General features: G+C 44.9%; 5 protein-coding genes across 13 annotated transcripts; 3 read left to right on the top strand and 2 right to left on the bottom strand.

Moving 5' to 3' along the window:
• Positions 1-15693: 15693 nt before the first annotated feature.
• On the bottom strand, positions 15694-37284 carry LOC140726255 (MOB kinase activator 1B). Of its 2 annotated transcripts, none has more exons than XM_073042378.1 (6): positions 37115-37284; positions 32991-33157; positions 31632-31725; positions 24885-25018; positions 22292-22455; positions 15694-19120 (listed from the first exon to the last, which is right to left on the bottom strand). In XM_073042378.1, exons 1-6 carry the CDS (start codon positions 37126-37128, stop codon positions 19043-19045), a joined length of 651 nt encoding a protein of 216 aa, XP_072898479.1. In that variant the 5' UTR covers positions 37129-37284; the 3' UTR covers positions 15694-19042. The 2 variants fall into 2 exon arrangements, with proteins under 2 accessions (XP_072898479.1, XP_072898478.1); XM_073042377.1 differs by lacking the exon at positions 37115-37284 and adding an exon at positions 34734-34876.
• A 1886-nt stretch (positions 37285-39170) lies between these two features.
• grsf1 (G-rich RNA sequence binding factor 1) lies at positions 39171-77498 on the top strand. Of its 2 annotated transcripts, XM_073042375.1 has the most exons (10): positions 39171-39554; positions 51148-51298; positions 56722-56877; positions 61620-61763; positions 63806-63944; positions 65174-65352; positions 66014-66126; positions 68358-68493; positions 70980-71063; positions 77203-77498. In XM_073042375.1, the coding sequence occupies exons 1-10, from the start codon at positions 39186-39188 to the stop codon at positions 77217-77219; spliced, it is 1488 nt and encodes a 495-aa protein (XP_072898476.1). In that variant the 5' UTR covers positions 39171-39185; the 3' UTR covers positions 77220-77498. The 2 variants fall into 2 exon arrangements, with proteins under 2 accessions (XP_072898476.1, XP_072898477.1); XM_073042376.1 differs by lacking the exon at positions 77203-77498 and having other exon boundaries at positions 70951-71069.
• A 759-nt stretch (positions 77499-78257) lies between these two features.
• rufy3 (RUN and FYVE domain containing 3) lies at positions 78258-149354 on the bottom strand. Of its 7 annotated transcripts, XM_073042370.1 has the most exons (20): positions 149055-149151; positions 127507-127697; positions 121672-121731; positions 109269-109442; positions 106251-106368; positions 105978-106079; positions 102563-102686; positions 101967-102031; positions 100615-100680; positions 98805-98874; positions 96547-96648; positions 96036-96152; positions 94002-94169; positions 93446-93543; positions 87767-87886; positions 86726-86846; positions 85356-85441; positions 81752-81779; positions 81582-81665; positions 78258-79569 (listed from the first exon to the last, which is right to left on the bottom strand). In XM_073042370.1, exons 2-20 carry the CDS (start codon positions 127682-127684, stop codon positions 79429-79431), a joined length of 2022 nt encoding a protein of 673 aa, XP_072898471.1. In that variant the 5' UTR covers positions 127685-127697; positions 149055-149151; the 3' UTR covers positions 78258-79428. The 7 variants fall into 7 exon arrangements, with proteins under 7 accessions (XP_072898471.1, XP_072898468.1, XP_072898469.1 ...); XM_073042367.1 differs by lacking the exon at positions 127507-127697 and having other exon boundaries at positions 149055-149354; XM_073042368.1 differs by lacking the exons at positions 121672-121731; positions 127507-127697 and having other exon boundaries at positions 149055-149353.
• Positions 149355-183032: 33678 nt separating this feature from the next.
• On the top strand, positions 183033-229356 carry LOC140726252 (bifunctional methylenetetrahydrofolate dehydrogenase/cyclohydrolase, mitochondrial-like). The gene is made up of 8 exons (XM_073042366.1): positions 183033-183143; positions 184563-184747; positions 188679-188801; positions 201638-201790; positions 205561-205668; positions 210566-210658; positions 217431-217556; positions 226873-229356. The coding sequence occupies exons 1-8, from the start codon at positions 183034-183036 to the stop codon at positions 226986-226988; spliced, it is 1014 nt and encodes a 337-aa protein (XP_072898467.1). The 5' UTR covers position 183033; the 3' UTR covers positions 226989-229356.
• A 10448-nt stretch (positions 229357-239804) lies between these two features.
• On the top strand, positions 239805-252506 carry LOC140726251 (epigen-like). The gene is made up of 5 exons (XM_073042365.1): positions 239805-239929; positions 242325-242423; positions 247432-247561; positions 248789-248947; positions 251134-252506. The coding sequence occupies exons 1-5, from the start codon at positions 239875-239877 to the stop codon at positions 251186-251188; spliced, it is 498 nt and encodes a 165-aa protein (XP_072898466.1). The 5' UTR covers positions 239805-239874; the 3' UTR covers positions 251189-252506.
• The last annotated feature ends 5473 nt before the right edge of the window (positions 252507-257979 follow it).

The following is a 257979-nucleotide window of genomic DNA, read 5'->3' as shown; positions in this document are numbered from 1 at the left end:
CCACGTCTTTTGCTAACCACCTTGCCTGTCTATACTTATCCCACTTACCTGCCAGTTTGGCGTCACCTGCAAACTAAGCAATCATGCCACCTATACTTTCATCTAAATCATTAATACATTTGCTCATATTGGTTTGTTTTTGTAATACAGGTGTAGTGAAAAGCTTGTCCTGCACACAGATCAAATCATTACACAGTGCATTGAGGTACAACCAGGTAAAACAATAATGAAAGCTACAGAGAAAGTGCAGTGCAGATAACAATAAGATGCACGATCGTAACGAGGTCATGTATACTGTGAGGTCAAGGGGATACAAGAGGGCCATTCATGAGTCAGTGTGTGACATAGAAGCTGACCTTTAGCCTGGTGGTATGTAATTTCAGGCTTTTGCCATCTTCTGCCCAATGGGAGAGGGGAAGAGAGAAAATGTCCAGGGTGGGTGGGCTCTTTGACTGTTCTGGCTGCTTTACTGAGGCAGTGAGACGCATAGACAGAATCCATGGAGGGGAGACTGGCTTCTGTGATGTGCTGAGCTGTGTCCACAACTCTCTGCAGGTCTTTGGGGTCACAGGCAGAGCCATTGCCCAAACCAAGCTCTTATGCATCCAGGTAGAATGCTTTCTCTGGTGTCCCAATAAAAACTGGAAACAGTAGAAGGGGGTGTGCCAAATTTCTTTAGCCTCTTGAGAAAGGAGAAGCATTGATGAGTTTTTTTTTGTCTGTAGCAAACAACAGTAGAGCCAGCAGCAACCCTTGCAGGAAATCACCAAATGGAAAAACAGGCCCCCACTACCACACTGCCTCCTTCCAATGAGTCAATTCTGTATCACCCTGGATCCCATGTGATCTCACCTTCATCCAGGTGGGACCTTGTCAAAGGAAAGAGGTGTCACAGGTAGATGGGGTCATAAAGACATATGAAGGCATATTAGCCTTCATAAATCAAAGTACAGGAGATGGGATTTTTTGTTGAAGTTGTATAAGATGTTGGTGAGGCCTAATTTGGGGTACTGTGTGCAGTTTTGGTCACCTACCTACAGGAAAGATGTAAGTAAGTTGAAAGAGTGCAGAGAAAATTTGCAAGGATGTTGCTGGTACTGGAGGATCTGATTTATAAGGAAAGCTTGAATAGGCTAGGACTGTATTCCTTGGAATGTAGAAGATAGAGGAAAGATTTGAAGGAGGTTTACAAAATTATGAGGGGTATAGATAGGGGAAACTTCTTCACTCAGAGGCTGGTGAGAGTGTGGAATGAGCTGCCAGCACAAGTGGTGCATGCGAGCTCGATTTCAATGTTTAAGAGAAGTTTGGATAGGTACATGGATAGTTGGGGTATGGAGGGCTGTGGTCCCACTGCAGATCAACGGGAGTAGGCAGTTTAAATGGTTTCAGCATGGACTAGATGGGCTGAAGGACCTGTTTCTGTGCTGTACTTTTCTATGACTCTATGACTTCCAAAATCCATGTAGAAAATATCTACCACCATGTCCTCACTGTTTCTTCAAAAGAAAACCTGACACGTTGTTTAATGGTGGTCTAAGTGCTGAGGGAGAGACACTGCAGTGGAACAAACAGTTCACTGAGCTTTAATAAAAACTGTGCAGGACAAAGGGGAATATAATAACAGCTATGCCAACAGGGCCACTGACTAAAACTCTCAAACTAAAATCTAACTGTCACTGTGGTTCAGAAGCAGTAACGTAGTACTAAACTAATACTTCACCTTTGCAGTATCAATCTAAGTTGTGATCTTTCCCAGAACGTGTACTGAAGTAAACAGGGAGCATCACCATCACTGTGCTTCGGACAAGGCACAACAAGAGAAAGAGGGGAGTTAAATAAAACCACAAAGAAACCCTAATTGTCTGGAACAAGCATACTCATGAGCAGGATTTCCGACCCCTTTCAAATGCCTGCCTGTGAAGGTGCCCAGAGTCGTGGTTGTGACAGTGTCCTCCTCTCTAGACGCAGCTCCAGAGGCGCCAGAGACCCGTGTCTGCTGGAAGTTCTTGATGGGAGACTTGTCCAGGATGTCATGAGCTGGAACCTAAGGACGTTCCTCAGAGCCATACCCCTCCCGATCCACGAGATACTGGACCCTGCCCCGCACGCAGTGCCATAAAGAATAGAGCAGGAACCCATCCACTAAGTGGGAAGGAGGGGGAGGAAGTCACCAGCTTGAGAGGGGAAATACAGAGCCCTGGGAGGATCTTCATCAATGATGGTAGACACAGTCTACAGGAAGCACTGTTGATAGTGTTCTCCACTAAGAATGGTCCCATGTAGTGTGGGGCCAACTTGTAGCTCCCAACTTCCAAAGGAACGTTTCTAGACACCAGCCAGACTCTCTCCCTTGGTTTGAGTGGCTTGACCTGTTAGCAGAGCTGATCAGCCTGCTGGGCATATTGTTTCTGACTGTGAGGTGGAGAAGCCCTGGCTCGTCTTTACATGTGCTTGTAGTGTTGGGCCAACTGTTCAGCAGCTTGAACTCCCGTGTCAATTTCCTGGTCAGGGAATTTTGGTGGCTGGACTCCCTTTTGGTATATAAAGAGAGGGACACCAATGGAGGATGACTGGGGGTTTTTGTGAGCAATATCTGCCCAAACCATTTGGGAGCTCCAGTTCATAGGACTGGAAGAGACCAGGCAGCGCAGATTCACTCTCTGTCTGGCCATTAGATTGGGGTGGGAACCAGATGAGAGGCTGGTTGAGGTTCCCAAAAGAGAACAGAAAGCCTTCCAAAAAACTGGACATGAAATATATGTCCTGAGGGAAGTCGCATAGCCTGAACGTGTACTGAACCATAAAGATGGTATTATGAGCTGGCAGGAGCTTGGGGAGAGCAATGGAGTGGACAGAATTGGAAAACCAGTAGTGCTTCCGTCTGACGGAGGCAGGACAGTGATGAAATCCACTGAGAGGGGCAGGAGGCTCAGGCAGCGGGCAGAGCAGACCAAAATCATCTCTCTATAAATTCCAGGGTCAACTGAATCCCCAGAAGGCCAATCAGATGGAAAGAGTGAACCCATTCCAACACTCTGAAGTGCACGGTGGTAGGGACAGACAGCCTGTTGAGAGATCTGACTGCAGGGCAGCCCTCACCTCTGCTTCTCTTCTCCAAATCACCGGGGCAGCAAAGCATGAGAAAGGAAGGATGGGCTTTGGATTGGCATTGTACTCAGATGTGACTAAACACATTGATGGAGGTAGAGCAGTAGATGTAGTGTATATGGATTTCAGCAAGGCATTTGATAAGGTACCTCATGCAAGGCTTATGGAGAAAGTAAAGAGGCATGAGATCCAAGGGGACATTGCTTTGTGGATTGAGAACTGGCTTGCCCACAGAAGGCAAAGAGTGGTTGTAGACGGGTCATATTCTGCATGGAGGTCGGTCACCAGTGGTGTGCCTCAGGGATCTGTTCTGGGATCCTTTCTCTTCGTGATTTTTATAAATGACCTGGATGAGGAAGTGGAGGGATGGGTTAGTAAGTTTGCTGATGACACAAAGGTTGGAGGTGTTGTGCATAGTGTGGAGGGCTGTCAGAGGTTACAGCGGGATGTCGATAGGATAAAAAACTGGGCTGAGAAGTGGCAGATGGAGTTCAACCCAGATAAGTGTGAGATGGTTCATTTTGGTAGGTCAAATATGATGGCAGAATATAGTATTAATGGTAAGACTCTTGACAGCGTGGAGGATCAGAAGGATCTTGGGGTCCGAATCCTTAGGACGCTCAAAGCAGCTGCGCAGGTTGACTCTGTGGTTAAGAAGGCATACGGTGTATTGGCCTTCATTAATCGTGGAATTGAATTTAGGAGCCGAGAGGTAATGTTGCAGCTATATAGGACCCTGGTCAGACCCCACTTGGAGTACTGTGCTCAGTTCTGGTCATCTCACTACAGGAAGGATGTGGAAGCCATAGAAAGGGTGCAGAGGAGATTTACAAGGATGCTGTCTGGATTGGGGAGCATGCCTTATGAAAACAGGTTAAGTGAACTCGGCCTTTCCTTCTTGGAGTGACAAAGGATGAGAGGTGACCTGATAGAGGTGTATAAGATGATGAGAGGGATTGATCATGTGGATAATCTGAGGCTTTTTCCCAGGGCTGAAGGCACTGGGGAGTAGGTGCAGAGGAGATGTCAGTGGTAAGTTTTTTACACAGAGTGGTGAGTGTGTGGAATGGGCTGCCGGCAACAGTGGTGGAGGCGGATACGATAGGGTCTTTTAAGAGTCTTTTGTATAGGTACATGGAGCTTAGAAAAATAGAGGGCTATGGGTAAGCCTAGTAATTTCTAAGTTAGGGACAAGTTCGGCACAACTTTGTGGGCCAAAGGGCCTGTATTGTGCTGTAGATTTTCTGTGTTTCTTTGACATGTCAAAGTGGTGTGGGAGAACAATGGCTTTGGTATTCTTGCTGCCAGGATGATAGGTGAGGGTGAAGTTAAACTGGTTAATAAGAGAGCCCAATGGTCTTGAGGGGAGGTGAGTCTCTTGGTGTCCTGAATATAGGAAAGGCTTTTGTGATCTGTCGGCACTCTTCCTCCTCTAGCCAGTGCGGCCATGCCTCCAGGGCCTCCTCGACAGGCAGAAGTTCTCAGTTCTCAGCCTCATAGTTACACTCTGCAGGAGTCAGGACACAGGAAAGAAAAGCACAGGGCTGCAGCCGATTATCTACAGAAGAGTACTGGGAGAGTACAACCCTAATGCCAACATCAGCTGCATCAACCTTGACCATGATTGGACAGGATGATGGATCTGAATGTTGTGGGACTGGGGCAGTGATGAAGCATTACTTCAGTTCAGAGAATGCTTGGTCTATATGAATCACTTGCCCATAGGAATCCTGCAGAGGTCAGTTTGGGAGCCACGATGGAACAGAAGTTTCTGATGAAGTGGTGATAGAAGTTGGCAAACCCCATGAAGTGTCTCACCTGTTTGATGGTAGATGTTTTGGGCCGCTCTGAACTTTACATGGGTCGATTTGAACACTGGAAGTGGGTGAGGATATAGCCCAAGAACAATACCTACTCTTTATGGAAGTCACACTTAACTGACTTAGCATAAAGGTTATTCTGAAGGAAAAGTCTGAGAGTCATCTGAACATACCGGACGTGCTCCTGGCAAGATAAGAATGCTGTCCAAGTACACAAAAAACAAACTGCTTCAACACATTCTGGATCATATTATTGTGACCAGAGCAAGAAAAATAGCCGGCTCATCGGCCAGACCAAATGGCATCATGAGGTACTCATAGTGGCCAGTGGAGTAGTCATCACCTCATCCCCTTCTCAGATGGGAACCAGTTTGTAAGCATTGCACAAATCTATCTTGGAGAATATGGTTGCTTATTGGAGATTTTCACATGCAGAGGTGAGCAGGGGAAGAGGGTAGCCATTGTTCATCATGATGTTGTTGAAGGGCCTATAATCAATGCAGGGACGGAGTATGCCGTCCTTCTTACCCACCAAAATGAAGCCTGACCCTTGCTGGCGAAGTTGATGGATGGATAATTCCCGAGGCCAATGCCTCCTTGATGTATTCCGCCATGGCCACCGTTTTGGATCGAGGCACGGTAAAGAGCTGCCCTCAGGGAGGTCGAGTACCAGGTAAGCGGTCAATGGCCCGGTCGTATGGCCAGTGTGGAGGCAGGAAGGTGGCTGTCTTCTTACTGAAGACCTCAAGAATTTCAACTATTCACTGCAACTCTGGACAGGTCCACACTAGCAGTTGGCACAGGAGGAGATAGGTTGACAGGGGCTTGAGTTGGACCCAGACAGGCATGCCAGTACCCACATCCAGACTGCTTTCAGGCACCAATCGATCTGTGAGTTGTGCTGAGATAGCCAGGGATGACCAAGCACCGGCAGTTCAGTCCAATCAACAAGATAGGAACAGTCAACATGGATTTGTGTGTGGAAGGTAATGTTTGACAAATCTTATTGAATTTTTTGAAGAAGTTACTAGGAAAATTGACAAGGGTAAAGCAGTGAATGGTGTCTATATGGACTTCAGTAAGGCCTTTGACAAGGTTCCACACGGAAGGTTAGTTAGGAAGGTTCAATCATTAGGTATCAATATTGAAGTAGTAAAATGGATTCAACAGTGGCTGGATGGGAGATGCCAGAGAATAGTGGTGGATAACTGTTTGTCAGGTTGGAGGCCGGTGACTAGTGGTGTGCCTCAGGGATCTGTACTGGATCCAGTGTTGTTTGTCGTATATATTAATGATCTGGATGATGGGGTGGTAAATTGGATTAGTAAGTATGCAGATGATACTAAGATAGGTGGCTTTGTGGATAATGAAGTAGGTTTTCAAAGCTTGCAGAGAGATTTAGGCCAGTCAGAAGAGTGGGCTGAAAGATGGCAGATGGAGTTTAATGCTGATAAGTGTGAGGTGCTACATTTTAGTAGGACTAATCAAAATAGGACATACATGGTAAATAGTAGGGCATTGAGGAATGCAGTAGAACAGAGTGATCTAGGAATAATGGTGCATAGTTCCTTGAAGATTGAATCTCATGTGGATAGGGTGGTGAAAAAAGCTTTTGGTATGCTGGCCTTTATAAATCAGAGGATTGAGTATAGGAGTTGGGATGTAATGTTAAAATTGTACAAGGCATTGGTGAGGCCAAATTTGGAGTATTGTGTACAGTTCTGATCACCAAATTATAGGAAAGATGTCAACAAAATAGAGGGAGTACAGAGGAGATTTACTAGAATGTTGCCTGGGTTTCAGCACCTGAGTTACAGGGAAAGGTTGAACAAATTAGGTCTTTATTCTTTGGAGCGTAGAAGGTTGAGGGGGGACTTGATAGAGGTATTTAAAATTATGAGGGGGATAGACAGAGTTGACGTGGATAGGCTTTTTCCATTGAGAGTAGGGGAGATTCAAACAAGAGGACATGAGTTGAGAGTTAAGGGGCAAAAGTTTAGGGGTAACACGAGGGGGAACTTCTTTACTCAGAGAGTGGTAGCTGTGTGGAACGAGCTTCCAGTAGAAGTGGTAGAGGCAGGTTTGATATTGTCATTTTTAAAAAATTGTATAGGTATATGGACAGGAAAAGAATGGAGGGATATGGGCTGAGTGCAGGTAGGTGGGACTAGGTGAGAGTAAGCGTTTGGCACGGACTAGAAGGGCCAAGATGGCCTGTTTCTGTGCTGTAATTGTTATATGGTTAAGATAGAAGGAGAGCTGGTTGTCTTCCTGCACAAATTGGAGGGGTATGGTGGAAAGGTAGATCTTGCCAGCGCCCAGAGGCCGATCATCCTGAGCTTTTATATCAAACTTTTCTCTCAACTCCCCATCTTTGAGCCAGAAAGATATCCATGAGGTTCATGGAGTCCATAAATGCCTGAAGCTCAAGGCTCTGAGAACCCAAGGACAAGGAAGCTGAGAGAATTACATGACTAGAGAAAGAGGCTTGCAGGGAGGATCAACCCGTCAGAATTCCCCTTCCTGCTGATGGGTATCGTCTTTAACTGGATGCTTGGGACATGATGCCCAAAAACATCCTGGAGCACCACAGTGGAGGCAGTAACTTGTTCTCTTGAACTGATCTCGTTCTTGAAATAGGTGCATGCCTCACCTGTATAGGCTCCTTGATGGACAGCATACTAGGTAATGAGAGAGAGAGAATGAAGACAGAACGTGATCTAACTGTAGGAGGGTCAGGGCATTCTCTTCCTGCACCACTCAGTTGCCCGGTTTTCTATTCAAATGCCAGAAATATCAGGTCATCCAGGTTGTCCTGATCATCACTCACTGCTATCTTATGCCAGACCTTGTGCTCAGTTTACACTGAAAAGCAGTGATGAAGGATTTCTTGTTCCACCTCATCTCACCCACAAGTGTGTGGAACTTTACTACATAGACCCTTGCTGTCCCTTTCCCTTGATGCAGGTTCAGGAGTTGCTGGGCAGCCTCCTGACCCCGTACTGGAAGATCAAACACTCTCTGGAACTCAGCTACAAATTGCTTGAAAGACTGGGCTGCAGGGCATCTTGTTCTCAAGGAGCTTTGAACAGGCTAAGCGGGGGTCCATCTAAGCCAGGTGCTCCCAATGAGGGGTCTACTGACTTCTTGGTTGATCGTAGGGGTCTATGGCATAAAAATAGTTGGGAACCCCTGGTCTAAGAGAATCACCATGTATGCCAGTTTACACACATTATCACTGGAGGGACCTGGCTGGGCTTGGAAAGTCAGCTCACATTGGGTAATAAAGTTGCTGCAGCCATTGGGGTCACCGGAGCATCTGCCTGGTGGAGAAATACTTTGTTCTGATCTGGAAGATGCCAAGGGAATTGGGGCATTACTGGCTGAGGCTTATGAGACTGTTATTGAGGAGGATGCGGGAGATGTTGGGAGTGGGACTGTCCTGGCAGAAGGCTGCTGAACAGCAGCAGTGAGAGCAGTAATGGCTGCCACCTGATTCTGGTTGCCTGCGGCGAGTTGCTGAACTGTTGGTGTGAGCACTGACACCCGCTCTTCCTGCTTGGACTGGGCTTGTGGCTCTGAAGGTAGTTGTTGCACTGCGCGAGCCATTTCTACCAACCTAGCCTCCACTGACTTTAACTTCTCCTCTACCTGACCAACAAACTTCAGTTTGTCCTGGGCTCACCATTTTGCAAATAGCTGTCGCACTGCATGAGCCACTTCTGCCAACCAAGCCTCCGCCGACTTTAATTTCTCTCCTACCTGCCCAAAGAAATACGGGGCTGAGATCAGCTGTTCTCTGTCCACTGGGTCCATTTTAATGCTTGAGTCTTGCTAGCACACTGTTCAGTGATGGCCCAAGTGCTGAGGGAGAGACACTGCAACAGAGTGAACAGTTCACTGAGTTTTAATTAGACCTGTACAGAAAGAAGGAAAAATAATAATTGCTAAGCCAACAGGACCACTAACTAAAACACTAAAATTTAACACTGTTACTGTGGCTAAGAAGCAGTAGTTTAGTACTAAACTAACACTGTCCTTTAGAGTAGCAATCTAAATTGTAATTTTCTTTCCTAGATCAAGGACTAAACAGGGAGCGTTGCTATGGCTAAGCTTCAGTTAAGACTCGATAAGACTGAAACGTAAGGTTAAATATGACCTCAAAGGAAACCGAATTGGCTGGAAAGTGCATACTCGTGAGTGTGATAGTTCCCCACCTGCATGGGTGCCCAGATCCCCTGGCAGAATCTGTGGTTGTAACAAAAACTCAGCTGTCCAACTGGTTTTCTATTCCCTTTTATCATCCCTCCCCTCACCTTCTTCTAATTACCCATCATCCCTTCCTCAAATACTGAAACCTATCATCCAGCAGCCTCAATCCCACCATTTTCAAGCCACAAATATTGGCAATTATTTCCCCTTCCCTTTCAGTCTTGACTTGAAACATTGACTTGGACATTTCGCCTCTACAGATGCTGCTTGTGGTGTGGTGTTCTGGACTCCAGCTTCTGCAGTTTCCTTTCCCTTCATCACTGAAGTGTTAACTGTATTGGCACAGGACTATAATCACAGCTACAGTATCATGACCTCAGGGAGTAGGTGGGATTTAAAGCAACAATCTGTTGTTTCACTGCTACCAAATCTTTAATTTCAGGTTTATTTTGGTCAGCCCGCTCTAAGGAGGATGTGGAGGCTTTGTTGAGCTTGTCCTGGATGCTGCTCAGATTAGAAGGTACCGTGTGAGCTATAATCAGAATCACATTTAACAGCACCGGCACATGCTGTGAAATTTGTTGACTCTGCAGTACAATGCAATACACAATAATAGAGAAAATTAGCTGTGAATTACAGCAAGTATATTAAATAGTTAAATAAGTGGTGCAAAAATAGAAATAAAAAAAGTAGTGAGGCAGTGTTCATGGGTTCAAGGTCCATTCAGAAAGCAGATGGCAGAGGGGAAGAAGCTGTTCCTGAATCGTTGAGTGTGCCTTCTGGCTTCTGTACCTGCTTCCTGATGGCAGCAATGAGAGCAGAGCATGGGCTGGGTGATGAGGGTCTTGAACGATGGCTGCCACCTTTCTTGAGGCATCACTGCTTGAGGATGTCCTGGACAGTACAGAGGCTGGTGCTCATGATGGAGCTGACAACTCTCTGCAGCTTACTTCGACCCTGTGCAGTTGCCCCTCTCCCCCCATACCAGTCAGTGTTGCAGCCAGTTAGAAAGCTCCCCACAATTCATCTGTAGAAATTTTCGAGTGTTTTTGGAAACATACTAAATCTTCTCGAACTCCTAAGGAGATGTAGCCATTATCAGTTATATGAGAGGTGGACAGACGTGGGCTGTTTTCTCCGGAGTATCAGTGGCTGAGGGGAGACCCAATAGAAGTTAAGATTATGGGGGGCATAGAAGGACAGTCAAAATCTCTTCCCCAAGGTAGAGATATCAAGTACTACAGGATATGGACTTAAGATGAGAGGGGAAAGTTGAAAGGAGATGTGTGCAAGTTTTTTCACATGAAGGGTGGTGAATACCTGGAACATGTTGCTCGGGGCAGTGATGGAAACAGACATAATAGGGGCATCTCAGAAGTTTTTATATTATTATGGTGAGATATGGATCATGTACAGGTGAAGAACTAATAATAATAAATACATAGGCAGTAAATACTGAGAACATGAGATGAAGATTTCTTGAAAGTAAGTCTATAGTTTGTGGGAATAGTTAGGTGATGTATCAAGTGAAGTTATCCTCTCTGGTTCAAGAAACTGATGGTTGAGGTTAAATGACTATTCCTGAACCTTGTGATGTGAGTCTTGAAGCTCCTGACGGCAGCAGTGAGAAGAGAGCATGTCTGATGATGGATGCTGCTTTCCTGTGACAATGCTTCATGTAGATGTGCTCAATGGTGAGCAGGACTTTACCCGTGATGGACAAGACCGTATCCATTACTTTCAGTAAGATTTTTCATTCACGAGCATTGGTGTTTCCATACCAGGCTATGATGCAGCCAGTCAATACACTCTTCACTACACATCTATAGAAGTTTGTCAGAGTTTTAGATGTCACGCTGAATCTTCACAAACTGCTAAGGAAGTAGAGGTGCTGCTGTGCTTTCTTCATAATTACACTTACGCTCTGGGCCCAGGACAGGTCCTCTGAAATGATAACACTGAGAAATCTAATGTTGCTGACCCTCTCCACATCTGATCCCCCAGTGAGGACTGGCTCGTCAACCTCCAGTTTCTCCTCATGAGGTCATTAATCAGCTCCCTGGTCTTGCTGACGTTGAGTAAGCGGCTGCTGTCATGGCACCGCTTATCCAGATTTTCAATCTTCCTCTTATACACTGATTTGTCACCACTTTTGATTTAGCCAATGACAGTAAACTTAAATATTCCACCCTCCCCCCACCTTCTTTATGGGGCCCCTGCCCCCTCCTTCTTTAGTCCTGACGAAGGGTCTCGGCCTGAAACGTTGACTGCTTCTTTCAATGGATGCTGCCCGACCTGCTGAGTTCATCCAGCTTTTTTGTATGTCTAAACTTAAATATGGCATTGAAGCTATGCTTAGCCACACAGTCATGAGGTCACCTCTTTGACCTTTAGTCACCTGTGCTAATCTCTGAACTTTGCTATGAAACAGACTTTGATAATAAGACCATAAGATATAGGAACAGAAGTAGGCCATTCAGCCCATCGAGTCTGCTCCGCCAATCATGGGCTGATCCAATTCTTCTGGTCATCCTCAGACCCCTGCCTTCTCTCCATACCCTTTGATAACCTGCCTAACCAAGAACCAATCTATCTCTGCCTCAAATGTACCCAATGATTTGGCCTTCACAGCCACTCGTGGCAACAAATTCCACAGATTTACCACCCCTGACTAAAGTAATTTCTCCACATCTCTGTTCTAAATGGACGTCCTTCAGTCTTGGTCATGCCCTCTTGTCCTAGACTCCCCTACCATGGGAAATAACTTTGTCATATCTAATCTGTTCAGGCCTTTTAACGTTTAGAATGTTTCTATGAGATCCCCTCTCATTTTCCTGAACTCCTGGGAATATAGTCCAAGAGCTGCCAGACGTTCCTCATACGGTGACCCTTTCATTCCTGGAATCACTCTCGTGAATCTTCTCTGAACCCTCTCTAATGTCAGTATATCCTTTTCTAAAATAAGAAGCCCAAAACTACACACAATACTCCAAGTACGATCTCACGAGTGCCTTATAGAGCCTTAACATCACATCCCTGCTCTTGTATTCTATACCTCTAGAAATGAATGCCAACATTACATTCGCCTTCTTCACCAATGACTCAACTTGGAGGGTAACCTTTAGGTTATCCTGCACAAAGATTCCCAAGTCCCTTTGTACCTCTGCATTTTGAATTCTCTCCCCATCTAAATAATAGTCTGCCTGTTTATTTCTTCCACCATTGTACTTTGTATTTCATTTACCACTTCTTTGCCCATTGCCTAAAATATCAAAGATTCTCTGCAGGCTCTCTGTTTCCTCAGCACTACCCGCTCCTCCACCTATCTTTGTATCATCAGCAAATTTAGCTACAAATCCATTAATCCCATAGTCCAAATCATTGACATACATCGTAAAAAGCAGCAATCCAAACACCGACCCCTGTGGAACTCCACTGGTAACCGGCAGCCAGCCAGAATAAGATCCCTTTACTCCCACTGTCTGTTTTCCGCCGATCAGCCAATGCTCCACCCACACTAGTAACTTCCCTGTAATTCCATGGGCTCTTATCTTGCTAAGCAGCCTCATGTGCAGCATCTTGTCAAAGGCCTTCTGAAAATCCAAGTACACCACATCTACTGCATCTCCTTTGTCTACCCTGCTTGTAATTTCCTCAAAAAACTGCAATAAGTTTGTCAGGCAGGATTTTCCTTTCAGGAAACCATGCTGGCTTTGGCCTATCTTGTCATGTGTCTCCAGGTACTCCATGATCTCATCCTTAACAATCAATTCCAACAACTTTCCAACCACTGATGTCAGGCTAACAGGTCTATAGTTTCCTTTCTGCTGTCTCCCACCCTTCTTAAATAGTGGAGTAACATTTGCAATTTTCCAGTCATCTGGCAAAAAGATCATTGTTAATGTCTCCACAATTTCTCCAGCTATTTCCTTCAGAACCCGAGGGTGCATTCCATCAGGTCCAAGAGCTATATCCATCCTCAGACCATTAAGCTTCCTGAGCATCTTCTCAGGCGTAATTTTCACTGCACAAACTTCACTCCCTGACACTCTCGAATGTCCAGTAATGCAAAATATGCATTCAGTTCCTGTCATCTCTGCTTCTCTCATTACAATATCTCCAGTGTTACTTTCTATTGGTCCTATATCTACCCTCAACTCTTTTACCCTTTATATACTTAAGAAAATCTTTCAGTATCTTCTTTGATACTAGCCACCAGCTTCCTTTCATAAGTCATCTTTTCCTTCCTAATGACCTTCTTAGTTTCCTTCTGAAAATTTGTAAAAGCTTCCAAATCCTCTATCTTTCCACTAGCTTTGGCTTCCTTGTATGCCCTCTCTTTTGCTTTTACTTTGGCTCTGACTTCACTTATCAGCCATAGTAGTGTCTTATTTGGAATATATCTGTATTGTACTTTCCTCATTTTTCACAGTAATTCCAGCCATTGCTGGCTCTGCTGTCCTTCCTGCTAGTGTCCCTTTCCAGTCAACTTTGACCAGTTCCCCTGTCATGTCATTGTAATTTCCTTTATTCCACTGAAATACCAACACATTGGAATTGTTTCTCCTCCTCAAATTTCAAAGTGAACTCGATCATATTGTGATCACTGTTTCCTAGGGGTTCCTTAACCTTAAGCTCTCTGATCACCTCTGGATCATTACACAACTCCCAATACAGCACAACTGATCCTCTAGTGGGCTCAAAAATAAGCTGTTCTAAAAAGCCATCCCTTAGACATTCTACAAATTCTCTCCTGAGGTCCAGTACTGGACCATGACCCTGTGTTAAATAAGTGGAAGCTGTTTCTGAAATCATTTAGAGGTCCATTCAGATAAAATATGGAGAGTTTCAACTGTAAAAAAAAAAGCATAAACAGAATCACAACATTGATTTTATATCCTCAAACCCATCACATAACAACAGGCTCGGGTTTTATTGACATATGGTAAACAAGCATTGAAAGCAGTTCAGGAAAAGCTCAGCTATATAGGAATATATTTATAGTTTGTATAGCTCCAAAATACTGTCCCAACAGTGTTCAATGACAACTGCCATCCTGCTGTTATAAGACTATCGAACAGTCCCCTAGTATAAGATGGACTCTTGACCTCATAATCTACCTTGCACCTTATTGTCTGTCTGCAATACATGTTGTTTGAAACACCTTATTATGAATTTTATTATCTTACCTTGTACTACTTTGATGTACTGTTGTAATGAAATAATCTGTATGAATGGTATGCAAGGTAAGTTTTTTCACTGTAACTCAATATGTGCCAATAATAAGCCAATTTATCAGTTTACGGATTTTATTAATTTGATGGCCAGAGGAATGTTATTACAAGTGCAGACACATGACACAGTCTTGTGATCCTTCAAAGTCCAGTTGTGAACCTTGCTGCCTGAGCGAGTTCATCACCTCATTAGACTCCGGCCGTGTGGCAGAGAGAACGGCAGCTGCTTAAAGGTCACTCTGGCCTTGGATCATTTCCCAAACAGGCTGGCCATGGATTCTAACATCATATCCCATATCCCATATGATTTGACAAAGCATAGATGGAAATAAAAATCGATGATGGTATTTATCTTGTAGAATCAGAATCAGAATATCACTGACATATATAATGTGATGTGTTGTTTTGTGGCAGAGTAATGATAAAAAAAATACTGTAAGTTATAAAAAATAAATCAATAGACAGGAAATAAAGGAATAGCGAAATTGTGTTCATGAGAACATTCAGAGATTTGATGGTGGAGGGGAAGAAGCTGTTTGAGTCATTGAGTGGGCTTCCTCTGTTCCTCCTCCCCAATGGTAGTAATAAGAAGAGGGCACGTCCTGGATGTTACTGGCCTTTCGTGGTGGATGCAAGCTTCTTGAAGTTTCACATCTTGAAGTTAATTTCAGTGGTGGGGAGGGTTGTGCCCATGATGGATTTGACTGAATCTACAGCCCTCTGCAGTCTCTTGATCCACGGACTAATTTATTTATTCCCAGGTAAAAGTAGTCCATATTTCCACTGTATGGGCCAATTGAAAGTTGCTGGTTCTGACGAAGGAGCATCAAGCTAATATATTAATTCTGGCTCTGTCTCGATACAGGCACTGCCTGGCCTGTTAAGTGTTTCCAACATTTTCAAATTAACTGTACACTTCCAACACCTGCAGTGTTTCTGACTTTCGAAAGTCCTTTTCATCTTCAAACTTAACATGACAATTACATAATTTCTTGGAAAAAAACCTAAAATTCAGTAAATCAATTCAGAAAAAAAAAATCCCATATACAGGATAATCCCTTTTGTAGTTTAAGATTGTGCCAAAAATGTTTTAAAATGAAATTCTTTGGAAATGGGAAGGCATTTAAAATTTTTTTTATGTTTGTTCACCTTCCTGTTTTGTTGGAACTGAAATACTACAACAGAAATCTGTGGTCTTCTGGCTGCTTGTACATTTAACCATCTAAGTTTATTTTGAAGTAAACATTCTTGTAACTGCCTTGTGGATTGGAACTTTAGTATCTGCTGAACAACACTGACCACATCAAATTAAAATCTTACAGCAGCAAATGTGGTTTATTTTCCTGAGTGGAAGTGACTTTGAGGTTAAACATCAACATTTCAGTTAGGTGCTGTTAATTATGCAGAAATTTAAGATAATTAAGCAAGCACGTAAAGTTTAACAAATGATGCCCAACATCCAAAAAGCAGTCTGAGTCTGCAGTGCTGACGGACTAAAGAACCGCTGGAGGAACTTAGCGGGTCACACAGCATCTGTGGAGAAAGAATTGTCCACGTTTCGCGCAGAAACCCCGTGTCAGTACTGAGAGTGGAGGGGCAAGGTGGCCAGTATAAAGAGGAGAATGGGAGGGGTGAGAAAGGATTCTGAGGTGATAGGTGAACTGAGGAGAGATGTAAGATGACAGGCAGGAAGTGCCAGATAAGGGAGGGGAGCAGAGCTGGAGTTGGGATACAAGAGAGAAATGAATGATAGTTGGAGGCAGACAGAGAGAGAGAGAGAGGGGATAGAGGAAGTGAAAATGAATAAAGGGATTGCTGCATTGTCAAGGAGGAATTGTTATTTGGATCCAACATTAAACTGAGGCCTCATTGTCCCTCTCATATTAAGCAACAGATGAGCACCCTCTAGCATCCTGGGACCAGTTTATTCTACAACCAGCTGGTCATTTGGTTGTTTACCACATTACTATTTGTGGGATCTCACTGTGTGTTAGTAGGCAGCTGTGTTTCCTGCATTATCACACCGCCCACATTTCCATAGGTATTTCATTGGCTATAAAGTGCTTTTGGCAGTCCTGAGGTCAGAAAAGATGGTGCATAGATCATAGAACAGTACTGCACAGAACAGTCCCTTCAGCTCAGCATGTTCTGCCAGGCTAATTAACTGGTTATTAAATGCCTAACTCAACCAATCTCATCTGCCTCCACCATCTGAGATCTTCTTAAATGCCCCTGTTGTACTGTACTTGCCTCAACTATGAGCCTTCCAGCCACCCACCTCGAACCCTGTAGAAAACTTGCTCTGCACCTCCTTTCAACTTGCTCGTCACATTAATTGTAAGCCCTCTCATATTGGACATTTCAATTCCAAATGTCTAATCTATCCATGCCCCTCATAATTTTATAAACTTCTCAGTGCTCCCCTCACCCTCCAGGCAAAGCAACCCACATTTGTCCAGCCTCTGCTTTCAGAACATGCCCTCTAATCTGGACAGCGTTGCGGTAAAACTCTTCTGCTCCCTCTCCAAAGTCTCCATATGCTTCCTATAAGGGGGCAACCAGAATTGAATGCAATATGCCAGATGCAGCCGAATTAGAGTTGCGCAAAGCTTTCATTTGTTTTGAATTATTCGCACATATACAGTACTCATTAGTGAGTTGTCAGTTGCATAGTTTGTCATTTTTTCAGATGCAGGGAGAATCATGTTTTGGTTTTTTGTTGTTTATTTCTGAGCTGCGGGTATCACTGACAGGGCCAGTATCTATTGCACATCCCTCGCGGCCCTGGGAAGGTGGGAGTGAACCACCTTCTTACCTGGTGAGGGTGCTGTTAGGGAGGGAGTTAGAGTTTAGATCCTGTGAAAGTGAAGGAGCAGCAAGATATTTCCGAGACAGGTTGATGTGTGACTTGAAGAGGAACCTACAGGTGGTGGCGTTCCACCGTGCCTGCTGACCTCGCCACTCGGGATGACGGAGCTCAGGGGTTGGGAGGTCTCAGAGTAGCCTGTGTGAGTAACGTTTTGTCCTTTACACCGTTGCTTCTGGGTGCACGTGTGAGGAGAGTAAACTCTTTGGGCAGTGGATTGGATAATAATGAAGCAGGCTGCTTTTTCCTATAGAGTGTTGTTGGAGATGCACTCGTTCAGGCAGGGTTCTATACAAGACCCAAGGGACTTGTGTGAATATTGCCAGGACTTGAGGGCCTGATGTACAGGGAGAGGTTGGGCAGGCTACAACTTTATTCATTTAAACACTGAAGTCTAGAAGGGCAAAGTCTCGAAGAAGCACAGACACGGTAAATGCACTCAGTCTTTTATCCAAGTCCGGGCATAGGCTTAAGGTGAGAGGGGAAAAGGAAGCTGAGGGGCAACTTCTTCACACAGTACTTCCTCAGTATATGGGACAAGCTGCAGAGAAGGTAATCTGGCAGATTACCATAACAACTTTTAAAAGATATTTGGATAGGTACATGGATAGGAAATATAGCAATATGGGCCAAATGAGACCATCTTAAGTGGGCATTGACAAATTGGGCTGAAAGGCCTGTTTCCATATTGTATGACTCTATTATACTATTCATGTGGTGGGTCTAGTTAAGTTTCCAGTGGGAATTCAATAATTGTGATACCATTGAACGTCAAGGATAAGTCAATGGATTCCCTGTTAGGAGACAGTCATTGTCTGACACCTTATTGTGTAAATGGTATTTGTGGAGGCTGAACTATTGCACGTACTACTGAGCTACATGGCAGTTCAGATACAAGAATTGCAGATCCCTAGCAAACCTCAGATCTTGTTTATATTAATACCACAAGATACAGGAACCAACACTAACACCACAAGATATAGAATCAGGATTTGGTCATCAGACCCCTCCACAATTCAGTCATGGCTGACTTCTTTTTCTCACCTCATTCTCCCTTTAGCTCCTTCAATCTCTGCCTTAAATACACCCGGTGTCGAGTAGTGGATGTCAGAAGAGGTTGCCCAAGCACCGCCCTCTAGCTTCCCTGATCTCTCCACAAAGCTGAAGTCTCTTCCACAGACCCCCTCCCAGTGGCTGGGCCCTGTGTTAAAGTGTGGCCCTCGGAGATGGGCACAGTGCTCCAGCTGAGGTCTAACCTATAAAGGTCTGCAAAACAACTTCTTTGTGTGATGTGCCTATTTACAAGTTGGAGCCAGACTGCCCCTCTATCTCGACTCCACATGGATCTGTAGGAAGGGGCAGTGCTCATCACCGAGCGGTGATGACCTTGAATTGGAACAGTAGAAACCGTTAGCAATCATAAAGCACAAACCACGGCCAATCTGTGCTGTGCATATTGGTCTGCGACAGCCTATTTTTAAGAGGAGCTTGAGCCAGTTAAGCTTCCTTTCCCAGTTAGACTTCAGCCCAGGGTACATGAGCGAAAGGTTGGTAAGAGCATTCAGATTATAAACCAATGCAACACACGGGTAAAGCTATTCATCCTCCAACAGATCCAATGGATTACATCGCAGAACGTAATGAGGGGTTTATGTCCTTTGTTATGCGACAAATAGCAAAGGCTTAAATCAAATCTGGTAGCGTGCATAATTGTCCTGTCTCCATCGATGCCTGCCCAGGGTGCACTCTGCAGGACTCCGACCAGCGGTGTGCAAGGTGCTAACGACAAAGAGGGGCTTCTATCTGTCCTTGGTGGTCAGCTTCTCGATCAGTTCCTGCAATGGAGCCAGCTCCCGTCGATCGATGAGATTAAATTCCTGCATGGTGGGAGAGATGCTGGTTTAGTGATTTGGTGGAGATGGTCAGGACGGACGACATGGGCTGTGTGGTGTCAGTTGTGCCAATACTCGGCACGTCGAGCGTATGTAGAAACTGGACATTTGATCTAGCTGCTATGAGTTAGTGTTCCTCCTCCATGTGTCTCCTTCCGTCTCCAGCTACACCCCCTATTGCATTCCCCTCATCCTTCTGCTTCTCCACATGCCCTTAATGCCGCTCCGCTCTTCCCCTCAACCAGTAGTGGAGAGTTACACTTTCTCCCCACTCCCTGGCTATCCCAAACCTACTCAGATTTATCTGCAATCTCTATCGGACACAGTTCTGGATTCTTTCACGTCAAGACACCTCTACTTCCTCAAACGGCTGAGGAAAGATGGCATGTCCTCAATGACCCCCACCATTTTTTACTGCCACTCCACAGAAAGCATCCTTTGCAGATGCATCAGAGATTGATGAGGCAATTGCTCTGCACGAGACCACAAGAAATTGCAAAGAGTTGTGGATACAGCTCAGCACATTACTGAAACCAGCCTCCTCTCTTCCATTGACTCTGTTTACACTTCCCACAGCCAATATAATCAAGGATCCCTCCCACCCCAGTTATTGTACCTGCCTCAGCCATTTCCCCTGACAGCTCATTCCGGTACTCACTCCCCTCATCTAAAAAAGTTACCTCTCGGGTCTCCTTTAAATCTCCTCCTCACCCGCCTCTTATCTTGTATCTGTGCCCTCTAGTTTTAGACCCCCCAACCCTGACTTTCTACTTATCCATACCCTCATGATTTTATAAATCTCTATGTGGTTACCCTAATTTTCCTATGCTTCAGGGAATAAATATCCACTGTGGGCAACTACCTATAAGTCAGACTCTCTAGTGCAGGCAGCATCCTTTTAAATCTCTTGTGCACCCTGTGCAACTTGACAATGTCTTTCCTATAACAGGAACTGTACACAATACTCCCCATGAAGCCTCACCAATGACTTATGTAACAGCTATATGTCCCTAATCCTAAACTCACTGCCTTAACTGACAAAGGCTAAACGCTTTCGTCGCCACTCTGCCACTTTCAGCGAACTGTACACTTGTATTCCAGGTCCCTCCATTCCACAGCACTCATCTGTACCCTCCATTCACTTTAACAGTCCTTTCCTGGTTTGAATGTCCGAAGTACGTCACCTCACACTTAGAATATCTAAGTTGAAATCCGTTTTACTTTTCCTCAGCCCATCTCCCTAAGTGACCAAGTTCCTTTTGCAATTACTGCTTCCCTATCAAATTCCATTAGCAGACTTGCTAATTATGTCATGTACATTTATATTCAAATCATATATATAAACAATGGATAACAACACTGACTCTGGGTCACTTCACCCGTCACAGGCCTCCAGCTGGAGATTTGACCTTCAACCAACACACTCTGCTTTCAATCATCAAGCCAATTTTGACTCAGCCTTGAAGCTACTCTTGATTCCCATGCATCTTAATCTTTCCTATCAGCCTGCAATGCGGGACCCTGCCAAAGGCCTTACTAAACATCCACTGGCTTACCTTCATCTATCCTCTTTGGAAAAACTCCAAAAGATTTATCATACACAACCTCCCACACACAAAGCCATACTGACTATTCTTGATCAGGCCTTGCCTATCCAAGTGATGGTAGATCTTGTCTCTCAGAATTCCCTCCAGTACTTCTCTACAAATTAAATCAGTTGCACTAGCCTGTAGTTCCCTGGTCTGTCTTTGCTACCCTTCTCGAACAATGGAACAACATTAGCCACCCTCCAGGCTTCAGGAATTTTGTCAGTGGCTAATGGTGAAGTGAATATCTCTGCAAGGGCCTCTGCAGTTTCTTCCCTGCTTTCCCATAAGGTCCGGGGAAAGACCTGGTCAGGCACTACAGATCAGCCCACCTTAATGTGCTTCAAGGCTGCAAATACATCCTTCCTTGCAAGATGTAAATGATCTAAGGCCTCAGTATTTACTACCTTCATTACTTCATTACCTATGATATTCTTTTTAGTAAACATTGAGAAGAAATAGACATTAAAAATCTCAACCATCTCCACATATTAGAGGTCCTGATGGTCTTTAAAAGGACCTATGCTCTCCCTAGTCACTCTTTTACTATAAATATAACTGCAGATCCTCTTGGGATTATCTTTAACCCTGCCTGCCAAGTCCATCTCCTTCTTTTTGCCCTCCTGACTTACCCCTTAAACTTGTTATATTCATCGAGGGATTCACTCATACCCAGCTGCCTAAACTCAATGCATGCTTCTTTCTTTTTCCTTAACAGAGCCTGGACATCTCTTAACAGCCAGGTTTCCAAGAAGCTTGTATGCCTACCCTTCACCCCAGTAGGAACCTGCAGCCCTGCTCTCTGGATGGTACCTATTTAAAAGCCTCCCACTTGCCAACTATCCCTTTGCCTTGTCAACCCCCACTAGATCCTAATGCCCTCAAAGTTGGCCCTGCTCCATTGCAGGGCTTTAACCTGTGGACCTGTGTTGGGATATACTTCTGTGTGTGATGTGGGAAGTGTGAAAGGTGCAGGGTGTAGATGTGGTGCGTTGGTGTGGCACGTGGTTGTGGAGTGTGTATGTGGGAGGCGTGGGGTGTAATCTGGGGGTGTTGGGGGAGAATGTGAGATGTGAGGGCTGGGATTTGAGAGGTGTGGGATGTGGGAAGTGTGAGAGGTGTGGGATGTAGATGTGGTGTGTTGGTGTGGCACGTGGTTGTGAAGTGTGTATGTGGGAGGCGTGGGGTGTAATCTGGGGGTGTTGGGGGAGAATGTGAGATGTGAGGGCTGGGATTTGAGAGGTGTGGGATGTGAGCAGAGAGGGTGACGGGGTAACGTGAAGCCGGCAGCGTGGTATGTGAAGCGTGCAAAAGGGGTTGGGGTGTGAGGGAGGGGTGTGGGAGTCATGGATAGGGGGTTTGAGGGAAGTGATATGGAGTGTGGGGAAGGTGGTGTGAGGTGTGGTGTTGGAGACTTAGGGGATGAGGGGTATGAGGAGAATGAGTGGGGTGTGGAGGAAGGAGTGCAAGAACCCACAGCTGAGTCAGGGCTGACAGAGAGGTGAGTGGACCCAGTAACAACTGGGCAGTGATCGATGTGATGAACCTGGGAGAGAGCTGGAGGGCCTACCTGAACGAAGAAGATGAAGTGTTTGAAGGAAGTATTGAGGTGGGCTTCCTCCTGGAGCTGGATGACAGACTCAAAGTGCTGATGGTAAATGTGGGCATAGACCCGGAACAGGCGCTTCAGGATGGCTTTTGCAACAGATATGAAATTCCTGGGAAAAGGAACACCTGGAGAGAGGGAGAGACAGGGAGAGAAAGGCCAAGAGAGGGGCAGGGAGAGGCAGGGGTGAGAGAGAGGGAGAGAAAGGCCAAGAGAGGGGGAGGGAGAGGCAGGGGTGAGAGAGAGGGAGAGGCAGGGGTGAGAGACAGGGAGAGAAAGGCCAAGAGAGGGGGAGGGAGAGGGAGTCAGAGAGGAACAGAGATTTAAAGAGAAACATTGATCCAGAAAGAGGATGCAAACAGGTCAGAGAGAAATAGTGAGTGATACAATGAAAGAGAGAGATAAATTGAAAGGTAGATAGAAACAGAGTGAGACAGTGAGACAGAGTAGGAAGCAGGAGAGGGGGAGAGAGAGAGGGGGGAAAGATTTTTAATTCAACTGCAGTGATATTAAAAATACATGCACTCCCACAAGACCTTCATGTTCCCTGTGATTCCCCACAGTAACTTAATGCTGATGAAATCCTAGTTTGTAGCTAGTGTTGTCACACAGGTGTTGCAGCATTCAATGTCTACACAGCAAGCTCCCAGGTACAGCGATGTGACATTTACAAGATCATGGTGTGATGATTTTGGTGAATAAACATTGGCCAGGCACTCTATTTTTTATTGAATGTTGCCTTGGGATAATTTACAGACTGAAGGTGCCCCAGATAACTCTCTTCTCTGCAGGACATCTCAGCCCACAGTATGGTTCTCCTTCAGATTTTATGCTCAGATATTCAGTGAGGGAGTCAAAGCTACAAACTTCCATCTGAAGGCCAGGTGGGCCACGCTGAACAACCCCTGACCAGCAGTGAACAGCACAATACTCGGGTACACCAAGGAGCCACCAAATCATTCCTCAATCATTATTGTCCAAAACTCCTGCCTTGGAATGAAGATAATAAATGGGAGAGGCTGAATGATCTCTCCTGCTGCTAGATTCTGACATTGCTGCTTCATCCCACCATGCTTGCACTACTGTTTAGATCTCCAGAAATGTTTGCTGGCTAAGTTCTTGGACAGAGAATCAGGTACCATGCACCTCAGTGGAACTGGTTGGATGTGGGTGATGAGAAACATCCCCAATGCGAGCTACTAGGCATCAGATAAGAGCATCAAGCATCACTAGAGTTGCAAGCATCAGGTTGACAAGGGTCTATAGTTTTGTCTGAGAGATGAATGCTTCTGCCCTCAGAAACTTTTTACATGTATTACATGGAATACTGGAACACAAGGACCTTGGACAAAGTTCTTGGAATACTGCTCTCTGGACTCCTGTAATACTGGATTTATGGATCTCTGGAACACTAGATTCCTGGTATGGGAGGGCTGACCCATAAAGAGGACTTGAGTAATGGGCCTGGAGGTTAGAAGAGGTGAGGTTAATAATGGTTCTGTGAAGGTTTGACAGAGTGGCACAATGCCTGAGGATAAGGCCAAGATGAGAAGTATTTTATGAAGATAGTGCAAACCCTTTGAATTCCCTCATCCAGAGTGCTGTGGTCACTTAGGCACTGAGTATGCACAAGCGAGATGTTCACAGATCAATGGAAAATCTTAGTAATTAGCTTTCCAGACTAGAAGCCCAGAGACTTGGAGCAACAATCCAGAGAGCTGAGTACAAATCACACAGTGGCAACTGCAGTTTAATCTCAATTATCAAATGGTATTTGCTCAAGAACTACAGAATTGGTATAAAACCCATCTGGTCCACGATGTCCTTCAGTAGGTAGAAGAAACCTGCTGGTTTTTCCCTGTCTGAGCCCATATGTGACTCCAGACCTAAAGCATGTAGTTACTCTTACATACTCTCTGAAATGGCCCAACAAGTCAGTCAATCCAAAACCAAAGAGGGGTGTGCAATAAATCCTGGCCTAATCAGTGACATCCTGATCTTAGGAGAAGGAACAACAGGAATCACAGGCATGGCACAAAGGTCAGATATGATTCACTGATAGGGTCACCTAGAGGGCCAGGAAGGCCTTTCAGGTTCTCACATTATTACCAATATAACTTGGTCAGCTTGAGAACAAATGTCATGTGACCTTTCAACATGAATCTGGGGGAAAAAATTACAGAGATACATAAAATCATGAGAGGCATAGATTGGGTAAATGCACACAACGTTTTCTCTAGGGAAATGGAACCTAAACTAGAGGGCACAGCTTTAGGGCAAGAGCAGAAAGATTTAAAGGCGATCTGAGGGGCAGTTTTTTCACACAGAGGGTGGTTAGTATAAATTGAGTTGCCAGAGGAAGTGGTTGATGTATACACTCTACATTAACAACATTTAATAGACAGTTGGATAAGTATATGGAGAGGAAAGGTTCAGAGGGAGATGGGCCAAAGGCAGGTAAATCTGACTAGCACTTTGGTTGGCATGGATACTGTGCTATATATTACTCTATGACTTTAATTCATTGCAACAATATTTGGCATGGTCAAATATTTACCTATTTTTGACGGGAAAAGGGTCTCATCATCCAGCTGCTCTTGAACCCAGGTCATCAGGTAATCGATGTACTTTGGGGCTGAACATTTAATTGGCTTCTTAACATTGGTTCCATCAGCCCAGTGATATTCATATCTGTAGATTATCCAGGGTAAACAGGAGAAACTACAATTATATAAGGAATGGAAAGCACAGCAAGAATCTAGTTAACACTTAAGCGCCAGTTAGGCCTCAATTCACTAGTGTGAGTCTCTGTTCCTTGTGTATTTACACAGCTTCTCCTTGTTCCTTGCTGTTCATGTCATTCACTCCCTGTGGGACAGGATTCCATTTCTCCTGTGTTCTAGATAAAGAAGAAGAAAAAGAAGAATTGCCCTTAACTCGGCAGTGGAGTTATCGGGGCATCGCCATGATGTCTGTAGCAAGCTATTCTTGTTTTCACAAGGCTGAGTTGCTAGCTCGACGCTCAACCCAACTTGGATTCGAACTCGGGAACATTTGCTCCAGAGTCCGGCGCTGATATTATTGCGCCACCAAGCAGGACTCTAGATAAAGAGCTTTCTTCTAAATTCCTTATGCGTCTGTCTGACATTAATGGCCCCCAGGTCTTATCTCACCTGCAAACAGGAACATCTCTGCACCAGGCTGCCCTAGATTGCTACATTGTTCAAGTTCCCATCCTCATTTTTCCATTGGAATGAAGCCAGCCTGGCCAATGTCCGCTGAGGGTTGAACACTGACGTTGCTCCCATGGAGAGTGGCGGGGGATAGTACAGGTCAGCTTTCTATAGAGCAAAGTGTTATCACCAGATGAAAATGGCTGGAACACAAATAAATGACACCAAGATTGGTAGGGATGTGCAAGGACATTCTTAGACTACAGAGTGATTCTGAAGGTTACATGGTCGGCACAACACTGTGGGCTGAAGGGCCTGTAATGTGCTGTAGATTTCTATATTCCATGTTTGCTGAAATGGGCTGAGAGATGGCAGAGAGATATGAAATAATGCATTTTGGGAATCGTAATGAGGCAAGGACATTGACCATGAATGGTAGGGACTTGGGGACTATTGAGGAACATCAGAGAGTGGAATTAAGGACTGCAGTGTGTTCTCTTCAGGTTATTGTGCTCAGTTGCCTAGAGTGGGACTTGATTCAACCTTCAAAATCAGAGAATATTTCCAATTTAACCACAGCCAAATGCAAGCGTAAAATATCTCCCAGCTCACATCAACAGCCAAATACATGTCAGCATTGGAAGAGATATATACCAGTACTGACATGGCATATTTATAATATCTATTTTTAAAATGAATAAGTATCTGAGTGCACCCTCAGGAGGACAGTCAATTACATTGTTTCTGGTGCAATTACTGATCAACCACAGGTTTACACATCATGTGTGCTTACAAAAAGAGGTTGCTGCAGATGCTGGAAACATGAAATAAAACAGCAAGTGCTAGAAACATGCATCTGCTCAGGGATCGTCAACAGAGAGAGAAATTATAGTGTTGGATTAGGGTGTAGAACTCTTCTTTTCCTTTTAATTTCCTTGTAGTTTAACTTTCCTATGCTCACTTCTATTTTTATACAATTATCTATATACATGAATTTTCCAGCAATTATGGTTGCTGCTGCCAATTTTTGTTTTGGCAGCAGTTTTGGCAAAAAAGTTTTGCCAATCACCTTTCCAGCTCTTAGCTTCACCCCACCCCCCTCCGGTCTTCTCCTATCATTTTGCATTTCCCCCTCCCCCTCCTACTTTCAAATCTCTTACTATCTTTCCTTTCAGTTAGTCCTGACGAAGGGTCTCGGCCCGAAATGTCGGCGGTACTTCTCCCTATAGATGCTGCCTGGCCTGCTGCGTTCCACCAGCATTTTGTGTGTGTTGATCGAAAGCAGCAAGCTGGCTGCTGGCTGTGTGCCCAGAGATCTGAATTCTTTGGGCATGAATTAATCAGTCTGATGGCCTGGTGGAAGAAGCTGTCCCGAAGCCTGTTGGTCCTGGCTTTTATACCGCGGTACCCTTTTTTCAGATGGTAGCAGCTGGAACAGTTTGTGGTTGGGGTGACTCAGGTACCCAATGATCCTTCGGGCCCTTTTTACACACCTGTCTCTGTAAATGTCCTGAATATGGGAAGTTCACATCTACAGATGCGCTGGGCTGTCCGCACCACTCTCTGCAGAGTCCTGCAATTGAGGGAAGTACAGTTCCCATACCAGGCAGAGTAATGCAGCCAGTCAGGATGCTCTCAATTGTGCCCCTGTAGAAAGTTCTCAGGATTTGGGGGCCTATACCAAACTTCTTCAACTGCCTGAAGTGAACGAGGCACTGTTGTGCTTTTTTCACTACACAGCCGATATGTACAGACCACGTGAGATCCTCGGTGATGTGGATGCTGAGGAACTTAAAGTTGTTCACACTCTCAACCCCAGATCCATTGATGTCAATAGGGGTGTGCCTGTCTCCATTCTCTGTAGTGTCCCAATTGAACAGCTGTCCCTCAATCAGCATCAGGAAAAACATGCATCCTGCCTGGTCTATCCCATTCACTTTGGATGTTCCTGGCTCACATCCAAACTGAGAAAGCTAACCCAAAGACTTGGATTTCCAGAGCACCTTTGATATCTGTAGCTGTACTTTACAGGCAGCAGAGTACTGTGGCTGTGTGGCCACTGCTGTATTTGAGGCAAACATGGGAATTAGTTGGTGCACTCCACAGTAGTAAGAGGGGAGATGAAGGGTGCTGTTTCCTGAGAGACACAGGAGTCTGCACCTGGAAATCATGAACTGAGAAGTCAGCATATGGAAAGTGCTACTAAAGAAAGAGTTGAGGCAGGAACATTAACATATAAAAGATAACTGGACAGGTACATGGATAGGAAAGATATGGGTCAAATGCGGAAAAATGCACCTAGCTCTGCTGGGAATTTTTCCGCAGGGACGAGTTGGGCTGAAGGTTCGGTTTCTGCGCTGTACGACTCGGTGATTCTGACCGCAGAGGCTGGGATCTGGGCTATAAAGCAAACTGCTGGAGGAACTCAGTGGTTCGGACAGCGTCTGGACTGCTGCTTCAGGCGAGGAACAGACCCCGGATAAGGAATCCCTCCAGCTGCACAATATCAGAACGCCTGCCTCGCTATGGTGCTGGATGGGAGGTGGACCTTAGGACCCAGGGCCGAGCCTGCTTCAAGCTCCATTAATCGCGACAATTGAATCAGATAACGCAGCACAGAATGTCTGAAGGCCCAGCTCCTCAACCCATCCTCCATGAAACGGCACAGTCTGCTGAAGCAACAGGTAAACAGCTGGACAAACTCAGTGGGTCGGGCAGCATCTGTGACAAAGGGATAGTTGACACTTCACGTCAAGTCTGCTGACTGTACTCGAAATTTGACTTTGAACAAAATGTACGTGCAAATCTTTGGCCCTGCTGGTGACCATGCGACTTGGGTCTGTGTAGTCAGCTGAGATCTACGGACTGGGGAAATCAGCTGCATTATTAGCAAAGTCTGAAGTAACTCTGGGCACTCTCGTGACACTCCTGATCACAATGCTGCCTGCTAACGGACTGCAAATGTGCTGACAGCTGCTTGCAGTTGTCTGAAACACAGAGGACACACTTCTGCTTTTCCACCACAAGAACAAAAATTAGCTGGAAACACTCAGAGGGTCAGTCTGTATCTGTGAAAAGAGGAATAGAGCCAACAGTTCAGATCTCAGCTGAAATACAGACTGCCCATATCCCTCTGTAGATGCTGCCTGACCCACTGAGTTCTTCCATGCTTTGTGTGTTGTTCCTGATTCCAGCATCTGCAGTCTCTTGTGCCTCGACCCTTCATTAGAACTGGGAAGGAGATAAGGGAACCTCACTGAGCTGCAGGACCCCCACCTCCTCTGACAGGACAACACCCCCTTCCTCCACGTACCATCAGCCTGGATTTCTGCTGTCGGTCTTTAGTGTGGGATTGGACACGCAGCCTCCCTGCAAGATCTCTGCTTCCCCAAATGACTCAATACTTTTCAGGATGTGAAAGCTGAGACTTGAACTCAAGTTCCCAACTGCGTGCATTGAGGCTCAATCTGCTGAGAGAAAAACCTCACCCCCCCCCACCCCCACAGTCTTGCCAGTGGACGAATAGTGGCATTGACCTCCAGAAATAGCATCTGGCTTTAGTACGGAAGCTTTCATTTTACTGGATGAGCTGAGGGTGCCTGAATTGTGCACAGATTCACTGGTTGAAATCTGATCTCACAGTGCATGGAGCAACCTGCAACGAGATGTACAGGGAGCCACTGTAGGGCGTGAGGGCTACGGACAGTCACAATGAGAGTGGAGGGGTGTCGGGGAGAGTGCCTGTGAGAGTGGAGAGGGAAGCAGCTGGGGTGGATTTAGGGAATTGAGGCAATCGGGGGAAGGGATGGTGTCAAAGCAGGATTGTGTCCCGAAGTTTTGGTGGGGTAACTGGGGTAAGGTCAGGGCGGGGAGGATGGATTCAGAGCTCAGTTTGCCTCAAGTCAGTGATCGGGAAAGGGACGATCTGGGATTCAGAACCTCAGCCAGTGAAAACAAATAGACACGGGCTGGGCTCATCACTGCTTTCCGGCTGAGGCAGTCCAACACTCTCCCAGTCCACTCCCTTTTTGATATTTGTAATCTGACTTTGCACTTTCCTGCTGCCAGAAAACATCAAATTTCAAGTCATATAACTGATTCTGGACTCTCGCTCTACCATCTTCAACACAGCTCATGCAAAGCCCCTGGCCCACTCCAGACCCTCCTACCACACAACCCCGACAGCTCAGAGAGCGCAGGCGTCTGCTCGCTGCGGCAATCTCACCCGACCCCCCCAGTGACTGGGTCATGACCCACCTGACAACAGTACATCAGCCCACACTTTCCCAGTCTAAGACCCACATTGTCTGATCACTAAACGTTGGTCCCAATTGTCCACTGCCGTTCAGGAAGTGGAGGTTGCCGAGTTTTGTCAGCAATGTCCACTCCCTCCTCTCCCCCTCCCATCGGGGAGAAGATACAGAAGCTTGAAAACAAGCAACAGCAGATTCCAGGACAGGTTCTATCCCACAGTTACAAGAATTGTTTACAGACCTCTTATTTCCTAAACAAGAAGAAAATTCAAAAGTCAGAGGTGCAAAGGGATTTGGGAGTCCTTGTGCAGGATTCCCTAAAGGTTAACGTGCAGGATGAGTCAGTGGTAAGGAAGCCAAATTCAATGATAGCATTCATTTCAAGAGGACTAGAAAATAACAGCAAGGATGTAATAAGGCATTGGTTAGACCATACTTGGGAGTATTATGTGCCGATTTGGGCCTCTTATCTAAGAAACAATGTGCTGATATTGGAGAGTGTCCAGAGGAGATTCATAAGAATGATTTCAGCAAGGAAAGGTTATGAACGAGGAGCGTTTGATGGCTCTGGGCCTGTACTCACTGGAGTTTAGAAGAATGAGGAGGAGGAAGATCACAATGAAACTTAACAAATCTTCAAAGGCCTACTAGATACAGTGGATGTGGAGAGGATGTTTCATATATCCAGGGAGTCCGAGACAAGAGGGCGTCGCTTCAGAATAAAGGAACGTCCATTTAGTACAGAGATAAGGAGGAATTTCTTTAGCCACAGGGTGGTTAATCTTTGGAATTCATTGCCACAGATGGCTGTGGAGACCAGGTCATTGGGTATATTTGAAGAGAAGGTTGATAGCTTCTTGATTAGTTAGGGTGTCAGAGGTTATGGGGAGAAGGAAGGTGAATGAGGCTGAGGGAATAACAAATCAGCCGTGATGGAATAGCAGAGTAGACCAGATGGACAGAATGGCCTAATTTTGCTCTTATGTCTAATGGTCTTCCAATTCCAATTCCTTCCTCTCAAAATAAAGCGAGTTTGACCAGACTTTGGAAACTAGTTTTTCGCAGCACAGTAGAATAGATGATGTCTGAATCCCACAGAGACTCCGGCACCTCTCTCTTTTTAGAAGTTTGTGAAAATTCAGCATGTCATTTAAAATTCTGACTCACTTCTAATGATATGTGGAGGAGAATATATTGACTGGCTGCATCGCAGCCTGGTATGGAAACACCAATGCCCTTGAACAGAAAAGCCTTCAATAAGTAGTGGATGTAGCCAAGTCCATCATGGATAGAGCCTTCTCCACCAGTGAGCACATCTACATGGAGTGCTGTCGCAGGAGTGCAGCATCCATCATCAGAGACCCCCACTGTCGAGGCCATGCTCTCTTCTCACTGGAAGAAGGCACTGGAGTCTCAGGACCTACACCACCAGGTTCAGGAAGAGTTATTACCCCTTAACCCTCAGGCTCTTGAACCAAAGGGGGATAATTTTACTCAACTTCACTTGCCTCATCACTGAACTGTTCCCACAATCTATAGACTCACTTTCAATAAATCTTCATCTCACGTTCTCGATATTTATTGCTTATTTGTTTACTTACTATTACGATTTTTTTATCTATTTGTATTTGTACACTGATTGCCTGTACTGTTGGGGGGTGGTCTTTAATTGATTATATTGTGTTTCTTGTACTTACTGATAATGCCCGCTAGAGAATGAATCATGTGTATGGTGACAAATATGTACTTTGATAATAAATTCACTTTTACCATTGAAATATGAACTATCTGCTCAAGACAGCTGCCTAATTAAACCCCAGAAAAAGTGACGTGCTGGAAGAGTACACGAAGTATCAGGGCTTTAAAGCGGTAACATACTTGGGACCAGCCGACATAACCGGACAGCTCTCCTCACTGCAGAAGTCTGTTATTGTGCCGTACAGCATGTTGATCTGGTTGAAGAAGTCCACCGCTGGGTTTTCATTGGTTGGATAAAAGACAAAGATTACTTCAGTTAATACTTGTCAGTTTAGCTAGCTTCCACATGCTTTAAGCAGGCTCTGATGAAGGGCCCTTGACCTGAAACATTACCAGCTTTATTTTTTCTCCATGGATGCTGCCTGACCTCTGAAACATTCAATAATCAGAGCCAAATGTCAGATTGCCCTTAGTCTTTGAGCCTGTGTTAGTCTTCTTCTTGTCTCATGCTTAGAATGTTGTATATATTCCTTCTCCGTGTATTAATCCTGTTTCCTTTGAAAGATATCACATAATCTGCTCTGGCCACCATGAATAAATCAGCAAACCCTGTCTTGCACCTTTATAAAGCTTTTGTTGTCCACAGATGCCCTTCCCTCAGGCAAGACTATCAAGAGATAACAAACAACTGCCCGCTTCTTTGACGCCTACATTTAGGATCTTGGTGTGTCTCAAATGTGGACATAGATTGCCCACGTTTCAAAATAAACTCCAGGAGATACTAAGAAACTTTCATCTCATTTTAAAAGCTTGCAAGGTGAGAAGGAGAACGGTGACTACAAGCTTCTGAACGTGGACGGGAGGAAGGTGGGGAGGAAATGAAGAGGAGTAGAGAAAGAGGGATGGATGCAACAACTTTTACAACCTGAGGGTGTCATTAACATGTTTTCCACCCAAAGCAACATTTGTGGATGTGTAGACCCAATTGCAATTCAGGAATCACAGCCACCATCCGTTGTTCCTTTTTGCACTTTGGGTGCATTGGGTGGCATTTTTGCTGTTTCCATGGCATTAGTCTGTTATTTTTACAAGGCCTAGTTGCTAGCTTGGTGCTCAACCCAGCATGGATGGAAAGCGTGCAAGGAGCCAGCGGGATTCGAACTTGTGACCATTTGTTTAGAAGTATGGTGCTGATGCCACTACCCCACGAGCTGGCTAACACAGCCACCATTTGGCACACAACAAGCTCCCATCAACACCAATGTATTATGATTTTTCTTTTAATGATGTCACTTGAGAAATAATTATACTACCGGAAACCGTACAGAAACAACTAGCCACATCAAGCTGAGGCCAAGCTCAGCACCCATCCCCTCCGCCCACCCTTCTCCCGCTGCATACCAGTGTGCACCCACCCAAAGCTAAGCTGCTACAGCCTCCAGTACGGCCCTCACTTCCAGCTAGAGGACCCCTCCCCTTGCCACCCAACCCCGGCCTCTCCCCAGCCTTGCTGAGCTCTGGTGTGGCAGCATCACTCACTGTTGACGGCGATCCACTCATTCAGATCTTCACCGTCCGGTAACATAACAGCCAATCGCAGATTGCCACTGCCCAGTGTGGCCTCAGCATGCTTCAGCAATTTATACTGGTGAGACCCTTCTGGAATGTTCTTCTTTGGTTTGAACGTCCGGGAGGAACGACTCCCGCTGAAAAACAAGAACCACAGATGCTAACGTGAACTGACAATGCCTCAATTTAACTTTCTCACTTCACATCATTCCTCTCTCTTGTGCTTTGCAGAGATTCCACCAGTCCCCAATCTTAACCGCCCTCCACTGGGAGGGTTAGTCATTGTTCAAAGCAAGGCATCCAGCGGAGAAGGTAACGCTAATTACTTGCAGTATAGTTGTAGCACTGGCATTGCTGATTTAAACCTTTTACAATGATTGTTCCAGCCGCCTACCCACCATACACCATGTGCCACTTCCACCCCCAAATCCACAAGCGGGGAGGAAAATCTGCCAGAATATATCCACCTACATGAAACCCAGCCTTCCTTCCACTGACTCCGTCTAGACTGGGCCAACTCCAACACTGACTCTGTCTAGACTGGGCCAGCTCTCGATCCCCGACGTGCCCTCTTCTCATTACTACCAAGGAAGAGGTACAGAAGCCCGAGCAGCCAAACTCAGCAATTTAGGAACACCTACTTCCTCTCTGCCATTTGATTTCTAAACTCTCCATTAAATCTACCTCACTATTCTTTTGCATTAATTAATTAATTATTCATTCATTTACAGAAACGTAGAAACTCTACAGCACAATACAAACCCTTCAGCCCACAAAGCTGTGACGAACATGTCCCTACCTTAGAAATTACTAGGCTCACCCATAGCCCTCTACTTTTCTAAGCTCCATGTATCTATCCAGAAGCCTCTTCAAAGACCCTATCGTATCTGTCTCCATCACCGTCACCAGCAGCCCATTCCACTCACTCACCATTCTCTGAGTAAAGAACTTACCCCTGACATCTCCTCTGTACCTACTTCCAAGCACCTTAAAACTATGCCCTCTCATACTAGTCATTTCAGCCCTGGGAAAAAGCCTCTGACCATCCACACGATCAATGCCTCTCATCATCTTATACACCTCTGTCAGGTCACCTGTCACCCTCTGTCACTCCAAAGAGAAAAGGCCAAGTTCATTTAACCTATTCTCATAAGGCATGCTCCCCAATCCAGGCAACATCCTTGTAAATCTTCTCTGCATCCTTTCTATGGTTTCCACATTCTTCCTGTAGTGAGGCAACCAGAATTAAGCACAGTTCTCCAAGTGGGGTCTGACCAGGGTCCTATATAGCTGCAACATTACCTCTTGGCTCATAAACTCAATCCTACGATTGACAAAGGCCAATACACCGTATGCCTTCTTAACCACAGAGTCAACCTGCGTAGCAGCTTTGAGCGTCCTACGGACTCAGACCCCAAGATCCCTCTGATCCTCCACACTACCAAGAGTCTTACCATTAATACTGTATTCTGCCATCAAATTTGACCTAGCAAAATGAGCCACCTCTGTATTTAACTAACTTACAATATTTTTATGCCTTGCACTGTACTGATGTTACAAAACAACAAATTTCATAATGTGTCAGTGATAATAAACCTGACTCTGATTTTGATTCTGACTGACTTCAGCCTGCTTTGAGAAAGCAGCCAACATCAGTCCGGATGAAGCGTCTCCATCTGAAATATTGATTGTCTATCCATTTTCCTCATTTACCTCCACAGAGGCTGCCAGATCCACTGAGCTTCTCCAGCATTTTGTGAATTACTCCAGATTACAGCATCTGCAGTCCTTTGGCATGTGTCTCTCCATGTCAGTATAATCAAAAAACCCACTCCAGTCATCCCCCTTCCACTGGGCTGAAGACACACAAGCCCGACAGCGCATACTCTACCGCCAGGCTCAAGGTCAGCCTGCATAGGACCAACACTGAACGACTCAGGATCTGTTTGTCCCCCTCTGCCATCAAATTTCTGAACAACACAAATTCTTTTTAATTGCACTATTTATTTATTTGGTAATTTATAGTAATTTTTATACCTTTGCATTGTACTATTCTCAGACCATATAAATCAATGATAATAAACTTGATTCTAATTCAATCTCCCCCAAGCTCTTTGCAATTTATACTTGTTTTCTCATTTTTCACACAAGATGCTGGAGGAACTCAGTAGGCCAGGCAGCGTCCGTGGAGGGAAATACACTGTGAACGTTTCAGAGCAAGCGGTTTCTGAGATACTGCCTGACTTTCAGAATTCCTCCACATCTTGCTTACTGCTCCAGATACCAATCCTGTGTTTCTCACTTTCCCGGCTCTGAGAAAAGAGCCCCCAACCTGAAATATTATTACTTCCAACTGACGTCACAAAGCTGCCGAGTGCTTCCAGAATTCCATCAGACTGTGGAAGCTGGGAATTGTAAACTGGGGGGGATGTGATGGAACGCAGTCCTCTGTAACTCAGAGGTAAGCCTCACTCTACATGTTCTCAGAGATCGAGTCAGGCATTCACATGCAATAAACCTCACTCTGCACCACACTGACAGAAATAGAATGAGGCATTTCTTAAATTTGCTTATTCATGTTTGGGAACCTGGGGACCATTGACGAGGCCAGCCCCAGAGCCCATGAGAAAGTCCGTGGAAGCATCTATAACCAGTTGGAACACTTCAGGGGGCTACTTAACGGTCACCCACATGGGGCGAGTCTCATCTCACACAGAGATCAGACTCCCTCCCTGAAGGCCATCAGTGAACACCCTGGGCCTTTCTGACATTCCTGAGTTCTCTAGTCCACATTTCTACATCTAGTTGTTCCCCAAATCCCAAATTATTGACTGAATTCTACAGCATATTCCAAGATGAGAAATTATGCAAAAATTATATATGATACAACTGTGACTGTATGCGAAGATGTCAAATAATGCCACAGATTCGAACCTAACACACTGCAATTGATCCAATCCATTCTAATTCTACTCTACTTCAACCCGCCAATTTCATCCTGACAATCCAATCTGATACATTCTAATCTGTCACATTCTATACTGACACGTTCCAATCCAAATCATTCCAGTCGGACACATAACTGAAAGACACATTCTGTTGGGTGGGGGGAGCTGTAGAGGGCTGCAAACTCAGCCAGTTCCATCGTGGGCACTAGTCTCCCCACCACTGAGGACGCCTTCAATAGGCAATGCCTCAAAAAGGCAACATCCATCATCATCAGGGATATGCCCTCTCTTATTGCTACCATCAGGGAGGAGGTACAGGAGGCTGAAGACACTCACTCAGTGTTGTAAGACCAGCTTCCTCCCCTCTGCCATCAAATCGTTGAGCAGACCGTGAACACCTGGACACTACCCCACGTTTCGCTCTTAATTATTTTCTATATATTTTACAGTTAATTTTGCACTTCCCTTTATCAAACTCCTCGACATGTCACTGATAACCCGATTTTGATTCTGATTCTAATCAGATATATTCCAGTCCAAGATATTCCAAACCGATATATTATGAATGGATAGATTTCCAGATACATTCTAATCTCACACATTTCAATCCATTTGAATTTATTCCAATAGGATACCTTCCAATCGATTAGATACATTTATATCTAATGCATTCCAATCTGACACCAAACATTCCATACTGACATCTTCGAATTCAATTCATTCCAACTGGATACATCCTAATCAATTAAATATTCAATTACGATGCATTCAATCCAATCCTAGTCCTACCCTGTACCTCCCACCACATTCCAGTCAGATACATGTTGCATGCCGGCCTCAAACATCGCAGCGTGCCATATTGTAGATCTGACACTGTTGGACGCCGACTCGTTCCAACCTGATGCATTTCTAACTCGAAATCTGACACATTCCCTTCGGACACACATTCCAGTCTGAAACAGCCCAGCCTGCCAATCTCGCTCACACAGTTCCTAAATCCTCCACCGTCCTGGCAGTCTCCGGTGCGGACACACACCAGTGCTTTTCCAGCTCGCTCCGCTGCACTCGAAACCAGCGTCTCGCAACGTGGTGGGCAGTGAGGAGACTCGCTCGGGGTGGAACCTGCAGTCCAGTCACCGTACTCACAATAAAAAGCTCATTCTCCCCGCCTGGACTCCCTCGCAGCCGGCAGTAACGGGTGGAACGGAGCCCGGCGCTGTTGCAGCGGGTTCCTCTCCGACACTCGCGAGATTGCACCCCGCTCCTCGGCTGCCGCCTGACCTCCCCTGCCCGAGTCAGATGACTTGCTCTCTCGTTGGAAGCCGGCCCTGCCTGCAACATGTGGATGACAGCGCGCAATACGGCCGGATGGACCTCCCCACAGTCGTCTACAGCCCCCGAAGTCTGCTAACCACCCGCGCCCCTCTGCAAGCTTTTCCACCTCCACCTTCACAGATGTTGACCTGCCCGTTGCATTCTGCAGAGTGCATTTTGAAACGAGAAAGAGAAAAAATAAATCTGCAGAAGCTTAAAATCCGAGCAACACACACGAAATGCTGGGGAACTCAGCAGCCCAGGCAGCATCAATGGGCAAGAGTAAACAGTCGACATTCGGGCCAAGACCCTTCATCAGAACCCTCACCTCGGATGCTGCCTGGCCTACTGAGTTCCCCCAGCATTTGGTAAGTGTATTTTGAGATTTTTTTTCTCGTTCTGCGTTCAAACTTTTAATTCTGCATCAGGGAATACATTTCTAAAGCAACCCACTGGGGGTTGACTAGTTTGAAATGCGCAGAGGCTGTGATTAACGGTTTTGAAAATGCAAACAACAATAAACTACAGGGCAACACGCACAGTCCCAATGCAGGGTCCCGACCCGAAACGTCCACTCATTATTCATTTCCATAAATGCTGCCTGATCTGCCGAGTTCCTCCGGCGTTTTGTGCGCCAGAATCTCGTGTTCGTAAGCGAAGTGCATCGGGGAGGGACATGGCAGAGGACTTCTCTTGACATTTCTCCGGATTCCGGCGGCTGCAGTTTCTCGTGTCAAAAAGTTTAACTGTCGGCATGTTTCTCATTCGCTCCACAAAGTCTGCATTCCCAAACGGAAGCACAAGTAGGGTGTGCAAGGCGCTGGATGCTGGAGCAAATGAAAACAGATTGTTGCAGGAACGCAGCGGGGTCGATCAACAATCAAACAGGGTCTCGACCCGAAACATGGTCCTTCTCCCGACGCAAAGTGCTGTCTGGCCCGCTGAGTTTGATGTTCTGTTGCATTTATTTTTACAAAGCTGTTAACAATGAACTCTTGGCATTTCAAACTATTTCATACACAAGTGGTTGCTTTAGAAATGCAATCGCTGATGCTGCGCCAATTGAAATAACGATAATTTACGGGGGGGGGGAACACAAATGATGCAAAATGTTTCACCAACAGGTTTAAATTTTGAGACCTCAAGGATAAAGGGGGCACTTGGAAAAATAATTGTCATATGATCTGTCAGATTCACCATTGCAGGCACAGTTAAATTGGCAAACAGATTTATTATTGTCTCAGAAAACTTTCCTTGTATACCGTTCACACGGTTTAGTACAAATGTGCATTAAAGTACTATAAAGGAAAACAAAAAACAGCATGACGAGTTACAGAGAAAGTGCAGTAAAGTCAGAGAATAAGAGCCGAAGTTTAGAGCAATCCGGTAGGATTCAGTATTAGCATTGCGCAGATTTCAGGGGAGACTGTGGACTCAGCGGCTCCCTCTGACACAGGAGCGGAAGCGAATAGCTTATAGTGTATTGACTGCCTCCAAGCTTTGTCACCGGAAGCTGAGATTTTGCAGGAATACGTGAACAATGGAACATGCAACCACCACCACCACTTGCTATCAGATGGCGCAGTCTATCCGCATCTGAATGTGGGCGCCCTTACGGGGGAGTACAAAAGGAGGTGCCGTCCGTGGCGATCCGCCGTACCTCTACCTCCACCACTGCAGGCGACGCTGTGCTTGGAGGTCCACCCTCTCTCTGCTTGTGTGTTGAGGTCCGCCGTCTCTCGACTGCCACTGTAGGTGGCGCTGTTTATGCAGGTTACTATCGCAGAACTCCGAATGGAGGCGGAGCTGTGGTTGTGCATCAGTAATCAACGTACATGGATGGCATGCAAATCTTTTTCAAGTTAACCAAGTAGATTTCACTATAATAAAGCCATGCCAATGCATGTGTGCGACGCTGCCTTGTCGTTGGACACCCATACTACAGGAGGCGCTGTGTCCGGAGGTCCGCACAGGGAGCGCTGTCGCTGGAGGTCTGCTGCCGCAGTGCCGGGCCGGTCGACGTGAGGGAGGAGCAGGACTGCTGGCGGCGAGAGATCCGGCTACGAGGTGTGACCCGGTCTCCATGGCCGTCAGCTGCAGACTCGGCGCCTTTCTCAACCTTCGTGCCGTGTCGCGAGCTTACGGTCACTCGGTGGCCGGACGCCTCAGGCCCTGCTTCCCTCTGCCGTCGCTGAGGGAGCCGCAGGCCCGAGGCTGGGCCGCGGGCTGGAGTAGAGCGAGTGTCGGGCCGCAGCGTTCATACACGCAGCAGGTGAGGAGGGGCTGCGAACAAGACGGAGCGCTTACTTGCCGGGAGAGCGGAGGGAAGGGCAAGCGGGACGGTCGGCCCCAGTGCCCACCCGGGGGTTGTTCGCTGTTAATGGAGCTCACAGGCCTGAAGAAGGACTGAAGGCCAAGGGTTTGGGGGCGGGGGCGACCCCAGAGATTGGGACCATGGGGTGGGGCGAGGGAGACTGGGAGGGTCTGAGACGGAATGGGAGCGGATCTAGTGTGAAGCTGGAGAAGATGCAGAAAGGTTCACCGGGGTGTTGGAGTCCCAAGAGACTGCAGATACTGGGATCTGGAGCAACAATCTGCTGGAAGAACTCAGCGGGTCGAGTAGCACTCGAGGGGGCAAAGGTATTATCATTGGTAAATAGATTTAATATTCTGACATGTACGGTCACTCGGTGGCCGGGCGCCTCAGGCCCTGCCTCCTATGTTTAATATGCTATCCATATAAATCATTTCATCCCATCAGAGCATTGTGGTAGTACAAAGGAAACGCAATAACAGAATGCACAATACAGTGTTACAGTTGCAGAGAAAGTGCAGTGACAGCAAACAATAAGGCGGAACGGCCATGACCAGATGGAGAGACCGAATTCTTTATCATAAAAGAGGACCGTTCAGGAGTCTAATGACAGCGGGGTAGACGCTGTCCTTAGTCTAGTAGTGTTCTCACGATTTTTTTAAAATCTACTGCTCCATGGTAGGATGGAAGTTAGAATGACTGGGGGGGAGGGGTCTTTGATTTTGACTGCTTTACTGAGGTAGCGGGATTTGTGGATGGGTCATGAAGATGAGGCAGATTTTTGAAATGAACTGACAGGTGTCCACAACTCTGCAATTTCCTGCAGAACATTTGTATCCAAATCATCCAACATTTCAGGTCGAACCCTGCATCTGGACTGAGAGTAGGAGGGGATAATATAAAGAGTTGAGATGGGCTGATAGGTGGATGAAGTCTTAATGACAACATTGGTTGAACAGTAGAACAAAAATACAAGCAAATAGACTGGTGTAGAGGGGCACCATGATCAGTATTGATGAATAAAATGGAAAAAGGAATTTAAAATACTTTAATGTAGAGCAAAGAACAGTCTTGTGGACAAAGTCAACAGGTTGAGGGGCATCTGTGGAGATTGATACTGGGTTTTGACCAGCAAAGTTGACAATTCCTCTCACCTCCACCTCCCCCCTCCATCCCTGCATGTTCAACCTGTCCCTATTATTTGGATCCTAAAATTCCGGCAGTATCCTCGTAAATTTTCTCTATACTCTTTCACTTCCATAGTTTTCCTGTCAGTTAGTGACCAGATCTGCACACAAAACTTCATATTTGGCCTCACCGATGTCTTCTACAATTTCTACATAACACCCCAACTCCTGTACTCAAAACTTTGACTTATGCAAGCCATTGTGCCAAAAGCTCTCTTTGTCTACTTTTGCTGCCACTGTGAAAGCACTATGGATTTGTATTTCCAGATCCCTTTGTTCTACTGTACTCCTTAGTGCCCTACCATTCTCTGCGTAAGCCCTTCCTTGGTTTGTTCTCCCAAAGTGCAACATTGACTGCATTGAATTCCTTCTGCCATTTTCAGCCTAGTTTTCCAGCTGGTCCACATTCTACTGAAAGCTTTGATAGCCTTCAACGCTGTCCAATACAGCAAAAAGAAATATATAGCTTTAGAGTGGGTGCAGATTAGATCTGCCAGGATGCTGCCTGGATTAGAGAGCATGTCTTATTCTGCTAGGTTGCAAGCTAGGGCTTTTCTCTTTGGAGCTAAAGAGAATGAAAGATGACTTGTTAGAGGTGTACATGATAATAAGAGGCATAAACCAAGTGGATAGCCAGAGACTTTTTCCCAAGGTGGAAATGACAATTATCAGTGGGCATAATTTTAAGGGAATTGGAGGGAAATATAGGGGTGGGAGATTGGTCTTTTTTTTTACACAGATGGTATTTTTAGGTGCATAGGTTGCTCTACCAAGCGTAAAGGATTCTATAGTTAGGGGGTCAGACAGGCGATTCTGTGGACGCAGGAAAGAAACTCAGATGGTTGTTTGCCTCCCAGGTGCCAGAGTCCGGGATGTTTCAGATTGCATCCAAGATATCCTGCAGTGGGAGGGAGAACAGCCAGATGTCGTGGCACATATTGGTACCAATGACATACGTAGGAAAAGGGAAGAGGTCCTGAAAAAAAGACTACAGGGAGTTAGGAAGGAAGTTGAGAAGCAGGACTGCAAAGGTAGTAATCTCGGGATTACTGCCTGTGCCTTGCGACAGTGAGTATAGGAATAGAATGAGGTGGAGGATAAATGCATGGCTGAGGGATTGGAGCGGGGACAGTGATTCAGATCTCTGGATCATTGGGACCTCTTTTGGAGCAGGAGTGACCTATACAAAAAGGACAGGGTGCACTTGAATCCTAGAGGGACCAATTTTGCTAAGACTACTGGGGAGAGTTTAAACTGGAATTGTTGGGGGGGGTGGGAACCAAACTGAAGAGACTGGGGAAGAGGAGGTTAGCTCACAAATAGAGAAAGCTTGGAGACAGTGTGGGAGGGAGGATAGACAGGTGATAGAGAAGGGACGCTCTCAGATGGACGGTTTGAGATGTGTCTATTTTAACGCAAAGAATATTGCGAACAAAGCGGATGAGCTTAGAGCATGGATCAGTACTTGGAGCTATGATGTGGTGGCCATTACAGAGACTTGGATGGCTCAGGGACAGGAATGGTTACTTCAAGTGCTGGGTTTTAGATGTTTCAGAAAGAACAGGGAGGGAGGCAAAAGAGGTGGGGGCATGGGTCTCTTGATCAGAGATAGTGTCACGGCTGCAGAAAAGGTGGACGTTATGGAGGGATTGTCTGCGGAGTCTCTGTGGGTGGAGGTTAGGAACAGGAAGGGGTCAGTAACTTTACTGGGGTGTTTTCTGTAGGCCGCCCAATAGTAACAGGGATATCGAGGAGCAGATAGGAAACCAGACCATGGAAAAGTGTAATGATAACACAGTTGTCATGATGAGAGATTTTAATTTCCCAAATATCGATAGGCACCTCCCTAGAGCAAGGGGTTTAGATGGGGTGGAGTTTGTTAGGTGTGTTCAGGAGGGTTTCTTATCACAATATGTAGATAAGCCTGCAAGAGGAGGGGCTGTACTTGATCTGGTATTGGGAAATGAACTTGGTCAGGTGTCATATCTCTCAGTGGGAGAGCATTTTGAGATAATCATCATAATTCTATCTCCTTTACAGTAGCATTGGAGAGGGATAGGAACAGACAAGTTAGAAAAGCGTTTAATTGGAGTAAGGGGAATTATCAGGCAGGAAATTGGAAGCTTAAATTGGGATCAGATGTTCTCGGAAAAGAACGGAAGAAATGTGGCAAATGTTCAGGGGATATTTGTGTGGAGTTCTGCATAGGTACGTTCCAATGGGACAGGGAAGTTATGGTAGGGTACAGGAACCGTGGTGTACAAAAGCTGTAATCCAGTCAAGAAGAAAAGAAAAGCTTACAAAAGGTTCAGAGAGTTAAGTAATATTAGGCATCTAGATTATAAGGCTAACAGGAAGGAGCTTAAAAAGGAAATTAGGAGAGCCAGAAGGGGCCATGAGAAGGCCTTGGCGGGCAGGATTAAGGAAAACCCCAAGGCATTCTACAAGTATATCAAGAGCACGAGTATAAGACGTGAAAGAATAGGACCTATCAAGTGTGACAGTGGGAAAGTGTGTATGGAACCGGAGGAAATAGCAGGGGTACTTAATGTATTGTTTACTTCAGTATTCATTATGGAAAAGGATCTCAGTGATTGTAGTGATGACTTGCAGCAGACTGCAAAGCTTGAGCATGTAGATATTAAGAAAGAGGATGTGTTGGAGCTTTTGGAAAGCATCAAGTTGGATAAGTCGCCGGGACTGGATGAGATGTACCCCAGGCTACTGTGGGAGGCGAGGGAGGAGATTGCTGAGCCTCTGGCGATGATCTTTGAATCATCAATGAAGACAGGAGAGGTTCCAGAGGGTTGGAGGGTTGTGGATATTGTTCCTTTATTCAAGAAAGAATGGAACACGCTAAGACGGTAGTGCGATATTAATACGCAGCAGCCTCTCCGGACTCTGGATTGGGGATTGCCAAATGTTATGTGGATTTTCTGGTGTAGTCTGTTTTGTCATATGCTTTTGTGATATTCTGGAGGAACGTTGTCTCATTTTTTAACTGCATTGCATTTGTGGTTTCTAAATGACAATAAACTGAATCTGAATCTGAAAGGGAGTGGAGATAGCCCAGGAAATTATAGACCAGTGAGTCTGACTTCAGTGGTTCGTAAGTTGATGGAGAAGATCCTGAGAGGCAGGATTTATGAACATTAGGAGAGGTATAATATGATTAGGAGTAGTCAGCATGACTTTGTCAAGGGCAAGTCAAGCCTTATGATCCTGATAGAATTTTTTGAGAATGTGACTAAACACATTGATGAAGAAAAAGCAGTAAATGTAGTGTATATGGATTTCAGCAAGGCACTTGATAGGGTACCCCATGCAAGACTCATTGAGAAAATAAGGAGGCATGGGATCCAAGGGGACATTGCTTTGTGAGTCCAGAACTGTTTGCCCGCAGAAGGCAAAGAGTGGTTGTAGACAGGTCATATTCTGCATGGAGGTCGGTTACCAGTGGAGTGCCTCAGGGATCTGTTCTGGGACCCTTACTCTTAGTAATTTTTATAAATGACCTGGATGAGGAAGTGGAGGGATGGGTTAGTAAGTTTCCTGATGACACAAAGGTTGGAGGTGTTGTGGATAGTGTGGAGGGCTGTAATAGGTTACAGCGGAACATTGATAGGATGCAAAACTGGGCTGAGAAGTGGCAGATGGAGTTCAACATGGCTAAGTGTGAAGTGATTCATTTTGGTAGGACAAATATGATGGCAGAATATAGTATTAATGGTAAGACTCTTGGCAGTGTGGAGGATCAGAGGGATCTTGGGGTCCGAGTCCATAGGACGCTCAAAGCAGCTGCACAGGTTGACTCTGTGGTTAAGAAGGCATACGGTGTATTGGACTTCATCAATCGTGGTATTGAATTTAGGAGCCGAGAGGTAATGTTGCCACTATATAGGACCCTGGTCAGACCCCACTTGGGGTACTGTGCTCAGTTCTGGTTGCTTCACTACAGGAAGGATGTGGAAGCCATTAGATAGGGTGCAGAGGAGATTTACAAGGATGTTGCCTGGATTGGGGAGCATGCCTTATGAGAATAGGTTGAGTGAACTCAGCCTTTTCTCCTTGGAGTGACAGCGGATGAGAGGTGACCTGAGTAGAGGTGTATAAGATGATGAGAGGCATTGATTGTGTGGATAGTCAGAGGCTTTTTCCCAGGGCTGAAATGGTTGCCACAAGAGGACACAGGTTTAAGGTGCTGGGGAGTAGGTACAGAGGTGATGTCGGCTAAGTTTTTTACATAGAAAGCGGTGAATGTTTGGAATGGGCTGCCGGCAATGGTGGTGGAGGCGGACACGATAGGGTCTTTTAAGAGACTTTTGGATAGGTACTTAGAATAATAGAGGGCTATGAGGAAGTCTAGTAATTTATAAGGTCGGGTCATGTTCGGCACAACTTTGCAGGCTAAAGGGCCTGTATTGTGCTGTAGGTTTTCTATGTTTCTAAGTAGATGCATTGGAGATATTTTAGAAATTTTTAAGAAAAGAGATGGATATTAGAAATATGGAAGGCTATGTAGGAAGGAAGGGTTTGATTGATCTTCTAGTAGGTAGAAGGCTGGCACGACATTGTGGGCCGAAAGGCTTGTACTGTTCTGTGTAACTCGCTCTACCACCTATCATCCTGATGCACTTGTGTGTGTGTTTCCACTGCTACCAGGGCAGTGATCATTTGTCACATAATCAGCTGATCGTTCTGTATTCTGCTACCACATCTAACTAGCTTATTGTGGAATATAATGGCAGATCAAACAGTGTTTTGAAAAAGGGTCTCAAGCCAAAATATTGACTGAATTATAGATTCTTCTGACCTGAGTTCCTTCAGATTTTTGTGTATTGCTCTATTTCATGTACTGTTTGATTGCAGTTTTTTGTTTTGGTCTTGAGATGAAATCTTTTTCTTACAACATTACTTTAGAAATTTCCTAATTTCTTTGATCACGAAACAAGCTTCACAGCCAAAATGTACAGCATCTCCATCACTCCTACCTGATTTCTGTTGCTATCTTCTGCTTTGCCTTATCCCTAATACTTCCTAAGTGTGTAATGTCCATCATGAAACAGATTATCTGCCCTGACTATCCCTTTGCTGTCCAGACTTCCCAATATTTGCTCCCTACAACTTACTCTGCAATAGATTTAATGGCCTTCAGTATTTTACTCTGTTTCCCACCAGTTTGACTTTTAAATGCAAGAAATTCTACATCTGCCGGAAATCCAGAGTAACACACACAATACTGGAGGAACTCAGCATCTATGGAAAGTAAATAAAGAGTCAGTGTTTTGGGCTGAGACCCTTGATCGGGACTGGAAAGAAAGGGAGAAGAAGCCGGAATAAGAAGTTGGGGAGAGGGGTAGGCATACAAGCTGAAAGGTAATGGGTGAAATCAGGTGAGGGGAAGATGGGTCAGTTGGGGAGAGGGGTTGAAGTGAGAAGCTTCCCATTGTCCACTCTCCTATCAGATTCCTCTTTCAGCCCTTTACCTTTTACATCTCACTTCCTGGCTCCAGTTCACCCCGTCCTCTCACTTGCCAGCTTGTACTCCTTCCCTTCTCTTCACCACCTTATTCTGGCTTCTTTCCCCCTTCCTTTCCAGTCCAGATGAAGGGTCTTGGCATGAAACATCGACTCTTTTTTGCCTCACCATAGATGCTGCCTGAACTATTGTGTTCATTAAGCACTTTGAGTTAGTTTGAATTTAATACCCTCTGCCTCATCTGCAAATCTCTGTTCCACTTCCCAAACCTGTCCACTATTCCCAGCCATTACCCTCTGCGATTTTTATATGAATGAAATATATGAATTACAGAGTTCGTTGCAAATTCAGTTCTGCTTTACTTTTAGTGTTAAAACACGATTGCTGTGCCACGTGCATTTGAGAACTAAATGAAATGTTGAATTGAAGGAAGCTGCACAGCAAATAGACAGACCTGATGCAGTAGGGGGCAGCATTCTGTTAAAATCTGCTACCGCTCACAGCTTTTCACACCCTCTGACTGTGTGAACAGTCAAACAGTTGAAGGATCAGGCATGTGAAGGAGTGGTGGAAACGGGTAGCGTGTTTGTGAAGCAGTCTGTGCCCCTGCAGCAATATACAGTCAACAGCAACGAACAACACATAGCGGAAAAGCAGGTGATGGGTGTGAATGTAGAAGGTATGATCTGTAACTTTGTGGGTGATGTAAACTTTGGCATTGGGATTGTAATAAAGGTTGTCTGAAGATACGGTGGGATATGGATCATTTGGAAAGTTGGGCAGAGCATTGACAAATGGAATTTCATCCCTTCAAGGTTGTGCATTTTGAGAAGTTCAGTAGGAGTGGGACATACACAGTAAATGGTAGGATGTTGATGAATGGGGACACCTTGGGGTTCAAGTTCATAGTTCCAGGAAAGTGGCAAAGCAGGTGTATAGGGTGGTGAAGAGACAAATGGCATGCTTGCCTTCATAGTTGGAGCATTGAATATAAAAATTGGGATTTTATGTTACAACAAAATGAAGTAGTAAATGAGATTACACACTGGCTTTGCAGGAGAAGCCAGAGTGGTAGTAAATGGTTGCCTCTGAGTGGAGGCCTGTGACTCGTGGAATACCTCAGTGATCTGTGCTGGGTTCGTTGTTTATTATCTATATCAATGATCTAGATGATAATGTGGTTAACTGGATCAGCAGATTCGCTGTTGGCACCAAGATTGGAGGTGTAGTGGACAGCGGGGATGCCTATCATGACTTGCAGAGGGATCTGCTCCAGCTGGAAAAATGGGCTGAAAAATGGCAGATGGAATTTAGAAACATATAAAACCTACAGCACAATACAGGTCCTTCGGTCCACAAGGTTGTGCTGAACATGTCCCTACCCTAGAAATTACTAGGCTTACCTTCTCTGCACTCTCTCCCATACAATCCTTCCTGTATTACAGCAACTAGAACTGCACACAGAACTCATAAGTTATAGAGTCATAGAAAAATACAGCACAGAAACAGGCCTTTTTGCCCATCTAGTCCATGCCAACAACATCAACCTGCACCAACACCATAGCCCTCCATACCTTGACCATCAATGCACCTATCCAAACTTCGTTTGAACTTTGAAATCGAGCTCACATGCACCACTTGTGCTGGCAGCTCGTTCCACATTCTCATGACATCTTAGTGAAGAATTTTCCTCCATTTCCCCTTAAATGTTTCACCTTTCACCCTTAACCCATGACCTCTGGTTGTAGTCCCACCCAATCTCTGTGGGGAAAAGTCTGTTTGTATTTACCCCAATAATACCCCCTCATAATTTTGGATACCTTTATCAAATCACCGTTCAATCTTCTGTGTTTCAAGGAATAAAGTCCTAACCTATTTAATCTTTCCTAACAACTCAGGTCCTCCAGACCCGGCAACATCCTTGTAAATGTTGTCTGTATTCTCTCAAACTTAATTACATCTTTTCTGTAAGTATTTGATAATGTACCCCATGCAAGGTTTATTGAGAAAGTAAGGAGCATTGGGGTCTAAGAGGACATTGCTTTGTGGATCCAGAACTGGCTTGACCACAGAAGGCAAAGAGTGGCTGTAGGCAAGTCATATTCTGCATGGAGGTTAGTGATCATTGGTGTGCCTCGGATCTGTTCTGGGACCCCTTCTCCGCGATTTTTATAAATGACCTGGATGAAAAAGTGGAGGGATGGGTTAGTAAATTTGCTGACGACACAAAGGTTGGGGGTGTTGTGGATAGTGTGGAGGGCTGTCAGAGGTTACAGCGGGACATCAATAGGATGCAAAACTGGGCTGAGAAGTGGCAGATGGAGTTCAACACGGCTAAGTGTGAAGTGGTTCATTTTGGTAGGTCAAATATAATGGCCTAATATAGTATTAATGGTAAGACTCTTGGCAGTGTGGAGGATCAGAGGAAGCCTGGGGTCTGAGTCCATAGGACGCTCAAAGCAGCTGTGCAGGTTGACTCTGTGGTTAAGAAGGCATACGGTGTATTGGCCTTCATCAATCGTGGAATTGAATTTAGGAGCTGAGAGGTAATGTTGCAGCTATATAGGACCCTGGTCAGGCCCCACTCGGAGTACTGTGCTCAGTTCTGGTCATCTCACTACAGGAAGGATGTGGAAGTCATAGTAAGGGTGCAGAGGAGATTTACAAGGATATTGCCTGGATTGGGGAGCATGCCTTATGAAAACAGATTGAGTGAACTCGGCATACAGTACAATGGCCTTTGTCAATCGTAGGATTGAGTTTAAGAGGTAACGTTGCAGCTGTATAGGGCCGTGGTCAGACCCCACTTGGAGAACTGTGCTTAATTCTGGTTGCCTCACTACAGGAAGAATGTGGAAACCATAGAAAGGGTGCAGAGAAGATTTACAAGGATGTTGTCTGGATTGGGGAGCATGCCTTATGAAAACAGGTTGAGTGAACTTGGCCTTCTCTCCTTGGAGTGACTGAGGATGAGAGGTGACCTGATAGAGGTGTACAAGATGATGAGATGCATTGATCATGTGGATAGTCAGAGTTTTTTTCCCAGGGCTGAAATGGTTGCCACAAGAGGACACAGGTTTAAGGTGCTAGGAAGTAAGTACAGAGGAGATGTTGGGGTAATTTTTTTACGCAGAGAGTGGTCAGTGCGTGGAATGGGCTGCCAGCAATGGTGGTGCAGGCAGATACGATAGGGTCTTTTAAGAGGCTTTTAGATAGGTATATGGAGCTTACTAAAATAGAGGGCTATAGGCAAGCCTAGTAATTTCTGAAGTAGGGACATGTTCGGCAGAGCTTTGTGGGCCGAAGGGCCTGTATTGTGCTGTAGGTTTTCTATGTTTCTATCTCCTGGCACCCAAAAGCCTGTCCTGCAGCCACAGGGCACGAGTCAGTAGTGTGATGGAGCACTCTCTGCTTGCCTGGATGAATGTACCTTGACGACAAGTTCAGCATGAATCAGGACAAAACAGCCCAATTGACTGGTACCATTTTACCATGATAAATGTTCACTCTCTCTAACACTATCCTAGAGCGGGTGCACAATAAAATATACTACAGTGCATTGCTCGTCAGTCTTACGGGCTTCTTCTCGGCAGCCTTTCTCACAGATAGTAGGGCAACACGTGTATGGGAACACCATCACCCACAGATTTCTCTGTAGATTGTACATCATCCTGGCTTAGAAATATGTCACTTGTCATCATCACTGGATCTAACCCCCAGAGCTTCCTCCCCAACAGCATGTTGGGAGCACTTTGATTAGAGGGACTGCAACGGCTTGAGAAGATTGTTCACTACCACCTCTGACCCAGTGAGGGATGTACAATACTGGGAGCCTAGTGTTACGGCATCAGGATAACAACTTCTCCCTCAATGACAGCAAAACAAAAGAGCTGGTCATTGACTTTGAGTAGAATGTTGATGCACATGCTCCTATTTGCATTGATGGTTCTGAATCTGAGCCTCAAGTTCCTAACGATAGCCTGTCCTGGTCCAATCAAGTAGACATCATGCCCGAGGATCTGCACCAGCATAATCAAAAAAATCCACCCACTTTTGGCAATTTCTCTTCAATCCCCCCCGCCCCCCCGGGGAAAAAAATTATACAGCACAACAACATGTGCCACAAGGTGCAAGGACAGCTGTTGTACTGTTATAACACTATTGAGCATCTCCCCAGTATAGTAGAATGGACTCTGACCGTGCAATGTTCCTCATGGCCTTGCACCTTATTGCCTGCTTATGCTTTACTTTCTCTCAAACTACAATATTTTATTCTGCATTCTACTGTTGTTTTCTCTTGTACTAACTCAATTCAAAACATTTTTTCCACTGAACTCTGGTACATGTGACAATAATAAAACCAACTTGCTGTACATTGTATATGTTGACATTGTCAGCAGTGCCTATATACTGAAAAGTTTTAAAAAGATCCTGATGGAAGGAATCTGGCAGTGTGGCAATACATTCCCACTTCAGTAAAGGTCAAGTGTGTTGTCACATGCACAAGTTCTTGTATGCCCAGGTGCAATGAAAAACTTGTAGCAGTATTTCAGGCACATGATATTATATAAGCAGCATTCATAACAAAAACTTCATACACATTTTATTTTACAAAGAAACACAGAACCAAAAGTCCATTTTAATGCAAAGTGGTCATAGTTTTGTAAACTGTAGTGATTGATTTAGGTTTTTGCCGATTGCTTCAAGAACCAAATGGTTGAAAGGAAGTAGCTGTTCTTGAACCTTTTGGTGTGGGACTTAGGGCTTCTGTACATCTTGCTTGATGGTAGCTATGAAAAAATGGCATGGCCTGGATGGTGGCCTTTTACTGTGTTGATGGTAGTTGTTTGAAATGTCTTGGTCATTAATTCTTAATGCCTCACAGGAGTCGCAGCAGCCTTTCCAAGACGAGGAGTATCCCCCACTTCCTGACTATGAGCCCTCTCTATTAGAAATGGATCAAAATGTGTTTGTTGTGAAGGCTCGTGGTTTGCCCTGGTCTTGCTCTGCGGAGGATGTGCTGGACTTTTTCTCAGGTAAGGGATTTACTGAAATCTAGATGTGGTTTTGATTCACCTTTATCTCTCCTACAGCTAGTTTATAAAGGGATGTGTTCCTGTTATGTGGTCAGCAATGTGTTTGATGTTAGAGTATTTGGCTGAGAAGTGTATGTGCAGGTACCTGTGTGTGCAAACTGACTTGGAGCCAGTGTTTACACACAATTAATATCAGTCTGCTTCCTGTGTACACATTGGCTGCAATGATTTCTGTGTTAATGGTGATACCACACAGCGATAGCTGCCCTGTCTTCCCTGAAATAGCATGAACCTCTACATCCATTGAAAGTCACAGAAACAAGCCTTTTGATCTAACATGTCCATATGGACCACTACTTTCCTATACTAATCCAGTTTACTTTCTTTTGATCTGTACCTTGGTGATTTTTGTATTTGTATGCTTCTTAGTAATGGAGAGCAGTACCTGCCTCCATGATCACATGGTGTAAATGATTCCAAATAATGCATGGGATAAAAACTGCCCTTTCCTACTTCATGATTCCTTTCAATCTTTCCTAATAATTATCTTTTGAGGTTCGTTGTCAAGTTTTGATGATACTGTTTCCATGAGATACTAGGTTATACCTTGCATAGAAATACTGAGGCCAACATGAGAGCATCCTTTAGGAGAGTGAAAGCATTCAGCCGAGATGGGGTACCTCACTGAGTACTGAAGACCTGTGCCGATCAATTGGCTGATGTGACCATTGAAATATTTAACCTCTCACTTCGGCAGTCTGAGGTGCCCACCCCAGCCACGTAGGCGTCAATTATAGTAGTGCCTAAGAAGAATGTGGTAACCTGTCTCAGTGACTATCATCCAGTAGAAGTTACATCTACTGTGTTGAAATACTTTGAGATGTTGGTGATGGAACACATCAACTCCTGTCTGAGAAGTGTAAAGTGACTTGGGTCCACTCTGATTTGCTTACTGTCACAATAGGTCGACAGCAGATGCCATTTCATTGGCTCTGCGCTCAATCCTGGAACATGTGGACAATGAAAGTGCATACATCAAGATGCTCTTTATTGACTACAGCTCAGCATTCACTACTATCATCCCCTTAAAACTATTCAATAAGCTCCAAGACCTAGGCCTCAATACTTATCCAACTGGATCCTCTATTTCCTCACAACACACTGGAGGAACTCAAGGTCGGGCAGCATCCGTGGCAATGAACAAAGTTGATCGTTTGTTTCCATGGATGCTGCCCGACCTGCTGAGTTCCTCCAGCGTGTTGTGTGTGTTGCTTTTACCCCAGCATCTGCAGAGTATTTTGTGTTTACAGTCCTCTATTTCCTCATTTGCAGACCCTAGACCCTAGTCAGTTCGGATTGGCAACAACATCTCCTCCCTGATCTCCATCAGCACAGGTGCACCACAAGGCTGTGTGCTTAGCCCCCTGCCCTACTCACTTTATGACTGAGGCTAAGCACGACTCCACTGCTATATTTACATTTGCTGATGACACTACTGTTGTTGACTCAATGAAAGTTAGTGACAAATCAGCATTTAGGAGGGAGATTGAAAATCTGGCTGAGTAGTGGCACAACAACAACCTTTCACTCAATGTGAGCAAGACCAAGGAGATGATATTGATTTCAGGAGGAGGAAACCAGAGATCCATGAGCCAGTCCTGATAAAGTATGTAAAGGGTTAACATGGACAGTTAAACATAGCAGGTTGTTTTTCTGAAAGAAATCGCTGATGATCAACAGATGTGCTAAGCCATGCTGAGCCATATTTCTTCTCGGAGTTAGACAGTGTTTCAAGATCCTTGTTTCTTTGTGCACTCATGCACAGAGATAGGACCATTCTGGCCTGTTTGTGTATGGGGCCATTATACCTATTCTGTAATTTGTCTCTCAGTACTGTCAAGCAATAGATAAGTCTGACACCAGCTTGGTACGTGTGGGGGGTAGCTGAACAACTATATCCATTTTGTAAGGGGAATTATGAGTTAGTTGGTGGACTGGGCAGGAACAGTCAGAGAGTGTTCCTATTTAAGCAACTAACTGAGTAAGTCCTGAGTCCTTTGAATAAAGAGTTTGTACTTATACAGTCTCTGAGTGATTTTATCTGGATTCGACTTCTACAGTCCAGGTGGAGAGGGTCAGCAACTTTAAATTCCTTAGTGTTAGCATTTCAGAGGATCTAACCTGGGTCCAGTACATAAGTGCTATTATAGAAGAAAGCACTGAAGCGCCTCTACTTTCTTCAAAGCTTTTGAAGATTCAGCATGTCACCTGAAAGCTTTGATAGACTTCTGTAGACATGTGGTGGAGAGTCTGTTGACTGGTTGCATCACAGCTTGGTATGAAAACACAAATGCTCTTTGACAGAAAATCCTGCAAAAAGTAGTAGATACAGCCCAATCCATCATGGATAAAGCCCTCCCCATTATTGAGCACATCTACATGGAGTGGTGTTGCAGGAAAGAGGCATCCATTATCACTGTCCCCACTATCCGGGTCATGCTCTCTTCTTGCTGCTGCCATGAGGAAGGAGTTACAGGAGTCTCAGGACTTGCACCAACATGGCAGGAGTAGTTATTACCAGGGGGATAACTTCACTCACATGCCTGAGCATTGAACTGTTCCCACAAGCTGTGGATTCACTTTCAAGGACTCTTCATCTCATGTTCTCAATGTTTGTTTATTTATTATTAATATTTTTGTTTTGTTTCTTGTACATGCTGTGAATGCCTGCAAGAAAATGAATCTTAAGGTTGTATGTGGTAATATATATGTTCTTTGACAATAAATTTACCGTGACTTTGAAATACTGATTGGTAAAACAGTAATTTAGTGATACTGCATCCAGTTTTGTGTGCTATACTTGCTGCTCACTCTGCCCTACTATGAGGAGTCTAAATACACATTGGACAACTTTGCAACTCACCTTCAGCTCCGTGAGGATCACCCTGAGTTTTCAGTTGCCTGTTACTTTAATTCTTCATCTCATTCCCACTCTGAACCTTCTGTATTTGGCTCCTGAATGTATTCAACAAAGCTCCAGGAATAACATCAGTTTCCATCTTGGCATGTTACAACCTTTGGAACTAGGTTCAGAAATTTCAAATCAGCGTTTTTGTTATTTTCTCTTTTAATTTTGGTTTTCACTCTGCTTACACTTCCTCCAGACAGGTCCTTCGGCCCCAAATTTCCTGTCTGGACTCCGGCTGCACATCACTCACCAAGTCCAGGTGTACCTTGTGTGGATTCCCCAGCGCTAGTTTCCTCACTAAAGCCATCCCATTACCTGGTATGGTCACAACAAACTCGCTGTACTTCTGCTGAATAAGATTTAATAGCAGACTAAAACAATTAAAAACTTAAGTAAATTCACCTCATTAGAATAAAATTTCTCTAGTGTTTGCCTAGGTTTCTCCTTCATAGATGTTCTTCTTGGGTGTAATGAAAGACATTGCTGCATCTGCACAAGGTTACAGCTGATGTAGTTTCAGCAGGCAGAAGCCTGGCTGCTGAGAAGGCACAGGAAACTTGTTCTTCACCACTGGTCAGGGTGATGAGTGCAATGACAACGCTCAGCTCCACTATAACCCCAGAAAGCAATTTACCTGGTGTTCACACTGGTTTCAAAGTGCGCACTCCTCATGAAAATGCTGTTTATTTTTACCTTTGTTTTATGTGTAATTTGTTTTCCTTGTGTCTCTTAACACTATGTGTCTGTGATGCTGTTGCAGGTAAGTTTTTCATCGCACCTGTGCATATATGTACTTGGGTAGATGACAGTAAACTCGATTTCTTTGCCTTACCCAATTCTCCTTTCTGCCGATCTCTTGCCATCCCATCATAGACCTCACCTTTTGTTTCCTCTTGCCAGAATTGTAAAACTTGTTTCTGTAACTTTTCCCAGTCCCGATGGAAAGGTGTTGACCAGAAATGATAACTTTGTTTCTTTCCCCACAGATACTACCTGACCTGCTGAATATTTGAGCTTTTGCTGTTTCTGTTTTTAATAAATGTAAGTTGTTGTAATGGAGGCAGAAGGTGGAGTCTGGTATTTGGTTCTGTAGGGCACTCAAACTACAGGGATTTTATCCCCTGTACATATCCCCATATTAGCTTGCAGGGAGACCAGTAACCTCAGCATTCTTGTTGGCTGTATACTGCCTTTTCATAGCAGAATATTTTCTGCACTTGCGATATGTTCACAGCCCAGTTTTGAAGGTCTCCTTTGTTATTTGCCAACAGTAAGACTGTGTCTCAAGGAAGTGAACATTGGGCTCCTCACTGAGAACTGGGGCTGGCACCTCTCTAGCCAGTGAGATCCAAAAGTGGAAAAAGGAGGGGTAAATCTGGTACTGGTAGAATTGTTGTCTGGAGGTGATTAGACATCAGGCCAAGGGAGAACCATGGAGATATTTAAAATCAAGGCATTGTCCAAACTTAGTAGAGTAAGAGATGTGTTATTGATGAATTCCGGTTCCCAGAGGGTGAAGAGTGGGTTAAATGAGTTAGAGGAATGGTCAGATTTGATGGTTACTTGAGCTAATGGAGAGCTGAGCTGAGGCACAGATATTATTGGAGGTTGAAGTTGACTGCCATAGTAATGGGAAGGATATGTGGTCTGAAGCCCAACATGGAGTTAAGCAGGACATTGAGATAGTGAATGGTTTAATCAAACCTTTGACATTAGTCTGGGACAGGAAGCTGGGATACTTTCGTCGGGTTGGATCAGAGGGACACTTACCACCATACAGACCAGAGAGCTTGTTTAACACTCCAGCTAAAACACATGCAACCAGTGTGAATTGAGGCGATATTATCTGCACTAAATCTGTCTCAGCTGCAGCTGAAGTAAATTACAGAGATCTAGGATGGGAGGTGGAAAAGCTTTTCAAGGTCTTTCTCAAAGGCTGCACTGAGCTTCTTGTATTGTTTCATTTTTTTTGTGAAACATACCAAACGAGCAAGCATGAAAAAGACTGAGAAGATTGTGGAACCAGTCTGGTAATTTTTAAAAGGTTCATCAGAGATTCAAGGGCAGAATGGGATCACCAGAACGGAAACAAGCTGTTCAACCAACTGATCCATGCTGCAATTATTGCTGCAGCTGGACTTCGTATTACCTCATCAGCCCATCGGCATTAGATCCCTTCAGCCGACCATAATCTTCTAGTGAATGCTCATTGATCTGATGAATGGACACCCTGTTCCTCCACTGACAATTCCTGGCCAACTTTGTATTTCCAGATTCTGTCATTAATGCATTTTGCATATCTGTGAGGGAGGGAGGTGGTTTTCTGTGCATGTTTGTATGTGACTAAATTCCATTCTGTTCATGAAAGGCATTTGTAGATCTCCGGACTTGTGCGGAATCTAATGTTGGTAGAGAATGTGAACGTGGTTTTTACACTGCCTGTTTCTTGTCTCAGATTGCGGTGTGGTGAATGGCGTTGGAGGTGTGCACTTCCTGTGTAACAGAGCTGGCAAGCCAAGTGGAGAAGCAATTATTGAACTCCAGTCTGCCGAAGATGTTCGGAAGGCTTTGGAGAAGCACAGAAAGTACCTGGGACAACGTTACATTGAAGGCAAGTTGAATCAACTCCAGAACTCTGCATCTGAGGACCTGTGTAGAATGATTCATTGTGCAGAGAGGCCATTCTATACATTGCTGTATAAGCTTTGTATAAAATTTTTCCAAAGCTCGCTCCCACTTTCTTTAGAATCACTGAAGTTTTAATGATGCTTCAAGTATTTATTCTGTTCCTTGTTGAAAGTTTCTGTTGCGCCTTCTAGTATTTATAATAGTGTTCCAGATCATAGCAGTGTTCCCCTCATGTCGTCTCTTGTCCTTTGATGTTCACCTTGTGTCTCCAAGGAGTGACATAGTCCTGATTGGGTGACTATAATATCCCACTATGTGGTGCAGTCTAAGCCCTTGTATAGTTTGGAGAGTTTCCTCCCTATGACAGTCAGATGTCATAGCGTGAGGTTGTAGAATAATGACAATCTATAGGAAGATTTTGTCAGCATTTATTATACCAATGCCGGGGAACTGGGTGCCTGGGATTTGAGAGGGCGCTGCTGGATCTTTAAAGCAGTGTGTGGTTGCTGTTGAAAAAAGAGGGAATTGGAAGATGTGTGCTTGCGGGTTCTGACTTGTCTGTTTATAATAAGTAACAGTCTTGAAGATGTGTCTGTATCATATTAGGTTCTGCATTTACAGGCGTGGTCAAGCTCTAAGAACTGCATGCAAATATTTTGAAGCATTTGTTATATAGTGAGGGTGATAGTTACAGGAAGACTTGATTTATGTTCTTCTATTCCCCAGTGGCTTCTTAACTCTTCCCTCCTGCCTATCACCTCCCTCTAGTACCCCTCTTCCTTCCCTTTCTTCTATGGTCTACTCTCCTCTCCTCTCCTAATAGATTCCTCCTTCAGCCCTTTATCTTTTCCACCTATCACCTCACAGCTTCTTGCTTCATCCCCCTCCCTCCCCATCCACATGGCTCTACCTATCACTTGCCAGTTTGTACTCCTCCTTCTGGCATCATCCCCCTTTTCCAGGCCTGTTGAAGGGTCTCTGCCTGAAAAGTCGACAGTTAATTCATTTTCATGGATGCTCTCTAACTTGCTGAGTTCCTCCAGCATTTTCTGTATGTTGCTCTGTAGTTCCAGCATCTGCAGAAGCTCTTGTGTTTTGCATTTCTGTGGTTCTGGCCTAAGTGCTTCAGATTTCATAGAAAGTCATTTTTATTTTAAACGATAAAGGTTCAGGGATAACTATTGCAAGGTAAACAATAGCAAACTCCCTGATTGGTTTTGATGTTGAATCTTTTCTTCCACAAACGGCCAGTGAGTGAGTGGGCCAGTGAAGGATTGGAGCTTTGAGGCTTTGACTCAAGAGATTCTGGCAGTTTTGGCAGTTGGACTGTGCAGTCAAGTCAATCAAGATTTGAATAGCTCAGACTCAGCAGAAAGCAGCTGATTGGGCAATCGAGGTCAGGTGACCAAGCAGTTTGAAAAGCTCGGACAAATAAATAGAGGGGTAGCTCAAGTGGAGCAGCCAGTGAGTGAGTGGGCCAGTGAAAGAGTGGAGCTTTGACGAGAAGAGGCGGAGGACGAGCTTGTTCCCAGTTTGTCTTTACAGTGCCTCCTGAGACGGTGATGTGCCTCTCCTGTGAGATGTGGCAGTCTTGGGGGAACTCCCCTCTCCCGCAGAGTCACATCTGCCAGAATTGCATGCGGCTGGGCAATCTGGAAGACCGTGTGAGGAATCTGGAGCAGCAGCTGGTTGACCTTCAACTCATGAGGGAGAATGAGGCAGTCATTGATGAGAGCTACAGGGAGGTAGTCACACCTAGGCTGCCGGAAGCAGGTCGTTGCGTGACAGTCAGAGGGGGAAAGCGAAGGGAGAGTAGACAGGCAGTGCAGAGCACCCCTGTAGCCATTCCCCTGAATAATAAGTTTACCGTCCTGGATGCTGTTGGCGAGGACAACTGACCAGGTGTGAGCCTCGGTGGCAGGGCCTCTGGCACTGAGTCTGACCCTGTGGTGCAGAAGGATGGGACAGAGAAGAGGAGAGCTGTCGTCATTGGAAACTCTATAGTCAGGGGAGCAGACTGGAGATCTTGTGGATGTGAGAAGAACATCAGCGTGGTTTGTTGCCTCCCGGGTGCCAGGGTCCGGGATGTCTGACCGGGTGCACAACATCCTGGTACAAGAGGGAAAGTAACCAGAAGTTGTGATACACGTTGGTACCAACGACATAGGCAGGAAGAGGGATGAGGCCCTGAAGTGTGAGCCTGATAGAGTTCTTTGAGGAGTTGACCAGGCATATAGATGAGGGTAGTGCAGTGGATGTGATCTACATTGATTTTAGTAAGGCATTTGACAAGGTTCCACATGGTAGGCTTATTCAGAAAGTCAGAAGGCATGGGATCCAGGGAAGTTTGGCCAGATAGGTTCAGAATTGGCTTGCCTGAAGAAGGCAGAGGGTTGTGGTGGAAGGAGTACATTCAGATTGGAGGGTTGTGACTAGTGGTGTCCCACGAGGATCTGTTCTGGGACCTCTACTTTTCATGATTTTTATTAACAACCTGGATGCGGGGGTAGAAGGGTGGGTTGGCAAGTTTGCAGACGACACAAAGGTTGGTGGTGTTGTAGATAGTGTAGATGATTGTCGAAGATTGCAGAGAGACATTGATAGGATGCAGAAGTGGGCTGAGAAGTGGCAGATGGAGTTCAACCCGGAGAAGTGTGAGGTGGTAAACTTTGGAAGGACAAACTCCAAGGTAGAGTACAAAGTAAATGGCAGGATACTTGGTAGTGTGGAGGAGCAGAGGGATCTGGGTGGTACATGTCTGTAACAGATCCCTGTAAGTTGCCTCACAGTTAGATAGGGTAGTTAAGAAAGCTTATGGGGTGTTCGCTTTCATAAGTCGAGGGATAGAGTTTAAGAGTCGCGATGTAATGATGCAGCTCTATAAAACTCTGGTTAGGCCACACTTAGAGTACTGTGTCCAGTTTGGTCGCCTCATTATAGGAAGGATGTGGAAGTATTGGAAAGGGTACAGAGGAGATTTACCAGGATGCTGCCTGGTTTAGAGAGTATGGATTATGATCAGAGATTAAGAGAGCTAGGGCTTTACTCTTTGGAGAGAAGGAGGATGAGAGGAGACATAATAAAGGTGTACAAGATATTCAGAGGAATAGACAGAGTGGACAGCCAGCACCTCTTCCCCAGGGCACCACTGCTCAGTACAAGAGGACATGGCTTTAAGGTAAGGGGAGGGAAGTTCAAGGGGGATATTAGAGGAAGGCTTTTCACTCAGAGAGTGGTTGGTGCATGGAATGCACTGCCTGAGTCAGTGGTGGAGGCAGATACACTAGTGAAGTTTAAGAGACTACTAGACAGGTATATGGAGGAATTTAAGGTGGGGGGGCGTTATATGGGAGGCAGGGTTTGAGGGTCGGCACAACATTGTGGGCCGAAGGGCCTGTAATGTGCTGTACTGTTCTATGTTCTACCCCAAAGGGCAGTCCAGACTATGTAATGCCCTTGTACACTGCAGTTCTGAACAGCTAGTCCAGAGGTAGTGTTGGCATCTAATGTGAAGTCACTAATTTCTAATATAAATATTGTTCTCCTCTCCCTTGAATTGGGGTTGGGTAAAGGAATCTTGCCAAGTGTGACCATACCCGAGGCCCTACACAGAGGAAAGATCTCATGGACTTGTTCTTACTGGCTGCATTGCAATAAATTGGAAGTAGAAGTGTGGAAATGAACAGCGAAGGAGAAAGTGTTCCCTTTTGCAAAGGATGAGGAGTCCTGTGTAAACCAGAATTCAGCAATCCCACGACAAGGGAAGTTAAATAGTTGCTTGATAACACAGTATTGACGAGGTTCGAAGGCTAGTGATATGGTAATCGGAGAGCTGATGGGATGAATAACCTGGATGTTGTGTATGTTATTCAATGAACCTGAATATGGTTGTAATTCTGTCAAACACCAAACCGTTTGCTTCAGACATATAAAGGCAATGATAATTGCAATGTTACAGTATTACATTGTCTCGAGTGAGCCCAGTGCATTGTCTGTATTTAAGCAGTTCATTGTTAACTTGCTGACAGCAATGGTGGTTTTATATAATTACCCAGTCCAGTGCTCACAAATGGCCACAAACAGGGCAGCAGCATTGAAAGATTACAGTTCATGGGAAGGGATGTGCAGGTTGTGGTATTATCTCTACAGTAGAGAAAGGTAAGAGATGGTTATATATGATGCCCCATTTAAAATTAAGATCAGTGCTGAATTAACTAGGCAATGCAAATTTATCCATGTAAGGTGACAATGGAAGCTCAAAAGAGATGTGTGACGCATAGTTTTATTTTACACAGTGGTGGGTGTTTGAGATGCACTACCAGGGGTAATAGTGGAAGCACATATATTAGTAGTGTTTAAGAGACTCTTAGATAATGCCAAGAATGGAGCAATATGGTTAATGTGTAGACAAAAGGGATTTAGATATCATTAGCTTAGTTTTGTCATATCATGGGCATGTTCCTGCGCTGAACTGTTCAATGTTTGTAGGGTAATCTGGAACTAACACCAAATTGAAAAGTAGACTCTAATAAATATAGTAACAAATTTGGGAGAAAGTTTGATACAGAGAGATTAGTGAGATTATGGAGAATTCTCCCAATGGTGAAAGCCTTTTTAGCATTTGGGCTTGAGAAAGGAACAGAAGGATTTACTGAGAAGAGGGTGGGAGAAGGTTGTGTGGAAGGAATTGGATAATGACTTAACTTTTTTTCTTAATTGCCTTAGTGTTTGAACTAACCAACAGTGATGTGGACTTCCTTCTGAAGCGACTGCACTCCAGTGGTAAAGAGCTGATCGATGGTAGTACCGTGCGCCTGAGAGGCCTTCCATATAGTTGCACAATGGAGGATATCACTCGCTTCTTTGCTGGTTTGTTGATACCTTCTACGCATTATCGTTCCTTTGGTTCAGAAACATTGACAAGTGTCCATATTACGATGCAGCTCCTTCCAATTTCTTCCCTTACTCCCTTAAATGTTTCCACTTATTTCTATATCACTGAAAAATATCAGAATTTTTGTTGAACTCTTCCAGATGGTTTGTTCAACATCAGAGGGGCAGACATTGACATTTTTCAGTGTTAGAATAACTGTGGCTGCTGCTGCTTGGTCAGTACAAAGCAATGCTCTAAAGACATCAAAGCCATCTTTCTCCACAGTAAATCTTAGTTCTTTTAATGTCATAGAGTTATATAGCACATGAACAAGCCTTTTGGCACATCTCTTCCATGTTGACCAAAACTCTCAGAACTAGTCTCATTTGTCTGTTTGGTCTACATTCCTCTAAACTTTTCATGTCCGTGAACCTGTCATTGTAATTGCCTTTACAATCTGCCTTTACAACTTCATTTGGCAGCTTGTTTCATATGCCAACCACTTTCTGTATGGAAAAAATTGCCCTTAGGTGCCCTTTAAATCTTTTCCCTCACTTTAATCCTATGCCTCTACACAGCAAAAAAAAAGGAATATCCATTTTATTTATGCCTCTCATGAGCTCATAAATCTTAACAAGGTCACCTCTCAGCCTCCATCAGTCCAGTGAAAAGAGTCTTGGATATTCAATTTCTCTTTATCACTGAAACCCTGCACTCATAGGAATATACTTGTCAATTTTTTTTCTGCACCCAGTTTGGCTTAATCACATCTTCCTATAATACATGAAATAATCCAAGTGTAGTCTCTTGAACTGTTGTGTTTTTTTTTAAACTACCTGTAATAGTATGTTTTCACAAGTTAAAAACTGAAAACACTGCAGACATCAAGAAGGTCACACAGCACCTGAGGAGGAAAATAGATGACATTTCAAATCAGTGACCTTCAACAGTACTGGTTGTCACCTGTGAGGAGACTTTGATCTAACCTAACGTGTGATTCTCTGATTCTTTGTTCTTATTTAAAGTACCAAACTGTTTATATTGCATTTGTTTGTTATGTGCCGTGTCACATGACGTGGGCAATTATGGTTTTTCCATGACCATGATTGCTCTTGGCAAATTTTTCTACGGAAGTGGTTTGTCATTGCCGTCTTCTGGGCAGTGTCTTTACGGGACGGGTGACCCCAGCCATTATCTATTCAGAGATTGCCTGGCATCGGTGGTTGCATACTCAGGACTTGTGATATGCTCTAGCTGCTCACATGGCTTCACATGACACTGATCAGGGGCTAAGTAGGTACTACACATTGTCCAAGGGTGACCTGCAGGCTGGCAGAGAGATGGAGCACCTTACATTTCCTTTTGTAGAGGCACATCTCCATCCTACCATCCAAGAATTTTTAAATCAATATATATCTACACAGTTTTATTTATCTTGTCTGGGAAAAGAGTTTGGGGACAGTGGGTGCAGAGGAAAAATGGTTGGAGCTTCAAAAAAAGCATTTGTAAATTTGTGTATTTTCCCTGTGAGAGGGAATGGAAAACATAGAAGGAAGTCCCAAGTTGCTATAGTAATTAATTATGGTTTTATTAAACAGTTTCACCAGTAAAGACATTCTAATTGTCCCTCTGTACTTTCAACTGAATTGATCTTGGAAAATGGTTGTCTTGTTTTGACATTGTTCTGCTGACAACCAGTTTCTCATTGCACTTTGATTATAGTGTTTAGCGCTTCCCCTCTCCCCCCAAGACTCCCTTCAACAAGCTCTTACACATCTAGGTTTAGCTTCAGCAGTACACCTGCAAGAATTGTTAAGGTCTGTGAGCATGCATCTCAGTATACATTGCCAACTGAGCTGAATTGGGTTCTGGGTTGTGATTTCATCAGGAATTGAAGTTCAGATTAACTCCTTTTGCAGCCAGCAGAGAAGAGAGATCTTCAAATTCTGGGCCACCCAAGGAAGGGAGAATGTTGTGAGCACTTTGACAACAGCTGTTGTTGAAACTTGTTTTCTTTCCTGAACATCATTAACTGCAGGTTTGGAGATCGTAGAAGATGGTGTGACTCTAACCAGGGATCACCGTGGCAGAAACACTGGGGATGCTTTTGTTCAGTTTGCATCTCAGGAAATGGCGGAGAGAGCCCTGGCAAAAGACCGAGAAATGATAGGATCCAGGTATGTACTTAATTAACAATTTAAGTGCTGCAGTTGGTTTAGGAAATGGCTGGTGGGAGTAACTATTCTGATTAAATTGCTGAGACAAAACATCGGTCAATGTATGCAGAATGAGATAGGAAAAGATCATAGATGTTGCCTGACTTGCTGAGTTCCTCCAGTACTTTGTTTCTCAAGCAAAATTCTTGCAGTCTGATTGGTCACCCTTGGGTATAAAGGTTAAATGGAGGATAAGACATTTAGGACAGAGATGCAAAGAAACTTCTTCACTTAGAAGATGGTGAATTGAACTTTTGAATATGAAAAATAGTGAAGACTGAGATGCTGCAAGTTTGAGGAGAATTTCTAGATACAAAAATAAATCATAGGATGTGGAGAGAGTAGAATGTGGTATTGAATTGAATGGCAGAACAAGCTTAAATGGCCAAGTGACCTGTGTTTCTGCACATAGATGTTGGAAATAGAAAATAAAATCAGAAAATGCTGGAAATGCTCAGTACCTCAGATTGGTAGCGAGGGGACAGGTTGAATATCTCTTACCCTGACAGAGAAGTTAGGGATGCAAGAAATTTTAATTACCATTCAAAGAAAGTACAGAGGTGGGGAAAATGAGCAGGGAAGAAAAGATGAAGCTAATTTGAGGTGAAAAACGGGAAGATTGAAGGACAAAGAGAAGACAGGAAAGGGGGTGTCAATGAATTCAGTAAAGGAACCAATTGATGCATTTGTGTAAGTACAGTATGAGTATAATTTAAAAGGGTGGGTAAGGCTTGTGTGGACCATATTTATTAGCACCAATTTGTGTAAGCAATCATTCTGTGAGTTCTAGTAAATTACTGGTAATCTGAATTGTTTTTTTCTTATATTCCTTCATATTTCAAACCAGACAGCTGAACTACCTCATTATTTTTTCCTGAGCCACTACTGAGCTCATTATACTAATCAAGACCTTAAGTCTGCATAGTTGCAACATTAGCTGTTGAGTCTTAATATTCTTGGAATAAAACCTACATTTGAATTAGTTATTCTAATAGTGTGATGTTCTGTAAATTCTGTCCAAATTTTCCAATAGCCTGTTTCACTAGTTCTATAGTACCAAGCTATTTTCACTCAATCTGTGGAAAGCTTGTCAAGGGCATGCAGTCAACAATTTCTACTTGGGATGATGTCAAACCAGAAAATAACCATCCAGCAAAGAGCACTGACAATCAGTTTTGTTTTTTGGCTAGGTACATTGAAATATTTCGAAGCACCAAGAGTGATCTTCGTTTATACATCCGTCCCTCGAAGAAAATGCCTCGCTGTCCTACTGCACAGGAAATTGCAACTGACAATGAGAGCTGTACTGTGGTAAACAGTAACAGTGATAATGGAGATATGATGGAGAGAGATGGTAGAGTCCAGAATGGTAAGGCACCTTGTTGCCTAACTGGAATGAAGGACACATGTTGTGAAAGCTGTTGATTCAGTAAGGATACCACTCACAAGCAGAGCCTCCTGCTATCTGCAAGGTTGATTGAATTGCAGTTCCGGCAAGACTTTTTTAAAATCGTGTGTGTAATTTGATTAGTTAGTAAAGACTTTATTGTAATTGTGGAATTAATGTTGGTGAATTAATTAACACTGAAATGTTTTAAGTTTTAAAAAGTCCATATTCTATTACCTGTTTCTATTATTAGGCAAGAATATTAAGGGATATGAAATCGAAGCAAGTAATTAAAATTAAGACAGATTTGCTCAGGTTTCATAAAATGTTGACAGTTTATAGGTGCTGAATAGGCCACTATTTCTGCATTTGTTCTGACTTGTTATAAATATGAGCCTGACTTTCACTTCTTGATATGCTTTATAAAGTGTGCCTCAAAGCAGTTCTACAGCTGTGAAATTTTGCATAAGATTCAAATGTGTGCAATTTTAAGACTGCACAAAGACTTGACTATATTGGTACACTGCCATGTAAACTGATGTGCATAGTTCGTAGTGCATGACCAAAATATTTGATATTTTAATGTAAAGGAACAACTTGTACTCTTTTCTCAAATTGTGATTTCTTTTTTTTTGGTTAATAGTGCAGCTGCCAAAAAATGATTTGGAATCTAATCACTGTATTCAAAGATCTGATGTACATAATGTGCATATGAGGGGCCTACCATTTCGGGTTAATGGACAGGATGTTGTTAAAGTAAGTGTTTGCCTTGTTCATATTTTCAAACAAATTATCTGTAACACGTGCCCCATCGTAAGTTTTCAAATTGACAAGGAGCAATTTAGAGTAGACGGTCAGTATCCTTTCCCCATTGAAATGTCTAGTATTAGAGGGCATGTGTTTAAGGTGAGAGGGGATAAGTTCAGAGATGTCAGTCAAGTTTTTTTTGCAGTGTGGTGGATGGCTGGAATGTGCTGGTGGAGACAAGTATGATAGAGCTATTCCAAAGGCTCTTAGATAAGCTTATGAATGTGCAGGAGTAGAAGTGTATGCACATGGTAGGTAGAAGGAATTACCGTAGATTCCGGACTACAGAGCGCACCTGATTAAAAGCCGCTGGCTCTAATTTTAGAAATAAAATCAATTTTTTAATTGTAAAGGCCGCACCGGATTTTAGGCCGCACCGCTACTTTTAAATATACATACGTATCGGTAACACAAATTACGTTGCATATACTTTTTTACTGAACAGCACGAACAACATTCCAATATCTCCTAGCGACTGGTAAAAATATATAGACTGCAGCCTACCAGGAAAAGTTATTGATCGCCTTTAACTTAAAAGCAGCGTTTTCGCTCGGGTCTGACGCGCTTGCGTAACGCGATCGGGTCTAATCGGGTCTGACGCGCTTGCGTAACGTGATCGGGTCTAATCGGGTCTGATGCGCTCGGGTCTGACGCGCTTGCGTAACGCGATCGGGTCTAATCGGGTCTGACGCGCTTGCGTAACGCAATCGGGTCTAATCGGGTCTGATGCGCTCGGGTCTTGCTTTTCTTCGAGTATTTTCCATGTTGATGAGGGTGAGTACAAATGACTGATTTACAATAATTTAATTGTGAAAGTGCGCTTGATTTATCGTACAATTTCATTGGACCTCTGTGAACTACTCATCAATTTTATTGGTCTACTGTTATGAGGCAAAATGTTTACGAGGCGGCATGAAAAAAAACCATGTATTAGCCGCTCTGGATTAAAGGCCGCAGAGTTCAAAGCTGTTCAAAATGTGGGAAAAAAGTAGCGGCTTATAATCCGGAATCTACGGTAGTCCGGTTGGACATTTGATTTCTAACTTCAGCACAATTGAGCTAAGCGCCTGTTCCTTTGCTGTACTCAGTATTTTCACTGTGTACGTCAGGTGCAGATCTGCCAGTGTTATCTCAGATTAATTTCGAAAAACTACTGGTACAGCCCAGCACCTATATTATACACTTAAACTCTTAACAGTCTGCTGCCTGTGAGTACTGCCAGCAGTTAGTCATCACAAGTATCAATAATAGACACCGCTGCAACTATTCCACACTTATCAACTGTTTCTTGAACTCTGTGACGATTACATTTTGTGGCTTTAACTCCTAACCATCCCTCAACCCTCTGCCACAGCTGCATCCTTTGGTTACTAGATGTGGATCTGGTCATCTTTAGCTACACATTAACTGGAGTTGTTCTGCATTCTTACACCTGCTATTTCATCACTGGTCATCCACTACTGCAGTGCTAGTAACACATTGATGTGTGTGGGCTTCAAGCCAACAACTTGACTTAGTGGCATGTGTGCTACTCATTGAAAAGGAGCTTATTTGTTTGAAAAGGCTGATCTGTTGTGAAAGTTAAATGAGCACTGCACTAGATGCCATTCTTTATTAAAATGTTTTGAATGATAACACAGGTCAAGGATCAACTTTATTCATTATTTACATGTATTAGGAAATTGTTGAGGTGTGTTGCGTCGCATACAAGAGACAGCATTCAAAAGAATAAAGAATTATATAAAAATATGTACAGATTGGAATAAAGTGTGCAGAAATACTTAAATTCCAGCACACATTTACAGTGTAAAGCATATACAATAGTGATTGGGGTAATAGAGGGGTATGGGGGCAGCGGGCTAACTAGAATGGTTGATCAGATTAACTGCCTGGGGGAAGAAACTTTTAACTGGCATGAAGTTTTGTTTTAATAGCCCTATAGCACTTTAACAGTGTAATGGTAAGAAGGTAGTGTACAGTGTAGTGAAGTAAGTAAGACTGCAAATACTGGAAAAATCTGCAGAGTCCTGCTCAGGGGTAATGAATTGCAGGGAGGCTACAGGATTATTAGTTTCGTGTTCTGTTATATTTTTAATGCAAGAAACAGAAAGCCATATTTTCAATCTTGTGCCACCAAGTCCCTTGTGAGGTGTTGCTGTGAAACATCTTTTGTCTTCTAGTTCTTCCAGCCCTTGAAGCCAGTGCGGATTATTGTGGAGTACGGACCTGACGGAAAAGCCACTGGAGAAGCAGATGTACATTTTGCCACACATGAAGATGCTGTTGCTGCCATGACAAAAGATAAATCGCACATGCGTAAGAACTTTACTGCATCTCAAGTCTGAAATGGACTGTCTTGTGCAGACCATTTATTTCACATGATCATTCACAGCAGTATTCAGCCCATTGTCCCAGCTGCTTTGAAAGTGTTCATCCGATCATCCCCCTCCTCTGATCTGTCTCTGCAGCATGCTAGGTTTTCAACTGCAATAACTTCAGCAGTTCTCTTTTGAAAGTTCCTTTTGAATCTCCTTTCACTGGTCTTTCAGGCAACGTGTTCCAGATTACAACAGCTCACTGCATTTCAAAAAAATAAGTGCTCTTCCTCTGCCAATTGCTCATTTTGCTAATCTGTTTCCCTCCTGTGTTCTCTATCAGAGCCCTTAATACATCAAAATAGTTCTAAATTTTTTTTCTGACAAACTAAAAGACAGAAATTTATTAACCAGTATATCAGCACTGTGCCAAGGTGCCCAGACCATTGTGATTAGACAATACCTTGTATACTGGGGCTCATGAGAAATATAGGGTAGCAGGAAGGAGCTTAAGAAAGGACTTAGGAGAGCTCGAAGGGGGCATGAGAAGGCCTCAGCATGTAGGATTAAGGAGAATCCCAAGTTCTATGTGTATGTGAAGAACAGAAGGATGACAAGAAGGAAGGTGGGGCCGCTAAAGAATAAAGGCAACGTATATCTGGAGGTGGAGGAGGTTGGGGAGGTCCTAAATGAATACTTTGCTTCAGTATTCACAAGTGAAAAGGACCTTGATCAGGGTGAGGTTGAAATAGAATAGGCCTGTGGAGATTAAGGAAGAAGTGTCATGAGGTTGGAGGCTACCCAAACGGAATATGAGGTGTTGCCTCTTCACCCTGAGAATGTCCTCTATTTAGCAAAAGAGGAGGCTATGGACTGATGTGTCAGAATGGGGATGGGAATTTAAAATGGTTGGCCACAAAGAAATTCTGCTGTTGATGGATGGAACAGAGGTGCTCAATAAAGTGGTCCGCCAATTTGTTAGTTCTCACCAATGTAGAGGTGGCTGCCAAGATCACCAGATAGAATAGTCGACCTCAACAGTTTCACAGGTGAAGTGTTGCCTCACCTGGAAAGACTGTTTGGGGCCCTGAATGGAGGTGATGTAGGAAGTGAATGGGTAGGTGGAAGTGGCAAAGGGCTGAAGAAGATAGAATCTGATAGGAGAGGATGATGGAACATGGAATAAAAGGAAGGAGGTCGAGGGGGTAACAGGTGGGGAGGAGTGTGAGTGTCTTGGGCAGTCGGAAAGATTATGGAAGGGGAAAGAGTGAAAAATTGGGGGAAATGGAGCTTGTTCATGCCACCAGGTTTGACACATGTGAATTATGAGGTGGTCCTCTACCTTTGAGAGCCAGGAGAAGAGGAATCTTCACAGGCATGTCGGTGTGGGAATGTGGTGGACCTGAAATGGCTGGTGGAAAGTTTGGGTTGAGAGGATCTGATAAAGCATTTAAAATCATGTAGGTAAAATGATAATTGAAACTGATCCCCATTGGTACAGGAACAAAGATTCAAGAGATGGGGAATAAAAATGATTGGCAAGAAAACCAAAATGGGAATGAGGAAAATAATTCTGCGTAATGAGGGTTAATGGGTTCAGTTGTAGCATTCTGATTGGAGAGAATTTGTAGGACAGGATAGTTGGATGGACCTAGCTGGAATGCTGTGACCTAAAACAGCTGTTGAATGACCATCATCCACACTGTAACCCTTCTGAACCTCCACATTGTTTAGATTCCCAACAAACTCTTGATCTCAGCCTTATCTATACTCAATGACTGTGTCCATTGCCCTTGAGTAAAGAATTCAGAAAATTCGAGCCTCCAAGTGAAGAAATTTCTTCTTATCTCAATCCTACATGAGCTCCCCATGATCAACTTCTAGATATACTCTCTTCTCAGCACCTAATCCTGCCAAGGATCATTTCTCGTTTATGTGAAACTAGAAAATCTGTACATGCTACACTCAGTCTGGTAAGAAAAAACTCATCACAGGAAAGATGTGACAGTGTGGCAGGGAATTTGTGCCCAGAGTCCATAGAGTGGAACTGATCAGTATCCCAATTCTTTCTAGCTGCCTTCTCTCTCCATCCTGGGGAAAAGAATTGTCCCATTTCACACAAATGAGATGATTCCTGCTGTGTTACAGGGGCTTCTGCACTCTCCTCAAAATGGATAGGTTTTGATTGTCCCTATATTCCCTGGAGGGGTTTTAGTAATATACACAAAACCATGTAATTATTATTTTCTATATTTGGTGCTATGATCACTGAAACTGGCCATAGCTTTCCCCCACCCCCATCTTTTGGTTTCATTTTTGATGATGGAGTAGGGATTGTTAAGAGGGAGTGTTATGTCATCAGTAAGGTGTTGAGTCTTAACAGCATGCTTACTGTACTTGGTCATGCTGGATGTTGCTCAGGCATTAACTTAATAACTACTGGGTTCATTTACTGCAGCTGTTGGCTTCTGATTCTCTTTGATGCAGAACATCGCTACATAGAACTCTACCTGAACTCGTTTTGCTCGGGGATTCCTGTCAGACATAATGATCAAGGAAATCAAGAGAAAGGTAATGTCTTTAGAGCTACAATCTCTATGCCAAGATTTTGGTACAAAAAGAGACTGCAAGGAGTTGTTGCTGGATTAGTTTGATTCAGCGTGTGGCTTTCCTTTTTAGACAAGTGGTTTTGTCTGTGAATTGTTTGATTAATTTCTTCCCAACCCTGATGTACCAAGAGCAGGTTTGGACAAACACTGGGAACTCTCCAAATTCAACTTTATTGTCAAATGAACATACACGTATGCAGAAGTGCAAAAAAAAGCTTGCAGCAGCAATGTCACAGACACACGGTATTAGAGATACAACACACAACAAAAATGTCAATTATATACATTTTTTAATTAAAACATTCCATTCTATGCAACATGGTCAATGTGTCAGTACTGAGATGATAATTAGGGTTTTGCCAGTTGGTTCAAGAACTAAATTCTTGTAGCTGTTCGTGAACCTAGTGGTGTGGGACTTTAGGCTTCTGTGCTTCCTGCCCAGTGGTAGCTGTGGATGGCATAGTGGGGATCTTAGATGATAGCTGTTGCCACCTCAAATAGATAGCAATAATGGTGGACGGAGGTGTTCTCCCATGATCTGGGCTGAGTCCACTACTGTGCAGCATTTTGCATTCCTGTGGGTAGGGGCTCATGGGGCTCTGTTGCTGTTTAACAATGCAGTTTTCTTGGGTGGGCTAACTGTTAATCCTTCATACCTGATTGGTACCTGCAGCCAATCGAGTTGATGTCAAGCATTCATTATGTGCAGCATTTCATCTGTACAAGTGTGCATGCCGGTAGAACAGAAGGTTGACACTGCAGTGTGTTTTGTATTCATGCAGAAAGCTACAATGGTGTCCACACAAGCTATCCACTAGTTTATACTGGAGCAATTGAATGGGCTTTGTCTTCCTAAAGTAGACTGAGGAATAACTTGATAGAGTTTTTAAATCTCACCTTGTGGTGAGTAACTCTTCACTACTCTGTACAGCTGTAATCTTAGGGAAGGGACAATGTAAATATCAGAGGTCTTCAAAAGAGGAAGATCTGCAAGAATTAGAGAGGAGGGAGAGGGAGAAATAGAAGGATTTGCTGGTGGAGTACTTGTGCTGGTATTATGGGCATGGACCTGTTGGGCTAAATGGGCTGTTCTTTGTGGTGAGCACAGCAGTATGGGGTGTGGGGCCCATTGAGTGCAATGTCTACCAAGTGTTTTGAATGAGCTTATTGTATTGTACATACGATAATTGCAGTTGGCAAGTGAGGACAGGTAATATGATGCCAATGCAGTGTGCTCAAGTTGATGGAGACCACTGCAATCCATGGCATTTTAAATATTTACAACTTGAACTGTGTTTAATTCATTACTGGGGACCAAGATTTAAATATTGCATCAAGATCTGGGCGTGGGGTTAAGATCTGGGTGTGTTGTTCCGGAGGCAATCATAACCTTATTGATAAGGAACTGGAGAATCGCTCAGCAAGAGGGTGTGATTACAAGTTTGGCAGATATATGCTACAGGTACTGGATATTGCAGGCTGTGTTAATAAGAGCAGGGACTGTAGTGCTAGTGAGCCAGCTAACTGACCCCAAGTTGGGAGTGTAGTAGTAGGATGCAGTTTAGTTAGAAGCTATTGTTGCAAAGTAACCACATTGAGTTAGGTATTCCAGGTTACTTTCAGATAGAGGGAAAATTGAGGAGGGAGCACCAACACAGAAAGAAATGTGGCTTTGAAAGTCGAGGAATGAAATCATTCTGGTAGAGTTGAGAGCCAGTGGGGAGGAAAGCACTGGTTGGTGTTGTCTGTTTCTTCCCAACAGTGGTACCACAGCTGGTTGCAACCCCTAAGTGTATAAAGGGAACCAATGGATGTAGTGTATTTTGGGATTTTAGGACCTTTTTTTGCAAGGTAACATATAGCAAGTTACTAATGAAAATTAGAATATAGTGTGTATTGAGTTTTGCATGGTAATGGGGCTTAGTTAAAGGCGGAAACAAATTAGGGAGTCATTTTGGGTTGGGAGGCTATGTTTAGGGGTGCCACAGGGACAGTGCTAACTTCTGGAGCCCCAGGAATCTATCAATGAGAGATTAATGAAAAACTAGTTGTAATTTGTTGAAGGTGATAGTTTCAGGGTTATATTAAGCATGGCGACCCCTTGCAAGTACCGGTACTTTATGCAGATCTACTCATTACTTTTATAAGGGTTCTACTCTCAAATCTAAACTCTTGATCAACCAGGAATCAATAATAATGTTCTTTTACCTTACTGCACTTTCTCTGTCACACTTTATTCAGCATTTTTTTTTACTCTACTGCCTCAATATACTGCTCTAATGAGATTATGGATAGCAGGCAAAACTAAGGGTTTTCACTGCACTTCAGTACAAATCACAACAGTAAACCAGTTTACTAAGGAATGGGTAAGGATTGAATGCATTGTGGGGAAAAATGTGAGGTTCTATACTAGTAGGAAAAATAGAAAAGTTGTTTTTAATGTTGAAGAGATTGGGAAATATTTGCATTCAGAGACACCTGGGTATCTGATGAAGTGCACTTGCAGAAGGACGGAGGGAGGTAAAAGAGGAAACAGTTGATCAGAGATAGTGTCACAGCTGCAGAAAAGGAGGAAGTCATGGAGGGATTGTCTACGGAGTCTCTGTGGGTGGAAGTTAAGGACAGGAAGGGGTCAATAACTACTGGGTGTTTTTTATAGACCACCCACTAGTAACAGGGCCATCGAGGAGCAGATAGGGAGACAGATCCTGGATAGGTATAATAATAACAGGGTTGTTGTGGTGGGAGATTTTAGTTTCCCAAATATTGATTGGTATGTCCTTAGGGTGAGGGGTTTAGATGGGGTGGAGTTTATTAGGTGTGTTCAGGAAGGTTTCCTGACACAATGTGTAGATAAGACTACAGGAGGAGAGGCTGTACTTGATCTGGTATTGGGAAATGAACCTGGTCAGGTGCCAGATCTCTCAGTGGGAGAGCATTTGGAGATAGTGTCACAATTCTATGTCCTTTACCATAGCATTGGAGAGGGATAGGAACAGACAAGTTAGGAAAGTGTTTAATTGGAGTAAGGGAAAATGAGGATATTCAGCAGGAACTTGGAAGCATAAATTGGAAACATGTTCTCAGGGAAATGTATAGAAGAAATGTGGCAAATGTTCAGGTGATATTTGCATGGAGTTCTGCATAGGTATACGTTCCAATGAGACAGGGAAAGGATGGTAGGGTAGAGGAACTGTGGTGTACAAAGGCTGTTGTAAATCTAGTCAAGAAGAAAACAAAACCTTACAAAAGGTTCAAAAAACTAGATGATAGATTATCTATCATTATGCAGTTAGCAGGAAGGAGCTTAAGAAAGAAATTAGGAGAGCCAGAAGGGGCCATAAGAAGGCCTTGGCAAGCAGGATTAAGGAAAACCCCAAGGCATTCTATAAGTATGTGAAGAGCAAGAGAATAAGACATGAGAGAATAGGACTTATCAAATGTGACAGTGGAACCGGAGGAAGTAGCAGAGGTACTTAATGAATACTTTGCTTCAGATTCACTATGGAAAAGGACCTTGGCAATTGTAGGGATGACTTGCAGTGGACTGAAAAGCTTGAGCATGTAGATATTAAGGAAGAGGATGTGCTGGAGCTTTTGGAAAGCATCAAGTTGGTTATGTCACTGGGACCATACGAGATGTACCCCAGGCTCCTGTGGGAGGCGAAGGAGGAGATTGCTGAGCCTCTGGCAATGATCTTTGCATCATCAATGGGGACAAGAGAGATTCCAGCAGATTAGAGGGTTGTGGATATTCTTCCCTTATTCAAGAAAGGGAGTAGAGATAGCCCAGGAAATTATAGACTAGTGAGTCTTACTTCAGTGATTGGTAAGTTGATGGAGAAGATCCTGAGAGTCAGGTTTTATGAACATTTGGAGAGGCAGGAAGAGCCAGCATGGCTTTGTCAAAGGCAGGTTGTGCCTTATGAGCCTGAATGAATTTTGAGGATGTGACTAGACACATTGAAGTTAGAGCTGTAGATGTAGTGTATATGGATTCAGCAAGGCATTTGATAGGTACCTCATGCAAGGCTTATTGAGAAAGTAAGGAGGCATGGGATCCAAGGGGACATTGCTTTGTGGATCGAGAACTGGCTTGCCCACAGAAGGGAAAGAGTGGTTATAGATGGGTCATATTCTGTATTGAGGTTGTAACCAGTGGAGTGCCTCAGGGATCTGTTCTGGGACCCTTACTCTTAGCAATTTTTATAAATGACCTGGATGAGGTTGTGCAAGGATGGGTTAGTAAATTTGCTGATGACACAAAGGTTGGGGGGTGTTGTGTATAGTGTGGAGGGCTGTCAGAGGTTACAGCAGGATGTCGATAGGATACAAACCTGGGCTGAGAAGTGGCAGATGGAGTTCAACGCAGTTAAGTGATTGTGGTTCATTTTGGTAGGTCAAATATGATGGCAGAATATAGTATTAATGGTAAGACTCTTGGCAGTGTGGAGGATCAGAGGGATCTTGGGGTCCGAGTCCACAGGACACTTAAAGCTGCTGTGCAGGTTGACTCTGGTTAAGAAGGCATACAGTGCATTGGCCTTCATCAATCGTGGGATTGAGTTTTAAGAGCTGAGAGGTAATGTTGCAGCTATATAGGACCCTGGTCAGACCCCATTTGGAGTAACCATAGGAAGGGTGCAGAGGAGATTTACAAGGATGTTGCCTGGATTGGGGAGCATGCCTTATAAGAATAGGTTTAGTGAACTCGTCCTTTTATCCTCGGAGTGACGGAGGATAAGAGGTGACCTGATAGAGGTGTATAAGATGAGAGGCATTGATTGTGTGGATGGTCAGAGGCATTTTCCCAGGGCTGAGATGGCCAGCACGAGAGGGCACAGTTTTATGACGCTTGGAAATGAGTACAAAGGAGATGTCTGGTAAGTTTTTCAACTCAGAATGGTGAGTGAGTGCAATGGGCTGCTGGCAACAGTGGTGGAGACGGATACGATAGGGTCTTCTAAGAGACTCCTGGACAGGTACATGGAGCTCAGAAAAATAGAGGGGCTATGGGTAACCCTAGGTAATTTCTAAGGACATGTTTGGCACAGCTTTGTGGGCCGAAGGGCCTGTATTGTGCTGTAGGTTTTCTATCTAAAGCAGTTAGTACAATGATTTTGTTGCAACAAGATATCAAAATCAAGTTTAATTATCATTCAAACCGTACATAGATACAGCTGAACAAGACAGTGTTCCTGTGGGCCGAAGATGCAAAACATTCAAAAATAGGGAGCAAAGAAGCATGTTCTCTCAAAGAAAATATATACTGTATAGGCCAGGACTCTGCGATAATGTCCAGCAGATACTGCAATTCAGCCTGTCACGTACCAAATATATACAGAAATAGAGATCTTGCTGTAAAGAGCAGACTGCACCAGGAATATTAGTGACTACCTATGGAAGGACTGCCTTTAAATAGAGGCAGCGCAACAAGGACTGACCAGATTGATTGCTGGGATGAGTGGCTTGCTGATGAGCAGTTAAGCAGGTGGAGTTTGGAAAAATTACATTGTTGTAATCCAAAAAGGGCACAACACAGGATATTGAGGGGCAGTGAATCTAGCATCAGAATTTCAAGTGTTGGCCATGCAGATGGGGAATAATTTTTTTTACTCAGTGAATCTTCAGAATTCACTACCCCAGTGTGCTATGGAGACTGAGCAACAATAAAACTCCAATAAAGCAGCAGACTTGAGTTTTCTAGTGCCTGACGAACAGATTTTTAAAAACTTTTAATTCACTAACTTAGTCTTTATGATAAAATACAAAGGAGTACAGCAAATCTTACTTGAGCCACCAGAATTTCCAAATGGTTGGATAGCAGATTAGTGGAGTTTTGATTTCCTTCAAAACCATGAATATACCTTTGCATGATGGGTTAGTGGAGGAACATGGTGCTGAGATGAATTATCAGCTGCAATCCTACTGGATGGGATTGACTTTGCATTGTTTCATGTCCACAAAACCCAGAGATACTCCATGCTGTAGTCTCCGCTGTTACCGCTTATCACCTGTTGTCTGAGATCTGTTGATCTCATTTGCAGATCTGTGACCCTAAAGTGAGATAATTCACTAACTGATCATTTATTTTGTTTCAGGTACTGAAGAGAGGTAAACGATCACTGATTTGGAAATGGCTCTGCCTTTGGTAGTGAAGCTTTCCACTTGAGCGGATACCTAAACACTAGGCAAAACTAACAAACCTGGTTTTGGAGCTTGAAGTTGTATCGAAACCAGTTGAAGCAACTGTGACCTACTCATTGATATCATTAACAGAGGAAATTGATTTTTGTTTTGGTATTCCAAGTAGCCTGTATTACAAATTATGCCTCTTGTAACACGTTTTAATGTTACATTACTTGATAAAATAAATCCAGGCATTTTAACAAGTTTACATTGCTTTACAACAGTTTGTATTGTTTAGTAGCATTGATTTAAAAATGTAAGTTTGCAGTAACCTGCAGAGGATATCCTTTGCTATATACATGGAGTTTTTCCTCACAGTATAATTAAATGGGTTGAACATATGTGCAGTGCAGCCACAATAAAAATCATCTTAGACAATCAATGTTAACAAAAATAGTTCCCTTTTTTAAAAAAAAATAAAGGGAACTGGAAAGTTATAAGCTGGTCACTGGGTTGTGTTCTGTTTGTTTAGAATACCCACACAATCTGTAACCCAGGAGATTGCATTTCTGACCAAATCCTGGAGTATGTAGATCAGACTTGTCTCACATTTATATCTAAACTACATTGTAGTATGAGGTAGTGTATACCATACAGCTTTGAACTTCACCTTGATCATCACAGAAGTCATCTCTGGTCAGTGCTTTGACCGAAAAGATAGCTAAACATTACAGATTAGACTTGTGCAAGTGTCGCCAACATAGCATTCCCACGACTTCCTAACCCTGTACATCTTTGCAATGTGGGTGGAGAATGTACAAACTCCTTACAGGTAACAGCAATTAGTGATCATTGTGGTAGCCGCTAGGTCAGCATGCCTCCCGAGGAGATACCAGGCTAAAAATACCAAATTAGTTTGTATTTAACAGACAGGTGGTTTTACTGTGCCCTTAATATCAAAGTGTGGCAGTATTGGGAATGGAATACCTGACACTTCAACTTTGGAGGGAAATCAATCACAGGTGCATACGTACAAAGCAAATGTTTATTCATACAACAAACAGGCTATCCAGTTGTACCCAGGCAATGGGAGAACAGGCAGCAAACAAGTACTCCTTCAGAGATATTCTAGTCCCTGCTCCCTCCCCAATGCAGTGCAAAATTTCTTACAACAATTGTCCAGTTTTGTATAAAGGAGTTTACAAATGCTACTATTGTTGAATCAAATAAGAAAAATAGCTGGCTATAAAATTCATTTGGTCACTAAATACCTTTGTACATTCATTTTTTAAGTCCTGTGAAATGAGGAACTTGTCAAGAAAACTTCTTTGCTTATCTAAACTACACTGTAGTATGAGGTAGTGTATACCATACAGCTTTGAACCTCACTTTGATCACCATCACAGAAGTCATCTTTGATCAGTGCTTTGACTGAAAAGATAGCTAAATATTACAGATGCTGAAATTCAAAAACAAAAAAGCTGACAATACTCAGGTCAGACAGAAAACACATCTGACTTTTAACTGTTTCTCTCCAGCAGTGTTCTGTTCTCAGTGGGTCACATGTTTATTCTGGTTTACAAAGTGAACTGTCCACTGACACAAGGACAAGATCCAGATTCTTTTAACAACAGACAATTCCAGCTCAGTCCAGCCTATGGAGAGGTGGTTCAAATACATAATGGCGCACAACTGAAATTCACATTTGGTCAAAGAATGAAAAGTCAAAATAACAATACCCTCAGTGAGAGGGATGGATGTAGGAAACTAGAGAACATCCAAGGTTGGCATGGTCATCTTGACTACATCCCCATGTGTCTGCCACATTGGATAGGAAATCTGGCCTCATCTGGTAGGGATTAGAATTGTTAAATAGCATTACCAGAATTCAAAGATGATTTTTAAAACATGTCTCAGAGTTTTACCACACTGATTTAATCTGTTTTTCAGCCCCCTCAGCTGATACGTTTTTTGGTTACACCATTCATGGCCCAGAAAACAACCATTTGATGTGGCAGGAGTCCAGGTGGATGTCTTCCTGAAAGTTACAAACAATATTACCAAGGTTCCCAAAGACGTATCAAAACAGTAGTTCCTTTTTCAAGGGGAAGTGTGCATAGTAGGAATGGCACGCTGATTTATCCAACACTTCACATTGAGGACAGAGTGGTTCTCTGCGCACTCCACGTGGTAGTCTGTCAGGGTGGTGTTGAGTACTGTTGTAACAGCATCACGTGGCAGGGATTACACACACACACGGGCTCCAGGGAGGACGGGAGAGGCAGCTCATTTACAGCACACGCACTGCAGAAGGTTCCTTGACAGCTTTTGCATTGCTTCTGAAAGAGAGGGAAAGCCACTGTTTATACCAGCAGTAAAGAGTGGTGTAGAGACTGCTTAGGAGTCAAGCTTGGATGTCACATTTCCCCCACTCCTATAACCAAGCATATTAAAGGTGTGATGGTAAAGAGATGACGGTGGGCTTGAAGGAGACGGAGCATAGAACAGTACAGTATATCATACCATGTCTGCAAAAAAAAAATTCCAAATTAAACTGAGTATCTTCTTCCTGTACATGATCCATATAATTATGGAGCAACATATCCACTTTAGCCTCTCAATTGCTCCTATTGTATCTGCTTCTATCACTACCACCTCAGGCACCTACTATACGCCAAAAAAAGAATCCTTCATTTACAGCATAATAAAATGTGCCAAATCAAAAACACCCACTCACTAATCCCTCCTACCTGCATCATGTCCATGTCCCTCCATCTTCCTTACATCCGTGTGCTTAGACAAACATATCAAAAACTTCCAATATATTTGTTTCTACCACCATACCAGACAACACATTCCAGACATCTATGACTCTGAGTGAAGAACTTAACCCTCACATCACCTTCAATGCATGTTCACTGGTATTAGACATTTTAATCCTGGGAAACCGATATTCTCTGTCCACTTTATCTATGCCTCAATCTTCTAAAGCTCTATTAAATCTCCCTTTAGCACCCGGTGCTCCAGAGAAAACAATGCAAGTTTAGCCAGCCTTTTGTGATAGCATATGCCTTCTTAGACCAGGCAGCATCTTGGTAAACCTCTTCTGCACCCTCTCCAAAGTCTCAACACCCTTCCTCTAGTGGAGCAACTGGAACTGAATGCATTACTCTAAATGTGGCCTAACCAGAGCTTTATAAAGTTGCAATATAACCTCTTGACTTTTGAACTCAAGTGCCTCAAATAATAAAAGCAAGCATTACGTAAGCCTTCTTAACCACCTTATTGACCTGTGTAGCCACTTTCAAGGCTCTATGAACTTGAATCCCAAGATCTCACTGCTCAGCAACATTTAAGGATCTTGCCGTTAACAGTGTACTGTCTCTGTACGTGCCCTACTGAGGTGCAACACCTCACTTTTATCTGGGTTAAACTCCATCTGCCATTTCTTAGCCCTTATCTGCAACTGGTCTACATTGTGCTGTATTCTTTGCCAATCTTCTACACTATCCACAATTCCACCAATCTTGGCATCATCCACAAACTTACTAACCTACCTATCTACATTTTCATCCAGGTCATTTATATACAACACAAATAGCACAAGTCCCAGCACAGATCCCTGTGGAACACCACTAATTACAGACCATCAGCTTAAGTCCCTCCAACCACTACCCTCTGTCTTCTATACGCAAGCCAGTTCTGAATCTAAACAGCCAATTTGCCATGGATCCCATGCATCCTAATCTTCTGGATTAGCCTCCCATGAGGGACTTTGTCGAACGTCTTACTAAAATCATGTGGACAACATCCACTGCCCTATCCCCATCAATCTCTCTCATCATCTTGTCAAAACACTCAATCGAGTCAGCAAAGCACAACCTGCCACACACAAAGCCGTGCTGACTGTCCCCAGTTAGTTCATGGGTTTCCAAAGGCTCGTATATCCTATCCCTAAGAATTTTCTTCAGCAATTTCCCTACAACTGACATGAGACTCATGGTCTATAGTTCCCAGAATTTTCCCTTGTTCATTTCTTAAATAGAGATAAACATTCGACACTCGCCAGTCTTCCAACTTATCCACCTTAATACTCATGAGGAGGCCCAACTCTTCCTCCTCCTTGTCCTCTAAACACCCAAACGTATTTATACACTCAGCACTGATCTGCTGGTCCTCCATTATTTTTCTCTTGGTAAGTAGTGAAGAAAAGTAATCATTAAATACTCCTTTAAGCTTTTCCCCTCTTATTGTAAATGCATATCCTGCATGTGGATAGTAACGATAGAGGTTATGATCAGAACTTAACAGACTGGCAGAGTTGCGGATGGATTGCAAATCAGTTTTGTACCTTGGGCCTGTTCAGTGAAGCTTCCTCTTGACAGAGTTTGCAAATCACATTCTCTTCACATTCCAGTCTGGAGCCACTGGGTCCCTGTGACAAGAAACACAAAAGTTAAAAACTGTAGCTTTGTGTTTATAACAATGTTAAATTATTTAAAAGAAACAATATGTACTTACAGTTTCTACTTGTGTTTCTGAATTTGACCTAAAAATTTCAAAAGAAAATATTTCAGTTTTGTTTTTGACAAATGAACTTCTGTGAAATAGTTGATGTATGCTGAACTATTGAAAGTGTAGTGAGGAAGGGAAAGAAGCAGGAAGGGGAGGAGAAAAAGAGACAGCAGGGTAGAGGGTCGGGCAGAGAAAGAGGAGGTACAATTGGCTGTGCTTGGGAGGTACCTCTTGTCAGTTGTGAAGCAGGACAGCTTTATTCTACACAGGGTCCTTAGTACAAAGACAAAACCATGCACCAACCAGCCAGGAAGAACATTCCAGAGACACAAGAAACCGCAGGTGCTGGAATCTGCTGAAGAAACTCTGAGTCAGGTAGCAACTATGGAAGGAAAGTGAACCCTCGCAAGGCAGAAGGTCCTGATGGGATACGGTAAGGCTCTGAAAACCTGTGCCAACCACCTCGCAGGAGTATTCAAGGACGTTTTCAACCTCTCACTGCTACGGGCAGAAGTTTCCACTTGCTTCAAAAAGGCAACAATTATATACCAGTGCCAAAGAAGAATAATGCGGGCTGCCTTAATGACTATCGCCCGGTAGCACTCACATCGACAGTGATGAAATGCTTTAAGAGGTTGGTTATGACGAGACTGAACTCCTGCCTCAGCAAGGACCTGGACCCATTGCAATTTGCCTATTGCCACAATAGGTCAACGGCAGATGCAATTTCAATGGCTCTTCACACGGCTTTAGACCACCTGGACAACACAAACACTGTCAGGATGCTGTTCACCGACTTTAGCTCAGCATTTAATACCATCACTCCCACAATCCTGATTGAGAAGTTGCAGAACCTGGGCCTCTGTTCCTCCCTCTGCAATTGGATCCTTGACTTCCTAACCGGAAGACCACAGTCTGTGTGGATTGGTGATAACATATCCTCTTCGCTGACGAACAACACTGCACTCCTCAGGGGTAGGTGCTTAGCCCACTGCTCTACTCTCTGTATACACATGACTGTGACTAGGCATAGCTCAAATACCATCTATGCATTTGCTGACGATACAACCATTGTTGGTAGAATCGCAGGTGGTGACAAGAGGGCGTACAGGAGTGAGATATGCCAACTAGTGGAATGGTGCCACATCAACAACCTGGCACTCAACATCAGTAAGACGAAAGAGCTGATTGTGGACTTCAGGAAGGGTAAGACGAAGGAACACATACCAATCCTCATAGAGGGATCAGAAGTGGAGAGAGTGAGCAGCTTCAAGTTCCTGGGTGTCAAGATCTCTGAGGATCTAACCTGGTCCCAACACATTGATTTAGTCATAAAGAAGGCAAGATAGTGGCTATACTTTATTAGAAGTTTGAAGCAATTTGGCATATCAAAAACTTCCATAGTTGTACTGTGGAGAGCATTCTGTCAGGCTGCATCACTGTCTGGTACGGAGAGGCTACTGCACAGGACCGAAAGAAGCTGCAGAAGGTTGTAAATCTAGTCAGCTCCATCTTGAGCACTAGTCTACAAAGTACCCAGGACATCTTTAGGGAGCGGTGTTTCAGGAAGGCAGGGTCCATTATTAAGGAACTCCAACACCCAGGGCAAACCCTTTTCTCACTGTTACCATCAGGTAGGAGGTACAGAGGCCTGAAGGCACACACTCAGTGATTCAGGAACAGCTTCTTCCCCTCTGCCATCCGATTCCTGAATGGACTTTGAAGCTTTGGACACTACCTCACTTTAAAAAAAAATATACAGTATTTCTGTTTTTTCCACGTTTTAATAATCTAATCAATACATGTAATTGATTTACTTGAATTGAATTTCAGTTTATTGTCATTTAGAAACCACAAATGCAATGCAGTTAAAAAATGAGACAAAGTTCCTCCAGAATGATATCACAAAAGCACACGACAAAACAGACTACACCAGAAAATCCACATAACATTTGGCAATCCCCAAATCCAGAGTCCAGAGAGGCTGCTGCGTATTGATATCGCGCTACCATCTTATCATGTTCCCCGGAAAGGAGCTCCATATCCACCAGACAAAACAAGACTACCCAGACACAACAAGTCAGGAGACCAACTCTACCACCCAACAGACCAAAAACTAAAGCTACAAGACCTACACAAAACCACATAGTTACATATAGTTATAGTTACAAAAGTGCAGACAATACCATATTTGATTAAAAAAAACAGACCATGGGCATAGTAAAAATAGTCCAAAGATGTTAAAAGACTCTAAGTTCGAAAGAAACCACCACACGGTTTCCACAAGTCCTCAGGGTCCCGACAGACTCGTCATCCCACACAGGCGGCAGAAGGGAATACCCCCGCTATGGATTTCCAAGGCGCTGCCGGACTTGTTCATTTATTATGTTTTATTCATCTATATTCTCTCTCTCTCTCTCTCTCTCTCTCTCTCCCTCCCTCCCTCCCTCCCTCTCTCCCTCTCTCCCTCTCTCCCTCTCTCCCTCCCTCCCTCCCTCCCTCCCTCCCTCCCTCCCTCCCTCCCTCTCCCTCTCTCCTCGATTATGTATTGCATTGAACTGCTGTTGCTAAGTTAACAAATTTCATGTCACATGCCGGTGATAATAACCCTGATTCTGAAATGGACAGTCGAAGTTTTGGGTCGAGACCCTTTAACATTCCACCCAGAACTTCCAGCCTCCACTCCACCAATAGATTCCATTTCTAGGCTTTTGTGTGCGTGCACAGAAAAGCTCCGTAATAATTTAGCAAAATACTTTCTTTCGCCATCTTTGGATTTTGGTAAATACATTAATTTTAACTGGCAGCTCACATGGCACTTATAGGAGAGAACATATTCATTTAACAAGTTATCTATACTCCCTCTGTACTCATTGCTCAGTAATTCCACCCCCCCCCCCCCCTCCCAACAGTTCCAAAAGATGACCTGCACTGAAAATAATAGGTTCAGGCATTGAATTGTAATGGCAGACACGATTCTGCCCGCATTGGAGAGAACGAGCTACAAGGAGCGGTTGGATTGATTTTCCTGGAGCAGTGGAGACTGAGGGAAGAGCAGATAGAAGTTTAAAATTATGTGAGATAGATGATAAGAGTCTTTCCCACCCCCAAATGGATTTGTCAAATGCTGTAGGATGTGCATTTAAGGTGAGAAGAGGAAAGCTTAAAGGAGATGTGTGGGGTAAGTTGTGTTGGTGGGTGCCTGGAACAGAGCTGGAAGCAGTAGTAACACTTGAGAGGCATTTAGACACGATCATGCATCAAACCGAGGGATAAGGACATTGTGCAGGCATCGGGGTTGAATTTACTTTGTCTTAATTACTAGTTTAATTAGTTCAGCACTCGTGCGCCAAAAATGTTCCGTTCTATGAGATGTATGAGAAAAGCTTCTTTACACACAGTGGCTGGAACGAGCTGCCAGGTAGGTGGAGGAAGCAGATGCATTTACACAGACACATGAACAGGCAGAGAATGTTGGGATGAGTTTAGTTAAGCACCATGGTCAGCACGGACATGGTAGGTCGAAGAGCCTGTTCTTGAGCTGTGCTGTTCTATGTTCTACCTGCTACACAGAATTAATCCCAAACATTTGACACGAATATAAAAATACCTGTCTGATTTGTGGGATCCATTAGGAGTTCTCCCTTCTTCTGCTTGATGGAGTCGAAGGTTTTCTTCTCGAAGCCTCTCCAGCTCCTGTAATGTTACCACAGAGACCCCACTTCATACAAAAAATTAATAGTAAACCGAATTGCACTACAAACTAGAGTACCAGGTGCACTGACTCCTGGTGAAGGTACAGCTCTGGGCCTGTACCACTGGAGTTTAGAAGAATGAGTGATGATCTCATTGAACCCTACTGAATATTGAAAGGGCTAGATAGAGTGGACGTGAAGAATGCCTCCTATAGTAGGGGAGTCTAGGAGCAGAGGGCACAACCACAAGAACAGAGTAGAGGAGGAATATCTGTAGCCAGACGGTAGTGAATCTGTGGAATTCTGTGCCTCAGACGGCTGTGGAGACCAAGTCATTGGGTATATTTAAAGCAGAAGTTGAAAGGTTCTTGATTTGTAAGTGTGTCAAAGGTTACGGGGAGAAGGTAGGAGAATGGAATTGAGGGGGAAAATAAGTTAGCCGTGATGGAATGCTGGAGCAGATATGTTGGGCTGGATGGCCTAATTCAGCTCCTATATCTTATGGTTTTATGGAATGCAACAAGGCTATGCATGATTAGCCTGTAATTGTGAGAGTGCACACGGAGAGACAACTTCAGCTGTGTCTCCGCTAGTTGTGCTCTTTCCTCAAGAGTTCAATGTTTATGGGTTTAAATTCCACTGCGACTAAATTAAAACCTTCATTCTGTGCGGTACAAGAAAGAGCAGCACTCTGAGGTTTGGTCTTTACACTGAGGTCCTGGACATGGCCCTGCATTTAGCAATGCTTTAAAACAGAATAAAAAGGCACAATCTTGCTGCAGCTAGACCCTTCTCTGTGGTGTCCCAGGTACCGAGAAACTGTTTCTACATCTCACATGTTTCTGGTGAAGCCAGTGAGGAGGGACTGGGGAGGCGTAGGAAGTTCTCCCTTTCTTTGCACAAGTTGAGAAGATTGAACACAGAGTTATCGTATTTATGCCTCTATTGTTTACTGTCAGAATTAAAGATTTTTGGAGAAAGGCAGGGACGTGGACTTGTGGAATCAGATGATATCTGATTGGTGGAGCAGGCTTGAGGGGGTGTTTGGTCTTCTGGTTGTCCTTCCACCTATGATGGACCTATAATGCAAGTCCCTCTCACCTTAAATCTTGCCCTGTTGTTTTTGGTCCCCACTACCACGGATTCGACCTACCCTATCTACAAAAATTCCTTCCACCTCCACACCAAGAGAAAACGTGGAACAACTCTCGTTAATCTCTACACCAGGAGGAGTGGAGCCTCTGCCCGCGGCCCAGTGGACCAATGATCAAGCTTGTTCACTCACCCTCCTGATATCCGCCATTTCTTGCTGGCTGTTCTTTACTTGTGCCTCCAAGCTGTGATCTCGGCTGTAGTCAACGGGTGAGCTTAGCTTGCGCTCCTTTAAGCTCATCTGTAACTGGGCACTGAGGAGAGAACGACAGGATCAGACGGGGTCATAAAGGCCATCGGCACTGGTTACCCATCACTTGTCCAAAGCAAAGGAGCGTTGGTCTTTGCATCTGGTGACTAGAAGGGTTAAAGTGATGAAGCACTGCCCAGACGTGGGTGTCTGACCGCGCCATCGAGTCTGACTCGTACACCTGTAGGATCTTCAGCTCACCATTTTTGCCCATCTACACTAATCCCATTCACCTACGTTTCGACACCTTGCCTGTTTATCAGTGATTGTATCCCATTCCCCCACCTCCTTTGGCAGTGAGTTCTAAATATGAACCACTCCGTGTAGTACTCATACCTCTCCTTCCTCTCACCTTAAATCTTGGCTCCCTCGTTCTGGATCCGCAGTGGGGAGAAAGGTTTTACCTACCCTATCTGTGCCTCTCTAGCTTGTATATTCATCACAAGCCATCCCTCTGCTCCATGGAAAACAAGCCCAGTCTCTCTGATCTCTCCCCATAACTAAAGTCCTTTAATGCAGGCAACATGCCAGTGCCTCTGCTACCACACTGGCAGCAACTTCCAGCCACTCACCATTCTCTGTCACGGTATGATGCGAATTCTTGTATTCTGATCATCGAGCCTCAGAAACTGGGCTTCACTCTAATAACTAGCCATTTAGTGGAAACCATCACTATCCAAACTTTTCTTAATAAATCTCCCTGGAGCCACCTGCACGTCTTTGGGATGTGCGAGGGCACATGGAGAACATGTACACTTCACCTAGACAGTACCAAAGGTCAAGATCGAGAGGAGATGACTGGCAGAAAGGAGATTTAATTTGATTTGTGCTTTATTGCCATTCGGTCCATGTAACAAACCCATCCACTTGCACTAAGCTAAGAACCCAGTGACCCTCGAGACGCCCATTCCCAAGGGCACCCACCGTTGTCTTTTCAGGGTGTCCACCTCTTGCTGCAAGCTGGCAATCTTCTCCCCGAACTCCTGCTTGAAGAGTCGGTTTGCTTCCTCCGCCGAGTGACAGCTCTCCTGTGCCCGTCGCAATCTGGGTGTGAGCCAGACGAGTTTGTGATAGCAACAAAAAGCCACGGTGGAGGGGAACAGAGGGTAGGGCTGGGCAAGGATGGAGGAAGATCAACTAAAGCAAACACACAACTCAATGATGGCCCAAATCAAACACAAAATAAAACCAGTGATAGACATGCTGAGAAATGGGGAATCGAGGCAGAGAGATGGCTTTCTTTCCAAGTGTTTTATTTTGATTTATTACTACACATTTCACAATATTGATGGTTAATTAACAAAATTTATCTTCAACATCTTCTCCCCAACCCCACCAAAAACATATCATTGCACTGGAATTAACTCTAAGATCTTCCCATTAAAACATTCAATCTAAATAAAATATAACTGCGAACAGCATAGTGCAAAAGCATACATTGGCTGCACAATGTATTCCTAGTTAGCAGACAATTGGTTTTCCTCAAAAGCCAATATCTTTCAATCCCCTATGCCCTTCACAATTCATTCCACTAATGCTACTTACTTCTGGATCCTTGCTAAAAATCGGGGTTACATTTTTGCATCAGGCCACCATGAGCTCTCGTTGAGCAGCTGACGATGGCGGAGCACCCAGGAGCTGGGGGCCAGATTTCACACTGCTGTTTGGGCACCTTTTCCCACTGAATTAACCAGGAGAAGCTCTGGGGCAGTGGGCCACTTCCCCAGAGAGCCAAGTTCAAACAGCTTTTCATTTGCAGTATTCAGCACATGTGAGATCTGCTTATCATCACACCACTTCCAGACAAACAAGGGATGCTGGAGTGGGAAACCATTCAATGCAAATCACCCCTAGCTCCAGGTATTAAACTCCTCCACAGCCCTGTACTTAGAGTAAACCACCAAGGTCCACCGGTATCCTGATCTTCATTCCCCTTACCTTGCCTACAACATTCTTAAAACTGATTTAGCTGAATTTTCTCACTCCTACAACACTCAACTCCCTCTTCATGTTTTTACACTTTCTGAATGCTATCCTATCCACACCAGTAGCATCTAATATTGCAGCCCTGCTTAAGTGCAGAGCACACACACACGAACAGGAATATCAGTCATCTCTGCAATTTGCCATACAACTTGTCCAGACTCTGCCAACCCCCTGCAATCAACTCCAACCTGCCCAACCTCTTACCCAAAGCCAACAGCTTTGCACCCATTGTACTTATGGCCATAAGCCGTCAAGTTTCCAACACAAACTCAAAGCAGAAGAGATTGTTTTAAACTCTAAGTGGGTGAATCTCTTTCAAGAACAAACAGGTATATGAAGGTAAGAAGATTCCACTATGTACATCCTTCTCAAATATCTTGGGTTAATTCTAGAATCTTTGTGTCTGTAATATTTTTAAATGTATTAAATTGCCTAAGGTGACCCAATCAGAATCAATCTTCAAACTGGCTCACTTTAAACCAACCAAAGTGACAAGGACATTAAAAGGAAGCTTCCTATTTAAAGGTCACAAGGAATTCTTGAGGAATGCACACTGCTCATTCCAGTAGAGACAAACCAGCCCGTGGAAATAGTGGCTGAAAGCGCCACAAGTGAAACATGAATTATTCAAATATTATAATAAAAAAATCAACTTCTGTAGCTGACTTTTAATTGGGAAAAAAGCTACATGCTTCACTGCAAACTGTAACCACAACTTTTAAAGGTTTTCCGATGGTAAAAACCAAGGCCAAACTTGAGGTTTTCTTCACTCGATGCCTATTGTCTCTGGACAAGTTTCCCAGCTGCAATGTTTAGACACTTAGCTTGTTTTACCAAATCATTTTCACTTTTTATTAGAAGTACGTGTCAGGGTCAGTCAGAAGAAGAAAGCAGGCGGGGTGAAGACGTTGGACAAGTTCAAAAAGGGGGAGACAATGATGAAAGAAAAGGAAAAAGGGATGGAAAAAGGGGGGAAAAAGTGAACAGCAGTTCTATTAGTTCATTACAATTGGCAAGCCAAAATATTCTTTCCATTATTTTTAAAGCATAGAAATCCATGAACACCTGTACATATACTGCATGTGTACATACAATCCCACACAGAAGCACTTGCCTACAGGAGCTCTGAAAGTCTGTCAATTAAAACCAATGTGCTTCTGTCCCCACCATCTTCAGAAGCTCCCGAGTCACCTGTCCCTTTCTCCCAGAACCAAGGCATCAGGAATAGGAAAGAACCATTAGAGTTGGGAAATACTCAACCTCCTCTGCATCCCAGGAATGAAACAGACAGAGCACCACCTGCACTGAGGCCGTGACTCGGTCAGAATGAAGGCAACTGGGAAGCCTCCCCCTCACTCATCCAACTGTACGTTGCCATGCTACAGCACCAGTGATTACACACATCATCTCAGAGAAATTCAGCACAGGGTTCCAACAAAGCCAGCCTGTTTGTCAAGAAATGCTGTAGCGCTGTCCTGATGATGTGCATCTTGAACAAACACTTAAGCTTGTTTGCTTTTTAAACAAAGTGCAAGTGATCATCTGGACACCAATGCCAGCAAAGCTCCCAGCAGGATTAAAATTAACAATCCGACTGCACTCTAGCAGCGGACTGATTACTGGAGACAGCGGGGGAGGCCAGGGCAGTGGCAGAGCTAGTGAATCCACCCCTTCACCGTGGCAGAGACCTGGGTTCAATCCCAACCCCTGGTGTTGTCTGTGTGGAGTTTGCACGTCGTCCTTGTGACTACATGGGTTTCCTTGGGTGCTCCTGTTTCCTCCCACAAGGATGCTGATCGTCTCCTGACATCGGCTGAGAGTCAAACAAACTGCTGGGGCGGTGAGATAAGTCACGGGACCACAGGGAAACAGCGGGAGGGGGAGGGGGGACTGAGACGGTCAGCAACTTTAAATTCCTCAGTGTTATCATTTCAGAGGACCTGTCCTGGGCCCAGCATGTAAGTGCAATTACGAAGAAAGCACGGCAGCACCTCTACTTCCTTAGGAGTTTGCAAAGATCTGGCATGACATCTAAAACTTTGACAAACTTCTACAGATGTGCGGTGGAGAGTATATTGACTGGCTGCATCACAGCCTGGTATGGAAACACCAATGCCCTTGAATAGAAAATCCTGCAAAAAGGAGTGGATATGACCCATTCCACCACAGGTAAAGCCCTCCCCACAACTGAGAGGACCTACACAGAGCACAGTCGCAGCAAAGCAGCATCTATCATCATGGGCCCCACCACGCAGGACATGCTCTCTTCTCACTGCTACCATCAGGAAAGTGGTACAGGAGCCTCAGGACCCACACCACCAGGTTCAGGAAGTTATTATCCTTCAACTATCAGGTTCTTGAACCAGAGGGGATAACTTCACTCAACTTCACTTGCACTATCATCGTAATGTCCCCACAACCTATGGACTCACTTTCGCAGACTCCTCATCTCACATTTTCAATATTTATTCCTTATTTTATTATTATTTCTTTCTTCTTGTACTTGCATAGTTTGTTGTCATTTTCACACTGGTTGTACACCCAGCTGGTGTGGTTTTTCATTGATTCTGTTATGGTTATTGGATTTATTCCGTATGCCCTCAAGAAAAGGAATCTCAGGGTTGTATGTGGTGACATATATGTACTTTGATAATAAATTTATTTTGAACTTTGAAACGGCTGGCAGGAGGCTGATGAACCAAGTGCCCTGCTTCTGTACTGTTGTAGGTATAAAATATAAGAATTAAGGGACAACTTATCATTTATCAAATGCAGCTAACTTTATCATAGCAACATTTTATAAGGGTTTTGCCAGGACTGGAGAGACTGGGATATAGGGAGAGGTTGGCCAGACTAGGTCGTTATTCCTTGGAGCACAGAATGAGGCTAATCCATAAACCTTACGGAAGTTTAAAAAATCATTAGTGGCACAGACAAGGTGAATGGTAGCAGTCTCTTCCCAAGGGTTGGGAAGTATGAAAGCAAGGGCATAGATTTACTGTGAGAGGCAAAATAGTTAAAAGGTGTCTGAGGGACAACTGTTCCGTGCAGAGTGTGGTGAGCACATTAAACGAGTTACCAGTGAAAATGGTTGAGACAAGTATATTAGCGTTACTTAGGAAGCTGTTGGATAGGCACAGGGAGCAGTGGGGCTTGCAGGGATAAGGGCAGAAAGCAGGAAATTGGGAGTAGCTGGGTCGGCATGGACTTGCTGGGCTGAAAGGCCTGTGTTGGTGCTGTATTGCTCTATAACTCTATGATACTCTGCCCTCGCTCGCTGACAGCTTCTTGCTTCATCCTTTTAAGTAAATTCTCTTCGGCACCATCTCACGTGGGCGATGCTCCACGGGGGAAGAAGGGATTTATGATACAGCACTCTGGGACACAGAAAGGTTTCTTTGGAAAGTCTGGTTCATATTGAACCTGTGCTGCAGCTGAAAGCACCCGTGCCTCCAAATGCTCTTCACTGTTCTATAGAGAGTAATGAGGGGCGAAGGGAGGGGGGAGGTTTACTAAGACAAGAGGCAAGGGAACAGACCAAGTGTGGATGAAACTGCTGTCACTCAAATATATCAGGAAGAGACCATGAGTTTCCCAAAGACAGTCCTCACCCCCTTCAGAAGAGCATAAGGTTTGGCTAACTTTAAAACTGTTGAGAAGCTAAACTGAAGCAAAAGTAGACGGTGATATACCTATCTCGAGAAATACTTATTATAATGTAGATTTTATATTACTTAGTTGTTATTCTTTATTCGCTCACTTACTCCTTTTTCCCCACCAAAATGAGTATATATATGTAGTGTATGTGTGTGTGTGTATTATATATATATAAAAAAGGAGTACACAGGGCAATCTTTTCTGTGTAATGGATTTGGTCACTGACTTTTATGAGTACTGCAATAGGGGCCCTCAACTCACAAGTAGGAGGGGTTATCCCCCACAGCTAGACATTTCCTCTAGCTCAACGCAGGGTCATCTACTAGTGACCTCAGCCTTGGAATCACACTTTCGTTGCCATTTTTGTTATTATTTGCGTTTCTTGGTTCCTATTTGTTCAGGGAGTAGATCGATTAAGTTTTATTCTAATTTCAATGATACATTGACAGATAAATACAGATGGCTAAGGACAAGGTAAAATTCATTTCTTTTAATGCCAATGGGCTATTAAATCCAATCAAATGTAAGTGAATTTTATCCAATTTGGGACAATTTGATTCATACTGGGAAAAATGGTTTAACTATATAATGCCTCATAGGCCTGATTTTATTCTCACAAATCAATGAATCTGTTGTAAAAAAAAATCACTCCCTACTTGTACATAGTTCTTTCCTTTTGCTTGTTTTTTCTTTCCACTCTTTTCTATAAGTGTGTACCTCAGATAAATACTTTGTGGAGATTTGTGATATATATGATTATATGATATATATGTACACTGTCTGAAATACGTCTTATGGAAATGTTTGTTTGATGATGAAATTCAATAAAAAATAAATTACAAAAAAAGAAACTGCTGTCACTCTGGCTACACATGGAACATAGGGACTACTCACTCAATTAGCCAGTGCTGAAGCCCCATCTACCTCCCCCCTCCACCAAAGGCACGGCTGCCCGTTTACCTCAGTTCCAACTGTTTGATGGTGGAGTTCATCTGATTAGTTTTCTCCTCCAGGCGGGCAATGATTTCATTCTTCTGTCGGATCACGTTGTCAGAGCCCTGTGTGAATAAACCGTGGTTTGCAAAAGGGCGAGGAATGAGCTTTTCCGCCGGGGAGGGAAGTCTAAAGCCAGGCAGCACAACTGATGGTGAGAGGGGGCGAGCCTGAAAGGGGACTCGAAAGGTAATCTTTTCCACAGTGGTTATATATGGAAGGAGCTGCTGCTGGTAGAGGCAGGTGATTTTATACTATCTGAAATGGGAAAGGGATAACAGGGGCAAGAGGAAGGGGGAGTCAGAACATACCAGAGTTATTTAAAATAGGAGCAATCACATTCACGCCATTAGGCTGTAGACTACCCAGGTAGATTACAAGGTGTCGTTCCTCTAGACCAGGGATTCCCCTGTTAACGGTAGGGGTCCACAGCCCCTGCTCTAGACACTGGGATTCAGTGTGGATGGTTGGACTGATTCCTCATCGCTTGGCACCCACCCTCCTGCCTCATTCCCCTCCTCACCTGAACCTTCTGGCAGAGCTCCTGGTTAAGAGCCTGCACCTCATCCAGCTGCTGTCGGAACGTCACCAGCACGTCCTGCTTGTCACAGATGTCCTTCTCCAGCATCTTCATGGCCAGTTCCATCTCCTGCTTCATCCCAATCTGCACCTCCAACTCCTTCTCAACGTCCTGGACCACACAACAGCCACAATGAGACCATTCACCGTGACACGCACACTTTCCAAACCAGAGTCCGAGAAAAGAGCACAGCTACCAGAACTGCACTGGAATTGTGGTCTCCAGCACTTCCATTCCATTCAGCCTATCGAGCCATGCTAGCCCTCTGAGAGGTCCCAATCATTCCCACTTTCCCTGCATCCCCTGAGCCTATTTAGTTATCAAATTTCCTTCTAAATCTGCTTCTATCTTCTTTTTGGCCAACACACTCCAGATTACAACTCAATGTGAATGCACAATTCTTAAGCTTGCTTACCAACTGCCAACCAATCTCTGCAGTGGAGACAGCGTCTCTGCAACGTCCAAGTCAAAAACCTGCCACCTTGTAATTATCAGGGAACACTGTGGTAATTATATTCCTGAAATAACTCCTGAATATTAACCAGATTGTGGGTCTCAGACTACGTACGAGACCATGGCAGAAATACTTTTCACATTCTAACCTGCATGACAAAACGCAAATCGTTAAAGAAAACAGAAATCGTTCACCCGGATGAATGCTGAGGGAGGTGTAGGGGGTGCTTGCAGCTGTCTTTGCCCCCTGGCCTGGAGCTCCTTGGGTTCTGATGAAGCTGCCCTCACCCAAGCAAGGGGACAGCACTCCAGTGGTGGACAGACCGTGGGGTGTCAGCTGCTGAGTCACTTGCTGTAAGCTAGCTAGCCTCTGACCTGCTTTGACGGGTGTTTCTATTGAACCTTTTGATTGGCGACCCCAGTTACTGCAGGCGAGGGACTGCGCAATAGTAAAGCTGCAGAATTCAGGGGTATTTGCCACTAGTCTGCTCACTGCTACTAAGGATCCCACCAGGTTGGCAGGAAATTGATACCGAGTTGAATGGGTACAAGAGAAACCAGGTTAGAAACTGGAGGGATTGAGGGGAAGGTAAATGTCATGACTAGCTAAGTCTGCAAGAAAGAACAGGCAGGGGCAAAACAACAGACACAACAGGATGGAAGGGATGAAAAGTGTTTATTTTAATGTAAGGAGTATGAAGGGTAAGGGAGGTGAACTTGGAGCATGTATTAATACATTGAACTATGATGCACTGGGCAACTATTAGGCATAGAAAGGATGAATGCACGATCCTTCTCCCTGCGTTGGGGAATCAAGAACAAGGGGGCACATGTATACAAGGTGAGAGGGGAGAAAATTAATAGGAACTTAAGGGTCAACATTGTTTTTTTTTTTAAATCAAGTGGAACGAACTGCCAGACAAAATGGTTTGTGCAGGCACAGTAACAACAACTCAAAGGAACAAGGATTGAAAAGATTTAGATGGATTATGGGCCAAATTCTGGCAAATGGGACTGATGTGGTTGAGCATCTTGGTCAGCACGGAGCAGATGGACCAAAGGGCCTGATTCCATGCTGTATGACTCTGTAATTCAACTTTATTAGATCACTATCTAATAATCTGCTGTTTAACCATGTGGAAATCCCAGTGATTCAACACCAGACTCGCTTTCCACTTCCCTCTGACTGGGCTCCAGTTCCTGCACTCCTGGTCTGCCCCCATTTCCCGCACTCCCTTTAAACTCACCGATATACTACCGTGCACCACCTCTATAAATGCCGTTTAAAAGTGTTAGACTATTAACAAGCTAATATTGGATGGTTCGCAAAATCTGCTCGTTGAGGGTGCAGGATTAATGGGAGTTTTACTGTAATTTTGAAGGATAGGTTTCTGCAGATGAAGCCAGCACTCCTATACCACTGGCATGTCAGCTTCTGAAACCAATCACACTCCACAACGTGGTGAACAAAGCGGCTGTGCTTCAAGAAAAGAGTTGGGAGAGCGGGTTTCCACCAGGACCTACCAGCCTGAGCTGTGTCTCCTCTTTGAGCTGCTTCCTGGTCTCAGTATCCACGTCCTCCATAACCTGCCGGCCCTGTCTCTGTCCCAGTCCCTCGGCGTTTCCATCCGCCTTCGACACCTGCGAAGAGGGACATCACAAAGTTACAGCTGATAGGGCCACTGCCTCACATCTCCAGAGGCCCAGGCTTGATCCCGAACTGCACCACTGTCTGAGTTAAGCTTGCAGCATCCGCTATCCTCCAACATCCCAAAGACATGCAGAATTAGCGGGTTAACAGGCCGACGTGAAGTGACCCCAGTGTGTGGGGAGCCCCTAGAGTCTGTAGGGAATTAAAGGGAACATGAGGGAGAATAAATTGGGAGAGAGTGGGATTACACAGCAGGCCAAGCAGCATCTATGAGGGGAGATGGACAGCCAATGTTTCAGTCACTGGATAGGACTGGTTTTTGTTCTGCATCTACCACTCATGCCTTTTAGTCTCTGAAGCTCAGCAGTTCCACACTCGACCCACCTCCATCTTCTTCCAGGTAGATTCCAGCTGGAGTACACTCTCCTGCTTTATCCGTTCCGTCTCTTCCTGGAGGGTGATGATACGGTTGTTGGCCACTGCCAGCTGGGAGGGTAGAGAGAGAAAACAATTAAACAACAGGTTTTTTTTTAATGATGGATAGAGGTAGGAAAGTTGTTTCCACTGGCACACGAGACTAGAACTAGGGGAGTAGATTTAGGACGGAGATGAGGAGGAACTGCAAAGGGTGGTGAATCTGTGCAATTCTCTGCCCAAAGAAGCAGTGGAGGCTACCTCAGTAAATATATTTAAGACAAAGTTGGATAGATTTTTACATAGTAGGGGAACTAAGGGTTATGGGGACAAGGCAGGAAGGTGGAGATGAGTCCATGGCCAGACAGCTACGTTTCCACAGCTCTAACAAAGGGATCTGGGAGAAGCTACAAGAGGAAACTTGGCCACTGAATTGGGCAGGATCATGATGATGGGCTAGGCACATCCACACACACCCTCTCCCCTCCTAAGTGAAGCTCAGAATTTGGCCTCATCACTCATGATGGTCAGTTGGGGACACACTTCTGGAGACTGCCCACATCAGTGGAGAGAGGCTCCTACCCCCAAATCTAAACCTACCCTAGCCTTGACCTTGCACCAAATCAAACAGACAACACGTTATCTCTCAACACTGTAAAGGGACAGTGGGGCCTTGAAAGCCACTGAAATGTTTCTCTCTCTTAACCCCAAAGATCAATAACAAATTCATGGCCAAAGACCAACCTCCTGGGCTGTTCTTGCCCAGCAAGGAGTTTGAGAAGCGCATGGGGTTGAAGACACCAATTAGGCTTTCCAGAGGAGTTAAAGACTTGTGGGGAATTAGTGAAGAAAGTGGAATTTTTACACAGATCGGCATTTCCTCAGAGTTTTGTTTCAAAACATTTTACTTTGAAACTTTTCTATTTTAGTTTCTGATTTATTTGCACACTATTCAAACTTTATTTCTAAGTGGGATTGCAAATGGTGGTGAGGGAGTTGATGACGCCAGCTACTGGGCAAAAAGCAGTGTTGAGAATATGTGGTGATACATTTCAAATGTGAAAAATCAAAATGCAACATATTCTTCACTCGGAGATGAATTTGGAATGTTACCTCAAATATAACCTGGACCACTGAAAGCAAATGTATAGTAGATGTAGTGAGTAATTAGGGGACCCTTGTTATAAGATGATATGAGAGCAAGAATAGGTCTGTCCTATAACAACTATACATAGCCCTGGTGGAACCACACCAGCAGGACTGTGCACAGTTTTGATCCCCCAAACCAAAGAATATACTTGGGATCAAAGAAGCGCAGCGAATATTTGCCAGACCAGCTCCTGTGATGGTGGGTCTGTTATACGAGGAGAGATGGAATCAATTAGGTTTCTTTTCTCAAAATTTTAGAAGAGTGACCTCACTGAGACGTACAATTAAAGAGCTCAACAGGAGGAGGACAATTCATATAGCCCAGGAGCACAAGACCATAGCTCACTTATAGAGCAAGCAGGGAAGAAAAATAAGGGCAGAAATAAGGAGACATTTCTTCACCAAGGTGGTGAATCTTTGGAATTCTTGACTCTGGGGAGCTGAATGTGTTCAGAACTGAGATTGGTAGATTTTTGGAAATTACAAAATCAAAGAACATGGAGATCGGGCCACAAAAATGTGTTTGAAGATTTTGCACCTTATTTAACCAGCTGCCCTACACTTTCTCTGAATTTTGTCATCACCTTCCCTTTGTACCACGTCAACATAGAAACTGGAATTACCTCGAGGCAAGTGTACAGAATGATCTGTGTGGATGGAAAATCAACAAAGCTTTTCATGCTATCTAGGGTCATGTGACAAGAATAAAACAATCACCATGAACGGCTTATAAATTCAATAAAAAGGTTGAAATATTAAAGACAATGCCACCTTCTTCCTGGTTTGCTGCCTGACAGGACTGTCCCGTGTGACTTGCTACTACGCCAGGCCAATGACACTTGTCAGACGCAGGGGTTCCATAGAAACGGGGAGCTCGGTGTCCCAGGACAAGTTGGATCTCGAGGATGGTGTTACTTGCTGACTGACAAATGCCAGCTGCTCTCAAAATCACCATTGCAGTCCCCGATTCACGATCCACCCATCCACCCGCCCGCCAGAACTGTCAGTTCCTCGAGAGTCACCTCAGGGACAGTCTGTGATTCATCATTGGTGGAGGGTCAAGGACTGAGAGCACTAACCTCTTCAGTAAGCTTTGTGTTTGATTTTTCCAGTGCATCCACTTTTGCTTGGAGATTATTTACAGTGGAACTACAAAAACAAGAGGAATAAAATTATAGAATGATTACAGTACAGGCCATTCAGCCCATGGGGTGTGTGATAGCCCCTAGGACAGTAATTCCCTTGCTCTAGCCCCAGATCCAAGCAAGTTACTCCTCCTTTGCCAACCTAATTCCTTATCTAAGTCCTGAGTGAACCAACTCCAGGCTTAAGAATCAAATTTGAATCAAAATCAAAAATATACTGTAAAGTTGGAACGGAGCTCGCAACACGGCCCCTGTATGCAGTGCCATCAATTCCACCATGCCTCAGTGTTAACAACATTTTTCCCTCACACCTCCACGTAGCGTTACCCAGAACGGGGAAACCATGTTCCCCAGTGCTCCAACTATTAGTCTTTGTCTACCGTCTACTCAACACAAAGCTGCCTTCATGTCTTTACGGAGCTGTTGGACAGGATAGAGTGTTGGGGACTGAGAGATGATCGTACAGAGATGTACAAAATTATCAGGGGCACAGACAGGGTGAATGCACCCAGTCTATTTCCCATGGCTGGGATTATCAAGAGGGTACAGGTGTAAAGGGAGAGAGTAAAGATTTAATAGGAACCTGGGTGGCACATTACTTTTACATTAACGGTGGTACCTATGTGAAGTCAGCTGCAGGAGAAAGTGGTTGAGGCAGGTACAATAACAAGTTCTAAAAGAACAGCAGGACAGGTACATGGATTGGAAAGGTTTAAGAGCTTATGGACTAAACACTTACAAATGGGACATGTTGGTCAGCATAGGCCAGCTGGGCCGAGAGAGAGGTCTGGTCCTATGGTTGTGAAGCCCGAAGCTATTTTGCTTTGTGGAGAACAATGGTAGGACTGGTGCAGTTGGAGGTGCTCACAGCTTCCGTGAACCTGTTCAGTTCCAACCTCCACTGGTGTCCGTGTGGAGTTTACAATGTTCTGTCCTATGACACAATGGGTGCTCTGGTTTCTGCCCACATCCCAAAGAGGTACGGGCTAGTGAATTAACTGGCTGCCGTAAACTGCTCCAGTGGTGGTCTTGACAGATGTGTAAGAGAGAGAGAAAACAAGTGACAGGGAAGTCAGTCAGGGTCTGAGAACAAGCAGAGACTTGATGGGCCAAACAGCCTGCTTATATCCAATGAAAACACAAGATACAACACTTTCCCTGAAAACCCTCATCCATGGAACTGTTCTAATCTTTCCTGTCCCTCCTGCGATAAACACTCTCCATGTAAACATCATTCAATATGTATAAAGACTATTTCACCCTTCTCCATAATGGCTCCACCCCAGACCCCTCCCACAGTCTCCTCTTTCCCCCATCTGCTTGCCTCTGCTGTTCCCCACAACTCTCCCACTGGAAGGGGGTCACAACCCTTCCCCTGTCCACAACTTCCTTAACAAAGATCCTTCTCCTGTATTTGCTGTGGAATTTAACTCTATCTGACGTGCATTTTCTCCTCTACAGACGTCAAATTCTAATAAAACTCCTCCACAAACAAAGAATTCTGAGGCTGCTCCCCAAATCTCTTTTCTAAACCATGTCACCTCTTGTCCCCAGAGTCTGCACACTCCCCAGTCCTCCCACACCCTCTCCGGCAGCTCGGTTAAACTGGGAAGACGGGGTCTATCACCACCTGCCATCTTCACAGACACACTGAAGGATTATTATTTTTAAACCACTCAAGTCCGTGCAGAGAAAAGGAACTCAACAAGCTTCAGCTTTGTCCTCTCATCCCTCAGCTTCCTACCTCAGGTGCCTGTTCAACTCTTCCACGTAATTCTTTTGGTCCAAAATGGCAGTAATCTGCCCGTCCCTGTTGCAGAAACAAGAGCACTTGCTGTTTTAACAGGTAGAAAGCTAATCAGTTTAAGACAGAAATACGTGGCAAGTTCATCGGCAACTGGGCGACCTGCAGTGAGTGACTCACCAATGCTCAGGATCTTTCCACCACCTATGAGGCACAAGTTTGGGACTGTGATGGTATACTCTCCACTGGCGTGGATAAGTGCAGGGATGATTCACACAGATGACTGACCGGCATCCTATCCGCCACCGTAAGCATTAATTCCCTCCACCACTGCCACACAGTGGCTTCACTGTACACCTACTGGTGGAGTGGGATAGGGTGGGGTAGAAAGTCTGCCTGCAGTCCTACAATAAACTGATGTCACAGATCTTTGGGAGCTTGTAATGATCGTCCACACTACCCATCAAAAGTGGCTCATTCTGGTAAAGCAATTTCACATCCCAGCGGGATGAGAGGTGCTCTCACAGGGCAAGTCCTTTCCACACCGGGTACAAAGGTTTACAGATATCAACAACTTCTAGCTCTAAGAATTCATGAAACAATCCAAAGAGTATTGAAAAGGAACTAATGCAAGCACTAGCGTTCGGCATGATCAGAATTTTCATCGCTTTTGGCCACTTTGTCTCTTTCAGTGAGCATCACCACACAGTTACTGTTGTTCTGGGATCGCCCTGTGCATCTGCCTGCATTGCAACGGTACAGGCACAGCCCAGCGGTTACGGTGGGGAGTCTGATAGTCTCCCGGACCCCAGATCAGAGCGAAGGTTCTGACACTAACGGCACGGAAAGGTACTCACCCTTCCGAGCTTTTACTGCTGTGGTGGGGAGTCTGATAGTCTCCCGGACCCAGGATCAGAGCAAGGGTTCTGACACTAACGGCACGGAAAGGTACTCACCCTTCCGAGCTTTTACTGCTGTGGTGGGGAGTCTGATAGTCTCCCGGACCCCAGATCAGAGCGAAGGTTCTGACACTAACGGCACGGAAAGGTACTCACCCTTCCGAGCTTTTACTGCTGTGGTGGGGAGTCTGATAGTCTCCCGGACCCAGGATCAGAGCAAGGGTTCTGACACTAACGGCACGGAAAGGTACTCACCCCTCCGAGCTTTTACTGCTGTGGTGGGGAGTCTGATAGTCTCCCGGACCCCGGATCAGAGCGAGGGTTCTGACACTAACGGCACGGAAAGGTACTCACCCCTCCGAGCTTTTACTGCTGTGGTGGGGAGTCTGATAGTCTCCCGGACCCAGGATCAGAGCGAGGGTTCTGACACTAACGGCACGGAAAGGTACTCACCCTTCCGAGCTTTTACTGCTGTGCCCACCGTCTTTCAAGTAGAGAGAGAAGTCGATCACACCAACCTGAAATGCAAACAGAACACGAATTAAGTCAGCCGGATCACCAGTGAATTATAAAGATTTTTTTAAAAAGATTAACTTTGTCACATGTACATCAAAACATAGACTGAAATGCGTCATTCTGCATCACAGTCTACAGACGAGTTGGGGACAGCTGACAGGGAATACCATGCTTCTGGCACCAGCACAGCATGCCCACAACCTATCTGTACGTCTTTAGAACATGGGAGGGAGCTGGAGCACGTGAAGGAAACCACGCAGTCACGGGGATAACAGCACCAGTGAACACTAACTGAAGTTTGATTCCTGCCGCTATCAAGTGTCTGTGCTAACCACTTGAATGAGCGTGCCCTTGTGTACTGCAGAACAGATAGTCCCTGGGTCAAGGTACACAGTTCCCAAACTCATTGAATTGCTTTTATATTGTTTACAAAAGGTCTGCTTTGAAGAGGGATTAAGACAGGACTTTGGAGTACAGATAAGAAGCAATCGCAGCCATTGGGACAGAGGTAAGTGGGTGTCCCTCTCTCCTACCTGGGTATCCAAGTCCTCTCCCTTCATACACAGGTTGACGTCAATCACATTGAGTCCAACCAGGAGCCCAGCGATCACCGCCCCTTCCTCTTCCATCATCAGAGCATTTGGCTCATAGAACTCACTGAAAGGTCAAAGAGTTGACACGTTAGGTTCACCCTCTCCAACCTACCCTTAATTCACATCAATCCCCACATCCTTGCCCTTCGCTCACTGACCAATAGGCTAACGATCTCAGACTCAGCAACTGAAAGCCCACTCAGGGCTCAAAGCTTCTCCACCTCGAATAAAGGGATTATACGCCTTCACCCCACTTGACCTGCATCCAGGAACATGGCCTTGCTTTAGAGGTAACTCGAGCCTCTCACCAGTATCATATTGTCGCTCATTCCTTTGAATCCCCGTAAGCTTTGGGGGACAAATCTTCGAAGTTGAAGTACCCTCTTGCTCCAGGGAACAGTCTCTGTACTGCTCCTCGTACACGTCACAGTAACTCAGACTATGGCCCTTAAGTTCTCATAAAAGGGTTACCATAGTCATAAATATTACAGAACCCTACCACACAGAAACAGGCCCTTCGGCCCATCTGCTCCGTGCTGAACTATTAATCGGCCTAGTCCCATCGACCTGCAGACTACAGACCTCTGTATCCCTGACATCCAAGCACCTATCCAACATATCGCCATGGGGATTCCTGACCTGCCGAACATTTCCAGAACTTCTATGCTCCTTGGACACTTACTGAAGCTTCACGTTGGAAACTCCGCGTGGGCGTGCAGAATAAAAGCGAGGATAGATGTAGAGTTACAGTAAATGGGTGGGAGACGGTTAGCAGCACCCGGTGGGTCGAAGGGCCTGTTTTCATGCTGTATCGCTGACAGTCTGTGACACGCTTTACAACTGCAAGCTTGCACTAATTTAAGGGCAATTAAGGATATCAGGCCACAATGAAACGTGTCACAAATAACAATGAGGGTGACACTCCTTCCACTCCCTCCATGCACAGACAGCACATAGGAGCCGCATGCAAACCCCTGGGGTAAGCTGCTTCACTCTGGCCCGAACCTCCCTGTGCACTCCCACAGCAGTAGTGGCAGCGGAACTCTTCCCCAGAAATCCAGCTCCCACCAGTCCCAGGGAGTGGGGGGAATGGGCTTGTTCCAATAAAGACCCATTGGCCACATCCTCGAAATACCTCAAGAGCAGGTGAAGACCCTCTTCCCCGTCCACCTGTCAAAAGAGTGATCACAAGGAGCAGGAGGAGGAGGAGGCTGTTCAGCTCATTGAGTCTGTTCCGCCATTCAACCAGATATGGCCTAATCGTCCATCTGAACATCAGTTTCCCCACAGCAGCCCCACAGGCTTTGGTAACCAGTGATCTCTTCCCCACTTGCTCACTGAAAGGGAACATGTAGGAACAGCAAGCAGTTCAGGCAGCGAATAGCACCATGGTCTTCATGTCAGAGTATTACAGCCCAGAAACAGGTCCTTCAGCCAACTCACCCATAGTGACCAAGTTGCCCACCTGAGCTGGATCCACTTGCCTGGGTCTGGCCTACATCCCTCTAGTTTTAAGTGTTGTAAGTGTACTCACCTCCACCTCTGGCAGCTCATTCCTTGTGCCCACCACCTCTGTGAAAAATCCTGACCCTAGGTTCCCTTTCACCTGAAACCCATGCCCTCTAGGTTAAGACCCCTAACACAAGGAACAAGGATGACTTGCTGCACTTCGAGGGCCTTGGTGAGAACACACGAGACTCCTTACCTAAGAAAGTGATCTGCCAGTCAGAAAAATGAGTGCCGCAAAGGTTCACCAGGACAACTTCCCCTCAGGATGGCGCTGAACTGTGTTCTCAGCCGAGACCATGGCTCAAACTCTTTTTTGTTCAATAGTTTTGGAGTCAGAGAAGGGAGTTAAGGGGTCAGGTTAAGGTTCAGGGACAGGGATGTGGGATGTGGAGGAGTTAGAGGTCAGGTCTCAGCTCCACACTCGAAGTCCAGCAACACAGACAGGAGATGAAAGACATCCGTAGATGTCAAGCTGTCCCGGGATCAGATGCCCACGCGGGTAGGAGGCATGCAAGACGGTCAGTTGGCAAGCCCAGAGTTCGATCCTGAAGTCTGGGGTCCTGTCAGCAGCTAATCTAGAGTCCAATACCAAAGTTGAAAGCCCAGAGGTCAATCGGAAATCCGGAAGTCAAAGCCCAGTGGCTAAAGTCAGGACGCAGGAGGCCTGGAGTTGGAGGACTGTCCGTGTGTGGTGGGTGGGAGGGAGGAAAGGGGCTTACTTTGCTGATGTTGTTTCGTTGCTGGCGTTCAGTTTTGCTGCGCTGCGTGTTGTGCTGCTGAGTATTGCAGCCGTGTTACGTTGGTGCAAGGCTGTGTAGCAACACGTGCAGGCTGCCCCAGCACATCCTCAGTTAGGTGTTAACATTAAACCAGGCATTTCACCAAATCCTTCCTCACACACGTGATAAATAAACCTGAATCTAAAATTTATGCACTGGGAAGACATCCGTAAGAGGAGAAATGGAGTCAGCTAGATCTGCGTTCACCAGAGTGCTGAGGAACGAGACAAATCTCACCGACGCATATCAAATCCTTACAGACTCAATGCCTGTCTGCAGGAGTGGCGTTCAGCCTGGCTGAGAGGTCTAGAGCACAGGGTCACAGGCTCAGGATATGGGCCAAAATGTTTAGAGCTGAGACGAGGAGAAAGTTCTTCACCCAGGAGTGGTGAACCTGTGGAATTCTCCCCCCCAGAAGGAAGCAGGTCAATGTTCTTTTATAATTCAAAGGGATGTGGGCTTCACAGGCAGAGACAGCTGTTTATTACCCGATCCTGGTTGCCCCTGAGAAGCTGGTGGTAAGCTGTCGTGTTGGACCACTGCACTCCTTGAGGTGTTAGGGAGGGAGTTCAACCCAGCGCCAGTGAAGGAACGGGGTGGTGTGGGGCTTGAAGGGCAGTGTCCAGCTGGTGGTCTCCCTGTGCTTTTTACTGCCCTTGCCCCTGGTTTTGGAAGGTGCTGTCTAAAGAGTCTCAGTGAGCTGCTGCAGTGCATCCTGTGGATGGTACACACTGCTGGTACTGTGCATCAGTGCTGAAGTGAGTGAATAACTAAATCTGATGAACATGTTTAAAGAGACGGAGATTTCTCCATGAGGAACCATTGAGTGGGGGGAGAGGAGATGAGCCATGGTTGTACTGAACAGCACAACACACTCAAAGGGCAAATGGCCCCATCCCATCCCCATGTTTTGATGAATAGGAAGATCGCAAAGTTCGTTCCCGTTTAGTAAATCCGAAGGGGACCAGCTTGCTAGACTGGCAAAGGCCGAGATTCTGAAAGGTCAGCGGGAAGCCCCTTACCCAGTGCGTGCATCTCTGAGACTCGCAGCGCAATTAGTCACTTACCTCAGCAAATCCTTCCGATTAATCAGTGCCTTCATGTAATCGGAGAGCTTCTTCTGCATCAGAGCCAGGCGGAGCCACGCCCTCCCTCTCCCAACCGCTGTCCTACAACGACAGAGAGTCAGTCACCACACAAAAAAAACACACACCAGGCATTTTGGGAGACTACAGCATCAGCCGCGTTAGATAAATGCACAAGTTGCAGTGAGGGTCACAAAACATACGGCTCTCTGTACCAGTACATCCAACAGCCACTTGGAGCCGTTAGTTACTCACTTGAGTCCCGGGAGGTCCTTGACGCTGACGGTGATCTCTCCGGCTTCTGGACACAGCTTCTCTACCAGCTCCAGCGCCCCCCAGAACGACTTGTTTTGCCCAAGGAACGTTTTCTTAACTAGTTTATAAAAAGGAAAGTCGTTAGAGGAAACACCAGCCAGTTAAGCTTGTTGAACAGGATGCTGCCTGGATTAGCAGGTACGAGCTAGGGGAAATTGGACAGACTTCTTTTGTTTTCACTGGAATGTTGGAGGCGGAGAGGAAACCCTATTGAAGTTTATTACATTATGAAGGATATAGGTAGGGTAAAATGTCAAATATTAGGGAACCTTTATTTTAGGTGAGAGGGGAAAAGTTTTAAAATGGGTTTAAAATGGGGCAGCATTTTCTTTGGACAGGAAGTGGTAGATGCCTGGAATACGCTGTCAGTGGTAGAGGTAGCACACACAATAGTGATTTTTAAGAAGTTTTTACACATGAATATGCAGGTAGTGGGTATGGATCACATGCAGAGTGAAGAGAACTGATTTAAATGCCTAGTGTTCAGTGCAGAAATAGTGAGATAAATAGCCAGTCCTTTGCTATACCACTGGATTGAATCTTTTAAAAAATATATATTAATTCATGAGACGGGTACATCAGCGGTAAGGGAGAGTCGGGAACAATGGCACATTACAGGAGAAGGCTCCAGTCATTTTAAACCGAGGTGCAGAGGGAAGTGAATCTCTGCCCCGGAGGATGGTGGAGGCTGGATGGATTGTTGGATATATTTAAGGGTGGTGACAAATAAAGGGAAGAGGAGGAAATTGAGGGGAACGGGTACAGAGAAGGATTTGCAGCCTGTGTAGAACTGCTGTGATTACACTGAACGGTGGGGTGGAATTGCAGGGCCAAGAGGCCTACTCCTGTGTTCATCTCTCACCCTCCATCCTGCCTCTCTGTATCAGAGAGTGGATAAGGCAGTGAGTCTGGAGTCAGACACGGGCCAAGAAAGAGCAGATTTCCTCCCTGAGATTCCTCAGTGAACTGAGAATACAAAGTATCTTCGTCACTATAACCAACACCAGCTTTATCACTTGGCTTTACTTAATAAGTTTAATTTCTTCACCTGCTGACCTGTCTCTGAATCCATTGCTGATTCTGTACCCCCTAAGCATTAACAAATCCACTCTGCCACTGGAAGATACTGTGCATCACTTTGATTTAAAGCATCCTGTTTAACATGAAATCAAGCTGCAGTGGGCAACTTGATGGGCTGTTTCTCTGGTGTATGGGTCCATGGCACTCCAGAGGGTTCTTAACGGAAGACCTTTAATCTCTGAAACATGGACTCTATTCCCCTCCCCATAGATGCTGCCTGACTTACAGAATGTTGTTGGCTTTCTGTTTTATTTCAGATTCCCAGCATCTGCAGCTTCACAGGACAGAGCGAGGCAGATCATGGAGGAAGTTAACCCCTCCATGGAGGAAGTTAATCATGGAGGAAGTTGTGGACACGCATCAAATCTCATCCCTGTGAGCAGTAAAATGGGTGAGGAGGCAATCACAGAGGCAGAGATTTAGCTCTCATCAGGAGCTGACATGACAATCCCATCCCAAACAGAACACAGTGGATGGTTTACAAGGATGTTGCCTGGATTGGAGAGCGTGTTTTATGATAATAGGTCGAGTGAACTTGGCCTTTTCTCCTTGGAGCAATGGAGGATGAGAGGTGACCTGATAGAGGTGTACAAGATGATGAGAGGCATTGATCGTGTGGATAGTCAGAGGCTTTCTCCCAGGGCTGAAATGGCTAACATGAGGGGGCATAGTTTTAAAGTGCTTGGAAGTAGGTACAGAGGAGATGTCCGGGGTAAGTCTTTCCACACAGCAAGTTGTGGGTGTGTGGAAATGCACTGCCTGCGATGGTGGTCGAGACAGATACAATAAGGTCTTAAAAGATTCTTAGATAGGTACATGGAGCTTAAAAAAAAAGAGGGCTATGTGGTAGGAAAATTCTAGGCAGTTTCTAGACCAGGTTACATGGTCAGTATGTGGGCTGAAGGGCCTGTAATGTGCTGTAGATATGTTCTACGTTCTAATGGTCTTCTCCACCACAATGAACTGTAGGCCATCAGCCCATCATGCTTATGACCTCCCCCTGAAAGGAAGAACCAGCATATCCCACTCCTCTGATTCACAGATACCCCACCTTATCCAACTCTTTTCTCCAAAGTTCCCGCCGAATCTGCTCCCACTGACAGTACATTCCAAGTCCCCAGTAGTTCCTTGTGGAAACATTCCCACCTCTCCCCTTTGGCTCTTCTGCCAATCCCTTGGCTGTGTCCTCTGGTAACCCACCCACCCCTGAAAAAGGCTTCCTTTGACCTCTCTAACAGTGCAGACCTCACACAATGCTTGAGGATAACGCCAGAATCACCATCTTCTCTCATTCACCTCGGGGGAGCAGCTGACATTCCCCACTTCCAGTAACCCGGTTACTCAGGTTTACTGGACTTCCTCTTTAAATATATTTAAGACATAATTAGTTAGGCTTTTACATACCAGGGAAATTAAGGGTTATGGGGAAAAGGCAGGCAGGTGAAGGTGAGTCATGATTGGTCATGATCTTATTGAATGGCAGAGCAGGCTCGACAGGCCAGATGGCCGACTCCTGCTCCTATTCCTTATGAAAGGTTATGGGCAAATGGAACCAGATTAGTTGGGGCTTCTTGGACAGTATGGGCCAGCTGGGCCATACAGCCCGATTCTATGCAGTGTAATTCTGACTCTGTTGCTGAAAAAACTAATTTTCATGGCATTTACACCCTGTATATATACACACCTATAATGTGAAACTTGAACTCTGCAGTAACCTCAAGCACCAACCATCCCAACCTGTGCTTCCATTCCATCGCTTGCTCCCTCCCACTCATACCTCCACCCAGGCAAAGTGAGATTAACTGATCTGTCTATCCCCTTTCCATGACGAATATACAAACATCGCCCTCGACAAGCAGCCGATACAGAGGACCTCACCTTTAAGGCCGTGCTTGAGGCAATGCTCCATCACCACAAAGAACTGCTGGAGAGGGGCATAGTCCGAGTCCAGGGACCTGCCCAAGTTCAAGGCCGATTCAATCAGACCCTTTATGCTCAGCTTTGCCATGTTCATCAAGTTGAGCCGTTCGATTGCAATGGGGTCCTTGGGGTCTGAAAAAATTGGATAAGTTATGAAAAGTTTACATCGTGAGCACAGGGCAGCAGATACTGAGAGAACTCGATCAGAATATCAGAGAGCTCAGTAACACTCTCTGTTACTGAACAGCGTCAGTACATTAATGCAGTGACCAGTCCTGGTGGTGACATCACATAACCCATGGCCTATCACATGATCAGAAGTTACACCTCCCATTGGTTACTGAGCACTCCTATTCATATGTACTCTTAGTTTCTACAGCCAATTGCAAACAGACTGTTCACATACAAATGATTCTTAACCATGTCCATAACTTCACTATTGAAAAGAAAACGATGAGTAAATGCCACGGTTTCTCCCTGAGTTTTGTGCATAACCTGCCCTAAAATTAATCTCTCATTGGGATACTCCAGAGTAGCCTGACCAGAGTTTCAAGTGTGTTTTGGTTCCCAAGGTCCATAAACCTGCTCCCTCAACATAAGCGGACAAACGTCACACAGAAGCTTAAACCTCAAGAACAGGAACAGCTCTACTTTGTCCAGGGTTGGGGCTGTCTGGGATGTGGCAGTGACTGGTGTGTGTAAGGTCTCAGTTCTCCTCTCTCAGGGGCTGTTGGATCACAACTGGTTTTGGGAAACCCCTGGCACTGTCTGAGGGGGTCAGAGTAAAAAAAATCCCAGTGTTCTTCCCCTTCACAGTCCCAGTACTTCCTCCATCTGTCTGCCTCCAGCAGCAGATCACACAGATAAAATGCAAATAATCTCGCCAGTTTCAGACACAGTAATCACACAGACAAATCAAAACAGAATCAGGATTGAAGCACTGGAAGATATTCAGCAGGTACAACTAACTAACTCAGAACTCCTGGAGTTAGCAATATTTATTATCAGAAACTTCTAAAGGTTTCTAAGAAACCGGTGCAGTTCTCACTCACTGAAAACCACCCAACTCTGGAACAAAGTAAACCCAAAATGTAAATTAGACCCATGGCCCCAGGTACAGTCTCGACAACATCTCACCCAAATCTAGGCCTCTTGTTACCCACGCATCAGGGAACAGAACAGACTCACACATCAGTCGTGGGGGGTTCCAGCCTCTTCCTGAACTTCACCGTTAATAACCTCAGCAAATACTCCAGCAACGGGACTGAGAAAGGCCCAACCTCTCCGGCGGAGGCCTCTCACCACACCAAACCAAATCCGAGGGCTGGTGCTTCCATGAGACACGCTTCCCTGAGCTCTCGGGCAGCTCCACTGGTGATGTTAGGAGGAGGTGGGCCAATGCATTTAGCTCAGCTGGTGGCACCAATAAAACCAATTGGGCCACTGTCACAGGTGCCAATCTGCTGCCATTTCTCCGGCATCACCACAGCTTGCGCGGAGCCCCTCGAGATGAGACTGCAGAGGGAAACGGACCAAGGTGGGTGCATGGAGCCAGGAGGCAGATTGGCCATGATCTCACCAAATGACATAACATGTTCGATGGGTTGAAAGGCACATCTACTGAAACGTAAGCCAACATGTCAAAGCCAGATATTCCAACTGGCTAACGCCTCAGTAGCTAGCTTGGTTTTTATTATTGGAACTACAGTAAAATGAGGCCCAGATGAGTTCAATCTTGCACCTGCAGAGGTGGAGTTCTGAATGAAACTCAAATCACAAAATCATGTCAACTCCTGAATGGTTGGAAAAGTCTGGTGGGCAATGGTAATGTCACTAGGAGCATCATAATCCATTACAAAACCTTCATCCTCTCCTCTTTGGTGACCCATATTGCTCCTGACAGGACAGCTGGAAACCTGGAATAAAAACAGAATGTTGGGGCACTCAACAGGTCAAGTAGCATCTGTGCAAAGGGGTCAGTGTCCTAGGTCGACAACCCTTCAAAAGCGGTAGGTTGAAGTTTAGAAGGAAGAGGAGAGGGCTTTTCAGCCCACCGACTCCTTTCCAAACTTCAACTTCCCAGCAGGATTTGGTGCTTCCTATGGTAACCATCATGATGTCTACATCAATCGCAAATGATCGGTTCTTGGCTAATGGCCACAACAACTTTGGTTTTCACTGCAAGAGTCCAGACTCAAGCCCAACCCTCCATGAACACCAGCAAACCTCACGCCCATCCTATTTACCTGAAGGGTTACAGATCAGATACCCTCTTTTCAAATCCTCAGTTACTTCACCCATCCTTCAACAGTGGGAAAGAAAAGGCCATTCTGTCCCTCCAGCTGTTTCCTGATATGGTGCCTTTGTCTGTGCCCCTGACTCTCGCAAACCTCCTCTGGGCAAAAGCCTACGGATCTTAGGTTAACTTCTGGATAACTTTCAAACCAATGCAGCCAGAGGAGGTCACCTTGACCTGGATGTGTGGGAGTGACCCGAGGGAGGGGTGAGCTCATCCCCAAGCAGCTGGAGGCTGGGTTAAGATAAGGTGTGGCAGGTTTTTCTTCTTCAAGGTTACTAACAGTTAGGATGGAGTTGAGTCGCAGACCAACTGATCCAACTCGGAGTTGAACAACTTCTTCCTGTCCACATGTTACAAACTGGCTCAATCCACCCGAGTTGACTGTTCATCTTTTGCCAAGGAACTTCATCCCCAATATCTCCAGAGTTCTCCTGCATCTCCAGTAGAGATACCCCAAACCCCCTAGAGTGTCCTGAATCCCACTCTTTGATTTAAGTCTGGGGCCCACAGAATGTACAAAGAATGTTTCTGCTCTGCCCAACACCTCAAAAAAATTGCAGAGTTGTGTACACAGCTCAGTCCATCATGAAAACCAGCCTCTCCTCCAATGACGTCACCTACACTTGCCATTACTTTGGAAAGGCAGCTAACATAATCAAAGACCCCGCCAACCCTAGGCTTTCTCTCTTTTAAACCCTCCCAATAGGGAGGAGATACAAAAACTTGAAAACGCACATGACCAGGCTCAAGGACAGCTTCTATCCCATTGTTATAAGAGCTTTGAACAGACCTCGATCTCTCTATCTCACCATGACCCTTGCACTCTATTCTCTGTGGGCACTGTTTCAGGAGCTGTAACACTTTATTGTGCATTCAACAAACAGTTACAGCAGTGTGTACTATCTACAAGATGCGCTGCAACAACACATCAAAGTTCCTAAGGCAGCACCTTCCAGACCCACGATCACGACCATCTGGAGGGACAAGTACAGCAGATACCTGGGAACACACCACTTAGAAATCTCCCTCCAAGTCACTCACCACCCTGATCTGGAAACATATCACCGTTCCTTCATTGTTGCTGGGTCAGAATCATGGAATTCCCTCCCTAACAGCACTGTGGATGTACTTACACCTCAGGGGCTGCAGCGGTTCAAGAAGGCAGCTCATCACCACCTTCTCAAGGACAACTAGGGACGGGCAATAAGTGCTGGCGACACCCACATTCCGTAAATGAATAAAAAAATTTAAAAATTCAGTTTCTGCTTTTCACTTTTACTATCTCAATGAACTGATGCTGTAAAATGATCTGCACAGATGGCATGCAAAACAGTCTTTCACTATGGAAGCAACACGCTCAAAATGCTGGAGGAACTCAGCAGGCCAGGCAGCATCTACAGCGGACGGGGATCTCCCAGTGGTTACCCATTTCAATTCCACTTCCCATTCTGATACATCAATCCATGGCCTCCTCTACTGTCACAATGAGGCCACACTCAGGTTGGAGGAACAACACCTTATTTTCCGTCTGGGTAGCCTCCAAATTGATGGCATGAACGGCGATTTCTCGAACTTCCAGTAATGCACCCCCCTTTCACTACTCCCCATCTCTCTCTCACCTCATCTCCTTGCCTGCCCATTGCCTCCCTCTGGTGCTCCTCCCCCTTTTTCTTTCTTCCATAGTCTTCCATCCTCTTCTATCAGATTCCCCCTTCTCCAGCCCTGTATCTCATTCACCAATCAACTTCCCAGCTCTTTACTTCACCCCTCCCCTTCAGGTTTCACCTATCACCTTGTGTTTCTCTCTCTCCGTCCCCCCCCCCCACCTTTTAAAGCTACTCATCCTTTTTTTCCCTCCAGTATACGAAATGTTGACTGTACTTTGTCCCCCATAGATGCTGCCTGGCCTGCTGAGATCCTCCAGCATTTTGTGTGTGTTGCTCGGATTTCCAGCATCTGCAGATTTTCTCGTTTGAGTTTTTCACGGTATCTCAGTACATTAATTACAATTTACTCAACTGACCAAATGCAGTTACCCCCCCCCACCCCTCAAAGGGGAGAAGAGAAAACCTCCAACAGCCCCTCATTCTGACACACCTACACTCATTCCTACTTCTGAGAACCTTAACAATTCGTTGTGCTTCTCCAATCCTCCCACACTCCCAACTATTACCCCAGGCCCCTCAAATCTGTCAAGCTTTCATGCAATCCTCTTTTGGAGGCTAGCAGTGAACCTGCCCATTCAGGTTTGCACGGCTTTGACTTAAAGATTAACGTTTGTGCTGTAGGAACAAGACAAGATTAGTTGTGTCTGACACCCGTGATCTATATAGAGTTGGGACATCCTGGTGCAGTTGTACAAGCTCTTGGTCAGAGCACACTGGGAGTACTGTATACAGTTTTGCTGCACACAAGACATGGATACATTGGAAAATGTGCAGAAAAGATTTACCAGGATGTTGCCAGGACTAGAGAGTCCGAGTCATTGAGAGAAATGGGCCAGACTAGCACATTGCTCCTTGGAGTGCAGGAAAATGTAGGCTGACCACGTAATAAACACAAGAGATTCCACAGATGATGGAAATCATGAACAACACACAAAATGCTGGAGGAACTCAAAAGGTCAGGGAGCATCTATGGAAGGGAATAAACAGTCAACTTTTCAGGCCAAAACCCTTCATCCGGACTGGATTAGCAAGAGGCAGAGGCCAGAATAACGTGGGGGGTGGGGAGGGGAAGGAGCACAAGCTGGCAGCTGATAGGTGAGACCAGGTACATGGGGAAGGAGTGTGGCTGGCGGAGGGGTGATGAGGTAAGAAACTGGGAGGAGATAGATGGAAGAGATACAGGGCTGAAGAAGGAATCCAATAGGAGAGGAAAGTGGACCATGAAATAAAGAGAAAGAGGAGCTGAGAAGGGATAACGAGGTAACCAGAATAGGGAATAGATAAAGAAAGGAGTAAACGCTGGATGTTTGAGAAATTGATGTTCATGCCATCAGACTGAATGCTACCCAGATGAATACAAGGCACTGCTACTCAAACTTCAGTTTGGCCTCATTATCAGACATATCAGAACTGGAAAGCAAAGTTGAATCGAAATGGGTAGCCACCAGAAATCCTGCTTTTTAAGGCAGACTGGCAAACGTCTCCAAAGCAGCCTTCCAATCTGTATTGGGTAGAGAAGGCCGCACCAGGAGCACCGACCGGCTACAGTAGATGAACCCGACAGACAAGTGAAGTGTTGTTTGTGTGTGTGGTCCAGGATAATGGTGAGGGTAGACGTAGTGCATGATGCAGGGACGTCATGCTTGCAGGGATGTCCTTATAAAAATGGTTAAAATTAATAGGCATAGATAACAGTCCTTACCCCAGAAAGGGTGTCCAAAGTTACGAGAAATAAGACATAGTGCAAGGGGGAATAGATTTAAATGGAATCTGAAGTGCAATATTTACCGTGTAGAGGATGGCGAACATAGTGAACCCGAGAAACTGATTGAGGAGGCACGAATGTATAATCTAGGAAGCACTTCAGGTAGATGGAGGGTGCGCCTTGGATGGATATGGGGAAAACACATATCATTTTAGGAAATTGGGACCAGCTGAGTGAACACTGTGGTTGGCATGAACTGGTTGGGCAAAGGGACTGTGTTCAGATTGCTCCATGGCCCCAAGCACAAGTCCAATTAAACTCTCTCAATGCAGTCAACCTCACCACAGACTGTGTGCTCGCTATCACATGGCTGTTTGTGGGAGCTCACTGTATACAAACTGCCCGCTCTCAATCTTCACATCATGTAAAGTGCATAAAGGAAAGCAGATTGCTGGAAATTCTCAGCAGCTCAGGCAGCATCTGTAGAGGGGAGTTGTTAACATCTCAGGTCTGTGACCCACTGAGTGTTACCAGCATTTCCTGTTCACATTTCAGATTTCCAGCAACTTTGATTTTCATCTGAAGACAATTAGGACTTTATGAAAGTCTTCACACCATTGAACACAGTTGTGCTGCCCTGGTCACTGACAGAGAAACACAACCCCCTCCATCTTCTACCAGAATCCTCCCGTGATCTCCTCTTAACCAAAGCCTAGCTGCCAAGACTGGGAGTTGCTTATTCTAATCACCCAGTTCAATTCCATGCATCCAATCTCAAAACTCGTCTAAATTTCTTACAAGTTTCCAGTATTCTGGAAAGTAGTTGCTGCTGGATGTGTTTCCGAGAGATTGCTACTATTGCCGTCGAGCTCTGAAGAGAATCCTTAAACAAAAGCGTACAATCCCTCGGCAGAAGGATGTTTTGGCATTGGAGAGGGTCCTGAGGAGGTTCACGAGAATGATTCTGAGAACGAAAGGGTTAATGTGTGTGGAGCATTTAATGCCTCTAGACGTGCTCCCTGGAGTTTAGAGGAATGGGAAGGGGGGGGGTGGATATCAGTGAAACGCATAAAATATTGAAAAGCCTTGACAGATTGCACATGGAGAGGACGTTTCATATAGTGGGGGAGTCTAGGACCAAAGGGCACAGCTACAGAATAGAGAAATGTCCATTTAGAACAAAGATGAGGAGGAATTTCTTTAGCCAGAGTATGCTGAATCCGTGGAATTTATTGCTGCAGACAGCCGTGGAAACGAAGTCACTGAATACATTTATAATGGAGTAACAACATCAAAAGTTAGAGGGGGAAGGCAGGAGAATGGGATTGAGAGGGATAATAAACGCTGATGTAGTGGTTAGCACAATGGAAGAGGTGATACGTGTTCAATTCCCACTGCTGCCTGTAATGAGTTTGCACGTCCTCCTCGTGATGGCATGGGTTTCCTCCCATAGTCTAAAGATGTAGCAGTTGGTAGGTTAACTGGTCATTGTAAATTGTCCCATGGTTAGGCTAGGGTTAAATGGGGGATTGCTGGGTGGTGAGGCTCAAAGGGCTGGAGGAGCCTAGTCCACACTGAACCTCAATCAATAAATTAATTAATTAAATGGAATGGCAGAGCAGACTCTATGGGCCGAATTGCCGAATTCTGCTTCTGTCCTTATCAGAGCAGTATCAAACTCACTTTGACCAATCAAACGAAGAAGGGACGTCACTGAAAGCCAGCTCAGTAAATTTTGGAAAGGGTTTTAAAATAAGGAGATGGTTAGGTTGTGGATTCTTGAGCTCACAACACCGAGGCTGCAAGAGGATGGACTGGAGGAGGGGTTTACATCACGGCCGAGATTCCTTCATTTTCCACTACATCTCAAAGAGGAATTTCCTCCCAAATTTGCTGGAGGGTTTATTAGCCATTAATTACATAATTGATTAAACTGACTTTGATTTAAGTGCTCAAGAACTGGGCAGCATAGTGGAACAACTGATAGAGCCACTGCCACACAGTGCTAGAGTCCTGGTTTAATCATGGCCTCTGGTGCTGTCTTTGTGGAGTCCTCCCTATGACTACAGCACCTGGATTTCCTGTGGGTACTCTTCTTTCCTCCCACATCCTACAGAGGTGTAGGTCAGTGTGCAAGTGGGTCATACAATGTGAAGGATGCTGATGGGAACATAGGGAGTGGATAACATTACAGTAATGGATGGTGATAACTAGCATGGAGTCAATGGGCCAAAGGGCCTATATCAGTGCTATAGAACTCCTATGAATTGCAGAAGTGAAAGTGAAGGGTGAAACATACTTATCTGTGTAACAGACAACCATCCATATTTAGCTGTGGTTTACAATTACTTTTACACAGAAACAGCTCAACCTCAAAATGTCTGAGGTGTGAAACTTAACAGCAGAACTTTTTTTAAAAAAAAATAAAACCAAAGCTTTGCAGTACTTAAAATAAAAAAAGCATCCCAAGCATAAAAGCGGGTAGATTTTCACAGAGAAGCTTCAGGTATGTAGATCTTAAAAAGATATTTGGCACATATTTCAGAGGATGTCAATAAAGTTACTTCACTAGGTGACTGGGAAGCGCAGACCACTGACTCACAAGCCAAAGTTCAAATGCCAGTGACAGTGAAGGAATTTACATTTACTCATTCAGAGCACTAGCAGTGGATCATGAGGTTACAGGATTGTTGTGACATCCACCTGGCTTGCACTGTCCTTGGTGAAACACCATCCCACCCCAACAGTTAACTCTTAATTGACCAATTATTTAATCTAGCAAGCTGTTGTAGTTTTAGGTTCAGAGAATGAAAAGAAATCTCGAGCCTTGCACACATCACGTAAGAGTTAAACCCACGCTGACCAGGATTACGCAGCTGGCATCTGTAAATATTTCCAAGCACCCAGGCCCCTCTGGCATATTTGTGCTTGTCTCATTCAGTTTCAGCTTCTGACCATGGAACTCAAGCTGAGGCAGATGGTAGCCACACCAAGGGATGCTTTTAGGATGCTCTGATAAGGGTCTCATCTCCTCAAAAGTTGCAAAAGGACAGGGGCAGAGATGACACACATGGAGTCACTCCTCCACATAGCGGGCGGAGAGACCAGGGGAAGAACGGACGAACAGCAGCCAAGTTACAGGTACACGGAGTGACTGAGAGGAAGGTTAATGTTAACTGGTTAGGATGAAGAGAAGCAGCAGGGAACTGAATTCAGGCGGTTGGATAGAGAGAGACTATTTTACCCAAAGGTACAGGAATTGCACCGGAACGTTAAATGACAACCAAATGGTTCCAGGATGATGTCAGGAAGATTTACAAGGATGCTGCCAGGATTTACTGAGTTACACAGAGAGGATGGACAGGCTGGGTCTTTTTCCCCAGGAAAAGGAAATCAAAAACTAGAGGGCAGAGATTTAAAGTGAGGGGGAGAGTTTTAATAGGAACCCGAGGGATAATGCTCCCCTTCCCCCTCCCCGGAAAGAGTTGTCAGAGGAAGTGGTTAAGGCAGGTACAATAACAACATTAAAAGATGCCCCCTTTGTACCAGGCAGTAGCAAGGCTAACATTGTCATAAGAAATTATATCGTCCTGTTCTGGTAGTGTCTTATTGCTGGGACGCCTGCTCTGCTGGTGAGATCAGAAATGACAGAGGAGAAAACTGGCAGAGGCAGGTATAATTATGTTTAAAAGCCATTTGAGCAACTTTAGAATCAAAATCCGGTTTATTATCACCGGCATGTGACGTGAAATTTGTTATCTTAGCAGAAGCAGTTCAATGCAATACATAATCTAGAAGAAAAAAACAATAACATATAAATCAATTACAGTATATGTATATTGAAGAGATTAAAATTAAGCAAAAAAAATTATATATATTAATAAAGTGAGGTAGTGTTCAAGGGTTCAATGTCCATTTAGGAATCGAATGGCAGAGGGGAAGAAGCTGTTCCTGAATCACTGAGTGTGTACCTTCAGTCTTCTGTACCTCCTGCCTGCTGTGCTGTGGATAGTGTGGAGGGCTGTCAGAGGTTACAACGAGACATTGATAGGATGAAAAACTGGGCTGAGAAGTGGCAGATGGAGTTCAACCCAGATAAGTGTGAGGTGGTTCATTTTGGTAGGTCAAATATGATGGCTGAATATAGTATTAATGGTAAGACTCTTGGCAGTGTGGAGGATCAGAGGGATCTTGGGGTCCGAGTCCATAGGACACTCAAAGCTGCTGCGCAGGCTGACTCTGTGGTTCAGAAAGCATACAGTGCATTGGCCTTCATCAATTGTGGGATTGAGTTTAAGAGCCGAAAGGTAATGTTGCAGATATATAGGACCCTGGTCAGACCCCACTTGCAGTACTGTGCTCAGTTCTGGTTGCCTCACTACAGGAAGGATGTAGAAACCATAGAAAGGGTGCAGAGGAGATTTACAAGGATGTTGCCTGGAGTGGGGAGCATGCTTTATGAGAATAGGTTGAGTGAACTCGGCCTTTTCTCCTTGGAGCGATGGAGGATGAGAGGTGACCTGTTAGAGGTGTTCAAGATAATGAGAGGCATTGATTGTGTGGATAGTCAGAGGCTTTTACCCAGGGCTGAAACGGCTGGCATGAGAGAGCACAGTTTTAAGGTGCTTGGAAGTAGGTACAGAGGAGATGTCAGGGGTGTTTTTTTTTAAACGCAGAGAGTGGTGAGCGCGTGGAATGGGCTGCCAGTGGTGGCGATGGAGGCAGAAACGATAGGGTCTTTTAAGAGTCTCCTGGATGGCTATATGGAGCTTAGAAAAATAGAGGGCTATGGGTAAAGCCTAGGTAGTTCTAAGGTAGGGACATGTTCGGCACAGCTTTGTGGGCTGAAGGACCTGTATTGTGCTGTGGGTTTTCTGTGTAACAGTGAGAAAAGGGCATGCCCTGAATGGACTTCCTTAATAATGGATACGAAAGGTTCAAAGGGAAATGGGACAAATGCAGCAATTAGCCCAGCTCACGTAGGCACCTTGGTGAGTATAGACCAGTTGGGACGAAGGGCCTGTTCCCACACTCTATGACATTTGGACAGGTACGTGGAGAGAGGGATATGGGATAAATGGGGGCAAATGGGACTAGATTAGATGGGCACCTTGGTTGGCATGAATGATTTGGGCAGAACGGCCTGTTTTTCTGTGCTGTAGTTCTCTGACTCTTCCCAAATTAAAGCTGGAATTCCTTCCCTGAGAAAGCAACAATAGCCAGTGTTTTCATCAGTGAGTGATAAGGGTCAGAAGACCAAGAAAGTCTTGTGCTACCAAAGCACAGATCTGCTTCGATCAACAGAGTGGCTTGACTAATTTTACCAGTGGCCATCTCTTGGGACTGCAGCTCACCAAAAGGTATTTCCTCAGGGCACTGTCAAAACTGTAATAATGACATTAATTGTACAATGACATTAAGGGCAACACGTACCAGGGTGGCCCAGCAGGGTGTCAACAAAACTTGATAACAAGTCTGTTGGAAGATGACCAAAGATGTGGTGAAAGAGGAGGATGTTGAGGAGAGATCACGAATTCCTTGAACTGAGACCTGGGAAGCTCAAATGATGGTAGTGAGGAAGGGAGCAGAAACTGGTAGTTTGCCTGGATCTTGGCCCTACACAAAAGGGAAATGGTCTACTCTCAATTTTGGGTCCCAAGGTTCCAGGGTCAAGTCCAACTCCAGAGCTTCACCCCAAGTACAAGGCAATACTGCCAGAGTAATGCCAAGGGGGTGTAGAACTCTCAGAGAGCTGCGTTTTGGTGCTCTGGTCACATGCTTTAGAATCAGAGTTCATTGAAATAAAACATTCCATCCGAAAAACCTGCATGTCTAAAATATCCCAGTTTTAATGTTGGGAGTTATTTTTCCAACGCGGCCCAAATATTTCACCTGAAGAAAGATAACATCGTACAAGTCAAAGTGAAGGGCAACAACACCTAACCTAACAACACCTAACAAAACCCAAGGATCTGCTAAAACTGTTTCCTTTTGTAACAAGCTCCACCCCTGATTCAGATCTCGATTCAAAGCATTGACTGCCCGCTTCTCTCTACAGATGCTGCCTGACCTGTTGAGTTCCTCCAGCATTCTGTTTGTGCTGTACTATACAGGTCTATACCTGTTTGCACACAGCTCTTGCCTGGAATCTCTAAACCATACCAAAACCCAGCCACCAGCCTCTCTGGGGGTTGGGCTGTCACTGGAAAGAAGTGCCAGGGGTCTCCGGAGAACACAGGATAAACATTATATGTTACAAACACACGTGAGTTGACTGAGCTGTATGTTCTGTGAACATGGCATGTGGTGCCACAAGAAAGGGATCTCTGAGACCGCGGCTTTAAACTAAGCAACAAGATCTCCAAAGCTGACATGAGAGATCTGTCAGCTGCTTTTTCCAGAGTGCAGGGAATTATGTCCAGTCCTGAGGCAAACAGCCACCCCCAAGTCCCCATCCTGGAATTAGGTACCTGCTTATCATCACAGTATAATAGGTGTCAGGCTCCCGATAGTAGACGCTACCTCACAAGGTTTTTTTTTAAATTGACTGTGATGTAGTGTGCAACATTTGTGAAGAAGCACTGTTGAAAGGTCTGTCCAACAATACAACAGGAGGTTAGCGAATGTGACGACGACAGGGGCCCCAAACGAGGTACAGGATAGGATCTGAGAAGCAACGCTGTTACGCACCTTCAGCCCCATCAAGCTTTTCCATCTGATCCACCCACACTGTTAAATCCTCCCAAGAGCCTTTCAAAGAGCAGCAAAAAATAAAAAGAAAAAAAGGGATAATGTCATGCAAATAAAACAACCATAAAGAACAGCCGTTGAGGAAAACAAAGGCTAAAACAGAGGTAAGTTTTTTTTTTAAACACAGAGTGGTGGGTGCGTGCATTGCCCTGCCAGGGGTAGTACTTGAGGCAAATACATGAGGAGCATTTAAGAGTCTCTCAGATAGGCACGTGGATGATAGAAAAACTGCAGGCTGTGTAGCAGGAAAGGGTTAGATTGATCTTAAGAGTACATCAAAACACTAGCACAACATCGTGGACCGAAGGACCTCTACTATGCTGTTCTATGTATTATTAATGCTGCAGAAACTACAAGACCTGCAATACTTCCTGGGATTTTGTCTAGCAGAGACTGACTGGCCCAACGGCCTGCTTCCATAACCAGTTTTCGGTAAAGTTGCAGCATTAGGTTTAAGAATAGTGGTCTTGCCTCGGTAACCATGGATTCGACTTACAGCATCCCGGCAACGCGCCCTGTCAGCAAAAGGGTTGACACCAAGAGAATCGACAAAGATGAAACCGTTCCATGCACCGTCACGTTCATAGTTCCCAGAGTGGGAGGGGCTCTCAGGACAATGAGGATGACCCTTGCATCAGTGTCACAGTAACCACAATTTGAAGTTGTCGCCTTCCCCGGCCAGGTACCACAGAGGTGTGGCGCCCAGCAAGCTGCAGGCCCATGTCGACACCGGACATAGCAAATCCCCACTGTTCATCCTTGAGGTGGTGGGAAATTCAAATGGCTGGTATCACCCACTCTCAACTCCCTCCAGCCTAGATGTAGGCTCATCAAGCTACCTCATGTTGGACTCTGGACTCACGTGGTGGGAGACAAATACTAAGGATTGTAGGAGAAGAAACAAAGACTGGCTTTTGTCCTCCATTTTGCCTCTTTCTTAATTTTCCTTCTTCTCATCTGTCCACCTCCACCATGCTGACTTCTCAGTGCCAGTCCTGACATACTAGCCTGCATCCAAAAGAGGAGGGCCTTCTGGTATTCACTTCGTGCTCTCACTGGCGGCTATGCCTTCAGAGGCCCCCATCCAAAACTCCAGAACTCCTCCCAGAAGTGTTCCTTCCACTTCTCCCGCCCTCCCCCTTCAGGATGCTCTTTGTCTACATCTCCCGGCCCCTCTACAGCAGGTCTCCTGTGAAGCTCTTTGTAGGGAGGTGCAACAGGGGAAGGTGCTGAACAGCCACCAGGTGTTGCTGGATGTCAGGGACCCAACTTGACGTTCCAGCCACCCAGAATCAGAGGCTGGCCCCGTCTACTACATCCTCTCACCAAGAGTCAGACAGCAAACCCCCAATGTGGAAATGCACAACATCCACCATTCCACAGCTATTTCAGGCAACTTGCAACAGCACAGGTTAAGCTCGTACCTGTAAGAGTTTGGAAAAGTAATGGATTGAAAGAGTTCTTTTCTTCTCAGGGTGAAGAGTCTAGATCTAGAGGACATAGGTTTAAGGTGCAAGTGGAGGAGATCTGAGGGTTAAGTTTTCCCACGCTGAGGCAGAGGAGGTAGTAGAGGAAAATACAACTACAATATTTAAGAAAAGGGTGCTTGGACATGCGACTGGATAAAAATCCGTGGAAGAATGTGAGCCTAATGAAGGCAAAAAGGAGAGGGATTATAGTCAGCATGCACATGGTGGCCTAAAAGGGTCTATTTCTGTGCTCTATGATTCAGGAAAGATCTAATGGATCCTGTCTGGGAGAGGCTGTGGGGAGAATAATTCTTCTTGTGTGGAATCCAGATTTAAAAATAGATCAGCCACTTAAGACAAGGAGGAGACTAAATTTCCACACTAGGGTCAAGTGTCTTTGGAACTCTTTTTCTCAAAAGCATCGGAAGCAAGGACTTTAAAATTTTTTGAGCTAACTAGGTTCCTGAAGCAATGGAGTGAAAGGAAGAATGGGAATGTAGAGTGAGGTTACACTTAGACCAAGTATGATCTCATTAAATGAGAGTAGGCTCAAGGGGCTGAGTGGCCTCCCTGTTCCCAATCTGTACGTATTACTGTGACTACCTTTGCCTGAGACAGCAAGTTACTACCTCACTGATGAAAAGCAATTAAAATATGAGTAATTAAGTGACTCAAATCAGACTCAGTATTGTCTCCCATAGGTATGTCCATGATAATGGATTTAACCTTAACCTCAAAGCATGATTAGGTTGGGGGGGATGACATCAGGAATTTTCCTCATTAGGGGGATCTGGAACCCTCCACCCTGCACCACTGAAATCTCTGCCGGACTCGGCTGGGAAGGTGAAACATGACTGAAATATTTGAGTAGTCCTGGTTGGTCAAGAGGATGAAGAGTGATGAAGGGAGGTTAATTAGAGTTAAAAGTCACACCAGTCTGGATAAATGGCAAAGCCTGCAGGGTCTTTCCTGTCCTTATACTGCACAAGAAATGTCCTTCAGCCCATGATATTCTGCCAAGCTAATTCAATGAAATGATACTTGATTTTACTAATACCTTCTTCCTGCATGTGGTCCATTTCCCTTCATTCACATATTCATGTGCCTATCTAAGAACCTCTATCACATCTGCCTCCAATAGCTGATACAAATAAACAACTTACCTTCTACTGGAAAGTCTCTACTGAAAGTATATTTGCTTATAAACTTGGGGAAGGCCCCTGGGTTCAACTAAGGTTAGAAATCAAACTAAGGCATAGGAGCAGAGTGAAGCCATTCAGCCCATTGAGTCTGGTCCACCAACTGATCATGGTTGACCTATTTTCCCCCTTAACTCTATTCTCATGCCTTCTCCCTGTACCCTTTGATGCCCTTACTAATCAAGAACCCACTTTGAATATACCCAATGTCTTAGCCATCACAGCAGTCTGAGCCAATGAATTCCACAGATTCACCATCCTCTGTCTATAGAAATTCCTCCTCATCTCTGACCTCAAGGTTGTCCCTGTATTCTGAGTTGGTCCCCTCTGGCTCTAGACACTCCCTCCATTGGAAACACCCTCTCCACTAACAATCTGTGGCATCCCCATGAACATGAGGGGTGGAGGGAGTTTAGGGAGGGGTTGCAGTAGACACAGGCAAGCATAGATTGGATGGCATCGAGCAATGAACAGCCCATTGGAGGAACTCAACAGGTCGAGCAGCACCTGTGGTACTGTGAACATTTCAGGTCAAAATCCTGCATCAGCAATATATGGGAGAGGGGGAGATAGCCAACAAAAGAGAGAGAGGCCCTAGGTGATTGGTGAAATGGTGAAAGCTAACAGGCAGGTTCGTGGGGAGAGGCAGGTGGATGACAGACAGATACAGACAAAAAAAGAGGGTGAGGTGGGGGGGGGGGGATGAGGATTATGCAGGAATCCGATAAGGAGATGATAATGGGAACTTAGGGGAGAGGTGGATGGCAGATGGAACCAGAAACAGATGGGGGAGAAAGACAAAGATGGGTAATAGGGAGTGGGGGGAGTGGAAATGAGGCAAAAATAGAAGGGCCAGAAGGGGGAGGGGAGGAGGAAAGGGGGGAGGGAAGCATTGGAGTAGGGGGCAACTTTTCCTCAGCCTCCCCTTCTGTGGAAAGTTAATGCATCCACATTACACCAGAACACATTCTCCAATCACCCCAAGGCACTGAAGGCGGGGAGGGACCAAGGTTTTATTAAGTGAAAAAGAAATGAAGTGGGTGAGAGCACAAAAGGGTGGGAAGTAAAATCAAATAAGAGCTCTTTCTGCTATCAACCCAAGCAGACAAGGAGAGACAGCAGTGTGCTGACCCAGCGCAGGGCAAAGACTTTCAAGCCCATGAAGCCAGTGCTCGTTCTTTGAAAGAACTCCCCAATAGTCTAAGACCCCTGTTCTGTCTTCATGACCCTACAAATTGTCCTCAACAATTTCTCCATAGAAAGTTCCTGTTCAACCTGCTCTCATCACCCCTTCAGTGACCTCAGTCAAAATCATTCACTATAAAAATAAACAGTAAGCCCCCTCTGGTCACTGACCCCCCCCCCCCTCCGCTACTGGTGTTAGTTTCTCCATTAAAGCTCCTCTTAACCTTCTCTGTTCTACATAAAGAACAGAAATAGCCTCTCAAACCTATCTCACCACTGAATACAACAATGGCTGACTGACCCCAGGCTTCATCGCCAGTTCATCACCCTTCATCCCTCAGCTTTCACAAATTTATCTTTCCCCAATGATCCAGACTCTACAACCCTCCAGGGCAGAGGATGTACCTCCTACTGTACTGTTCCTACATCCCTCGGCTTTATATCACCACCCCTCGTCTGCTCTTTCAAAATTCTACCGTTGGGGAAAGCATCTATTCCATCGTATTCCATCTATTCTTTTTAATGAGAAGCATCCTCCATTCTTCTAAGAACATAGATCTATTTTCTTTAATCACTCGTGACTGAATAACCCCCCCACCCCCACCCCAGGTGTTACCCCTAGACCCAGCCTCTCCATAAATGTAAATTCCTGGGTCCATTTTACTGAACACAGCTGCCCTCATCATATCCCATTTTGTACAATAACATGTACCCTTAACTTCACCATCTACCTCATCAAGGCTTGGCACCTATTGTCTGCCTGCACTGATATTTCTCTGTAACTGTAACACTTTATTCTGCACTCTATTACCTGCTCTGCCTCTCAGTGTACTGATGTGATGAATTGCCTGTACAGATGTCCACTCTACCCTGGGACACATGACAACAATAAACCAGTTTAGCAATCTTCAGATCCTTCCTGGGATACAGCTTCTGAGATCATACAGCACTGACACTAAGCTGATATCTGATGTAATTGAACAAGATGTCTCCAGGTCCTAAAACCTGTTTTTCTTCTTTTTTAAAAAAAACAGCATCTAATTAACATGACATGGTATCTTGGAAGATTTTATTAACTAGTTTTTTTTACACAACTTGGCTTTGCAAATTGACAACCCTGACGGGTGGGGCTTTTAATCAAGGAAACTTAATTCAACCCCGTCTCATTGTAATTTAAAAAAATGCTAAACCGCGAGTGAAGCCTTTGTGAAGTGTACTCAGGGTTCGCATACTAGACACGTCGCGCTTTCGACTGTGGGATGTGTGCAGGGACTCGGGGGTGAAAGGGTTAATGCTGATGGTGGCGAGATATCTAGACCTAAAGAGATGATTGACGCTGACTGCCAGATTAGGAGCAATTGCGTCCCTCTCGCCTCTGCCCCTCCCAAATACAAAAGATGAAAGCGCCTTTGCATTGTCGCTTGTGTATTCCCAAATCGCCTGCCGCAGGAAATCCAATCGGCCGTCGCAAACTTGATTTTTTAAAAATGTACAAAATGTATTATTTGCATCATCGCTTTCAATGGGCATCTTAATAAAAAAGGCCACACTACGTTTTATTTTTTAAAAATCCCAATAGCAACAGCTGTCAATTCGCAAGGAGGCTGGTAATCTCCGAGGGGCGAGGTGAGACTAATCTAACAATGACCAGATTCAACAGATCTCAGCCTACATATTTATTCAAAATGTCTGAACGGGCTTTTAATGTGATGCATAACGGTTAGGTTTACAACTGAGGTTAAAATATAAATCTCATTTTAAAAACGGGACAGCGGCATCAATGCAGACAGGGAGCAGATTTCAGGGCGTCAGTCAAAATAAGATTTGCAATCATGGCATCCCCGTGGGCCCGCTCATTTAGCGCCGTGTCTAATGGGTGGGCTGAAAATCTAGCCTCCCTGTGCCGGTCGCGACGAGCGTACCTTCGTGGCTGGGCTCTGGGTCAGGTGTTAGGGAGATGTCGTTGAGTTCCCGCAGACACAGCCACTCTCCGTCCACCGACACTCGGAAGTTGCACAGGTAGATGGTCTCCCTGGCGGCTTGGGTGATCTTGTCTGTGGTCGGAGTCGGGGCGTCACTCTGAGGAGTCAGGTCAGACATGATGACTCGGCTGCTGCAAGAACAGAGATGCGATTTCTTTTTTTTTTGTGTGTGGTGGTGGTGTTGTTGTTGTTGCCGCCGCCGCCGGCCAGTTACCCCCTTCCCTTGCGAGGGGGCGGCGTGAAACGTGCAGCGACGGGACGGATGCCTCGTTACCACCACCAGTGAGGCGGTGCAGGGTGACTCAGCACAACTCCGCCAAAGCCCCTGCCCGTCTGCACGACTGCAATCCTCCGGCAGCGCTGCCAAATCAGAGCAAAGGCGGATGCTCAGATATCCGCTTCAGCGACTCCACAGAGCATGCTCTGGACCACGATGCCAGGAAAACCACTTGTCTCCTCGCGGATTCCGGATAAACTAAAATGGCTGGCTTAGCCGAACCCTGGGCTGAACATTGAGCACCACCTGACTTTGATCCTTATCCATAAACAATTCCCGAGATGCTTCGTGGATGCTGCGGCGGCGAGTCTAATTGGTGCTGCCTGCCTCCTGGTCCCAGGCACAAGTAACTGCACACTCATTCATCCATCTGGCAGCGCACATCAGGCAATGCACTCGTACCTCACAATAGCGTTCGCAAATAAACACCGTCAATTCCAACAGCTGCATCCAGAGGGAAAAACTGGAAACACACGCAACTCAGCTTATACTTAACGCCGGAAAAACCAGTGGAATTGGGAGGCAAGGTACAATAAGCAGGAGGGAAAGGAGTTGTGATAATATTGAGCGCAGGTTTGAAGACTTGGACGGGAATGTAGGAGGCATGTTTAATTAGTGTGCAGATGGCACTAAAGCTGGTGGTGCTGCTGATGCGGAGGAAAGGTTGTCTAGGCTACAGCAGAATGCAGATCAGTTGGTAAATTGAGACAGTGTATTTATTGATCAATGGAATTTCACCTCAACAAGTGGGAGTGAGGTATTTTAGGAAGTCAGATAACATACACATAAGTGGTGTGGTGTTGAACAGTGAGAACTAGGGGTCCACATTCATACTTCCCTGAAAACAGGAACATGGCTAAACAAGCTGGTGAAGAATGCATAGGTCAGGGCACAGTATAAGAGTTGGGGCGTTATGATGCAATTTTACAAAGCTCTGGTTAGACCACATAGCAAGTAAAGTGTGTAGTTCAGCTCACCACACTATAAGATGTGTGTAGTTCGTGTCACCGCACTGTAGGACAGATGTGTGTAGTTGGGGTCACCGCATTATAGGAAAGATGTGAGTAGTTCGGGTCACCGCACTGTAGGACAGATGTGTGTAGTTTGGGTCACCGCACTGTAGGACAGATGTGTGTAGTTTGGGTCACTGTACTATAGGAAAGATGTGAGTAGTTTGGGTCACCACATTATAGGAAAGATGTGAGTAGTTTGGGTCACCGCACTGTAGGACAGATGTGTGTAGTTTGGGTCACCACATTATAGGAAAGATGTGAGTAGTTTGGGTCACCGCACTGTAGGAAAGATGTGTGTAGTTTGGGTCACCGCACTGTAGGACAGATGTGTGTAGTTTGGGTCACTGTACTATAGGAAAGATGTGAGTAGTTTGGGTCACCACATTATAGGAAAGATGTGTGTAGTTTGGGTCACCGCACTGTAGGACAGATGTGTGTAGTTTGGGTCACTGTACTATAGGAAAGATGTGTGTAGTTCGGGTCACCGCACTGTAGGAAAGATGTGAGTAGTTTGGGTCACCGCACTGTAGGAAAGATGTGTGTAGTTCGTGTCACCGCACTGTAGGAAAGATGTGTGTAGTTTGGGTCACTGTACTATAGGAAAGATGTGAGTAGTTTGGGTCACCACATTATAGGAAAGATGTGTGTAGTTCGGGTCACCGCACTGTAGGACAGATGTGTGTAGTTTGGGTCACTGTACTATAGGAAAGATGTGAGTAGTTTGGGTCACCACATTATAGGAAAGATGTGTGTAGTTCGGGTCACCGCACTGTAGGAAAGATGTGAGTAGTTTGGGTCACCGCACTGTAGGACAGATGTGTGTAGTTTGGGTCACTGTACTATAGGAAAGATGTGAGTAGTTCGGGTCACCGCACTGTAGGACAGATGTGTGTAGTTTGGGTCACCACATTATAGGAAAGATGTGTGTAGTTCGGGTCACCGCACTGTAGGAAAGATGTGAGTAGTTTGGGTCACCGCACTGTAGGACAGATGTGTGTAGTTTGGGTCACTGTACTATAGGAAAGATGTGAGTAGTTTGGGTCACCACATTATAGGAAAGATGTGTGTAGTTCGGGTCACCGCACTGTAGGAAAGATGTGAGTAGTTTGGGTCACCGCACTGTAGGACAGATGTGTGTAGTTTGGGTCACTGTACTATAGGAAAGATGTGAGTAGTTTGGGTCACCACATTATAGGAAAGATGTGTGTAGTTCGGGTCACCGCACTGTAGGAAAGATGTGAGTAGTTTGGGTCACCGCACTGTAGGACAGATGTGTGTAGTTTGGGTCACTGTACTATAGGAAAGATGTGAGTAGTTTGGGTCACCGCACTGTAGGACAGATGTGTGTAGTTTGGGTCACTGTACTATAGGAAAGATGTGAGTAGTTTGGGTCACCGCACTGTAGGACAGATGTGTGTAGTTTGGGTCACTGTACTATAGGAAAGATGTGAGTAGTTTGGGTCACCGCACTGTAGGACAGATGTGTGTAGTTTGGGTCACTGTACTATAGGAAAGATGTGAGTAGTTTGGGTCACCACATTATAGGAAAGATGTGTGTAGTTTGGGTCACCGCACTGTAGGACAGATGTGTGTAGTTTGGGTCACTGTACTATAGGAAAGATGTTTGTAGTTTGGGTCACCACATTATAGGAAAGATGTGTGTAGTTTGGGTCACCGCACTGTAGGACAGATGTGTGTAGTTTGGGTCACTGTACTATAGGAAAGATGTGAGTAGTTTGGGTCACCACATTATAGGAAAGATGTGTGTAGTTCGGGTCACCGCACTGTAGGACAGATGTGTGTAGTTTGGGTCACCGCACTGTAGGAAAGATGTGAGTAGTTCGGGTCACCGCACTGTAGGAAAGATGTGAGTAGTTTGGGTCACCACATTATAGGAAAGATGTGAGTAGTTTGGGTCACCGCACTGTAGGACAGATGTGTGTAGTTTGGGTCACTGTACTATAGGAAAGATGTGTGTAGTTTGGGTCACCGCACTGTAGGACAGATGTGTGTAGTTTGGGTCACTGTACTATAGGAAAGATGTGAGTAGTTTGGGTCACCACATTATAGGAAAGATGTGTGTAGTTCGGGTCACCGCACTGTAGGAAAGATGTGTGTAGTTCGGGTCACCGCACTGTAGGACAGATGTGTGTAGTTCTGGTCACCACATTATAGGAAAGATGAGAGTAGTTTGGGTCACCGCACTGTAGGAAAGATGTGAGTAGTTTGGGTCACCGCACTGTAGGACAGATGTGTGTAGTTTGGGTCACCGCACTGTAGGAAAGATGTGTGTAGTTTGGGTCACCGCACTGTAGGAAAGATGTGAGTAGTTTGGGTCACCGCACTGTAGGAAAGATGTGTGTAGTTTGGGTCACCGCACTGTAGGAAAGATGTGTGTAGTTTGGGTCACCGCACTGTAGGAAAGATGTGAGTAGTTTGGGTCACCGCACTGTAGGAAAGATGTGAGTAGTTTGGGTCACCACACTGTAGGAAAGATGTGAGTAGTTTGGGTCACCACATTATAGGAAAGATGTGAGTAGTTTGGGTCACCACATTATAGGAAAGATGTGAGTAGTTTGGGTCACCACACTGTAGGACAGATGTTTGTAGTTTGGGTCACCGCATTATAGGAAAGATGTGTGTAATTTGGGTCACCGCACTGTAGGACAGATGTGTGTAGTTTGGGTCACCGCATTATAGGAAAGATGTGTGTAGTTCGGGTCACCGCACTGTAGGACAGATGTGTGTAGTTTGGGTCACCGCACTGTAGGACAGATGTGTGTAGTTTGGGTCACCGCATTATAGGAAAGATGTGTGTAGTTCGGGTCACCGCACTGTAGGACAGATGTGTGTAGTTTGGGTCACCGCACTGTAGGAAAGATGTGAGTAGTTTGGGTCACCGCATTATAGGAAAGATGTGTGTAGTTTGGGTCACCGCACTGTAGGAAAGATGTGAGTAGTTTGGGTCACCACATTATAGGAAAGATGTTTGTAGTTCGGATCACCGCATTATAGGAAAGATGTGTGTAGTTCGGATCACCGCATTATAGGAAAGATGTGTGTAGTTCGGGTCACCGCACTGTAGGAAAGATGTGTGTAGTTCGGGTCACCGCACTGTAGGAAAGATGTGTGTAGTTCGGGTCACCGCACTGTAGGACAGATGTGAGTAGTTCGGGTCACCGCACTGTAGGAAAGATGTGTGTAGTTCGGGTCACCGCACTGTAGGAAAGATGTGTGTAGTTCGGGTCACCGCACTGTAGGAAAGATGTGTGTAGTTTGGGTCACCGCACTGTAGGAAAGATGTGAGTAGTTTGGGTCACCGCACTGTAGGAAAGATGTGAGTAGTTTGGGTCACCGCACTGTAGGAAAGATGTGTGTACTTTGGGTCACCGCACTGTAGGAAAGATGTGAGTAATTTGGGTCACCGCACTGTAGGACAGATGTGAGTAGTTTGGGTCACCGCACTGTAGGAAAGATGTGTGTAGTTCGGGTCACCGCACTGTAGGAAAGTTGTGTGTAGTTCGGGTCACCGCACTGTAGGAAAGATGTGAGTAGTTTGGGTCACCGCATTATAGGAAAGATGTGTGTAGTTCGGGTCACCGCACTGTAGGAAAGATGTGTGTAGTTCGGGTCACCGCACTGTAGGAAAGATGTGTGTAGTTTGGGTCACCACACTGTAGGAAAGATGTGTGTAGTTTGGGTCACCGCACTGTAGGAAAGATGTGAGTAGTTTGGGTCACCGCATTATAGGAAAGATGTGTGTAGTTTGGGTCACCGCATTATAGGAAAGATGTGTGTAGTTCGGGTCACCGCACTGTAGGAAAGATGTGTGTAGTTTGGGTCACCGCATTATAGGAAAGATGTGTGTAGTTTGGGTCACCACACTGTAGGAAAGATGTGTGTAGTTCGTGTCACCGCACTGTAGGAAAGATGTGTGTAGTTTGGGTCACCGCACTGTAGGAAAGATGTGTGTAGTTTGGGTCACCGCACTGTAGGACAGATGTGTGTAGTTTGGGTCACCGCACTGTAGGACAGATGTGTGTAGTTCGGGTCACCGCACTGTAGGACAGATGTGTGTAGTTTGGGTCACCGCACTGTAGGACAGATGTGTGTAGTTCGGGTCACCGCATTATAGGAAAGATGTGTGTAGATTGGGTCACCACATTATAAGAAGGATGTGGTTACACTGCTGAGAGTGCAAAGCAGTTTTGCCAGAACGCTGCCTGGACTGATGTGGAGAGAGATTGGAGAGGGGAGAACTGTGGGGGGAGATAAACTTATAAAAGACAGAGATAGTCTGTCAGAATCTTTAGTAACAAACAATCTGCTGGAAGAACACTGCAGATTCTACTGGGGGAGGGGAAGGAATTGTTGATGTTTCAGGTTGAAACCCTGCATCAGGACCGAGAATGCAAGACAGGAGAAGGCCAGTATAAAGAGTCAGAACCTTTTTCCCATAGTAGGGGTATGAAAAACATGACGGAATGGCTTAAGGTGAGAGGAAGGCCACTCAAGGGGTACTCCCCCCCACCCCACCCCCCACATACAGAGGGTGGTTGATATTAGAACTCAGTGCCAATACAATTGCCCTACATAGGAACATTTAGACAACTTAAAAAGGCAAAGTATTGGATGCTCTGCATCCGATCCTGGAAAATGGGATTAGAGCAGATGGGCTGGAAGTCGGAGGGAACATGTGGGCCACAGGGCCTGTTTCTGTGCTGTGTCACAGAATTTTACTCTCAGAATCTTACTCTTCAGCCCACCAGACTCATGCTGCATATTGTATCCACACTACATGACTTCCATACCTTTGCAATTCTAGAACAAGTTTGAAGGTTAATGGGAAGTTCCATATTCCCTTATGACATAGGAGGAGGCCATTTAGCCCATTTTGTTCTTTTGGCTCACAAGAATTATTCCCCGAAACCTATTCTCCCTGCATTTCACTTCGGTCCGAAAGGTCGACTGTGCTTTTTTCCGTAGATGCTGCCAGGCCTGCTGAGTTCCTCCAGCATTTAGTGTGTGTTGCTCGGGTTTCCAGCATCTGCAGATTTTCTCTTGTTTGTAACCCCTAACCCAAACATCTTTGGGATGTAGGAGGAAATTGGAGCACTTAGGGGAATCTCCCACAGTCACAGGGAGAACATGCAAACTCCACAGAGACAGTACCAGAACCAGGTTACCACAGCTGTGAGGCAGGAACTCTACCTGCCATGCTCCCTAGGACGAGAGAGAGATCCCACCGAACTGGCATTTACCATGGTGAAGCAAACCTACCTCTGCCTTTGAGTGGGGAAAGCCAAAACACTGAACCCCAATTCACACTGTAACATCAGGCAAACAGCAGGACCATGAACTGACAGGATATATAGAGCTTCAGATGAGGCAAGATGATAAAGATGTTTAGAACAACACAGACAGATCACAGGCACAGTACCCTGAGGAGATTGAGGCTTGCAAGGCTCCCCAACCCCATTCTAACAACTTTCTACACAAGTACCAACAAGTCCTGCCCGGCTGCCTCATTGTGTGGTACAGAAACTGCACGGCGAGACCCTACGGAGGATAGTGAAAACTGCCAGGTGGATCAGCAGGGTCTCCCTCCCCTCTGTTTGTGATATCTACCAGGAGTATTGCAGGCAAAGGGCCAGAAGCAATGTTGAGGATCCCTACCAATTCCGAGCATCTCCTTAACACAATACCGTCAAGGTAAAGGTACAGGAGTATTCGAACTAGGACTGCCAGACTGGGTAAAACCTTCTTCCCTCAGGCTGAGAGACTAATGAATACCCTGCCACCACTGGGGTCTCGTCACTAGGACAGTGAGCTGTTCACTGTTTACCCGTGCTGCGCCCTACGTGCATTTTGAATTACATCTTATGAACTTATTTATGGCAACATTTTAGTTTATGTGCCGTGTGTTATACAGTATATAGTTTGTGGGAGCACTGTGGTCTGGGAGGAATGTTGTTTCACTTTGGGGGGGGGGGGGGTGCCTGTCTGTGTTTCTGCCTGTGCTCGTCAGCATGTGTGTGTGTCTTGTCTGTGTACACACAGTCAGAGGACAGTAAACTTGAACACTAAGCAAGATTAAGCTATGTAGCTTTGTTGGAGTATTGAGTCCAATTCTGATCCCACATTGTGGGGGGGAGATCTTGGAGAAGTTTACCAGAATGAGAGGCTGAAGAAGGGTGTCTATTAAATATAGTTCAACATGAAGGGTGCCGACAAAAGAAAGGTTCCAGTTTCAGGAAAAAGAAGCGAGGGAAACAGGTTTTACCTTCAGGACTGTGCAAAGGTCTTGGGCACATATATATAGCTAGGGTGTCTAAGACTTTTACACAGTACTGTATTTGCCAATGCGGAGCAGGAAGTAAAGGAGTCTGGCGGGAGCAAAGGATGTTCGAATGGCGAGGGGGAGCACTGCAGGTGGTGGGTCGGACAGGTAGCAGAGAAGGAGTGCCTGGACAGGGGGTAGCGTGGGTGCACACACACCCAGCTCCAAGACACCAGGCAAGGTCATTTGATTCCAAACAATTGGTTTATTCATCATTACAGAATGTCTCTCTGGAGCTTCCTGCTCCCACCCCTCTCCCTTCCCATCTTCCCAACTGTGATTCTCCTCTCACTGCTCGCTTCCCACTCTCAGCCCACAATACAGACTCATATCATCACTCACATATATCATGAAATTTGTTTCTTTTTTATGGCACCAGTACAGAACATAGAAACATAGAAAATAGGCGCAGGAGTAGGCCATTCGGCCCTTCGAGCCTGCACCGCCATTCAGTATGATCATGGCTGATCATCCAACTCAGAACCCTGTACCTGCTTTCTCTCCATACCCCCTGATCCCTTTAGCCACAAGGGCCATATCTAACTTCCTCTTAAATATAGCCAATGAACCGGCCTCAACTGTTTCCTGTGGCAGAGAATTCCACAGATTGACCACTCTCTGTGTGAAGAAGTTTTTCCTCATCTCAGTCCCAAAAGGCTTCCTCTTTATCCTTAAACTGTGACCCCTCGTTCTGGACTTCCCCAACATCGGAAACAATCTTCCTGCATCTAACCTGTCCAATCCCTTTAGAATTTTATACGTTTCAATAAGATCCCCCCTCAATCTTCTAAATTCCAGTGAGTATAAGCCTAGTTGATCCAGTCTTTCTTCATATGAAAGTCCAGCCATCCCAGGAATCAATCTGGTGAACCTTCTTTGTACTCCCTCTATGGCAAGAATGTCTTTCCTCAGATTAGGGGACCAAAACTGCACACAATACTCTAGGTGCGGTCTCACCAAGGCCTTGTACAACTGCAGTAGAACCTCCCTACTCTTGTACTCAAATCCTTTTGCTATGAATGCCAACATACCATTTGCCTTTTTCACCGCCTGCTGTACCTGCATGCCCACCTTCAATGACTGGTGTACAATGATACCCAGGTCTCGTTGCACCTCCCCTTTTCCTAATCGGCCACCATTCAGATAATAATCTGTTTTCCTGTTCTTGCAACCAAAGTGGATAACCTCACATTTATCCACATTAAATTGCATCTGCCATGAACTTGCCCACTCACCTAACCTATCCAAGTCACCCTGCATCCTCTTAGCATCCTCCTCACAGCTAACACCGCCGCCCAGCTTCGTGTCATCCGCAAACTTGGAGATGCTGCATTTAATTCCCTCCTCTAAATCATTAATATATATTGTAAACAACTGGGGTCCCAGCACTGAGCCTTGCGGTACCCCACTAGTCACTGCCTGCCATTCTGAAAAGGTCCCGTTTACTCCCACTCTTTGCTTCCTGTCTGCCAACCAATTCTCTATCCACATCAATAGCATACCCCCAATACCATGTGCTTTAAGTTTGCACACTAATCTCATAAAATTATACAGTTCTTTGCAAAAGTCTTAAGCACTATATATATAAAAATTATAAATATATATATATTTATAATTTATTTTTATATATAAATAATAAATACACCTACCCAAGACTATTGCACAATACTGTATTGTCAACTGAACCAGAGGTCAGTGGAGGAGATCTGCTGGAGGAAGTCAGCAGATTGAACAGTAACTGTGGGAGGATTGCAGACCCGTCAATGTTTCAGGTCGAAACCCTGCACTGGGAGAATCTTTTTCAGCAGTAGGCGCTCTGGTCTCGGGTGCACTGTCTGGAAGGGTGGTGGGGGCATGTTCAACAGGAATGCTCCAAAGGGACTGAAATAGAGAGAGAAAATGAGCAGGAGAGTGGGACTTATTGGGAAAACACTTTCAAAGGAACAGCAGGGGCTTAATGGGCTGAAGTCCTTCATCTTCCTGAGTGAATATGCAGCTAAAGGACCAATATCCAAACTCTGAGTGCAGGGAACAATTACCAGTACTCTTGACAAACAAGGCAATGGTGGATCAGACACTTAGCAGAGTCACAATATTGAGAGATCAAGTCCCACTTAACACACCTCAAGACCACAGTTCCAGCTGGTATTCCAGGACTGTACCAAGGGAAGGCTGCCACGTCATCAGTGCCATCTTCTGAATGAGAGATTAATAAGAAATCTCCAACCAAGTTTAAAATGGATAGAATTGCTATAGTGGGCATGCAGTGAAGATTCAACAGACTGTTCCCTGAAATAACCTATTTGTCTTGAAGAAGGATTCAGATGTTGAGTGTATGCCCCGTTCCCTCATGCATATACTGCAGTGAAATGGTTGATGATGGTAAGGAGACCATGGTGGGGCAAACACAAGTATCATCTGCTTGCTGTTACAGCTCCAACACTGAGACCCAGGAGACTATGGCCATGGAGTTACCATGGGTTGAACAGTTTCAGTTTCCCTATCAGCTCTAAGGGCCAGCTCCACTCCTGTGAGCAGCTTGTTGGGTGGGGGGGAGAGTGAGATACGGCATTACAGCGAGAAAGATTGAGGAAAAAGTGTAATCAGACCACTGTCAACAGGAGCCTCACATAACCTCCTGCTGGGTTACAATGGCTTCACCTAAATATCTAGGCCATATGACACATTCTGAAAGTTGCTTGGCCTTCTTTTCCCAACAAATGTGACTCACTCTGCTGTGGCACCTGATATTCATGTTTTTCAGGTTTCTAGCGCAGTTTTTTTTGTGATTTACTTAACTCATGGGAATGTGTCACTTCCAGGATCACCGGCCTTTAAATTTTGCTGTGCTCCCAGGTCCACAAGACCTGCTGGCAAGGCCACTATTTGTGACCCATCTGGAATCATCCTCAAGAAGGGGGGGAGCAAGCCACCTTCTTGAACCGCTGTGGTCTTTCTGGTAATGGTGCTCCCACGGTGCAGCTGGGGAGGAGATCCAGGATTTAGACAGACAATAACTTCCAAACCCAGACCCACAACCGTAACCTTTACCAACCAGAGACAAGAGCAGGAAAAGGATGAACAAGAATCAGCATCACTGACGTGTGACGTGAAATTTGTTGATTTGTGACAGCAAGGCAAAAATTTATAAATCACAGAAGCAAATAGAACTGTATCACTGACATAGAGTTCATGGACCATTCAGTAACCTGATGGTGGAGGGGAAGAAGCTGTTCCTAAATCATTGAGCTCCTGTAATCCCTTCCCTTTGGTAGAAATGAGAAGAGACCATGTCCTGGATGGTGAGGATCTTAAGTGAAGGATACTGCCCCCTTGAGGTACTACCCCTTGAAAATGACCTCAATATTGGGGAGGTCCATGTCTTGTGCAATCCTGTGCATTGGAGCCTCCACATCAGACTGTGATGCAACCTGTCAGAATGCTCTCCAACATACACCTATAGAAATTTGCAAGTCTTTTATGACATACTATATCTCCTCAAACTTCAAATGAAGTAGAGTACTGGCATGCCTTCTTCATGACTGCATTAATGTGTTGGCCACAGGATAGATCCTCTGAGGTGTTAATGCCCGGAAATGGGAAGCCGCTCACTCAATGACAACTTCCCTCTTCCTCAAGTCCACAATGAGTTCCTCGGCCTCATGGCTAAGTACAAGATTGTTGCTGTGACACCACTCAACCAGCCCTTCTATCTCATTGCAATGGGTTGTGGACTCACCCAGTTCCATCACAGGAACAACCCTTCCTACCATTAAGGAGATCTTCAAAAAGCTGTGCCTCAGGTAGGTGGAATCCATCACTAAGGACCCTCAGCATTGAGAACATACCCTCTTCTCAGTACTACCATTGGAAGGGAGGTACAGGAGCTGCAAAAGTCACTCTTAATAACTCAGGAATAGCTACTTGCACCTGCCTTCAGATTTCTGAACAGTCCATGAACCTCATTTGCCTTTTCTGCAATATTTAGTTCTGTAATTTATAGTAATTTTATGTCTTTGCAATGTACTGCTGCAGCAAAATGGCAATTCCTGAGTTTGTACGTTCTTCCCTTGACCACTTGGACTTCCTCCAGGAGCTCCGGTTTCCTCCCACATTCCAAAGACGTATGGGTAGTACAGAGGTTCCCAACCTGGGGTCCACAGACCCCTTGCTTAATGATGACGTCAAAAAGGTTGGGAGCCCTTGGGTGAGTAGATTAATTGGTCACATGGGTGTAACTGGGTGATATGGGATCTTACGGCTGGAAGTGCCCATCACTGTGCTGTATCCCTGAATGACAAAATAAAACAACATTTTTCATGTCATAGAAGCCAATGATAATGATTCTGGTTTTAATTCCTGACTTGGGAATATATCGCTGATCACTGAACGTTGCTGGGTCAGAAAATCCTGTAGTTCTCTCCCTAACTACATTGTGCTCAAGGACTGCAGCAGTTCAGGATAGCAACTCACCACCACCTTCTCAGTGACAATCAGGGATGGGCAAATGAATGCAGCAGACAATCTGTGGAACTTATTGGGTCAAGCAGCATTTGTGGTGGGGGGTGGCGGAGGAGAGAGGCAATTGTCGAAATTTTGGTTCAAAACCCTGCATCAGTAACAGTCGTGATGAAGAGCTTCGAGCCGAAATGTTGATGATTCCTTTCCTTCCACAGATGCTGAGTTCCTCCAGCAGATTGTGTGTTGCTACAGATTTCAGCATCCGTTTCCAAGAGCAATTAGATGCTGGCTTCGCCTACAAAGCCACATAACTCGAGTGAATATATACACTGGATGAAGGAATATTTTGCACATTTCTCCCTCCAAGAATGACAACGTCACTGGGGCTAAATTATATTTTGAGTAGGGGGTGTCACAGTGCAGAGGAGCAGGTGTCAGGAGATGTAGGGGAGGGGAGTGGAGTGTCACAGTGCAGGGAGGGGTATGGTTGACATTCAATGTCTGGAAGGGTTGGGATGTTACACAGTGGGGAGAGGCGGTGTGTCACAAGATGTGAAGGAGCAGTGTGACAGAAACCTGAAACAGGAGGAGGAGTGGAAAATAAACAAGAGTGACCAATGCAACATAAACCAGTGGATCCCAGTCACCATACAGCTCATTAACTCTTGCACACCGAGTGGTGCCGTGCCCAGGGTTGCTATCATTATAAACAGCATTACCTCTGACTCACAGACATCCAACATATAACCTGCACCAACATCACACTCTCTGCATATTGCTGCCTGCGGGCTCTCACCGTGCACCGGCTGAGTAACTGTTACAGAGATACGAAATGCTCATTGGGCGAAAGGAGCCTTGGCTAGTCCAGAGGTTGTGGAAGGCTCTAAAGTGCAGAGAATCTTGAGCGCCAATTGGGTATGGTTGTTGACACACACTTGTCTACGGTACTTGGAGGGTAGGACGGACAGTCCAAGATCCCGGCAGGGAATGGAGAGGTCAGCCACTCTGCCTGATCTCTTCACTCCACAAGTAAGGTCAACATCCAGAATTCCAGAGGACATCGGCTCTTCCTTCAACCACAACTGAACCACTTAAATTTGCCACTTACATCATTTTGTTTGTGGGACCATATTGTGTAGATACAATCTGCATGCTCCACAATAAGCAACCAACATTCTACCCTGGTTGCAAACCAAGCTCCTGGGGACCAGGGAACGTGCCACTGTTTAGCCAGTGCTGGAGCCAACTTGAAGGCAATTCAATGCAGCAGAGCCAAGGCGAGGCAGAGTTGAGGTGGTGGGGCCCAGGCCCAGGCCTGAGAGCAAGGGAAGACCCAGTGTTTGATCGATTTAAGTGCCAGGCCGAATTGGAAAGGTTGGGTACAGGCCAAACTGAAGAGCAGGAGAGTGAGGAATGGTCCGAGGTTTGGACGATTTAAGAGTGCCGGTCCAGATTAAAAAGGTCAGGGTGTCAGGGCAGGCCGTTTCAGCTCACTGTTCCGTGAGGTTTACTCACCTCTGCGCTGAACCGAGGCTGTGGCCTGCAACTATTGAGCTCCTGAATCAGCTGCAGTGATGACTGGCTTCGTGGCTCTGAACTTCAGTTCCAAATGCAATTTGCTTACTTTTATTGTTTTCAAATTGGGCGTTTAACGACCTTTTTTAATTGGTTATATTGGGTTTCTTTGTTTAGTGGCTGTGTGTGTAAGGAGACAAATCTTGAGGCTGTACGTAGTATACACACTTTGATAATAGATGTACCTTGAACTTTTGAACTTTGAAATTGTTTTAGGGGACAAACTATTTTAGAACTGCCACACACAAAACGCTGGAGAAATTCAGCAGATCAGGCAGCATTTATGGAACAAATAAACAGTTGACTTTTCAGGCCAAGGCGCTTCACCAGGAGTGCAAAGGGGAAAGATGCCCGAATAAAAAGGTGGGGAGAGGGGATGGAGAACAAGCTAGAAGGCAATAGGTGATGCCAGGTGGGTGAGGGAGGGGATATGAAGAAAAAGACTCGGAGGTGGCAAGTGAAAAAGGCAAGGAAGAAGGAATTCTGAAAGAAGAGAGTGGACCAAGGGAGAAGTGGGACAGTGGGGCACTAGGGGGAGATGACAGGCAGGTGAGGAGAAGTGGTAAGACACCAGAGCAGGGAATAGAAGAGGGAAGGGTAGAGGGGAAAAAAAGCATTTTACCTGAAGAAATTGATGTTCATGCTATTGGGTTGGAGGCTGCCTAGACAGAATATGAGGTGTTGCTCCTCCAACCTGAGTGTGGCCTTATCCTGGCAGAAGAGGAGATCTTGGACCCACATGGCAAAATGGAAATGGTGAGAGGAATTAAAATGGTTGTCCATTGGGAAATTCCACTTATTATGGATGGAATGGAGGTGTTCAAGAAAGTGATCCCACACTTTACGCTGGGTCTCACCAAGTCAAGTCAAGTCACTTTTATTGTCACTTCGACCATAACTGCTGGTACAGTGCATAGTAAAAATGAGACAACGTTTTTCAGGACCATGGTGTTACATGACACAGTACAAAAACTAGACTGAACTACGTAAAAAACAACACCAAAAAAAACTACACTAGACTACAGACCTACCCAGGACAGCATAATGTGCACAGAACAGTGCAGGCATTACAACAAATAATAAACAGGACAATAGGGCAGTAAGTTGGTGTCAGTCCAGGCTCTGGGTATTGAGGAGTCTGATAGCTTGGGGGAAGTACCTGTTACACCAATGTAGAGAAGGCCGCAAAGTAGACAACTCCAATAGATTTGCAGGTGAAGTTTTGCCTCACCTGGAAGGGGCCCTGAATGGAGTGAGGGTGGAGGTGAATGGGCAGGTGTGGTATTTCTGTCACTTGCCAAAGGGGTGATTAGTGGGGAGGGACAAATGGACAAGGAAATTACGGAGAGAACAATCCTTGCAGAAAGAGGATAGTGGGGCGAAGGTAAGGGTTCAAAGATTCATTTATTATCAAAGTAGGCAACTTGAAAATCTTCTTCTCCAGGTAACCATGAAACCAAGAGGGAAAAGAAAGGCAGCATGATCATCAGTCATCAAATCCCCCTTCCTGCACAAAATAGACAAACAAAAACAGAACAGACACACTAACCCCCAAATCTCTCATACCACGCGAAAAAAACCCAAAACAGAACAGGCATATCAACCCCCAAATCTCTCAGCCCACACAAAAAAAATCAGGTGAAAAACACAGTCTTATAAAAAGACTATAAGACTGAAAAAAAAAGTCTATAGTCCAAGTCCATTTCCAAAATGCAGAAAACCTGAGCAACACTCTCCGGGGCCAGCGGCAGACCTTTCCATCTCTGTAGCAGATTGATAAAAACACAAGCAGCCTGCGCTCACTTTCCACACTTGCCTTGATGTTTCAATCAGCAAAATGGAGTCGAACAACAGCCTGCGCCACGTCCCGTAGCCTTCTCACCATGAAGTCCACACATGCTGCCTCCTGGAATCTTTTTGGAGACTACAGAGTGATGAAGATCCCAAATGATCCCCAAGCTTCCTCATTTGCCTCGATGTTTTAATCTCCCTTGTTGCTTTAATCGGCGAACAATGGAAGCTTTAGTTGGCGAAATGGAGTCGAACATTGGCTCAAAGCCTTGGCGCCATGAGGTTCACGCACGCTGCCTCCCCGAATCCTCTCACAGACTACAGAGCGCTGGAACCCAAATAATCTCCAAACAGCAAACCACAGACTCCAACAGTTCCAGAATCACATTCAAGATGGAAAAAAAACAAATGCAAAGGACAAAGGAAGTGAAATATACGGTTTCATGATCTAGACAGAAGATATTGACTGTAGGAGCATTGTACACAGGCTCTATCTTGACCGGAAGGTATGTTTGGATTCCACTGAAGATGGCAGAAGTTGTGGTGAATGATGTGTTGGATGTGGATCATCACTCATGGGGTGGTAGGTGCAGATAAGAGAAACTCTAACCCTGTTAAGGCAGTGGGAAGATGGGGTGAGCATGGATGTCCAGGAAATGGAGATGTGGGTGAGAGCAGCATCAATGGTGTTCCCGTTCTTTGAAAATGGAGGACATCTCAGATGTCCTGGAAAGGAGAGCCTCATCCCGGGAACAGATATGGCGGAAACAAAGGAGCTGAGACCACTGTTACTGAAGAAAAACATTCTTCACAAATCACTGTCTAACCCTTAATATCAAATTAATATTGAAAAAAGAGATACTGTAATTCTGAAGTAAATACAGATCAAAACCTGAAACATCAATGGTTTCTCTTTCCACAAATGTGCCTAACCAGCTCAGTATTTCAGTAATTATTCTTTGTTTGAAATAAAATATTTTATGTCTTTAGTGAAGTATGAAAAGGTAGTTTACAGATTTACTTCCTTTAACAGTGATTTGCTTCCTGTTATACTTTCCTGAAACAACTAATTTTGTAAAACAAAAGTGTAAAGGGCTTTTTTGTTAAGATCCAACATCAACTACAGCAATGCAACGTAAATGTCTGCCATCTGTTACCACAGTACTAAATTGCCCAAAGCAACAGGATGTCTAGTGAGACAAATCTACCGGCAGGATATGAACTGCAGGTGCACGGAGGACTCCCACACAGGCAACGTTGGAGTGATATTACTGGAGTAGATAGTCAGCTTTGGTTACCAGCACTAAAGATGCTCATGCATAAATCATTACCACTTCAGTCTGTTCTAGTGTGCCCAAGAGAAGTGAGCTGAGCCCTTCTGGCCAATTCCCTCACATGTCTCTCCCTCCTCCACGTCACTTCTGCCCTCCGCACCAAACAACCCTCAGTTGTCCCACCCAATTCCCTGAATCCCAAACCCTCTGGCTGGTTCTAATCCTCTAGGCCTAAAGAGGAGGAAAAAAAACTAGACTAGAAGGGGAATGAAGACACTGGGATATTCCTGTCTAACTCCCTTAGATATGAACCCCAGTACAGAAGCTGGGATGGACATCATATGACCCAACAACCTTTCACCAGACACAAGGGGTGTAATCAACCAAGGCTCCAAACTCTCCGTCCTATGCAGTAACTGGTGCAATTCAATCACATTTGACACTATGGCGACGAAAGCACACCAACACTTCTCTTTCATTAGAACAATAAAGAAATTTGTCCCCGATGACTCTTGCCAACTTTTACAAATGCATCATATAAAACATCCCATCACAGCTTGGTAAGGCAACTGCTTCACCCAAGACCACAAAAAAACTGCAGAGTGTTGTGCCCACAGCTCAGCCCAAGACAAATCAGCCTCACCTACAAGCAGAATATAGAAAGGCTTGAAAGCATGGACCACCAGGCTCCAGGAGAGCTTCTATCCTGCTGTTAGACTCTTGAGTGAAACTTTTCATATGCTGAAGCTGAATTCTTGATCTCCCAATCTACCTCATATAGATCCTACATTTGATTTGTCTACCTGCTGAAGAGACCAAGGGAGAGAGGACAGGAAGGATGGGTCAAGGGGGAAAGATGGACAGAGATGTGAGATAGAATCACCAAGTGGTCTGATGCTGGGCAGTACACTCAGAGCCCAGCACCAGTCTCTGTGTGCAGTTGACAGATTAGCTCATAGCATTGACGATCATTCAGCACCTCCCACACCAGAAACGCAAGGCAGCAGTTACAGAGGACATCGTCACTTACAGGTGACACACCATACTGATTTGAATATATACCACTGCTCCTTCATTGACATTGGGTCTAAATATTATGATGCTCATCCCAAAACCACGGTGGAAGTACCTTCATCAGAAGGACTGCAGTCGTTAAAGAAAGAAGCTCAACGCCATGTTATTAAAGGCAGTTCAGGATGGGTAATAATTGCTGGTCTTACAGCAATGCCCACATCCATAAACAAATTAACAAGACTCAATGCTCCTAGGTATTAATGTACAGTTTAACAAGCAACTCCTGTCAGGTTCATTTTGTGGATCAGACCATCTGATCCACAAAATGATTTCCAGCAGAAAAAATTCACAGTTCAGCTCATGTTCATATGATTAGACTTTCAGTGTGGGTTAAGTGCTGCAGCTTCAGTGTTACAGGAACAGAGGCCATCCCCAGCCAAGGCAACTCTCCAGCCTTCATCGGAAGCTTTTGCGTTCAAGTTAGATGCCATGCCCAGGAAAACTCATCTGTACCCACACTTCCTTAGGAGGCTAAAGAAATTTGGCATGTTCCCTTTGACCCTCGCTGTCATTGGTGCACTACAGAAAGCATCCCATTTCAGATACATCACAGCTCGGCTTGGCACCAAGACCGCCAGAAACTGCAGACCCGTGGGGCAGCTCAGCACATCATGGAAACCAGCCTCCTCTCACGGATCCTGTTCACATTCTTGGTGCCTTGGTAAAGCAAACAGCATAATCAAGCACCCTGGACATTCTCCCTGCTCCCCCTCTCTTCCGGGCAGAAGATACAAAAGTCGACGAAGAGCAATTACCACCAGGATCAAGGACAGCTTCTATCCCACTGTTATAGGACTATAGAACAGTCCCCTGGCATAATAAGATGGAGTCATGACTTTACAATCTACCTTATTATGGCCCTGCACCTTCTCGTCTTCCTTCACTGTACTCTCTCTGTAACTGTAACACTATTCTGCATTCTTAATGCACTGATGTGATGAAATGATCTGTACAGAATGCAAAGCAATGTTTTTCACCATACACACGACAATAATAAATCAAATCCCAATCAAAATGCATGCAGACACGCTGAAAACCATACTGAGAGGATGCTACAGGTGATTAGTCCACTTGGCCCTGTTTCCCTTGGTTGATCTAACCCTCTAATGCCATGACCCAAGTCACACCAAGTCCCCTTCACACATCACCCTTGCCCTTGCTGACCTCCATTGACTGCTGGTCAATAAAGCCTTGATATCAATCCAGCCATTCTCTCTCATCTCTGTAACTTTCACCAAATCCCCAAAACCTCTGCACTTCTCCATTTCCAGCCCCTTGCCTTTAGCTGCCTGGGCACTGAGGTTTGAAATTCCCTTCCAAACACCTCACCTCCTTTCTCTTCCTTCAACCTATTTTAAAGTTGTTTTACAAATGGGAGTGATTGCCCAATACAATCTGCTACCTCAGTGTTAAACTGAGGCCCAGCAACCTGCTCAGGTGACTGCCAAGATAGGAGAGCTTCACACCTATTCAACCAGGCAAATGTAAACAGACTGTCACATTGTTGTTACTACTGGAGCCTAAAGACCTGCACTCAACAATTCAGGAATAGCTTCTTCCCCTCCACTATCATATTTCTGAACAGTCCATGAACACTACCTCATTATTCCATTTCAATGCACAATTTATTTTGTAGTTTATAGTAACTTTATATCTTTGCAGTGGGCTGCTGCCTCAAAGCAACAGATTTCACATGATACAAGACAGTGATAATAAACCCGATTCTGACTCTGTTAGGAACTCAGCAGGTCAGGCAGCATCTATGGAGAGGAATAAACAGTCGGCATTTCGGATCGAGACTCTTCACCGAGACTGAAGATAAGCAACCTCCCCGCTGAGTCTTGGGGACGTCTGCACTCCATGACTGCTGAAAGTGCTGAGGGAGCATTCAGCATGAACACTAGATCAGTACAGGAGGGGACAGGCCCTCCAGCCCACTGGGCCTGTGCAAAACATGATGCTAAATTAAACTAATTCCCTTCTAGAACAGAGAACAGTAGAGCACAGGGCCTATATCCCTCCATAGTCATACATTTGGCAGTCTCTTAAACACCATTATCCTATCTGCTATCCTGAACAGGACTGGAACCTACACAGAGTGTGTCAGGTTCTAGACACCTATTACTCTCTGCGTTGAAAAAAGTTACCTTACACATCTCCTGTAAACTTTTCCCTCTAACCTGAAATGCATGCACTCTAGCATCTACATACCCACCTAGGAAAAGGCACTCTGACTATATACCCCATGTATTCGTGTCATAATTTTATAAACTTCAGTAAGGTCACCTTTTAGCCTCCAAATACTCCAAAGAAACAATCCAAGTTCGTCTAATTTCTCCTTATAGCACATGCCTTCTAAACCTCTTCTGCCCCCTTTGTAAAGCTTATGATGTAATGGGGTGACCAGAAACACAGGCAACACTTCCAGAGCAGCCCAACCAAAGTTTTATACACAGAAACACAATACAATAGCAGCAAGAGTGGGGAGCTCGCTCCTCAATCGCACCATTTTATTTAATATGATGATGGATAATCTAAGCTGGCCTCAGTGCCTCTCCCATCTCAGATCCATGGACCGGGACCGTACAGACATAAGCAGCGGTCCACCCATCTGACCCAACAGCCCTCTCCTGCCCCACCTGTGGCAGGGGCAGTGGGTTCCTGAACAAGTCACCTCAGGGGTCACAGAACTGGAGTGGAAAGGGGGGGGGGGGTCCATTCCGAGGACAGAGGTTGCTGCCCGAGTGTCCTTCACATGAGCTGTCCTCTCGCCGCCTGGGTGTGAAGCAGCAGAGTCATGCAGCCATACCGCACAAAAGCAGGCCTTTTGGCCCGACCTCCAGCCAAATTGCCTCCCTGAGCTAGTCCTACTTTCCTACATTTGACCCATCTCTCTCTAAACCTTTCAGATCCCCAGAACTGGATTCCTATCCATTAAACGGCACTTGGGACACAGAGACATGGATAAGGGGGCTCGGGGGATGTGGGCAAATGGGACCAACTCAGATGGGCATCTTGGTTGACTGGACAATCTAGGCTGAAGGGTCAGTTTTGGTGCTGTATGACTCCAGGACCCCAGCGCATTTTAAACGCAAATTGCATCCACCTCTGCCGCTTCCTCTGGCAAGCACGTTCCATATATTCACCACCCTCTGGGAGCAAAACTTTCCACTCAGGTCACCTTCAGGCGTCCTTTAGTTTTAGCTCTCCCTAACCTGGGAAAAAGACAGTGGCCGTCCACTCATCTATGCCCCTCGTGATTTTATAACCCTCTATACAATCACCCCCCAATCTCCTTCACCAGCCCCAGCCTATCCCGTCTTTTCTAAACAGCTCAAGCCCTCCAGTCACCGCACCGCAACATTTTCGTGTTTCTCTCGCTTCACCAGCTGACTCCAACCTCAGAACAAACCGGCAGTCTCTCGGACTGCGTGTCAAGTGGCTGGGCAGGTTAAAACGCAAATGACTTTAAACCAGTTTGTAAATTAAAGCGGCACATTCCCAGCACACACACAGCCCGGCGTCGGACTCTAGCACCAGGTCCCTGCTTCGTCCGGCCCAGTACGTCTTGCTGAATGAAGACAAGAGTTCCGCGGGCTGCGGTAGAGTTTGCCCAACTCTTGTTTGTCCTGAATGCAAACAGGTCAGTTCACGCAGCGGCCCGACGGGTGTACAGTACTTACTCTTGCCGCGGACTTTGATGGGAGAAGCGGCAGGAGAGGATTCGAGCTGCACCAGACCGACGCCATCGCAGATGTCGACGGTGGAAGGCGACGTTTTCTTCACGAAATAAATGACCGGGTCTGTGTCGGCCAGGCTGCGGGAGATAGGGCGCGCTTCCCCGTTGCTGGCAGGCGCCCTGGAGTCGGTGGTCGAGCCCCAGTCCACGGCCGCCGTTTCCACAACTTGCTGCAACCCCACGGTCGCAGCAAACTGCTCCGCCATGATCGGCGTAGCAACGGCAGGTCCTGCCCCCGGAGCGCGTGACTGCCAGACGGTCCGGGGCCGAACCACGGACAGCGGCCCGGGGAAATGTCTCAGTGTCCCGGGGAAATCTACTGGCGTCCCCGGGCAATGTCTCAGCGTCCCCGGGCAATGTATCAACGTCCCCGGGCAATGTCTCAGCGGCCCGGGGAAATGTCTCAGCGGCCCGGGGAAATGTCTCAGCGGCCCGGGGAAATGTCTCAGCGGCCCGGGGAAATGTCTCAGTGTCCCGGGGAAATCTACTGGTGTCCCCGGGCAATGTCTCAGCGTCCCGGGGAAATCTACTGGTGTCCCCGGGCAATGTCTCAGCGTCCCGGGGAAATGTCTCAGCGGCCCGGGCAATGTATCAACGGCCCGGGGAAATGTCTCAGCGGCCCGGGGAAATCTATTGGTGTCCCCGGGCAATGTATCAACGGCCCGGGGAAATCTACTGGTGTCCCCGGGCAAAGTATCAACGGCCCGGGAAAATGTCTCAGCGGCCCGGGCAATGTATCAACGGCCCGGGGAAATGTCTCAGCGGCCCGGGGAAATCTATTGGTGTCCCCGGGCAATGTATCAACGGCCCGGGGAAATCTACTGGTGTCCCCGGGCAAAGTATCAACGGCCCGGGAAAATGTCTCAGCGGCCCGGGCAATGTATCAACGGCCCGGGGAAATGTCTCAGCGGCCCGGGGAAATCTATTGGTGTCCCCGGGCAATGTATCAACGGCCCGGGAAAATGTCTCAGCGTCCCGGGCAATGTATCAACGTCCCGGGGAAATGTCTCAGCGGCCCGGGCAATGTATCAACGTCCCGGGGAAATGTCTCAGCGGCCCGGGCAATGTATCAACGTCCCGGGGAAATGTCTCAGCGGCCCGGGCAATGTATCAACGGCCCGGGGAAATCTACTGGTGTCCCCGGGCAATGTATCAACGTCCCGGGGAAATCAATTAGTGTCCCTGGGGATGTATCAACGTCCCGGGGAAATCGATTAGTGTCCCTGGAATGTATCAGCGTCCCGGGGAAATATATCGCATTCCGGGTATATAACTGACTTGGATGAAAATGTAAATAAGCGAGTCAATAGTTTTGCATATAAGGATTGCTGGGCCGTGCTCAGCGTGAAAGGCTGTGAAATAGGATATAGATTTATTACAGGTGTGGGCGGAGAAACTGCAGCTGGCTCTCAATCCAAACAAGAGTGAGGTGTCGCACTTTGCCGGGTCCAGTGTTTATGAGAAGTACACAGTTACTGGCAGAATGCCCACAGCACTGATATAGAGAGGGCTCTCGGAATCGAAGTCCACAGCTCATTGAATGTAGCCACAGATGTGTGACAGGGTGGCGAAGATTGCCTACCGCATGTTTGCCCTCATTAGACAGGGCTTAGAGTCTAAGAGTAAGGAAGTTAAATATAAACTTTGGTTAGGTCACACTTGTAGCAATGTCTGCAGTTCTGGTCACTCGATTAGAGGAAGGATGTGAAGGCTTTAGAAAGGATACAGAAGATGTTTACCAGGATGCTGCTTGGATTCGAGAGTATGATCTATAGTTAGAAACCAAACGGATTGTTTTTTTTTCTTCTGGAGGGTCAGAGCCTGAGGGAAGACCAGGAGAAATTTATAAAAGTGAGAATTATTTTCCAAGAGTGGAAATGTCATATAGTAGAGGATATGTATTTAAGGTGAGGAGGAAAAGTTTAAAGGAGATGTGCTGTGCATTTCTTTTTACAGATTGGTGAGTGCTGGAATGGGCTGCCAGGGACAATAGCAGAAGTGGACAAGATACTGTTTGCCAAGCTATTAGGCAGGTGAATCTGCAGGGATGGAGGAAGATAGATGATGTCCAGACATTTAGTTTAATTCGACAACGTGGACAGAAAGGCCCGGTCCTGTACTGTAGCATTCTGTGTTCTACGTCCCGGGGGATGTATCCGTGTCCCAGGAAATGTGTCAAAACACAGGAGAAGATAGGCGGCTCGGAACAAATATCAGAGTCCCAGAATAGTGGAATGAGCCGACGACATCTACTTTTTAAAAACTTCTATTTTATTTAGATACAGTGCGGGGTGGGCCCTTCCAGGCAGCCATTCGAGCCACACCTTCATCAATTCCCAATTTAACCCTAGACTAATCACTGGACAATTTACAATGCCTAATTAACCTACCAACCGGTCCATCTTTGAACTGTGGGAAGAAACCCATAATCCATGGGGAGAACATACAGACAGTGGCAGAACGGAACGCTGAACTGTTGGCGTCCTGAGCTGTAATAGTGTCGCGCTAACCATTACACTGCCATAGCACCATATATAAATGCACCTTGAGATGCATTTCCTTGCAGGCGTTTACAGGAAAATTTAAAAAAACAGCAGATTTTATGAAAACTATACATAATGACTGACAAATGACCAATGGGCAAAAGAAGTCAAATTGTGCAAATAAGTAAATAGTACTGAAAGCATGCGTGGTAGAATTCTTGAAAGTGAGTCTGTAGGATGTGGAATCAAAGTTTCATCAAGCAGGAAGTATAGAAGCCTGAAGTCCCACTCCACTAGATAAGGACACACTCAGGTTGGAGGAACAACACCTTATACTCTGTCTGGGTAGCCTCCAACCTGATGGCATGAACATCGATTTCTCGAACTTCTGATAATGCCCCCCCCCCCCTTTCCCCTCTCTCACCTTATCTCCCTGCTTGCCCATCACCTCCCTCTGGTGCTCCTTCCCCTTTTCTTTCTCCCATGGTCTTTGCCCTCTCCTGTCAGATTCCCCCTTCTCCAGCCCTGTACCTCCTTCACCAATCAACTTCCCAGCTCTTTATTTCACCCCTTCCTCCTCCTGGTTTCACCCATCCCCTTGCGTTTCCCCCCCCCCCCCCAAACCTTCTAACTCTGACTCCTCATCTTTTTTTTCTCCAGTCCTGCCGAAGGGTCTCGGCCAAAATGTCGACTGTACTCTTTTTCATAGATGCTGAGTTCCTTCAGCATGTTGTGTTTGTTTCACCAGATTCCAGAACAGCTTCTCTCCCTCAACCCTCCCGTGCAACCACAAAGAAGGCATGTCACTTCATTACGTCACCAGATTTCTACAGATGTATTGTAGATAGCTTTTTGACTGGTTGCATCACAGCCAGCTATGAAGGAACACGAGGCTGCAGAGGTTTGTAGACTTCATTGTCTTCATCACAAGCACACCCCTCTCCTCACCTTTGAGGATATCTTCAAGAGGCAGTGACTCAAGAAGGTAGCACTCATTACTGAGGACCCTCACTATCCGGTACAGGCCCTCTTCCTGTTTTTGACATACTATCATTAGCCCGAAGACCCAAACTCACAGATTCAGAAGCAGCTTCTTCCCCTCTGCCATCAGATTTCTGAAAGGTCCATGAACACTACCTCGTCCTTTGTTCTTTGGCAGTATTTATTTTTTGTATAATTTATAGTAATTTTATGTCTTTGCACTGTACTGTTGCTGGAAAGCAACAAATTTCATGTCAGCACACAAAAAATGCTGGAGGAATTCAGCAGGTCAGGCAGCACCATAGAACCATAGAACATTACAGCACAGAAACAGCCCTTTTGGCCCTTCTTGGCTGTGCTGAACCATTTTTCTGCCTAGTCCCACTGACCTGCACCTGGACCATATCCCTCCATACACCTCTCATCCATGTACCTATCCAGGTTTTTCTTAAATGTTAAAAGTGAGCCCACTTCATCTGGCAGCTCATTCCACACTCCCACCACTCTCTGTGTGAAGAAGCCCCCCCCCCCCCAATGTTTCCTTTAAACTTTCCCCCTTCACCCTTAACCCATGTCCTCTGGTTTTTTCCTCCCCTAGCCTCAGTGGAAAAAGACTGCTTGCATTTACTCTATCTATACCCATCATAATTTTATATAACTCTATCAAATCTCCCCTCATTCTTCTACGCTCCAGGGAATAAAGTCCTAACCTATTCAACCTTTCTCTGTAACTCAGTTTCTCAAGTCCCGGCAACATCCTTGTAAGCCTTCTCTGCACTTTTTCAATCATATTAATATTCTTCCTGTAATTTGGTGACCAAAACTGCACACAATATTCCAAATTCCGCCTCACCAATGCCTTATACACCCTCACTGTAACATTCCAACTCAATACTTTGATTTATAAAGGCCAATGTACCAAAAGCTCTCTTTGCGTCCCTATCTACCTGTGATGCCATTTTTAGGGAATTTTGTATCTGTATTCCCAGGTCCCTCTGTTCTACTGCACTCCTCAGTGTATGTTCTACCTTGGTTTATGGAGAGGAACAAACAGTTGACTTTTCAGGCTGAAACCCTTCATCAAGACATGTCATATAAAACAGTGATAATAAACCTGGTTCTGATTCCAATTCTGACTGTTTGGTTCTTGAACCAACTGGCACAACCATAATCACCACAGTTTATCAACACTAGGGCCGCTTGGCACTAAAATAGACTTTGTATTTTTGTTCTAATGGTGTCCTTTCTTGTAAAAATTGTGTATAATTTATGTTTTTCTCGTGATTGCTGGTTATTTAATGCTGTGTGCCTGTGATGCTGCTGGACCATCAGTAGATGTGGTTGATGGAGACCAAAGAAGAGGCCAGTCCGTTCTCTGAAAGGAGAGGAAATTATGTGCCGGGCGGTGGAATCACATTGAACGTGGCAGAAACAGAAACAGCAAAGGACAATGCTTTGGATACAGGGGCTGAGGGAAACTCGATCTTTGCCTCGCTCAGTAGGAGAGGGAGCCAAGAGAAAAGGCCCAGGAAATAGAGGAGATGAGAAGAGCTGTCAAATATGGTGTTAAATATAAAGTTATATTTAATGTGTTTTCATAAAGTCCTTCTGATACCTATGTTGAATTTGTAATGAGAGCACTAGGTCAGTTCCATATGTTACCTATTAGCAGTTCTGGGTTTTACACTGTTATTTGTCATTTATTGGGGAATTTGTTTCCTTAAGGTTGTTGTAGCCAGTGGGGGGGGGGGGGGGGGAATGGTAATGGGGACATGCTCCCACTACCTATTAAATGCTCCCAATGGCGTGCGCCTCAAATAGTCTCTGACAATCAAGTCCAGCTCCTGGCCTTCAGGTGTGGCTTAGATACTAAGCTCGGTGCAACCATTTCTACTGACAGGAGAAGGGGTGAAGGTGGGTTACTGGCACCTTACAACCAGTCAGGCTGGTTGGGCTCATCAGCCATATTGGCAGCTCATCTCAGAAGGAAAACTGTGATCTCAAACCTCTGCTGCCTTGTGGCTATACCCACTCATGGGGTAGGTTTCAGGAGTAAACTTTGAGGGGAAAATCCAGAGCTGGAGTCCCTAAGGCAGTCTTGTGTCAAGTTCGACACTGACCGACAACACCTGCATTGGTCTCTGCTGTCCCTTTGGGTTCATCAGATGCATGGAGAGGGGGGAGCTTGCTACATGGGCAACAGCTTGTTCTCCATGTTGTACTGATCAGGCTTGTCTATCTAGACCAGGGGTGTCAAACTCATTTTAGGTCACGGGCCGGATTGAGCAAAATGCAGCTTCATGCAGTCCAGATCAGTCGGACGCGTGCGAACGCAGCTTTCGTTGCCTCCGTTTTTTCAGCCTGCTCTCATGTGTCTCAGTCTCTGCTATAACTACAAAGTGTTTCACTTTACAAATTCCGTTTTTTATGAAGAAGACTGCCGAATAAACACTAAAAACCCTGAAAACCTGGTACCTGAATAAACTCAGCATTAGCCATATCATACGCCATAGGCGCTTCGATTACTGGGGCCAGCTTTAATAGTAATTAGACATTATCTCGCGGGCCAAAGATAATTCCACCGCGGGCCAAATCCGGCCCGCGGGCCTTGAGTTTGACATATATGATCTAGACAATCAGGACACAACATCTACGGTCAACCCTGATCAACAAAGGCCTCAGAATTGTGAAATTTATTCCTCAGCATTTGGTTCAGGGTGTATTTATTATTGACAAAATCAATACTTCCATTGGCTGTGATCAGATCTTGTGAGGGATTGGTTCTTGCAGCTTGCCAAATGGTCTATGATTAAGTATAACCACTAGTCTGTTTCCTGAAAAACATCCAATTCATGTACCCAGAGTGTAATCCAATTGCAAGCGACTTTGTTTAGGCTGATCATAAATTACTCTTCGACCCTTTCTCATAGTTTTGCGAGCTGATTGCTCTTTGGATGCACCAGCCAACAGGATAGATCAGTTTAGTTCAAGCACTAATTTGTCACGTACCCTTTCAAACCGCACCCTGTGAAGCTAGGATTCCGGAACTGATTGGCAGTATCATTGGAAGGTTGAGTGGAGTGGTTCTTACTGTTTGTTTAGTGCTACTATTTTCTAATTTATTTACGATGCACTGGCTGATTTAACTGTTTCATTGCCTGATCTGTGGTGGGATCCTGAGATGTGTTCTCTCCGGTAACTAACCCCCCCCCCCCCCTAAATGTTTTGTGTTGAGTTATCCGGTCGACTGCCATCAAAGTGAGTCATAGAGCAGGGAGACAGGCCATTCGGCCCACTAATTCCATATGGACCAGTGGATACCCACCAGTATTAACCCCATCCTTCAGCACTCGAGCCGCAGTCCTCTGTTCCTGGGTGATCGGAGTGCTCATCTATACACTCCCAGTGACTCTATTTCCACTACTCCAGCAATATGTTCTAGGTACTCACCATTCTCTGGATGATGAACAACCCCTCAGATCCCCTCCTAATCTTTTACCCCCCACCCCTTTACCTAAAACCTATGCTTCTAGTTTTATTTAATTCTGAAAGGAGAAAGGCTCCTGTCTATACCCTTCATAATTTAGATACCTCATTTACGTCCTCTCTCAACCTCAGTGAGAATAGAGCCATCTCTCCTCGTCACTGAAACCCAGGCAACATCCTGCTGAATCCCCTCTGCGCTCTCACATCTTTCAGGCCTAACCCGAAGCTTGAGGAGCGATTCTGGTTAAAACTCGGAATCAGGATCAGGTTTAGCTCTCACCACCCACACCCCTCTTTCCATCGGCGGCACAGCAGTGGAAACTGTGAGCAGTTTCAAACTCCTGGGAGTCCACATCACACACAAACCCTGACGGTCCCAGGACACGTCCTACACAACCAGGAAAGCTCACCAACATCTCTACTTTCCGAGGAGGCTGAAGAGAGCCGGACTTTGCACAAATCATATTCACAGCCTTCTACAGATGCGCGGTAGAGAACTTCCTAACATGCTATGTCACCGTGCCGTGTGGTATGGAATCTGGACTGTGGTGGAGAGGAAGCATTACAATGGCTAGTCAAAACTGGCCAATGTATCACTGACACCAGCCTCCCCACCATCAAAGAAAGGTGCTGGAAAAGAGCCTGCAGTATCCCGCCCACCCACCCTGCTCATGGACTGCTTGTCTCACTCCCATCAGGGAGGAGGCTACGTAGCATCTACTTTACAGCCACCAGACCCCAAAACAGCTACATTCCCCAAGCAGTATGGCTGATCAACACCTCCACCCACTAACCCACCATTCCACAACCCCAACACCACTACTTCATCATTTCCCATCAGTCACCTTACATACAGACACTCCTCTACCTGGTGTCACTTTATGTGTATATAATCAATCTATGGATATAAGCTATCTTAGGTATTTATATTTGTTGTGTTTTTTATTATTGTGCACTTTATTTTATTGTGTTTTTTTTGTGCTGCATCAGATCCGGCATAGCAATTATTTAATTCTCCTTTACACTTGTGTACTGGAAATGACATTTAACGATCTTGAATACGTCATGAGATCTGTTATCTTGTGACAGCAGTAGAGTGCAATACTTAAAATATCCTATAAATTACAATAAGGATATATAAAAAATAGTGCAGATAGAGAGCAAAATGGTGAGGAAGTGTTCGTGGTTCATAGACTGTTCAGAAATCTGATTGATGAGAAGAAAAAGCTGTTCCTAAAGTGTTGAGTGTGTGTCTTCAGGCTCTTGTATCTCCTCACTGATGGTAGCAATGAGAAGAGGGTATGTCCTGGATGTTGGGGGTCCTTAATGTTGGATGCCGCCCTTTCGAGGCATCACCTTTTGAAGACATCCTTGATGGCGGGGAAGCTAGTGTCCGTGATGGAGCTGCTTAGCCTACAGCCCTCTGCAGATTTTTCTGTTCTTGTGCAGTGGCACCTCCCATCCACCATATCAGATGGTGTAGCAAGCAGTTAGGATGCTCTCCACGTTACACCTGCAGAAATTTGCTGCAGTCTTCAGTGACACACTGAATCTCCTCAAACTCTTAGTGAGATATAGCCGCTGGCATGCCTTCTTTGTAAATGTATCAGTATGTTGGGCCTAGAATAGATGTTCAGAGATGTTGACACCCAGAAACTTGAAACTGCTCACCTTTCCACTGCTGATCCCTTGATGAGGACTGATGTGTATTCTGACTTTCCAGTTCTACTTTTGACTGTATAAGGCTCTACTAAACTGTGCTGGGGTAAATAAAACTGACCTCTGATCCTGAATTACTCTCAGCTGCTTATTGGAGGTAACTGTCTGAGACGGCTCCATCAGTTACTGGCTGTTGCAAGGTCTGCCTTGTCCTGTTCTGTCCATTTTAACCTTCCACTGGTGCTGCTGTATGCAAGGATGAAGTGGGGGGGGGGGGGGGCTAAAATTACTAGACTGGACCTCTAGTGGGATGAGGGAGAGTCAGCCATGACTGAATGGCGGAGCAGACTCAATGGGCCAAATGGCCAAATTTTACTCCTATGTCTTCTGGTCTTATGGAAGAACATAACACAGTCACTTGAAAATAAGATTGACGATCTTGGGGCAAGGCTGCTCTATCAGAGGCAGGTGAGACAGATCTCAATTGTTAGTTGCGTTGAGACGTGGTTAACAGCGAACATATCGGAAGCAGCTATCTGACCAGAAGGTTTTACAATTTTCAGAATGAATCAAACCTGGAATTCTGGTAAGGATAAAGGCGGAGGTGTATATGCTCTTTAGTCAATTGTCATTGGTGCATGGATGTTGGGTTTATGTCAGCTTCTTGTCCCCCTGACTTACAATTAGAGGTAGACCATTCTACTTGGCTTGGGAGTTCTCATCCATGATCCTGACTGCAGCTTACATACCACCAGTGGCCAATTATAAGCAAGCACTCACTGAACTGCACGATGCTGTCTGTAAACAAGAAATGCCCCATCCCAACACATTTCAAATTATAGTCGGCAACTTTAACTAGGTAGGCCTGTTTGAAGAAAACCCTGCCTAATGAGCACATAACCTGTTGCAGCAGAGGTCCCAACACAGACCACTGCTACACCATGATAAAAGAATGCCTATCGTTCCTACCCGAGACCACATTTTGGCAAGTCAGATCATTTGGCTGAACTCCTGTTACCTTCATACGGACAGAGCCTAAAGAGCAAGGGTCAAGAGATCAAGACGACCAAGTGGTTGTCACAGGAGGCTGAGGAACGGCTATAGGATGTGTCAGTGGACTGGGCCGTATTTAAGAACTCATCTGAGGACCCGAATGACTACAGCAGGGTCATTACAGACTTCATTAAAACAGCTGTGGATGAGAGTGTACCCACATAATCGTTCAGCGGTTTCCCCAATCAGAAGCCCTGGATGAACAATGAAATCTGGAACCTGCTGAGAGCCTGATCAGAGGCACTCAAGTCTGGAGATCAAGAATGCTACAAGAGGTGAGGGTATGATCTCTGGAAAACCATCTCTTAGGTAAAGTGGAGATTCCCAACTAGACTGGAAGCAACAAGGGATGTTCGACAACTGTGGCAGGGTTTGAATACCATAAACTCCTACAAAGTTAAATCTTGCGACATAGGGGACAGAAGAGGTTCATTTCCAGATGAGCTCAATGCCTTCTATGCTCGCTTTGACCACCAGTACACGGGGAACCATTGTGCACCCCCATGTCACCCGATGATCCTTTGGCCTCAGTATCTGAAGATGACGTGCTGGCTGCCTTCAAGAGAGTGAATCCAAAGAAAGCATCCAGTCCAATCGAAGTATCTGGCCAAGTACTAAAGACCAACTGGCTGGTGTATTCACGGAGATCTTCAATCTCTCGCTCTGGCAGTGTGTGGTACCCACCTGCTTCAAGCAGGCTTCAGTTGTACTGGTGCCCAAGAAGAGCATGGTAACCTGTCTCAATGACTGTCGCCCAGTGGCACTTGCGTCCACAGTGATGGAGTGTTTTGAGAGGTTGGTGTTGAAGCGTATCAACTCCTGTCTGAATGGTGACTTACATCCACTCCAATTTGTCTACTGAAGCAACAAGTCTACAGCAGATGCCATCTCATTGGCTCTTCACACAACTCTGGAACATCTGGACAGCAAAGATGCAAACATCTGGATGCTCTTTATCGATTACAGCTTGGCATTTAACACCATCATCCCCTCAAAACTAATCAGCAAACTCCAAGACCTGGGCCTCAATACCCCCTTGTGTAATTCGATCTTGAATTTCCTCACTTGTAGATGCCAGTCAGTTCGGATTGGCAAAAACAGCTCCTCCACAATCTCCATCAGCACAGGAGCACCACGGGGATGTGTGATTAGCTCCCTGCTCTGCTTGCTTTACACCACTGACTGTGAGGCTAAGTACAGCTCCAACATCACATACAAGTTTGCTGATGACACCACTGTTGTGGGTTGTATCAAAGGGGCTGATGAATCAGCATATAGGAGGGAGATTGGATACTTGGCTGAGTTATGAAATAACAACAACCTTTCACTCAATGTTAATAAGGCCAAGGACCTGATTGTAGATTTCAGGAGAGGGAAACCAGAGATCCATGAGCCAGTAATCACCAGAGGATCAGAGGTGGAGTGGGTTAGTAATTTTAAATTCCTGGATGTCACTTTTTCAGAGGACCTGTCCTGGACCCATCATATAAATATTATTGTGAAGAAAGCAAGATAACACCTCTACTTCCTCAGGAGTCCGTGGAGGTCTGGCATGTCATCACAAACCTTGGCGAACTTCTATAGATACATGGTGGAAAGTGTGCTGACCGGCTGCATTACAGCCTGGTATGGGAACATCAATGAGTGGAAAATCCCTCAAAAGGAGTGGATTCAGCCCAGTACCTCGTGAGTAAAGTCCTCCCAACTATTGAGCACATCTACATGAAACATTGCCGCAGGAAAGCACTGTCCATCATCAAAGATCCTCAACTCCCAGGCCATGCTCTTTTCTCGCTGCTGCCATCAGGTAGAAGGTACAAATGCCTCAGGACTCGCACCAGCAGGTTCAAGAACATTACTACCCCTCAACCAGCAGGCTGTTGAACAAAAGGGGATATCCACACTCATTTAAGGACTCTGTTATATTGTTATTTCATACTCGTTACTTACAGCTATTTATTTATACCAGTTTGTTTACAGTTTATAGTTCCTGATGTTTGCAGTTTACAGTTACTGTTCTATAGATTTGCTAAGGATGCCCGCAGAAAAAGAATCCCAGGGTTGTATGTGGTCTGATAATAAATTTTACTTTGAACTTTGGTGTTGTTCATGAGCATTCCACCACTTTGACCCTCTGCCTGCCGGTTGTTGTGTGGGCCTTCTGGTTTCAGATGGCACTACAGGGACTCTTAAGATGACAGTACTGAGGGATTTCCATACAGCCTGAGGGGCCATTTTTCATTTGACTTACTACTAGGTCCTGGTAGGGTGTGAAAGATCCCATGGCCCATTTCAAAGAAGAACATGAGCTCACACAAAGGAGCTGGGTGGATTCAACCAGTCAGGCAGCACCTATGATGGGAAATGAACTGTTGAACATTTTGTGTCCAGACTCTCACCCTGATCCTCTGTCTACTGTTTATTTCTCAGTCACCATTAAGTGCCTCGATTCAAAACGTTGACTGCCTGTTTCCATACACAGATGCTGCCTGACTCACTGTGTTCTTCCAGCACCCTGTCTGTTACTCCAGATCACAGCATCTGCGTCTCTTTTGTCTCCAAAGCATACTATTGGTCACTGCCACATTGTGGGGGCTTACTGCGTGCAAATTGGCTTCTGCCTTCCTTCATTGTTTCATTGGCCATGAAACACTTGCTCGTGACCGACGCAAGCCTGTCTTTGTTGTTTATCATCTAGTTTCCACTTGATAACCGTGCGAGCTTTCACTTGGCAGTTACCAAATTGTATTAATTGAAAAGCACACATGCACCCTCAGGTGGCAATCTGTGAACTGCAGTATATTGTACCTGGCAGAGGATCCACCACTTAATTCCCACAGAAATCTTCCTCCCTGTTGTGCTTTTGTGAAGGTAATTGAGTCACAATCTGCTTATTTGCTATTATATTTCTGCCAACTGCAACAGAGAGAAAGAACTTGAATTCCTATTCGATCAAATACAAAATGGTGGAGGAAACTCAGCAGGTCAGGCAGCAACTGTGGAAAGGAATAAGCAGGACACGTTTTGGACTGAGGTCCAGTAATCTGCATTTCTGTTGCAAACTTCACACATTCTGAGTGCTCTTCTAATAAGTATGTACTGTACTTTTAAACTGTGATCACTGTTTAATATATGTACCATAGAAATAATCTGGTGCGTGACCTAGTGGATAAGGCATCAGCCTAGTGATCTGAAGGTCACTGGTTCGAGCCTCAGCTGAGGCAGCGTGTTGTGTCCTTGAGCAAGGCACTTAACCACACATTGCTCTGTGACGTCACCGGTGCACAAGCTCCTAGTGCCCTTCCCTTGGACAACATCGGTGGCGTGTAGAGGGGAAGGCCTGCAGCTTGGGCAACTGCCAGTCTCCCATACAACCCTGCCCAGGCCTGCGCCCTGGAAGCCTTCCAAGGCGCAGATCCATGGTCTCACGAGACCGACGGATGCCTATTATTAGAAATAATCTTATCCAGATGCATCATGGCATGGCAACGACTCCGCCTGAGACTACAAGAGCTGTGGACACAGCTCAACACATCACAGAAACCAGCTTCCCCTCCACGGACTATGAGTACACTTCCCACCGCCTTGGTGAAGCAGCCCACTCTCTTCTCTCTTCTCCCCATTCCTGTCGGGCAAGACGTATCACTGAGCTCGAGGAGATTGTTATAAGATCTTTGAATGGGCATCTTGTACGAGAGGATGGACTCGGCCTCGTCATGGCCCTTGCACCTGCCTGCACTGCACTGCACGTACTCTGTAACTGTAACACTATATTCTGCATTCCGTTACTGATATGTACTGCTTCGCACTGTATCTCAGGACGTGTGGCAACAGCAGCCTTTTACCGATTAAATCACCAATAATGTAGGGAAGGATAGTAGCTGGAATTCAAGAGACACTTTCAAGGAATTGGGGGAAATGGTGTTTGTGCAGGAATGCAGTGCTGAGGTGAGGAATCAGTAGTGGTCTTATTGATAAGGGGAAGCAAGGATGAGGGGTGGAATGGCTTGCTCCCGCTTCTATTGTGTTCAGTTATCTCACAAGTAGTATCGGAAGTTATCAATGACCCAATGATCTGTCCCAGTAATGATGACCTGTGACCTGTCACAGTGCTGATGACCTGTGACCTCTCCTGGTATTGATGACCTGTGACCTGTTCTGGAGCTGATGACTGGGGAGTAAGTATCGCCCGTGTCAGCTGGGAGATCTCTGCAGCTTTTCCTTCAGCAAGGACTTTTCACGGCACATGGTGCCGAGTGAGACCATTTGGCCCATTGCCCCCATGCCAACTCTTTGACCGATTGTCCAGTTGATCCCTACTCTCTCCCTACACCCAACATGTTTCTCCTATTGAAGCTGCCTGACTGCCCCTTGAGGAAGCTCAAGATTATAACCACCTGCAAAGTAAAACATATCCCCACCCCCACCCCAAAATTTTGCTGACCCCTTCACACCATGGTTTATGTCCACCCACACTCTTGCCACACAAACATTTACTCAATCAAAACCCTTCAGTAATCAAAGCTTTTTAGTCCCAGTTTGACTTCAAAGGGGAGGGGATGTGGTTCCATGCCAGTGCTTCAGAGCAGCATTGCCGCTGGCTCACCCTCTCCGACAGACCATTGTCGCTCTCTCAGGTGGGTATGTAAGATCCCACGACAGCATTTGAAGGAGAATGAGGAGAGTAGTTTTCCAAAGTCTCTGGCCAATATCTAGCGCTCAGATCACCATTAAAACAGATGTCTAATCATTGTCCTGATGTCGTGGTGAAGCGTCAGAGTGACACAGCAAGTAGTGCTACTGCCTCACAGCTTCAGCATCTGAATTTGATCCTGGCCTCCAGCGCTGACCATGTGGAGTTTGCAGGGGCTCCAGGTTCTCTGGTTTCCTGCCACAGCTCAAAACGTGCGGGTTGGTGAGTTACTGTGAGTTTATCTACAGTGTAGGTGTCACAGAATCGTAGGGGGAAACAAGCTCTTCAACCCAGTTTATTCTTGCAAACCAAGATGCCGACCTGAGATAGACACAAGCGACTGCAGATGCTGACATCTAGAGGAACCTACAGGAACTGCAGGGACACAGCAGGTCCACCAGCATCTAGGGGTAGAATGGAATTAAGCAGTGCATCGACACAAGGTTTCAATCCGAGACGTTGACAATTTCTCCTTCTCACACAGGTGCCGCTTGACTCGTTGTGTTCCTCCAACACATTCCTCCATTGTGTTTGTTGGTGTCTATATGAGTTCATTTCATTTGCCTACATTATAGAGTTGCACAGGTCAGTGAGCAATACAGCCCAGATACAGGCCCTCTGGCCCCACAAATTCATGTGCCCACTCAGCTAGTCCCAATTTCCTGTGCTTGGCCCATATCTCTCTAACTTCCCCCACACCTCTGTCTCTCCATGTACCTACTGTATCACATGGTTGCTGACCATGTGACCACAATTAAAGTTACTAAATCTTAGAAATACTCATAACATTCAAACTTAACTTATACTATTGTACCTGCCTCAACCACTTCTTCAGGCAGCTCGTTCCACATACTCACAATGCTCTGTGAAACGGTCCCTCAGGTGCCTTCTAAATCTCTTTCACTATCAACGACACATCCTAATTTGGTGCATTTGCAAACTTATTGATCAGGTCCTCTGCATTCAAATCCAAATCATTTTTATAACTAACGAATAACAAGGGTTCTAGCACTGACCCCTGCAGCACACCAACATTCACTGACCCCCTCCCCCCCCCCACCCCCCCAGTCCAGGAAACAATCTTCAACCATCACTCTTTGCTTCCTAGAGTCATGGAGTCATAGAACACAACAGCCACAGAAAAAGGACTTCAAGCCCATCTAATTTGCCGAATTATTAATCTGCCTAGTCCCATCAACCTACACCCTGACCATACCACTCCATACCTCTCCCATCCATTTACCTATCCAAATTTCACTTCAATGTTGAAATAGCACCCAAACCCATCACTTCTTCTGGCAGCTCATTTCACAGTCACCATCGTCTGAGTGAAGAAGCTCCCCCTTAAAATTTCACCTTTCACTCGTAACCCATGACCTCTAGTCCTAGTGTCACCCTCCCTCAGGGGAAAAAGACTGCTTGCATTTACTCAATCTATACCCCTCATAATTCTGTATACCTCAATCAAATCTCCCTTCATTCTCCTATGCTCTGGGGAATTAAGTCCTAACTGATTCAACCTTTCCCTATAACTCAGTTCCTCAAGTTCTGGCAACATCCTTGTAAATTATCTCTGTACTTTTTCAGTCTTGTTGATATCTTTCCCGCAGGAAGGTGGCCAGAAATGTACACAACACTCCAAGTTAGGTCTCGCCAACATGACATCCAAACTGCTGTATTCAGTACTCAGATTTATGAAGGCCAACCAGCCAAAAGCTTTCTTTACAACTCTATCTACTGATGATGCCACTTTCAATGAATTATGGATCTGTATTCCCAGATCGCTCTGTTCTATTGAATTCTTCAGTGCCCTACCGTCCACTGTGTAAGGACAAACCTGGTTTTCCCTCCCAAAGTGCAACACCTCACACTTGTCTGCATTAAATTCTATCTGCCGTTTTTCCCAGCTGGTCCAGGTCCCACTGTAAGCTTTGATAGCCTTCCTCATTATCCACTACACCCCTAATCTTGGTGTCATCTGCAAATTTGCTGGTCCAGTTAAGCACATTATCAGCCAGATCATTGATATAGATGATGAACAACAGTAGATCCAGCACAGATCCCTGTGATACACCACTTGTCATACATAGGGGCGACCATCTACTGCCACTCTCTGGCTTCTCTCTTGAAGGCACTGTCTAATCCAATTTACTACATCATTCTGAATACCAAGTGACTGAACCTTTCTGACCAATTTCCTATTCAGAACTTTATCAAATGCCTTGCTAAAGCCCATGCAGGCAATATCCACTGCCTTGCCTTCATTCAACTTTCCTGGTGACATAAGAAACATATGAAATAGGAGCAGGAGAAGGCCATTTGGCCCATCGAGCCTGCTCTGCTATTTAATAAGATCATGGCTGATCTGGCCATGTACTCATCTCCAACTACCTGCCTTTTTCCTGTAACCCTCAATTCCCCTCCTATGCAAAAATCTATCCAACCTTGTCTTAAATATATTTATTGAGGTAGCCTCCTCTGCCTCATCAGGCAGAGAATTCCACAGATTCACCACTCTCTGGGAAAAGCAGATCCTCCTCATCTCCGTCCTAAATCTACTCCCCTGAATCTTGAGGCTGTGTCCCCCAGTTCTAGTCTCACCTACCAGTGGAAACAACTTTCCTGCCTCTATCTTATCTATCTCCTTCATAATTTTATACATTTATATAAGATCTCCTCTCATTCTTCTGAATTCCAGCTAGTACAGTCCTAGGTGACTCAATCTCTCCTCATAGTCTACACCAGGGGTAGGCAACCTATGGCTCACGGGCCACATCCGGCCTGTGAAGGTATTTTGACCGGCCCGCGAGCAAATATTGGGATACTGTGCTTATCCAGCCCGCGAGCGATTTTTCCTTATTCTGAGTGTTTCACGCGACCACACTGATGGACATGCATGGCGCCTTGTTACACTGGCCCCAGGTTCTGTTTTGTTCCAAACCAAACACTGGTATATACAAATGACGGGAAGGCAGACTACCTTATTAATATGTATTAGATGCTCTCCGTGCAGGCACAGATTTTCAAATGGGATCGTTCAAATTTGTAAACAGAAACAACGTCACTGTGTTTTAACAAGAAATCCATGCTAAATATCCAGATATTTACATGTGCCATGATACTTGTTGAATAACTCGCGTTTTGAAATAAAATCAAAGAAAAAATTCCAATGGCAATGAATGCAAAACGCAGGAAGGTAGACACTGAGTGCCGAAATTTCCAAGACACTTGGACACTAGATTACTTCCTCATCGAGCAAGCTGGGAAACCAATCTGTCTCATTTGCCTAGAAAATGTCGCTGTGAAGAAGGTGGCAAATATCAGGCGACATTACAAGACTCGCCATAGTGGAAATTTTAACAAGTTTACTGGGCAAGCAAGGAAGGATGAAGTTGAACGAATTAAGGCTAGGTTAGGAAAACAAACGTCATTTTTTGACAAGAAAAGCAATGAAAATGAAGGAAATACCCATGCTACTCCACTTGATGTGTAAGTGGACACTGTATCAGAAAGTTTTCAAATGAAATTGATTGAGATGCATTGTGATGACATATTGAGATCGAAATTTCGTTCTGAAGATGTGTCAGTGCTTGACTTCTATAGAAAATATATTCCTCCAAGTGGGAAGTATCTGAACTTAGTGGACCATGCAAAAAAAGATGGCATCATTGTTTGGCAGCACTTAACTGTGCGAGCAATTATTTTCAAAAATGAAGCACACCAAGAACCATTTGAGAACAAGATTGACTGATGCCCGTCTGGATAATGTCTTGCTCTTGGCATCAACAAGTCTGAAACCCAATATTGAGAAGCTTTCAAGCAACAAACAGCATCAAGTTTCACATCGATTTATCAACTGTTTGCATTAAAATTTTCTTTTTTATTATACTTAATTTACCACCATTCAATGCATCATGTTCATACGTTTTATGTTTAAAGATTCTTTGTGTCCTTTTAATAGATTCAAAAGATGCCTTGATTGAAATAAGTTGCAACTAAACTGAGTTCTTTGATTACTAATTGGCATCCTTGGTTAAGCACAAATGATTTTCTAGCATGTGTTATTCATTAACTTGAGGCAAAACATTTGTAACTAGATGTATTTAAATGGATAATTCCCATATTTCAAGTTTTTTATGGCATTTATCTGGCCCACCGTCCGCTCATTAATATGTGATCCGGCCCACAGAGGCAAAAAGGTTGCCGACCCCTGATCTAACCCATTCATCTCTGCAATCAAGCTGGTGAACCTCCTCTGCACCGCCTCCAAGTATATCCTTCCTCAAGTAGGAGATCAGAACTGCACACAGTACACCAGACACAGCCTCACCAGTACCCTATAAACTCCCTGCTCTTAAATTCGATCCTTCTAGCAATGAAGGCCAATGTTCCATTTCCCTTCTTGATAGCCTTCTGCACCTGCAAACCAACCTTTTGTGATTCATGCACAAGCACTCCCTAGTCCCTCTGCACAGCAGCATGCTGCAATCTTTTACCATTTAAATAATAACCTGCTCTTTCATTTTTCCTTCCTTAGTGAATGACCTTGCATTTACCAACATTGTACTGCCAGACACTTGCCCACTCACTTAACCTATCTATATCTCTCTGCAGACTCTCCGTATCCTCTCCACAATTTGCTTTTCCACTCAATCTAGTATCATCAGCAAACTTAGATACACTGCACTCGGTCCCCTCTTCCAGGTCGTTAATGTATATCTTGAACGGTTGTGGGCCCAGCAACAACCCCTGTGGCACACCACTCACCACTGATTGCCAACCAGAGAAACACCCATATATCCCAACTCTTTGCTTTCTATTGGTTAACCAATTCTCTATCCATGCCAATACATCACTCCCAACTCTATGCATCCATATCTCATGGTTAAGTCTTTTATGCGACACCTTATCAAACGGCTTCTGGAAATCCAAGTAAATAATGTCCATCTGTTCCCCTCTATCCACTGCGCTCATTATATCCTCAAAGAACTCCAGTAAGTTTGTCAAACAGGACCTGCCTTTGTTGAATCCATGCTGCCTCAAACTTCCTGGAAAAGCTCTGTAAGATTGGTTACACATGATCAACCATGCACAAAGCCCTAATCAATCTTATCTGTCCCATCCCTTAGAATACCTTCCAGTAATGTATCACTACTGATGTCAGGCTCACTGACCCATAATTTCTCAGTTTAGCTTTTAAACTCTTTCTCAAACAATGGAACAACATTAGCTATCCTCCGATCCTCCGGCACCTCACTCATTGTTAAGGACATTTTAAATATCTCTGCTAGGACCCCCGTAATTTTTACACTAGCCTCCCACAAAGTCCCTGGAAACACCTAACCTGGCCCTGGGGATTTATCCACCCTCAAGACAGCAAAACACCTCCTGCTCTGTAATCTGCACCTTGCTGTTGTATTGTCCCAAGTAAATACAGATTTACATCTTCCCCCGGATCCAAGCATAGATAACCGTGTTTGTTCTTTCAGAGGACCAATTTTAACCCTAGCTATCCTTTTGCTCTTAGCATACTGTATCTGTAGAAGTCTGAGGGATTCTCCTTCACCTTGTCTGATAGGACAACCTGATGCCTTCTTTCAGCACTCCTGATGTCCTTCCTAAGTACTCTCTGTATTTCTTATACTCCTCACGTACCTCCTTTGTTCCTTCCTGTCTATGTACCTTCTTCTTCTTAAGCCGGACCTCAATATCTCTCGAAAACCAAGTTTCCCTAAACCTGTTATCTTTGCCTTTTATTCTGATAGGAACATAAAAACTCTATACTCTCAAAATTTCACTTTTGAAAGCCTTCCATTTACCAAGCACACCTTTGCCTGAGATCAGCCTGTCCCAATCCACAGCTGCCAGATCCTTTCTGAAACCATCGAAATTGGCCTTTCTCCGATTTAGAATCTCAACTAGGACTTGAAGCTTATTGATTAGTCTTAGGGGATGATAGTATTGAATGCTGAGTTGTAGTCAATGAAGAGCTTCATGATGTATGTATCTTTGCTCTCCAGATGTTCCAGGGTTGAGTGAAGAGCCAGTGAAATGGCATCTACTGTTGACCTGGTGTGACGGTAGGCAAATTGGAGTGGATCTAAGTCGTATCTCAGGCCGGAGTTGATGTGTTTCATCACCAACCTCTCAAAGCACTTCATCACAATGTTCTGCTGTAATAAGGCTATTGAATGGCCTCTGGTATGATAAGGAGGAATTTTTACCTTACAGTTCTGGCCTTGCACTTTTTTTGTTTACCTGTATTGCATTTTCTCTGTGACTGTAACAATATATTCTGCATTCTTTATAGTTGTGCCTTATCAGGTTCAGAATCAAAATCAGTGTCAGGTTTATTATCACTGATATGTATTGTGAAATTTGTTGTTTTGGAGCAGCAGTGCAATGCAAGACACAAAAATTATGATAAATTACAAAATAAATGAATAATGCAAAAAAAGATAATGTTAATGGGTTCATAGACTATATATCTGATCACGGAGGGGAAGAAATTGTTCCTGAATCATTGAGTGTGAGTCTTCAAGCTCCTGTAACTTGTCCCCGATGGTAGCAACTAGAAGAAGGCATGTCCTGGACAGTCAGGGTCCTTAGTGATGGATGCCAGCATCTCTTGAAGATGTCCTTGATGCTGGGGGAGGTTGTGCCTGTGATAGAGCTGGATGTGTTGACCAGCCTCTTGCAATGTTGTGCATTGGAACCAGGCTGTAAAGCAACCGGAACGCTGTAAAGGGAACCTTTGGATATCTGTAGAAATTTGTAAGAGTCCTTGGTGACACTCCAAATAACCTCTGGCTCCTAATAAAGCTTAACTGATGATGTGCCTTCTTTGTAATTGCATCAATGTGTTCCTGCACCAGCTCCAAAACCATTTGTGGTCAAGAAATGTTCATTTGTTTTAGGAGGCCAGTGAGGCTAAACAACATTTGGTAATGACAAGATTTACTGTCTTTGTTTGTGTGCTGTGGTGTGGAAGTGGTCTGATTCCTAGATTATAGCTGCTCACACGTCGTCTGATGATGTGATTATTCCCCCATTAACCTGTGGCTTGGAGCGTATTAACAAGCTCGTGGCATTTTCAGTGGGCAAATGAAATTTACGAGGATCCTTGCGCAGTATGTTGCCTGCATCACTGTCAGTACTGAGAGGCGAGCAATTCACAATGGAGGTGGACCCTGATACTGAGCTTCACGTAATTGTATTTCTGCAGCATTTCTAACAAGCTCAGTCTGCCCCGGAGTGTTTTACTGCCAGTCGGATGATTTGTCTGAGCTGCTGTCAATGTAGCAAACAAATCAACAGTGTCCAGTCCCATAAACAGGCAATGCAATAACAATCCCAGGATTTGTCGTGGTTGCTCGTGCCCCACAAACGACCAGGAGACGCAGAAGATTCTTCAAGAAGGGTTAAACTTTAATTTGCAAATCAAAGCTGAGACAGTCCTTGAGCTAGTCGCTGATTGCCCACCGATCCTTGTACATACCATTTTTTATAGCAATCTCCTGGTTTAGTTGCATTAGCATATCCAATCGTCTACAGTTGCGTATCACAAGTACATCCGCCACTATTGTTTCTACCCATTGACTTAATCATGTTCTAATCTACATCTCTTAGCTACCTCTCATTAACACACCATTGTCTTCTACATTCTTAAGATTTCATTCTCCTACTAAATTGGATACATGCATAGCAAATAGCAAGTTCAAAGCTGACTACATAGTTCTGGTTACACAGCAAACAATGCAACTTTTATACTCCAATATATCCCCCCTTTGAGACCCATAGGGTCTCACACAGAGAAAGAAGACTAAGAGTCCGCGCACAAAAGCCCCAATAAACTCAAGCACTTATTCCCAAATCTCGGGTTAAACTATAATTTTCTGCGCCAAGACCTCAAAAGTATTCTCTCCCTGTTACCCTGGGCCGCTGAGCCAAAAACCTGTCCCTTTGTACCTGAGACAGGGAAAAAAACTCAGAAGCCCTTCCAATCTACTCCCACACTGTCGTTTTGCTCTTGTTCATCCTGCAGGTGTTATAGGTTGTAACGATACATTTTCGGTGTTTCTTTCTCCACTAAGCTTGCTTCAGTAATTGCCACGAGCATCGGAAATTGTTTGGTTGCAGCACGCACTACAAGAGACTTGAGACAAGGAAGAAAACAGCACAGCACAAGCGCACAGCTCAACAATACAATACGGACAGTTATTGCCATTTTAGTCAGCCATGCTCCCCATCCTCCGAGTCTACTTTCTAACCAGTCAAATAACTGATGTCCGGACCCTGCATTCTGTTTAACTTCCTTTCTTAGACTTTTCAACTTATACTTTGGCTTAGTAAACGATCCTTCTGGACTAGTGTTATTTGGTATAAAAGTACAGCACTTCTCTCCAAACATCACACAAACTCCTCCTTTTTCTGTCAACAGCCAGTCCAATGCTTGTCTATTCTGCCACGCCATCCTGCTAGTTGCATCCAGCTGTTGCCCTAAGGCCTCCAGTGCATCATCGGTGTAGTTGATGAATCTCTGTTGATTGTAGTATATATAGTTTATCCATTCAACATTTTTGCTTACGCCTATCACAGGTATGATCGCTTCCTAGCCTGCAGCAATCTCATTCCGTGCCTTGAATTCATTAGGTATACCTCCCGGCTGTCCTATACTGTCAATCCGGATCATCGGGTCAGGTTCATATTTTCTCTTCCGCCGTAGCAGTGTCCGCTGCTCAGGGGAGTTAGCGTTGGACTGTACTTCAGGGGACATTATAACTTCCTGAAGCAGCATGACACGCGTACATGTTCCTGCCCAATTGAGGGGGAGCGTAGATCTCAGACCCCCTTCCTCACCACACAGCCACCAGGTGTCCGCTAAGGGGATGGTCTGGGTGTCCAATGCACCTTCGGGTGGAGGGGAACCTACTATGTGTCCCACATCTGAGTGCAGCTACTTCTGAAATGACCCACTGGACGAGCACCTTTCCTCGTAAAACATTCATAGCTCAATTTATACTGCATTATAAGCTGTTCCAGTGTAGGAGTCTTGCTCCTTTTGTTTACAGCCCATGGTCTGCTGTAGTTGCAGTCAGAGGCAAGCTTGCGTTGATCAAACTGCGGGGAAGCCTGATATAACATACACCAATATGGGCACATTGGTGCATTTCTCATACAGCTTTGATAGCAGGGATCTGTTACAACACAAAGCTTCAGGAAGCAAGCCTTAATCGAACCTGGACACTGTCGTTCACATTGCTCCCTATACTCTCTTCGCCACCGCGTGCAAGTGGAGGAGTTATAAGGCATGGGAACTACATGCTGAGTGGGGCTTTCCCTTGAGCACAGGTAACAATTCTGTCTCTTCATCATTCCTGCCGTGTAAGTTGCCCATTGATACCACTGATTAGTACGTGTCTGTAACCATGGCGAGGAGGTAAGTGTTGTGCTCCTCTTACTTCTTTTCTGTAGGTTCTGTGGGGACTTAACAGTCCCATTCCTTATCTGCCACACTAATGGTTTCCAAGTCTGCACTGGAGTATGTGGGTGCTTTGTCCCCAGGGGCACGACTGGTCGTTCCCAGCTCATCCCCATTATCTGAAAAAGCTCTATACTATCCACCACCACATCCTGAGGGTCTTCAGGCCCGTCCTCAGGACCAAAAATTTCCCTTACCAATTGATCAAACTCCTGAGGTGCAGTGTCAGCTTCTTGTTCCTCCTGTCTGTCTCCTGCTAACTGCTCTTCCGCATCACTTACCTCGGACACCTCACCTGATTGCCCTTGCGGGACTGCCCTCGTGCAGTGGTTCAGATGGAGCGTCCTTCTACCTGAACTGCGGTGGGTGATGCCTTGGTCACCGTAAAGGGTCCTTCCCTTCTTGGCTCGTTCCACTTTCTCCGAAAAACTCGCACGTAAACCTGGTCTCCTGGTTTGATCGGTCCTTCCCCTTGTATGGTCTCCGGCTCTTTCTGTTCTTCCTGTGCATAAATAGACCTATGTATCATAGTTAGCTGCTGCATGTATTGTTTCAATTCTATTTCCAATTGTTCCAAACTAGGTCCTTTATACGGCCCTCTCCACTGGGGCACTGGCATGGGCCTCTCAGTGAGCATTTCATGCGGTGTCAGGCATGTCATTCGATTAGTTTGCATGCGGTAACTCATCAATGCTAACGGTAAAGCATCGACCCAATTAAGTTTAGTGTCTGCACAAATTTTGTTCAGTTTGGCTTTCAGGGTTCCATTAATTCTCTCTACCATGCCCTGCGACTGAGGGTGGTATACACATCCAAATCTTTGCTTTATCCTCAGCGCTTGTAGTCCCAATTTGACCACTTTCTGGATAAAAGCTGAACCATTGTCTGAGCTAACTTCTGTAGGTATTCCAAACCTTGGGATCACTTCATTTGTCAGGAATTTTACCACTGTCTTTGCCCCTTGATCTCTTGAAGGTACCGCCTCCGCCCATCTGCTAAATCGATCAATTACTACCAGCATGTATCTTTTCCCTCTCACTGTCTTTATCATGTCTACGTAATCGATCACTAGATGTTTAAATGGTCCTTCAGGTACAGGAATGTGACCTATTGGGGTTGTAATTCCCTTCCGAACATTATTCTGTGTGCATACCTTGCACTGTGACAAGACAAAGTCCACTGAAGCCTGTAAATAAAGTGACCAAAAACCATCCTTCTTTATTTTCTTTATCACTTCCCCCCCTTGCACAGTGGTCCATCCCATGCGCTTCTGAAATCAGAATCGTCAGCAGAGGGGTGGGCGCTACCAACAAACCATCTTCCGTGCTCCACAAGCCTTCCGGGTTCTGCTTGGTCCCCCTTTTTCTCCACATTGTCTGTTCTGCCAAAGTTGCCTTACCTTGTATTTCAATTAGGTCCTCTACCACAGGTTCTGGAGCTAGGCCTACCTGGGGGGCAATGACAGCTGATGTACATCCAGACGCTTTTCTGGCTGCCTCGTCCGCAGCTTGATTTCCCTTTGTTATTACATCATTTCCCTTTTTATGTGCCTGGCATTTTACTATAGCCAATGCTTTAGGTTTCATTATGGCTTTTATTAAGTCTAGAATTTGCTGACAATGTTGTATGGAATTTCCATTACTTTTTTTAAAACCTCTCTGCTTCCACACTGCCCCGAACAAATGGCATACTCCATGAGCATATGCTGAATCAGTATAGATGTCTACTTTCTCACCTTCCATCATTTCACACGCAGCTGTCAGGGCTTTGATTTCCGCTAGTTGGGCGGAACACGGTTGGGGACAGGACTCCATCCTAATAATCTTATAGCTTGACTAATCCTGCTGCACTACTGAGAACCCTGCATGATTTCCATCATAGTCCCTATAACAAGAGCCATCTACGAACAGAACCTTTTTATCTGCATCCTCTAGTGGTTCTGACTGTAAATCTGCTCTCAATTTGGCAAATGCCATCGTCTTCCCTACACAATCATGGGTTCTCCTTCATAGCCCAAAGGGACAAAATCGGCTATATTACTGGTAGTGCATCTCTGTATAGTTATGTCTGGAAATGTCAATAGCATCTGATAGGCCTCTAGATAGATATCTAGGCCTCATATGGAGCCAGTGATCATTAATGGAGAATGTGTGGAGCAGGTTAAGACCTACAAGTATCTGGGAGTACAGTTAGACGAGAAGCTAGACTGGACTGCCAACACAGATGCCTTGTGCAGGAAGGCACAGAGTCGACTGTACTTCCTTAGAAGGTTGGCATCATTCAATGTCTGTAGTGAGATGCTGAAGATGCTCTATAGGTCAGTTGTGGAGAGCGCCCCCTTCTTTGTGGTGGCATGTTGGGGAGGAAGCATTAAGAAGAGGGACGCCTCACGTCTTAATAAGCTGGTAAGGAAGGCGGGCTCTGTCGTGGGCAAAGTACTGGAGAGTTTAACATCGGTAGCTGAGCGAAGGGCGCTGAGTAGGCTACGGTCAATTATGGATAACTCTGAACATCCTCTACATAGCACCATCCAGAGACAGAGAAGCAGTTTCAGCGACAGATTACTATCGATGCAATGCTCCTCAGACAGGATGAAGAGGTCAATACTCCCCAATGCCATTAGGCTTTACAATTCTACCGCCAGGACTTAAGAACTTTTTAAAAGCTATTATTAATGCTTTTTGAGATAGTGATTTAGATGCATATCATATTTTTTACTGAGTTAAGTATTGTATGTAATTAGTTTTGCTACAACAAGTGTATGGGACATTGGAAAAAAGTTGAATTTCCCCATGGGGATGAATAAAGTATCTATCTATCTATCTATCTATATATACACTGCTATCCTGGCTGGCGTCAGCACAAATTTCCCTCTTTCCAGCAATTCTGTTACTTTGTGGTGTGTGTACAGAGTCACAGGATAGCCCAGGGTTACAGATGATGCCTTTTCATATGCATGGTACAGCGCTGCCAATCCCTGATAACAGGGTGGATACCCCTGAGCCACCTCATCTAGTCTCGTACTGTAGTATGCTATCGGCTGCTTTGCTTTTCCTGTGCCTGTCTCTTGTGTTAGAACAGCTGTGACGTAACCCTCCTGTCGGTTTGATACATACAAATGAAAAACCTTCTCGTAGTCAGGCAAATCTAATGCTAGTGCTGACTGCAATTCCTGCTTAATAGTATTGAAAACTATCTCCGTCTTTTCATTCCACTGTAAGCCGTTCTTCAAATTTGTATGTCCTGCTTCTCTCATTATCTTTCTCAAAGGTGCCACAATCTCAGCATATTCTCCTATCCAATCTGAGCTGTATCCTGCCATTCCCAAAAACGTCATCATCTGCCCTACAGTCTGGGGTTTTGGGGCCTTAGTTATTGCCTCAATCTGATCTGGTGCTATCGCCTTTACTCCCTTGGATATTACCCTGCCTAAGTATTCCACTTGCTGCGTGCAAAATTGCAGTTTCTTTTTGGATACTTTATGTCCTCCGTGCGCCAGCTTCTCTAACAGAGTTATAGTGTCCTGCTCACACTGTTCCTCGCTGTGGGAGCTAATCAACAGGTCATCCACATACTGTAACAATGTACTTTCCAATGGCATGCCCTCTAGGTCTGCCTTCAACACCTGATTAAAAACATGTGGTGAATGTTTAAATCCTTGCGGCATTCTGGTATAGGTATACTGAGCACCTCTGTAAGTAAATGCAAACAGATACTGACACTGCTCGGGTAGAGGAATGCTGAAGAAAGCCGAACACAAATCAATCACTGAAAAGTAACTTGCTTCTGGTGGAACATTAGTCAAAAGCGTGTGTGGGTTGGGGACTACCGCTGGCCAGTCCTCTACCACGTCATTTACCGCTCGCAAATCATGCACCAATCTCCACTTAGATTTATCTGCTTTTAAGACCGGCAGCAACGGGGTATTGCATGGACTGTTTGTTCTTTTAAGCACTCCTATTTCAAGCAACCCCTGCACTGTCGATGCTATTCCCTCTTCTGCTTCTGGTCTTAGAGGGTATTGTGGTCTCCTGGGTGGAATTGCTCCCCTTTTCAGCCTTATTTCCACCGGACTAGCTGTTTTTATTTTCCTTAAGTCTGTGTCATGCTGTGACCACAGAATAGATGGCAACTCATCTAACCTTCTATCTTTCTGCTGGCCTCTTTCCTTTCCCAGCAATGGCATGTGTGGTTGGGGAGTTATTTCGACCTCTCTCACTGTCCCTACCATATCTACACTTACCATTATTTTAATGCAATTGTTGTCTTCTGATATCCACACCTCTGGCGTGATTTTCCTCCACACTGTTACAGTTTCAGCACTTTTAACTAAGGGTCTTAAGTCTTTAGACTGATATCCCTTGTTTACTGACAACGTTACGTGGGGCGCAGCCTCCGGTATCCTGTACCATTTTTCTAAAAAGGTGTTCCACTTAACTTGTAAAGCTGCCCCTTGCTTTCCAATTATCACAGCCTCCCCTTCCAGGTGCTGTTGGGTACATGCCTCCAGGTGCCATCTCTCCTCTAACTCCCTGTTCTGAGTCTCGTCAAAAATCACTGTACAATGTAGCTCAGATTTGGGCATTTCAGCCCTGGGTAATATAGCCCTTTTCCCATTTTCCCCAGGTTTTTGTGATCTCATATTTATTTACCGGGAATTTCTTGCTCAGAATCTCTACTGCTGTTCCTTTATCTGTCATGTTGTTCTCTCTTTTTAAGGTATTTCAGAGATTCACAGTTCGTTTACAGGATAATATTATTTACTCTAATTCTATGCCTAATCTATCGTCTATCTACCAGCGCTTTAAACTATATATTGGACTGTCCTTGTTTCCTATTCTGTTCTGCCCGTACAGACCTCTATTCAGAGCGGTATCCACAGAACTTCCTCTTTGCACCTCGTCTATTCAGACCCTTATCTCTTAAGGCGGTATCCACGAGGATTTTCTCTATTTTCCTTTCCCTGCCCGTTCAGACCTTCGTTTCATACGAAGTGGTATCCACAGGGATTTTCTCTATGCACCTCATCTATTCAGACCCTTATCTCTTAAGGCAGTATCCACGAGGAATTTCTCTATTTTTCCTTTCCCTGCCCGTTCAGACCTTCGTTTCATACGAAGCGGTATCCACAGGGACTTACCAACACCACGTGGAATTTTTCTTCACTTAACTTCTTATTAACTTATTTGTACTTACCCTCACTGCAGTGTTCTTGATCAATCCTCTGAGCCTCCTGTTAACCCCCAATTCTGCCAGATTCTTTGGACCGGAGAGACCCTTCGGCAGTGGTTCCACACTTCTGAGACTCCAAGACCTCCCCAAAACCAACAGAATTCTTAGTCCAAATTGTCGCAAAAAGCGCTTACCTTTTGTTTGGGTGCACCCTTAATTCTGTTAGCCTTGTGGGGGTCCCTAGAGGACTGGGAAGCATCCCCAATCTGCCGTTTCCTTTCCGCGGGTCTCTTTCCGGTCCTGCCACGGTCGCCAATTTTGTCGTGGTTTCTCGTGCCCCACAAATGACCAAGAGACGCAGAAGATTCTTCAAGAAGGGTTAAACTTTAATTTGCAAATCAAAGCTGAGACATTCATTGAGCTAGTCGCTGATTGCCCACCGATCCTTGTACATAGCATTTTTTATAGCAATCTCCTGGTTTAGTTGCATTAGCATATCCAATCGGTCTACAGTTGCGTATCACTAGTACATCCGCCACTATTGTTTCTACCCATTGACTTAATCATGTTCTAATCTACATCTCTTAGCTACCTCTCATTAACACACCATTGTCTTCTACATTCTTAAGATTTCATTCTCCTACTAAATTGGATACATGCATAGCAAATAGCAAACACGAAGCTGACTACATAGCTTTGGCTACACAGCAAACAATGCAACTTTTATACTCCAATAGATTCAGGCTTAACATTTGATGTACTCAATAAACATTGAAACCTAGCAGATACTGAAAGGCCTGGATCAAGTAGATATTTGTAGGAGAGTTTAGGATTTCAGGCACAGCCTGAGAATATAGGAACATCTCTTTAAACTGAGACGAGGAGGAATTACTTCAGCCAAAGGGTGCTGAATCTGTGGGATTTGTTGCCACGGAGGGCTGTGGAGACCACCAAGTAATTAAGGCAGACACACATAAGATGCGGGAGGAACTCAGTCGGTCAGGCATGGTCTACAGAGGGAAATGAGCGGCCGACATTTCGGGATGAGACCCTTCATCAGGACTGGCAAAGAAGAGAGCAGAGCCAGAGTGAAAAGACAGCGGGAAGCAGAGGAACACAAGCTAGCAAGTGGGAGGGGGAAAGTAGGTCGGTGGGGAAGAGGAGATGATAGGGAATGACGTGAGAAACTGGGAGGTGATGGGTGGAAGAGGTAAAGGGCTGAAGAATTAGGAGTCTGACAGGAGAGGACAGTGGACCATGGAATAAAGGGAAAGAGGAGGGAAACGAGAGGGAGGTGATGGGCAAGTCATGAGGGCAGGGGAGGGGTCAGAGAAGGGGGAGAGAGCCACTAGAATAGTGAGAGGATGGTAAGGAAAACTGGGGAGAGTGGTTACTGGAAATCGATGTTGATGTCAACAAGTTGGAGACTGCATCTGGTCTTAATGTGGCAGTAACGGAGGTCACGGACTGAAATGTCTCTGTGGGAATGGGAAGTGGAATTGAAATGAGACCCTGGCTGTCGAGGCAGACTGAATAAAAACACTTGATGAAGTGAACCCTTAGCCTGATGTAGAGAAGGCTGCACCGGCAGCATTGAATGCAACACAGAACACCAATAGTCTCACTGGTGGAACGCAACCTCACCTGGAAGCTGTTTGGGGAAAGGCCAGGATTGATAGCTTCTAGACTGGTAAATGGGTTACAGGTCAAGGGAACAAGGCGGGAGAAAGAGGTTAAGAAAAAATTAGGCATGATTAAATGTGGAGCAGGCATGGGGATTCTGCCCATTATTGTCTGATTATGTTGCTGTCTGACGGGCAAGTTGTTTAGTGATGGTGACTGAGGGTGGGGTATTGGTCTAGATCCCCGGATGAGGGGTGGCACGATAGCGTAGCAGTTACCATGATGCTATGACAGTGCCAACGAACTGAGTTTAGTTCCCACTGCTGTCTATAAGAAGTCTGTACGTTCTGCACAGAGTTTCCTCCAGGTGCTCTGGGTTCCTCCCACATTCTGGTTAGGAGGATAACTGGTCACATGGATGCAATTTGGCGGGACAAGCTCGTGGGCCAGAAGGGCCTGTACTGTACTGTATGTTGAAATAAAAATATAAATGGTGTCCCCAGCTCTTCTTCAGATGGTGTCGCAGGATGTTTGAAGCTGACAGAGCACTCTCGTCGGGCAGGCATTACCCTGACGTTTATAGTCCTGCACTGGAGAGCCAACCTGGTGCCTGTTCTTGTAGTTATTTGTTCATGGTCAGTGTTTAATCAGGAATTGTGCCCCTCTTGTTAGAAGACCCTTTGGCCCATCGTGTCTGTGCTGACTGTGACATCAATCCGAAGTTTGCTTCATAGGACCATGGCTCACTGAAGCCATCTCGGACACAGCCCTGCAGCCTGATGGCTTCACCGTTCTCTGCAGAGACAGGGCACCCAGTCCGTTAAAGATAGAGGGGGTGGGGCAGGCTTTATGATTAACTCATTGTAATGCACAGACGTAGTGATACTGTCTCAATCCTGCTCACCCGACCTGGGACATCTAGCGGTCACATGTCATCTGCTTTATCTGCCAACCACCAAATCCCCCCTCCCCTCACAAAAACAAACAAAAATGTGACAGGAACAGGCATATCGAGCCCCAAATCCCCCCTCCCCTCACAAAAACAAACAAAAACGGAACAGGAACAGGCATATCGAGCTCCAAATCCCCCCTCCCCCATAAAAAAACAAACAAAAATGGATGAGAAGCATTGATCATGTGGATAGTGTTACATACCCCGTAACTGGGTCACTTACCAGCAAAGATAGAGAGGTCCGTTGAAGTCTGATGGTACTATTTTTAACAGTATTTATTGGTAAAAATACACAAAAATAATATCAATGCAAACATACAGATAATATACGTTGTCAATACTAACTCTAAACGTGCGGGTATAATAATAATCAATAAGAAATAAGCTCTATCGTTGTCTAGGGGATAATGTATTGTCCGACGGAAATATAAAAGTCACTTTAGTTCATTCAGGCTGCAGCCTTTGGTTGGAGTCAAGAGACAGATTTTAGAACTTGCCAGCGTTTCCTTTTTATGATGTCGATCCTTCCAGAGTTGTTGGTGTTCTTTTCCTTTTAGCTAAGCCGTTCTTCCGTGGTCAGTCCCGCCAATCCCAGGCAACGGGAAAGGACGCACGCGGGCCCCACCGGCTGTCGCTATTAAACGCTGTCACGGGATTTCTGGCGTTTCTCCTGGTGCGTCTAAAGGGGTTGTTCCCCAGACCCTCTTTTATCCTTACTCACGGGGTCTCAGATGTCAATCAGGTTGGGATGATGCAATCCCTCAACCAGCCCACTCTGGTCATTCCCCGAGGGCTTCAATGAATAGTACAGTACTCAATACACAATTCCGTCTCCAAGAGACAATGGCCGTTATCCGTGGCTTTGTATCGCGGAGGCCAGGACACATTCCAAACGTCTCTCTCTCATTTCCTGGGTCTCCTGACCTGAATTAATAGCGATCTTGCGATACTCAAAAAGGAGGGGGCTACTTTGTACCCTTCGGCCCCTCAGAGTTGGGGCACAGTCATAACAATAGTCAGAGGCTTTTTCCCAGGGCTGGAATGGCTAGCACGAGAGGGCACAGTTTTAAGGTGCTTGGAAGTTGGTACAGAGGAGATTTTAGGGTAAGTTTTTATGCAGAGAGTGGTGAGTGCATGGAATGGGCTGCCGGTGACGGTGGTGGAGGTAGATACGATAGGGTCTCTTAAGAGGCTCCTGGATAGGTAGATGGAGCTTAGAAAAGTAGAGGGCTATGGGTAACCCTAGGTAATTTCTAAAGTAAGTACATGTTCGGCACAGCATTGTGGGCTGAAGGGTCTGTATTGTGCTGTAGGTTTTCTATGTTTCTATGGAACAGGCACATCAACTTCCAAATCCCCCCTGCCCCACACACAAAAAAATGAGAACGATCAGGTGAAAAAACACCATATATATAAAAACTGTAAGACTGAGAAAGGTCTATTGTTCCCAGCACACAAAAAAAACATAAAGATTGGGTGTAAAACACTGAACATAAAAAACAATGAAAGTGAAAAATGTCTGTAGTCCAAGTCCAGATCCAAAACACAGTACCACCAGTATATCTGTCGGATGTAGCAATTCAATGAACAGGAGCACTGAATCATAAGGACATTGGATAGGCTGGGACCAGTGGAGTGACATTTACAATGTCACATTCTATGGCAGTCTAAAGCTAGATGGCAGAGGTTTAGGGTGCGAGGAGAAAGATTTAAAGGGGAACTGAGGGTTTTTCCCCCACAGAGAGTGGTGGGTATTTAGAATGACTGCCAGAGGTAGATACAGATGCAATGTTTATAAGACATTCCAGACAGCTAATGAATTCGAGGGATACGAGTCAATGCAGACAAATGGGACTAGCTGAGGTAGGCACCTTGACTGGAAAGCACAAGTTGGGCCGAAAGGGCTGTGGGTGCAGATTAACTGGATCACTTCAGGTCGGCGGAGTTTTCACAGCGCTCTATCCAACACTCACCCCACGTCACAGCAAAAAAAGTTACTGGACGGGGGCTTGCCGTGAACAAATGACCTGCTGAGTCTCCCGTATGACAGAAAGGCGAATTATCTGCAAAGGTACTGTACTTCATTGCCCTTGAGGCATTTATAATGGGATTTAAATACAAACCGTTCTTTGCAGCATGTTCCACGTGCAATGTACGATCTGTACCCTGGACACTGTGTCCATACTTTATAACCCTGGTTTCGGAAAGAATTTTGCATTTCTCTAGCCGCGGTCACGAACTCGGGAGCAGCCAATGGAGTGCTTCTAACTTGCATTCAGTATAGGGGACACCCGCTCCTCCCCTTCTCTCTCCCTCTCCCTGGCATTGCCTTTGCACATCATGGCTTCTCTCTGCATCCTCTCGCTGCCCGTCCGAGCGGCGGTGCTGAAGCTGGCGCCCGTGGTGCACCCGCCGATGCTGGCCAGACGGCTGCACGCTGGCGGCTGCAGGTAAGGCCACACCTGGCCGGCAGGTGAGCGGGCCGAGTGCCCCCCAGGTGTGGTAGCTACCGGGGACCCCAGGAGCGCGCCCCAGGCATCTGCAACCGGCGCAAACAATAGCTGGAACTGCGGCGGCATCAGCCTCTCCCTGCTGACCCGTCCTGTGCAAGATAGGAGGGAGGCAGGTTAATTTAACAATGCGGGCAATCTGAAAAACAATTCTCTTTTGCAAAATTGAAAGAAATAAATCGCCAAGAACGCAATGATTTTGCTGATCGCAAACATATCTGGGATTAGCTGAGTTTGCAAGTGGGTTTAGTGAAAGGATTCATTTTTTTGCAAATGTCAAGCAAAAGCTTGGAATGGCAAAGCGCGACACCTGGTGGCGAGCCTGCATGCGGCAGTGACCGGTCAGTAAAGATCAATCAGTTCAGCATTTGAAACAAAAATATGTTCAGCGGGAGGACCGATGACCTGAAACTTAAGCGATGCTGCCTGACCTTCTGAGCATTTCCAGTACTTCTGCATCTTGTCTCTAAATCTGGCCAAAGGCTTTAGTTTTGAATCATAGACCAATCTCTAATGTTGCAAAGATTGCCTCAGATTTTAGGGGAAGCTTTAATCCAGTGCAGTTTTCAAAGTTCTGAACGTTTAGCTAAACCATGTGCAGGATGGAAAGAGGTCACAAGAGACTGCAGATGCTGGAATCTGAGCAACCAACAACCTGCCTTGGGAACTCAGCAGGTCAGGGACAGAGAGAGAGTAATGGACAGTTGATGTTTTGGGTCAAGACCCTTCATCTGGACTGGGAAGTTGACCCAGAGTTCTTTTCCACTTCTTCGAGAGCATCTTAAAACTGCCGGTCCCCTCGTAAATTGAGGGCAGAGATGAGGAACTTTGTTTTGGTTAGGAGATGGCAGGAAATAATGTAGGGTAGCAGATCCAGATTGGTGCCACACTGTGTGACACCAAAATAATAACGGATTAGATCGAATGCTTAGGTTGGAGCTGGTCCTGATGTCGAGATGGTCTGGTTAGCTGGGGATCTGGTCCTGATAGGGATCTAGTCCTGGTAGGGGAGGGGGGTTCTGGTTCTGATGCTGAAATGTTTGAATTGTCTGGAGATCTGGTTCTGGTGGAGGTCTGATTGGGGATATGGACCTGATGGAGATCTGGTTCTGGCGGAGGTCTGATCGGGGATATGGACCTGGCCGGGGGTTGGGGGTAGTTTCTTGTTCTGATACCGAGATGGTTGGATTGTCTGGTCCTGATGGAGATCTGGTCCTAATGGGTAACTGGTCCCAGTGCGGATCTAGTCCTGATGCTGTTGGCCTCATTACCTGGTCCTGGTAGGGATCTGGTGCTGACAGGGAGCTGGACTGAAAACCTCACTGGCTCTGACAGTTTCCGTTCTTTCCTTGTCCCCAGGCAGGCGGCCGTGGTCATCTCAGGAACAGCCCTGGCCAAGCAGATTCGTGATGAGGTGCGGAGAGAGCTGGTGGAGTGGGTGTCTCTCGGGAACATGCGCCCTCAGCTCAGTGTTGTCCTGGTGGGGGATGATCCTGGCAGCCATGCGTACGTGAAGAATAAAAGCAGAGCTGCTGCCTCAGTAGGTGAGGACAGGGACTGCCCTGTACGTGTTAACCCTCGCCTCCCCACAGAGCACTCCACACCCCAATCCCAAACAATCAGTGGTGATCTCTTGCGTTTACCCTGCTTACACTAATGCTGGCAACACTGACCAGTTCAGGCCACATCTATCAGAGAACAATTTCAGGCTAATCACCTTTCGTTGAGAGGAAACATTTCTGCCTCCTCTCTCCACAGCTGCTGCCTGATTTGTTGAGTATTTCTGGCATTTTCTGTCTGTATTTCAGGTTTCCAGTGTCTGCAGGTTTTTGATGATGCTGTGAGTCACTAACCCAGCATTCCCATGTCCGAATACAGGTCCCAGTCCAGAGGCTTGGACACAGAAACCCAGGCTTTTATTGGGGAAGTGTTGCGGTGTTGGAGAGCATCACTGAGAGAGATACAGAGATGCACCTGGTTTTCCTCGTCTCAGGGTATACGAGATCTGAAGAACAGATCACAGAACGTAGAGCATTACACAACAGCGCAGGCCCTTCGGCCCACAACATCGTGCCACCTTTTAACCTACTCTAAGATCAATCTAACCCTTCCCTTTCACATGGCCTTTAGTTTTTCTATCATCCACGCACCTGGCTAAAATTCTTGTGAATGTGCCTATTTGCATCTGCTTCTCCCAGTACCCTTGTAGACCACGCTTGGAGTATTGGGTTCCGTTCTGGTTGCTTCATTACAGGAAGGAAGAACTTACCATTCTCTGGTTAATAAAAAACTACCTTTGATATCCCCCTATACTTCCCCCCAATCACCTTAAAACTATGTCCTCTCATATTGGTTATTGCCACCCTGGGAAAAAAAGCTCTGGTTGTTCATCCTATCTATGCCTCTTCTCATGTTATGAGGGGTGATTGATAAGTTTGTGGCCTAAGGTAGAAGGAGTCCATTTTAGAAAACCTAGCACATTTATTTTTCAACATAGTCCCCTCCTATATGTACACACTTAGTCCAGCGGTCGTGGAGCATACAGATCCCTTCTTTGTAGAAGTGGCCCACAGCAGGGGTGATTGATAAGTTTGTGGCCTAAGGTAGAAGGAGATGAGTTTTTAACTTCAAATTTTCTGCATTATCACTCAAAGAGTTGAACTGCACGTGCATGTAATGAGAGTGTCTTGGACCTCCAGGTGGTCCACAGCACGGGCGATTGATAAATTCGTGGCCTAAGCTAGAAGGAGATGAGTTATACAACTCTTGTTACACGTACATGCAGTTCAACTCTTTGAGTGAAAATGCAGGAAGTTTGAAGTTAATAACGCATCTACCTTAGGCCACGAACTTATCAATCAGCCCTGCTGTGGACCACTTCTGGAGGTCCAAGATGCCGACTTCTACAAAGAAGGGATCCGTATGCTCCATGACGGCTGGACTAAGAGTGCAAATGTAGGAAAAACAAATGTGCTAGGTTTTCTAAAATTGACTCCTTCTACTTTAGGCCACAAACTTATCAATCACCCCTCATATACTCCTATCAGGTCATCTGTCATCCTTCTTCACTACAAAAAGAGAAGTCCTCGCTTGCTCAACCTTTCCTCATGAAACATGTTCTCTAATCCAGGCAGGATTCTGGTAAATCTCTTCCTACCCTCTCTAAAGGTTTACATCCTTCCTATAATGAGGTGACCAGAACTGAACTCAATACTCCAAGCAACACACACAAAATGCTGAAGGAACTCAGCAGGCCAGGCAGCATCTATGGAAAAGAGTAAACAGTCAACGTTTTAGGCCGAGACCCTTCATTGGGACTGGAGAAAAAAGATGATAAGTCAGAGTTAGCAGGTGGGGCGTGGGAAGGAAGAGACGGAAGGTGATAGGTGCAACTGTGAGGGGAGGGGGGAAGCAAAGAGCCGGGAAGTCGATTGGGGAAAGAGACAAGGGCCTGGAGGAGGGGGAATCTGATAGGAGAGGACAGAAGACCATGGAAGAAAGGGGGAGGAGTACCAGAGGGAGGTGATGGACGGGTAAGGAGATAGGAATGGGAATGGGGAATAGGGAATGGTGGAAGGAGGGTATTACTGGAAGACTGAGAAATAGATGTTCATGCCATTGAGTTGGAGGCTACACAGACATAATACAAAGCGTTGCTCCTCCAACCTGAGCGTGGCCTCATCACGGTTGTAGAGAAGGCCATAGATTGACATACTGCAATGGGAATGGGAAGTGGAATTAAAATGGGTGGCCTCTGGAAGATCCTGCTTTTTCTGGTGGTTGGAGTATAGGTGCTCAGTGAAGCGGTCTCCCAATCTACATCGGGTCTCACTGATATGCAAGAGGCCACACTGGGAGCATTATATACAGTATATATACAGACACAGAGTGAAATGTTGCCTCACTTGAAAGGACTGTTTGGGGCCCTGAATGGTAGTGAGTGAGGAGGTGTAGGGCAGGTGTGCCACTTAATCTGCCTGCATGGATAAGGGCCAGGATGGAGATCAGTGGGAGGGACGAATGGACAAGGGAGTCACTTGCGGAGCGATCCCTGCAGGGGAGGGAAAGATGAGATTGGTAGTGGAATCCCGTTGGAGGTGGTGGCAGTTATGGAGAATTACAGCATGTGCTGGATGCGGAGGCTGGTGGGGTGGTAGGTGAGGACAAGAGGAACCCTATCCCTGGTGGGGTGGCAGAGGATGGGGTGAGGGCAGAGGTGCGTGAGATGGAAGAGATAAGCTTCAGGGCAGTGTTGAAGGTGGAAGAAGGAGGACATCTTAGTTCTGGAATGAAAAACCTTATCCTGAAAGCCGATGCAGGGGAGACGGAGGAATTGCGTAAAGGGGCTGGCATTTTTTCACGTATCAGGATGGGAAGAGGTATAGTCCAGGTAGCCGCGAGAGTCAGTGGGTTTGTAATAGACATCAGTAGATAAGCTATCTCCAGAGATAGAGACAGAGAGATCGAGAAAGGGGAGGAAGGCGTCAGAGATGGACCAGGTAAATTTGAGAGCAGGGTGGGAGTTAGAGGCAAAGTTACAGAGACAATACTCCAAGTGTAGTCAAACCAGAGTTTTGTAGAGCTGCACATTAACTTGCATCAGCTCTTGAACATGAAGACCGACATAAATTGCGTGGCACCTTTGAGGGATCTCCAAGATCCCTTTGTTCCTCCGCACAGAATCCTGACATTAACCCTGTACTCTGCCTAAAAGTTTGACCTTCCAAACTCTATCACTTGGCACTTTTCTGGACTGAATTCCATCTGCCACTCTCAGCCACTTCTGTTTGTAAGGGTCTGTAACAGCCATGATTATTCCTACTGCCTTTCCTGAATAAAGGAATAGCACTTTGTATCCTCCAGTCTTCTGGTACTACTCCTGTGGTCAGTGAGGACACAAAGATCATTGCCAATAGCACAGTGATCTCTTCCCTTGCTTCCCGTAGTAACCTGGGGTATAACCCGTCCAGTCCCAGGATTTACCTATCCTAATGTTTTTCTAACACTGCCTTTTCCTTAACCTCAACATGTTCCAGCACGTTACTCTGTTCTGTGCTGCCTGACATTCGTCCAGGTTCCTCTTTCTGATGAATACTGAGGTAAAATATTTATTAAGGACTTCCCCAACATCCGCTGATTCCAGGCACATTTCCTCTTTAATCCCTGATTGATCCTACCCTCACTAGTCATCCTGTTCTTCACAGATGTGTAAGATGCTTTAGAGTTTTCCTCAGTCTTGCTCACCAAGGCATCTCATGTCCCCTTCTAGCTTTCCTGTCCATCCTTAAGCTCTTTCCTGCCTGCCTTACAACTTTCAAGTGTCCTGTCTGATCTTCAGGCTTTCTAAACCTTAAGTATGCTCCCTCTTTCCTCTGACTAAATGCTCTACCTCTCTTGCCAGCTCTGGTTGGTTCCTTGTTGAAAAGGGACAAATCTCGTTATGGACAATGATGTATGGCTTCACTCTGCTTGCAGGCATCATCAGTGAAACCATTCTACGACCTGCCAGTGTGTCACAGGAAGAACTTCTGGAACTAATTGAGAGGTTGAACCGGGATCCGAAGGTGACTGGGCTGCTGGTTCAGCTCCCTCTGCCTGGTGAGTTTCCTCCTGGCATTTACCCAGTACACTGGGAAAACAGAGAAGAAACACCCAGGTCAAGCCCCTTTAGTAAGAACTGTTTGTGTTCTCCTGAGAAATAAAAGGCAGCCATTCAGCCCATTGTGTCTATGTCGGCTCTCCAAGCAATCCCACCAGTCCTTTATCCCACATTTCCCTGTAAGCTATTTCCTCTCAAACACCCATCAACCTTCCCTGATGATTCCGACACCCACGAGAGACAATTTACAGAAGGTAACTACACAGCTTTGGGATTTGGGAGCACCCAGAGGAAACCCACGCGGTCACAGGGAGAACGTGAACTCCAGACAGACAGCACTCAGGGTCACGATCGAGTCCAGATCTCTGAGGCTGTGAGGCAGCAGTTAGGTGTCACTGTACTGTCCTTTTAAAATAGGACTAGTTAGGTTGGAAGATTTTACAAATTCAGTTCATAGTTTCTGGGTACTGCTGACTAGCTTAAGATTACATTTATTGCCCATCCCTAACTGCCCCTTGAGGAGGTGGGGGATGAGCCTCCTTCTTGATCGGTGTTCCCACAGTGCTGCTGGAGAGGGAGTTGAAGGATTTAGACCCAGTGAGATGAAGGGACAGCGATGCAACTCCAAGTCATGATTGGAAAGGAAACCTGATGGTGGTGGTGGTCCTTCTTGGCGGGAGAGGTGATGGGTTTGGGAGGTGCTATCAGAGTAGCCTGGACAAGTAAACGCATTGTAGTGTTGTAGATGGTGGAGACTGCAGCCCCCGTGTGCCGGCAGAGGGAAGGAGTGTGCTGGGTGCTGCTAATCAAGACGCTGCTTTGTCCTGGATAATGTCGATCATCTTGAGTGATACTGGAGCTGCACTCGTTCTGAATTGTGCCTTGTTGATTGTGGAAAGGCCTTGGAGTATCAGGAGATGTGCCACAGGGCTCTGACTTGTACTTATAGCTGCAGTACTCAGGTGGGCTGGGTTTCTGCTCCATCTGACCCCCCAGAGTGTTGGTGATTGGTGTTGCCACTGAGTTAGGGGTGGGTGGTGAGACTCTCACTTGGGTGAGATGACCATTGCATAGCACTTCTGCTGTGGTATGGATGTTACCTGCCACAGTACTCCACTGCCTTTGCAGGGGCTCCTTCATCGTCTGAAGAGCTGCAGGTGGAAGTGAGCATTGTGCCGTCATTGGTGACCATCCTGAGAAAGGAAGGTGGTTGGGCCGAGGACACAGCCCTATGAGGGTATTGACCACCACTGAAGATAATGAGCTACGTGTGTGTGAGGGATAACTCGAGGCACTGGAATGCTCTCCCTTTGATGTCTATAGAGTTTGTTTCACCTGGGCTCCCTGACGCTACACTCAGTCAAGTGATGCTGGTTCAGATTTACTTGTCACGTGCACATCGAAACATGCAGTTGTTTGCGTTAAACAGCCAGCACACCCAATGATGTGTTGGGGGCAGCCCGCAAATGTCGCCACGCATTCTGGCGCCAGCGTTGCATGTGCGCCACGTTCTGCAGAACAACATAAGCAACAGCAATAAAAAAAACAAGACAACAGCAAAACAGGCCCATTTCCCACACCCACACACCCATTTATATACAGACAAGGACAGGCCATTCCTGGGCCTCCAGTCCTTGGTCCTGGGCTCTTGGGCTCGCAGACGTCGGGGCCCCAACTTCAGACTTTGCCCCAGGACTTGCCGATCATGGGCTTGATCTTTGGGCCTCGACTTTCAGACTCACACAGATCTCTGACCCCAGTGTGTCAGGCCTCATGATTCTTTCGAGCCTCTTCCTTCATCCTTCAAAGGGATGCCTTGATATCAAGGGCAGCCTCTCTCACCTCAGCTTCATGGTGTAATTTTGGACGAGACTCGAGTTTGGTGGTTCAGGGTAAAGTGAGCAGGTGTTTGGTAAGCACCACTGACGGCTGCATTGATCATATCTTCCAGCGCTTTGCTGATCAAAGGAGGATAATTTGCAGAGCCATGAGGACTGGGATTAACTGGATTGCTCTACGGTGATCCAGTATAGATTAGATGTGCTGAATGGTCTTCTTTGCTGTATCAATTCCATTGACAGAAATGAGTGGACTGGATTTGTCTAGCTTTTTGTGAACACAACAGGCACGGGCAGTTCTCCACATTGTCAGACTGATGTAAGTGAAGTAACTGGTAAATTTGTCTATTATTGTCACATCTACTGAGGTTCGGTGAAAAACTTGTCTTGCATGTCGTTTATGCAGATCAATTCACTACAACACTGCACAAAGTAAAACAATAACAGAGTACGGAATAAAATGTTGCAGTTAACAGAAGGTGCAGTCCAGGTGGACAGTAGGGTACAAGATCATAACAAGAGATATTATGAGATCAAAGTCCATTTTATTGTTCTGGGGGACCATTCAATGGCCTCATAGCAGTGGGATCAAAGCTGCCCTTGAGCATGGTGCTATGTGCTTTCAGGCTTTTGTATCTTCTGCAGTCAGCAAAAGGGGGAGAAGAGAAAATGTTCGAGGTGGGTGGTGCCTCTAATTTTGCTGGCTGCTTTACCAAGGCCCTGAGGAGGGTAGTACAAGGAGGGGAAGTTATTTCCTGAGCTGTGCCCACAACCCTGCGGTTTCTCGCGGTCGATGGCAAAGCAGTTGCCATAGCAAGCTGTGATGCTCCTGGATGTGGTGCATGAATAAAATTTGGTGAGGGTCAAGGGTGATGTGCCAAATTTCCATAGTCTTCTGAGGAAGTAGAGGCATTAGCGAGTTTTCTTGGCCATGGCATCAGCGTAATTGGACCAGGACAAGCTGTTGGTGATGTTCATTGCTAGAAGCTTGAAGTTCTCAACCCTCTTGACCTCAGGATCATTAATGTAAACAGGAGCCTGTACACTACCCCCCCCCGAAATCAATGAACAGCTCTTTTTCAAAGATCGAGAGAAAGATTATTGTCATGACACCATGCCACTAGGCTCTCTATCTCCCTCCTGCACACTAACTCATAATTATTTGTGATTTGGCCTACTACAAAGGATTGAAACAGCTTGGCTAGAGGCACAGTTTGTTCTGGAGAGCAGGTCCTCAGTATGTTGTCTGGTCCCTTGGCCTTTGCTGCGACCAGTTCTCTCAGCCATTTCTCGATGTGGAGTGAACGGAACGGACTGAAAACTGGTTTCTGTGACGGTGAGACTCTCAGGAGCCAACATAGATCACCTACTTCACACTTCTTTAGCACTCACAGGCTGGTTCTGCCATTGTTGAGGGGGAAGCTGTTTTGGAGCCTCTATCTCCAGTTAGCATTCATTTTCCACCACTCTCACCTGTATGTGGTAGGTGAGTGGACCGCTGATCTTTTTTGCCTGCCACCCTATGTTGGGGCTTCAGGTTATCACCTTAAGGCTTGTCTGTTTGCTGCCCCTGGCACGATCCTCTGTGCCTCCCAGTAAACTGGGATTCACCCAGCAACATGTCCGGCCACGTGGCCACGGGGTGCGTGGTAGTGATGGACAGGGCCTCATGGACTCCCGGATCTGTTCTGAGTGTCTCCCATTGAGCAGGGCTGCGGTGTCACACGGCACTGTGAAGGATGTTCGCACTGTGAAGGATTGCGTCTCGAGTACAGGGCATCATTTTGTTGGTGCTAGGAGAAGTTTGCCAGTAAGCTGGTGCGGAACAGATACACGGGGATGCTGGTGCGACTGGAGGGCTTGAGTTCTATGGAGAGACTGGGTAGGCTGGAGCAGAGGAGGCTGAGGGGTGACCGTAAAGAGGTTTATAAAGCCGTGGAGCGGGTGAATGGTCCCAGACTTTTTCTCCAGAGTAGGGGAATCCAAAATTAGAGGGCCCTGCTTTCAGGTGAGGGGAAGATCTAATGGAGAAGCGTTTTCACACGGGGTTTGTCGACACATAGAATGAGCTGCCAGAGGAAGCTGCAGAGATGAGTACAATTGCAATGTCTAAAGAGCGTTCGACAGATACATGGACAGGAATGGTTTAGAAATATATGGGCCAAACACGGGCAAGCAGAACTCAGACCAAGGCACCTTGGTTGGCCTGGGTGAACTGGGCTGAAGGATCTGTCTCCATGCTGTGTAACTTTATGGTTCAGAATCAGAATTGGGTTTAATATCACTGGCATACGTCGTGAAATGTGTTATTATGCAGCAGCAGTACATTGTACCTCATTATAATAAAATCTGTAAGTTACAGTTAGAAGTCTATATATGTTTGAATGCTCTCTATAGTACATCTGTAGAAATTTACAAGCGTCTTTGTTGACATACCAAATCTCCTCAAACTCAATGAAATATAGCTGCTGTTGTAATTGTAATTGCATCGATATGCTGGGCCCAGGATAGATCCTCAGGAATGTTGATAGCCAGGAACTTGAAATTGCTCACCCTTTTCACTTTCGATTCCTCAACGAGGCCTGGTGTGTGTTCCTTCGACCTCCCCTTTCTGAAGTCCTCAATCAATTCTTTTTTTTTCCTTTTTCTTTTTCAATTTTTTTATTAGTATTAATAATATTATGAACAAAATACAATTAATATATTAATAAAGGGATTACAAACATACAAATTCCCATTACACATGAAGGAATACATAAGCAATGAATACAGTATAAGTAAGTTTTCCCGAAACATGAACCATATAGTATATATATGAACAAGGTAAATCTAGATATTTCATAATATATAATATAAAAAAAAGAAAAAAAATATGCAAAGTTGACTAACTACTAATCTAGTATCTAAGGAAACAAAAAGGAAGCAAAAAAAGAAAAAAAAACTAAAAAAAAGAGAAAAAAAAGGGCTGTTTATAGTATCTCACAAGAGTACATAAACATCAATGTCGTCAACTCCGATCCTCTCAACATACATACAATTAAAGCTGAAAAAACCAATAAGCTTGGCACAGGGCCATTACATCATATGAAAATATTGAATAAATGGTCTCCATATCTTTTCAAATTTAATAGAAGTATCAAATACAGCACTTCTAATTTCTAACATAAAAGCCAATGAAATACCGTCGGAGGATTAATTTCCTTCCAATTCAACAAAATAGATCTTCTAGCCATCAAAGTGAGAAAAGCAATCATTCGACAGGCGGAAGGAGATAAATGGAGTGAGTCCATCATCGGTAAACCAAAAATTGCGGTAATAGGATGGGGTTGTAAATCGATGTTCAATACCGCAGAGATAATATCAAAAATATCTTTCCAATATTTCTTCAAAAGCGGACATGACCAAAACATATGAGTTAAAGGTGCGATTTCTAATTGACATCTGTCACAAATAGGGTTTATATAAGAATAAAAATGAGCTAATTTATCCTTGGACATATGGGCCCTATGTACAACCTTGAATTGTATTAATGAATGTTTGGCACATATAGATGATGTATTAACTAATTGAAGAATTCTATCCCAATTCTCAGTAGGAATAATAAGATTGAGCTCTCTTTCCCAATTATTTTTGGTCTTATCAAAGGGCACTGAACGTATCTTCATAATTATATTATAAAGTTTTGATATAATCCCTTTTTGAGAAGGGTTTAATTCAAACAAACTCTCCAAGATATCTGAAGACACAAAATTTGGAAACGTAGGAAGTACCATACTTAAAAAATGCCTAACCTGTAAGTATCTAAAAAAATGAAATTTAGGCAAATTATATTTATTAGATAATTGCTCAAAAGACATAAAACAGTTGTCCGAAAATAAATCGGAAAATCTTAATAAACCCTTAGTTTTCCAAGCCAAAAAAGCTTGATCTATAATTGAGGGGTGGAAAAAACAATTAGATACAATAGGACTATTTAAAACGAATTGAGTCAACCCGAAAAATTTCCGAAATTGAAACCATATACGTAAGGTATATTTAACTATCGGGCTGTCAATTCGTTTCGGCAATTTAGAAAGAGCAAAAGGGAGAGATGTCCCTAAAATAGAACCCAGAGCATAACCTGGTACCGATTTAGTTTCCAAACTCACCCAATGAGGGCCAAAAGGACCATTCCATTCTTTCAACCAACATAACAAATATCTAATACATCCCATTCTTTCAACCAACATAACAAATATCTAATATTAACTGCCCAATAATAAAATCTGAAATTGGGTAATGCCAACCCACCTTCCTTCTTTGTCTTCTGTAAGTATGTTTTACCTAATCTGGGATTTTTATTCTGCCATATATATGAGGAAATTTTTGAATCAACATTAGTAAAAAAGGATTTCGGAATAAAAACTGGTACCCGCTTGAAAAATATATAAAAATTTAGGTAAAATAACCATCTTAATAGCATTAATCCTACCTATCAGAGATAAAGATAATTTACCACTTAGTAAACAAGCCTTTAATCTGATCAATTAAGGGTAGAAAATTAAACCTAAATAATTCTTTATGGTTTTTTGTGATTTTAATCCCTAAGTAAGTAAAAGAGTCATTAACTAATTTAAAAGGTAAAATACCATAGCTTGGGACCTGTCTATTCAAAGGAAACAATTCACTCTTATTAAGATTTGACATACCCAGAAAACTCACTAAATTGAGCCAACAATGATAAGACTGCTGGAATAGATTTCTCAGGGTTAGAAATGAATAATAATAAATCATCTGCATACAAAGATACCTTATGAATATCTGTTCCACGATTAATACCCAAAATATTCTGTGATTCTCTGATGGCAATTGCCAAAGGTTCTAAAGCAATGTTAAATAGTAATGGGCTAAGAGGACAACCTTGTCTAGTGCCCTGAAATAAACAAAAAAATGGAGATATTTGATTATTAGTAAACACCGAGGCTACTGGAGTTTGATAAATCAGTTTAATCCAAGAAATAAAGGTCGGACTGAAATTAAACTTCTCCAGCACATAAAATAAGTAAGGCCATTCAACTCTATCAAATGCTTTCTCCGCATCTAATGAAATAACACATTCTGAAGTGTTATGTGAAGGAGTATAAACAATATTCAGTAATCTCCTAACATTGAAAAAAGAATAGCGATTTTTAATAAAACCAGTTTGATCTTCCGAAATAATTTGGGGTTATACCTTCTCCAGCCTGGAAGCCAGTAACTTGGAAAAGATCTTAGAATCCACATTCAATAAAGATATTGGTCTATAAGATGCACAGTCAGTAGGGTCTTTATCTTTCTTCAGTATTAAGGAAATGGAAGCTCTATAAAAAGATTGTGGCAAATTCCCCAATCTAATTGCTTCTTCAAAAACTTTGCATAGCCAGGGAGAGAGAGTAGCAGAAAAACATTTAAAAAATTCTGCTGTATACCCATCTGGACCTGGTGCTTTCCCAGAATTCATTGAGGAAATAACCCCTTTAATTTCCGCATCCGTGAATGGAGTATCTAATACTGAAAGATCATCGGATGATAATTTTGGAAAATTCAATTTCCCAAGAAAATCACACATGGTATTATGATCCTGAGGGAATTCAGATTGATACAGGGAGGTATAAAAGTCTTGAAAAGACTTATTTATCTCATCATGGTTAACTGTCAAATCCCCATTCTGCTGACGAACCTTAGTGATTTGACGTTTAACCCAAACATTCTTCAGCTGACTAGCTAACAGTTTTCCCGATTTATCACTATGTATATAGAAATCAGATCTGGTTTTCATTAATTGATTTTCAATCGGAGATGTAAGTAATAAACTATGTTCCATTTGAAGTTCAACCCTTTGTTTGTAAAGCTCCTTACTAGGAGTAGTCGAATATTTCTTGTCAATCTCTTTAATTTTATCAACCAATAAAAGAGTTTCCTTCTTAATGCGTTTTCTCAGACCAACAGAGTAAGAGATAATCTGTCCACATATATACGCTTTAAAGGTGTCCCAAAGTATTCCGCAAGAGATATCTTCTGTGGAATTAGTTGAAAAGAAGAAATCGATCTGCTCCTTCATAAATTTAATAAAGTCCGGCTCTTGCAATAAGGTAGAGTCAAATCGCCATTGTCTAGCACTTAAAGCTGTATCCGTGAAATTAATAGAAAGTTTTAATGGAGCATGGTCTGAAATAGCTATAATATCATAATTACAACCAATTACCGATGGAATAAAACAAGAGTCAATAAAAAAAATAATCAATTCTCGAATAGGAATGATAAACATGTGAGAAAAAAGAAAACTCTTTGTCATTAGGAAGTCGAAATCTCCAAATATCAAAAACTCCATTATCAGTCAAAAAGGAGTTAATACAAGTGGCCGACTTATTGTGTAAAGTCTGAATAGATATAGATTTGTCCATCAAAGGATTTAGACAACAATTAAAGTCACCACCCATTATTAACTTATATTCATTTAAATTAGGTAAAGAAGTAAATAAGGACTTAAAAAAATCAGAACAATCCACATTTGGAGCATAAACATTAACCATAGCAACCTTTTTATTACAGAGTAAACCCGTAATTAACAAAAATCTACCATTCGGATCCGAAAGGATATCGAGTTGAACAAATGCAATAGAGGAGTCAATAAAAATTGAAACTCCATTAACTTTGGCATTCGAATTCGAATGATACTGTTGACCCCGCCAAGACCTAAAAAAGCGATATTTGTCCTCCTTCCTCACATGAGTTTCTTGTACAAAAATGATATGAGCATTAAGTCTTTGGAATACTTTGAAAATCTTCTTTCGTTTAATCGGATGGTTTAAACCATTAGTATTCCAAGACACAAAGTTAATGGTTTGAGCCATGCTTCTAAAGTCATCCCTTTGGTATAGAAAGGGTTAACCATATTATAAACTCATGCACCCGGAAGATGAACAAAAATAAAGAGCGGACCCGGAAGTGACGACATCGTAGACATATTTGTAGTTCAAGAACAGCCCGAGTGAAAAAACTAAAACAAACTGATAAAAGAAAAATAAAAAAGGAAAACAGACCATCCTCCACCCCCACAAGAAGAAGAAAGAAAGCCAAAATATGGCTAGAAAAAGGAAAAAATGAGACTAATTCTACCCCCATATCAGCGGAAGACCACTCCGTATATAAAGGATATATGGAAAAAAACCACCCCAACTTTAAAAATTATGGTCACAATACTAAAATCTACGCTTCTTAATATGCTTAGTTGTAAAAAAAGAGAATATAATTGCTAAAAGTTTATAAATCGGGTTATAACCCAAACAAATCAAGAAGTATTTAAACTATGATAAGCGATGCATTATAGGAAGACGACGAAAAAAGAAACAATAACGCCATCTTAAACAAAACCAAGAATATTTTGCAAAAAACCACCAACTTGATAATAAAAAAAAATTCCCTTCGAAAGGTTAAAAATATACCTTCAAGGGAACAAAAATAATAGTCAAAAATATAGTATAGTGGTTAAAGTGTATAAGACAGCGATTAATATAACAAAAGCACACTTTAACTTAAATATGAAATATAGGATAAACCTACACCAATAGCCAGAGACTAACCCTGGTTTGAAGAATCGAAAACCATCTTACACGATGAGAATCACTCATTTATTAGAGAGTAGTGTCTATAACAGTAGGGAAGTTCTCCACCAAATACTTTTTCGCTTCAAAAGTAGAAAGAAAAACCTGGCGTGGAGCATTCAAGGGAGAGATTCTAAGCTTCGCCGGGTATAAGAGCGCAGGTTTTAGATTTTTCTCATAACATTCAGACATCAGAGGTTTAAAAAGAAGCCTTTTTTTCATAACTTCAGGACTAAAACCTTCCACCAAACGGAAGTAGTAATTTTGAAATTTAATCATCCCAGCCCTCCGAGCCTCACGAATGAGTTGTTCTTTGTCGTGTACATAGTGAAACCGGACAATTACCACCGGGGGTTTAGCTGAAGCACTCGATGAACGACTCCAAATTCTATGTGCTCGGTCAAGTAACGGGGGGTTCTCTGGAAAGACCGACGGAAACGCATCTTTTAAAAATTGAGCAAAATATTTCGAAGGATCGCCTTTTTCTATGCCGTCTGGGAGACCAAGTATGCGTAGGTTCTGTCTTCTGGACCGATTCTCCAAGTCGACACTCTTGGCTTTAAGTGTTTCCACCAGTTTAATGGTCGAAATTAAATCCTGTTGCAATTTTTCAATTGTCCAATCTCGTTTCCGAGCTTCTTCTTGCAGAGACGCGATAAGAACTTGCTGCTGGTTAATTACTGAATCCGTCTTAGTCATATAATCTTGAAAAGCCTTTATATCTTGTTTAAAAACTTGATGTTGTTCATCAAATTTTCTATCCAAAACCTCCATAAACAGTTCATAAGTTAACTCAGTGCGTTGCGGTTGAGCTTGCTTCTTTCCATTACCGTTCGGGTTGCGCCCCGGTTCTCGTCCTTTAGATCTAAGAGCCATTTCTGATTGCATATCTTCAAAAATTCACAATAAAATCTTAACGATAAGCCCGAGAAAGTAGCAAGAATCTTTTGGTGTAGGTAACAATAAGTTGAATAAGGGTGATCAAAGGTTAAAAAAAGTAAAGGTTATGGAGCGGATCTGAAACAGTACTCACTCCATGAGCGTCTCCCGCTGACCTCAATTCTTTGGTCTTACTGACGTTGAGTGCAAAGTTGTTACTGTGACATCACTCACCCAGCTGACCTATCTTGCTCTTGTATGCCTTCTCATCACCACCTGAAACGGCTGTACGGTAATGCTGTGGTCACCTACCAGTACTCCCAGGTCGGGTGTACCTACCACAGGGAGACCGCTGAGGTCAGGGCCCAGTGGATTTGTCCCTGGTGTTGGTCCTCACTACCTGCTGCACCACAGTCTGCGACCTCCATCCTCCTGGACTAGGGCACTTTGGTCAGTAGTGGTGGACTTCCCCACTCAGTAACGAACACTGAGGTCCCGACCAAGGGGACTTTCTGAGTCCCTGCTGTTCTCAGTGTTTCTTCCGAGTGTTCAACAGGGAGGAGTCCAGGTGCGTCAGCTGAGGGATGGCGGTGGGTAGCGATCAGGAGGGGTTTCCTTGCCATTGGTGATCTAAATGGAGTCAAGTTAGGAAAAGGGGAAGTACAACGAGATCTAGGTGCTCTTGTACATCAGTCAATGAAAGCAAGCATGCAGGTACAGCAGGCAGTGAAGAAAGCTAATGGCATGCTGGCCTTTATAACAAGAGGAATTGAGTATAGGAGTAAAGAGGTCCTTCTGCAGCTGTACAGGGCCCTGGTGAGACCCCACCTGGAGTATTGTGTGCAGTTTTGGTCTCCAAATTTGAGGAAGGACATTCTTGCTATTGAGGGAGTGCAGCATAGGTTCACAAGGTTAATTCCCAGAATGGCGGGACTGTCATATGTTGAAAGATTGGAGCGACTGGGCTTGTATACACTGGAATTTAGAAGGATGAGAGGGGATCTGATTGAAACATATAAGATTATTAAGGGATTGGGCACGCTGGAGGCAGGAAGCATGTTCCTGCTGATGGGTGAGTCCAGAACTAGAGGCCACAGTTTAAGAATAAGGGGTAGGCCATTTAGAACAGAGATGCGAAAAAACTTTTTCACCCAGGGAGTGGTGGATATGTGGAATGCTCTGCCCCAGAAGGCAGTGGAGGCCAAGTCTCTGGATGCATTCAAGAGAGAGTTAGATAGAGCTCTTATAGATAGCGGGTTCAAGGGATATGGGGAGAGGGCAGGAACAGGGTACTGATTGTGTATGATCAGCCATGATCACAGTGAATGGTGGTGCTGGCTAGAAGGGCAGAATGGCCTACTCCTGCACCTACTGTCTATTGTCTATTGATACCACAAAGCTTCATGGCATCTGGAGCTGGTGATGAGGACTCCCAGTGTTACTCCCTCCCACCCTTATGCCACTGGTGGGACACACGTAGGGATTGCAGCAATTGCAGCTATTTTAAGACAAAGTGAGTGTGGTTAGATCATTTCACTGCCAGTTAATCTTACATTGATGAATGGGACCAGCTTGTTTGGTATGGACCAGTGATTCTATAACTCCGTGTGTCCGACCTTGAGCTGGAGCAGATCATTCATGCAGAATCATCCTCTAGCACCTACATTTGAGGTGAAGTACCTTCTCAAATTTGGAGATGTTGCTGCAGTTTCTTTCAAGTTCCTTGTCTTCTACCACTTAAACCTGGATAACTTGGTGTTCTTCACTCTGTGAAGCCTGTTTCTGTGTTCTGTGACCTGTCTGACACTGGCTGATGTGGTGTTGCCCACAGTGACTGCGTAAGGAGTGAAGAGGGTGGGTGGGCGGGTGTTGCTGAAGAAAGAGATGAAGCCAGGGAAATGTCACGCTACTGTGCACCATCAGCCTTTGTACTGGAGGGTCTGGCGTGAGACTTAAATCTTGGAAATCAGTGAGCTGGACACGGAGCAGGAGCAGGATCTGAACGCAAAGATCAAACGGCCGCGGGTCAGACAGCGTCTGGAGGCAGAGGGGTGGTCAGTGTTTCTGGCTGAGGCCCTGCATGAGGACCGGTGTGTAGAAGGAAACCAGGTGATACAGAGAGGTGAGAGGGAGGGGTGAGGCAGGAGCTGGCAGGTGATAGGTGGAACCGGGTGAGGTGGCTGATGATGGACAGTTGGAGCTGGGTGGGTGATAGGTGAAGTGGGGACTGATGGGCACATACCTAGATGTAGAAATCAGAGGAGGAAGGTGGAGGCAGAAGAGGAGATGATAACTGGAACCAGATAAGAAGGGAATGTATGTGGCGGATTCAGCTGAGGGGGTGAGTAGAGAGACGGGCTGGTATGTGATGAGTGAAAACAGGTAAGGTACTTGGGTGCTGTTAAAATGGTGGGATTTGGGGAAATGGAGGCGAGGCAAAGAAGATGATGAATGCTAATGCTTTTTTACCAAAACCCTTTACTGTTTGACTTGCAGACCACATTGACGAGCGTTCCGTCTGCAACGCTGTCGCTCCGGAGAAGGACGTGGATGGGTTTCACGTGGTCAACGTTGGAAGGCTCTGCTTGGATCAGCAGACGATTCTCCCAGCCACCCCCGCAGGGGTCTGGGAGATGATTAAAAGGACAGGTATGTGAACAGCACGTGAATAGTGAAAGTGGCTCCTTTCAGAAGTGACCAAAGCCAAGAGAGTGAATTTTACTCAGTTATGATACAGACAGATCGGGGGAGCTGGGATTGCTCCATTTGCAGACAAGAAGGTTAGGGAGATTAGGTAAAGCACTACAAGTTAGAAACACCAGGTCATTAGATATAGGAACAGATTTAGACCATACAACCCATTGAATCTGTTTTGCTGTTCAATCATGTTTGTTTTTTTTACCTCATTCTCTCCACAACCTTAACCCTCTTAACAATTGAGAACCTATCATCTCTGCCTCAAATACACTGAATGACTTGGCAATGGATTCCCACAGATTCATCACTCACTGGCTGATGAAATTCCTCCCTATCCCAGTTTTAATGAGACCTTCCTTAATTCTGAGGCTGAGTCTTTGGATCCTAGACTCTTCTAATGGAAATATTCCCTCCATGATCGTTGTATTTTCAGACTTCACTGAGGTCCGCCCTCCTCATCCTTCTGATCTCCATTGAGTACCGGCCCAGAGACATCAAACGTTGCTTTCAGTCTTTCGTTCTCAGGATCAGTCTTAATAGACTTGAGATCAGTGAGTAGAACATGTGGAGTGAAGAGATTGGTGAAAGGGCTCAGGTGTAGGAAGTGGTTTCATACAATGCTTTATACAATCTGGGAAAAAGTCACACGGTATTGAAAAAAGCTTTTCAGCCCAACACATCCATGCCAGCCAATAATCCCATCTGAGCTAGTCCATGTACATCCACCAGGCCCATGCCTCTAAATCTTTCTTACCCATGTAGCTATACAAATGTCATTTAAATATTCTAATTGCACCTGTCTCAATTACTTCCTCTGGCAGCTCATTCCATTTACTGACTACCTACTGGTAGTTGCCCCACAAGTTCTTACTAAATCTCTTTCCTCTCAACCTAAACTGATGCCCTCTAGTTCTTGGTTCCCCAACCCTGGGAAAAATGTGCTTGGAAGTAGATAGAACTTTCCGAAGGGAATGTTGTATCTGCTTTTGAAGGGAAAAGTTGGGCAGTAGAGAGGAGGAGGGTACCTTCAGAAAGCTTGCATAATTACAATGGGCTGAATGTTCAATGCGGAATCCTTTTTCAAAATGTTTGTGCACAATAATTGCAGACGCCTCTGGAGGGCGATGTTGTCATTTCAAAGATTACATAATGGCTCAGTAACTTTCAGCAAAACAGTTTGGAGTTTGTTCCCAAGTTTGACCTAGGAGAGATTTGAATCAAAGATTCCTCTTCACCTTGGAGTCTTGTTACTTGCTCTGGGGCATTTAAAAGAAATAAAACCCAGGCTGCTTTAAAGCTCTTGAAATAACCAGAGCAGATTAGGATCAGAGTTAGGTTTATTATCATTGACATATGTTGTGGAATTGCAAGATGTAGAAAGTTACTGAAATACATAACGAGAGCAAAACACAAGAGGTAGTCTTCATGGGTTCATGAACTGTTCAGAAATCTGATGATGGAGGGGAAGAGGCTGTTCTTAAAACATTGAATGTGGGACTTTAGCTTACTGTACCTCCTCAATGATGGTAGTAACGAGAAGAGGACATGTCCTGGATGGTAAGGATGCCGCCTTCGTGAGGCACCATCTCTTGAAGTTGTCTTTGATAGTGAGGAGCATGGTGCACACGATGGAACTGGCAGAATCTAAAACCCACTGTAGCCTCTACATTGGAGGCTTCATACCAGACTTTGATACAAACGGTCACAACACACTCCACCAGACCTCTGAAGAAGTTTACAAAAGTTTTCCGTGACGTATCAAATGTCCTCAAACTCCTAATGAAGTAGAGCCACAAATGTGTCTTCTTTGTGATTGCATCAGTGTGTTGGGTTCAGGATAGATCCTCAGAGATGGTGGTCCTCAGGAACTTGAAGCTCCTCACCCTTTCCACTGTTGACCCTTTGATCAACACAGCTCTATGTTCTCCCAAATCCACCAGCCTGAAGTCCACAATCCATTCCTTGGTCTTGCTGACATTGAGTGCAAGAACATTGTTTTGTCACCATGCTGTATAGCAACATCTCAGAAATTCTACCACAAAAACTTAAAATCCAGAATCTAGTCCTTATGTGCTTGGAGGAACCTAATTCTGGAAGCAATATGTGGTATATTTAGCACAAGCAGCAGCTCTTTCTGCTGACGCTCAGCTCAAGCCCAGTACACTTTATGAAGGTGCTGAGGAGTCGGTACTGAGTCACTGCAAGGATGGGTTGCTAACTTAATGGTGGATTTTTCTGAAGGTCCAATGAAAGCTTCAAGATTGTGAAAGATTTTAATTGATTAAGTTCAGAGATGTTTCCGGTGGCGCCCCTGACAATAACAGAGAGAGAAAAACTCTCTTCTAACTCCTGTTTGGCTGATTCTCAGCCTGTTATTGTCAGCACAAACACGATGGGCCAAACGACCTATTCTGTACTGTAGTGTTCTATATTCTGTTCCCAATAACGCTTTCTGTCGCTGATCACCAAGACCAAAATGGACATAAGGTGACTTTGGGAACTTTGGAGCCCACAGTGTGATGTGAAACTTGTTTCCACAGGAGGTTGTTACTGTACTGTCTCTTCACTCTTGACTGTGTGGCTAAGCACAGCTCAAAAGTCATCTATAGTTTTGCCATTGGCACCACCGTTGCTGGTGGAATCTCATTTGGCAATGAGGAGGCGTACAGGAGTGAGATAGATCTGATCCTGAGGTACAGAGATGTGTCTGATACAGTTGGAACAATGTGCAGGCTTTGGTAATTGAATTCATTGACACAGGCAAATAGTTGGATCGACCTGGTTCAATCCGCCCCCCCCCCCCCCCACCTCCACCAAGATACTGAGGTTGAGGCTTTTGGATGAAATTAACTAAAGACTTCAGAACAAAGATCAGAGATTTAAGTTGGCTTGGGAGGCACAATCTGCAGAATACAGGGGTAGAAAGAGTTTAAGGATACAGTAGATCATAGTGGCTAGTCACATGTGAAGGAAGAAGGGCCTCCTCCTCTTTCTTAAGAATCCTGTTATCATTATCTCTCCAGCATCAAGCTTCAAGGCTGGTTCAGTTAATGTTTTCTCCCCTCAGTCAGTTTGCTTCAGTGGGTAACAACCAGTCTACATTCTGTGAGTGCCTTGCGCTGGGTGTGAGCAACCGTGATGATAACATTAACCTTTAGAACACATTGTTGGGACTGCATTTAGAATATTGTTTTCAGGTTTGGTCAGTTCTGATGTAGGAAAGGTGCCATCAAGCTGGAAAGAATGCAGAGGTGGTTGAGGAGGACTTCGCTGGGACTCAAGGGACTGAGATATGGAAAGGTGTTGAGCAGGTTGGGTCTTTTTTCATTGCAGTGCAGGAGAATGTGGGGTGATCTTAAAGAGGTGTGTAAAATCAGAGGGCCATAGATAGGGTGAATGCACAAGGTCTTTTTCCCATGTCGGTGAATCAAGAACTAGAGGGCATTAGTTTAAGGTGAGAAGGGAGGGATTTCACTGGAACCCGAGGGACAACTTTTGCACCTAGAGAGTAGTCAGTAAATGGAGTGAGCTGCCAGAGGAAGTGCTTGAGGCAAAATTTAAAAAGTACTTGGAGAGAGAGAGAGAGAGATTGATTTTAGGAAGACGTGGGCAACTAGCTTAGGTGGAAATCTTAGTCGACATGCATCAGTTGGAATTAAGCACCTGTTTCCGCACTGTATGACTGTACTTCAGCTGAAGTCTAACAAAATGTTCCCCTGCAGGGATCGAGACATTTGGTAAGAACGTGGTGGTCGTGGGGAGGTCAAAGAACGTGGGGATGCCCATTGCAGTTCTCCTTCACTCCGACGGAAGACACGAGAGACCCGGCGGTAGGTGGAAGAAGCAACTCGCGTTTTCACATCACGCGCCCTGGCGTTTAATACGGAGTCCACTCACTGTTGTGAAGTAGGAAATACAGCGGGGCAGTACACAGTAGGATTCCACAATCAACAGTGCAGTAATGACTGCTGACAGCAGTCTGAGGAATATTTGCCAGCCCAACTTTTCAGACCCCGGCTGTGCATTTGCCTGAGAAAGGGCAAGAAACCTTGGGTTGATGCCTCTCAGGAGCATCAGATATTTCCAAAGTCATCTCAGAGCAAAGTGTTGCTGTACGTCTAATGGCTAGCCAAATTATAATTGCTGCTGAACAACCTCTCTGCCCCTTAAACTCTGATTTCAGTAATGTGGATGGTAATTCAGCTAGTATTTAAAGCATAGTGTAACTTGAAGTAATGATATTATTTCTGATTGAAAAGGTTATGATATTTTAGCATCTGTCTCAGTGGTCATGTTTTGCTATATGCTTAATGTCCTTTTTAATATCACAGAAGTTTTTTTAAAAGTTGAATAACCTCTTCTTGGGCTTCCAGCTGAGTACAGGTATCGATTTTAACTGATGTTTCGATGACAAATTCTGCCATCTTCATCAGGGATGATGCCTGGACATGTCTGGTCTGGTGGTATTTATACCCCCATCGTCCATCCCACCTGATTGGTTAGTCCTCATCCAATCAGGTTTCCACTGTCCCACCTTGATTACATTTGTATTCCAGTTCTTACTTAGAGCAAGACCTTTGTCTTTGTTAAAATTCTTTTCCTCTAGTTTTATTCCAATGGCTTCCTTCACCACGTGGTCTCAAAAGCCAATAGTTTTGTGCCGTCAAAGTCAATCCTATGGCCATTGCGATGCAATATTCTGCTATCGCCGATTTCTGTGGGTAACCCAAACAGATACACCTCCTGTGCTCCTTGATGGGGCTTTCCACTGTGCCGATGTACGCTGCTCTGCACAGTACAGGCCCTTTGGCCCACAAAGTTGTGCTGACCTTTTAACCTACTCTTAGGATCATTCTAACCCTTCCCTCCCACATAGCCCTCCATTTTTCTGTCATCCATGTGCATATCTAAGAGTTTCTCAAATGTCCCTAATGTTTCTGCCTCTGCCATTGGATGCAGATATGTCTCGACCAAAGGAGGTGTAGGTCGCTCCTTCCCTTCACTAGCCTGCAGGTCACCCTTGGGCAAGGTGCTTAGCCCTCCAGCCAGGGTCATGTGAAGCCATGGGGCAGGAAATGGATGGTCGTACGAGCAGCTGGTGCAGATCACAAGTCCTGGCTATGCTGACCACTGACATCAGACAGACAACCTCTGAAGTGTGTTGTTAATAGCTGGAGTCATCCATCTTGTAAAGATACTGCCTAGAAGGCAATGGCAAACCACTTGCATAGAAAGATTTGCCAAGGACAATCATGGTTATGGAGACCTGGATTGCCCATAACATGCGACAAAGCACATAATGATGATGTTGATATATCACAACCCCCACAGGGCATTCCAGGGACCCAGACTCTCCGTGTAAAATAAAATTACCTCTGATGTCCTCCACTATATTTTCCTTCAATCATCTTAAAAGTGAGTACCTTTAAAATCCAGAACTCGGAATCTCCTGTCAATGACTGAGCCGCCATGGCCCCCAAGGTAGATGAATCGAAAGTTTCTTCATCCTTTGAAGTGATTTCTCCTATTTTCTGTTCCAAATAGCCTGCCCTCTGTTAATGCTCCAAACTCAATCATCTGCTTCATCCATCATGAGGTCAGAAGTGGGGATGTCTGTCGATGGCTGCACCATGTTCATAGCTGCTCAGCAAGTGAAGCAGCCCCAGAACCACATTCAGATGTCGGCTGATAAGCTGTAAATAGCATTTGCACCATGAGAAGGACAGGCAGTGACTGCCTCCCACGAGAGAAGGTCCAGCAACCTACCCTTCGTATCAACCAAGATCCTCATCACTAGCACCCCGGGGATCGCTAACCTGCATCTCAGTGGGACCGGCCTCATGGCAATGAGAGCAGGTCAGAGACTGGGCATCCTGCAGTGAGAGACTCATCTCCTGATACCCCAAAGCCCTTCCACCAAGTACGAAGCACAAGTCAGGGGTGTGGCAAATGCTCTTCCGACCTGTCGATCCATGGCCGCCTCTTGTGCCAAGATGAGGCCAGCCTCAGGGTGCAGGAGCAACACCTCATACTCCATCTGGGTAGCCTCCAACCCGATAGCATGAATATTGATTTCTCCTTCCGGTGAGCAAAATTTTCCAACCCCCCCCCCTCCTCTATTCCCCATTCTGAACTTTTACTTCTCATCTGCCAATCATGGATACCCCTCCTCTTTCCCTTTCTCTTATTGTCCCCTCTCCTGTCCTATCAGATTCTTTCTTCTTCAGTCCTTGACCTTTCCCAATCACCTGGCTTCACCTATCAGCTTCCAGCTGGCCTCTTTCCCCTCCCCTCACCTTTTAGTTCAGGCATCTCCTCCCTTTCCTCTCAGTCATAAAGAAGGGTCTTGGCCCGAAACGTCAACAGTTTACTCTTTTCCTGCTGAGTTCCTCCACCGTTTTGTGTGTGTTACTTTGAATTTCCAGCATCTTCGGATTTTCTCGTGTGTGTTTAATACTCCTCACTTGCCTGGACGAGTGTAACAACAGCCACGAATATCATCGCAGGATTCTGAACGCAGGATGAAGCAGCCCACTTGAATGGCACCCTGACTGTCTCCCGAAACACTCCTTCCCTCCGCCTCCAGCACACAGTATGTAGTGCGCCCCCTCTGTAATGTGTACCGCAGCTACTGGACTGGCTCCTTGGACAGTGTCCCCCCAAACCCTCCATTTCTACCACAAGGTGCGGAATGGCTGTAGGCACAGGCAAACTCCACTGCTTGCACGTTCCTCTCCACAATACACACAGCATTGCTATTTTTTCATCCTCAAAGGGTTTAAATCATGGGAATTCCATCCCCAACTTCACAATGGGGACCGCGTCTCAAGGTCAAGGGGAAGTATAGTAACTGGTGTAACAAAATATCCAAAGTGCACACACAAACTATGTTTATCTGGCTTTTGTGGCTGTATGCAATAATTTGAATGGAACACAGAACATGTCGTACAGTCCGGGTCCTTTGGCCATGATATTGTGCTGATCTTTTATTCTACTCTAAAAATCTAACTCTTCCCTCCCATATAGCCTTCCATTTTTCTATCACCCATGTGAGAGTTTCTTAAATGTCCCCAATGTGTCTGCCTGTGCCACTGCCCCGGCAACGTGTTATACACAGCCCTTACTTTCTGTTTATTGTACCTTTTCATTTAATTTTAATTTAATGAATGAATTTGAATTCGCCTACAGCGGCGATTGCATCTGAACCTACGTCTTGAGCTTTGATTTTCTAATCCACTACCTCTCAGGAATGAATGGGTGGGCAAAGCACAATACCAGAGGCTATGAGGAAATTCTACACCCAGGAGATCAGGAATGTGTCGTGAGGTTATTAGCGTGTAGAGACAAGGTGAAGAAAGCAGAATTCCTTTGCTAGGTCCCTTGCGTGAGGCTCCTCCCGATTGAGGTTAGAGCCACGTGCCTCACGCCGGTAGTCGTAAGCCCACAGCACAAGCATAGTCTTGTTTCACCTGGACTTTCTTCACCTGGTGTGCCAATTGCTTGTAATAACCATGTAATAACTCATCCTTTTCAAGAAGTTGGGCTATCAGTGATTCCTTATTAAAATTTTCTTGGTCACATATAGCCATTTCCTTGTAACTTGTTTCCTCTTGACCCTTCCCAGTGTTACCCGTGGCCTTTGTACATCTGCATCATTATTGCTCTTGGCAGGCTGATTGCCCATTGTTAATTGTGAGTAGCTGGGGTGGAATCTCTAAAACCAAAGTCGAGTTTCTAGTCATGTGAACATGTACATTTATGCTCAACTAGAGTGAAAAATCTTGCGCAGTGTCACAGGGACGTAACATCAGATAGACAATAGGTGCAGGAGTAGGCCATTCGGCCCTTTGAGCCAGCACCGCCATTCACTGTGATCATGGCTGATCATCCATAGTCAGTACCCTGTTCCTGCCTTCTCCCCGTATCCCTTGACTCCGCTATCTTTAAGAGCTCTATCTAACTCTTTCTTGAAAGCATCCAGAGAATTGGCCTCCACTGCCTTCTGAGGCAGAGCATTCCATAGATCCACAACTCTCTGGGTGAAAAAGTTTTTCCTCAGCTCCGTTCTAAATGGCTTACCCCTTATTCTTAAACTGTGGCCTCTGGTTCTGGACTCCCCCAACATCGGGAACATGTTTCCTGCCTCTAGTGTGTCCAATCCCTTAATAGTCTTAAATGTTTCAATCAGATCCCCTCTCATCCTTCTAAATTCTGGTGTGTATAAGCCCAGTCACTCCAATCTTCCAACATATGACAGTCCCGTCATCTCGGGAATTAACCTCGTGAACCTACGCTGCACTCCCTCAATAGCTAAAATGTCCTTCCTCAAGTACTATTTACAAGAAAAACTTAAATTATGCACTACTCTGACACAATTAGAACAAAAAAGCAGTCTATTTTAGTGCAAAATGGTCGGTGGTCATAATGTTAGATAGATAGATAGATACTTTATTCATCCCCATGGGGAAATTCAACATGGGGAAATGATCAGCTTTGTGCTGCTTGGTTTAAGGACTGAATGGCTGATGGGAAGTAACTGTTCTCAAACCTGCTGGTGTGGGACTTCAGACTTCTGTACCTCCTACCCAATGATAGCTGCGGGAGATGATGTGTCCTTGGTGGTGGGGATCTTTGATGATGGATGTTGCCTTCTTGAGTTAGTGCCTGGTGGAGATCTAGTTGGTCGGAGGTGCTCTGCTAATCCAGGCTGTTGTTTGTGAATTGCAGGCGATGCCACAGTGACCATCACCCACAGGTTCACACCCAAGGAGCAACTGATGGCTCACACGCTTCTGGCAGATATCGTCATCGTGGGTGCAGGCAAGTTCATCCCCATCCCCAATCCCACTGCTTAAATGTTATAGTGACTCGTCGCCTCATCTCGTGCCACTGTTTCCTGACGAGAGGCACCAGGACGGAAGGGCTTGAGACGGGGTAGGTTGGGGCTGTTTTCCCCTGGAGCACAGGAGAGTGAAGGTTAACCTTACAAAATCATAAGAGACATAGATAACGTGAATGGTCACAGACCTTTTCCGGGAAAGGGGAGTCTAAAACTAGAAGGCATAGGTTTTGAGTTAGAAGGAACAGATTTAAAGGAAACCTAAGGGGCATCTTCTTCACACAGAGGATAGTGGGTAACTGGAACGAGCTATCAGAGGCTGTGGTAGAGGTGGGTGTTTGAAGGCATTTGGACAGGTACATGAACAGGAAAGGTTTAGAGGGATGTGAGACAAACGCAGGCAGATGGGATCAGTGAGGTAGACATCTTGGTTGGCATGGTTGAGTTGGGCTGAATGGTTGATTTCTGATCTGTAGAACTCAATGCATCTATTTTAAGGGCCGGTCCACTCGGCCCATCTGATTCATGACTGAGTTTCTAGTCCACAGGAATCTTCTCTTCATATTTCCCATTACCTTCTCCTTCTACTCCTCCAGCACAAACCTGAAAACGCTGCCCATTCAAAATAAGCACAGAAAGTATTGCCAGGCCAGGCAGCATCTGTGGAGGAACAGACTTAACATTTCAGGATGAAAGGTCATCTCCCTGAAACATTAACACTGGTTTTCCTCTCTCCACAGACACTGTCTGGCCCACAGGGTGTTTCCAACAGTCTCTGTTTTCATCGTCCTCCTTCTGCTTGTCCGTTCTCTCCTGAAATCCATCCTACTAACTCTCTGTGGGAATGTGCTCCACAATCTCCCCCCTTCCTGAGGAAAAAGACTTCCCTGGGTTCCCATTTGGATAGATTAGTGATCAGCTTCCAGTGGTGATTCTTGCCTTCCTTTTTACAGCTGCCAGTCAGATCTTGTTGTACTAATGAGCTCGATTAGGCAGTTCCTCAACACTTCTGCCTTCCAGAGGAGAGACTCTGTCTCTTTGATCTGTCTCGATACTCACATCCTCTCAGTGTTGGTATCGTCCTTGGATATCTTCCATTTCCTCCAGGGATTCTCCGGTGTAGCTGAGCGGTGCAGTGAGCTGTTTTCAAAGAGGAGAGTTCGGGCAAGCTCTGGAGCATCAGAACCTGAGGGGGCGGCCTGGTAAAAATTCAAAAAACTTTGATCAGCATTGATAAGTAGACAGTCACGAGCTGCTTTCTCAGGGTAGAGTGCCAGATAGTGGAGGTCAAAGCTTTAAAGTGAGATGTGGGATGTGCAAAGGAAATCTTTCCCACAGAGAGCAGAGGGGATCCGAAAGTTTCTGTCAGGGCAGGTAATGGAAGCAACTACAATTGCAACGTTTAAGCTCAAGATTGTTTAATGTCATTTCCAGTACACAGGTGTAAAGGAGAATTAAATAATTGTTACTCCGGATCCGATGCAGCATATAGAAAACACACTAAGATAAAGAACATAATAAAAAAAACATAAGATTATACATAGATTGATTGATACATAAAGTGATGCTAGGATTAGGAATGTCTGTATATAAGGTGACTGACAGGAAATGATAAAGTGGTGGTGGTGGGGTGGGTTAGTGGGTGGAGGTGTTGATTAGCCGTACTGCTTGGGGAAAGTAACTATTTGTGGGTCTGGTGGTCCTGGCATGGATGCCTGGTAGCCTCATTCCTGATGGGAGTGGGACATACAGTCCATGAGCAGTGTGGATGGGATCCTTCATGATGTTGCTGGCACCTTTCTGTATATATGTCCTTGGTGATGTGTAGCTTGGTGCCAGTGATGCATTGGGCAGTTTTGGCTACTGGTTATGAAGCCATTCTGTCCGCTGCATTGCGGTTTTTGTGCTGTGCAGTGATGCAGCATGTTAGGATGCTCTCTACTCTGCATCTGTAAAAGCTCGGGACCGTTGACGTGCATCGTCCATTCAGGCACCACTGGCATTCATTCAGGCACATGACTAGGAGGGCGGTGGATTGGCATCAGGTTCAGCACAGACGTCGTGGGCTGAAGGGCCTTTTCCTGTGCTGTACTGTTCGCTGCGGCAGAAACACTGCCTTACAGCACCAGAGATCAGGTTCAATGCTGACCGCTGGTGCTGTCTGTGTGGAGTTTCCTCGTTTTCTCTTTAACCACTTACGTTTTCCCAGGGTGCTCCGGTTTCCTACCACATCCCACAGGTTAATTGGCCACTGTAAATTCCCCCCCCCCCCCCCCACATGTAGGTGAGGGGTAGAATCCAGGAGGAGTTGGGAAAATCAAATGGGATTAGTGTAAATGATTAGTTCACATTCAGCACATACTGTGTGGAGTGTAGGATCTGTTTCCATAGTGTAGCTCACTATGTCTCTGTGACTTTCTTTGATACAGAGATCAGAACTGTTAGCGGTACTCTGCGTGTAGTTTGACCAAGGTTCATACAAGTTGGTCAAACTTAATCAAGCTGTTGATTGTAGCAACTGCCTCTGAAATATCATTTCCCTTGAAACCCCTTGTTGGGCCCCTTTGCTTACCCATCTGAACCGTATGGAGCGACTGCAACTTGGTTTAAAAATCCTTATCCACACCTTGAACACACTGCTTGATCGACCCTGTGTCCATCCTCACCTCAGTCTCACCACTTGGTGCCTCCGGACCCGTCCAGCTTTGGTCTTCTGGGCAGCTGCTCGCCCCAAAACCTGAGAGAAAGACCCTCTCTGAGTCCCACCCACTTTGAAAAGCATTTAGTCACAAGGAGAGTTTTGGCTCTGTTTTTATGAAGTTTGTTGGGAACTTTAACTTTGTTAAAATGTCAGTAAACACTGTTGCTATGTGTGATGTGTTGAAACCGTGACCTATCCAGTGGTGAACCACAAGTTAACTGATCTTTGCCAAGTTTGTTGTCATTGTCTGGAAGGTGTTACTGTTACCTAATGTGAACTGATCCAGTTTCATAGGGTGCGGCTCACATTAAGTGTGTACCCATTGTCTTCAGCTCAGTGTGGATTAGAAGCAGGGGTAAGCCATTCAGCCCATTGAGCCTGCTCTGTCATTCAACCAACTCTTGGGTGATTTTACTGCAGTCTTATTGTTGTGGGTTGCTTTTGTGTTGAGTCTTTGACACATAGCATTACCTTCCCGCTTCTGTGACAGCTCAGAAATAATCCATGTTAAAGTGACATCCTGTGTGTGATGGTAACATCTCACTCCTCATCCGTCCAATCTATGGCTTGTAAGAGGGTTTGCCCACTTCATCTTCCTCTGGTTCCTCAACACCTGCACCCGTTGTATGGGACATGTGCCTACAGGAGACTTGGATTCAGAGTTAGGTCTATTAATCACTGATTTAAATGATGCAAAATTTATTGGTTTGCAGCAGTGAAATTCAACCTATGAATTTATTTATCATGAAGAAGGGTCTTGGCCCGAAACGTTGACTTTTTGTTCATTTCCATAGATGCTGCCTAGACCTACTGAGTTCTTCCAGCATTTTCTATGAGTAGCTCTGGATTTCCAGCATCTGCAGAACTTCTTATACTGTGTCCATTGAAACTTACAGAGAAATGCGTTGTTTGGATTAACACCAACACACAACAGTGGAACTACACAGCACAGGAAGAGGCCATTTGGCCCACCATGTTTGTGCCGAACGCAATGTTGACATAAACTAAACCTCTTCTGCCTAAATGTGATCCATTTCCCTCTAGTCCCTGCATACTCATGTGTCTTTCTAACAGCCTGGGAATCATTAACTATCATACCTGTTTTCACCACTAACCGCAACAGTGTGCTTCAGGCATCCACCATTCCCTGTAACAAAAAACTTGCTTCACACATCTCGTTTGAACTTACTCCCTTCTCACTTTAAGTGTACAGGTGTATCCTTTAGTGTTTGACTTTAATTTCTACTCTGATGATTCTCTACCTTTTCTACGGTTCCCATTAATTTGATTAACTACTCTCAGGTCTTTAGTCCCTGTGTAATAAAGACATTGAAATTGTATATGGTGTTAGTGAGATCTCACCTGGAGTATTGTGTACAGTTCTGGTCTTCTCACCCTAGGAAAGATGTACCTACCATAGAGGGAGTGTGGTAAAGTTTCACCAGACTAGTTCCCAGCATGTGGGGGGTGGGGGGTGGAATGGGGTTTGCTTTATTGCTTTATGAGGAGAGATCGAGTCGACTAGCCGTATTCTCTAGAAGAGCGAGAGGGGATCTCATCAGAACATACAGAATTCTGAAAGGGCTTGGCAGATAGACAGATGGGTTGCTTTCCCTGGCTGAGAATCAGAATACAGGGTAGATGTTTCAGGAGAAACTTCTGCAGTCATAAGATCATGAATTATGATTGTGGAGGCTGTATATTAAAGGAATTTAAAGAATGTGGGAACTGTGGGTGTTGAAGTAGAAGATAGGCCATAATCTTGATGAATGGGGGGCAGGTTGAGGGAGACAAATAGTCAACCCTTCTTCTAATTCACATATAGAGCGATTTGTCCAAATTTGCACTGCCCCATTCATTCATTAACTTTTCTTAATGCATTAACCGGCTGTGATGTATCTGGTATATTGACCAGATGGCATCACAGCCTGGTATGGAAACACCAATGCCCTTGAGAGAAAAATCTGACAAGAAGTAGTGGATGTGGCCCATTCCAACACGAATAAGCCCCTCCCAACCATTGTGCACATCTACAGTGCCTATAAAACGTATTCACCCCCCCCCCCCGGAAGTTTTCATGTTTTATTGTTTTACAATATTGAATCACAGTGGATTTAATTTGGCTTTTTTGCCATTGATCAACAAAAAAAAGACTCTTTCGTGTCAAAGTGAAAACAGATCTCTACAAAGAGAACTAAATTAATTACAAATATAAAACACAAAATAATTGATTGCATAGGTATTCACCCTCTTAATATGACACACCAAAATTATCACTGGTGCAGCCAATTGGTTTTAGAAGTCACATAATTAGTTAAATGGAGATCACCTGTGTGCCGACAAGGTGTTTCAACTGATTGTAGTAAAAATACACCTGTGTCCATCTGCCTGTGAGTCAGTATCCTGTCAAAAACTACACCATGAAGACAAAAGAACACTACAGGCAACTCCGTGAAAAGGTTGTTGAAAAGCACAAGTCGGGAGATGGATACAAGAACATTTCCAAGTCACTGAATATCCCCTGGAGTACAGTTAAGTCAATCATCAAGAAATGGAAAGAATATGGTACAGCTGTGAATCTGTCTAGAATAGGCTCTCCCCAAAACTGAGTGACCGTGCAAGAATAGGACGAGTGAGGGAGGCCACCAAGAGACCTGTGACAACTCTGGAGGGGTTACAAGCTTCAGTGGCTGAGATGGGAGAGACTGTGCATACAACAACTGTTGCCCGGGTGCTTCACCAGTCACAGTTTTATGGGAGAATGACAAAAAGAAAGCCTCTGTTTAAAACAATTCACATGAAATCTCCACTAGAGTTTGCCAGAAGGCATGTGGGAGACTGAAGTCAGCTGGAAGGAGGTTCTATGGTCTGATGAAACCAAAATTGAGCTTTTTAGCCATCAGACTAAACACTATGGTTGGCGTAAGCCAAACACCACAGGTCATCAACAACACACCATCCCTACTGTGAAGCATGGTGGTGGCTGCATCATGTTGTGGGGATGCTTCACTGTGGCAGGCCCTGGAAGGCTTGTGAAAGTAGAGGGTAAAATGAATGCAAAATACAGGGACGTCCTGGAGAAAAACCCGGTGTAGTCTGCAAGAGAACTGTGACTCAGGAGAAAATTTGTTTTTCAGCAAAATAATGACCCCCAAGTATAAAGTCTTCCATATACAGGAATGCCTTAAGAACAACAAAGTTAATGTCCTGGAGTGGCCAAGTCGGAATCCAGACCTCAACTCCAATTAAGAATTTGTAGCTGGACTTGAAAAAGGCTGTTCACTCATGATCCCCATGCAACCTGACAGAGCTTGAGCAGTTTTGTAAAAAAAAGAATGGGGAAAAATTGCAGTGTCCAGATGTGCAAAGCTGATAGAGACCCGTCCACACAGACTCAGATCTGTAATTGCTGCCAAAGGTGAATTTACTAAATACTGACTTGAAGTGGATGAATTCTCATGTAATTGATTATTTTGTGTTTTATATTTGTAATTAATTTAGATCACTTTGTAGAGATCTGTTTTCACTTTGACACAAGTCTTTTTCTGTTGATCAGTGTCAAAAAAAGCCAAATTAAATCCACTGTGATTCAACGTTGTAAAACGATAAAACATGAAAACTTCCAAGGGGGTGGGGTGAATATTTTAATTGGCTCTATACATGAAATGTTGTTGTAGGAAAGCAGCATTCCTGTTCAGGGACCCCCACCACCCAGAACTTGTTCTCTTCTTTCAGATAGAAGGTACAAGAGCTTCAGGAATCACACCACCTGGTTCAGGAACTGTTGCTACCCCGCAACTATCAGGGTCTTGAACCAAAGAGGATAATTTCATTTGCCCCATCAGTGAAATCTTCCCACAACCAATGGACATACTTTCAAGGACTCTTCATCTCATGTTCTTGATATTTATAGCTTATTTATGTCTTTATTAGGTAAGACTGAAATTTTGAGGGAGGTTCCTATCATCCATTTCTGCCTGGGTAAGGTGATTTGCTTCGAAACTCACTGCCTGAGACCCTACAGTGATACATAAATTGTTGCTTTCTTCCAGGAATTCCGAAACTGATTACTGCTGATATGATCAAAGAGGGAACAGTCGTAATAGATGTTGGCATCAATCGTGTACAGGATCCTGTAACAGGAAAGACCAAGTTGGTGGGAGATGCTGACTTTGACGGTAAAGAAGTGAAAAATCAAAGCTAATTGACATATACACAAGTACATGTATGACCAGCTACATTGAAAAACCTGCTTGCAGCAGCTTCACAGATAAATGCACTATATTAGCAGCATTCATGAAGAAAATATAAACTAAACAAGATTATACACAATTGTTACAAGAAAGAACACAAAGGAGAAAACTAATTACTTTGCATTAAAGTGAACATAGTTTTGTTTACTGATTAGGGTTGTACTGGTTGATTCAAGAACTGAATGGCTGAAGGGAAGTAACTTTTCGTGAACTTGGTGGTGTGAAGCTTCTGTACCTCTTGTCGGATGGTACCAGTGAGGGGATGGCATGGTATGGACGGTGGGGAACCCAGTGAGTACAAGCTGAGGGCCCATGGATCAGGAGTTTGCAGATGGTGCAATCGGTGGTGGTGTGCATGGGAGGCACTGAATTTGTCAGGGATCCATTAGCGATCTAATCGGGTTGGGAAGTGGCAAACAGAACTCGTGGTGGAGCCGAGTGAGGTGACTTGTGCAGAGAAGGCCAAGAAAGCGAAGCACTCTGCAACGTGCCGAAGTGCTGAGGACATCGGAGTCCTTTCCACACCTCCTGAAGAGCGCAGAGTAGGCACACAGGTGGGTAAGAAGTCCTGTGGGATATTCTCCCAGACAGACTGACGCACAGAACAGGTGAGCAGAGAGGTGATACTGGGAACACACTGGAGTAATAGGACAGTTCTGGTCACTGCACTAGGGAAGCATGCAAGCATACTGGAGAGAGGATATACAAGAGATGTATGAGGGCTGCTGATTTGGACTTGTCCAGATCAGTGCATTCTCATGTACACCAGGGTGAAATGAAATACTTTGCTCATGTAAATCTTACAGAGTAAAAGTATACATGGTAATAATAAACACAATAAATACAAAACAGCACCAAGAACAGTAGTGCAAACTGAAGTAGTTAAAAAATCCTAAAGTGACAATGGGCGAGGGTGCAAAAATGTAACAGCACCACTGGGAAGGCTGTGATTGGTTGAGAAATCCAGTAGCAGTGGGGAAGAAGCTGTTCTTGAGACTGGTCATCTAGAATTTCAAGCTCCTGTGTCTTCTTCCAGAAGGCTGAGGAGAGAAAAGGGAATGGGCAGGGTGGCAGGCTTCCTTCCTGAAGTAACACGCTGTGAAGCTGGAATGGATGGAAGGAAGTTCAAAGTAAATTGATTATCCTGAGACTCGTTCTCTTGTGGGCATAACCGTAACAGAATCAAAGCAAGGCTGCACCAGCCACTGTAAAAGCCAACAGACTGTGCAAGTACAAGAAGAAATAAATAAAAAAAACAAACAATAAATATTGAGAGCATGAGATGAGTGCTCCCCACCATTCAGCACATCCCTATGGAGCAGTGCCACAGGAAAGCAGGGACCTTCAAACCCAGGTCATTCTCTCTTCTCGCTGCTGCCATCAGGACGAAGGTACAGGAGCTTCAGGACTCACTCCGTCAGGTTCAGGAACAGTTATTACCCCTCAACTGGCAGGGAGGGTGTTGGTGTTTTCAGACCAGGCTGTGATGCCACCACACGCCTGTAGAAGTTTGTCAGAGTTTTAGATGTCATGCCGAAGCTTTGCAAACTTCTAAGGAAGTAGAGGAGCTGCCGTGCTTCCTTTGTAATTGCACTTAACGTGCTGGGTCCTCTGAAAGGGTAACGCCGAGCAATTTAAAGTTGCCGATGCTTTCCACTTCTGATTTCCCAATTAGGACCGGCTCATGGACCTCATGTTTCCTTCTCCTGAAGTTAACAATCAACTCCTTGGTGTTGCTGACATTGTGTAAGAAGTTGTTGTGGCACCACTCAGCCTGATTTTCAATCTTTCTCTTATATGCTGATTTGTCACAAACTTTGATGGATTGGATAGTTTTGCATTGTTTATGCCTGTGCCAGCTCTTTGAGTGAGCCTCCAACTACTCCCCTACCCTCTCCCCACAATCATTCTCATCTTTCCTTCAGGTGTTGTGTTTTATAACTCCAGAACATAAAACTAATTACGCGAAAAAGATGGGAGCCTATGATAACAGGTCTTAGTTTTGTTTTTACTTTAATGAGGCACATACGTATGACATAGTGGCTTGGTGATATATGCCATTCATGTACTGTTAGGTATATCCTGTAATGAATTATTTAAACAAGGACTTCTTAATTAGATAATATATTTACAATATTACTCAAATATTGCTGAAATACTAAATGCACAAGACTCATCTCTGCTTAGTTATAAACTCCAACTCAATATAGAACATAGAACAATACAGCACAGTACAGACCCTTCGGCCCACAATGTTGTGCCGACCCTTAAACCTTGCCTCCCATATAACCCTCCACCTTAATTCCTCCATATACCTGTCTAACAGTCTCTTAAATTTCACTAGTGCATCTGCCTCCACCACTGACTCAGGCAGTGCATTCCATGAACCAACCACTCTCTGAGTAAAAAACCTTCCTCTAATATCCCCCTTGAACTTTCCTCCCCTTACCTTAGAGCCATGTCCTCTTGTATTGAGCAGTGGTGCCCTGGGAAGAGGTGCTGGCTGTCCACTCTATCTATTCCTCTTAATATCTTTTATACATATAATGTATAATGTGTCTCAACTCAAATCGCTCATATATTGTCCCATTCAGGCCTAAAGATTTAATTACTATGGAGGATTTCTTACTCTTGTGAGATAATGTCTTTCCTGACAAAGGGGATCACTCTGCCTGGCAAGTGAGACTTGTGGCTGTGAAACAATCTCAAGTTCTGGGACCTCCTCCGTGGTGGTTGTAGGATTTGAGTCTGGGACTGCAGGAAGCGGTTCTGACAGCTCTGAATACCTTTTTGCTGGATGTGTTATCATCCCAAATGGTGCATGATAAGCTTCACTGGATGAAGTGGATCATTCTGTGTGAGTACAGGTCTGACGTCACCATTTCATTTGTCACCTCACACTGTTCCGTCCATTGCTGTTTCTTCCCACCTGTAGTATTGAGTTCAAGGGATGGTGCACAGTAGTCATTTTGGGAAGAATCTGTTAGAGAAATTGACAAATCTAAAAGAGGCCGCAACTGTGACAAATCCTTTGGCTTTGGGGCATCCACTACTGTTTGAATTTTCTTAGAAAACGTCTTGTAATTCCTGCATGTCAATGGTGTGACCACAATTAATGATGCTTGGTATAAAGAATTCACATTTGTTGTGATGTGCTCTGAGCCCATTATCTTCTAATCTTTTTAATGCTGTCTTGAGATTTTTGAGATTTCCTTATTGGTAACAACGATGCCATCCAGGTAACACTGAGTATCGGGCAGCCTTGGAGCCCTTGTTCCATCGCTTTCTGCTGGGTTGCAGGTGCAGATGCCACTCCAAAAATAACCCTATTATAGAGATAAAGCCCTTTGTGAATGTTGATAGTGAGAAAATTCTTTGGACTATTCTTCCATCTCCATCTGCATGTAGGCCGTAGCAAAGTCCACTTTGCTGGTGTTTTCCTCCTGAAAGGTTTGCAAAAATATTCTGTATCCTGGGCAAAGGGCATTGGTCTACTTTCAATACTGGGCTGATGGTGACCTTAAAATCACCACAGATCCTGACAGACCCATCCTTCTTGGCTACTGGGTCCACTGGCATTGTCCATGGGCTCCACTCAACCTTGGAAAGAATTCCTTCAGCCTCCATGCGATCTGGCTCACTGCTACTTCATCACAGATGGTATAAGGAACCGAACAGGTTTTATAAAACTTGTGTGTGGCATTTTCATTTAACACTATTTTACCTTTGATGTGTTTGAGTTTTCTAATGCCATCATCCAGTGCCTTTCTTAATTTGCTCTCAGTTGACTCTGTTGCAGGGGATGTGACATGTAAATGATGGGTTGATCTCCAATCAAGTTGTAGTTGTCTCAGGCAATCATGCCTTCACAATGTTGGCTTCCTGTTTTTGCTACATACTGCTGCAAGCCCAAACTGTCTTGTTGGTTGTTGTATCTCACTGTTCCGAATGTCATTCCCATGGGAGTTTTCTTTTCTCCAGTATAAGTTTTAATTGGATTATCTGCTGGCTTCAGTTTGGTATCTTTGAAATGCTGTTCAAACTCATTTTGTGCAATGATTGAAACAACCGAGCTAGTGTCCAATTCCATTTTAATTAATTTGCTGTTTACTTCTAGTGTAAGCCAGATTGCTTATCTATTGTTAGTTTTCACATTATAAATCTCAAGGCTACTTGGTCCTGTGTCACTTTCATCATTATCAGATTTTTCATCAATAGCTTGCTGATTAATGCTCTTTTTGAAATTGTAGCTTTACTTTTTAGCTTTTTCTCTTCCCTGTGCAGTCCATTTATTTTTATCTGCCCAACATGCACTTTGTATGTGTCCTACTTTTCTGCAAGCTCTGCATTTAAACTTGCGTTAGCCTGGTGTGTGTGAGCTCTGTTCCAACGGTAACACAATTTGTTCAACCAGGCTGGTTCCTGTTTAGACGTTGCAATTTTGTTCACGTTCACTTTCATTCCTGAATGCATCTCTGTCTGCTGTTTCTATTGATACAGCTATTTCAACTGCTCTTTTAAGTGTAAGTTGTGCTTCAGTTAGGAGCTGCTTTTGAATGCTTTCTTGTAAGATTCCACAAGCTCAGTGCATCATTAATCTCTCAGTGCATCATTAAGCCATTTGCTGAATGCTGAAATGGACTCCCAATTCCTTTTGATTTCACTTATGAAACCTAAAGTGTTTTGCAATCAACAATGGTTTTGGTTCTAAATGTTCCTGTACTATTTTCACGCTATCAGCAAAGCTCATTTCGGCTGCTTCCCAGATGGTAGCAGCTGGAACAGGTTGTAGTTGAGGTGACTCGGGTCCCCAATGATCCTTCTGGCCTTTTTTACACACCTGTCTTTGTATATGTTCTGAATAGTGTGAAGTTCACATCTACAGATGCGCTGGGCTGTAGATGCTCTGCAGAATCCTACGATTGAAGGAAGTACAGTTCCCATACCAGGCAGTGATGCAGCCAGTCAGGATGTTCTCAATCGTGCCCCTGTAGAAAGTTCTTAGAGTTTAGGGGCCCGTACCAAACTTCCTCAACTGTCTGAGGTGAAAGAGGCACTGTTGTGCTTTTTTCACCACACAGCCAGTATGTACAGACCACGTGAGGTCCTCGGTGATGTGTATGCTGAGGAACTTAAAGCTGTTCACCCTCTCAACCCCAGATCCATTGATGTCAATAGGGTCTAGCCCATCTCCATTCCTCCTGTAATCCACAACCAGCTCCTTTGTTGTTGCGACATTGAGGGAGAGGTCGTTTTCTTGACACCACTGTGTCAGAAAACACAGTGTAGAAAGTGTCAGAAAGTACGTGAATAGGAAAGGTTTAGGGGGATTAGACCAAATGCAGTTACATGGGACTAACTCAGGTAGTTGGCTGAAGGACATCTTTCCGTGCTCCAATACTCTGACCCCCCCTGAATGAGCGAGTTTCTTCTCCCAGTTCTAATTGGCCAGCTCAATACCTCTCTACTTCTAGACAGTGTGTGCATTGATCGTGTGCAGCTGTCTGGGTTCTACTATCACAGAGCAACCATCATTAAAACTACACCATAATATGCAGTATGTAAGGAGGAACCGGAGAAGAATCAGATGTTGTGAGGTTACTGTATCTGATAGAGTCCCAGATATCCAGACTCCCTCAGCTGCAGGATCTTTATCTTGTGTTGATTTTTTTAGTTCAGACTGTCATTTGCTTTCATAAAACTTTTTCAGGTTTATGAAAAGCACAGGTTTCATCAACAGCACATGATGGAGGGAGGGAAAGCAGTTCTTGCACAGGCTTCAGATTCTTGCCCTCTGCTTGAACTCTGAGAACTGACCTGACTACTTTGAACTAGGTGTGTTCACTGAACTTTGAGGAATGTTTAATAGAACCTTTCATTAAAAGGTGACCTTGTTCTATCCCTCTCTCTGAGAACAGTCAATGGAATGCATTCCATTCTTGCCCCATTTTAAACTTCCATATTGTCTCCTGCCACTCGGCCCATTGAGCCTATCCTGACTCCCAGAGCTAATTCATCATTCCCATTTCTCTGCTCGTTCCCATTTCCCTGTAATTAATGGCACCCCACTTGATCAATGATCCTGGTTCAGACAGCACTTGTACAGCATCCTGATTGTCCTAGATCTTAGATGCTTAGAATATAAAAGCAAAGGTGTAATGTTGGGGCTTTATAAAGCACTGGCGAGGCCTCACTTGGAGTATTGTGAGCAGCTTTGTGCCCCTCAGCTAAGAAACGACGTGCTGACATTAGAGAGGGTTCAAAGGAGGTTCTCGAACACGATTCCAGGATTGAATGGCTTGTCATATGAGGAGCGTTTCATGTCTCTGGGCCTCTGCTCACTGGAATTCAGAAGAATGAGGGGTGACTTAATTGAAACCTTTCAAAGGGTGAAAGGTCTTGATAGAGTGGATGTGGAGAGGATGTTTCCTATGGTGAGAGCATCTGAGACCAGAGGACACAGCCTCAGAATAGAGGGGCATCCTTTTAGAGCAGAGTTGAGGAGGGCCAGAGGGTAGTGATCTGTGTCACAGGTGGCTGTGGGAGACAAGTCTTTATGTATATTTAAGGCAGAGGTCGATAGATTCTTGATTAGTCAGGGCGTGAAGGTATACAAGAAGGCAGAAGATTGGGGCCGAGATAGAAGACGGATCCGCTATGATGAGATGGCGAGCAGACAGTGGGCCAAATGGCCTAATTCTGTTCCTATATCTGACACTTTTAAAGGATTGTAATAAAGTCCCTCATATGATTAAAAGCCAATGTATTTATGTAGAGACTGTACCCAGGTTATTAACACCTGACTCTTGGTGATCCCTACATATTGTGATGTTAGAACGTTTGTGAACCCTGTAGAATTTTCTCTGTTTCTGCATAAATATGACCTAAAATGTGATCAGATGAGTTCTAAAACCAGATAAAGAGAACCCAATTAAATAAATAACAGAAAAACATTATTCTTGCTCATTTACTTATTGAGGAAAATGATCCAATATTACATGTCTTTGTTGGAAAAAGGTATGTGCGCCTCTGGGGTGATGCCTTCTGCAAAAGCTATTTGGCGTCAGTGTTCCAATCAATGAGGTGAAATTGGAGGTGTGGGTTGTAGAGATGCCCTGCCCTATAAAAAAGACACACAAAGTCAGGTTACTGACTGAGCCTGCTCTTCTCAAGAAAGATCTGTTTATGTGCACCATGTCTCGTTCAAAACAACTTTCAGAGGACCTATGAAGAAGAGTTGTAGAGATGCATGAAGCTGGAAAAGGCTATTTCCAAATACCTGGGTGTTCAGCAGTCCACAGTAAGAATTTATCATCAAGCAGAGGAAACTCAGCACTGTTGCTACTCTCCCTAGGAATGGGCATCCTGCAAAGATCACACCAAGAGCACAGGGTGCAATGCTGAAGGAGGTGAAAAAGAACCAGAAATCTCTAGAACTTGCTAAAGTCTCTGTTCGTGTGTCCACTGTAAGAAAAACACTGAACAAGGAAGGGCACCACATAGGTAACCACTGCTCTCCAAAAATAAAAATTGCTGCATGTTTTAAGTTAGCAAAAGACCACCTGGATGTTCTACAATGCTTCTAGGATAATGTTCTATGGACAGATGAGACTAAAGTTGTACTTTTTGGCAGAAATACACATTGCTATGTTTGGAGTAAAAAGGGCACTACACACCAACACCAAAACCTCATCCCAACTATGAAGCGTGGTAGAAGGAGCATCATGGTTTGAGGCTGCTTTGCTATCTCAGGGCCTGGACGGCTTGCAATTATTGAGGGAATAATTAATCCAAAATTATATCAAGACATTTTATTGGAGAATGTCAGGGTAACAGTCTGTCACATGAAGCTTAATATAAGTTGGACAATGCAACAAGACAAGGATGTGAAGGCCAACAACGGAAAGGTTTAAAAAGAAGCAAATTTGTGTTTTGGAATGGCTGAGTCAAAGTCCTGACCTCAACCCTATAGAAATGTTTCGGAAGGACCTGAAGCAAACAGTTCACGGAAAGAAGCCCACCAACATCCCAGAGTTGAAGCAGTTTTGTAAGGAGGAATGGACTAAAATTCCTCCAAGCCGATGTGCAGGACTGATCAACAGTTACCGGAAATGCTGTACAACGAGGTCACATCAGTTACTGAAAGCAAAGGTTCACATACTTTATCCAACAAATACATGTAATATTGAATCATTTTTCTCAATAAACAAATGAACAAGTATAATGTTTTTGTGTTATTTATTTAATTGGGTTCTCTTTATATCTAGTTTTAGGACTTGGATGAAGATCTAATCACATTTTAGGTAATATTTATGTAGAAATAGAGAAAATTCTACAGGTTCGCAAACTTTCTGCACCACTGTACAAACAAGCTCGCAAAATATTAAATTCATTGCTGGATGTACTGTACATATGTCCGTTCCTACTAACAAAAGAATAGGTTTCCTCTTTCACCCTGTTTTTTTAAATTGTTCTTAATTGTGAGCATAATGTGTTTTTAATTCCATCTGTTACACAACTGCGGAGGTATGGCAAATATATCGAGTGACTTCTATGCATTTTCCAATTTATGGACAAAATTGACTGATGGACGTCTGTAAGAATGATGCAAAAGGCAAGATGCTTGGCGGAACTCAGCAGTGAGGACGGTATCTGTGGTGGGAACTTAGGGTGACACGGTAGCCTAGTGGTTAGTGTAACGCTGTGACAGTACATGTGACCCTGGTTCAACTCTGCCGCTGGCTGTAAGGAATTTGTATATTCCCCATTGCCACATGAGATTCTTTTGGGTGCTTTGTTTCCCGTCCACATTCCTAAGGCATGCAGGTTAGTAGGTTAATTGGCTACATAGGTGTAGTTGGGTGGCCCAGCACATTAGGCCAGAAAGGCCTGTTACCGTGCTGTATCTCTAAATAAATAGAAGTAAACAATAGAAATGAGGAGCCACCATTGTGTGTTGAGGCCCTTCATATGGAGGCTGAGGTGCCTGTAGTCCTTTGTGTTCCTGGTTATCTCCCTCTAGCAGCTGTCCCCAACCTTCATCCTCCCATCTCTCCACCCCGCTCCATCCTGATGAAGATTCTCTGTCTGAAACATCGACTGTTTATTCCCCTCCATAGACGCTGCCTGACCTGCTGAGTTTCTCCAGCATTTAGTGAGCGTCGCCCCATCTGCCTTTCATTGTCCTTTTGCTTTGTCTGCCGATCTTTGAAACAGTAAAGATGTTGTGTCCTCCTTGCAGAGATCAAGACGAAGGCCAGTTACATCACCCCTGTCCCTGGAGGAGTGGGCCCGATGACCGTAGCAATGCTCATGAAGAACACTCTGATTGTGGCCAAGAAGTCAGTAAGCTACTGAGGATGAACCCACGTCATCAGCTCGAGCAGCCCCTCTCCCTCTGTGGAGCACAGTTTAATTTATTATACAAGAGATATTTTTGTTAACTGTATTTATCTATATTTGCTGCAAGCTGTCACATGTTGTCTTCTGGAGCTGAGGACGCATAGCGACAGCCACCACCCTACTCCGGGTCACTGCATCCTTCCGCATGTTGGGCCCGGTCATTCATGCCAGCGTTGTCGTTCACAAGGTGGCCACCTCCTCGACTCTGCGTGATGGCACCAGTTTCCCTCAACATCCCAGAGCGGTGTGGGTTGGTAGGTTCATTGGGCGTGGTATCTTGTCCCTGGTGTGAGCGAGGGGCAGAACTTGGGGTCGTTGGTAGGAATATGGGAGAGTAAAATAGGGTGGGTGTAAATAGGTAGTTGATGGTTGGCCCAGGCGATGGGCTGAAGGGCCTGTTTTCTTGTTGTTTAGTTGAAGTTGCTGTGACATTAATTCTAACTCTTAGCATTTATAAAGCTCCTTTAGCCTGGTAAGACGTCACAGGAATGTTATTTTAAATGTTTGGCAAGGGCTACAGAAAGAGATATTTGGACAAATAAACAAAATCTTGTTCGAGGAGACAGGGACACTGATGGAGAGATTTCAGGAGGGAATGCTCAGCTGTGGGCTTCGCAGTGGCTGCCACTGATTAAATTCAGGGGTCACTGAGAAGATAAATCTGGGGAAGAGTGTGTTTATAAACCATCTTAGCTATGGGGGTTTGTGGTTTCCCTAAAGCTTGTGGTATTGTGATTGAGTGATTGGTAGTTTAGATAGAATGGTTCTGGATAGTTACAGAGTATCAGAACCTCCTGTATTTATGCAAGTGTCTGACATTGAGGACAGTGAGGTTCCTTGGAGAGATTGGAGAAGGTGGGTTGTTCTCCTTAGAGCAGAGGAGGTCAGGAGATGTGATGCTGATGGTCAACTCTGAAACAGTTTGCTGTTAATAAGCGAGGAGAAGCTGTTGAGAGGGAGAGAAGCCAAGGAGTAATTGATCAGAGGGAGGACCAGAGGAGAGAGGCTAATGTCTTTATCCTGAGAGGGTGGAAACAGGTTCAACCGAACCCTCCAGAAAACATTTTTGTAAGTATTTGAAGGGCAGAGCAGTGGTGCAGCAGGTGATGGTGGCTACCTCACCACTCCAATGATCCGGGTTCATACTGCCCTCTGATTCTGTCTCTGTGCAGCTTGCACGTTCTCCCTGTGACATGAGCTTCCCTGGATGCTCTGCATTTCCTCCCAAGTCCTAAAGACGATCAGATAGGTTGACCTGCTGTAAGTTATTCCCTAGTGCAGGTAGGTGATAGGGAATTGATGGGGTTACAGGGAAAGCAGTAAGAGGGAAATTGGAATATTCTAGGAGGTAGTATAGGCTTGATCGCCAGACTGACCTTTACTGTTGTGAGAAACAGAAATATTTGCAAGGTGTTAAGGATATGTTAGGGAGAGAGACTACATAGATCGCTTGAAGAGCTGGTATTGATCTGATAGGCATACTCTGAGGATAGACTGAACAAAAACACAATCTGCCACAAATTTCTAATGAACACAGGAACAGGTTTCTGTTTAGGTTTTAGGGAACCATTCGAGTAGTCTGCTGACCAACTTCTCACCTTTTTCTCCTTTACATATGAAGTCATTTCAACTTTTGTCTGTGCCCCAGCCATTCACAGAGCTCTATGTCCTCTCCTGTCCCCACCCCTGTGATCACCTCCAGCTCTAGAACCCTTTGAACTCACAGTACACTATTTTCCTGACCTTCGTGCATTGCAGATGTTAAGTGTCCTCAGAGAGTTAAATGTTGAAACAGAGTTGTTCATTAATTGGCAAATAACAGCACCAATAATGGTACTTGTCCAGGCTGTTCTGACAAAACCTCCCACACCTCTGTGGCAGGGCAGGGGCAGCAGGTGAAGGGGAACACCACTACCAACAGATGTATACCATCCTGCACCGAAAATAGTCTGCCAGTCTTTCATCATCAATGGGTCTAATTCCCATAGGAGCAGATCACCAAATGTTGGCCTTTAGTAATCTTCCTGAGTATTGGGCAATGGACAATTGGATCAGTTTTGTCGAATCGTTGATCTTCATCTGATAATCATTGATTAAAGTCATCTATGCAATGTTAAACCCAGAACATGGTGTCCATTTAAAGTAACATTACAGTTGTTGTACACAGTTACCCAATGACGCTCTCTTGCATTCGGTTTATCTGCTTACACTTGTAGCATTAACAAAAGTTCGTATATCTACATCGACCTGCCTCTATTCTGTAATCCTTAAATATCCCATCACATCTACAAAACGAAAGTCTTCTGGTCCACCAAATAGTTTCCAAACTTAACAGCTTCCTGGGCCAAGGTCTGGATCACTAGTGATGTCACGGAGTAGCTGATCCATCACAAGTGCAAGTGGAGTCACTAATCAGTGAGTCTACAGTGCCTATGAAAAGTATTCACTCCCCTTGGGAGTTTCATGTTTTATTGTGGATATAATTTGGCTTTTTTTGACACTGATCAACAGTAAAAGACTTTCGTGTCGAAGTGAAAACAGATCACTACAAAGAGATCTAAATTAATTACAACTATAAAACACAAAATAACTGATTGCATAAGTGTTCATCCCTTTCAAGTCAGTATTTAGTAGATGCACCTTTGGCAGCAATTACATTTTTGAGTCTGTGTGGATAGGCCTCTATCAGCTTTGCACATCTGGACACTGCAATTTTCTCCTTTTCTTCTTTACAAAACTGCTCAAGCTCTGTCAGATTGCATGGGGGTAGTGAGTGAACACCCCTTTTCAAGCCCCACCACAAATTTTCAATTGGATTGAGGTCTGGACTCTGACTTGGCCATTGCAGGACATTAACTTTGTTGTTTTAAGCCATTCCTGTGTGGCTTTGGGTTTATACTTGGGTTCATCGTCTTGCTGGAAAACAAATCTCCCAAGTCACAGTTCTTTTGCAGATTGCATCAGGTTTTCCTCCAGGATTTCCCTGTATTTTGCTGCATTCATTTTACCCTCTACCTTCGCAAGCCTTTCAAGGCCTGATGCAGTGAAGCATCCCCACAGCACGATGCAGCCACCACCGTGCTTCACAGTAGGGATGGTGTGTCTTAATGATGTGTGGGGTTTGGCTTACGGCAAACATAGCGTCCAGTCTGATCACTAAAAAGCTCAATGTTGGTTTCATCAAACCCTAGAACCTTCTTCCATATGCCTTTTGGCAATCTCTAGCCAAGATTTTCCTCAACAGTGGCTTTCTCTTTGCCACTCTCCCATAAGGCTGTGACTGGTGAAGCACCCGGGCAACAGTTGTATGCACAGTCATTCCCATGTCAGACACTGAAGCTTGTAACTTCTCCAGAGTTGTCATAGGTCTGTTGGTGGCCTCCCTCACGAGTCCCCTTCTTGCACTGTCACTCAATTTCTGACACAGGTGTATTTTTACTACAATCAGTTGAAACCCCTTGACTGCACACAGGTGATCTCCATTTAACTAATTATGTGACTTCTAAAACCAGTTGGCTGCACCAGTGATGATTTGGTGTGTCATATTAAAGGGGGTGGATACTTAATGCAATCATTTACTTTGTGTTTTATATTCGTAATTAATTCAGATCACTGTAGGGATCTGTTTTCACTTTGAAGTGAGAATTTTTTTTCCTGTTGATCAGTATCAACAAAAGCCAAATTAAATCCACCCTGATTTAATGTTGTAAAACAATAAAACATGAAAACTTCCAAGGGGAGTAAATAGTTTTTATAGGCACTGTAGTTCCTCTTGACCCAATTAAATCTTTTAAGTATCCTACACCTCAGTTGAACTTCCCTTAAGCTTACAAGGTCAAAGGAATGTTAGGCTTGTGTTGTACCCTCTAGGACGCACAGAACTCATTCCATGCTCACTGGAAAATCAGGAGAGGTGCTTGATAAGATCAGGCGCAGCCGGTGATGTATAGGGTGCCTGAACTCTCACTTAATGCAGCGTGGCTGAATGTCTTTGGCCCACTTATCTCAGTGAGGGCACGGAGTACATGGGTTGGGAGGTCATTTTACAACTGCAGAACCACTACACCTTTAACATTAAGCTGGAGAGGGTACAGAAAATATTAGCAAGGATGTTGCCAGGACTAACAGCCTAATTTATAGGGACAGGTTGGCCTGGCTGGTTATTTATTTCTTGGTGCACAGAGGTGACCTTAAGGAATTATGAGCGATATCAGGTGGACTGCAGCAGTTATTTCTCCAGGGCAGGGGAGTCCAAACCCTGGGGCATCATTTAGGGTGAGGTGGGAAAGATTTACAAGGGAGTGCAGAAAACCAAAATAATTTAGATTGGTTGGGGCTGTCTTCCCTGGAGTTGAGGAGTGATTTTATAGAGGTTTATAAAATCACAAAGGGCACAGATAAGTGTGTGGTCACAATCTTTTCCCCCAGAATAGGGCAGTTTCAAAGTAAAAGACATAGATTTAAGGTGAGAGGGGAAAAATTTAAAGGGACCTGAGGAGAATCTCTTGTGCACAGGGGGCAGCAGATATATGGAACAAGCTGCCAGAGGAAATGGTAGAGGGGGCTATGACATTTAAAGGACATTTAGATAGGTACTTGAAAGGTGTCGAGGTATATGAGCCAAACAGGAAAATGGGACCCTGAAGGAGATCCCCTGAAGGGCCTGTTTCTATTCTCAATGACTATGTCCATAGGCTGGAGGATGGAAACACAGCTGAACGTGATTGATACACGCGCATTATAATCACACAAAGTTGGGGAACACCTAGAGGTGCAAAGGCGGTGAGGTATCTGATGCACCATCAATAACTCTAGGAGACTGGAAATGAACGATAGGCTTTTATTAACATCGAAAAGGGAGCACAACCATGTTGAAGACTGAGGGAGGAGCAGTGCCCCAATCACCTTTATACAGGGGTCTGTGGGAGGAGCCACAGGAGCAGTCAGCAGAGGGGCGTATCCAGACAGGTATACATGGTTTACCACAGTATCACAATGGAACGGAGTGGAAGAGGAGAGGAGATGGGGAGGGACAGTGGGCAAGTCTGGAAGTGCAGACAGTTTGATGGGCCCAACATCCACACCATTGTAAATGAATTTCCTACTGTGCTTCATGCAACTTTGTGTGATTATAATGCACGTGTATCAATCATGCGTGGTCACATAGTGGTCATCCTTGCACAGCAAGATTCTACAAGCAACATGGTGATAATGACTGGATCAAGTGATGTGGCTTGAAGGGTAACTACTCTCAGAACTCGAGGAATAACTCCTCAACTGTTCCTTCTCATCCTTTGGACATTTCACAGTTCCATATAGGATTCTGGACAGAGGCTATAGGAAGGGTGCCTGTAACAGTGACCACTGGATTTCGAAAGATTAATCTAATCGGTAAGTCTGAGGCTTGATGGGACAAGGGTATTGGGTAGGCCCTTACTGAGACCAACACTTACTGGGGCTTTTGACCTGTGCCATTTTAACATGGGCTACATTCTGATGGTTTGCTGAATTCACTGATCCCCATCTGACTGAAATCTAAACTCAGACTAGAAATAAAACCTCTGTATCACCAACAGCAAAATCAAAGAGAGCTTGGAGCAAAATTTGGACAAATATTCAACCTTACGCCCCTCACTGTAAATGTGATGTTGCAGAGTTTGTGTGTTGTACCTTGGTACTGAACTTCTGTACTGTTTTTGATCCACAGTCTACCATAGACTCTCTGGCATGATCGATCTTGGACATCTTCTCAAGGAACAGCTAGGGATCGATATTAAAAGTCACAGCCCGAAAATAATTTTTAAAACCTTGCATGTATGGTGGGATATGGCCAAAGTTGAACTATCCATTTAAAGTCCAGCAGATACTTACCCAGGCAGTTCCAGATCTTTCCCGACAAGGTGGACAAGTGCAGCCAGTGTAGTGGAACACCACCACCTGCTGGTTCCCCTTTCCCACCCTGTCCTGGGAAAGAATCACCATTCCTTCATTCACTGCAGGGTCATGCTGGCGAAACTCCCTTGCCAACAGCTATGACGTTTGCGGGGTTTGTGAGTGTTTCAAATCACTAGCTGTTTATTACTGAAGTTCTGGCATTTCATAACCAGTTTCAGCCCACAGTTTAACAAGTTTCATCGTGTTAACTGTTGGTATAACAGAGATTCTTTAGCCCTGAGTTTTTCTTGGCAGATGCAATGAAGGAAGTGGAATTTTCAGTTAAATTAAACTTTAAATTAAATAATGTGGGGAAACCACTGAGTTTTTGCTTGAGCGGGTTTGCTTTTCAAGGAATGGCAGTAGAGATGAATTCTGATAGTTCATTTCATAGTCTCAGTCCCTACAACCTTTCGCAGCCAGGGAGACACGGTTTACTACCAGGTTTCTTTAGCAGAGTCAGGACAATGATGCTGACTCACCCGTAGCTCAGGTGGAAGCGTGGATGGGATCACCCTACCATGTGGGCAACATTTCGAAAGGGGAGGCGTGTTTCACTGCTGGTATTGAGCATGGTTTCAGGTAGCTTGGCAAGGATTTGGGATCTGAAAAGGAATTAAGGAAGGAGAGAGACAAAACAGAAAGAAAGTTAAAAACAGTCAAAAGTAAAGTAGCTGCAAAAATAAAGTTAAGCAATGGGGGTGTCAGAGTCAACAGCATGGAACAGATGGGCCGAAGGGTCTGTTTTTTTAAATGCTGTGATAGATATGATAGAATCACCCTAATGAAGACATGACATCAGAATATTCACATCATTTGAAAATGTGTGAGTTCGTGCACTGATAGTGATTTGATCTCACTACTGTTACACAGGTGTGGGTTCAGGGCAACCAAAACTGGGCAAAAAATATTCCAGTGGACCTAGCATGCAGGAAGAGCAGACAATTAGGGAAAGAGGGGTGGTGTAGCCCTGTTAGTAAGGAAGGGAATGATGAGAATTATCTTGGTTTGAGATCATGATGCAGAATAGAATCAGTTTTGTTCAAGCTAAGAAATAACAAAGGGCAAGGAAACTGGAGTTTGGTTACCGACAGCTGCAAGAGTAGTTGTAGCATTTGAGACCCTCCGCTGGTGGGGGTTAGCCATGGACGTTGCATCCCAACTGTCTACAAGTTAAGCAAGCCTGGGCAGTACAATATGGAGAACAAGCTGTTGTCCGTGCAGCAAGCTCCCCCTCTCCATGAATCTGGTGAACCCAAAGGAACGGCAGAGACCGATAGAATTTAGCAACAGCAGCATTGCAGGAGCTGCCACTCAGTGCTGAACTCAACATAGGACTTAGGGACTTGCTCCCAAAGTCTTCCCCATGAGTGGGTATAGCCACAAGGCAGTGGAGGATTGAGATCAGACTTTTCCTTCCAACTATGACTGATGAGCCCCATCTGCCCAAAGCTCCTGGTATTAAGACGCCAGCAACCCACCTTTGCCCTTCTCCCATCAGTAGAAATGGTTCCAACCGGGCACACGTGAAAGCCAGGAGCTGGACTTGGCTGTCAGAGGCTATCTGAGAAGCACACCATTGAAATCATTTAATAGATGGTGAGAGCTTATCTCCATTACCACTCCTGACCTTAATAACCTTAAGAAACCAGTTGTAACATTGATATAGATTAAATCAGGAAATTAGCGGTGCATGTGACAGAGATAAATGTAGAAACTTTAATTTCCATATAGTCTGGACCAATCAACATTTCTGTAATAAGATGGAAGATGAATTGATGGAAGTGGATGAGATAGATGGTTTTCTAGATCAACATGGCAAGGAAGCAACTGGGCAAAATGCTGTTTTTCTCTTCTTCTGTTCAATGTTATTTCTATTGTTATTATCATATGTACCAAGATACAATCCTTCAGAAAGATCATTCCATACGTAAGTACATTGAGGTGGTTACAAGAAAACAGAATTTAGAGTACAGTGTTGCATTTACAAAGATACTGTGGTGCAAGTGGACAGCGTTAACTGATAATCTTGTTGTCAAGGGGCTTTTGAGATAAGTGACTATAACATGATGGAATTGAGTTTAAAGTGATAAGAGTTCAGTGTTTACTTTGATCCAAGCAAAGAAATGCACGAACATGTAAGAGGACAAGTGGCAGAACAGATTTAACATGAGGGTGGGGAGCTAAGAGTTACCATTTAAGGGAATAATGAATAAACATGAAAATGTAGTCATCCATGACTTAGAAGAGAAGTCAACGAAAGTCTGGATTGAGTCCAGACTTCAATCCAATTAAGAATTTGTGGCTGGACTTGAAAAGGGCTGTTCACTCACGATCCTCGTGCAATCTGATTGAACTTGAGCAGTTTTGTAAAGAAAAATGGAGGAAAAATTGCAGTATTCAGATGTGCGAAGCTGATAGAGACCTAGCCAAAGGTGCATCTACTAAATACTGACTTGTGCGGGGTGTGTTATTATGCAATCAATTATTTTGTGTTTAATAATTATAATAAATTTAGACCAATTTGTAAAAATTTGTTTTCATTTTGACACAGAAGACTCTTCTCTGTTTATCAGTGTATGAAGAGCCGAATTAAATCCACTGTGATTCAATGTTGCAAAACAATAAAACATGACAACTTCCAAGGGAGGGAGGAACACTGTATGTCATGAAGTTTGTTAATTTGCTGCAGTAGTGCAGTGTAATACATAAAAATAATATAGATTACCTTAAGGAATATAGTGTGTGTGTATATATATACTTAAATAAGTAGTGCAAACAGAGAGCAAAATGTGAGGTAGTGTTCATGGGTTCATTGTCCATTCAGCAATCTGTTGACGGAGGGGAAGAAGCTGTTTCTAAAATGTTGAGTGTGTGTTCAGGCTCTTGCATGTCTTCTCAGATGGTAGAAATAAGAAGAGAGCATAGTACAAAGTCTCTATAGGTTCTAGAATTGATCCTGTGGATTGTAGGGCAGCAAACATGAATTCGTTATAAGAAAAGAGAGAGTGACAGAAAACAGAAACTGTTATTTTAACATAAATAGTAGGAAACATGCTGGAATCGGTAATGTAATAGCAGAGTGTCCTGAAAAAAATAATAGGATTGAACATGGATTTGTGTCAGGAGGATCATGTTTGACTGATCTGCTGGAGTTCTTCAAGGTCATGGAATAATAAAGTGATGAACATTTATCTGGACTTTCCAAAGGTTATTCTTGAAGCCATGCACAAGAAGTTGGTCAGGAAGATTAGAACACTCAGATACTGATATGGACTGAGAGAGAGCTGGTTGTTCAATAGAAATGAAAGAATAAAAAAAAGATGTTTCTTAGGTTGACAGCCATGTGTAGTGGAGATCGGTGCTGTTGACCCCAGCTATTCCCAATCTACTGTGTATCAATAATTCATCTGAGGGGACCAAATATCAAATTACCAAATCTGTTGATCATTCAAAACTAGCTGGGACTGTGAGTGCGGAAGGTGACGTAGAGAGACATCAAGGGACATGGACAAATTGTGTGAGTGGGTGAGAACAGAGCAGATGGAATATAGTGTGGGGAAACTGTGAGGCCATTCAACATGGAGCACAATACAGAAAAACAGAGTGTTGGTTAAATGATGAGAGATTCGGTAGTGTCAATGTTCAAAGGGAAGTGCTTGTACATCAGTCACTAAAAGACAATATGCAAATGCAATGAACATTAATAGAACAAGTGATTTGTTATGCACATGAAATGCTGGAGGAGCTCAGCAAATCAGGCAGCTCTTGTGGATGGGTCAATCATAACGTGAGAACGTCTGCAGATGCTGGAAACCCAAAGCAACACACACACAATGCTGGAGGAACTCAGCATGTCAGGCACCATCGACGGAAAAGAGTACACAGTCAATGTTTTGGACTGAGACCCTTCTTCAGGGCTGCGAAGGAAGGGGGAAGATGTCAGAATAAAAAGGTAGGGGTAAGGGGAAGAGGCTAGCTGGAAGGTGATGGGTGATGCCAAGTGGCATCAGAGGTTAAAGGCTGGCGAACAAAGAATCTGATACTAGAGGAAGGTGGACAATAGGAGAAAGGGAAGGAGGAGGGGATCCAGGGGAAAGTAATTGGTAGGTGAGAAAAAGAATGAGGGATAGAGAAAGGGGGTGAGAAATTTGTTCACCAGAAAGAAAAAACAATAATCATGCCATCAGGTTGGAGGGTACCTACCCAGACGGAATATAAGGTGTTGCTCCTCCACCCTGAGGGTGGCCCCATTGTAGCACAGACATGGAGAGGAAAAAAAGTCAATATTCCAGCCGAGACCCTTCATGAGGACTGTGGAGGAAGGGATAGTAACCAGAATAAGAAGCTGGGGAGATGGACAGGAGAACAAGCTAGCAGGTAATAGGCGAGAAGGAACGTGGGTGGGTGAAGGAGGGGGTTTGAAGTAAGAAGATGAGAGGGTGAATAGGTGGAAGGTGTAAAGGGCTGAAGAAGAAGGAATCTGACAGTGAAGCATGGAAGAAAAGGAAGGGGGGAGCCAAAGGTTCTTTTTATTATCAAAGTGTGTATGCAGAATACAACCCTGAGATTTGCCTTCTCCAGATAGCCAAAAAGTACAGAAAGCCGTAGAAGTAGTTGAAAGAAAGACATCATTCCACCCCCCCCCACATGAAAAGAGTAAGAAACAATAACTTGCAAACCCCCACACCCCTCTCCACCCATCAGGCACACAAAGAATGAACAGGTTACCCCCCACGTGGAGAAACAACAAGAAGAACATCAAGAACCAAACCCCCAGCCCCACCAATCGGCAACAAGAAAGAATGGACAAGAACAGAAAAAGAACATAGAACTGAAAGAGGCCAATGCGAACTGCAGTTAGTTTGAACTACAGTCCGATCCATCAATCTCAGAATTTCAATAATGTCTCCAAGACCACTGGGACCCAGGGGCCCCTTTGAGGGCAGCAACTCGAGCCAGGGAAGCGACTGAAACCAGCAAACCCCAAGCCTCTCTCTCCTCCGCATTTGCCTCAATGTTTCAATTTTCCCTGATGCTTTAATCGGTGAGAAATGCAGTTGATCCTGGTCCCTTGCTTTGTCTCTGAGCTTCTTCTCATAGCAGCTAGTGCTCACATTTCTCTCCTGCGGTTTCCTTGAGGACAGCAGAGCGCTGGCTCACTCAATCAAACTACAGACCGTACGTCACAGGCCCCAACAGTTCCAAACACAATACTGAGGTAAGAAGAATAAGTAGAAGATGTAGAAAAACTGAAATTATTGACTATCTGGAAGATGTCACCCGAGGAATCATTGTTTGCTGGCGCCATCTTGAAGGGAAGTAGCGGAACTAAAGGGAAGTGATGGGCAGGTGAGGGAAAGAGAAGGGGTGAGAGGGTAAACCAGAGTGGGAAATGGGAAAAGAGTGAAGGTGAGACCAGACTCATTGTGTTTATCTCCCTACCTAAGAAACAATATACTTAGCACAGAAGGAGTAAAGCAAAGGTTCACCAAATTGTTTCCAGGAATGGTAGAAAGATTAAGGAGTATCTTTAGAGTTACTATACTCTCCAGAGTTTAGAAGAATGTGGAGCGATCTCACATGAACAAAACAAAATTCTCAGAGGGTTTGAAACAGGTGGAAGCAGGGCGAATGTTTCCCAGGCTGAAGAAACTAGGATCAGGGGTCACAGTTTCAGATAAAGGGTTCAGCCATTTCGGACTAGATGAGGAGAAATTTCTCCACTCAGAGAGATGAATATTTGGTACTCTCTACCCAAATAGAAATGAATTAATTTAAAGCAGAGATCAATAGATTTATGGATGTTAATGGAATGAAGGGATAGGTGTATAGTTCAGGAAAGTGGAGCTGAGATAGCCGATCAGTCCTTAAGCTCAAAAACAGAAAGTCACTACTTATGTTCAAACAAAGCAAGGAATTGGGTTGTTTAGGGTTTGGAGGTGAAGGACTGTTGTGGGTCACTACAGGTAACTGCGACTGTTCCAGTGTTACAGTCAACGGTCACACTCTTTTCCCGGGGTGGGGGAGTCCAAAGCGAGGCAGCATAGACTGAAGGTGAGAACGCAGGTTTTTCACAAGGAGGGTGGTGAGTTGCCATAGAAACTGGTAGAGGAAGATACAATTACAATCTTTAAAGGTCATTTAAACAGGTTCATGGATAGAAAAGGCCGAGAAGAATATGGGCCAACTGTAGGCAAGTGGACTAGCTCAGGCAGGTAACTTGCTTGGAGAGGATGAACTGGACCAAAGGGCCTGTCCCTACATTGTAGAAGTTCATGACTGTGGCTCTGCAGGCTGTTCTAATAACTCTACTTCGTACTTGCGTTCCCCCAGACCGATCTATTTCTCTCTCTGTAAACTTGAACTAGTCCAGAACTCTGCTGCCAGGATCCTAAACTGCTGTGTCTCAATCTGTGCTTAACAAATGATCACTGGATGAGGCTGTCAAAGGTAACAGGGTTTAATGCTTCCGGAGAATTGCAAACTGATGTGTTAAGTCGGTGCAGGAAGTTGGTTTCCGATCATAAACACCAGGCATTAGGAGATGGTGCAAGTTGGAGCATAGGTGGTTGTAGGAAATGATTCAGACATATCTTTGCTAAGACCACTTTCCTGTGGTCATCTATGGACTTGCTTTGGGAGTTGCCCTGGTTCTGGTGAAAGGCACAGAAGAACTGTTCTGTACCACCTGCATGATAGATCCTGCCCCAGGGCAGCTGGAGCTCAGTACGAGCTGCTAAGACTGGATCTGCTGTGAAGCTCCTTAAGATCAGAATGTGGGCTGAACTCCAACTCCCTGACGTAGCAGTGACTCACCTCTTTCAGCAAGTTTAAGTACAGGTAGATCAGCTGGTCCGTACACAGCAACGAGGCGAGCAGCATTGTGCAGGTCGAGTGGGAGTGTATGCACATACTGCGCTTGAGAATGGAATCCAGGGCAAGTGTCTACATATTAAGTGGTAAGACTCTTTGCAAATACTTTTAAACTCCTCTGTAATTGTACTACACTGCCTGTCAACCTGATTCCCAGCTGCCTGCCAAAACTTCACAGAAGAAATAAGCTGTGTTCTCATCTGTGGAACCCCATCTGACCCATAGTTTATGTTTTGGAGACTGACTGTGATGTCAGTCCAGACGCTTTCACTGCTTTAGCTCTCGCTAGAAAGAAGATCCCGAAACTATCGACTGAAAACGAAAGATGACGTTGGACATCCAAAATAAAAACAGAAAGTGCAGAAAGCACTCAGCTGGTAAGGTAGAAAGGGAACCAGAGCTAACGATTTTTATGCCTGACCTGCTGAGTATTTCCAGCCTTTTCTGTTTTCATTATATTTGGAAATAAATGTTGGTTATGCGATTCAGTTACTCAGTGAGGTGAATAAAGCTGGGTCTAGTCTCCTCAGTTCGGAGGAGGAGGTTAAGTGGAGTTTTAATGGAAAGAGTTCAAGTCCAGGTAGGATGTTTCCTGTGATGGGGGATAGGAGTCAGACTGTGGAGAGTGAAGGGGTCGGCAGAGCTGGGTGGAGGAGATTGAGGGAGCTGAGGATCTGCAAGTAGTGAGCAGCTCCTACTTGGTGCAGAGGGAAAAATGTTCAAAGGGAGTGAGGTAAGTAAGTTTAAACAACAGTTTGGCACACACTACATGGGCCAAAGCACCTGCTGTCGTCCTGTATGAGTTGGGTAAAGGAGATTCAGGGAGTGGAGAATACCTCTCGGTGAATATCTGGTGCAGAGAAAAGACAGCAGGAACCTACCAAAGGGAACGAGATAGGTAAATTTCAGCGACAGTTCAGTACATACTAGACTGGCCAAATGGGCTGTTTCTGTGCTAGAGTGCTCCGCAGCTGTATGACGCTAAGGCAATGCAGGGACAACACAGGTCAGCAATAGGGGCAGGTTGTCCAGGCAACAACACTACCTGTCTACATTCGAACATTGCAGGAATTTAATCCCTTGCTTGTATCTCACAGATTGACGGAATCTGCCAACCCACAGCACAAGGTGATCAGCACCAGGGGCACGGCACTGTGGAGAGTCACACTGTGGGAGGGGCAGTACTGAGGGAGCATCACACTGTGGGAGGGGTTGGTACTGAGGAGAGTCACACTGTGGGAGGGTCGGCACTGAGGGAGCGTCACATTGTGGGAGGGACGGTACTGAGGGAGCATCACACTGTGGGAGGGTCGGCACTGTGGAGAGTCACACTGTGGGAGGGGTTGGTACTGAGGAGAGTCACATTGTGGGAGGGTTGGCACTGAGGGAGCGTCACATTGTGGGAGGGACGGTACTGAGGGAGCGTCACACTGTGGGGGAGGGTGGTACTGAGGGAGCACTACACTGTGGGAGGGACGGTACTGAGGGAGCGTCACACTGTGGGAGGAGTGGTACTGAGGGAGCAACACACTGTGGGAGGGGTGGTACTGAGGGAGCAACACATTGTGGAAGGGGTGGTACTGAGGGAGCACTACACTGTGGGAGGGGCAGTACTGAGGGAGCAACACATTGTGGGAGGGGTGGTACTGAGGGAGCAACACACTGTGGGAGGGGTGGTTGTGAGGAAGCGCCTCACTGTGGGGGGGCAGTAGTGAGGGAGCACTACACTGTGGGAGGGGCAGTACTGAGGGAGCACTACACTGTGGGAGGGGTGGTAGTGAGGGAGCAACACACTGTGGGAGGGGCGGTACTGAGGGAGTGTCACATTGTGGGAGTTCTTGCCTCGAGTTCTTGTAATGCTTTTGGAGAACTTGATGAAGATCAGAATGAAATTAGATCAGTTAAGCATTTAAACACGTAGATGAGAATTTTGAGAGATTGTTGGACAGAGAATTGGTGTGTCAGTGGGGTCGGGGCATGGGGTCAAGGGTCAAGCTGAGTCAAGGAGTGAGAGTGTGAAGGGTCAAGGGATGAAAGATGAACAACACAGACCAAACAAAAGTAAACAGCTAGGCCAGCTAGGGTTAAGGCAAAGCTGGTGAGCCAAGCCAGGGAGGTTTTGGAAAAGGCAGCCCTCCCACCAAGCTGGAGCTGCTGTGGGTCCAAAGTCCCAGTGTCTCTGTAGTGTTAGCACAGTTTCACTGCCCAGTCACTGTGTGGTCTTAAAACATTCCTGATGTGGCTCTAACACAGACTGATGTGGCTCTAACACAGACTGATGTGGAATTAACACAGTCCTGATGTGAACCTAACACAGCCCCGGTGTGCTCACGGATATAACACAGCCCCGGTGTGCTCACGGATATAACACAGTCCCGGTGTGCTCGCATGTCTAACACAGTCCTGGTGTGCTGGTGGATATAGCGCACACACCCTGTTCCCTCAAGCCACTAAACTCAGTCTCTGTGCTTTCTCCTGCAGCTTTGGCTCTGGCTGTGGCTCTCAGTGAACAGACTCCAGCTTCCAGCATATCGGGACGTGAGTTGAGTGGCCCAGAAACAACGGCTCCAGCAGTCCGAGGTGAGGGCACGTGGCTGATACCGACATTTCTACGCTGGTGGCTGTCTGCCATGGTGGAAGCTGGTTGCAGACAGCCCCCAGAAGGCCATCCTTGGCGGCCTCAGTATAAAGGAGCCTCTGGCACCCTCAGCAGTGTACAATGGCGCTGAAAAATCTTCACTGATAGAAAGCAAGACCAAGTTTATAAATTAACTTTTAAAATTTATAGACTTGAAAATCAATGTAATTTTGAGAGGAGTATATAGATCCATAGAGCTATGCAGCACAGAGTGGACCAACTCATGCATGCCAACCAAAATACCCAGCTGAGCTGGTCCCATTTACCTGCACTTGGCCCATGCCCCTCTGAAGCTTTCCTAACCATGTACTTATCCAAAGATCCGTTAAGCATTCTAATTTGCCTATACCTACTACTTCCACAGGCTGCCCATTCCAACCTCTGGGTGGCCTTATATCTTCCAGTTCCCTGAGCAGCAGTGCTGGCAATGCAGCAGGAGGAACGGTCTGCGACACCATGCTGTCGAAGGAGGTGTCAGGGCGAGCCCGGGCGCTGGGGACGGTTGTAGATCAGCAGTGAGTGGCTGAGAAGCAGATAGAGTTGGAGATGTGACTTCAGTACACAGGAGCCTGGAGTACTCAAAATAGACACCAGAGATGATGCAATGCTCCAGAAGTGAACGAGAACAAATACCTCAAAGGGTTGTCATGCTGGAGGACATACGAAATAGCGAGTGGCAGGCAGAGTCAGAACCAGGTGTATTATCACTGACAGCAGAGCAGTGCGGCACTTACAAAGTTATTATAAGTTACAGTATATAAAAATACAAAAGATGAACAGCAAGGTGGTGATCATGGACCATTCTGAAATATGATGGTGAGGGGAAAGAGGCTGTGGCTAAAATGTTGAACGAGGGTTTTCCAGCTCCTGTATCTCCTCCCTGTTGGTAGTGATGGAAAGAGGGTATAGTGTGTGTCCTCAATGAGGGTCCTTTTTGAGGCACCGCCTTTGAAGATGGCCTCCTCCTCTACATCTCCCGCTTGCTTTCAAAGCTCAATTATTTTAATCTAGCAGTTGATTTTGAATGAATTCACAGCTGTAGTATCATGCTAAACTTACTGTTCTAGTGGCCATTGGTCGGGGATGGGAGTTTGGATCCCGCCGGGGCAATAGGGGAATGAAAATGCAACCTATGCTGTGAGACTACCTGATGTACAAACACACCTGGTTCACTGATGCCCTTTAGAGAAAGCCGTCTTCTACACCTAGCTGGTGACTCCAGACCCACAATGTGGTTACCTTTTAATTACCTACGTTTACCAGCAATTAGCGATGGAAGATCAAAATTGACATCGGCAGTGATGTCCACGTCTGTGAAAGAATAAATACAAGATAATGGTCACCAGCGATGGCAGAGCTTATTGGCCACCTCTCATTGCTTGAGAAGGTGGTGCAATCTCTACCTTACAATATTTCTGGGTGAGGAGTCGATATGAAACAACAGTGACGTATTTCAAATTGGGGTAGAGTCTGACTCAGAGGGGAACCCACAGGTGATGGTATTCCCCTTGCGCCTTCTATCCCAGTCCTTCTTGGGGGCTGGACTGAGAGGTGCAACTGAAGAACCACAGACACGAGAAAATCGGCAGAGGCTGGAAATCCAAAGTAGCATGCACAAAGTGCTGGAGGAACTCAACAAGACAGGCCGCATCTACGGGAAAGAGTCGAAGCTTTGGGCCGAGACCCTTAGAAATGGCGACTGTTTACGCCTTCCCACAGGTGCTGCTTGGCCTGCTGAGCTCCTTCAGCATTTAGCTTGTGTCACTTTGTCATTGAAGAAGCTGGAGTGAGTGGCTGTAAAGCTTCGCCGATGGTGGAAAGGCTTTTGGGGTGTGAGGAGGCGAGTCACGCGATGCCACGGCCTGAAGCCGTGGGATGTTTGCGGATGGTTCAGTATCCTGACCCTCAGGATACTGATGGTGGAGCCCTTGTAGATGGTAGTGCCAAAGAGTATACAGAGGTGGCTAGAATTGCTACCTAACGATTCTGCAGATGCTTCCTGCATCCCTGCTTGTGTGGTTTCAAGACTTTGTCTCACATAGGCGCGGGCTGCTCCATTATGTGAACATCGGTTCTGACCTTAGTGGAGGGAAGGTCATTGATGAAGCAATGAGGAACCCCAGCAGAAATGCCATGGCGATGAAACCACACGTATTTTCCTTTGTGTGAAATGTAACTACAACAGTGAAAGGGTTTTCCCCTTCGTTCAGGTTAATTTATTTATTACATGTACAGTAATGCCCGTTAAGTTCAGTTTACCGGTGATCCTTGATGTCGCAGTTGTCAACTGCAGTCTTGACGTTGAGGGAAGTTACTCCCACCACAGCTCTGGAATTCTGCTCCGTATTTAGTTCAAAGTCAAGTTAAGTGCCCCTGGCAGTATACAGTATCATTGTCTGTCTGGAACATGCCATTCTCTCATTGAGTAAGCGAGTGGGAGTAGTTATTTTGAGATGATGAGAAGTAATTGTCTTGACTGATTACTTCAAGCTCAGTGCCAAACCAGGAAGTTGAATGCATTTGGAGATGGGTTACATTTTGTGATGCGGGGCCAAGGACCCGAACGATGCGGAGTATGGGACAGTGCCCAAGTGTGCAGAAATCTTCAGCCAGCTGACCGTCTGTTCAAACTGCACCTTTCCAGTTAGTCAGTCATCTTCACAGGCACCAGAAATACTTGCCTTAGGTCCAAGCCCAACTGTGATTTGAATCCATGATTACAGTTGTGTGTTGCGCGTCATACCTGGTAAACTGTTGCAGAAAGATGTGGTATCACACCTCATGCTTCAGGAATTCTCTTGAACTTTAATTATAGCCAGTGTTGTCAGGATGAGTTGGGCAGAGGTGATGTTGCTCCACCACATTATGTTCGCTAAAGAGGAAGAACTTCAGAGTGAAGGGAAATTCTGAGTCAACGCTCCCTGATCTTTCCACCAACAAGAGAAAATCTGCAGATGCTGGAAATCCAGCAACGCACACAAAATGCCGAAGGAACGCAGCAGGCCAGGCAGCGTCTATGGGAAAAGTACAGCCAATGTTTCGGGCTGAGATTTTCGGCAGGACTTGGCCTGAAATGTCGACTGTGCTTTTTTTCCACAGATGCTGCCTGGCCTGCTGAGTTCCTCCAGCATTTTGTGTGTGCTTCCTGATCTTTTGTCCATTTACTTCAAAGACTGTATTTTACAGGCCATAGAGTCATAGAGCAATACAGCATGGATACTGGCCCTTTGGTCCAATGAACGAAGAACCTCTCTACCTAAGCCCATTTGCAGATATTTGTTCTGTATCCTTCTAAGCTTTTCCCATCTGTGTAGTTGTCCAAATGTCTTTTAAACATCGCACCTGTACCTGCCTCAACATGATCCATATGCCACCATCCTCTGTGTGAAAATGTTGCCACTTGAGTTCCCTTTAAAACTTTCCTCTTGCAACTTAAAATCTATGTCCTCTAGTTTTAGACTCCCCTAACCTGGAAAACTGATGGGCTCGGTCTACTTATTGATTTTACCCTACTTCCTCAGGAAGCTAAATCATTGGGCAGGTTCCCTTCGATCCTTGCCAATTTTCAGTGATGCACCATAGAAAGGATCCTATTCCTATACACCATGGTTTGGTTTGGCAACTGCTCTGCCCGTGATTGCAAGAAACTGCAGTGGGACGTAGATGTGTCTCAGAGATCATCACAGAAACCAGCCTCCTCTCTATTGCCCCTGTCTGCACTTCTCACTGCTTTGGTAAAGCAACAGTCATAATCATAGACCCACCCATCACCCATCCCAGATATTCTCTCTCCCCTCCCCTTCAATCCAGGCCGTAGATATTAAAGTCTGAATGTACATACCACCAGGCTCAAGGACAACATCTGTCCTGCTGTTATAAGGCTATTGAACGGTTCCCTAGTATGATAAGGTGGGCCCTTGGCCCCGCAATCTACCTTGTTTTGACCTTGACCCTGACTTCCCTGCACTTTCTCTGTTAACTGTAACACTCCGTTATTGTTTTATCCTGCACTACCTCAATGCACCGTGGTAATGAATTAATCAGTATGAAGGATATGCAAAACAAGTTTTTCACTGTACCATGGTACACGTGACAATAATAAACCAATTTACCTATTTAAACTTCTATAAGGTCATCCCTCACTTCCTTCACTCCAGGGAAAACTCAAGCACGTTCGTCCCGGCAATGTTCTTGTGAATCGCTTTGCACCCACTCCATGTGATTACGTCATTGTTTAGGGCGGGGACCCGAATGGTCAGAAGATCTGCTCCTCACTTTAAGGACACGTCAGCTCATTTTCTCAATAATATTTAATTGTTTATTGTCATTTTTTTGTATTTGCACAGACTGGCTTCATTTGCACATTGGTTCTTTGTCCGTCTTTGTGTGTAGCTTTTTTATTGATTCTATTGTATTTCTTTGATCTACTGTGAATGCCTGCAAGAAGCTGAATCGCAGGGCAGTGTATGGTGACATATAAATACTACGATAATACACTTACTTTGTACTTTGATACCGGTCAAGTACAGAACAGAAAATACCTCTTCTCTTCAAAATAATGCCATCACATCGCTCACTGTCATAAAAAGGCAGGTCTGACCTCAGTTTAAAGTGTCGTCTAAGAGGCAGCACCTGAGACAATGTGGCCTCCATTCAGTGTTGCACTCGAGCCTTTATGTAAACCTCTGGGATAGAACCAGTGCAGAGGAGATTAAGTTCAAAACTAAGAAAGGTTCTGATAGAGAATAGGGAGAAACTGTTACCAGAAGCAAGAAGATCAGAAACCAGAGGCACACTCATTTAATGCTTGATAGGCTGGTTGCTCTGTGTGTATGATGGCATAGATTTTCTCCGGAGCATGAGTAGGCCCTCTTAAAGCTGAGGTTTGGTGTATATGGTGTCTGCAAAAGTATATCTGATGCCTGAACCTGATTTTAATTCACTTGACAGGAAATTCCAGTCGCTTCATGGCTCTGAAATTAAAACAAAACTGTCACCAAAATGACCAAGATTATTGTATGAATGGTATTTGCCAATACCATGAAGACCATGACCAGGTTACCAGACATCGCATCTGCATGTAAGTCATTTTCCTTTAAAATGTTTGAACTGAGCATCAATAGGAAGATTTGACCATTTTTTTTGGTGTTCATGATGGGGAGAAACCAAATGAGGTTGGGTAACCATTTTATGAAGCACCTCCGTTCTGTCTCCCGCCAATGGGATTCTCCATCCCACTGATCTCTCAGCCTTTGACTTTCTACACTCTTCAAGCAAAACTCAAAGCAAACTTGAGGCATCTTCTCTCTTGAGTTACAGCTCTTTGAACCTAACAAAGAATTCAAAAATATTTTCTCCCCAATCCCACCTTTCATACCTCCTGCAATCCTTCAAATCTCCCTCTCAACCAGCATCATGGATCATGAATGTAATTCAGATCCTTCTGGACTTGCCTCCAGGGACAAGACCCTCCCTTTTATAATTCCCAGTCCTTCTATTTCTAACCTTTTCCCATTTCAGTGGAAGATATTCAAACTAAAATGCCAACCCTTTTCTTCTCTCTTAAGTCTCTGCTTGCATCTGGAGTTTATTTTTGCTTTTTGGCTATAAACCCCCTTGAAATGGCCCGACTCTTCAGGAATTGGAGATTAATTTACCGAAAAATTATCCAGAATAGAGAGAAACATTTCTGTCTGACGGAAGTATTCAAAAAGAGCCCGTTGACTTCCAACCAGCTGTTAGGATGGACATGCAGTCCGACCAATGGCAGGAATTGGGGGTGGGGCAGATGTTTGTGTGAAGAGGTCAAGTGGCAATGGTAGGTCTTGAATGGCTGCTGATGTATTGATGTGTGATAATCACAAGGTTAATGCTGATATTGGGACTAAACTGAGATTAGCACCTATAAGATTATAGGTAAATGTTTAGCTTTTACCCAGGCACATAATGAGACCTTCACATATTGAGCTGCCCCAGCAGTTTTAATGCTGTAATAGTCAGATCAGTACCTCCCCCAGCCATAAATCTCCACTGCATGTGCAGGTGGATGGGATTAGTTAGAATTATCATCATGATCGGCACAGTTATGGTGAACCGAAGGGCTTGTTCCTGAGCTATACTGTTCTATGTTCTCAGTTCTAGTTAAAATTTCAGAGGAGAGAAGAGGGGAATTATTTAATTAGTGTGTTGTTGGAGTTCCTGAATTTGTGCATTAGCTATTGCCCGCAAAACAGCAAGACCTACTTCCAGAAAGCAGCCTTCAGTTCTCAGATTGTAAGTGTAATCCTTTATGGAATTTTCTCACCAGCTGTGACCCAGGATACACCGGAACAAGATGCCAGCATGCGCTCTTAACTTCCCAAGGGGTTGAAAAGTCAGAACGCTATCTGTACATTGCAGTTGGCATGGGGATTGGATTGCTGCTCAGTGGGCTTGCTGTCCTGTTCTTTTACTACTTCCGAAGCAGGTAAGTTCAGAGGTGGAAAAAAATCTCAGAGTAAAGGAGCTATAAAGTTTTGGTTGGGCCGCTTCAGGAGTACTCCGTTCTCATTATAAGCTTTGGAGAGGGTGCAGAAGAAGTTTATCAGGATAGATGGAGGGGATATTCTCTATAAGAGAGTACAGTAGTATGGTACAGGTTGTTTTCTCTGGAGCATCAGTGGGTGATGGGAGAACTGATAGAAGGTTATAAGATTAATAGAGGCATAGGTAGACAGCTGCTATCTTTTCCCAAGATGAAATATCTAATACCAGAAGGCATGCATTTAAGTGAATGGGGGAATAAATTGAAAAGGGATGTGTTGGCCAAGTTTTTTACACAGAGAGTAGTGGATGCCTGGTGTGGCAGTGGAGGAAAGTACGATAGAGGCATTTGAGAGATTCTTAGATAGGTGTGCGAGTGTGCAGAGAATAAAGGGATATGGATGTTGTGTAGGTAGAGGGGATTAGTTCAGTTAAGTTTTTAATTCCAAGTTTAATTAGTTTAGCAAAACATTGTGGGCAGAAGTGCCTGTTCTGTTGTCAGTAAACTGGAACTTGGAATGATCTCTTAACATCTTAAAAGGATTTCACAGCCAATTAGATGCCATCTTGAGTAATAACCACCAATGCCACACAAAGAAAACATTGCATCCTCACACTGTGATTACAACTACATGACTGGATCGTGATTGAATCCATGCAACAGGCAAGGGGTGGATTGAAGATCGGAACATTGCAGGTGCTGGAAATCTGAAATGAACCAGAAAATGCTGGCCAGGTAGAACCTGTCAATGGTTTCCAGCATTCTCACTCCGATGTCAGGACTCAGCCACACCTTTGACCTATGTCTCATAGTTTTAACATCTCCCTGTACCTATAATCTCTCTCTCTCTCTCCCACCCCCCCCATTAATCCTTTAATGAGGCAGCTATTTAAACCAAAGGATTATATCAGCTCAACCGATTTGACTTGGTTCTAATCCATATTTTCCCTTTCCATTCCAATGAAAGGTCACCAGCCTGAAATGTAATTTTGACCCGGAAGGAGAAACAGAATTAATGTTTATGGTTAATGATCTTTCATCAGAACAGTTTTGTTTCTCCCTTGACGCTGCTTGGGCTGTAGAGGATTTCCAGTATTTCCTGTTTTTAAAAAAATTATTTCAGGACCCCTGCATTTTCTGTATTTTGGGTTTTGATGAGATACTGGTTAGGTAACGCTGACTCAGCTCACAAGGGAGAGCCCTCCCCTCTTCTTTGGAATAGTACAATACAATCTTTTGTGTCCATCTGAGAGCATGGACAAGGCCCAAATTAACAAACTCTCTGAGATCCCTATAGACCATCACTCATGGCTGCATCTTTGACTCTGAGATTCCTTTCCCAAAACCCCTATGAGATGTTTCTTAAAAAAAAAAATGAGTATCTTGAATATCCCCTCTGGCACAGCTTGGCCAATAAATACTCTTGTAAGGCAAGTTGAAATGCTTTCACTAAGAGAAAGGCAACATAAATTCACATTTATAACATTCAGAAGGAACTCAGCAGGCCAGGCAGCATCTATGGAGAGAGATAAACAGTCGACCTTATGGGCCGAGAACCCTTCAGCATAGATGAAGAGTCTTGGCCTGTAACATGGAATGTTTGTTTCTCTCCACAGATGCTGCCTGATCTGCTGAGCTCCTCCACCATTTTGTGTGTGTTGCTCAAGAATTGCAGCATCTGCAGAATCTCTTATATTTCTAAATTTACATTGCTATATTTGTTATATTCACTTGTTCAATAAGTGAAATTATTATCAGGAAAACTCAGCAGGCAAGTGTTAATCTTTTTTGGATGGAGTAAACCTTTTCCTTTCCTCCTGTTGAGAGGTGGACAATCATTACAGTTGGTCACAATAGATTAGGAGAGAAGGTTATGGGGAGGGGACACGGGATGGGAGGTCTGGGAAAAGTTTCAGAGCTCAGTTGCAGTCAGAGGAAGAGAACTGGATGTGTATGTGAAATTGAGGGGCAGTGGCTGGATTTTAGGCAGTTTGTGAGATGGGTGATTCATTTTTGGCAGTTTCCCGGGCATGGACAAAAGCTGACATGTACGGGATTGGCCAATTGGTTTCTCTACTCACGTCAGGTAGAAATGTAAATATTCTAACAGCAGTTCTGCTTGTTCCTAGATGCCAGAAATCTAAAACAACGTACAGTGCATGCTCAAGCATGGCAAGAGTTTGACTTGTACTGTGACTCAGGCTGATGTCCTTCCTCCCATGGTCTGATACCATCCATCTCATCCATTAGTGAAACCAACGTGCCCAGAACTGAAGTGAACTCTGCTATTGTACATTATATTTAAAGACGATTTTGGAACTCAGTACTGAACACTTGCTATAGCACAGGACATTTTCAGTTCAATACTATAGAGTTTTATAAGCTAATAAGTAAATATGTATTTAACAGTAACATTCTGTGCTCAGTTAGAATATATTACTGGACTCATCCCTTTGTGATCTAGATTAATAATTTGGATGAGGGAACCAAATATCACATTCCCAAGTTTGATGATGCTACAACACTTGGTGAGGTTATGAGGAGGGAAGAGGATGGAGAAGCTTCAAGAGGAAACACACAAACTGAATGAGTGAGGAAGAATCCGGTGGATGGAATGTAATGTGGAAGATGGTGAGATGATCCACTGCGTAGAATGTAACACAAAAGTGGAATGTTCTTTCAATGGGAAGGGATTGCAAAAACTTGACATTCAAAGGGAGCTGGGTGTCCTAACGCACAAGCCACTAGAAGCCAGGTGATTAGGAAGTTAATGGTATGATGGCCTTTATTATAAGAAGATGTTAATTCAGAAATGAAGATGTCAATGCATTTACTGGGTCCTTGTTGAGACTGTACCACAAGACAACTTCAGCCATTTCTAGAATATTATGTCCAATGTTAGGTACCATACTTAGTGAAAATGTGAAGGCTTTGGAGAGGGTGCAGATGAGGCTCACCAAAATAATTCAGGTATCAGCATCTTCAGTACTATGGATAGACTGGAGAAAGTGGGGTTGTCCTCTAGGAACAGAGGAGGTTGTGAATAGAACCAATAGTATTTAAAGTCATTCAGGGTGCAGACAGAGAGAGACTGCTCCCATTGGTGTAGGATCAAGATCTGGGGGAACAGGAAGAAGGTGACTGGCTGAAAAACAAAAATGACGAGAGGGAACATTTTCTTTATGTAGCAAGAGTTAGGGGTTTGGAACACGCTGGGCAGTAGTGGAGAGGGATACAACAGTAGCATCAAAAGGGAGCTGGACTAGTATGTGAGTGGAGGAATGAGCAGGGCTGGGGGACAGAGGTGTGGGAGTGGGACTGGCTGGATTGCTCATACATAGAGCTAGTATTGACCCAATGGGCCAACTGGTCTCTTTTGGTGCTATAAACATCCTGTGATTGTGTAAACTGTTTGCCTGTAATTGCTTTGTAAGCTGAAAAACAATTATTATACACTGTCAGTATTTATTTGTTAACGCAAATAAATTATTTTTTAACCTAATGTGTAATGTTTCAGTGAACCAGTGAAAATTGAGGGCCCTTGCACATTCTGCAGACTTCCTGAGGGAGGGCTTATGACCAGAGAAGGACTTGGTGATGTCTAGCACAGCTGTAATTTAAGAAATGCATAGTAAGCTTCCACAAACAGTAATATGATAGTGACTACATAATCTGGGATATTTTTAATAATGGAAAATGAATAAAATTGCAGACGCTGAAGTCTGAAACAAAACCAGAAATGCTGGACGAACTCAGCCAGTCAAGCAGTGAAACTGGTTAGTGCTTTAGGTGAGAAACCCTTTCTCAGAACTGTGGAAGGGTTGCCATTTCCAAAGAAGAGCTGGAAGGAGGAGTGAAGTGTGGGACAAAGGACCACATAGAGGTGGGTAAAGTCAGACCAGATGATAAGAGCATGAGTAAAGCAATTAAAAAGAAAGGTGAGAAAGGACATTAGCAGGATAATAAAAACAATGAGAGAGTAGGTGATCTGATGTTGAAGTTTCTTTCCTGAAGGTTGCAAAGTGCCCATTTGGAAAATAAGATATTGCTGCTGCGGTCTCACTATGGCAGTGAAGGAGGACATAGGTGGGCCATGAGGAAAGGGGTGGGATTGCAAATTAAAGTGGAAGGCAACTCCAGGTCACTTCAGTGGATGGAGAACAGATTGCCCCTCGATTTGCCTTTGGCTTCTCCAGGCGTAGCGGAGACACACTGTGAACTCCGAATGTCGGTCACTCATGGAAGTGATTGTTGCTTCACCTGGAGTGACCGTATGGGTCTCCAGATGGGGGGTTGTGGCGACTCCTCCAGATGCATGGGGAGATACCGCAGGAGGGTGAATGAATGGTGAGTACAGAGGAGCAAACCAAGAACGCATAGGGAGACAAAGTTAACGCAAGAAAATAGGAACAGGAGTGGGCCATTCGACCCCTCAAGCCTGCTCCTCTAGTCTGTGCCAGTTACTCATAGCCCTCAATTCCTCAGTCTTATACATCTATTTATGGAATCACTAAGTCAGTGGTCCCTGTCATATGCAGAAGGGGGAGGTGTCAGCCTCCTCCCTGCTTTACTCTTCAGTAGAAACAGTGCCAATTGTTTACCTCTTTATCAGTCTCCGAACTAACCCCATAACCATTGTCTCCTTCAATATCCAAAAATCCATTTCAAAAGCATAAAATGCTAGAAATACACAGCAGGTCAGGCAGCACCTGTGACAAGAGAAACAGAGTTAACATTTCAGCTTTGAGACCTTTATTCAGAACAGAAAAAGAGATAAAACATAGAAACACAGAAAACCTACAGCACAATACAGGCCCTTCAGTCCACAAAGTTGTGCTGAATGTGTCTCTACATTAGAAATGACTAGGCTTACACATTGCCCTCTATTTTTCTAAGCTCCATGTACCTATCCAAAAGTCTCTTAAAAGACCTTATCGTGTCCGCCTCCACTACCATTGCAAACAGCCCATTCCACACACTTACCACTCTCTGAGTAAAAACTTAACCTGACATCTCCTCTGTACCTGCTCCCCAGCACTTTAAACCTGTGTCCTATAGTGGCAACCATTTCAGCCCTGGGAAAAAGCCTCTGACTATCCACACAATCAATGCCTCTCATCATCTTATACACCTCTATCAGGTCACCTCTCATCCTCCGTCAGTTCAAGGAGAAAAGGCCGAGTTCACGCAACCTGTTTTCATAAGGCATGCTCCCCAATCCAGGCAATTTGTAAATATCCTCTGCATTCTTTCCATGGTTTCCACATCCTTCCTGTAATGAGGCGACCAGAACTGAGCAAGTGGGGTCTGATCAGGGTCCTATACAGCTGCAACATTACCTCTTGGCTCCTAAATTCAATTCCATGATTGATGAAGGCCAATACACCATATGCCTTCAAACCATAGAGTCAACCTGCGCAGCTGCTTTGAGTGTCCTATGGACTCGGACCCCAAGATCCCTCTGATCCTCCACACTGCCAAAAGTCTTACCATTAATACTATATTCTGCCATTATATTTGACCTACCAAAATGAATCACTTCACACTTATCTGGGTTGAACTCCATCTGCCACTTCTCAGCCCAGTTTTGCATCCTATCAACATCCCGCTGTAACCTCTGACAGCCCTCCACACTATCCACAACACCTCCAACCTTTGTGTCATCAGGAAACTTACTAACCCATCCCTCCACTACCTTATCCAGGTCATTTATAAAAATCACAAAGAATAAGGATCCCAGAACAGATCCCTGAGGCACATTACTGGTCACCGACCTCCATGCAGAATATGACCCGTCTATAACCACTCTTTGCCTTCTGTGGGCAAGCCAGTTCTGGATCCACAAAGCAATGTCCCCTTGGATCCCATGCCTCCTCACTTTTTCAATGAGTCTTGCATGGGGTACCTTATCAAGTGCCTTGCTGAAATCCATATACACTACATTTACTGCTCTTTCATCATCAATGTGTTTAGTTTAGATAAAAGATGCCCACTGGCCTGCAGAAGGGTCAGGGGATGGTGATGTCTTCTATTGGATAGAAACGGGCAACATTGCCTCTAATATTTTTCACAGCTGTGCAGACCAACTATTGCTCTGAGCAGAAATTTGTACACGGCCTGAAAACCGCACAGCACGGTATTTTTTTTGTAATTTGCATGCTAAGAATATTTAGAATGAAATGGAAAAATCACATACTTTTGATTTTATTCATTAATTGTAAGGTATAATGAAATACAGTATAACAAAGAAAACCTTTCATATTTTGTAAACTTTTTCTCATCTGTCTTTATTACAAATCCATTGTCTATAAACATGGTCCAGATTAATTTTGCATTCAGATGAAGACCATAAGATATAGGAACAGAATCAGGCCATTCATCCCATTGAGTCCGCTCCGTCATTTCATCATGGCTGATCCCAGATCCCTTACAGTCCCATACACCTGCCCTCTCACTATATCCCTTGTTGAAAGGTACATCTCAATCCTTATTGGATCACACATATGCCCCACTTCTAGTCTGTTCCTGGACTTACATTTGACTGAGTTCATAACACTGAATCCATGTTCACAGTCAGCACTAGAAGCTTCAAATGTTCCAGCGATGTCAACAAGAATCGATAGTTCTTCGAATTCTTTGTTTCTAAGCACGTAGTACATTGTATCAGTGAAGCAGTCTTAACTTTCTCAGAAACGACAAAATTGAGACCTCAGTAGTACTGTGATAGTTTTACAACAGCACTTTCATCATCGTTCATACATAAAAGAAAATTCCAACTGTGTGGCAACAAAGGTTGTGCGCAGGGGGGCATTTCAGTTACTGCATGGCTGTGCACCCACACAGCTTAGAGGTTCAAAGGATCAAAGATTCATTTGTTATCAAAGCATGTCTCCATATACAACCCCAAAGTCTGTATTTTTCCAAGTAGCCACGAAACAAGAAAGAATATGAAAATCATTCAGAGAAACATCACACTTATCTCCTCGCTGTACAAAAATAAATGGCGTCTCGATCACCAACCCCCCCCCCAAAAGCCCCCTCCCTCCACACAATACATAAATGAATGGCATCTCGATCACCAACACCCCCCCTGAAAAAAAACCCTCTCTCTGCACAAAACAGAACAGGAACGTTGACCCCACTTCAAAAAAAAACCCCTCCCTGCACAAAAAACATCAACCCCAAACACCCTGTCCTCGCACAACAAAACGAAAAGGAACGGGCAATAAATATACAGAGTATAAAAGCCATCAGTCTGAAAAATTCCACAGTCCATAAACGCTTTAGTCCAATCCATGAACACAGAACCGCAATACCATCTTACAATGTCACCGGCATTCATCAAAAGAGAAGGACACCACATGAGGCAGCGAGGCCTACCCGCTCACAGACTCCTTATCCGGCAGTGATCAAATGGCAGGCAGTCAGCACTGAACTCTCGCTCGCCTTCTGCATTCGCCTCAATGTCTCTTCTTCCTCAAAGCTTTAATCAGTGATTAATAGGGGCTTTAAATGGTGAAATGGAGCTGAGTATCGGCTCACGTCCTGTCTCAAAGTTTCTTCATATCAAGGCCGTCCGAGTATGCACTCGCTTCCCAGAATCTTCTTGGAGCCAGGAAGGCCCTGGATCACTCAAATGATCTCCAAACTATAAATCACAGCCTCTAACAGTCCCAGAAACACATTTAAGGTGAAAACAGATGTGTTTACACCTATTTTCGTTTGCTATCTAGAAGATGTCGACCGTGGGAGGGTTGTATGCTGGTGCCATCTTGACCGTATTTGTCAAGGAGGGAACAATGAACTGGGGACAGGCTGTGAATAGGCGATCTAGTCAATGAGTGAATGGGAGTTGCTTGAGGGTGAACACTTCCTGTCCCTCTGGTCTCAGCTCTTCTCCTCTGGAACCAAGCAAGGAAAGGATTCCCTCATCTTCATTAGTGTCCATACTCACTTTGAAATGTCCTTGAAGGGATTCTGCCACCAGACACACCTACTCCTCTCTTCACCTTTCGACATTTCACCTGGCAACTCCCTTAGTAACATTCCCATCAAACATTCCCCATCTTACCATGTTTCCTGCAACACTCGTTTGTCATCTCTGCTCTTCCCCTCATCCATCCATTCAGACGTTTTCTCAGGTGGAGCAGCAGTTCACTGATACTTAAAACATGGAACAGTAAAGCACAGTACAGCCCTTTGACCCAATTTGTCAACACTTTAAACCACTCCAAAATCAATCTAACGCTTCAAAACACAAAAATACAACTGACATCTTCTACAAATCCACTGACTCCCATAACTATCTTGACTATACCTCTTCCCACCCTGCCCAATGCAAAAATGCCATTCCCTATTCCCAGTTCCTCTGTCTCCGCCGCATCTGCTCCCAGGATGAGGCTTTCCGTTCCAGGACTTCTCAAATGTCCTCTTTCTTTCAGGATCATGATTTCCCTTCTGGTGTCATCAAAGATGCCCTCACCCGCATCTCCTCCACTTCCCGCACTTCAGCCCTTAACCCATCCTCCTGTCACCACAACAGGGACCGGGTTCCCCTTGTCCTCACCTACCACCCCACCAGCCTCTGGATCCAACACATTATCCTCCACAACTTCCGCCACCTTCAACAGGACCCCACCACCAAGCACATCTTTCCCTCCCTACCCCTCTCAGCTTTCCGCAGGGATCGTTCCATCCGCAACTACCTGGTCCACACGTCCCTCCCAACAGAACTCCCACCTGGCACTTATCCCCGTAAGCACAAATGCTACACCTGTCCCCACACCTCCCCCCTTACCACCATTCCAGGCCCCAGACAGTCCTTCCAGGTGAGGCAACACTTCACCTGCGAGTCTGCTGGAGTCGTCTATTGCATCTGGTGCTCCTGGTGCGGCCTCCTCTACATTGGCAAGACCCAATGCAGATTGGGGGACCGCTTCGTTGAGCACCTACGCTCCGTCCGTCACAATAGACAG

The sequence above is a fragment of the Hemitrygon akajei genome, chromosome 4, assembly GCF_048418815.1.
Source record: "Hemitrygon akajei chromosome 4, sHemAka1.3, whole genome shotgun sequence".
NCBI lineage: Eukaryota > Metazoa > Chordata > Chondrichthyes > Myliobatiformes > Dasyatidae > Hemitrygon > Hemitrygon akajei.
This window is presented reverse-complemented; position numbering and strand designations above follow the sequence as displayed.

Bases quoted from the DNA above. Each gene is read 5' to 3' on its own strand.
- LOC140726255 (XM_073042377.1), bottom strand. From the start codon at position 34,861: ATGACTGGAGTGGGTTTTTTGATTATACTGACATGGAGAGACACATGC. The intron at 25,019-31,631 runs GTATGTTACCGC...GATAATCTACAG, and splicing joins GTTATGTCGGCTGGTCCCAA to ATATGAATATCACTGGGCTG. The intron at 22,456-24,884 runs GTAAATATTTGA...CCCTCTCTCCAG, and splicing joins CCTTTTCCCGTCAAAAATAG to GTGTTCCTTTTCCCAGGAAT.
- LOC140726251 (XM_073042365.1), top strand. From the start codon at position 239,875: ATGCACATACTGCGCTTGAGAATGGAATCCAGGGCAAGTGTCTACATA. The intron at 239,930-242,324 runs GTAAGACTCTTT...TTTCTCCTGCAG, and splicing joins AAGTGTCTACATATTAAGTG to CTTTGGCTCTGGCTGTGGCT. The intron at 247,562-248,788 runs GTAAGTCATTTT...TTTTCTCACCAG, and splicing joins ACCAGACATCGCATCTGCAT to CTGTGACCCAGGATACACCG.
- grsf1 (XM_073042375.1), top strand. From the start codon at position 39,186: ATGTGTGCGACGCTGCCTTGTCGTTGGACACCCATACTACAGGAGGCG. The intron at 39,555-51,147 runs GTGAGGAGGGGC...AATGCCTCACAG, and splicing joins AGCGTTCATACACGCAGCAG to GAGTCGCAGCAGCCTTTCCA. The intron at 51,299-56,721 runs GTAAGGGATTTA...TTCTTGTCTCAG, and splicing joins TGTGCTGGACTTTTTCTCAG to ATTGCGGTGTGGTGAATGGC.
- rufy3 (XM_073042367.1), bottom strand. From the start codon at position 149,316: ATGGCGGAGCAGTTTGCTGCGACCGTGGGGTTGCAGCAAGTTGTGGAA. The intron at 86,847-87,766 runs GTGGGTGCCCTT...TTCTCTCCTCAG, and splicing joins GACACCCTGAAAAGACAACG to TGCCCAGTTACAGATGAGCT. The intron at 85,442-86,725 runs GTGAGTGAACAA...GTAACATTACAG, and splicing joins AAATGGCGGATATCAGGAGG to GAGCTGGAGAGGCTTCGAGA.
- LOC140726252 (XM_073042366.1), top strand. From the start codon at position 183,034: ATGGCTTCTCTCTGCATCCTCTCGCTGCCCGTCCGAGCGGCGGTGCTG. The intron at 210,659-217,430 runs GCAAGTTCATCC...GCTTTCTTCCAG, and splicing joins TATCGTCATCGTGGGTGCAG to GAATTCCGAAACTGATTACT. The intron at 217,557-226,872 runs GTAAAGAAGTGA...TCCTCCTTGCAG, and splicing joins GGGAGATGCTGACTTTGACG to AGATCAAGACGAAGGCCAGT.